At 41.9% G+C, this 271,304-nt stretch overlaps 7 protein-coding genes, 2 long non-coding RNA genes and 9 other non-coding genes across 37 annotated transcripts; all 18 read right to left on the minus strand.

The window, feature by feature from the left end:
* Positions 1–2,796: 2,796 nt before the first annotated feature.
* Positions 2,797–19,066, minus strand: LOC139578457 (RING finger protein 11-like). Its single transcript, XM_071406063.1, has 3 exons — positions 18,533–19,066; positions 5,578–5,741; positions 2,797–5,146 (listed from the first exon to the last, which is right to left on the minus strand). The coding sequence occupies exons 1-3, from the start codon at positions 18,653–18,655 to the stop codon at positions 4,975–4,977; spliced, it is 459 nt and encodes a 152-aa protein (XP_071262164.1). The 5' UTR covers positions 18,656–19,066; the 3' UTR covers positions 2,797–4,974.
* A 491-nt stretch (positions 19,067–19,557) lies between these two features.
* Positions 19,558–47,176, minus strand: LOC139578459 (tetratricopeptide repeat protein 39A-like). Of its 4 annotated transcripts, XM_071406067.1 has the most exons (20): positions 46,726–47,169; positions 43,898–43,948; positions 43,599–43,652; positions 36,585–36,689; positions 27,755–27,886; positions 26,647–26,690; positions 26,080–26,147; positions 25,894–25,958; positions 25,108–25,207; positions 24,847–24,912; positions 24,634–24,742; positions 23,787–23,854; positions 23,570–23,629; positions 23,311–23,472; positions 22,966–23,057; positions 22,699–22,819; positions 22,465–22,576; positions 22,173–22,287; positions 21,889–22,005; positions 19,558–21,731 (listed from the first exon to the last, which is right to left on the minus strand). In XM_071406067.1, the coding sequence occupies exons 1-20, from the start codon at positions 46,776–46,778 to the stop codon at positions 21,614–21,616; spliced, it is 1,812 nt and encodes a 603-aa protein (XP_071262168.1). In that variant the 5' UTR covers positions 46,779–47,169; the 3' UTR covers positions 19,558–21,613. The 4 variants fall into 4 exon arrangements, with proteins under 4 accessions (XP_071262168.1, XP_071262169.1, XP_071262171.1 ...); XM_071406068.1 differs by lacking the exon at positions 23,570–23,629 and having other exon boundaries at positions 46,726–47,176; XM_071406070.1 differs by lacking the exons at positions 43,599–43,652; positions 43,898–43,948; positions 46,726–47,169 and adding exons at positions 41,463–41,605; positions 41,793–42,160.
* A 729-nt stretch (positions 47,177–47,905) lies between these two features.
* On the minus strand, positions 47,906–83,819 carry LOC139578458 (epidermal growth factor receptor substrate 15-like). 3 transcript variants are annotated; one of them, XM_071406066.1, is made up of 25 exons: positions 83,708–83,819; positions 81,178–81,219; positions 80,569–80,658; positions 80,409–80,456; positions 79,983–80,078; positions 73,225–73,287; positions 72,853–72,978; positions 72,527–72,586; positions 71,827–72,039; positions 71,584–71,729; positions 71,145–71,307; positions 70,307–70,389; positions 67,583–67,655; positions 65,328–65,489; positions 64,945–65,133; positions 62,166–62,489; positions 61,922–62,044; positions 60,606–60,744; positions 55,922–55,966; positions 55,428–55,795; positions 55,107–55,176; positions 54,920–54,990; positions 54,546–54,693; positions 53,654–53,841; positions 47,906–50,662 (listed from the first exon to the last, which is right to left on the minus strand). In XM_071406066.1, exons 1-25 carry the CDS (start codon positions 83,732–83,734, stop codon positions 50,516–50,518), a joined length of 3,204 nt encoding a protein of 1,067 aa, XP_071262167.1. In that variant the 5' UTR covers positions 83,735–83,819; the 3' UTR covers positions 47,906–50,515. The 3 variants fall into 3 exon arrangements, with proteins under 3 accessions (XP_071262167.1, XP_071262166.1, XP_071262165.1); XM_071406065.1 differs by having other exon boundaries at positions 47,906–50,659; positions 64,936–65,133; XM_071406064.1 differs by having other exon boundaries at positions 64,936–65,133.
* A 279-nt stretch (positions 83,820–84,098) lies between these two features.
* calr (calreticulin) lies at positions 84,099–88,628 on the minus strand. The gene is made up of 9 exons (XM_071406072.1): positions 88,345–88,628; positions 87,905–88,006; positions 87,545–87,748; positions 87,255–87,349; positions 86,809–87,018; positions 86,592–86,705; positions 86,263–86,406; positions 86,017–86,109; positions 84,099–85,878 (listed from the first exon to the last, which is right to left on the minus strand). Exons 1-9 carry the CDS (start codon positions 88,436–88,438, stop codon positions 85,693–85,695), a joined length of 1,242 nt encoding a protein of 413 aa, XP_071262173.1. The 5' UTR covers positions 88,439–88,628; the 3' UTR covers positions 84,099–85,692.
* Positions 88,629–89,693: 1,065 nt separating this feature from the next.
* Positions 89,694–131,702, minus strand: LOC139578461 (torsin-1A-like). Of its 10 annotated transcripts, none has more exons than XM_071406078.1 (16): positions 131,590–131,700; positions 130,875–130,918; positions 130,645–130,667; positions 130,413–130,455; positions 130,192–130,281; positions 129,945–130,015; positions 99,688–99,773; positions 99,450–99,499; positions 99,254–99,308; positions 99,048–99,091; positions 96,096–98,867; positions 95,034–95,156; positions 94,665–94,930; positions 94,199–94,374; positions 93,938–94,062; positions 89,694–93,736 (listed from the first exon to the last, which is right to left on the minus strand). In XM_071406078.1, exons 11-16 carry the CDS (start codon positions 96,205–96,207, stop codon positions 93,489–93,491), a joined length of 1,050 nt encoding a protein of 349 aa, XP_071262179.1. In that variant the 5' UTR covers positions 96,208–98,867; positions 99,048–99,091; positions 99,254–99,308; positions 99,450–99,499; positions 99,688–99,773; positions 129,945–130,015; positions 130,192–130,281; positions 130,413–130,455; positions 130,645–130,667; positions 130,875–130,918; positions 131,590–131,700; the 3' UTR covers positions 89,694–93,488. The 10 variants fall into 10 exon arrangements, with proteins under 10 accessions (XP_071262179.1, XP_071262178.1, XP_071262184.1 ...); XM_071406077.1 differs by lacking the exon at positions 129,945–130,015 and adding an exon at positions 99,962–100,032 and having other exon boundaries at positions 131,590–131,699; XM_071406083.1 differs by lacking the exons at positions 99,688–99,773; positions 129,945–130,015 and adding an exon at positions 99,962–100,032 and having other exon boundaries at positions 131,590–131,702.
* On the minus strand, positions 98,942–99,013 carry LOC139579910 (small nucleolar RNA SNORD47). The gene has a single exon (XR_011675917.1). It is a non-coding gene; the product is annotated as a small nucleolar RNA SNORD47 (small nucleolar RNA).
* On the minus strand, positions 99,153–99,215 carry LOC139579927 (small nucleolar RNA SNORD78). The gene has a single exon (XR_011675933.1). It is a non-coding gene; the product is annotated as a small nucleolar RNA SNORD78 (small nucleolar RNA).
* On the minus strand, positions 100,093–100,176 carry LOC139579915 (small nucleolar RNA snR60/Z15/Z230/Z193/J17). Its single transcript, XR_011675922.1, has one exon. It is a non-coding gene; the product is annotated as a small nucleolar RNA snR60/Z15/Z230/Z193/J17 (small nucleolar RNA).
* LOC139579914 (small nucleolar RNA SNORD74) lies at positions 100,666–100,745 on the minus strand. The gene has a single exon (XR_011675921.1). It is a non-coding gene; the product is annotated as a small nucleolar RNA SNORD74 (small nucleolar RNA).
* On the minus strand, positions 129,202–129,273 carry LOC139579912 (small nucleolar RNA SNORD47). The gene has a single exon (XR_011675919.1). It is a non-coding gene; the product is annotated as a small nucleolar RNA SNORD47 (small nucleolar RNA).
* LOC139579928 (small nucleolar RNA SNORD78) lies at positions 129,413–129,475 on the minus strand. The gene has a single exon (XR_011675934.1). It is a non-coding gene; the product is annotated as a small nucleolar RNA SNORD78 (small nucleolar RNA).
* Positions 130,076–130,159, minus strand: LOC139579916 (small nucleolar RNA snR60/Z15/Z230/Z193/J17). The gene has a single exon (XR_011675923.1). It is a non-coding gene; the product is annotated as a small nucleolar RNA snR60/Z15/Z230/Z193/J17 (small nucleolar RNA).
* On the minus strand, positions 130,526–130,606 carry LOC139579894 (small nucleolar RNA SNORD79). The gene has a single exon (XR_011675902.1). It is a non-coding gene; the product is annotated as a small nucleolar RNA SNORD79 (small nucleolar RNA).
* On the minus strand, positions 131,023–131,099 carry LOC139579913 (small nucleolar RNA SNORD74). The gene has a single exon (XR_011675920.1). It is a non-coding gene; the product is annotated as a small nucleolar RNA SNORD74 (small nucleolar RNA).
* Positions 131,703–135,556: 3,854 nt separating the features above from the next.
* LOC139578462 (oxysterol-binding protein-related protein 9-like) lies at positions 135,557–169,995 on the minus strand. 4 transcript variants are annotated; one of them, XM_071406084.1, is made up of 24 exons: positions 169,847–169,995; positions 162,916–162,966; positions 160,993–161,071; positions 154,428–154,504; positions 148,480–148,575; positions 148,293–148,337; positions 147,479–147,508; positions 147,329–147,379; positions 146,616–146,654; positions 145,000–145,090; positions 144,350–144,454; positions 143,479–143,638; positions 143,132–143,244; positions 142,777–142,892; positions 142,619–142,704; positions 142,288–142,465; positions 141,740–141,824; positions 141,529–141,639; positions 141,269–141,332; positions 140,658–140,798; positions 140,446–140,524; positions 140,131–140,222; positions 139,776–139,911; positions 135,557–137,553 (listed from the first exon to the last, which is right to left on the minus strand). In XM_071406084.1, exons 1-24 carry the CDS (start codon positions 169,955–169,957, stop codon positions 137,479–137,481), a joined length of 2,211 nt encoding a protein of 736 aa, XP_071262185.1. In that variant the 5' UTR covers positions 169,958–169,995; the 3' UTR covers positions 135,557–137,478. The 4 variants fall into 4 exon arrangements, with proteins under 4 accessions (XP_071262185.1, XP_071262186.1, XP_071262188.1 ...); XM_071406085.1 differs by lacking the exon at positions 146,616–146,654; XM_071406087.1 differs by lacking the exons at positions 154,428–154,504; positions 160,993–161,071; positions 162,916–162,966; positions 169,847–169,995 and adding exons at positions 151,135–151,232; positions 151,786–152,008.
* A 3,807-nt stretch (positions 169,996–173,802) lies between these two features.
* LOC139578463 (tyrosine-protein kinase ABL2-like) lies at positions 173,803–212,130 on the minus strand. 3 transcript variants are annotated; one of them, XM_071406088.1, is made up of 10 exons: positions 211,122–212,130; positions 181,269–181,433; positions 179,743–180,038; positions 179,243–179,515; positions 178,859–178,943; positions 178,372–178,734; positions 178,107–178,259; positions 177,895–177,984; positions 177,268–177,450; positions 173,803–175,723 (listed from the first exon to the last, which is right to left on the minus strand). In XM_071406088.1, exons 1-10 carry the CDS (start codon positions 211,321–211,323, stop codon positions 173,955–173,957), a joined length of 3,579 nt encoding a protein of 1,192 aa, XP_071262189.1. In that variant the 5' UTR covers positions 211,324–212,130; the 3' UTR covers positions 173,803–173,954. The 3 variants fall into 3 exon arrangements, with proteins under 3 accessions (XP_071262189.1, XP_071262191.1, XP_071262190.1); XM_071406090.1 differs by lacking the exon at positions 211,122–212,130 and adding an exon at positions 182,933–183,090; XM_071406089.1 differs by lacking the exon at positions 211,122–212,130 and adding an exon at positions 181,804–182,006.
* Positions 212,131–230,660: 18,530 nt separating this feature from the next.
* Positions 230,661–231,470, minus strand: LOC139577828 (uncharacterized). Its single transcript, XR_011675422.1, has 3 exons — positions 230,998–231,470; positions 230,853–230,915; positions 230,661–230,735 (listed from the first exon to the last, which is right to left on the minus strand). It is a non-coding gene; the product is annotated as an uncharacterized lncRNA (long non-coding RNA).
* Positions 231,471–232,620: 1,150 nt separating this feature from the next.
* On the minus strand, positions 232,621–233,248 carry LOC139577829 (uncharacterized). The gene is made up of 3 exons (XR_011675423.1): positions 233,157–233,248; positions 233,004–233,062; positions 232,621–232,863 (listed from the first exon to the last, which is right to left on the minus strand). It is a non-coding gene; the product is annotated as an uncharacterized lncRNA (long non-coding RNA).
* Positions 233,249–271,304: the final 38,056 nt, after the last annotated feature.

Here is a 271,304-nt window from a genome sequence, read left to right on the forward strand (position 1 = left end):
CTAGATTAAGCACGTGGCGCAATGAGTAGGACTCTGTCTATTCACATGCAAAGGTGATTGCTGTTGATAAAAATGCTTTATCTGCCTTGCAAATGAAGGCAGATAAAACGTTATATATTTTATGGAAAAGAGATGTACGTTTTTGGACGGTGCACCATGGTGCCTTGATGACATCATGACCGAGCAGCGCAGATTACTGTTCAATTTGAGAAGGGAGCTCCTCCCTCACCACTTTCGCCCGTTCTTGTCACGGGCCATAGACCGGTGCTCCGCAGCTTAGGTTAATATAACTCCCTTATTGTCTGGGATGAGGGGAAAACAGTGATAACAAGTTACTACTTCCTCTGTGAAATATATAATGTACCCCTTTTCAAAATACTACCAGTGATTAAGAAGATAGTGGAAATGGGCATATTTTTCCCCCAACTATGAGAAAATATAAAGTTTTAAGAGGTTTAAATTTAAAAGGCAACTGCACTTCCTGATTTGGCCTCGTTTGAGATTTGGTTCATTAAGAAATGCTAGCGACCATGAGTGAACTCAAACGCGAGTTGGTTTCGGGTTCGGTTTGATATGGTATCTCGTGTGTGTTCGCAGGTGGGAAGAGTTAGCCAAATCATTTAGCTTCAGCCAGCTGGTGTGTGACCCTGGCAAAGTTGGTTTGACTTTGGATAGCCTATCTCGGTGGACAGTTATGGACCGTCGATCAATAACACAATGTAAATGGGACAATATTTTCATGTTGCACATCTTTTAGTTGTCTCAAACTCTTTCAATATTTATATACATTTCTAAAATGTATAGCTGATTTTAAAATGCCCACACCAGTAGAAATCCACTTTTTAAAGCCAGAGCTTACCCATTATGTTGCACAACAATTTAAGCCATTAAAGTAATTGTTTTAGTCAAAGTTCAATATATTTGGGCTTGAAGTGACAAATCCAAACTGCCCACTATGTGCAAATCTGTGAATGCAGTGTCTTTCCCTCTGATATGACATACAAATGATTTCAGCACTGGGTTCTATTTGAAAATTACAACCCACCAGTATGGCATTGTTTATTAATCAGAAACAACTGCAAAGTTATTTCTCTTCGCAACTGAGATGAGCCAAAGAGCCTGAGACATGGAGCAAATTAAAATAGGGGGTGCAAACTTATATTTTGCACCTCCCCTTTTTTGACCAGAAAATGATCATAATCCATTGGATAATTTGTCAATTTTCCCTTATTTTTTTTAGACTGTATTAAAAAAAAAATATATATGACCATTTTATAAATGGTATAAAAGCATTTTGAAAACCCGCTGCCCCAGTCTCCCCAAGATGAATGGCTTCACTACTATAATTACATGTCATTTGAGGCGTGCATGATCATAGTTATTGTAGTCTATCATTTCACTTCCACTGTGAGAACCATGAGCACGGGCTGACTTGGCTTTGCTGTACTGCAGCTGAAGCCTTCCAGCAATCTTGCTACCAAAGGTTGCACCGTGTCCATTACAATGTAAAAAAAACGCATATCATATTCCAATAGTTATCCATATTACCAGAGCTTCATCTTACTCTTTCTAAATATTTCTATCCCAAATTCAAGGCCACAATTTATGGAAAATGCCCAAACAGAGATAACAATTGATGGCAAAGTCAAAGATAGGCCAGTGGTTTCCATCTGTGACTTTGGTTCCCCTAAATCAATGCTTATGACAAATTCAGCTCCAGAACCAGCCATACAGCCAAGCTGGCTTTTGAATACCATGTAGTAAAAACAAAAACAGCAACATATAACATTAGCTAGCTAGATAAGGTTTGCAAGATAGCTAGCTAGCTACATAAGGTTAGCATGCTAGCTACTTACACTGTCAGTGCCTCATTTGTTGACGTTTATCAACTCTGTGGAAATTCCCAGACCCAATTTGTGAATAGGTATCAATAGCTTTCGTCATTCTTCGTAGGTGGAACCTAAATATGCATTTCCTTTCTAGGACAGGAAACTATGTCAAAATAGTGGCGGCAACTTCCTTTTGCATGTAGCTGTGCTCAGAAATTATGATTACTTTGGTGGCCAGCTGTGGACAGGCTTAAAAATAAATCCAACCCATGGAAAAAGGTTACAGTACCCTTCAATCCATGACATACCATTTTTTCCTATCATCTCACAAATCTCAGTTTTTGGACGAGACCGACTTTATGACCAAAATTATCTTATTTACACTTTGTAGTCAATTTTGACACTAGAATAAATGTTTCTGACTCATATCACATAGGCCATTTTCAAAACAAGAAGTTGCTTTTTAGGGGTAGTCTTTAACAAAGTACATCTTAAATACTTTCTTATTAAATCATAATGATCACTTCATGTGAGCTACCTGCCCCCATTTTGGAAAAACGTACACTATTTTTTCCCAATATACATTCAATTAAATTTTTGCCAGTCAAAATACAGCAACATAATTATGACCAAAACCATACCCATTATTTGAACTTTTTGCTATAGCTAACTGTGCTGATTGAACAGTTGTTAACAGGTTATGATAATACACAAGGGATATTTTCTATTTTTAATTATGAAAACATTATTTATAAGTAGGATTTTTTTTAAATGCACGTGCTCAGACAGATGACTACCTACAAAAATCTAAGGTGGTTAGATTGGTTAGCACCCTCACATCCAAACCCCTTGCACAACAATGTAATGGCTCATATGCTGAACTAAGAAATAAACTCTAGGGCAGTGTGGCCACCAACCTTTTCTGAGTCAAGATCACCGAGTCAAAATGCAAGCCAAGATCTACCGCTCAGATTTTTTATATTTTTTATTACATGACTTAAAAAACCTAAGCAACATTAACCAATTAAAAACAGTTCTGTAGCAATGAGGTTTGTGCAGTAGGCTATAGGCCTAATATATTACCACTGCATATTGGCTATGCTTAAATTGCCCTGCCAATGTTGTTCTTCTCAGACCATTTAGAAATAATATTTTTTCAAACATGTTGGTATATGATCGCACTGGTAATAGATCATTTGTTGTATTACTTGTGAGGCACAGCTTATTTTTCTTTATTGAATTTTTTACTGGACTGATGGACTGCATCTGATGGTCAGTCTGAGGGAAAAAGAGGGCGCAGTGGTGATGCTGCCTCTCACCCAACTAACCATCTCCCCGCTTAGAAAAGGGGACAGTCTTCCAGCTGATGGCAAAACTCAAGTCGCACTGCATTATTTCTGCCTCATGCTCCAATTAATGTTGTTACTCCAATGACCAGAGAAAGTGAAATATTCCTTGATATTAAAAAAGACAAGCCGCTAATAATAACAACGCAAGCTTATTGGATCCCTTTGCTACTCATTCATTGCAGCTGCAGTGCTGGGTGTAGCTTGAGTGGAAGTAGGGAGAATGTGCATTTTATGGCTTCTAAAAGTGTTGATCATCGTGTTGACAGTGCTGAATAACACCTTAAACATGAACTTACTCATAAAAACTGCAGCTCTTTGCTGTATTCGTTGAGTCTCTCTCTAGGTCATGGTTTTAAACGTATTGAAATCTTACAGTATTGACTTTGCTGTGCATTCGATGCGTCTTTTTACAGTCTATGGCTCGAGGAAACTGTGCAGACACGGTTATCTGAGCCATTTGATTGGCCAGCGTTAGGCTTATAGGTGCACTGTTGATTTGCTCTATGGGCCTGCCGGGTAGGCAGAGTTCTACCTTCAGACACATGAAATGGTTCAAAAGGGGAACAATTTGCCTTCCTGGGTTGCTGAATCAAGTGCACCTACCACCAACAGCGCAAAACAAATAAAAAAATAATGAACGCAAAACTTTATCGTTATTTTTTTTTACAGAAATGCTTGGTGATTGACTAGGAATGCTTGGAGATCGACCAGTCGATGGCGATAGACAGGTTGGTGACCACTGCTCTAGGGCATGTGACTAAATTCATGTAAATTAATTCAATGACTCTAGTGTGTATGCATTATGATAAATCATATGGCGTACTTGGTAATAAGATTAAGACACTTGTGCTGAATTGGGTGCAGTAAACGTTGAATATTTCTGATGTGCAATTTAAGAACTGTGCTAAGCAAGAGCAGTTAAGGAGCATTATGATCGATAACACCTTTTGACCAAACCCTAACAGGCCTAATCCTTTGTAATAATCGAGTGCAGACCCCAAACCTCTTCATCCAAAAGGAACACTTTTTAACTGATCCATCATTAGTCTAAGAAACTCACCAATTAAGGATAAAATGTCAACTTCAGGAAAACAGACCTTACCATTGGGCTGAAACAATTACAATGGTTTGAAAAAAACATTTCATGTTGTAGATACTAAATAATGGGGGAAATCTGAAATCATTTTCAAACATTTGTAAGCATATGCCGAACTCTTCCACTGAGACTAGAATAGAAGTGCAAGTTCCTCTGACTTGTGGTCATGTGCATTAATTGTTTGCTTATCTGTGTTAGTAAATGTAATCCACTGAGCCCTTAAGACGACTTCTGGAACAGATGTTGAGTTGGAAACAATGAGGAGAGAAAATATTTGCAGATATCAGTATTTCTAGAGAGAGCTTTGAGCTGTTGCTTTCCTTCCCCTCCCTTCTAGGGAATTTACTACAACAGTGTGGTAGTGAGAGAGAGGGGAATTCTGGGTGTGGATGGATGGGTGACACGAGACGGTCTTATCCCTATCACCAGTATCCAACGTCCTTCCCCAGTCGGGGCTTTCCTGTCCAGCAGACCTGGCCAGCTCAGAGCAAAGGACCCCTCTCTGGATTAGCCATGGCCTCCACAGCACCCTTCATCACCACCACACAGCCCTCACTTGCCCCCAGAAACCCTGGTTCTCCAGGCTGTTGGAGGTGCTGTCTGCTGGTTGTGGGGGTGCTGTAGATGGAAGCATGGGTGGAGTAAGGGAGTAAGTCAGAACAGCGAGCAGGGGTGGTGGTGAGGGGAGTGGTGTTGTGTCTCAGTTGGTCTCGTAGGAGGAGAGCAGCGCAGCATCCACTGGCTCCATGCAGGAGGGGCAGGTGAAGGAACGCATCAGCCAGTCATCTATACAGTCCATGTGGTAGATGTGCATGCATGGCAGGAACCGGATGGGATCCCCATACACAAAGTCCGTCATGCAAATCACACACCTGCACAGATGGGGAGACAGAATGTGTATCATGTGGGATTGAGAAATAAATTGTATCTTATGGAGTATTTGTATTTATTTAGTACAAATGGACATTCTGCACCAGTAAGTGATATGAATGTGCATACATAGATTGCACAGATGCCAATTGTCATTCAGCACGAGGCACATTCATCCAACATGATAACACTTTTGTCTTTGGGTGGGTGTTAAGAGGCGCGGTTTGGCGGGTCATTTTTCAGGGGACGCATGACTCGACCTTCGCCTCTCCCGAGCCCGTTGGGGAGTTGCAGCGATGAGACAAGATCGTAATTGGATCGCAACTGGATATCACGAAATTGTGGAGAAAAGGGGGGGGGGCAAAAAATATAAAGTGTCTTAATTCTTGGAGATGTGTTGTTGTGTTTGAGTGCTGGTGCCGGTGGTACTCACTCTCTAATTTTCTTTTCGGAGCCGTCCCTGCCAGCATCGTACACTCCCTTGGGGAGGTGGTGGATGAGGCCAATGCGCTGGGCAATGCGGACCTGCTCTTCCTCAGTCAGCTGGCTGGCCATGCGGGCCTGACTGGGCGTGGGGTGGTACACTGGCAGCTCCTGCTGCATGGCCACAAAGACACACAGAAACATGCACTTAGAAACAGAGACAACTCAGACTTCATACATAACTTGTGGAATAGACGGTGTTTTCCAACCACAACATCCAAGTAATATGTAGGAGGCATTAGAGCTTACGTGGTGAACGACAAAACAGTTGTGTGTAAATTCCTAGACGTAGGCCTGAGAATAGACCTGGGTAATTACTGAAAACCCAGACATTAAAAAAACAAAAAACAAAAAAAACAATCAATGGGTTTACTGGAACAGCAGCAGCTTGTTTATTGGAAATATAAATTACAATGCCATTACACTGTTTTGCATTCAAACAACCAAGTTAAAAGTGATATGAATGAAGTCAGAGTATCACTGTAATATAACTAGAACAAGTATATCAGAGGAGGTTTGAAACGACAGATCCAGTAGGTGGCAATCTTTCCCAAGTCAGAGCAATTTCACAAAAAGGGAACATGGGTGTTTTCAGTTCAAATTGCTGTAATTGAGAAAATGCAATAAACAAAGCATTCTATTGAAATCAGTTACCATTGACAGGAGTGATTGGCAGCAGGTAAGCTATTAGAGCATGCAGACTGAATGTCGTAAGCCCATGTGAGGGTTACAATCACTAAAAGCAGAGTATAGCACACTTGCATACATTCCCGCAGTCAAAGATAGTCCCATATCCAACACTGATACAATTTAGATGACAAAATGCAGTCAAATAGCTGGCTGTGTCAGACCAACAAAGCCTGCATGATTCATATAGAAGAGAAAATTCAGAATGCATTTTCATTCTCATTTCTCACCTCTGTTCTGTTCTACCTTTGTGTTGGCGGATGGTTGAGAAACAAAAAGTTTTTTTTACATGGAGTCTAAATTATGTTAGAGGCAACGCTCAACACCACAATCATAATGAGGAGACCTCAAGAGAAAGCCGATGGATAGAAATGTCCAGACATTTTTCACTGGTTGAGCATTATGTGCTGGATATTAAAAAGTTGTCATGTCATGCTCCACTGAGCTACGAGTGTTTACATTTAAATGATCTATTTGATATTGCAGAATATTTTGTAAAAGGGATACTGGATCATTTTGTCAATCAAGCCCTTTTTATGCTTACCAGCAAGCATGCTAGTGTTGCTGTAGACTTCCAGTCATTGTGCTAACGCTAGTTAGCAACAGCTCCAGAAACATCCTTCAACCTTCTTTCAAAACAACATGCAGAGACATAATCATGGTACTCATAATGGTACTCATAAGTTCATCGGGATCTGGGTAAGTAGAAAAAAAGGGCTTAAGGTTCATTACCCTATTTAGATAATCAAATCCTGACAGAAACTTGGTGAACTTTTCCCAAAATCAACCATAACTTCACCAGTTCTCATCCTACATACCATCTAATATTACAAACACAGTGCTTACACTGGTTATGAAATCGCCTTTTCCGCTTAGCCATTAGAAATACGGACTGATCTTTTTATTTGGACACACTGTGTTACAGCAGAACTTTTCATAGAGGCATGGCGAGCATGTCAAAGACCTCAATTTCATGCATTTGCAGATTAACATAGCAAGTATTTTAAACACTTAAATTAAGTAAATTAATCTCTGCAGTCAGACCTAAATGTTCTTCAAAGTGACAATATCTCCTCTGATAATCAGCATAGTTTAGGCCTAATAAGCAAAAAAACAATCCTATTCCCAAAAGTATTGGGAGAGATTATATTCATTTCCAAATACCATTCCATTTAGTTTGTTCCGCTAATTGAACATAAGTGGGGCATTTAAGAATGACGTAATAGGAATCAAGGTTTCTATGGTGTCCATTTGTCAGGAGTTCACGAAAACCCGTCAAAGGTATAGGCCTAGCAAATGTATCATCTGGGAATCTTCTCAATGTGAGTGGCTATAATGTACATGATATGTGGTATGTCTCTGTGGTGTGTCTGCATGAAGAGAGAGAGTACATGGTCTGTAGAATCCTGTGCTTCCCAATCGGTCCTCTCCGGGGTTATTTCTGTCAGTCTGGCTGTGACACGGGAGTTCAGACCAGTTCACGGTCTCAGTCCCAGTCCAGTCAGATGTTTAGCTCACACAACTGCCTGCCACACCTATTTACAGGAAGCTACAAGCAGGTTACAGACTAACTCAAAACCAACACTGAGCCACAAATGATACAAGTGAGGCAATGAAGTAGTGAGGACATGCATAGTACTGTATGTAACCAAAAGATGGGAGGGAGTCTCGACTCTTTGTGGGCTTATAGCAAAACCTGGATGACGAAAATAAATAAGCACCTTACTTTGGCAAAAAATGAGTGCAGGGTGAAAGCTGTACTTAAAACAACAAAACAGGTTCAGCCCTCAGAATGCAACCCTCTTGGAATCTGCTTAAGCCCTTTCATCAGGTGGCCTCAGTGCCGAGACCGCTGAAAATACATGTCAGAACACGCCTGCCATCTCCACTCTGCCTCAGTCACACCGAGATGACATCACAGCAGACCAATGGGCTTCAGGCACAAGTGCTGTCTCATGGAAACCTTCCTCACAGTAGTCATCCGAGCTCACCTCAAATTGGATCACAGTCAGTAAAGAGTCTTTGGGTGTAAAATAAGTGATTTTTCTTTGTACACACATTTACTAAATGTCAGAAACATAACATCAAGTATGCAAATGTGAATGGTTCAACTAAAACTTTGTTTTAATAAACGTAAAGGCAAAAAATGTATGTCTTACATTATTTGCACTGGGCACTGAAGCAAAAGTGAAACATGAGTGATTAAGGTTCCTGTGGGATTTCAGTCACAGTCCCTCATTACCTTATACAGTCAGCATTTAACAAACAAAATGACCAGGACATCAGAATTTTCACAGCCCCAAATTCTCTAGTCCCTCTCTACTTGTGTGTGACAAAAACAGGCAGACCGAATAAAAAAAACAAAAAAAGTGTCAGAATATCTTTTTCAGAAGACTAGGGAAAGGCAGTGGAAGTTGTGTGATTTGCTGGGGGTGTTGCGGTGGACCCAGGGGAAACAGTGCAGCGGTCAGCTGTCTCTTTGTCCTGGGGCATCCCTGTTATCCAGTTTCACTCGAAAAGTCACTAGAATGGACACCCTTCAATTACCTAATCAGAAAGCTTGCCAGTGTTATCCGATTTAGTGCCTCAAAACTAAAATGAGACCGAGTGATCATGGCACTTGGCGATATTAAAAACCAGGGCAGTAATCAAATTGTTACGGCGTCTCAAGATGGACAAACAGTAAAACAAATATCAAATTTTTCAATTGAAGGTCTTTTAAGAGGGTAAGTGAGAAGTTCGCCATGCCTCATATGGGCCAGATTTCTGTATTTCTTTCAAGTTACATCTTGAAAACTTGATTACTGACATGCAAAACATTTAGGGACTATATCAACAATGGACTAATGAAACAAATACCAAAATATAATTTTTGGGTGGCGTTTTCCTTTAAGGGTAATGGGTGAGCTGAAGATAAGTGTTAGCATGAGGAAAAGGGGAACAGCAGATAGACAGACAGGGCGCTCATAGAGGGAGAAAGAAAGAAAGAGCTGAGCCACAGAGCAGCTCTATGTGCACTGCCAAGCCCCGGGCAGCCAGGCACTCAGCAGACAATACCGGCTGCCAGCCTTCCCCCACCAACTCACTGGAGATAAAGCGATAGAGAAAGCGAGATAGGAGAAAAACAAAACCAAGCCCTACCATCCTCTCCAACCCCTCAGCTCAGACAAACCGGCATACAGATGCGTTCTCTCAGCCTGCAGTCTGAATTCCAGGCCTGTGCCCATAACATCCACACAGACCAGTAACCACGGGGACCCTGCCACTCCCACAGTGGCTTCCTCCAGGGAACAAACAATGGCAGGCTCTACTGGCTACACCGTTGAGCCTTGTCTGAGAGGCTGGCACTGAAGCACAGCCCGGGAGATGCACAGCAACAGTGACACACACACACGCTTCAGGCTCCACAGATAAAATGTTGGAGCGCAGCCATCCAAGCCTCTTTTGATAAAGAGAAAGCCTGATTACACAGATTGTTCTTCAGACGGTTTTCAAACAGCAATGCCATCAGTGATGAAAATATGCTGCTTTCACAACAAACAAATCTTCAGGAGGTTCCTGAGGAAGAATTTAAAAACACTAAATGTACTCTACACCCCCGTAGCGTATAGGGACACAACGGGACAAAAACATCACTGGATGTTGTGTTACATTTTCTCATAGGAAAACCTGTAACTGTCAGATTAGTCATGTCAAATTACTGGATCACTAGCACTTACAGAAGCTGGGGGTATGAAGGTGGAAATGGTGGGTTCTCGGTAAACAAGCAAGTGTAGATTTAACAGCCAATCAAAGCCTGTCATTACTAAATGTGTAATGTGATAGGCATTTTAACAAAATACTTGTTTTTATTTTTTATAAAACATAAAAAAGGTAATCCATCATCTTCCTCAAACCTTTCTGAGAGGGAGGGTATCTGATTTCATTGGTCCTCAACTCGTGGCTGTGACACTTCATTGTGGATAAATAGAGTTAGCCTGCTCCGGAGCAGGTTAGTTCTGAAGGATTCGTTGCTATAGAAATGTACCTGGCTAAAAGGTGAGCCACCTTTGTGGCACTGGTTATCCTGAGTTGACCAAAGTAACCTCGCTAACTCTTCAAACATGATTGGTAGTATAGGGCTCTGGGGATCTCTCAAACAGGAACTGTAAACACAATCCACTGGCTGGCCCCATGTTGATCGAGGCTGGCCTTGCTGACAACATCCTGTTTGTGGGCAACTCCACGTTTATGGAATTTTGCTGAGACTCCGATTTTTCACTTTAAAATGTATGCCAAACAAAAAATATTGATTTCAAAGCTTACCCAACCACACAACTCTATGACTACTTTGAAAAATGTACACAGTAAAAAAAAAACATCACAGTTAAATATATTGTTTATGCCACAATGACTCTCATATTTTTGAGGGAACATATCCCACATTGTGTTCATACTTGGAGAACGATAAGAACATTTTGCCTATACAGTATCATTTGAGGGTTGTTTCTCTTGAAGCATGAATCATATCATTTAGTATTTCCACTGGTAGAAAACTATTCCCAGTTACCAGAGCCTGGGATAAACATTTTATCATAAAAATACACAATTGGATACTTTATTGCAAATCAGCAATGTTACAGACAGAACACCCTGTGTAAGACAGTGCGGTACAACACGAAAACGAGTACAGTAACTCTAATATTGTACATCTATGAACACTTGAAAGCATATAGGAAGATTCCTTTTCATCTCCTATCCTCAACCATTTCCATGGAAGCACAGCCAGGTCAGGTGAGGCTAGACAACTGGTTCATTGTGGGAGTGGGAGACCAAGGATCTGCCGGCGAGCCATCTAACAAAATAAATAAAATTTAATTTGTCACATGCGCCGAATACAACAGGTGTAGGTAGACCTTACCGTGAAATGCTTAGTTACAAGCCCTTAACCAACAATGCAGTTCAAGAAATAGAGTTAAGAAAATATTTACTAAATAAACTCAAGTAAAAAAATTCTAATAACGAAGCTACAGGGGGTACCGGTACCGAGTCAATGTGCATCGGTACAGGCCAGTCGAGGTAATTTGTACATGTAGGTAGGGGTAAAGTGACTGCATATACAACAAACAGCAGCAGTGTAAAAACAAAGGGGGGGGGGGGGTCAATGTAAATAGTCCGGGTGGCCATTTGATTAATTGTTCAGCAGTCTTATGGCTTGTGGGTTAAGGAGCCTTTTGGTCCTAGACTTAGCGCTCCGGTACAGCGTGCCGTGCAGTAGCAGAGAAAACAGTCTATGACTATGACAATTTTTTGGGCCTTCCTCTGACACCGCCTAGTATATAGGTCCTGGACATCGCGCATCAGCTGTTATTGACAAATAGACACCCCCCTCGTCTTATATTATACGTGTCGTCGTTCAGCCACGACGAAACATAAAATATTACAGTTTTTAAATGTCCCGTTGGTAGGATAGTCTTAATCGTAGATCGTGCAATCATTGGAAAATAAACTTGACGTAGTACGGATGGTAGTGGAGGTTTACTCACTCGCCTACCAATTCTCACAAGGCACCCCGACCTCCGCCCCCTTTTTCTCTGTCTTTTCCTCAAGCAAATGACGGGAATATGGGCCTGGTCTCGAGAAAGCAGTATATCCTGCGCGTCGGACTCGTTAAAGAAAAATCTTTGTCCAGTTCCAGTTCGAGGCGAGTAGTCGCTGTTCTGATGTCCAGAAGCTCTTTTCGGTCAAAAGAGATGGTAGCAGCAACATTATGGACAAAATAAGTTACAAACAATGCCCCAAAAAATTATAATAATAAATACAATTTTAGCACAGTTGGTTAGGAGCCCGTAAAACAGCAGCCATCCCCTCCGGCGCCACAACAGAGCAGCGCCACACAAAAACACATCTGGGGAATTCTCTGGTAAGGGATTATGACCTTGGGTATGCATTTTAAATCATGAATTGTACATTTTCCTTTCACCCTTGTTACATTTGTGTGAAGGTGAGCACCTTAGACATTGTGAAGTCTGCATCTATCCCGCTCAAAGCTTTGTTTTCGCTATTTTCATTCCTTTCTATTCCCTCTCCCCTAACTCTCACACCTTTCTCTCCCTCCTGCAGCAGGTCTGACAGCTCATTAGACGGCCCCTCCAGAGCAAACTTCCTCTTCACAGTCCGAACTGAGCTCGCCGGCTCAAAGCAAACGCTGACAAGACTTCCAATCACCAGAGAAGTGTCTGTGATACATGTTCTCTCCTCCTTTTGCCTCTACTGCTTTTTCCTCCGTTCCCTCCAGGCCTCATGACACCTTTGAGGGGAGATTTAGTGTTAGTTCTCAGTCCAGGGCAGCACACGTTGCTGGTGAGTCTTAGATCATTCTCTTGCCTCCAGCCTTGGCATACAAAGGCAGAGACAGGCAGGCCGCCTTATAATGTCTGCAAGATGTTCGAGCCAATGAGGTCTGACCATAAAACACTGACAACAGGATAATGGCCTTTGTGCTAGACTGAATATGATTAATAAAACAGGGCCTCTGCTCTGTCATTGGGTGAGGGAAAAAGCCCCACGGATTAGTCATGCCAGGGAGCCTGATGACTGTAGCTACAGTGATGGGACCTGCTTTTCACTCTGGCCCAATCCTATCACCCTCTCCACTGGCCGAGTCAGACAGCGATGAGTCAGCACACTCGCCAGCTGCTTTCCAAATTACCACTCACTTTGCACAACCCTCCCTCCCTCCCACAACAGACCGCAGAGTAACATAGCACATAGCAGGGGAGCCTTCCTCCTCAGCGCACGATGAAGTAGAGGGTGATTACAGAACCACAATTCCTCAATAAACATTTAATTTGAGCTAGTATTCAAGGTGGATGTGTCAGTCTTGTTTATAACAGTATTATTTACCACGAAGAAAATACAACTGTTTTTGGTGTTAACAGCCTCACTGCTGGGCATTTGGTATGGTATGGTATTTATTCCCTAAATAAATAATTTCTGCATGAAATTTGAGGGAAAAAAGTTGTAAAGGCTCATGATGATGATTATAGATATTTGCATTTGTAACTTAGAGAAATTGTGCAGTAGTTTAATGAAAATAGCCAAGAGACGTGCAGCTCCAAGGCTGTCCTAACATACCAAGCATGGACAGGTCTCTGTTGAAGAGAAGAAAACACGATCGAAAATGCTTAAAATCAAATCTCATTGATCACATACACATGGTCAGCAGATGGTATTGCGAGTGAAACGAAATGCTTGTGCTTCTAGTTCCGACAGTGCAGCAATATCTAACAAGTAATATCTAACAATTCCAGAACAAATACACACAAATCTAAGTAAAGGAATAAGAATATAAATATATGGATGAGCAATGACAGAGCGGCATAGGCTAAGATGCAATAGATAGTATAGAATACAGTATATACATATGAGATGAGTAATGCAAGATATGTAAATATTATTAAAGTGGCCAATGATTTCAAGTCTGTATGTAGGCAGCAGCCTCTTTGTGCTAGTGATGTCTGTAACAGTCTGATGGCCTTTAGATAGAAGCTGTTTTTCATTCTCTCGGTCCCAGATTTGATGCACCTGCACTGACCTCGCCTTCTAGATGATAGTGGGGTGAACAGGCAGTGGCTTGGGTGGTTGTTGTTCTTGATTATCTTTCTGGCCTTCCTGTGACATCGGGTGTTGTTGTGTAGGTGTCCTGGAGGGTAGGTAGTTCCCCAGGGTGATGCGTTTTGCAGACCGCACCACCCTCTGGAGAGCCCTGCGGTTATGGGCGGTGCAGTTGCTGTACCAGACGGTGATACAGCCCGACAGGATGCTCTCAATTGTGCATCTGTAAAAGTTTGTGAATGTTTTTGGTGACAAGCCAAATTTCCTTTGTTTTGTTGACGTTGAGTGAGAGGTTACTTTCCTGACACCACAGTCCGAGTGCCCTCACCTCCTCCCTGTAGACGGTCTCGTCGTTGTTGGTAATCAAGCCTACTACTGTTGTGTCGTCTGCAAACTTGACGATTGAGTTGGAGGCGTGCTTGGCCACACAGTCATGGGTGAACAGGGAGTACAGGAGGGGGCTGAGCACACACCCTTGTGGGGCCCCAGTGTTGAGGATCAGCGAAGTGGAGGTGTTGTTTCCTACCATCCCCACCTGGGGTTGGTCCGTCAGGAAGTCCAGGACCCAATTGGACAGGGCGGGGTTGAGATCCAGGGCCTCAAGCTTAATGATGAGCTTGGAGGGAACTATGGTGTTGAATGCTGAGCTATAGTCAATGAACAGCATTCTTATATTAGGTATTATTTTTTAATTAAATTTATTTAACCTTTATTTAACTAGGCAAGTCAGTTAAGAACAAATTCTTATTTACAACGACGGCCTAGGAACAGTGGGTTAACTGCCTTGTTCTGGGGCAGAACGACAGATTTTTACCTTGTCAGCTCAGGGACTCGATCTAGCAACTTTTCGGTTACTGGCCCAACGCTCTAACCACTAGGCTACCTGCCGTATTCCTCTTGTCCAGATGGGATATGGCAGTGCGCAGTGTGATGACGATTGCATCGTCTGTGAACCTATTGGGGCTGTAAGCAAATTGAAGTGGGTCTAGGGTAACAGGTAAGGTGGAGGTGATATGATCCTTGACTAGTCTCTCAAAGCACTTCATGATGACAGAAGTGAATGCTACGGGGCGTTAGTCATTTAGTTCAGTTACCTTTGCATTCTTGGGTACAGGAACAATGGTGGCCATCTTGAAGCATGTGGGGACAGCAGACTGGGATAGGGAGAGATTGAATATGTCCGGCGAGCACCCAAGGCAAGCATCTAGATTGGAAATGATGCATACTCTAAAGAAGGTCTCTGGCCATCCTTTGTTCAAGCCGTGGTTCAAATAGGGCTGGATGATATATAGAAAATATTCAAATGTATGTTTTTGCGCGATATTACAAAAACCTGTATAGCAAGAATCTATTTATTTTTGTATGTTTTTATGAGCATTTATGTCCGCTTGTTCTTATGTCGTCTCATCTGCTTTGCTCCTTCTGTGCTGTGTGCACCTTCCCATTTACACCAGAGATCAGTATATAATAACGAGATGCTCATGTCTACGCCCTAACAATGGGGGTTGTTGTCCCAACGGCGGGAAGGCAGGCAACAAGCTTAGGTCCAAAAAAAGGTCTAAAACAAGCTTAGGTCCACTGAAATACATTGGGGTTATTTTGGACAGATTTTGGCGAGAGTGAAACCTCTCGCTTCGCCTATTCCTCTCTGGCTATGTGCACCATCCCATTCACACACACCCCTCAAAACCCTCCCTCTGCCACTCACAACAACAAAGATGAGAGATCACTACTTCCTCTCCAACAAGCGGTTTCAACTCGCTATTTGCATTTGAGGTTTGGGCCAACAGAATCGGTCATATAAACACCGAAAGACATTGAGACATTATTTTACTGTAATAGAGATGTTCAAATGAATATTGTTAGAAAGGTTATGTTTCAACTCCTCAAATTGCACGCAGAGCAGACACTACTAAAAGGGGAGTATCAATGAACATTGAATCTCGAAAATGAATGTTCAGTTTGTCTCCGTCGTGGTATTGAGGTACCATGTACCGCTAGCAGAATTTTCGACAAAGACTGTTATACTAGCTCTCTGTTCTTTTATAAATGTACAATAAGCATAAAACACTATAAGGAATAGGCAACTCGTTCTCATTCTGAGAAATAAGGTAGGCCACTTGATTTCATCATCTGAAGAAGTGGACAGGCTAGCATGCTGTTCAAACAGTTGGAGACGGACAGAAGGGTGTGTATAACAATTCAACTGTGTTCTACCTCGTTAGCTAGCAAATAGATCCAAGTTGGCTAAACTTTAAATATAAAGATTAGCTGGCTACTCACTAGCACATAGGTCGTTGCGTGAGAGATTGTTTATGAGATCTGTGTTAATTTTCTATAATATATCTGCTATAAGAAGTTTGTCATTATTAGTGAATGTGCATTATGCATGGTTCTGGTTAAATTTGTAACAAAAAGGCATTTTCATAGAGTGATTATAGCAAAAAAACTGGTAAAACTATTTTTGATGAAATAATTAAATTATTAGTGGGTCTCATAGTGGTGGAAGGCTTATATTTAGCATAGGTATGAATTCACAAACCCTGAATTCATTCAATTATTGCTGACTGTTTGAAATGCAGTGTATTTGACCTTAATTTGTTAACCAAGCTTAATTCGAAAATATTTTTTACATTTTTTGATATTGTGAATCGCCCATAAGTTAAATAAATAATTGAGATATCGCCCAACCCTAGGTTCAAACAAGCTTCTTAATTTGGAAAAATCCAACAAGTGCCTCAGCTATATAACCAGGATATTGCACAACGCTGCCTGCCAATCTGTTACAGGAAAACAGCTCCAGACTGTTGAATTCCAGCCCCTTTTCATTAATTCCTGATCCTGGACCCAAGGGACTCAAGTAAACACAGAAATCATGAGAAAAAGAGAGTGGCTGCTGGTGGTTTCCATCAGAAAAACACAGGATCTGGGGTTTGTGTAAATCTGCATTTCTGTGCTACGTAGTGTAATTTATTTTACTTGTTTACTATTGTATTAGTATAAAGTCTAATCTGGACAGATGCCACTGGTTAAGAGGCTGTATTCCCTGGCTTGTAAGTAGTCTCATGGTTATTGTAGGTCTTTGCATTTTGGTGACATAAAGAAGTAATTTTTTATTAGGTTCTGTACTCCCTTATAACGTTGACATAGGAAGTCAACTTTTGGGCTCAGACACACCAATAGCATTTGCTGACCGAGAGTACTTAGCACCTCAATGTAATGTGCAAACAGTGTGTGCGACGATTTTACATGTATAATCAGGTGAAAAATGTCAGAAGTCAGATGTCTACAGCAGGTTGTCCATAAAACACAGCGTGCTGAAAGATTGGCAGACGAATGCTAGCTCCACATTCGGTGCGATGTGTGTGAGCCGTTAGTTCTACCTGTTGGATGGTAAGTTGTTTGGAATGTCAATTTTTAAAGAACAAAGAGATATTCTAAATGTAGGATTGTGGATTATTGAACAGGGTTGGGAGTAGGTATGCATCATCATGCAATCTGTGTATGATTTGACTTTATATCATCTTTTACCGTATGTGTGTCGTACAGTCTTGTAATAGTCTGGTAAGGCAAGCCATTGCCCGTGTCAGAGAGCTTTACTGGAAGGGTTCAGATAGGGGGGCCTCCAGTTCTCAAGTTCTGTGCATAACCTGTTTATCTTCTCATTTTAGATGGGGCATTAACCTGCTGGCACTCATTCCTTCCCAGCTAAAGTCTAACATAACAGGTCCGAATTACAGAAAAGGAATCAAGATTTGGGTATGGAAAATATTGTCACAAAAAGATGAGGGAGCACCAAGACTGTGCTGTTTTCTCATTGGCATAATAGTTCAATCTGTGTTCTCCAATGTAGGCTGTTGCTATTGCCTGTACCAGGAAGCTTACAGGTTCTGATGATCATTCTACTTTTGATTTCATCTCTCTTAAAATGTGCCAAAAGCAAAGGTGGGAGCTTCTGTAGTTTTTGTTCTAGGTCTATATCTGGTATATTGTTACTCTCCCTTGAGCAACAACAAAATATATACAAAAAAAAGCCTGCCTTTGTCTTGTCTCTCCCTCAACACTTAAACTGCATTCCAGCAGTATGAGCAGCTCCGGTCTCTTTTTGCTGTAGTGTATGAATACTATCCTGTTTTCATAAAATTCATTACTAGATAACTTTGCATTGCATGAGCACCTTTGGGTCAGTACTATGAGATCACGATGACGCTCTCTAATGGAGGACGACATGATGGTCTGATAAAAATAAAGGCTGCAGCAACAGTCAATTTATGACACTCTATCCCTGTAGAAATATAACAAGAACGATGACACTGCAATAGGACAGCTAGTTGATGGCTTTGTGCAGCATTGATAAACAATGTAAAGCTGTATATACCTGCCATATCTCCCAAAGTCAGCTGATTATGACTGTTTGTTTACATGAACATCTGAAAAACATAACTGGCTGGCAAGCTATAGCATGCTATTTGTATTTACTTCGGTAGCCAGCTGCAAGCGCCACGTTCCTTTGCATGTCGAACCTTGAAAAAATAGCTGCCCTAGCTAGCAAGCAAGCAAACCAGTACTGTAGCTAACGTTACATTATTAACTAACGTCGCTGGCTAATTCGGGTGACCTACCTGGTATGGTGGCGGTGGTTCCTGGTCTGTATCTGCCCCGTCACCATAACTAGCTCTATCCGATTGTGATTCTTGAAGCAAGGAAATGTCATCCGAGGTTGGAGATTTTAGACAATTTCCCATCTCCTCTTCAAACTCCTTATGTATTTGTCACTTTGCAACGTCTAGAGGCCACTTTCCCTAACCTTTCAGTAAAAATAAGCACCGTATGCACTATAATCTTATTGACATTAACACATTGCAAATCATCTAACAAGCCACGAGAACTGTTCTACACAAACAAAACATGCGCACACAAAGAGCCAGGCTAGCTGATTGATACCCTGGCGCGGACGACCATCTAAATATGATTAAGATTGTTTATTTTACGCCTGCTAAGTTAGGCTATTCATTAGCTAGAACTCTCACAACGCCTATGCTCAAGTTCAACAAACTTAATCATTCATGTTCTACAAACAAAATTTCCTTATTAGATTTGAAGACCCTCTGAAAGGGGCTTTCCAGCCCATAGAACATGAAACACCGCCCCTTGATGCATGGACCAATCAACTGCGATCTATATTAAGCAAGCTACTCCACCATCCCACCAATCAGATGGTTGTTAAAATAATATTGCTGTGTGTTAAAATTGTGTTGAATTACAATTTGACAAGTATGTAGCTAAGTACAGATAGTTGTTTGATGGCAGTTTTCTTCAGCATAACTGCGTCTGCAATGTAACAGTATCAAGGAACGAAAAAAACAGGCAGACAGGAACCATCCACGACATGTGCTGTATAAGCCACATTCAACTGAACTGCGTAGTAGTGGTAGTAGTAGTAGTAGTAGTAGTAGTAATAGTGGTAGTGGCTGCCTAGTATGGCAGTTTTGACTTGACACCATTACATGAAAGACAAAATTATGGACTATCACAAACAATAGTACATTTGAAATCCAGACAACAGCTTGGTGTTCGGAGTGCACTTCATCCAGTTATCCAAAAGCAAATGGGATCGTACAAGAGTAAAAAAACTAACCAGACCTAATTTCAGTTACTTATTTCATATTTTAATCTTAAATTACAAAACAAACATTTAGTATGTACAGGTCCAGGAATGTCAATCTGCTCAGTAGCCATGCCCAATATCATATTCTGACCTCATCACAGAGACAATAAGATTGAATTTACTGACATAAATAGTACAAACAAAGAAAACAATGGAACAAAACAAGAAAATGTCTGACCTAATCATTAGAACATCCCAAACTAAGATAATCTCTATATTTGAAAAAAATACATTTATACATTTCCTTCACCCTTTAGAGATCTAATTCCAACATTTAAACTCAAGACACCACTCTAATGCCTGGGTTTGGATACTTATTGTAAATAGAGATTAAATAATCATAGAACATGAAAAAAGGTAACCCTTTTTCTAATCACAAATAACATATAGTTTATTAGATAATTTATTACACAAGAACGTAACTATTTAATTTACAGTGGTGTAAAGTAACTAAGTAAAAATATTTTGAACTACTTTTTGGGGTATACGTACTTGAATATTTATATTTTTGACAGCTTTTACTCCACTATATTCCTAAAGAAAATATATACTTTATATACTTTTTACTTCATACATTTTCCCTGACACCCAAAAGTACTCGTTACATTTTGAATGCTCAGGCAGGACAGCAATATGGTCCAATTCACGCACCTATCAATATAACCCATTGTCATCCCTACTGGCGGAGTCACTGAACACAAATACTGCGTTTGTAAATTATGTCTGACTGTTGGGAGTGTGCCCCTGGCTGTCCGTAAAAAAAGAAAGAAAATTGTGTCATCTGGTTTGCTTAATACAAGTTATTTGATGTATAGCATTTACTTTTACTCAAGAATGACAATTGAGTACTTTATCCACCGTTGTACTTAGGTAAATTTTAAACCAGTTACTTTCAGGCTTTTATACTCAAGTAGTATTTTGCTGACTTTCACTTGAGTTATTTTCTATTAAGGTATTGTCACTTGTACTTTTTCCACTACTGTTAATGTACAAGAACTCCCTGTAAGCTATTATTGTCTATGTTGATGTCGGAGCTGTATATTTATATATGGAAGGTTCTTGTGGTTGTCAACACTTCACTCACTACAGATGAAACTGGCAGCCTGGCTTTCCTGTGTCAATCTGAAAGACTTGTTTGTTTGAGCTCAAGTACTGTTGGATTGTGTCCACATGTAGAGAACATGGAAGGAGCCTGCCTTTCTAAAAGACACAGTCCACTTAAAACAAGACAATTTTGTGAAAGGTGCCATTGCAGTTAATAAATAAACAGACAAAATAACCCCCTACCATCACACGTGCATTCCAGCAATGTGTTTGTATGGCTGGATGATTTAACTGTGCAGATGTCAGTGGGCACTATATCCACAAAAATTCAGTTGGACTGGTCATGCATTCCTTCCCAGAAAGTGGGTCAGTTGATCCAATGTGCCAAAACTTCCCTTGAGCTGTTCAGGGTGAAAATTGAAATATACAAATAAAACCAGTTGTAGAAGCACAGAGATAAAGGCATTAGGGCAGGAGGTTATCTGCAATAGATCACGGTCAACAAGACAGACATTGTCCAAGATTGGCCACAGTGCTTCTAGTCATTAGCTCCGAGCAGAGGGAAAAACCTATGAGAATACCTTTAACCACTCAAATATGTTGCAAAAACCCCTGTGACAGGTGTGAAAAGACATGTTAACCAGCGAATGTATATATTTATGCTGGAGGGTGAACATTCAGGCATGGGTATCTAACCATAGGTTTTTGAAATAGACTGATGAAACCCTGTACATCTCCATCCAGCAGTGTGGTATTTTCTATATATTGCGTATATTTTCTTTGTCTGAGTAAATACTATTGTCTGTATGCTTTTGACCTTTCAGTGTACATTATGCTTGTGTAGTGTTGCGGGTCTTTCTTAGAGCTCGGTGGCTGGCCAGTCATATGCTTGTTGCTGGTAGTGGGTGGTTTGGTACTCTGCCTCATCCCTGCGGCGTTGGGCTGTGCACTGTGGGATGGCTGGACATTGGCCCTGTTTTTCCCACACCAGCTACGGGCTGGAGGGCATGGTGTGAATCCCATTCTCTCCTGTGGCCTTGGCCTTGTGCAAAGCAGCCTGGATTCGGAAATGTGTCCGCGATTCCATGGAGTAGTTTTTGTAATTTTGCCTGTAAATATAGGGGAACAATGAAAAAGTCTGGCCAGATGATTTTACTTTACATACTAATAGAATTCTTGTAAAAAAGACAGGTTTCCGAATTTCAATGAACTATTGTATTGAGATGGGTTGAGATAATTATCTTGGTTAAGGACCAAGACACTCACTTCGCCGTCTCCAGTAGTTTGATGCCCTCCTCCTTCCTCCCTTGTTCCAGACACAGCAGCCCATGCTCAAGCAGTGCATTGGGAACCAAGTAGTGATCAAACTTGATCTGTGTTTCACTGACAAGAGAAAAATACAACAGAGATCAGGAATGAAACAAGAAATTAGGTAATTGCTAAACTTGTAAGGAATAGTAAAAGAGTAGGTCTCTTCCACTATCATATTGTGAAAGGATGAGTGTGCGTGACTTTGTGTGTGTGTGCGAGGGAGTGTGTGTGGCGCTCACTTGCAAAGGACCAGGGTGAAGTAGGCCTCAGCCTCCTCCTGGTGTCCCAGGTGCTTCAGACACAGACCCCTAAGCAGGCTCACCAAACACTGGTCATCTATGGAGAACTCTGTTCCTTCGGAACACAACGTACAACAATCAAGCCCCATCACCAAACTCTACTAAACAGTGTTGCTAAACATGATAATAACGAGATAAGGAGTTGTCTGAATCCAATCATTAATGCTGTTCCTAAATGAATGTGTAGAGGCAGTATCAACTCTCCAGGGTGACGTACGTTCGTGTTACTTACTTGGGCTATTGTCGAGTTTTGCCTGTGCCTCGTCCAGTGTTTTCAGCATGCCCTCCGTGAGGTCTTTGTGTTTACCGATGACTGTGTAGCCGTTCCAGATGTACATCATCTCCTGCAGAGGACAGACAAGGCCACCGGGTGTCACAGTAATCCACACATAGATAATAGTAGTATTTTATTACACTATAATTACAATGTAATAGGGAACATGCTGTCAAACCATGCAGTACTGACCAGAGGAGGTGCAGGGAGCGTTATCGGGTTCTCAGTCAGGTAACGACGGGCTTTTCGGATGGCAAACTTCTCAGTTGGCAAAGACTTTCCAGCTATTTTCTGCTTAAGCCCATGTACCTGCCTGGAGCGGATAGACAATGGATACATATAACATATTGATATATTTGGATAGAATGACTTGATTATACAAGAACCCTGGGTAGAATGAAATGAATAGAGTACAAAGCATTATGGTGACACAAGGGTTTGTATATTGCAGTGACCTACCGGAACAGCGCTACCTCGCTCTCCCGGAATGGTTGGCATTCCTCCCTGGTCAGCATGCTTAGGTAGGCACCTTTCATATAGGCATATGTTGCCTGGAGGGAAATGTGCATGTATTACTACTGAAACTACTACTACTCTTTAGGCATCATCATCAATTTGGCCCTCTAGAGACTAAGTGGAATACATTAAAAGCTGTAAAACAAGCTAATCTATATTCTGTTAAGACTTTGTCGCATGTGCCTTCGAGATAATGCAACCATTACTGTACTGAAACAGATGTTATGTACTTCATACTTGACTATATAGTACTGATATGCAAAATACAATAACTGCAGAATGTCCCACCTTGGACCATGCATTCTCTTTGCTGAGCAGATCAGCGTAGAAGTAGGCCATCTTCCAATGTCTCTTGTATGTGAAACACCACATCAGCTCCCAGTAGCACATGTGATGGAACTGCTTCCACTGTTGCTGAGCTTCACAGCACTCCTCAAAGCGCTCTATAGCCTGGTACACACAAATACACACACATGGAAAAGGGATGGTTTGTAGTCTAAACACAAAATAATTTTGGTAGTAGTCAAAGTCATTGATCTACACTCACAGCATCCAGGTTTCCTTTGATAACCTCTATTCGACCAGCGAAGAACAAGAAGATAGATCCCTTAAAACAGAGGTATAGAACACACTGTTTCACTATAAACTGTTTTGATGGGAATGAGTGTGTGTACAGGCCTATGCACCAAATAATTCACAAAACCAATACAATTGGAATAGGATTTTACTTTACTGCTATAAATTATACAAACGTCCTCACTGACCTTAGGATACTGTTTTAGATAGGGCTGAAGCAGTTTCTCAGCATCCTCCACATCCCCCTCCCCTGTGCCTGCAAGCCGTGAGGAGAAAAAGACAATGTTATTTAATGTTAGTTTAGTCTGTACGGGCACTTTCAATCTGGCCCGCGAGACAAACATTATTTATATTTTTCAAGTATTTATTTTTAGTGAATTCATTTTTTTTTTTACCCCTTTTTTCTCCCCAATTTCATGGTATACAATTGGTAGTTACAGTCTTGTCCCATCGCTGCAACTCCTGTACAAACTCGGGAGAGGCTAAGGGCGAGAGACGTGTGTCCTCCGAAACACAACCCAACCAAGCCGCACAGCTTCTTGACACAATGCTCGCTTAACCCGGAAGCCAGCTACACCAATGTGTTGGAGGAAACACCGTACACCTGGCGACCGTGTCAGCGTGCATGCGCCTGGCCCGCCACAGGAGTCGCTAGAGAGCGATGGGAGAAGCAAATCTCGGCCTGCCAAACCCTCTCCTAACCCGGACGACGCTAGGCCAATTGTGCACCGCCTCATGGGTCTCCCTGTCACGGCCAGCTGTGACACAGCCTGGGATCGAACCCGGGTCTGTAGTGATGCCTCAAATACTACTATGCAGTGCCTTAGACCGCTGCGCTACTCGGGAGGCCCCCGCGAAATTGATTTTAACAAACAATTGGTCCCCCAAAAAATGCTTCCCTCTGTTGAATTTCAAAATCCCGATGTGGCCCTCGAGCCAAAAAGTTTGCCCACTCCTGCTATAAGGCTTGTTTTGGGAGTTGAAAAGGTCAGTGCGGTAACGTCTGATGTGTGGTAACATCAACCTGTCTCTCACCCAAGATGAAGCTCATGAAGGTGTGGTAACAGAGAAGCAGCATGTTACACAGGAAGGACCTGAAAGTCTGCCCTGCAGAGCCCTCCGTCAGCTGCTGCAAGCCAAACTCCTGCAGAGACACACAACGCAGGACACTGCGAACTTAGCACAGTCCATCCAGCCCAGTTCAGTCCATTTCAGCATCTCACACCAGGTTAACAGTAGGAAACCTACCTTATTTCCAGAGAAACCCACAAACTCCAGCAACCTGAGGGTCCGTGTGGGCAGCATGGAGATCATCTGTACACAACCCAAGAACACAGGAGTGGAAGAGTGAGAAGATGAGACAGACACAATTACACATTGTACCAATCAGGGCAATGCGTTGAGTTACAATGAGTTATATAACCCTCACACCAAAAAGGTCCTTCTATACAATCTACCAGTCCAGAAAACTGGACCACAAACATTATCGACATGAAGCAGTTCCCTCACCAAGTTGAAGGCTCCTACTCCAAGCTTGACCCCGCCTTCAAACTGCCCATGATTGTCACCATGGACGTAGGTAGAGGACTGGAGGACCGTATGAAGCTCTCTGAAATACAGATGTACATTCTTTACTATAGTATTAGTTGAGGGGCCTCCCAAGTGGCACCTTCAATCCCAGGCTGTGTCACAGCAGGCTGTGACCAGGAGCCCTATAGGTGGCGCACGATTGGCTCATCGCGCTCTAGAGACTCCTTGTGGCAGGCCGTGCGCCTGACTTCAGTTGTCAGTTGAACGGTGTTTCCTCCGACACATTGGTGCGGCTGGCTTCCGGGTTAAGCAAGCAGGTGTGATAAGAAGCAGCGCGGCTTGGTGGGTAAAGTTTCGGGGGACGCATTACTCGACCTTCGCCAGACTCGACCTTCGAGCTCATTGGGGTGTTGCAGCGATGAGACAACATCGTAACTACCAATTAGATATCACGAAAAGGGGGTAAAAAAAAATAGTACAAGTTGAGACATTAGGGAAATGCACTATAAAGGCCATACACTACATCAATATTTTTTTTTGCCTTTACCTCCCTTATCTCACCTCATTTGCTCACATTGTATATAGACTTATTTTTCTACTGAATTATTTGACTGTATGTTTGTTTTACTCCATGTGTAACTCTGTGTTGTTGTATGTGTCGAACTGCTTTGCTTTATCTTGGCCAGGTCGCAATTGTAAATGAGAACTTGTTCTCAACTTGCCTACCTGGTTAAATACATTAAAAAATTTAAAAAGAGTGCTTACTTATACGTCTGGTAGCTATTCCTCACTTTGATTCCTCCCTTGATGAAACTGATCATGCTTTCATCCTACAGAAACAGGGGTTAAGAACTATTTCAATATCATAAATGCACAACAAACTTGAACATCTGTATCAGTGCTGCAAAGAGATAGTGAGTGTCAGTGGGTGATGTGGTAGCAGTAGGTTACCTGAAGGAAGGTGAGTGCTGCCCTCTGCAGGAGACATTCTGCATAGCACACTTCAGCGTGGAGTTCCTCTGAGGTGAAAATGACAGCACAATTATCTTCTGACATCCTCAAAACATTACATCAGCAGGAGGCTGCACAGTAAACCCACAGACAATAAAACACATTTTAAACTGTATTCTCAAGTACTGAACAACCATCAAGGTGTAATAGGTTGGCAGGTAGCCTAGCGGTTAAGAGTGTTGGGCCAATAACTGAAAAGTCACTAGTTTGAATCCCCGAGCTTACGAGGTGAGAAAAAAAAAAATCTGTTGATGTTCCCTTGTGCAAGGCACTTAACCCATAGTCGCTCTGGATAAGAGCGTCTGCTAAAAAGTACATGTATTAAATTAAAACATCTATCAAAAACAGAGTATATTTTACAGTAGCAGGGTTTTATTTATTTAGGAATACAAGCAATAAAAACAATTGTTCAATTCACACTAGTGATAAGATGTTTGTGGTAAAACAATATGTCTGTGTCTTAGTGTGTAGTGAAGTTAGAATGTACTGAAGTAAGTATGTTCTAACCTTCTGTGAAGTTTCTGTTGCTAAAGGTTGACTTCTTGCGGAACCTGGGAGAGATTACATACAGAACTTAATTACACTATTACACACGAATTCCAACATTACAATAGAGTGTTCGATGAGAAAGACATAGCAGAGTTGGTTCACAACTATTCAACACCAGTCTGTGGATGTGTGAGCTAAGAAACTTGGAATTGAATACATTCTTGTGCTTGGATATCAAAAAATGGTGACATGTGGTAACCACATTCATTGACAGACATTGACCGACAGTATAGCTATCTGCGTAGATCAGGTTTCAGTATTGGGAATTACATGATATGGATTAAGGGAGATACAAGCATATGAGTGGTTTACTGTAACCACTGCTGATTAGTGATCCGTGGGATAATGTTAAACCTCCTGTGAAAGTTGTATTTTCGTAGATACCTACTCTTCTTGCAAATCAGTGTGGCCCAGACACATTTTATGGCTTGTGTAGATAAAATGTAGAGCGGCTCTTAGAATAGCACAGGGTCCCGGTCATGGGGTTCCCCTGACCCCCCCCAAGGTTCTCAGGCGGTGTGGCAGGCCCAGTCTGCGAGATTGTGTGTGTGTGTGTGTGTGTGTGTCTCACCATTTGGAGAGGCGTATCCATATAGGACATTTTCACACACTCACTGTTACAGGCCGCTCTGAAATTGCACCAGCCAGCGAGATCTGATAGGACTTGGGTGAAATTTGCTCTGTGATCATGTCAGAACAGCTAACCAGCCACCACAGACCAGGATGAACATCTCCCAAAAAAGCCAGATGTTCTCCCCACTGGAATGGCCGGGTTCATCCAGAGCCAAATATATTTTGCCTGTATATGGTTGTTCTTCATAATAGGAGTTTGAGGTAAATGTGTCTTGTTTAGTCACAAACACATGTTACAAAATTCACAAAGTGGTTTCACTTGATCAGATCATGTGGTTCCTATCTTCATGATTGAATAGCTATCATAGGGGGAGCCTTACCACTGAGCCAAAACATTTGTTATTGCTTTTGTTGCCTCTAAAGGAAATAAATAGCATACAAGAACTTTGAAGATCTCGTTTTAGAATGTAGACCCATTACAAATGAGCCTTACCGCTGACATACTGCCTGAGCCTCCTTCATGGTGTTACCCGCTGCCAGGATGTGCTCCGGGTCAAAGGTCATCATGGCCTGCATCTCCAGTATGGTGGCGTATGTGAGCGCATGGTACATGCTGTCTTTGATTCTGTGAAGGAAGAAAAAAAGGAACAGAAATATTGAGCTATATTTTTAGCAGCGATTGTTGCCTTCTCAAAATGCAGTCAGATGACTCAGCAAAAAAGATTACTTTGTATGTCTTCGACACAAATGAAGAGGCGCAGCACATGTATGGATGTCCTTACTGTAAAAGTATAACTACACTGCACCACCCTCATGGAGTCTGTTTCTGACCGTTTGAGCAGACACATGCACATTTGTGGCCTGCTGGAGGTCATTTTGCAGGGCTCTGGTAGTGCTCCTCCTTGCACAAAGGCGGAGGTAGCGGTCCTGCTGCTGGGTTGTTGCCCTCCTACGGCCTCCTCCACGTCTCCTGATGTACTGGCCTGTCTCCTGGTAGCGCCTCCATGCTCTGGACACTACGCTGACAGACACAGCAAACCTTCTTGCCACAGCTCGCATTGATGTGCCATCCTGGATGAGCTGCACTACCTGAGCCACTTGTGTGGGTTGTAGACTCCGTCTCATGCTACCACTAGAGTGAAAGCACCGCCAGCATTCAAAAGTGACCAAAACATCAGCCAGGAAGCATAGGAACTGAGAAGTGGTCTGTGGTCACCACCTGCAATTCACTCCTTTATTGGGGGTGTCTTGCTAATTGCCTATAATTTCCACCTTTTGTCTATTCCATTTGCACAACAGCGTGTGAAATTTATTGTCAATCAGTGTTGCTTCCTAAGTGGACAGTTTGATTTCACAGAAGTGTGATTGACTTGGAGTTACATTTTGTTGTTTAAGTGTTCCCTTTATTTTTTTGAGCAGTGTATATAATCATTGACATTTAATATGTAAACTCAGCAACAACAAAAAAACGTCCTCTCACTGTCAACTGCGTTTATTTTCAAAAAACTTAACCTGTGTAAATATTTGTATGAACATAACAAGATTCAACAACTGAGACATAAACTGAAGCCCTTACTCCAGGCTGAGTAAGGGCTAGTTGACCAAGAAGGAGAGTGATGGAGTGCTGCATCAGATGACCTGGCCTCCACAATCACCCAACCTCAACCCAATTGAGATGGTTTGGGATGAGTTGGACTGCAGAGTGAAGGAAAAGCAGCCAACAAGTGCTCAGTGTAACAGTTTAACTTTAGTCCGTCCCCTCGCCCCGACCCGGGCGCGAACCAGGGACCCTCTGCACACATCAACAACATTCACCCACGAAGCATCGTTACCCTTCGCTCCACAAAAGCCGCGGCCCTTGCAGAGCAAGGGGAACCACTACTTCAAGGTCTCAGAGCAAGTGGCGTCACCGATTGAGAGGCCATTAGCGTGCACCACCGCTAACTAGCTAGTCATTTCACATCCGTTACATCAGCATGTGGGAACTCCTTCAAGACTGTTGGAAAAGCATTCCAGGTGAAGCTGGTTGAGAGAATGCCAAGCGTTTGCAAAGCTGTCATGAAGGCAAAGGGTGGCTACTTTGAAGAATCTCAAATATATTTTGATTTGTTACTTTTTTGGTTACATGATTCTAAACTCAGCAAAAAAATAAACGTCCTCTCACTGTCAACTGCGTTTATTTTCAGCAGACTTAACGTGTAAATATTTGTATGAACATAACAAGATTCAACAACTGAGACATAAACTGAACAAGTTCCACAGACATGTGACTAACAGAAATGGAATAATGTGTCCCTGAAAAAAGAGGGGGGGGGGTCAAAAATCAAAAGTAACAGTCAGTATCTGGTGTATCTGCTGCATTAAGTACTGCAGTGCATCTCCTCCTCATGGACTGCACCGGATTTGCCAGTTCTTGTTGTGAGAAGTTACCCCACTCTTCCACCAAGGTACCTGCAAGTTCCCGGACATTTCTGGGGGGAATGGCCCTAGCTCTCACCCTCTGATCCAACAGGTCCCAGACGTGCTCGTTTGGATTGCGATCCGGGCTCTTCGCTGGCCATGGCAGAACACTGACATTCCTGTCTTGCATGAAATCACGCACAGAACGAGCAGTATGGCTGGTGGCATTGTCATGCTGGAGGGTCATGTCAGGACGAGCCTGCAGGAAGGGTACCACATGAGGGAGGAGGATGTCTTCCCTGTAACGCACAGCGTTGAGATCGCCTGCAATGACAACAAGCTCAGTCCGATAATGCTGTGACACACCGCCCCAGACCATGACGGACCCTCCACCTCGATCCCGCTCCAGAGTACAGGCCTCGCTGTAACGCTCATTCCTTCGATGATAAACGCGAATCCGACCATCTCCTCTGGTGAGACAAAACCTCAACTCGTCAGTGAAGAGCACTTTTTGCCAGTCCTGTCTGGTCCAGCGATGGTGGGTTTGTGCCCATAGGCGACGTTGTTGACGGTGATGTCTGGTGAGGACCTGCCTAACAACAGGCCTACAAGCCCTCTGTCCAGCCTCTCTCAGCCTATTGTGAACAGTCTGAGCACTGATGGAGGGATTGTGCGTTCCTGGTGTAACTCGGGCAGTTGTTGTTGCCATCCTGTACCTGTCCCACAGGTGTGATGTTCGGATGTACGGATCCTGTGCAGGTGTTGTTACATGTGGCAATTTAGCTAGTTAGCTTGCACTTGCTAGCTAATTTGTTCTATTTAGGTAGCTTGCTGTTGCTGGGATATAAACATTGAGTTGTTATTTTACCTGAAAAGCACAAGGTCCTCTAATCCACACATAAAATGGCCAACCGAATCGTTTCTAGTCATCTCTCCTCCTTCCAGGCTTTTTCATCTTTGAACTTATATGGTGATTGGCATCTACACTTTCATGGTATTACGACGACGACCGGCAAAACAGTTAGTCTTTCAATCACCCACATGGGTATAACCAATGAGGAGATGGCACGTGGGTACCTGCTTCTATAAACCAATGAGGAGATGGGAGAGGCAGGACTTGCAGCGCGATCTGCGTCAGAAATAGGAATGACTTCTATTTTAGCCCTTGGCAACGCAGACGCTCATTGGCGCGAGCGAGCAGTGTGGGTGCAATAATTGAATAACATGGATTTCTAAATTTATTTTGCGACGCTTGCGCACGCAACGTGTCCGGTCTGGTCAGCATGTAAGGCACGTTCACGCAGATGAGCAGGGACCCTGGGCAGCTTTCCTTTGGTGTTTTTCAGAGTCAGAAGAAAGGTCTTTTTAGTGTCCTAAGTTCTCATAACTGTGATCTTTATTGCCTACCGTCTGTAAGCTGTTAGAACGACCGTTCCACAGGTGCATGTTTATTAATTGTTTATGGTTCATTGAACAAGCATGGGAAATAGTGTTTAAACCCTTTACAATGAAGATCTGTGAAGTTATTTGGATTTTTACGAATTATCTTTAAAAGACAGGGTCCTGAAAAAACGACGTTGCTGAGTTTAGTATATTTAATGTATTTTCTGACCAAAAACTCTTTAAAAAGCCCAGCTCCTTTAAGTTACAATATGTTTTCTTGGAAACAGGCCCATGTGAATTCCCTGAATGTCACACTGACACTAACATTCCACAACCAGGAGCACTGGTCTGACTTGTTCCCAGCAGGTTCCACCATACAGTGGCAGGATGGGACAATGCTGGTGAGTTTCTTCACTGTACTGTCACATGTCTGCATGCCTGGCATTTCACATTCCTTTGTTGCTCCTAGACATTTCCATGTCACAATAACAGCACTTACAGTTGACCGGGGAAGCTCTAGCAGGGCAGAAATTTGACAAACTGACATGTTGGAAAGATGGCATCCTATGACGGTGCCACCTTGAAAGTCACTGAGCTCTTCAGTAAGGCCATTCTACTGCCAATGTTTGTCTATAGAGATCGCATGGCTGTGTGCTCGATTTGATACACTTGTCAGCAATGGGTGTGGCTGAAATAGCCAAATCCACTAATTTGAAGGGGTGTCCACATACTCTTGTATATATAGTGTCTTTTTTCAAAAGGGAGACAAATCAGGAGATATTTCGTCAGGAAAAAGAGCAGCATGGTAAAAACAGGCCATGAATTGGAATGTTTTTGCCTGCCTTCCTTCTGTCTACTGTTGTTGACTGTTGTGGAGACGGAGATGGACAAGGGCCGATGGTGACTGTGGGGCCTGCACTCCTGACTCTTGAAGCTTATTCACCGTCATGGGTAAACCTAATCTAATGTTCTGCAAAAAACAACACCAACTTAAAAAGAGCCAGCCTGCAGGAGGGAGGTTCTCCGTCTCGTCATGCACGTTTCAGTGTGAATTACATAACCTGACAGCGCTCACGTTGAGTGCCAACATGAGGCAACTTTAGTTGTTTGTAAGTGTGGTCAAATTGTTCTGACACAGCTCCTACGATAAAGCATTAGAATGGGGGAGAGCACCAATGTAGTGAGCTATGTTAAGCTGGTTACTCTTGTCTTCAGAGTAGTAAGATTTATAGTGCAAGTTTCTATCCATCGTGCCTCTGTCTTTTAGCCTGAATCGTGGCCAGCCAATGAGACGGAGCCATTCTACAGTAGGTGGTGACGCTACACCCTCTGTCTGAACATGTGTTCCATTTGTACATGTTGTACAGTATATCAGCCCCTCCCCAACCTTTTACAATGTATACTAGATCAACACTTCCACACCTAGTGTAAAGCACTCATTAGGAATGAGGGGGGGACAACCAAGGACTTGACTGGGACAGGGCAATTACATAAGGCCTGCTGCTGTTCCTGCCCAGTCCGCATGTTTGAACAGCTAGCTAGTAGCTTCAGAGAGAAGCAGGCAATGCAGAATCTTACTATCTAATCTGAATATAAAGCTGTGCTTAAAAGCATGAGGCTGGCTGGCTGTTTTGATGTCATTGCAGTGTCTTCGTCCTTAAAAAAAATCAGATCGAACTGCAAGCCTTTGTCTCTTTCGCTATGAACATGCAGTAGCTTATGATGATCATTTATCGCCCTCCAGGTTCCCTTGGAGAGTTCATCAATGAGCTTGACGCCCTGATAAGTTCCTTTCCTGAGGATGGCTCACCTCTCACAGTTCTGGGTGACTTTAACCTCCCCACGTCTACCTTTGACTCATTCCTCTCTGCCTCCTTCTTTCCACTCCTCTCCTCTTTTGACCTCACCCTCTCACCTTCCCCCCCTACTCACAAGGCAGGCAATACGCTTGACCTCATCTTTACTAGATGCTGTTCTTCCACTAATCTCATTGCAACTCCCCTCCAAGTCTCCGACCACTACCTTGTATCCTTTTCCCTCTCGCTCTCATCCAACACTTCCCACACTGCCCCTACTCGGATGGTATCGCGCCGTCCCAACCTTCGCTCTCTCTCCCCCGCTACTCTCTCCTCTTCCATCCTATCATCTCTTCCCTCTGCTCAAACCTTCTCCAACCTATCTCCTGATTCTGCCTCCTCAACCCTCCTCTCCTCCCTTTCTGCATCCTTTGACTCTCTATGTCCCCTATCCTCCAGGCCGGCTCGGTCCTCCCCTCCTGCTCCGTGGCTCGACGACTCATTGCGAGCTCACAGAACAGGGCTCCGGGCAGCCGAGCGGAAATGGAGGAAAACTCGCCTCCCTGCGGACCTGGCATCCTTTCACTCCCTCCTCTCTACATTCTCCTCTTCTGTCTCTGCTGCTAAAGCCACTTTCTACCACTCTAAATTCCAAGCATCTGCCTCTAACCCTAGGAAGCTCTTTGCCACCTTCTCCTCCCTCCTGAATCCTCCTCCCCCTCCTCCCCCCTCCTCCCTCTCTGCTGATGACTTCGTCAACCATTTTGAAAAGAAGGTCGACGACATCCGATCCTCGTTTGCTAAGTCAAACGACACCGCTGGTTCTGCTCACACTGCCCTACCCTGTGCTTTGACCTCTTTCTCCCCTCTCTCTCCAGATGAAATCTCGCGTCTTGTGACGGCCGGCCGCCCAACAACCTGCCCGCTTGACCCTATCCCCTCCTCTCTTCTCCAGACCATTTCCGGAGACCTTCTCCCTTACCTCACCTCGCTCATCAACTCATCCTTGACCGCTGGCTACGTCCCTTCCGTCTTCAAGAGAGCGAGAGTTGCACCCCTTCTGAAAAAACCTACACTCGATCCCTCCGATGTCAACAACTACAGACCAGTATCCCTTCTTTCTTTTCTCTCCAAAACTCTTGAACGTGCCGTCCTTGGCCAGCTCTCCTGCTATCTCTCTCAGAATGACCTTCTTGATCCAAATCAGTCAGGTTTCAAGACTAGTCATTCAACTGAGACTGCTCTTCTCTGTGTCACGGAGGCGCTCCGCACTGCTAAAGCTAACTCTCTCTCCTCTGCTCTCATCCTTCTAGACCTATCGGCTGCCTTTGATACTGTGAACCATCAGATCCTCCTCTCCACCCTCTCCGAGCTGGGCATCTCCGGCGCGGCCCACGCTTGGATTGCGTCCTACCTGACAGGTCGCTCCTACCAGGTGGCGTGGCGAGAATCTGTCTCCGCACCACGTGCTCTCACCACTGGTGTACCCCAGGGCTCTGTTCTAGGCCCTCTCCTATTCTCGCTATACACCAAGTCACTTGGCTCTGTCATATCCTCACATGGTCTCTCCTATCATTGCTATGCAGACGACACACAATTAATCTTCTCCTTTCCCCCCTCTGATAACCAGGTGGTGAATCGCATCTCTGCATGTCTGGCAGACATATCAGTGTGGATGACGGATCACCACCTCAAGCTGAACCTCGGCAAGACGGAGCTGCTCTTCCTCCCGGGGAAGGACTGCCCGTTCCATGATCTCGCCATCACGGTTGACAACTCCATTGTGTCCTCCTCCCAGAGTGCTAAGAACCTTGGCGTGATCCTGGACAACACCCTGTCGTTCTCAACTACCATCAAGGCGGTGACCCGTTCCTGTAGGTTCATGCTCTACAACATTCGCAGAGTACGACCCTGCCTCACGCAGGAAGCGGCGCAGGTCCTAATCCAGGCACTTGTCATCTCCCGTCTGGATTACTGCAACTCGCTGTTGGCTGGGCTCCCTGCCTGTGCCATTAAACCCCTACAACTCATCCAGAACGCCGCAGCCCGTCTGGTGTTCAACTTTCCCAAGTTCTCTCACGTCACCCCGCTCCTCCGCTCTCTCCACTGGCTTCCAGTTGAAGCTCGCATCCGCTACAAGACCATGGTGCTTGCCTACGGAGCTGAGGGGAACGGCACCTCCGTACCTTCAGGCTCTGATCAGGCCCTACACCCAAACAAGGGCACTGCGTTCATCCACCTCTGGCCTGCTCGCCTCCCTACCTCTGAGGAAGTACAGTTCCCGCTCAGCCCAGTCAAAACTGTTCGCTGCTCTGGCACCCCAATGGTGGAACAAACTCCCTCACGACGCCAGGTCAGCGGAGTCAATCACCACCTTCCGGAGACACCTGAAACCCCACCTCTTTAAGGAATACCTAGGATAGGATAAAGTAATCCTTCTAACCCCCCCCCCCCTTAAAAGAGTTAGATGCACTATTGTAAAGTGGTTGTTCCACTGGATATCATAAGGTGAATGCACCAATTTGTAAGTCGCTCTGGATAAGAGCGTCTGCTAAATGACTTAAATGTAAATGTAAATGATCTTGCGGTTTGATCAAATGTATATTTCAGCAAATATATATTGCTGTGTTTAGCATTCTGTGATATGAAAATACAAACCACAGTATAAACATACTCTGCATTATTATAGAGTATATGAGAGAAAGCCTGCCACTGTGTGTGCTGTGCTGCATAGATTCTGGACTATACCTGGCCCAGCTTACTGTGTCAGTACAGTACATCAGCCTGAACGGAGGAGAGGAGAGGAAAGGAGGGAGAACGAGAGAGAGAGAGACGCACTGCTATTTCAGCACCACCGGCTTTCTTTATGGGTTATTTTTTTTATTTGATAGATTTTCTCTTATTACTGTTCTCCCACACAATACTGTGTTAAACCTATGCTCAGCAACGCATTAGTTGATATTACACACTAGGATGTTGATGACGTGGAGGCTTTTCCCACAAAGGTTTTCTTTGAACACCGGTAGCAAACAAAGGAAGCCAGAAGGCAGTTTAAATGCCTATACCTTTGCTCTGCCTACAGAACTTGGTCTACCATCACTCCCATTGCCTAGCCCCAGGGTGACAGCTGACAGAATATGCCAAGCCTTGCGTGGTAAGAGCCAGAGGGTTGGGCAATGGCAGGTTTGCCAAGATTATTACCCTTTGGGATAAATATTTCCTTAATTTCATGCTCCTACTAGACTACCATGTACATTTCAGAACTAAAAGAGATCAACATGGAAACTGGGAGGGATTAGATAAGTATTGTATATCCACTGAGTTGTGTAACACTGAGGGGATGAGAAATGAGACACACTAGGGAGGGCTGGAGGGAAACTGTGATTTGGGAGTGGCCAAAGAAGAGAAAAGATTATATGTTGAGAATTTCATTATCATGAAAGAGAGAATCACAGAGTAATAGGAAACTTGACAATTGTGTTTTTGAACACAATGCTGAAGGGGTGTCCAATAGGAGAGATGGTGTTTATGAAACTAGCACAGAGTGTACACTTTACTGTAGAACCAGCCTAGCCCGGTCGCCAGGTTATGACATGACAACGAACAAGAAAGGAGTTGGCGAAGCACAAACTGATCAGGAAACCATGCCACTTGCCAGTGCTATTTGGTGTTTGTGAAACTAGCACACAGTATTACCACCAGCCACTTGTGTCGACCCACACGATCAGGGTCCAGGTCTCTCACCTGCAGTGAAGCCTGGACAGGGCCTCCTCAAAGTCGTTCCTCAGGAACAGGTCCAGCGCTGCCATGCAGTCCTCCAGGGCCACAGACAGGTCGGACTTCTGGGACCTGAGATACAGGAAAGGGGAAAGAGACAGATGAAGGTTAGTGAATTAAGTATGTTACTTTAACACATAATGACGGTCTTGGCCAATACCTACCATTGGTTCTCAGTGCAGAACCTACATTTTAAAATAACACATTCTATTTTTGACTTCCCCTCAAACAAGTAAATAATTTGCCTCTGAGATAAATTAGATTTCCATTGTCAAATGAAAGAAGCTTATTACTGCCAGCTTCCCAGTGGACCTAAATGTGTTCTATTCTTTTATGAATGAACCCCAGGACAAAATCTTGTTTGTTCATGTCAAGAACTAGGTGAAATGTCTATGATCTCAGTCTATAGAGTAGCATGACACAGCATTAACTACAAAGGAGTACTTCACTGTCTATCTACAGTAACAGATATCTTTAAAAAGAGCCACGTCACTTCTTTTTCTCTCCCAGGCTACTCTGCTGCAGTGCCCCTGTTCTGTTTTTAGTGGTAGGGCAAGAGGAACACAGAACACCTCCAAAACATTATGTGAGGAGCGCAGGTCATGATATTGTCCCACTCTCCCACCTGATCTGAGCATGCTTTCGCATTGTTTTCTCTGCGGTTCTATCTATCATCGACAGTTATTTTACTGCTATCAGCTTAAAGCTAAATTTTTCTCATCTGACAAGATCATTGGATTTTTTACCACAGTTTCTTCAGTGAGCAGCTTTCTCATTCATCTGCATTAAAAAATGGATTGATAAGTGGGGGTTCACCAAATATTTTAATATAGAGTAATCTTCATCCCAAACAAACAAATATTGATGTCAAGGCTCCCTACCATTAAAAACAAGAGCAGGCTGTTCAACAGGCTGAAAATCCCGATTGTCCTGTGCCACACTATTTTCATACCAAAACCACCCCAAGTTTAACAATCCCAAAGATGATAAAATGTCTTCTCAGCAAATTGGGTTCATGGACACAATGTATTAAGCCAAACAATGGAGGCTGGCCTACGCAACTGAGGAGAATCTCTACAATGAGGGTGACTAACTGACAGCCATCCTTTTGCATTCCTGAAGATCAGTGATACAGAGGACCTCTTTATGCTGGACCATGCTTGAACTCTCTCAAACTATAATGAATCCATTGGGTTCCATATTGAAAAACAGGCTTTTATTTTCTCCCCTTCACAAGCTAATGACATGGGGATGACCATACCATCCTTCCACCATATGAGCAGCCATAGGTCATTCACTTCCTGCTCACTACAACACACAGTCATGAAATTCAGCGCAACACAGACAGTCTAGGGGTCAATACTACCACACACTGAGTCTCCATAAGGCCCAGTTGATACAATCAGCAAACATCTTATAAAATTTCCTAACAATCTTTCTGATTCCTATGTAAATTAGCCTTTTGAGTGACTAAAACATCATCCACCATATTGCATCCCGATAACTACCAGGAAGACTGAAAAGACAGACTAAGTGGGCGGGGAGCTCACCATGACAGCCAGTTCTTTGAAAACACTTATGATGCAGTGTTGCAGTGAGATTATGTCAAGACAACTTGCTGAGACAAAGCAACGCAAACATAGTAATTACATACAACATCCAATCCTGTCATTGTTTCACAAATTACTGTTTGGTTATTGTAAAAGCATCAACATAGACAAAATGTTGGCTATATAATTTAGCTAGCCCAAAAGGAATTGTCAGCACTAGCTAGCTAGTCCATCTTGGAGAATTTTTGTTTAAACAGGTTGAGGTCTAGGTACATTACATATATTGACTGCCCAACATTGTTCATATATCATGACTATCAATGATGTCAAGAAGTTTGTATGAATCTCCCGTTTTGCATGTCTCTTGATGTAATGACATGACAATTGCATCCGAGTTTTGGGCAACACTTCCCCCGCATTTGTTCCATGCTGGCTGAATACCTAGCTAGCCAGTAACTAGCTAACACCAGACACAGATGAAAGCAGAAACCTATAAGTATATTTGCCTTAGATGAATATGGAAAACCTCTTTGCTGACAAACTACAGTACAATTTTGGCACCAGTAGACTTACTACCTAGCTATGTAAACCACGCCGATCTACGAAAACGAATTCTGCCGTTATTATTTAAAATAGGTAAGAGAATAAGACGTTACCATTGGTGTCTTCAAATTTGGCTTTTTGTGAAGTCACAAAAAATACAGTGATGGGTAAATGAAGCTTCCTGAAGAATTTAGAACAGACGTTTTTTAGATGACGTCGCTCACGCCTTTTAACAAGGCACACCTGTTAATTGAAATGCATTCCAGGTGACTACCTCATGAAGCTGGTTGAGAGAATGCCAACAGTGTGCAAAGCTGTCATCAAGTAAAAGGGTGGCTACTTTGAAGAATCTCAAATATATTTTGATTTATTTAACACTTTTTTGGTTACTACATGATTCCATATGTGTTATTTCATAGTTTTAATATCTTCACTATTATTCTACAATGTAGAAAATAGTACAAATAAAGAAAAACCCTTGCATGAGTAGGTGTCCAAACTTTTGACTGGTGTTCCTCTTGTTCAGATGTGTTAGGGCCGTGTGAATAGTGATGGAAATTACATTTTCCGTGGATCTGTTGGAGTAGTAGGCACATTGGAGTGGGTTCAGTGTGCCTGGCATGCTGGCCTTGATGTGGGCCATACCAGACTTTGGGGTGAGTGCAAGTCATTTGGGCATGTCACCTTGTTTTTCTTAGGTACTGGGGGTGATGGTAGTCTCCTTGAAGCAGGTGGGGACTACAGCTTTTGACAGGGACAGGTTGAAGATGTCTGAGAAGATGCCCGCCAACTGGTCAGCACACATTGAAGACATGGCCAGGGATGTTCTTTTGAGAGTTTCTCACGTCAGCCTCGGAGAGCAAACGGACCAGGTCGTCTGGAGCAGCGAGTCTTCCTGGATGACTCAGTATTGTCTGCCTCGAAGCGAGCATAGAATATGTTAAGCTCCTCTGAGAGGGAGGCTTTGGTGGGCACCACACAGCTGGATTTGCCTTTGTAGTCCGTGATAATCTGTAGTCCTTGCCACATGCGTCGTGACTCTGAGTTGTTAAACATCAATTCAAGTTTGAGTCTGTATTGTCTTTTTGCTTCCATATTGGATTTGCAGAGCTCATATCTGTCAGGGTTCATTCGGCTGATACTGAATGCTGCTGTACGGGCTATCAGCATGGTACAGATATCTCCGTTCATCCAGGGTTTTTGGTTGGGGTATGTCCAGATTGTTATTGTGGGTACATCATCATCAACACATTTCCTAATAAAGCCTGTTGAGTGACAATGTATATTCCTCAATGTTAATGGATGAGTCCTGGGTGGATGAATCTTTGCACATATTCCAAATCAATATGATCAAAACACTCCTGCAGCATTGAATCTGCCTCCTCTGTCCAGCACCTATCTATTCTCTGTGAAGGTGGCTCCCTCTTGACTTGCTTCTTGTAGGCAGGGAGTAGGAACAGAGATGTGTTCTGATTGGCCGAAGTGGGGGCGGGGGATGGCTTTGTACGAGTCAAGGATGTTTGTATATACATGGTCCAGCACGCTGTTTCCTCTCGTGAGACAGGATACATGTTGGTGATATTTTAAAGAAATGTGCTTGTTTATAATCAACAGTGACAATTAAGACTGCTTTCGGGTGAGAGGATTCTTGCTGGCAAATGTTCTTGTACAGTTCGCTGAGTGTCGCCTTGATGTTTGCTTTTGGCGGTATGTACACAGCTGTGAAAAAAATACATGAATTCACTCAGCATATAGTGAGGTAGGCATTTTAGCATCAGAAAGTCCAAGTCAGGTGAACAGGAGCTTGAGATGTTTTCAACTTCGGTACAGCAGAAATTGTTGATGAGGAAGCATTACACCTCCCCCTACTCTTACTAGAAGCTGCCGTTTGACTCATATAGAAAATGGAAAAGCTGTCTGGTTGAATAGCAGAGTCAAGTGTATTGTCCGTAAGCCAGGTCTCTGTAAAAACAAAGACACGGCATTCTCTGATGTCCCTCTGCGACTGAAGCCTTGCTCTGAGTTCAAAGTTTATATTCCAGCGATTGGACATTAGCCATCAGGACCCTAGGAAGAGGGGGCCGTGTAGCCTGTCTTTTCAGCCTAGCTTGGAGTGCCCAGTAGCTTAACATTGCACACTTATAAAGACTTAACCATAAACTCAATAGGGGCATAGATGGGTCTGAAAAATGGCATGATAATGTACACACAATGGATGCTATTGTTTCCTGAAAGGTTGTGCATAGCATACATTGTCCAGATAATTAATTAATTTAAGTTAGCAACTCCACGATGCTGATTTCTCTGGAGGGACACTTGCACAATGGAGATCATTGCTCTGAGAGGTAATCAAACATGCACACACTCACTCAGACAAATGTACATACACACAGAGTGATAAAACATTGCTTTATCTGCATTCCTCCTGAAAGCTTTCACCAGTGTTAATTTACATTGAATTAAAGTACTAGTAAGTTAAGAAATGCCAACAAAGTAATACTGCAGTAAAACAAGCTGCTTCTAAACACAATGAAATCAGACAAAAGAGAAGAGGTGGATCTTTAAAAACAAAACCTGTTCAGTTTTTCCGGATACAGCTAAGTTAGAACCCTCTGGTTTCAAACCCAGTAGAAATGACTAGTGACAGTATATTACATTCACACACAAAACCACAAACGCAGCATCTCTCCGTTTACTTCAACACACTGTCAGTACCTATCACTTCACCACGCAGCCTCAAAATATCTCTTACCCGTTTGATAGAGTTTCTGCTTCTCCTGACATTTTCATCTGGCAGACAAGAGTACTAGAGGGAGGTAGAGCGGCAGCAAACGCAGAAGAGAATTGACTATCTGCTCAGGCCTTTCCAGCGGCGCAGCGCGACACTGTCTACCTCTGGCAACAGCAGCAGCAGGCAAGCAGGCAGGAGAGGGGAGGAAGAACGCAGCCCTTAATAAGATTGGGATGACTATCACACAGAGAAACTAAACATCTTCCACCCCCCAACTCTCCGCCTCCACAAACACACACAGTCCCTTAACTCTCCTCCTCCTGTCCCACCTCCTCCCATCATCACACTCACGCTACACAGTGCAGTTTCTTCTCTGATAGGCTGATGCAGTAGCAGGGCTGGCCTAGCTGCACAGGACTCGAGTCAAATGAGAAACAACGAAAAACATAAGCCAAAAGATTCACTATGCACCACAGAAAGGTGATACCCTGAGTATAACATCCACCAAAGACAATAGGCTACTGCACTCAGATGACCGCAAAAACACCCCAGCAGAACTCATTCAGATCCCTGAATATCTTGAATGGAAGATGTCAAAACCTCTCTGCAAGATTCCGGACAGAGATGTACAATGACTTGATGCCGGTGAGAGGAAGATTCCTGCTAAGGAGGAAGCCTTTACTGCAGTGACTCAGGCTGACTACTGCAGCAGCAGCACAGACGCACTGCCCCGGGTGCCCCCTATTAGAGAGCCAGTAGAACACTGTGTAGCGAGAGAGAGATGAGTACCACTGAGATCCAGCAATTACACTACAGCCAATCGCTCTGAAAGTGAATGACCCATGGAAATAGCCAATCCCTTATCAGAATGAGCTCTCAGACAGCTGTCTAAATTTAGGTCATAGAGGAAGAGTTATCTACAACATGGTAAATCTGTGAATCTCAAGACACGTGCAAAGAGGTCAGCTCAGGCACACACACGACTTTGCCTCAGTCAAGGTTAGTTAGTTTCCTCTGGGGAACATTATTCAGCAGGCAGGGCAGCAGGGACACAGACCAGCGTATCATTGCTCCCATTATACGTCACCTCTCTGCATCTCCACCCCTCTGGCACCCATAGGGCACACACGAAACCTGTCCTTGTATTTTATTAATTGAGCGATGCTGGAGTTGACCAACAGTACACACCAGGGTCATGTGTGGGTGGATTGTCTTCTTCGATGTATGAAAACATTTATGTTACACAATGAACATCTTGCCTCTGGATGCAAAGCCTTGCCTGAAAAAAGTGGCCCACACTCTCCTCTAGTAGGTGGTTAATTTCAACAGAGCCAAGAGACATTGTGTACAGTAGATTCAAATGTACATCTACAGTGTTCTGTTATCTTGCTCTCTGATCTGCAGATCTGAATCAGTTGAAGTGTTGAAATATATGAACACTAGGACAGCATCTAGGGGTTCAATTCAGGCTCCTGCTCTTTTTGATGTAGGGAATGTACATTGCTTTCTGTTATAAATTATCATGGGAAAGCAATTCATTTCATGGACAGCTCCACCTCCCACAAAATCCATATTTAAGCAGTTATTTCCTCAAAGACATGAGATAAAAATTGTGTGTCTGCAGTTGTAAGTCTCTTTGCTTGTTTAAGACTTTGGGAATGATCAAATAACTATGTCATACAGACACCGAACAATTCAGACACACCAAATGCACTTGTTTTAAAACAAATGGAACAGATAAAGACCAGAGGTGGTGTAGTACAAGGAAATACTGGTGACAACCTAAGAAACCCAATGACACACTGTGCCAAAGGTAGAACCAATCACATCTCATCTTCCTCTCTACACCTGTACGGCAATATGGCCGTCCACTCTTTCTCTTCAGGGTGGAGAGGCATTGAAATCAAATGATGTCTCTATGGTTGAGAACATAGGCTGGGATTCCTCTTGATCCCACCCTGCCTGGACCCGAGCGGATATTATAGCCAGCATTAATGGCGTACTTCTCTGAATTATTAATATGTTGAACAGCAGGAAGGAGCGATGTCATTGCCCTCACGCTTACTGCTGATTTTCAATAACCTTTCCTCAAACTACTCAACCCTGTATATCACCCGGCCATCAGCCATCGACTCTGACATTGACTCTGAGACTTACATGTTCAATGGTTCTGTAGAGTTGAGTAAATCTTTGTCTTCTGGTAACTGTAACCTGAAACAGGGCGGCAAAATTGAGGTCATTTAGAAAAAAAGGTGAGCACAAGGGATGGAAACTATTTCAATAGGGACTATTGTGTGAGTAACATAATATTGCAACCCATAGAAATCCTGACTGAAAAATATTTTCAGTGCAGGGGTAGATTAACCAAAACGTAATATGCCCAAACAAAGTCTATGAACTGAAATCTGTTGTCAAACATGCCTAGGGTACAGAAATTGACAGAAGGGAAAACTTACTTGAAATCTGTGTGGATGGGGTCAAGTTCTGCACTGTTTATGATGGACAACCTAGAAGCAAAATCATGCTGTTATGAATGACTAAATGAATCAGATCCCATTCAATGGGATTGACATAAGGAGAAATATATATTTCACAGAAACTGTTGCCATGTACAGTAAACTAAGTGTTGGGGAGCCATTGGGGTTGGCTGAGATTTCTTCAGCCTGCATGGTGTCCCTAGGGTCACAGTATACCAGACAGAACATACAGTAAGCACTAGCGGATGCGTCTCATTTAACAATGCCGAGTTCTCCAATTGTAATCTAATTCCTCTCCTGTAGATGCTAATCTTTGCTCTCATTTACAATTATAGTTCACTATTTCCCTATGTACACTGAATAAAATTAAACACAACATGCAACAATTTTACTGAGTTAGTGTTCATATGAGGAAATCAGTCAATTGAAATAAATTCATTAGGCCCACATCTATGGATTCCACATGACTGGGAATACAGATATGCATCTGTTGGTCACAGATCACTTAAAAAAAGGTAGGTCCGTGGATTGGAAAATCTGTCAGTATCTGGTGACCACTATTTGCCTTATGCGGCGCGATAGATCTCCTTCGCATTGTGTTGATCAGGGTGTTGATTGTGGCCTGTAGAATGTTGTCCCACTCCTCTTCAATGGTTGTGCGTAGTTGCTGGATATTGGTGGGAACTAGAACATGCTGTCGTACACATCCAGAGCATCCCAAACATGCTCAATGGGTGACATGTCTGGTGAGTATGCGGGCAGTGGAAGAAGTGGGACATTTTCTGCTTCTAGGAATTGTGTACAGATCCTTGTGATATGGGGCCGTGCATTATCATGCTGAAACATGAGGTGATGGCGACGGGTGAATGGCACGACAATGGGCCTCAGGATCTCGTCATGGTATCGTGGGGCACTCTTCACAACGTTGACATCAGCAAACCAGCGTGCCAGTGGTCATCGAAGGGGACATTTGCTCACAGAAGACGATACGACGCCAAACTGCAGTCAGGTCAAGACCTTGGTGAGGACGACAAGCATGCAGATGAGCTTCCCTGAGACTCTTTCTGACTGTTTGTGCAGAAATTCTTCAGTTGTGCAAACCCACTGTTTCATTAGCTGTCTGGATGGCTGGTCTCAGACGATCCCGCAGGTGAAGAAGCCAGATATGGAGGTCCTGGGCTAGCGTGGTTACATGTGGCTTGCGGTTGTGAGGCAGGTTGGACGTACTGCCAAATTCTCAAAAATGACATTGGAAGCGGCTTATGGTAGAGAAATTAACATTCAAATATATGGCAACAGCTATGGTAAACATTCTTACAGTCCGCCTGCCAATTGCACACTCCCTCAAAACATTAGACATCTGTGGCATTGTGTTGTGTGACAAAACTGCACATTTTACAGTGGCCTTTTATTGTCCCCAGCACAAGGTGTACCTGTGTAATGATTATGCAGTTTAATCAGCTTATTGATATGCCACACCTATCAAGTGGATGGATTATCTTGGCAAAAGAGAAATACAAACAGGGATGTAAACACATTTGTGCACAAAATCAGAGAATTAAGCTTTTTAGTGCACACGGATAATTTCTGGGATCTTTTATTTCAGCTAATTAAACATGGGACCAACACTTTACAAATTGCGTTTACATTATTGTTCAGTATAGCTTTATATTCAGCACTGTATTTTTCCTTATCAAAGCACATCACCTGAGAGGGAGTGGTGTTACCATATTTTTACATAGGCCTCACTCCAGAATAAATACCAGTAGAACAACTTGTGTAATTATTTCATAACAAGCCAGTAGCATAGCCAGAAATTCAGTAACAAAACATATCACAATTTGGTCATATCCGTGGTTTATTGGGGGTGTGGCTTTCAGTTAGTTATTTTTGGCCACCAATCCCATTCGAGTGAATGTCATTTCAGTGCAAGGCTAGCTATGAATTCTATCGGATGGTGTTTGCATGTTTAGGTAATAAGACAAATAATGTCCCATTTAAAATACAAAATAAAATGAGTTGGTGGGCCCGTGCCTACACAACTTTAACAACCTAGTTAGTTAGTAGCCTATAGTTAGTAAGCAGTTTGGGCACTTAGAAAATACGAAAGGAAAGTACTAGGAAAACAGTGGTAGAAATTCAGTAACTGCCTATACATATTTGGTGTATTGTTATTATAAAATAATTCATTTAGTTAGCCTAATTTTACCCTATCTTCTTTGAACTTCCTTTATTGTACATTTATCTGCAGATGTTGGCCTAATCACTAGTGATGCCCTGTCATGTTAAAGAGCAACATGGTGGTACTGTGATTACAAATTTGCTTTCCATAGATTATACTTTAGAGAAACTATTCCTAGATTATATATTAGAGAAGCTATTCCTAGGTTTGAACGTTTTCGAGTGTACTGATTTGATAGGTAGAAACAGTCATAAATGAGGTTCCTTTTCTTTTTTGTGTGCACGTTTTACTATAAATCTATTACATTTCCACTTCATACGGTCTAAATCTTAATTCTAAAATAACACCTGGCAATAACGTTCTAATATATAACAAATACAAAAGTTCGTGTATCTTGTATCAGAATGGTTACACAACCATTCAATGTTTATTAAATCCATCTAGCTACAGATTATTTAAAACAGGGTGGCAAACTACATTTCTCACTACATAAACCAATCACTGTTGTGACCACAAATACAACTTGTTTAGGCTGCTGTATATTTTTTATAAAAGATCTCTGGGTTTCTGCGGAAGAAACGTGGGCTACTGCAACTAGCCTAGTTACGTGGATTTTGCTACTCACCCTTTGCAGTCATTTTTCTTCACGCTGCGTCTCCAACCAGTGATAAAACTCATTCCAATGGACTGAAATACTGCAAACGTGCAGAATATCCAGAAAAAGTGCAGGGCCCAATTATCCTTACATGGACATTGGGTTTTACCTGTGCGCACGTGATGACCGTTAACGGCGAGAGTTTGAGAAAGTATGATATAAAAGTACAGTAGGCTACATGTGTATTTGTGAGAACTATACCTTCCTCCTTCCTGATTTATTTGAAAAAGTTGTGGATGTTGTCATTACTATCAATCAGATCGTGTGCAACGAATGTGGCCCAAGTGTTTCTGCTAGGATGTATTGTTCACCGAGTTCCAGGGGATATTTGGCTGGTGGGGACAATTGAACGCCCACTGATGATGCTCAGTATACTGCTAGTCTACAAATGGTAATTGGCAGTCATTTGGCTTTTCATCATGATGGCATGCAGTATTTATTTTATCATTGTAGTAGCCCCATAGGGCGGCGAACAATTGGTCCAGCGTCATCCGGGTTAGGGGAGGTTTTGGCCGGGGCAGGCCATCATTGTAAAATAAGAATTTGTTCTTTAACTGACTTGCCTAGTTAAATAAAGGTGTGGGGGGGGGAATCTGTATGTAAATCACTCAATTAAATATGTTACATTTCTTACGGTATGTATTACTTTGTGGATGTCTATCATCCATTTCGTAAAAAATGTACACTACGTTACAATTCGGAAAATGGATATGTTAACATTTTGCAAAACGTATAACATATTCCAATTTGTTGTGGCTAATGTTAGCTTGGTGGCTAATGCCAACATTAGCTGCGCTATGGGTTAGGGTTAAGTTCAGGAGTTAGGTTTAGCTAAAATGGTTAAAGTTCGGGGAAAGAGTTGGCTAACATGCTAAGTAGTTGCAAAGTAGCAAGTCGTTGAAAAGTTGCAAATTTGCTCAAATGCTAGTTGTCCGTGATGAGCTTCAAACACTCAACATGTAGGTTGTTAAACATTTGCTTTATACGCCCACCCATCAACCCCGACCAACCACCCACCTTTCGTTTTTGCATAGAGTAACCATACCAAACATAACATACATATGTTTAGAGTGTCACAGATTTAGGTTGACCATCTAGTCTCTGAGACCAAGATAGATTGACACCCATCCCCCCACAAAACAAAGTCCAGTGTTGTTCGAGAGGTTTATATTTATTATTCTGTTTTCAATTAAATGTTTCACTTAGTATATTCTGACCATTACTGAGATGTTAAAAAAATGATAACTCAAATAGGCCTACAATAAGCCCGTTTTTAAAAGCCTATAGGTAGATGGCTTAGAACAACAAGTGGTTTTTTATTTGAAAATACAGAAGTCTATACAAATGACATGATGATCAATAGTATACTTTAAATACCAGCTGATATAAAAAGGAACACAGCTGTCTCTGGAAAACTGACAACTCCATTGTATTTACAAACAGAAACATTTGTTGAATGAACAACACTAGGAAGTCCTAACTGACCACGGTGCTCATTTACAGAATGGTCTCTACTGATGAACCTAAAAACCTGGATGAAAAGCAGGAAAAGGGTACATGAGTTAATAGCCCAAATTACTTGAGAGCCACGCCATTCTCTTGTCAACGGTGTACTTTCACAGTATACCCCTCTTGATTAGTGACAATTATTCTCATTTAATCTGGAAACAAAAAAACAATGGTATACTTTAAGATGCCTTACAGTTACATTTACCACCCCCCCCCCCCCCCCCACTTCAATTCTGTCTCTCCTCACCAACACAAAAAGGCTTTTTAAGTAAAACCCTCAAGTGACTGAAGTTCACAGACAGAAGAACAGCCTTTGTACAAAAAGGCAAAGGATACTTTTATCAGGCAGTTTTTAAAATGAGGTCAAATCACTGTGGTATCACCTCAGTGAAACACAAAACTTTAAAAAAACAAAAAAACAAGATGGTTCAGAATACTAACATGTGCAGCACCCATTTTCTTTATAACTGAACCCCCTGCTGATGGCTGTATTCAACTGAAGCTAGATATTATAAATGTTGAGCGTATATACAGTGGAGAATTTGCCATATTGGGTCAGGAGTTTTTCCTGAGCAGGAAAATTGGGGCCTAGTTATAAACTATAACCTATTGGTTATAACAAGGGTACATAACTCCCTGACGCAGAAGACATGGCTAAACTATTGTATCCCAAAATAGATGAGACAGGGTGTCACATGTTGTGGATTTTGGTGACAGAATCAGACAATTTACAGAAGACAGCTATTCTAGTAGGGAGAATTTGCATTTGTATTTATTAGGGATGCCCATTAGCTGTTGCCAAGGCAGCAGCTACTCTTCTTGTGTGTATTACACTCAGCCTGTATCCGGTTTCTAGTTAACAATTATAATATATTTTTCCACTTAAAATACATTTAAAAACATCTTCCTGTACAACCAACCTACTTTCCAAAATCTTGACATCTCATTTGTTCAAATGTCACTTCATGAACCACAATAATTGTTTGTGGTCAATAGTTTTGACTCTTGACTATTGGTGGGTAGTGTTGGGTGGGGTAGATTACATTTCACGCTAAGAAAAAGCGTCCTACATGCAGAGGTCTGGACATAACTGAACATAAAAGTTGTTTTACTGGTTTACTTATTTTTAGCAAATGTACAACCCTTAGTACAACTATAAACCTTTAAGAATTAATAGAGTATTAGGAGGATGACACTGAGGATAACGGATTGAGTGACCTGGGAGTTATACTGTTTTTACAAGATCATTATTACTTTCCAAACAGATAATGAGCATGTGAGTCTTGTTCACTGCCCTGGTGTTTGGCATATAAAGATACATTTAAGGGCACGTTGATGAGAGGAAGAGTTGAGAGAAAGGTGAACAACTTATAGTAAGTAGGGTGATCAGAAATATATGCACAAATTCAATCAAGTTAAGTCAAAGTAGTCGTGACAACCACCAGTGTGTATCTGAAGCGGGATCTCCTCTTTTCCCTTCCAACCCTCTACACCGTTTGACTACTCTATACATAAAATGGCTACTCTCGTAAGGACATACGTCAGGTCATCTCTAAGATGTGTTTTTACACAAGCACTAGCAAAACCTCAGCTCAGCCATGAAATCCAATTCACTGTATTTTTTACATGTCTGGTGTATAGCCAAATTAATCAAATATGGATTACAATTTGACATTGGTTTACACCCAGATTAATTAGAGGAACATGACTCTTATCTTGTTAGAGTTAATCATATTATAAAGTTCATAATTTCAAAAAGAAAAAACAAGTGGGAAGACAGGAAAAAAGGCATGTTGTGTTAGCCACTCTTGCATTCAATCTCAGGGAGAAATGGTTACCATAAGTGCTCAATACTATCTGGTGGTCTGGGTATGAGCAGGCTTCTAGACAAGAGCATTGCAAACAGGGGCATAACTTTTGCAGTTAGTTATTAACAATTAGGTCTGTATACATATACTTCACAATCTCCATGTCTATTTACTGTACCAGGAGAGATATTGAAGTCTAACAGAGAACATCACAGTTCTATACCCACCACCTGGCCAAACACCATTGAAGACACATTGGAAATGCCATAGATGAGTGAAACAAAATGAGAGGGTAGGAGAAAATTAAAGGGGTTAATGGGTGGGAGGAAGAGCCAATACTCAACATCTCTTCATTGGGTCCGAGTAGGCCATTTAGTTCTCCCACCCCTCCCTCCTTCCTTCCTTTGGTTAGTGCTGGGTAACACAGGGCGACCGGGAGTCTTTCAGGAAAACTCTGACTTGCTCAGGGCAATGGCCAGCTCCAGATCCTCTTGCTCCTGTTGTGCCTGTCTGGCCAAGTGCTCCTTCTCCTCACGCTCACTCTCCCTCTTCGCCCACTCAATCATGTCCTCCTCAGTATGGTACTGCTGCTTCACACCACATAGAAACACACACACACACACACACGTCAGAACACCTTAGAGGCAGCATATTCTACGCCCCCTCCCTGATGGTGCCACTGCACTCAACCTCCCCCATCTTCACACCCATTTAAAAAAGGGACACAGGACAGTTCACAACTTGCTGTATTAAGCTATTTCACTGCAGCAGCTGCAGCAGTATACTGATCCCCTTGACATCTTATTGTTTATGGTAAGCTGCACCATTCTCAGCATTTCAATAGAGCTTTTTGTATGTTCCAAAAGCAAACAGTTGCAATTTCCTCTTATAATGTTTAACATGAAAATACATGTATTATCTCCAGATCAGTGAAAGGGGGGCAGTTGAGTGGCTGAAATCCCTGTATGGCTGTAAAGCATGTCTGCATGTGACAGGAGTACAGCCTTCACAGGTCAATTTCACACAGCATCAGACACATCACGCACATTTTATACAGTGGGATGATAAAATATGGTATATTTAAGCAATAAGGATGGGGGGGGGGGGGGGGGGTATATGGCCAATATACAACGGCTAAAGGCTGTTCTTACCCTCGACGCAAAGTGCCTGGATACAGCCCTTAGCAGTGGTATACTGGCCACATACCACAAACCTTGAGCTGCCATTATAAACTGGTTACCAATCTAATTAGAGAAGTAAAAATAAATGTTAAGTCATAGCTGTGGTATATGGTCAGATATACCACAGGTGTCAGCCAATCAGCATTCAGGGCTCAAACAACCCAGTTTATAATAGTGTTTAGTTCACACACACGAGAAGCATGCCTGGTTCTGCAGTGTTCCATCTATACCGATGTGAACACAAATTAATACAGTATAGTGCTGCAATATACTGACGATTGGCTCGGATATTGCCAATCTGTATTTCTTAGCACTAAAGTTAATGTCAATGAAACCAAAAAGAGAGATGTGGTAAGAGAGAGATATGTGGTTGGTACTGAGAGAGAAAGCAGGTACTGATTCACATTGTTCATTATGAGGTGTGGGACTTCCACAGTTTGTGACCCATTAAGTCACTCACGAGGTACAGTCTGACAGCACAGCAGGAGTGAGTATCAATGGATTTACAACCTGGACCAAATATACTGTAGATGGCGTAAACGTCTCAGAAAAAGTATACCAACTTATGAACAAAATACTTGTGTGAATAGATCTGTGAATTGGATGGTAAAGTTCCTGTAGGATGTTCCAGCTTTGTCTAAATGCAGTTATTCACATGGGATATAAATGGTTGGTGATGGATGTAACATGATTGAGGGAAAATGGCAAAGTAACTTACTTCAAAGTATATCAAAATACTGTAAATCTAACCAACATCCAGAAATGCTTATACGAGACCAGTAAAACTAGGTTTTTGAATTCGGACCAAATCGATAGTTTATTTTTTACAGCTCAAGCCTTAATTCAATCTGGGATTTGATTACGCCAGAATATATGCATCATAATAGAATGTAAAAAAAAGTGCAAACAGTAGCAATCTGTGCTAAATCAACCTGGTGGATATGGATACACATGGAGCCCAGAGATGGAGATAGTACCCTTCATAAGATGCTTTATTGAGCTCATTTGACTGAGGAAGAGATTAAGAGTAAAGACCCAGCGAGAGCAGAAATCTTTCTTCCACAGTGCAGATTGGTGGCGGGAGTGGTGATAACAGGATGAATGGTGGGAAGCAGAAGGAGGAGTGATTCCAGTCAGAGTGAGAGGGTGATGGTGGAAGCAGTGAGGGGGCTGTAGAGGGTCACCGGGAGCCCGCAAATCAGACACAAGGACAGTGCGTGCAGGGCAGGGTGCAGGTCATGCAGAGTGGAGGCAGTCAGAGGGAGCAGGAGGAATAGGAGCTCAGTCAAGCCATTAATCGTTTGTGGGTGTGCTAAATAAATTCAATCACAAGAGCCAAAGCAAGCAGCCTAGCCTTTCCATCCACAGCCAACCAGGGGCTCCTGAGGGCTATGCGTCATGAAGAGGAAGATTTGGTGTGTGCCTGAAGTCCCATTAGTGGTGACTAAGTTCACTCAGTGAAAATGTTACCCATTTTAAATATATTATAATATGTTTATTAATATATATACCTATGGCTACACTATTAAAGGAGTAAAGTTATTTGAGGGAACATCAATTACAAGTCTGAACTTCAATTCAACTTAGAAATAAACAAAAATTTATTTAAAGATAAGCAATATGGTCCAAGGAGGTGTGGTATATTGGCCATATATGACAAAACCCTGAGGTGCCTTATTGCTATTATAAACTGGTTACCAATGTAATTAGAACACTACAATTAAATGTTTTGTCATACCCAAGGCATACGGTCTGATACACCACAGGTGTCAGCCAATCAGCATTCAGGGCTAGATCCACCCAATTTTTTATAACTATATTTATAAACTGGGTGGTTCTAGCCCTGAATGCTGATTGGCTGACAGCCATGGTATATCAGACTGTATACCACAGGTAAGACAAAAAATGTATTTTTACTGCTCTAAGTACGTTGGTAACCAGTTTATAATAGCAATAAGGCACCTTAGAGGTTTGTAGTATATGGCCAATATACAACAGCTAAGGGTTGTGTCCAGGCACTCTGTGATGTGTTGTGCATAAGAACAGCCCTTAGCCGTGGTATATTGGTCATATACCACACCCCCTCGTGCCTTAATGCTTTAATAAACTTCACATAAAGAAACATAACATTGACAATAAAAGTAATATGGGATACATAAGGAAGAAGGAATATACAAAACATTATATATCTCTTTAGAAAAACAAATGAATGCTTTTAAAATACAACTATATTTCCTTAAGGACTTATAAATGCTCCTCAGGTAGGTTGGTAGTTTGAGAGTTTAGCTATGGACGGAGGGGAGGCTGAGACTGCTATTTGGTGGATGGCTTGTGAGCGAGGAAACAGGGGTGGGCGACCTAGTCGGTGTCATGAGGAGAGGGGGCTGGGGAGGTTCTCACTTTGTCAAAGCTGGCAAATCGGTCTGGGTCCCTTGCGGGCTGGCGGGGTGAGGATGGGGCGAAGGGGTCTTGGGCAGCATCCTTGGCAGGTTGGGAGAAAGGGGGGTCTCCTGAGCCCTGGGGCAGAAATGGCCCCCTTCTGTGGAATGAGTCCGACGTCTCGGACCTGGAGATGTCGGCTCTCTTACCTGCATTCAAAAACACACCAGAGTTTCCGTTAGGAAAATGTGGCGGGGAAGATTTGAATTTACCGGACCCATATGCATAACTCATTGGGGTGTCTAACCATGGTGCTCAGAATGACAGAAATCACATTTTGATTATGGGAATGCATCTTAACAGAACATGCATCTCATGTAATGATACAGCCAATAAAACAATTTAATCATTTTCCAAAATGCAATTCGCAGGAAAACACCATTCTAAAACAGAGCACCTGATAGATAATCCATATGTGACAGATGAAAATCTAAACTTAAGAGGGGGAATTTAAAAGATACAACTAGGATAAGTTGTTAATATGACTAGGATTGTGACTTTGACTTCAGGACAACAAAAGAAAGTAATAACTAAAATATAGTAATAGTAAAATATAATTACACCTGTATATACAGGAAGAAATAAAACCATATATATTTTTTCTTATTTTTTGGCCAAAACCCACATAAACCCTGACACACCACCACCCAAGAGCACTCCGGTCAGTAGGGAATGAGAGGCCCAGGGAAGAAGTCCTAGCAAAAGTGCAACAATGACTACAAAATCCCACTAGGTACCAAATCTCCATATTTTCAATACCAATGCCATTCTGTTACAGAATGGCATTGACAAAAGCATTGACAAACAGTCTAGAAACAGCATGAAAGAAAATTTGCTTTCCAGAAGGACTGACCTGGTGGTGGTGGGGGAGGTCTGGTGGGCGTTCCTGTCTTGGGGGGCAAGGCTGGGGGAACATCAAGGCTGCTAGGCTGGCTGTCCTCCTTGAACAGGTTCTTGTTGTTGGAGGAGTTGGATGAGGCGAAGGGGTCGGCACCGTTTGACTTGGAAACAACCAGAGATCCAGAAGAGCATGACTGACAGCTCTCCCTCGTGTTCATGTTTACATCAACACTACCTCATCACATTCCCCCCCATTATTCATGCGGTTAGCGGGATCACAAAAATGTTCCTAAGGATCACTAATAGCTAGTGATCCTTAGTTCTCCTCACATCACAGCCATGATGGTACACACCAAGGACAACTAGAGAACCCAATCATGACTTTACCTTGGCCAAGGTGCTGAAGTCTGCAAATCCCACTCCAAATGATTCGATGCCAAACACAGCAGCAAATGGATCTGAAGCACACACATGGTGTAAATATTGTTCAACAACACACACAGTTTAGCCAGACAGGGTACTACCATTTGCACTACCACCCACTCCCAAGAGGGAGGCTCCATCCCAGTCTTACCTGGGTCAGAGCCAGTATTTCCAGTAGTGCCTCCAGGTGCAAAAGGGTCATTGGTTGCTGCAATGAGATCCTTTTGGGAAACACATACAATGTCAGTTATAAACTAAAACCCTACAGACAGCGCACACCTAGCTAGAATAATTAAGGACAGAAGTGCACAGTCATTCTTCATTACCATGCACAGACTGAATCTATCTGGGAGCATAATTAACACAATGTGCTGGTGCAGGAGGAGGGATTTTTTGGTGGGGTAAATTGGGTAGCTGCCTGAATGAGTATCCCTGAGGCATATGGACAGTTCAGCACTGTGGCACCACTCACAGTGGGGAGCTCAGAGCCTGGCTGGGAGCAGCTGAAGGGATCCGGGCCTGCAGTACACTGGGAGCCAAACGGGTCTGCCTCTGCCAGGGAGTCCATTTTGGATCCAAACGGATCCGCATCCACGTTGTTGACCTTGGCGCTGAAGGGGACCTTGGCGCTGAAGGGGTCCCTGGCTGCCTTGTTGTTGGCTTTGGAGCTGAACGGGTCCAGTCCTGCAGCGTCGTTAAGCGGAGCTGGAAACAGGTCAGGCTCCACTAGGCTGCCACTGAAGGGGTCAGCAGAAGGGAAGGGGGCGGACGAAGACTGCTTGAAGAAGGAGTCAGCAGAAAAGGGATCTGTACCCTTGAATGGGTCCCCTCCAAATGGATCTGTTGAAGAACAGCTACGTTACAGGTTTTCACATTCAAAATATAGGCTAATATAAAAATATCTGATTTGGTGGCTCACATGTATAGCTGCATTGTTTGAGCTCATACTGAGTTAACAACACTCACCGGAAACATCTGCCTTTCCAAACAGTTCATCTTTAAATGGATCCTCTGCACAGACAGACGGAAAGACAGACAACAGAATCAGTTGGGACTCATTTTTATTACATACATACGGAAAGTATTCAGACCCCTTGACTTATTCGACATTTCGTTAAGTTACAGCCTTATGTCTAAAATGGATTAAATAGTTCCCCCCGCTCATTAATCAACACACAATACGCCAAAGACAAAGCAATAAAGGCTTGACATGGATGGATGGATGGATAGAGATATCTCTATCTACAGTTGAAGTTGGAAGTTTACATAAACCTTAGCCAAATACATTTAAACTCAGTTTTTCACAATTCCTGACATTTAATCCTAGTAAAAAGTCCCTGTCTTAGGTCAGTTAGGATCACCACTTTATTTTAAAAATGTGAAATGTCAGAATAATAGTAGAGAATTATTTATTTCATCTTTTATTTCTTTCATCACATTCCCATTTGGTCAGAAGTTTACATACACTCAATTAGTATTTGGTAGCATTGCCTTTAAATTGTTTAATTTGGGTCAAACGATTCAGGTAGCTTTCCACAAGCATCCCACAACAAATTGGTGAATTTTGGCCCATTCCTCCTGACAGAGCTGGTGTAACTGAGTCAGGTATGTAGACCTCCTTGCTCACACACGCTTTTTCAGTTCTGCCCACACATTTTCTATGGGATTGAGGTCAGGGCTTTGTGATGGCCACTCCAATACCTTGACTTTGTTGTCCTTAGGACTCGTTTTACTGTGGATATAGATACTTTTGTACCCATTTCCTCCAGCATCTTCACAAGGTCCTTTGCTGTTGTTCTGGGATTGAGTTGCATTTTTCGTACCAAAGTACGTTCATCTCTAGGAGACAAAATGCGTCTCCTTCCTGAGCGGTATGACGGCTGCATGGTCCCATGGTGTTTATACTTGCGTACTATTGTTTGTACAGACGAACGTGGTACCTTCAGGCGTTTGGAAATTGCTCCCAAGGATGAACCAGACTTGTGGAGGTCTACAATTTTTTTTCTTAGGTCTTGGCTGATTTCTTTTGATTTTCCCATGATGTCAAGCAAAGAGGCACTGAGTTTGAAGGTAGGCCTTGAAATACATCCACAGGTACACCTCCAATTGAATCAAATTATGTCAATTAGCCTATCAGAAATTTCTAAAGCCATGACATCATTTTCTGGAATTCTGGAATTTTGTTTTCCAAGCTGTTAAAAGGCACAGTCAACTTAGTGTATGTAAACTTCTGAGCCACTGGAATTGATACAGTGAATTATAAGTGAAATAATCTGTCTGTAAGCAATTGTTGGAAAAATGACTTGTCATGCACAAGGTAGATGTCCTAATCGACTTGCCAAAACTATAGTTTGTTAACAAGAAATTTGTGGAGTGGTTGAAAAACAAGTTTTAATGACTCCAACCTAAGTGTATGTAAACTTCTGACTTCAACTGTATATATACACTGCTCAAAAAAAATAAAGGGAACCCTTAAACAACACAATGTAACTCCAAGTCAATCACACTTCTGTGAAATCAAACTGTCCACTTAGGAAGCAACACTGATTGACAATAAATTTCACATGCTGTTGTGCAAATGGAATAGACAAAAGGTGGAAATTATAGGCAATTAGCAAGACACCCCCAATAAAGGAGTGGTTCTGCAGGTGGTGACCACAGACCACTTCTCAGTTCCTATGCTTCCTGGCTGATGTTTTGGTCACTTTTGAATGCTGGCGGTGCTTTCACTCTAGTGGTAGCATGAGACGGAGTCTACAACCCACACAAGTGGCTCAGGTAGTGCAGCTCATCCAGGATGGCACATCAATGCGAGCTGTGGCAAGAAGGTTTGCTGTGTCTGTCAGCGTAGTGTCCAGAGCATGGAGGCGCTACCAGGAGACAGGCCAGTACATCAGGAGACGTGGAGGAGGCCAACAACCCAGCAGCAGGACCGCTACCTCCGCCTTTGTGCAAGGAGGAGCAGGTGGAGCACTGCCAGAGCCCTGCAAAATGACCTCCAGCAGGCCACAAATGTGCATGTGTCTGCTCAAACAGTCAGAAACAGACTCCATGAGGGTGGTATGAGGGCCCGGCGTCCACAGGTGGGGGTTGTGCTTACAGCCCAACACCGTGCAGGACATTTGGCATTTGCCAGAGAACACCAAGATTGGCAAATTCGCCACTGGCGCCCTGTGCTCTTCACAGATGAAAGCAGGTTCACACTGAGCACATGAGCACATGTGACAGACGTGACAGAGTCTGGAGACGCCGTGGAGAACGTTCTGCTGCCTGCAACATCCTCCAGCATGACCGGTTTGGCGGTGGGTCAGTCATGGTGTGGGGTGGCATTTCTTTGGGGGGCCGCACAGCCCTCAATGTGCTCGCCAGAGGTAGCCTGACTGCCATTAGGTACCGAGATGAGATCCTCAGACCTCTTGTGAGACCATATGCTGGTGCAGTTGGCCCTGGGTTCCTCCTAATGCAAGACAATGCTAGACCTCATGTGGCTGGAGTGTGTCAGCAGTTCCTGCAAGAGGAAGGCATTGATGCTATGGACTGGCCCGCCCGTTCCCCAGACCTGAATCCAATTGAGCACATCTGGGACATCATGTCTCGCTCCATCCACCAACGCCACGTTGCACCACAGACTGTCCAGGAGTTGGCGGATGCTTTAGTCCAGGTCTGGGAGGAGATCCCTCAGCAGACCATCCGCCACCTCATTAGGAGCATGCCCAGGCGTTGTAGGGAGGTCATACAGGAACGTGGAGGCCACACACACTACTGAGACTCATTTTGACTTGTTTTAAGGACATTACATTGAAGTTGGATCAGCCTGTAGTGTGGTTTTCCACTTTAATTTTGAGTGTGACTCTAAATCCAGACCTACATGGGTTGATAAATTTCATTTCCATTGATAATTTTTGTGTGATTTTGTTGTCAGCACATTCAACTATGTAAAGAAAAAAGTATTTAATAAGAATATTTCATTCATTCAGATCTAGGATGTGTTATTTTAGTGTTCCCTTTATTTTCTTGAGCAGTGTATATATACACACACACACCAGTCAAAAGTTTGGACACCTACTCATTCAAGGGTTTTTCTTTATTTTTACTTTGTAGAAGAATAATAGTGAAGACATCAAAACTACAGAATAACACCTATAGAATCATGTAACAAAAAAAGTGTAACAAAATCTAAATATATTTTATATTTGAGATTCTTCAAAGTAGCCACCCTTTGCCTTGATGAATTATTTTTTCAACGGAAATATCACATTTATAGCTCGGCACACCTGTTTTTGGGGAGTTTCTCTCATTCTTCTCTGCAGACCATCTCAAGCTCTGTCAGGTTGGATGTGGAGCGTTGCTGCACAGCTATTTTCAGGTCTCTCCAGAGATGTTCGATCGGGTTCGAGTCCAGGCTCTGGCTGGGCCACTCAAGGACATTCAGAGACTTGTCCCGAAACCACTCCTGCGTTGTCTTGGTTGTGTGCTTAGGGTCGTTGTCCTGTTGGAAGGTAAACCTTCTCCCCAGTGAGGTCCTGAGCGCTATGGAGAAAGTTATAATCAAAGTTCTCTGGTACTTTGCTCTGTTCATCTTCCCTCGATCCTGACAAGTCTCCCAGTCCCTGCCACTGAAAAACATCCCCACAGGACGATGCTGCCACCATGCTTCACCGTAGGGATAGTGCCAGGTTTCCTCCAGACGTGACGCTTGGCAAACAGGCCAAACAGTTCAATCTTGGTTTCATCAGACCAGAGATTCTTGTTTCTCATGGTCTGAGAGTACTTTAGGTGCCTTTTGGCAAACTCCAAGCGGGCTGTCATGTGTCTTCTACTGAGGGGAGGCTTCCGTCTGGCCACTCTACCATAAAGGCCTGATTGGTGGAGTGCTGCAGAGATGGTTGTCCTTCTGGAAGGTTCTCCCATCTCCACAGAGGAACTCTGTCAGAGTGACCGTCAGGTTCTTGGTCACCTCTCTGATGAAAGCCCTTCGCCGCCGATTGCGCACTTTGGCCAGGTGGCCAGCTCTAGGAAAAATCTTGGTCATTCCAAACTTCTTCCATTTAATAATGATGTTCTTGGAACCTTCAATGCTGCAGACATTTTGTGGTATCCTTCCCCAGATCTGTGCCTCAACACAATCCTGTCATGGGGCTCTACGGAGAATTCCTTCGACCGCATGGCTTGGTTTTTGCTCTGACATGCACTGTCAACTGTGGGACCTTATATAGACAGGTGTGTGCCTTCCAAATCATGTCCAATCAATTGAATTTACCACAGGTGGACTACAATCAAGTTGTAGAAACATCACGGATGATCAATGGAAACGGGATGCACCAGAGCTCAATTTCGTATCTCATAGCAAAGGGTCTGAATGCTTATGTCAATAAGGTATTTGTGGTTATTATTTTTAATAAATAGGCAAACATTTCTAAAAACCTGTCTTCGCTTTTTCATTATGGAGTATTGTGTGTAGATTGATGAGGGAAACATTTTATTTAAACAATTTTAGAATAAGGCTGTAACGTAACAAAATGTGGAAATTGTCAAGGGGTCTGGATACTTTCCAAATGCACTGAACATTCATACATACAGCAGGTTTGTCAAGTTTGAAATTGCTCCTGTTAGTACAATAAACTATCTGAGAGGTGGAGGGGTAACTCACGGTCAGTGAAGGGGTCTGACTGGAAGAAGTCCAGATCAGGGAGTGGATGGGAAGTGGTCTGTGGAGGCAGCACAGGCAGGGTAGCATGGGGAGGCTCAGTTGACTCTGGTCTCGGTTCTGGCTCTGGAGAGTCCACCTGCTAAGGAAATACAGCACAGTCCAGTGGTCAAACATGAGTCCAGCAGACCTGGGTTCAAATAATATTTAGAGTATTTCAAATTACATTTGGAATTAAGTATTTGGGGAGATATACAGTACCAGTCAAAAGTTTGGACACACCTACTCATTCAGGTTTTTTACATTTTATTTTTACTATTTTCTACATTGTAGAATAATAGCGAAGACATCAAAACTATAAAATAACACATATGGAATCATGTAGTAACCAAAAAAGTGTTTAACAAATCAAAATATATTTTGATGACAGCTTGTTGACAGCTTGGCATTCTCTCAACCAGCTTCATGAGGTAGTCACGTGGAATGCATTTCAATTAACAGGTGTGCCTTGTTAAAAGTTAATTTGTGGAATTTCTTTCCTTCTTCATGCGTTTGAGCTAATCAGTTGTGTTGTGACAAGGTAGGGGTGGTATACAGAAGATCACCTGGAATGCTTTTCCAACAGGCTCTCTGGAGAGACCTGAAAATAGCTGTGCAGCAACACTCCCCATCCAACATGACAGAGCTTGAAAGGATCAGGTGTGCCAAGCTTGTAGCGTCATACCCAAGAAGACTTGAGGCTGTAATTGCTGTCAAAGGTGCTTCAACAAAGTACTGTGTAAAGGGTCTGAATACTTATGTAAATGTGATATTTAAGTTTTTTTTTTTTTTATAAATTAGCAAACATCTCTAAAATCCTGTTTTTGCTTTCCCATTATGGGGTATTGTGTGTCGATTGACGAGGGAAAAAAACAATTCAAATCATTTTTAGAATAAGGCTGTAACCTAACAAACTTTGAAAAAGTCAAGGGGTATAAATACTTTCCAAAATCAAAGTATTTCCTCTTTAAATACAAGTAGTTGAATATTTAAATTGTTTTTGGAAATGCATTTGGAAAATATTTACAAAATAATAAAATACTCCCATGCATTTGAACTAGGTCAGTTAGTATTGGCATTATTTCAAAAACCTATCAAAGTAGGCAATTTATAGGAAAATGTTTTTAAATACTTCTCATAGAAGTAGCTGAATAGGGCCACATTATTTAAAAATACTCATGCATAGAATTATTTTAAATAAATGACCTGAACCCAGATCTAGAGTCCAGGGGGGAATCCCATGGCTAAAGATGATGCGACCATATTGGACCATATTGTACCTTGGGAGTGCTAGCTTTAAACGACGACTCCTCATCTTTTTCTACATATTTGACCTCTGCTTCAACTTCAGCAGTAGGACTGCTGTGCTCCTGAAGGGTGAAAGCAATGGGACTAATGTGCACCTGAGAAAAGAGAAGGAAAAACAGCAACTTAAGACACCATGATGGCATAAGACACACAACTAGCACTCAGACAATGAACAAATAATAAATGACCCAGATATTTCAGAGTACAATATATTGCCTTCACAAGGTTGTCCTGTGGTACTGGCCAGACAGTGGAAGATAGGCTGTTATAGAGGTCTTCGAAGGCATCAGACTTGGGCTCTGGTTCCTCTGGGGTCTTAGGCTGATCCTCCTCATCTACTTCTTCCATCGGTTCAGCAGGCTCCATCTGTGGCTGGCTGGCTGGAGGCTCCACTCTCAGCTCCTCAGGCTGGTCCTCCTGGTGCTGCTCCTCCGCTGAGCCGTTCACCAGCACTGGATCCTCCTCTAGGGAATTCTTCCAGCTGAGCTGGGCCGTGACCATCCGCTCCTCAATCTGTAGATCACTTTGCTTCTGTTGCACCTGCCCTCAGTACAAACAGAGGTACAAAGAGCACAGGGATAAGGGAGAGAGAGCGCAGAGTGATGATATAGATACACACAGCACCAGTCAAAAGTTGACACACCTACTCATTCAATGTTTTTTATTTTATTTTGACTATTGTCTACATTGTATAATAATAGTGAAGACATCAAAACTATGAAATAACACATATAGAATCATGTAGTAACCAAAAAAAGTTAAATCAAAATATATTTTACATTTGATTCTTCAAAGTAGCCACACTTTGCCTTGTCATTCTCTCAAACAGCTTCATGAGGTAGTCACCTGGAATGCTTTTCAATTAACAGGTGTGCCTTTTAAAAGTTCATTTGTGGAATTTCTTTCCTTCTTAACGCATTTGAGCCTATCAGTTGCGTTGTGACAAGGAAGGGGTGGTATATAGAAGATAGCTCTATTTGGTAAAAGACCAAGTCCATATTATGGCAAGAACAGCTCAAATAAGCAAAGAGAAACTATAGTCCACCATTACTTCAAGACATCAGCCAATGCGGGAAAATTTCAAGAACTTTGAAAGTTTCTTCAAGTGCAGTCGCAAAAACCATCAAGCGCTATGATGAAACTGGCTCTCATGAGGACCACCACAGGAAAGGAAGACCCACGCAGCCCAAATAAATGCTTCAGTTCAAGTAATAGAGACATCTCAACATCAACTGTTCAGAGGAGACTGTGGGAATCAGGCATTCATGGTCAAATTGCTGCAAAGAAACCACTACTAAAGGACACCAAAGCAATGGACATTAGACTGGTGGAAATCTGTCCTCTGGTATGATTAGACGCAGAGTAGGTGAACGGATGACCATGTGTGGTTCCCACTGTGAAGTATGGAGGTGTGATGGTGCTTTGCTGGTGACACTGTCGTGATTTATTTAGAATTCAAGGCACACTTAACCAGCATGGCTACCACAGTATTCTGCAGCGATACGCCATTCCATCTGGTTTCTGCTTAGTGGGACTATCATTTGTTTTTCAACAGGACAATGACCCAAAACACACCTCCAGGCTGTGTAAGGGTAATTTGACATAGATGGAAAGTGATGGAGTGCTGCATCAGATGACCTGGCCTCTACAACCACCCGACCATATTGGGAATTTTTCAGTACACATGTGGCAATTATTTATTTCAGAAGGAGCCAGCAAAACTACTGCACTCTATGCGCTCTAGGTCATTGGACACCATTAGACATGCACATGGTTATTCTTGTAACTGTTATGGCCAACTATGGTTACACCTCTTGGGGTTTTTCCAGAACAGGGGTTCACCTTTCAGTGGAGTCAGCAGGATGTCATGTATTGGTTAATCCTGTAGAATGCCATGGTCTGTTGCTATGGTCCTACATGCATGAAACTATTTCTGTGACTCTACAGGTTGCATGTCCTAATATGAAGGCAATATGATAACGGTGGCTAAATGCCAGAGGTGATAAGCCATTAAGAGGAGTTACTATGAGTATGACGTAAGGAGGACAAATGTATAAGTAGTTTGTACCAAGATTGGAAGGCAGTTGTATTCATGATGCAGCTCGGCTTTTATTATGAAGTAATAAAAAGTCCATTTGAACTCACATGCTCCGGTATTTGTGAAATATGATTGACCAAATATTTCCACAACAACCTCAACCCAATTGAGATGGTTTGGGATGAGTCGGATCACAGAGTGAAGGAAAAGCAACCAACAATTGCTAAGCATATGTGGGAACTCCTTCAAGACTCTTGGAAAAGCATTCCAGGTAAAGCTGGTTGAGAGAATGCCAAGAGTGTGCAAAGCTGTCATCAAGGCAAAGGGTGGCTACTTTGAAGAATCTCAAATATATTTTGATTTGTTTAAAACTTTTTGGTTTACTACATGATTTCATAGTTTTGATGTCTTCACTATTATTCTACAATGTAGAAAGTAGTAAAAATAAAGAAAAACCCTTGAATGAGGTGTTCTCAACTTTTGACTGGTACTGATAGAGATATATACACACACACACGGGTTGGAGAGAACAAAACATGATTGATGATAGATTGCTTGATAAGGATGACATGCAATTTATAAATCCTAAATATAACATTCACTCACCAATAAATCGCATGTCATCCTACCACCGTTATTTTTACTACTGTTATTTTCAAAAGTCTTTTTACTGTTGTTTTATTTCTTTACTTACACACACACACACACACACACACACACACACACACACACACACACACACACACCTTTTTTTTCGCACTATTGGTTAGAGCCTGTAAGTAAGCATTTCACTTTAAGGTCTACTACACCTGTTGTATTCGGCGCACGTGACAAATAAACTTTGATTTGATACATTCTTTCTCGTCAATCATATTTTATTTTGTTCTCTCCATTTACAATCTTTGCCACCATCGTAATAGTAATGGTGGTGAGTCATAGTAGACTCACCTGAGATACCTGAGAGAAGGAGTCCTTGACAGATTCCTGCAAGGGGGTGAACTGCTCTCGTGCTGCCTGCACCTTCTCCTCCAGCTGCTGGCTCTCCTCCTGCAGCCGCAGCAGCTCCTCTCTGGCATGCACCAGCTGCTCCTCGTACTCCTCTATCCTCTGCTCCTGCTCCGTGTGTTCCGCCTCTAGTGACAAGATCTAACACACATACCCACCAATCACAGAAAGCGAAGCAAGTGTGATAAAAGAGTACAAACAAAATGGTGGACAATCTGACTGTGACTAGATGTACATTTGACCATCCAACGCAGTTGCTATTGACTAGATCCTCTCTGAAGGTGATCCAGGTGCTGTGGGAGGTGGTGGTTGGTTGATAGGTTCTGTAGTCTCACCAGCTGGTTCTCATGGCTGCACTGCTGGCAGATGTGACGAAGCTGCTCCTCCAGAGTGGTCTTCTGCTGGTCCAGCTCCTCCAGAGTATCCTGGACCTCCTGGCGCTGAGACTGCAGCCGCTGCAGCTCGCCGCTTTCCTTCTGCACCTGATTCTGCAGGTCCTGAGGAGGGCAGGGAAAAGTCACAGCATCCAGAGAAAGATGTGAGAAAAGGAGCAGAAGCACCTAATGAGGGAGTAGCGTTTGACTGAGCAGAGTCTGAAGAAAGGACTCTCAATCCATTTTGACTGCCGGAATATAATGAAAGATTACAAAAAAAGTTAGCTCAGCCTTGAGGTGCTCCACTGCAGCAGAACAAAATCAATGTAAGCTTCCCCACAGTACCATTACACGTTGACTTAGTGTTTATGACTACATGATGATGTTTATCGAGGAAGTGTGTGTAGGAAGGTGTGGTATAAACTGTAATCAGCCACTACTCAGCACAGGCTCAGAGGGATGAACGTCTTCATCTGTTCCTTCAGAGGAGCTGCTGCACTCTAAGCTCTGTCTGTTTAAAGCAGCCAGGCAGTCACAGCCCAAAATAGAAGCCATTTATCAGACCAACTCAGCGGCGAGGCACTCCTGCCCTCATCATTCAAGTGTGAGTGCTACACGTACCAAAGATTAAAAAGCAAATAGTTTATTGATCCCCATTTGCTTTGAATACTTCATATTCAGCAATTACATTACATTTACTGCAGGGAGAATTACTCCCGATCACTGTGCAAATGTTAAATAGTTATTGATTACTACTCATTGGCCTTAATTTTTACTGTATAATCCAATCTCAGTTGCTCATATACCTATTGAAAAACAGACTAGTTTTCCCATTATTAATATATTGACGCTGGCTAATTGGCAGTGACTGGGCATTGCTGAGGGGAACCCTGGGGTAAGGAAACAGTGCTGTCGGTCTAATGACAGCCTTTCACACCATTGGTGCACAGTACCAGAGGAAGAGCAGCCTTTCACAAACACACAGCAGAAAATAACTAATGTTCAATGCAGGGTAATATTGTCATATTCCTATATAGTTCGATCACTAGGGTTCAAGTGCGGCCGAGAAGAAGCAATATAAAAGGTGTACAAGTGTTAAATGTTAATTTAGTCCTCCCAGAGAGAGTGGGTCAATAGTGAACAAGACCTGAGAGGATGGGATAATTAAACCTAACAGAGAAGATTATAAAGACAAGATTATAGTCACACACTGGCATCGGGCTTACAGCTGATACCCCTCTACTATGGTATTGGCTTATTCAAGAAGACTTGAAATTTTCCTAAAAATGCATTAAATAACATATGGACAGACCCAGATTAGAGGGTATGAAAGTACAATTTAATATACAGTGAGCTCAAAGTATAGGGACAGTGACATTTCTTGAAATGATAAAATGACTATGGAGGTTACTTCAATTTGAGAGCATTTTTCATCCATAGCGGGTGAATTATTTAGAAATTACAGCACTTTTTATACATAGTCCCCTCATATTGGGGCGAATTCCCATTTGTCATTTAGCAGATGCTCTTATCCAGAGTGATTTACAGGAGCAATTAAGGTTAAGTGCCTTGCTCAAGGGCACATTGACAGATTTTTCACTTATTAGGTATAATGAAGTAGTCAAAAGGTTCAGCATTTGGTCTGATATTCCTAGCACGCAATGATTACGTCAAGCTTGTGATTCCACAAACTTGTTGGATGCATTTGCTGTTTCAGATTATTTTGTGCACAATAGAAATGAATGGTAAATAATGTACGTACGTCCTCTAAATAAGTTATATTAATAAATCAATTCATATGCTTGATATTAAAAGAGGTAATTCTGTCGAAATGTATCACCGAAGCAAGAACTAAACAACTTGAGGCTACAGTTCAGTTTGCGCAATCGAGATCGTCAACATCAAAATATCAACATGGTGCACTACAGATGTATATGGAACAAGTGGAGGCGGCTCTGACTCAGACAGGGAGGGAATGTTTGGTTTCTCTGCTGCTCAGCCATAGCTTCATAGCCTAACAGAATCAAGAAGGCTACCGCTAACAAATTCAACAAGAGCAGCTGAACAGTAGACTGATTTGACATGAGAAAATGTATAAAACCAGTAGAAAATCTAAATGTACAGACAATACAGTCATTAAGTGGATGAAATGAAGTGAAACAATATAAGGGCAGTGAGAGCTCAGGGGAGGCATGCAGGCAACACGTTCACTGTACCTGGACTTCACTGGTCCTTTCTCTGATGCTCTTCTCCTGCTCTGAAATTTCCTGTTCCACATTGCTCTTCTCCCTGGAAGACCAGCACAGCAGACATAAGTATTTAATCACCGTGGAGACCGAGGGCACCCCCAGCCAGGCTACCACCCCACCTCTACAATCTTGCCCAGCTGACAGCTCCACTCCCTGCACCACCATCCTGATCCTACTGTAGCACACCACACCGACAGACCAACCAACGCCTGCAACAACTGCCTTGAGCGAGAGGGGGTCTGTGCGTGTGTGTGTGGTGTGTTCTGGCAGATGAGAGGCGAGAGAGAGGGGTAGTACTGTGTGTGGCTGCCTGGAGGAAGTGTCAGTGATTCAGCAAAGAGAAGGGAGGGATGAAGCTCTATACCTCCCATTGTTCATTTCCCGGTCTGTTCATCCTCCCATCCACCCCTCCCAACCCTTTCCTGGTCAGATGACAAGATAGAGGAGAGCGAGCAGAAGATGGGGATAAGTGTGAACATTTGCACAATAGGCGGGGCCTCGGTTATCAGCTCTCCCTACCAAGTCCAAATCTTTCTCCTGGATCTTTATCAAATGACAATAACAAAGCCATTCATTTAGCAAAGTAGAACATAAATATGCCAAAAGGCTGGCCAATAGAATAAATAGTAAATGTAAAAAATAATTCATTTAAACTCAATGAAAAAATGGCAAGTATCTTTTTCCATTCATATTTCCACAGTTCATATTATCAAATATAATGAATAATAATGTTATTTTGATCAACATGAAGAATGAACCTGTCCGCCTTTCGTTTCAACCAACAGCCACGCATGTAGAGAGAGAGAGTAGGACCAGAGGAGAGAGAAGCTGAAGTGAGGTAGGAGACGTGCGAGTCAGGAGTACTGACTTCACCGACTGTATAATTTAGATGCCCTGGCAGGCAAGTATCCAGAAATGATACCTGTAGACATCCCATGCTCCTAGGAGCAGCTCTCCCAATTTAACAGCCCAAAATTACAGAATTCTGGTTTCAGACAGCCAGTCTAAATCAAAAAGACCACCTCACCCCTCCTGCTCTAAGCTGAAGAATTCACTGCTTCATCCACGGCCCCTCCAAAAGGTAAGCGCATGTTTACAGAAGCACCTTGTCGTGGATACTTACAGCAATCCCCAAAAACACACCTTTGCAGCTTCCCGTACATCATCCGCAATCTGATGCCTAAAGCCTAAAAATAAAGTTCAAAACGTACACCTGCTATCCAGACACTGATGAAGACTACTACTTTCAGACTTCTTTTCTCACTCTTTACTTACCAGAAAAGTTGTCATACAACGACAAACAAATGACATTTCCCCTGTGATCTAGCTGCTGTTATGTCTGTAGTGGGACAGCTATGTTATGTGTAAGCAAGTGATAAAATATGGTCTGTACTTCCTCAATTCAAAACAGAGGAGGAAAAGCCGCCATTGTAAATAAGAATTTGTTCTAAACTGACTTGCCTACTTAAAGAAAGGGCCAGAGAGCGAGTGAGCCAGAGAGCGAGTGAGCCAGAGAGCGAGTGAGCCAGAGAGCGAGTGAGCCAGAGAGCGAGTGAGCCAGAGAGCGAGTGAGCCAGAGAGCGAGTGAGCCAGAGAGCGAGTGAGCCAGAGAGCGAGCGAGCCAAAGAGCGAGCGCGAACCAGGCGAGCGAGCGAGGCAGAGCGAACCAGGCGAGCCAGAGAGCGAACCAGGCGAGCCAGAGAGCGAACCAGGCGAGCCAGAGAGCGAACCAGGCGAGCCAGAGAGCGCGAACCAGGCGAGCCAGAGAGCGCGAACCAGGCGAGCGCGAACCAGGCGAGCCAGAGAGCGCGAACCAGGCGAACCAGGCGAGCGCGAACCAGGCGAGCCAGAGAGCGAGCGAGCGCGAACCAGGCGAGCCAGAGAGCGAGCGAGCGCGAACCAGGCGAGCCAGAGAGCGAGCGAGCGCGAACCAGGCGAGCCAGAGAGCGAGCGCGAACCAGGCGAGCCAGAGAGCGCGAACCAGGCGAGCCAGAGAGCGCGAACCAGGCGAGCCAGAGAGCGAGTGAGCGAGAGCGAACCAGCAAACCAGGCGAACGAGCGAGCCAGAGAGCGAGCGAGCGAACCTCTGGAGACCCCGCTAAAAGGCTCCCTCCCTCACTCCTCTTGTCTCCTTCCTTATTCAGCCTCCTAGTTCCAGGACAGCTGGTCAGCCTCCCAGCTCTCTCCATCTGCTCTGGCATCAAACAGCAAAACACACTTCAACGGGAACACGTGTGTGGGTGTCTTTAAACAAGATTCCACCGACACCATTACAACTGTACGGTGTATATTCCCTGAAATAGTCCAATGTGGTGAGACAAAGCGAGCCCTACCTTTCGACGAGGGGTAGTTATATGCTCCAACACGCTAACAAACTCTTCCCAAACAAAAAGCCGGAACTAACCCATCTCTCAAATACACTTGGTACATGGACGAATACAACTTAGTGCTTTACAGTGAGACCATTTGACTCTAATATGAGTCTAAATATTTTGCTGTGCGACCTCATTTTATTTAGGAGCACCAGTGGGCCTAGAAAAAAAAATGTTGGATTCCAGATTTATAACCTCAAATATTTTTCATTGTGCTTCAACATTTTTGTGTGTGCGCCTACATTTTTCAACTTAGGCGCACATATGCGTAGAGCCCTGGTCAACATAGAGCCCTGCAACTCTGATGATTGACACTCACCTTTGTAGGTCAACAATCTCATTGCTGAGCGAGTCCAGTTCCTTGATGGCAGAAAAGTCTGCTGCCAGATTTGCTGCGTTGCTCTGGTGGGGAGAAATCATTCAAAGCAAACGATTTAATTACATTCACGAGCTTCACTGACCATACTGTACGTACACTACAATGTCTAAACATTAAATCAACGGACTGGCAAACACAATGTTGAATAACGTAAATATGAGCCTCCAACTAATTTAAGGTTGCCAGTTAAATCAAACCCATTTTACTGAATATGAAAGAATCCCAAAATGACCCATACAAGATGGGAGATTTTTAAGAAATGCATTAACACTGAAGGCACATCTACATGCAAACACAAATGGATAAGGAGGGCACTAAAATGACTAATTAAACTAGGAGAAAAACAAAAGGGTAGGTAGGGAATATCAGGAGGTGGGTACATGGGTGGGTGACACTGCCAGGAGCTTAGGGGGAGACACAGTGAAGCTAACACTCAGGAGAGTCCCCAGCTAGAGGGCGATCCCACCTTGTGTAGAATGCATGACTCATGAGGAAGAAAGCAAAGAGACAGCATACACAGACAGGGTCAGAGAGACACACAGCAGCAAGCTAGAAAACAAAAACCCACACACCACAGGAGAAGGGAAGGAAATGATTAGTAAAACGTCAGGAAATATGTTTAAATTTGCATCACCATCAAGTAGCGTATTCATCGAAATACACAACTCCTAGTCCTTTTATTGAGAAATACACACGATTCAAACAAGATATTCACAGTTTGTGATTATTGGATGTCTAAGAGGGCATTAAATGGTACAGGATGATAGGAATGAGTTACCTGCTTGGTTGCTAGGCTCAGTCTGTCAGAGGGAGGGATCATTTCAGGAGAGAGGTACTGGGGTGGGTCCACACCCGTGGTCAGTTTCTGGTTAATTAGATGCAGCGCTAGTGCAAACTGTTCCCTGGTTAGCTTCCCCATGTCCCCAATGTCACAGAGCTCCCTGTGGAACACAGATTACCACATCACACAACAGAAAGATCCATTTACCCTTCCGGCAATGGGTATAATATTGACTAAAACTATGGGCCGGTTTCACAGACCCACATTAGGCCTAGTCCTGCTAAATGGAAAAAAGTTTTTTAAAAATAGTCCAAGAATTGGCTTACTCTGCATCCAGAAAGCAGCCCTGTATGACCAATGTCCTTGTTTCATTAGTACATTCAAGTGCAGAGCCAGGCACCCCATGTTATCTAAGAGATTGTTCCCTGAATCATACCAGATGTGTGCTAGTGTGGCAGAGGGCAAGCCAGTCTTTAAGAAGATATCTCTGACTTCAGGCCCAGACACCAGCCCATCCATGTCAAGATCAGTCTTTGCAAAAACCTCGTCATACTTGGATTTGTCTGGAGGAGATACAGCCCACTGAAAAGAGACAGAGGGGACAGGATGGTTATATATATATATATATGGATTAGGTCTTGCCGCCCCACTTTCATGCCGGGATGAATATTATACTCACTGTGACTGGGGTCATGGCTGGTTTGGAGGGCAGGGTTTTGGACCCTGAAAGGGAGGAGCGGCTCTCTTTGATGGAGGGGGGTGAGGGTAAAAGGGGCATCACTGGGGGTACAGAGACAGGGGGCTTTTTCCTCTTGGAGGGGGGCACTAGAGGAGCAGGTAGACACATGGGCACGGGCTCCCCCTCCAGAGCTCTGTAGACAAGGTACATGGCCTAATAAAGGAGAACAGACACACATCTATAAATCTGCCTATCATGTCATTTCAATATAAGATTGGGGAAGTCCTATATTTTCAAACAACTTATTTTTTTCGAGAAGCACACACTAAATCTTACAGCGGAGTCCACATTTCCTCCTTGCACATACTAAAGATTTGACAGCAAGCATCTGGCCATTACATAAGTGCATTAAAATGTGAGAACTTCAAATATAGCACAACCCTGATTCAAAAAGTGCTCAATTTTGAGATACAGGATCCTTGATAGAAAGCAAGGATGCCTTGAAGCCAAGCGTACATGAGTGCAAACAAATATCGATTAAATAAAAAATAAAAGCTGGAGAAGGCTATCCAGAAAATGGGCTCAAGGGCAGTGTAAAAAAATAAAAAATAAAAATAAGTTGGCAGTTAGTGACAGGCTAAATTTCTTCTACATGAATTTCCTCATCTCTTTCCACTTTAAAGATAAATCTATTCCTTACCACAGCAAACTCATCTCGGTCAAGCATACCATCTCTGTCTAGGTCACTCAGTTCCCATACCTGCAACATTTAGGGAATTCAGTCCATTCAGCAGTAAGTCAAAAAATAAAAACAATATGTATCTAGTCGGTAAAATAGAGCAGTCGTGGACTTAAAGCAGATCAATGTTATGTCACAAATTACAACGCAGTCACGCGTTTTAAAAGCAGCGGCTATGTTTAAAAACACAAGACCACCCTCCAGTGGGCAATTGGGCATACGCATTTACTCTGACAGCCATCATAACTAATTCATTATGAGCCCTGTAGATATGCTATGCTGCTTACCCTTCCCAGTACATCCACTGGAAGTTTAGAGTTCAGCAACACTGGCTTTACCTTCTCCCCAGAGAGCATGCCACTAACAGGGGAGAGGCTATCGAAGACGGCATCAAATTTCAGCTTCTCTTCCGTCTGAAAAGATAAAGACATGATATAGGTGCATGATTGAAGCAATTTCTACTTCAGATAAAATGAATCAGGTTGATTTTGCAAAGTTGAGAACTCCCCTTACATGGCTTTGAAAAATGGATTTGAATGAAGTAAACATTCAAATAAATGTGTAATCCGTTCATGCTCTTTGCTTCTGCTTTCATTATAAAGGGATCAGGTCAAAATGACCAGGCTACATTTTTTAAAGAAATAGTAAGTTCCCCTCACCTTGACCACCCATGGGTCGTCAATGGACACTCCCCCAGGTAGAAGTGGGCTGCTTGTGTCATGCTGAGGAGAAAAGTTGCATCATCAACAAAGGTTCCCTTTTCAGCTCAAAGCACAAATTCCTAATGGAGTGTGTAATATATATATATATATATATATATATACACTGCTCAAAAAAATAAAGGGAACACTTAAACAACACAATGTAACTCCAAGTCAATCACACTTCTGTGAAATCAAACTGTCCACTTAGGAAGCAACACTGATTGACAATACATTTCACATGCTGTTGTGCAAATGGAATAGACAACAGGTGGAAATTATAGGCAATTAGCAAGACACCACAGACCACTTCTCATTTCCTACGCTTCCTGGCTGATGTTTTAGTCACTTTTGAATGCTGGCGGTGCTCTCACTCTAGTGGTAGCACGAGACGGAGTCTACAACCCACACAAGTGGCTCAGGTAGTGCAGCTCATCCAGGATGGCACATCAATGCGAGCTGTGGCAAGAAGGTTTGCTGTGTCTGTCAGCGTAGTGTCCAGAGCATGGAGGCGCTACCAGGAGACAGGCCAGTAATTTATATCATAGGTACACTTCAACTGTGAGAGACGGAATCTAAAACAAAAATCCAGAAAAATCACATTGTATGATTAAGTAATTAATTTGCATTTAATTACATGACATAAGTATTTGATCACCTACCAACCAGTAAGAATTCCGGGCTCTCACAGACCTGTTAGTTTTTCTTTAAGAAACCCTCCTGTTCTCCACTCATTACCTGTATTAACCGCACCTGTTTGAACTCGTTACCTGTATACAAGACACCTGTCCACACACTCAATCAAACAGACTCCAACCTCTCCACAATGGCCAAGACCAGAGAGCTGTGTAAGGACATCAGGGATAAAATTGTAGACCTGCACAAGGCTGGGATGGGCTACAGGACAATAGGCAAGCAGCTTGGTGAGAAGGCAACAACTGTTGGTGCAATTATTAGAAAATGGAAGAAGTTGAAGATGACGGTCAATCACCCTCGGTCTGGGGCTCCATGCAAGATCTCACCTCATGGGGCATCAATGATCATGAGGAAGGTGAGGAATCAGCCCAGAACTACACGGCGGGACCTGGTCAATGACCTGATGACCTGAAGAGAGCTGGGACCACAGTCTCAAAGAAAACCATTAGTAACACACTACGCCGTCATGGATTAAAATCCTGCAGCGCACGCAAGGTCCCCCTGCTCAAGCCAGGGCATGTCCAGGCCCGTCTGAAGTTTGCCAATGACCATCTGGATGATCCAGAGGAGGAATGGGAGGTCATGTGGTCAATAGAGCTTTTTGGTCTAAACTCCACTCGCCATGTTTGGAGGAAGAAGAAGGATGAGTACAACCCCAAGAACACCATCCCAACCGTGAAGCATGGAGGTGGAAACATTCTTTGGGGATGCTTTTCTGCAAAGGGGACAGGACGACTGCACCGTATTGAGGGGAGGATGGATGGGGCCATGTATCGCGAGATCTTGGCCAACAACCTCCTTCCCTCAGTAAGAGCATTGAAGAAGGGTCGTGGCTGGGTCTTCCAGCATGACAACGACCCGAAACACACAGCCAGGGGAACTAAGGAGTGGCTCCGTAAGAAGCATCTCAAGGTCCTGGAGTGGCCTAGCCAGTCTCCAGACCTGAACCCAATAGAAAATATTGAGGGAGCTGAAAGTCCGTATTGCCCAGCGACAGCCCCGAAACCTGAAGGATCTGGAGAAGGTCTGTATGGAGGAGTGGGCCAAAATCCCTGCTGCAGTGTGTGAAAACCTGTTCAAGAACTACAGGAAACGTATGATCTCTGTAATTGCAAACAAAGGTTTCTGTACCAAATATTAAGTTCTGCTTTTCTGATGTATCAAATACTTATTCATTTGCATTTTATTGCATGACATTACTTAAAAATCATACAATGTGATTTTCTGTTTATTTTTTTAGATTCCGTCTCTCACAGTTGAAGTGTACTACCTATGATAAAAATTAGACCTCTACATGCTTTGTAAGTAGAAAAACCTGCGAAATATTTTGAGTTTAATTATGTTACTGGTCTGTAGGGTACATGGCTGTGCCATGCAAATTAAATCAATTGTACTTTATTTAGCTTATTAAAAGAGACACTACATTTACATTCCCATGACCTGATCACAGCCAACACATTTTATAGTAAGGATAATTCCCCGAGACAGTTTGTGCAGAAATTCTTAGGTTGTGCAAACACACAGCTTCATCAGCTGTCCGGGTGGCTGGTCTTAGACGATCCCACAGGTGAAGAAGTCGGATGTGGAGGTCCTGGGCTGGCATAGTTACATCTCGTCTGCGGAGGTGTTGCTGGTTGGACGTACTGCCAAATACTCTTAAACAACGTTGGAGGTGGCTTATGGTAGGGAAATGAACATTCAATTCTCTGGCAACAGCTCTGGTGGACATTCCTGCAGTTTGCATGCCAATGGCGCACTCCTTCAAAACTTGAGACATCTGTGGCATTGTGTTCTGTGACAAAACTGCACATTTTAGAGTGGTCTGTTATTGTCGCATTTTTACATTTGAGTCGTTTAGCAGACACTCTTATCCAGAGTGACTTACAGTAGTGAGTGCATACATTTTCATATGTTCCTTCCCAGCACAAGGTTCACAAGTCGTAATAATCATGCCGTTTAATCAGCTTCTTGATATGCCACACCTGTCAGGTGGATGGATTATCTTGGCAAAGGAGAAATGCTCACTAACAGGGATGTAAACTAATTTGTGCACAAATTGACAAATAAGCTTTTTGTGCATATGGAACATTTCAAGGATCTTTTATTTCAGGTCATGAAACATGGGACCAACACTTTACATGTTGCGGTTATATTTTTGTTCAGTATACAGTACCAGTCAAAAGTTTGGACACACGTACTCATTCAAGGGATTTTCTTTATTTTACTATTTTCTACATTGTAGAATAATAGTGAAGACATCAAAACTATGAAATAACACATATGGAAACATGTAGTAACCAAAAAAAGTGTTAAACAAATTAAAATATGTTATCTTTGAGATTCTTCAAAGTAGCCACCCTTTGCCTCAATGACAGCTTTGCACACTCTTGGCATTCTCTCAACCAGCTTTATCTGGAATGCTTTTCCAACAGTCTTGAAGGAGTTCCCACATATGCTGAACACTTGTTGGCAGCTTTTCCGTCACTCCAAATCATCCCAAACCATCTCAATTGGGTCGAGGTCGGGTGATTGTGGAGGCCAGGTCATCTGATGCAGCACCATCACTCTCCTTCTTGGTCAAATAACCCTTCTGTCACCAGCAAAGCACACCATCACACTTCCTCCTCCATGCTTCAAGGTGGGAACCACAAATGTGAATATCCTCCGTTCACCGACTCTGCGTCTCTCAAAGACACGGCGGTTGGAACATCTCATTTTGACTAATCAGACCAAAGGACAGATTTCCACATGTCTAATGTCCATTGCTCGTGTTTCTTGGTCCAAGCAAGTCTCTTCTTCTTATTGGTGTCCTTTAGCAGTGGATTCTTTGCAGCAATTCGACCATGAAGGCCTGATTCACGCAGTCTCCTCTGAACAGCTGATGTTGAGATGTGTCTGTTAATTGAACTCTTATTTGAGCTGCAATTTCTGAGGCTGGTAACTAATGAACTGTTCCTCTGCAGCAGAGGTTACTCTGGGTCTTCCTGTGGCGATCCTCATGCACTTGAAGAAACTTCTTGAAATTTTCCAGATTGACTTACCTTCATGTCATAAAGTGATGATGGAATGTCGTTTCTCTTCGTTTGAGCTGTTACTGCCATAATATGGACTTGGTCTTTTACCAAATAGGGCTATCTTCTGTTTACCAACCCTACCTTGTCACAACAACTGATTGGCTCAAAGAAATTCCACAAATTAACTTTTAACAATGCACACCTGTTACCACCAATAAATCCATTATAACTGAGAATTTCAATAAGCATTTTTCTACGGCTGGCCATGCTTTCCACCTGGCTACCCCTACCCCGGTCAACAGCCCTGCGCTCCCCACAGCAACTCGCCCAAACCTCCTCCACTTCTCCTTCACCCAAATCCAGAAGGCTGATGTTATGAAAGATCTGCAAAATCTGGACCCTCTCTTTCTAAAATGATCTGCCGAAATTGTTGCAACCCCTATTACTAGCCTGTTCAACCTCTCTTTCGTATCGTCTGAGATTCCCATTCCCAGCTGCCGCGGTCATCCCCCTCAGAACCACATGCACCTGGAGCACAAGCTGCAGAGGGGCTTCCTGCCTCGCCACAACAACCGTATCTACGACAATGTGGCTACCAAGATGGTCCTAAGCACCGGTTACCACGCCTCCCAACAGAATGGTGTCTGCGCACACGTGGTGAAAGAGGCAACGATTGGATAATGGTTGCAGATTAGGTCTCTGTCATCACCTCTTGAAGAGGGGGAGACACTCTAGACCCAAACTGCTACAGACCTATAGCTATTCTACCCTGCCTTTCTAAGGTCTTCGAAAGCCAAGTTAACAAACAGATTACCGACCATTTCGAATCCCACCGTATCTTCTCCGCTATGCAATCTGGTTTCAGAGCTGGTCATGGGTGCATCTCAGCCACGCTCAAGGTCCTAAACGATATCATAACCGCCATTGATAAGAGACAATACTGTGCAGCCGTATTCATCGACCTGGCTAAGGCTTTCAACTCTGTCAATCACAACATTCTTATTGGCAGACTCAACAGCCTTGATTTCTCAAATGATTGCCTCGCCTGGTTCACCAACTACTTCTCAGACAGAGTTCAGTGTGTCAAATCGGAGGGCCTCTGGCAGTCTCTATGGGGGTACCACAGGGTTCAATTCTCGGGCCGACTCTTTTCTCTGTATATGTCGCTCTTGCTGCGGGTGATTCTTTGATCCACCTCTACGCAGACGACACCATTCTGTATACCTCTGGCCCTTCTTTGGACACTGTGTTAACTAACCTCCAGATGAGCTTCAATGCCATACAACTCTCCTTCCGTGGCCTCCAACTGCTCTTAAATGCAAGTAAAAGTAAATGCATGCTCTTCAACCGATCGCTGCCTGCACCTGCCCGCCCGTCCAGCATCCCTACTCTGGGCGGTTCTGACTATGTGGACAACTACCTAGGTGTCTGGTTAGACTCTAAACTCTCCTTCCAGACTCACATTAAACATCTCCAATCCAAAATTAAAATCTAGAAACGGCTTCCTATTTCACAACAAAGCATCCTTCACTCATGCTGCCAAACATACCCTCGTAAAACTGACTATCCTACCAATCCTTGAGTTCGGCGATGTCATTTACAAAATAGCCGCCAACACTCTACTCAGCAAATTGGATGCAGTCTATCACAGTGCCATCCGTTTTGTCACCAAAGCCCCATATACTACCCACCACTGCGATCTGTACACTCTCGTTGGCTGGCCCTCGCTTCATACTCGTCGCCAAACCCACTGGCTCCAGGTCATCTATAAGTCTCTACTAGGTAAAGCCCCGCCTTATCTCAGCTCACTGGTCACCATAGCAGCACCCACCCGTAGCACGCGCTCCAGCAGGTATATCTCACTGGTCACCCCCAAAGCCAATTCTTCCTTTGGCCGCCTCTCCTTCCAGTTCTCTGCTGCCAATGACTGGAACGAACTGCAAAAATCACTAAAGCTGGAGACTCTTACCTCCCTCACTAGCTATAAGCACCAGCTGTCAGAGGAGCTCACAGATCACTGCACCTGTACATAGCTCATCTGTAAATAGCCCATCCAATCTACCTCATTCCCATACTGTATTTTTTTATCTTGCTCCTTTGCACCCCAGTAGCTCTACTTGAACATTCATCTTCTGCACATTCTACCATTCCAGTGTTTAATTGCTATATTGTAATTACTTCGCCACCATGGCCTATTTATTGCCTTACCTCATTTGCACATGCTGTATATAGATTTTTCTACTGTATTATTGATTGCATGTTTGTTTATTCAATGTGTAACTCTGTGTTGTTGTATGCGTCGAACTGCTTTGCTTTATCTTGGCCAGGTCGCAGTTGCAAATGAGAACTTGCTCTCAACTAGCCTACCTGGTTAAATAAAGGTGAAATAAAAATGAATTGAAATGAAATGCATTCCAGGTGACTACCTCATGAAGCTGGTTGAGAGAATGCCAAGAGTGTGAAAAGCTGTCATCACAGCAAAGGGTGGCCATTTGAAAATATATTTTGATTTGTTTAACACTTTTTTGGTTACTACATGATTCCAAATGTGTTATTTCATAGTTTTGATATCTTCACTATTATTCTACAATGTAGAAACTAGTAAAACTAAAGACAAACCCTTGAATGAGTAGGTGTCCAACTTTTTTACTGGTACTGTATATATACACACACACACAAACACTTAAATTGAGAGAATAAATGCATTAAAAGCATTTCTGTGAAGCTTTGTGATTAACGAGGACAAGTTTGATGTCGGACAATAATAGAATGTTAAAGATTTAATGAGTGCAAAAGTCGGTAAGATGAAAGGCAATGTTTTATACCGAGGCATTGGCAAGACTTTGAAACATAATAGCGCAATCATGACTATCTCAGTTGGTGGAAATTAAAGTACAGGCTTTGTTACCGGCAATACCTTTCAGATATAAAGAAAATGCGGTAGAAAGTTGTCAGCATGCTAAAGTTGACAGGTTTTCGTCTGGCGTCAGCGATGATTGTACTCACAAACTTTGGGAGAGAAACTGCCAAATTTAGACTCTTGAGTGCCACCTCCAGTCCATTTTGGGCACAGGCCACCAACCGGAGAGCAATGAAGAATTGCTGATGGGAGCAGAGACAAGAAGGGAAAGGGGGATACCTAGTCAGTTGGACAACTGAATGCTTTCAACTGAAATGTGTCTTCCGCATTAACCCAACCCCTCTGAATCAGAGAGGGGGGGGGGGGGGCTGCCTTAATCGACATTGTTGGCTCCCAAGGAACAGTGGGGTTTTTACCTTGTGAGCTCGGGGATTCGATCCAGCAACCTTTCGGTTACTGGCTCAACGCTCCCACCCGCCAGAAGTGTATTGTCATGAACCTTACTACAGTCAAGGAATATTTTAATACTTCTAACAAGACATTGGAAATCTACTACCTAAAAGTTGGCCTACCTGTTTGTTAAGGCACCCCTTGCATTCTGAATCTGCCAAATCCCAGATCTAAGAAAACATTTTAAATACATCAGTCACACAGAGATTCCCACAAACTAGCATACTGGTTAAGTTCCATAGCTTGGTGTCTGGCCATGAGCTGTGTCTCCTCTTATCTTACCTTGCCCAGGACAAGGTCTGCTAGGCCTGATCTCTTCAGGAACAAGGCTGCATCAGCAGCTGCCACCTGTCCACTACCAGATGGGTCAACCTACACCACCGGGCAAAACTAGTCAACACTAGAAAGAAGAACTAGCCAGTAAAAGCACCAGATCTCCAGCCAACTTTAAGATTACATTCCATTGAACAAACAGAAACGCTTGAGTATAGGCTAATATTTTGAGATCATGGGAGGCCTTAATCCATCACATTTTCCCATTGCAGTGTCTAACCATTTTACATATCCCTCTTTGAGCCTGCACTGACAGGGTTAGCAAAGAGTTATAATAAAATCATAAAGAAGCTTCCTCTTGCACAGAGTAGATCACAGAGTGGAGAAAAGCCTGGAGACATGTTCAGTGCAGCTCTGCAGTTGCTAACTAATGCGGCACAGCATTTCCAATTCTATCTGGAGCCCTAATCTGAACAGCCCTGACAGACCATCGAAAGGATAGCTTCTCTTTTACTCAGCTTATAAACCTAGGTACTAGGTTTAAGACAATCATGGAATCGACCCATAAGATTTTCTCAATAACAAATCATAAAAAGACCCCTTGAAATGACGCCTTACCTGTTGATAGTATTTTTCATAGACAGGATTTCCACTTGAGAGCTGTGGAGAGACATAAAACACTACATTCATTTTCTGATCATAAAAAAAAAAACGGACAACCTCAACCAAACTGCAAAAGCTAGAAAGCATAGGATAAGACTTATGAATAGAAAAATATTAAATAAAGCTAGGTTTAAGCCTACATCTCAGTCTGTGCAAGCAGCAGCTAGTTCAATAACCAGACCCCTGTCTAGAACACAGTACACTCACAGTAGACCAACTTGCTAAAATTTGTTTGACTTCTGGCCAAGGCTGTAGTCCATTGCAGCTGCCAAAAATCAAGGCTAATACATTACAGATGGGAATAGGCCTATTTACTTTTCAGGAAATCAATATATTTACTCTGAGCATTTTGCATCATGTTCATCTTAATAGTTATTAATCAGTGCGTATTTTCCAGTTACTCTTCCATGAAATACCAAGACAGTGTTTGAATGCCATTTAGGCTAATACATCCACAGGCTGGCAATGTGTATTTCAGTACTGTGTGTGCGTGCCTCAGGAAACCAAGTTGTTTGAAAGGTAGAAAGCTTAGTCCAACCAACAGGCTAAATGAAGTAGCCTACACTAGCACATATTTTACACAATGAATAAAACAAATAGCCTAAGCCTAGTCTACATATACAATCAGATCAGGAAGAGATAGTTATCTGCCTATGATAATATGAAAGAGACAGGCACTATAGCATATTTTCTGTTCAAGTACAAATGTCTCAAATAATGTAATAAAGGGATGGGTGGGGGGTATATTCTGCTGGTTTCTGGAAAAAGAAACATGAGCTGGACTTCCTGACATTCACTTCCTGTGGCTCCTGGTGGTGCATCCACAATAGGAGTGTTCTACCAGTAAGAGCTTTCTCTGTGAATAGGCTAAATATTGGACGTGACCTTCTCCTTTGTATTTTTACAAAATGCTAATGTAAAATTTGAAGAAAATGCTAATTTACAATAGCATATGCTGATTCAGAAATGCTTTATAAAACATATAGGAGCTAGCTCATTGAAAAGCTGTTTTAATTTCCTGTTACTTTAATAGTCAATTCATAATCTGATCATTATTCACTATTTATTTTCCCCCACCCTCCCCATTTTCTTTTGCAAACAATTGTGCCTGGAACTGTTGGCAGCCTAAACACAGTCTTTGTGTGACTAATTGCACAGCAATGTACACTCCCAATCATTCCCTTCACAAAACTGCAACAGATACTATACTGTGCTGGTGTGTCTAAAGTACTTTATTGTCCAATCCTTTATCTTCCAATGCACAGCCTTGCTGTCAAGTAACCAAACATAGCAGGCGTAAAAAAAAACTAGCTGCCAAGAAATGGCACAAACTGTAGCTAAAAGCCCCAGTCTTTTGGCTAGCTGACTAAATTCCACATGTAGTGTAGTCTTGTATATTTTGGACAGCTATAGCTTAGCCTAGGTAAAGAACATGCCACTGCAAATAGTGAGAAATTGTAAAATCTATAAGACAAAGACATTAATCATTGCATAATTAGATAGCTAACGTTCGTTAGTAACATGTATAGCTAAAGCAAGCATGATTCAGTAAAAATATGTAGCTAGCTGAGAATAACAATATCATCAGATGACAGTCCTTGACCATAGTCAGAATGTTAGCCAAACTTACTAAGTTAGTTTAGTCAATTGCAATACAGTACTGGCAAATAATTTCCACACTCAAAATGTATAAGCCATACAATCTATCCTATATGCTGAGGCATTTCGGACGGCTAGTTCCTCATCTCAGTAGCTAGCTGTGATGACAGCAAGCTAACAAAGTTAATTGAACATTTTTCACTGGCAATGCAAACTATTACAACTGGATAGTTAGTTAACACATAACGCAGACGTTATACCCTACCTAATACAATAACGTTAACTAATCCAGCGAGTAGTTAAAGTGGGTTGCAGCTAGCTACCCTACTAACGTTATGTTGCTAACAGACTAGCTAGCTTTGTTAAACTAGCTGACTGATTCATACAGCATACTACTGTGAGGGCAAACTGGTATAATTAGCTACGCTAGCTAACGTTGCTATTGCAAAGCAATTTTGACAGTCGAACAAGACACATCGGGAACAGCAAATGCACTTTGTTTTTCTTCTTATGGACAGTAACGTTACCTTTACTTCAAGATGCAGTAAAGTAATTAAGTTAATATAATCAAAAGAAAATAACTACTTTACTGTACACAAAAGTTATTCCTAACTACTTATCCAACCATTCCAAAATTGACACTACACAAGTAGCTACTGCTAGCCTAACTAGCTAACTACGCCCTTACTTAGCAGTCCCCAAGAGAGGCAAAACTTTTCCCAGGCATAACTAGCTAGCTTGGGGAGAACTTCCAAAGAATTAAAGAGACCGCGGGGCACACCCGTTTTAATATGTCCAAATCCTCCAACAGTCCTCAAATGAATTGGCACAACAAGGTTAACTACACACTAATCACCGTTTGTTTTGAGTTAAAATACATGGTTACCTGAGTCAGAGAGAGACTGTCTGCCATAGTGTTTCTATTCCCACTAACTACTTCATTCTGCGGTGCGATCACTGTATGGTTGCGATAGATTCGAGGTGGCTTTAAAACCTGGAGCTGGAGTTATTGTACTGGAATGGGTTGTTCACTCAGCTACGTCAGATGGACTGAGGCAGTGCGCCCGCTGATGTGAATGAGATGAACGGATTAATGCCGGTCAAAGAATGGCTGCCTACAACGCTGCAAAACTATCCACCGGTAAAATGAAATTCGCCAGATCTATTCTACAATATCAATTTAGCCGCCTCAAATTACGCGACACTCACAATCAATTGGGGAGCAGTATACAATAAATAATGAGGACTGTGAGCAAGCAACAATAATTGAGTCACACTCACTTCCTTTATGTTTTATTATTGGACAGTAATCTGTGTATCAGAATTTATTTCTTGCACAATCAAATGATCATCCATCCATATCCTCCCCAGTACAAAATATGTTTTACAAAAGGGTCAAGATCCAATCAGCTTGGGACAAGTCTCGAGGGTACAGCAGTGCAGAAACGTTGACATTAAAAACTAAAGGGGTAAAAACACAACATAAATTGACATTGCCCCCAAAATAAACATATCAATGGACTGGCATCACTCCCTCCTGCTTAGTGTTCTAGAATATCTGAACGGCTTTATGCATGCATTCTGATAATTTTTGTAATTTGTCATAAAATTCGATTTACGGTAGCCTGAGTGTGCTTGAGCAGTTCCATTCGTGAAAAATGAGTACAGTTACCCTAAATCAAGCACACCTTTGTGCTGAAATAGTGCTGAACGATTAGTGCTTTTTGAGGTCGGTTCAGGTTTGATTATTAAACAATAACCATGGTTTTCTATTTCGATTATTTGTGTTGAATGCTGTAACAGAATGAAACAATTAATACAAGTATAATAATGGTAGTGACTGCTCGTTACTTAATTTCACGTTACAATATTTCAGTTGTGTACATATGTTTTATTTGACGAATTTCTCTCATGTCTACATAGCTGCTGCATATGCCATCTAAACAAAATTTAAAGACATACTTTTATGACGTTCACTTAGATCATGTATTGTCAGGTAGAGACACCTCGCAAAGCAACAGCTGCTCTCTATATGCCCTCACGGTCTCGCATTCTTCTGCCTCTTCCGTAGCAGGCGTAAAAGAAACAGACCCGATAAGTAGATGCGCACTGTAGTTTAAATCATTATTTTTTTTTTTAACGAAGTAGCAGAATGTTGGGAACTACAACTCCCTACTACATCGCACAGTGCAGGCAGGATCATATTTATCTTTGAAGTTTCGCCAATGTGTCCATTATGAAAAAAAAACTAATTGAATTCAAATAATTGAATTTATGTCAGTCCCTTAGTTGTTTGAAAACCCAAAAAAAATAATCTAAATTTCTGGTAAATCACTCAGCACTATGTTGAAAATCATATGCAGAAAAAGAAAAGCATTAGACTCAATCCATATCCAATACACAAGAGAGGTGCCATCTTAATGCCACACACACCCCTTTAGGGTACAGGCACAAAAATGTGTCCGATTATTAAGACCAACAAAACACTTTGCTGTAAAGATTAGTCAGGAAATTGTAGATGGTCAATATCCTTAAGTAAGAAAACAATTTAGAGTTAGCAGTAGAGCTTTGTTTACAGAGAGGAGACATTTAACTTCTCAAAAACAATTGCTGGCATAACATCACTGCCAGAAAATGCTCATCTCATCAAATCTAAAGATAAAATCTTTCTAACATCTCCAACCTTGACAAAGCTGTCCTTACTCAGTTTGTACCCATTCCCTTGTCATATAATTTAAACAATAGCTTCCCACCAAAACATAAAATGGGCAGCTTCAATGACGAACAGAACGTCCAATAAAGTCCAATCTCCAGCCTTGCGCCAATAGCTCATAGTAGACAGGGTTCCTTTCCAGAAGTTCCTGTTTGAGTTTATAACTCATCCTTGAGTTTAGAGTCTGTTTCTGCCTCCTCTTCTTCCTCCTCATCGTAGTCTTCTTCCTCATCCTCCTCCCTCTCCTCTTTATCTTCATCTTCCTCCTTTTTATTCACCTCTTCTGCCTCACGTTTCTTTCTCTCCTCTTCTTCCATACTGTCCTTCATCTTCTTTTCAGGGTCCTGTGTAAACAGAAAAAAAAGCCCAGTTATTGACAGGATAGGAGATACTGCACATATCACCTTTAAGAAAAGCTACATTATGACAACTCAATCTAATAACAGGAAATGGTGGTAAATAACAAGACACCATCGACTAACCTTTGTTGCACCCCATGTCTCGTTCCCAACTTCTTCTGCAAGTTTTGGGTCATTGGTGATGAGGAAATTGTCAAAAATAGTGCCCGACTTCACCTGTAAAATAATGAAAAAGGTAACTAGTTAAGACTCAAAGAACGGAAAGAAATATACATTTCACATTCTCAAAAAAAAAAAGTCTCAAAAGATTAGTCAAAGTTAATCATACAGCATCACATATTAATCAAGGATCAGAGTCAGTCACTTTACCTGCCACAAATCCAATCCAATCACCCCCATGCTGGCATATTGGTAGATTTCCGGGTCAGCAGTGTATTCTGGGTTGTCAATTTCAGGGTGCACCCATTTCCCCTTGTAGGCAGGATTGTCAATCTGTTTGGGTTTCCACTCCCCCTGGGAAAAACAATGTCAGAAAGTGGTTAGTTCCCTATGGAAAATGTTTTAAAAAATTCAAACCAAGTACCTAAGCAAGTAGCTAGAAACAGCTTAGTCAAAATGGCAAGAGGACATCTCACCTAGTGTAGTACAAGCACACCTGATTCTTGTGGCCATCAGTTCACACGACCATGGAGGCTTACCTTATAGTCCGGGTTCGTGACCATGGGAGGCTCCCACTCACCATCCATCTCATCATCCCAGTCATCAGGCTTCTTGGCATCAGGGTCAGGGATGTTCTCAGCAACATCCCAGTCCTAAAAGAAAACAGTGGCTTAATGATGTCCTTTGCATCTGCATTTTCTACAGAAACCTAGATTGTGTTCTGATGCATTCTTTAGTTTATCTTCTAAAACGCACCTCCGGTTTCTTGTCTTCAGGATCATCAATGTTCTCCTTCTCATCCCAGTCGTCTGGCTTCTCAGCATCAGGGTCCTTTATCTTCTTGGAGGGAAGGAAGTCCCAGTCCTCCTCTAGGCTTCCAGACTCAACTTTCTTGTTGTCGATTTTCACCTCGTAGGTGTTATCCGGATTGACTATCAGTGTGTACAGGTGGGTATATTCATCATCCTAGGGAAAACACAAGCATAACTTAATAAAGGTGGCAGTTTTAGCCACAAAACAACTAAACGCATTCAGAAACTGCAACAAAATAATAAATATAATTCCAACACGATTAACTTCTTACTGAGAAAAAAGGTGGAACAGCAGAAGTGTTACTTCAGATAACAGATGGTGAAGCTGATAGAAGATGAATACAACTGCTAGCATTGAATAGAAAATAACTACAACAGTGCTTCTCTCACCTTGCATCTTATGTCTTTGTTGATTAAGTGATTCTTGCCTTTGTAGTTGAAGATCACATGAACTTTCTTAGTACCCGGACCACAGATGTCAGGACCTAAGACAGACAAAACAACCACAGGAACTTAGCTTCACAGAGCCAATAGCATGTGGTATAAAGTACAGGCAACTGATGACAATAATACCTAGGGGACTCTCAATATAGAATGTGACAAATGGTCCATTCCACCATTACATATATGTAGGCTAATCTCCAATGTTTCCGCTTACAAATCGCATAATGTAGACTCACCAAACATGATGTTGTATGTGGAATCTCCATGCATTTCCTCCTGGTTGAGATCAGCTGGGAACAGCTTGATGTAGCCTCCACCACAGTCAATGTTCTGTTCATGTTTCACAGTGAACTGGATTACCAGTGCCTGGTCTTTGTTGCTGACGGACTCAAAGCGGGAGGATGCAGAGTAAAAGCGAGCATCCTGGCTGGTTTGAAGACCTGAATTGTTTTAAACGTAAAAGAAATACTAAACAAAAGCGCAAGTCAACCCAAGAGCAACTCAGCTCAAATGACCTATTGAGAAACAGCTAGATGCACTAGATCTTTTTGCTGGATCCTAAAATGGATGTAAAACAGAGGCACCTTTGATCTCACCTTTGTTTCTCTCTACATCACCATAGAATTTCCCAGCAGTATGAACAAACTTCCCATAATCTGACTTGTGTTTGGATTCCACCCATCGGCTTTTCCATGCATCTGCAAAATGGTCATACAAAATCAGGAGTAAATCACCTGAGCACTGAGTGCAGTCACTTGGCAAGGGCTAAGCAGCTAAGTAGTTGTTCTGGGGAAATTATAGGTGGCAGTACGTGGAATCCATTGACGGTATTTTGGATGAGTAATCACTAAATCAGAACATGTCATCTAAATGTGAATGACATTGAGCATGTCAAGTTGATTTAGCATAAAGTGAGCAGGCTATGAAGTTGTGTCTGCGACACTCATCCAACACATAAAATGTTTTCTTATCACATTTAAAATGCCCAAAAACAATTAAAGAAAATGAATATGTTTAGTATTTATGCATAACTTACCCCCATCTTCAAATTCTTCTCGGAAATAAACGGAGGACTCGCCAAAAATTGATGCGACCAATACCGCCATCAAAAGCATCAACATGGTTGTCATTTCAGCTTGCTAAATAGACACCCTCTAAAATTGTAAATACAATTAGCTATATATAAATACAATTAATTACATATACACTGCATGTAGCAGTTACACGTTATTGTTAAAACGTTATTGTTAAAAAGCTGAACTGAGAAGCTTGAAATGCCGCTATATGCAGCTGAAGCGCTTCTCTCCGTTCAGAACAGATGTCTGGTTTTCATTGGATAGCAGGCAGCTCGAGAGAAAGCGTAACAACTTCTAACCAATCGAATTAATTGAAAAAAGCATAGGACACATCGTTTTCAGCCAATGCCAGCTGACCACGCGTTTCTTTGACTCACGCCCCACAGTCGTCGAAAGATTACGCACACATGATATTGAGGTTGCACTAATGCAGTAGAATGAGTTTACTTTTTTTTACTCCACTTACCCGGCGCACCAGATGAGATAAATCAAGTGCACCTAATGTCATTCCATACGAAGAAAAATATAAACGCAACATGCAAAGTGTTGGTCCCATGTTTCATGAGCTGAAATAAAATATTCCAGAAATGTTCCATACACAGAAAAAGCTTATTTCTCTCAAATTTGGTTTATATTCCTGTTATTGATGTCAGAAAATGGGCTCCCAATTGGCACAACGTCGAAGGCAGTGCATCTCAGTGCTAGAGGTGTCACTACAGACTCTGGTTCGATTCAGGGCTGTATCACAACTGACCGTGAATGGGTGTCCCATAGGGCAGTGCACAATTGGCCCAGCGCCTTCCAGGGTAGCAAGGGGTAGGCCGTCATTGTAAATAAGAATTTGTTAATTGACTTGCCTAGTTAAATAAAGATTAAATAAAAAGTGAGTGTTTCTCCTTTGCCAAGATGATCCATCCAACTGACAAGAATGGCATATCAAGAAGTTGATTAAACAGCACGATCATTACACAGGTGCACCTTGAGCTGGGTGCAATAAAAAGCCACTCTTAAACGTTAATAAAGCAATTCTGTGGGGAAAAACACATTCTGAGTGGGTGTGCCTATGCCCTCCCTGGTCCACCAATGGCTGCGCCCCTGCCCATTCGTGTGAAATCCATAGATTAGGGCTTAATGAATGTATTTCAATTGACTGATTTACTTATATGAACTTTTACTCAGCAAAATCATTGAAATTGTTCCATGATGTGTTAATATTTTTGTTACGTAATAGTGGTCCATATATTAGGTAACCAACTGAGCTGAAATAATCAACTGATTATGCAGGTTTTACATTGAACAGTAAATAGACTCACATTTAACAAGGATGTTTTATTTGTCTAAAATAACTTCAATTCCATTCCTCTGGGATAGCACACATCCCTTTCTTCAGCAGCCACTTCCCTGATTGCCTGGTCTGAGTGACACTAGGACACTGACCATAATACCTTTGTTATTACACACAATGACATGGACAGGGGTCATTAAACAGCAAAAAAGTATAGAGATGGGCAAAATATTATAAGCATATCATAGGCAGAATATATTCAGAATGCAGCCTCACAGTTCCTTATGAAACAACAGCTGTGCAGTGGATATGCTAATAATACATTTTTACATTGATGGAAAACAGGCAGATGTCATAACACAGCAAAGTACAAACAATCAAACATTTATAAAGACTTGCTGATATGTATACTGAACAAAAATATAAACGCAACATTTAAAGTGTTGGTCCCATGTTTCATGACCTGAAATAAAAGATCCTCGAAATGTTCCATATGCAAATGTTCCACTTATTTCTGTCAAATTTGTTTACATCCCTGTTAGTGAGCATTTCTCCTTTGCCAAGACAATCCATCCACCTGACAGGTGTGGCATATCAAGAAGCTGATTAAACCTTGTGCTGGGACATTAAAAGGCCACTCTAAAATGTGCAGTTTTGTCACACAATACAATGCCACAGATGTGTCAAGTTTTAAGGGAGCGTGCAATTGGCATGATTACTGCAGGAATGTCAACCAGAGCTGTTGCCAGAGAATTTAATGTTCATTTCTCTACCATAATAGTATTTGGTATTACGTCCAACTGGCCTTACAACCACAGATCAAGTGTAAACACGGCAGCCCAGGACCTCCACACCTGGCTTCTTCACCTGCGGGTTCATCTGAGACCAGCCACCAGGACATCTGATGAAATTGAGGATTATTTATGCCTGTAATAAAGCCCTTTTGCGGGGAAAAACAAATTATTATTGGCTAGGCCTGGCTCCCCACTGAGTGGGCCTGGCTTCCAAGTGGGTGGGCCTATGGCTGCTCCCCTGCCCAGTCATGTGAAATTCATAGATAAGGGCCTAATGAACTAATTTCAATTGACTGATTTCCTAAAATGAACTGTTACTCAGTAAAAAATTTAAAATTGTTCCATTTATATTTTTGTTCAGTATACATACTTGCTAATTTCAATCTTCACTATGGGCAATTTTTATAACACATTCCATTGGACAAAAAAACATATTAAAGCATTGTTGGAATACTAAACTTAAGTAAATGCAACATTCAATAATTCAAGATAAAAACAATTGTAGGGGATTTTTTGGGGGGAATATTCCAAACTCCAAGACCATTTAGTTCAATAAACATTTCAACAACATAAGTGCCTGCCTGTATTATTGCACACTTATACTACTTTCTTCTAACCTGAATTGTAGTTATTCAGTAGGTTCCAAATGATTTAAAAAAATGTCATACTGTTTGTAATGGAGTAGCAGTGGGATGTTTTGATTGTCCCGTCCCTTGTATATAGCGTTTCTTTCTTCGTATATATTTTCTACATTTGCACACACTGTACATAAATCTATTTTTCTTTCCCTTTGTGTTATTGACTGTACATTTGTTTATGTGTAACTCCGTGTTGTTTTTAGTCGCACTGCTATGCTTTATCTTGGCCAGGTCGCAGTTGTAAATGAGAACATGTTCTCAACTGGCCTACCTGGTTAAATAAAATTAAAATTAATAAAATAAAACCTGGAAATATTTAGTCCACCTGTAAAACAAGTAATCTATAAACAATTCCAGAATAATAATATTAAAAATGCCCATAAAAAAATTATGAATTTATATTTGATCTAGTTTACTGTAATATACAGTATTTCCTCCTTTGCATTGGAAGTGCCAGCCACTGCTTAAGCAGATAGTTGTAATATATCCTCAGTGCCAACTAAACATACAGTGCATTCAGAAAGTATTCAGAACCCTTCCCTTTTTCCACATTTTGTTACGTTACAGCCTTATTCTAAAACTTAAACAATTATTTTTCTTCCTCATCAATCTACACACAATACCCCATAATAACAAAGGGGAAACAGTTTTTAGAAATGTTTGCAAATGTATATATAGACATAAAATGTAATTTAAAAAGAAATGGATTTACATAAGTACTCAGAACCTTTGCTATGAGACTCAAAATTGAGCTCAGGTGCATCCTGTTTCCATTGTTCATCCTTGAGCTGTTTCTACAACTTGATTGGAGTCCACCGGTGGTAATTTCAATTGATTGGACATGATTTGGACAGGCACACACCTTTCTATATCAGGTCCCACAGTTGACAGTGCATGTCAAAGCAAAAACCAGGCCATGAGGTCGAAGGAATTGTCCATAGAGCTCCGAGACAGGATTGTGTATAGGCACAGATCTGGGGAAGGGTACCAAAAAAATGTCTGCAGTATTGAAGGTCCCCAAGAACACAGTGGTCTCCATCATTCTTAAATGGAAGATGTTTGGAACCACCAAGACTCTTCCTAGAACTGACCGCCCGGGCCAAACTGAGCAATCGAGGAGAAGGGCCTTGGTCAGGGAGGTGACCAAGAACCCGCTGGTCACTCTGACAGCGCTCCAGAGTTTCTCTGTGGAGATGGGAGTACATTCCAGAAGGACAACCATCTCTGCAGCACTCCAACAATCAGGCCTTTATGGTAGACTTGCCAGACAGAAGCCACTCATCAATAAAAGGCACATGACAGCCCGCTTGGAGTTTGCCCAAAGAACCTAAAGGACTCTCAGACCATGAGAAACAAGATTCTCTGGTCGGATAAAACTAAGATTGAACTCTTTGGCCTGAATGCCAAGCGTCACATCTGGAGGAAACCTGACACCGTCCCTACGGTGAAGCATGGTGGTGGCACCATCATGCTGTGGGGATGTTTTTCAGTGGCAGGGACTGGGAGACTAGTAAGGATCAAGGGGAAAGATGAACGTAGCAAAGTACAGAGAGATCCTTGATGAAAACCTGCTCCAGAGCACTAAGGACCTTAGACTGGGTCAAAGGTTCACCTTTCAACAGGACAACAACCCTAAGCACACAGCCAAGACAACGCAGGAGTGGCTTCGGGAAAAGTCTCTGAAAAAGCCAGAGCCTGGACTAGAACCCGATCGAACATCTCTGGAGACCTGAAAATAGCTGTGCAGCGACGCTCCCCATCCAACCTGACAGAGCTTGAAAGGATCTGCAGAGAAGAATGGGAGAAACTCCCCAAAAACAGGTGTGCCAACCTTGTAGCATCATACCCAAGAAGACCCGAGGCTGTAATCGCTGCCAAAGGTGCTTCAACAAAGTACTGAGTAAAGGGTCTGAATACTTACGTAAATGTCATTTCAGTTTATTTTTTTGCTAAAATAAAAACATTTTGCTTTGTCATTATGGTGTACTGTGTGTAGATTAATGTGTGGGGGGACAATTTAATCCATTTTAGAATAAGGCTGTAACAAAATGTGGAAAAACTCAAGGGGTTTTGAATACTTTCCGAACGCACTATAAATATATACATGCAAATACTAATACTACAGAGTTGACCTGAGCTTGACCTAAAAATCAGTGCATAAAAGTAGTCTAATGAGCAGGGAAAAATCAAAGTTGAAAATGAACACTAGTAAAATCTCTTATTTGGTTATCAGATATAATCTTACAAGAGACAGATGCCCTATGCTTGCTTTCTTGGCAGTGTAGGGTGAGGCGTGGGAACACCACACTGCAACAATGTTCAATATGTCACCATACTTTTTCCTTTTTGCTAAAATACTGTGTGTTTTCTGGGTTGCATTAGTCTGTTTAGGGGAGGAAGAAATTGATCCTCTGTGGTATGGATTTGCAGCCTTGGGCAGAGAACAGCCTCTCCTCCTTGGGTACATATAGCATGGCCTTTGCCACTTCGTCCAGCGTTCCCTCGTCTGGTTCCAGACCCCGCGCTGCATAGGCATCACGGGCACAGAGCTTGACATGACGGTACTCCAGAGGTAGGAAGGGCACAAAGAAGTCAATAAGATGGCCTGACATCAGCTCACTCTGTGCAAAGCCTCCTGGAAAGCAGACAAATTGGTAAATCCACAATTGAACATGTTGCAGTTGCACTTAACTGTTACGGAATTCAAAATGTTAAGCCGTTTGAAAAATTTAGTTTGTGTGTTCACAGTGTAGTGTAGCATCTTCAATCTTGCCTGTGAAAACATACAGTATATGCTGAAAATTTGTGTGAGTGATTGTAAAGCCATTGCTGGTACCTTGAGATTCCATAGCTTCAGCACGAAGCCGGTGTTCCAAGTCCTCCATCCCAATGTCCTCTCTGTTCTGCCCTGAGTGCCAAAAGTCCAAAGCCACATCGTTGATGGTTGTCCCACCAATATTACTAAAGGAAATATTACAAAACATCTTGGTGAGAGGAAAATTGCAGAGACATTTAACCATGACTTGGACAGTTAAGTTTCCTTACATGAGTTAGCGGAAGAGTCCTTGCAAGAATTGGAAGGGTATGTATGGCTAACCTGAGGAATAAGAAGACAGCTCTCCTGTAGCTGACCCCATCCACATTGTCATAATGGTCCATATAGGGCTTGATGGCATCTATAAGGCCCGGATGCAGTTTCTCAGCCTCATCAAAGATGAAAAGTGTCTGTGGGCAACGAAGCACCATGTCCCGGATAGCTTCTCTGAGCTGGCCCTGGAAAAAGAGCTCTATGGTGAGCACAAAAATATCTCCTCTCTCTCTCTCCCATTTTTGGTGTGCAATATACTAAAGATATTAAAATGCACATGTATTCCTCTACATGTTATTATAATTTGCTGAATTTCGACTAACTATATTTTTTAACTCCTACTCTGGTCTAGATCAAGTTGTCATATCAAATCAATTGCGGCATTATCCTTTTCAAATAGTGATAGTGACAACATAAAGTAGTTCTGTACATGTTCCCGGCAGAGAGAAGTCATGTCTGTGCCAGCTAGGCTCACCTTGTACATGTCCACCAGTCTGGCATGGGGGAAGTGGAATGGGGCGATGAAAAGACGCACACACTCGCTCTTCACTCCATCCCGGTACATGTTGTCAGCTACAATCCGGGCCACAAAGTTCTTGCCGGTGCCAGACCAGCCATGAAAGGAGAGGGTCAATGGCTTATTGGATTCAGGGTTACTGATGAAGCCCTGCACAGCCTTCAAAACCACTGATTGGGCAAGGTGCTGCCCATGAAGCTTTAGCTGTAGATCACTGGCCAAACCTGGGGGAAATAATGTCGAACCCAGACAAAATGAGGACCACACAAAAATGACATAGCTGGTGGAACATATATGAATGATAATATCTGCTCAATGATTTCATACCTGTAATATTATTTGTTATCCGACAATCCCCTGATTCACAGCACTGTCCCAGGCTGCAATACCATTGTGACAGCAAACGGATGTAGTCCTGAGGAAATCCTGCCCACAGGTCCCTCGTAGGTACTGAAAAGAGCACACAAATGTAATACAGTGTAAATATCTAATATAATATTATACACATAGCTGTTGCAATAAATTGAACAACACTATAATTTCTGCTCAATACAAGTTGTGCTAGGAAAAAGCTGGTTCATAAATCACTGGTTCATAATTAAATAAGCTTTTTCCTCCACATTTTCTAATCATTGTTGCTCACTGTCTCTGCATTGTAATAGAAATAGACCTATGTAAAAACGAATTTATTCCAAGCAAAAATGTGGACAGTGATAACTACAAGCTCCAGTGCAGGTGTTTCTGATCCTAACTACACCCCAGACTGTCGAGAGAACTGTCTCCCAATTTTAATATTTCTAATGAAAAGAAAAAACACCTTTCAGGAAATAAAAAATACCTCACCTTGCTGAGTCGTATCATCTTGATTAGGTTGACACTCCCCTTCCCATAGATTACAATAAATATAATTGAAATAATACGTAGATGCATTTGAAATAGTGTCAAATTGAAAGAAATCTGCATTTGCAGACACAGCCCAAAGGAAGGGCAACAGTTGGTAGACGAACATCAGTGATGTCGTATATTTGCGGTAATCAGAAAGCAGCGATCTTCGATTCTACCTATTCAAACCTCTCCACCGGCCTTCGATGCAAGCAGACAGTCCTGAAAAATGTATTCATGGTAAAACACAGGAAACGCTCTCCAGATTGCGACGTCATATCCTTACAAATTGTGAGTCACGAGGATTCACCCTGATAAAAGCCATGCACGCTCCAGTCAGTCCAAAACAATTGTACAATTCAAAGACAGTACAGCAATGCATGTTTATATTTGTTGTATAAGTACCATCAAGTGTTAATATATACTATGCATGTTCACAGCCCTCCCATACATTTGATAACTCAATTAGGGTCAGATTATTGAGGCAATAGAATAGATAAATATTACCAATGGGCAGTTGACAAGGCATTCCCCGCAACAGTTTCGTTAAGTTGAGGGATGGGGCTGTAAAAATATAAACACTCAAATTCATAGACTGAGCCATGCAAGGATAGACCATCCATGATAAAAAATTATAGTTAACCTTTGAGACAATTATTTACATGTACAAACGACTAACCCAAGAATATTGAGTTTCTGATGGGGTAGGACAGTTGAAGCTCATGGAGCATTTAAGTTATACTGAACCAAAAATATAAACAATTTCAAAGATTTTACTGAGTTAATATTAGGAAAGTAAATTGAAATAAATGCATTATGTTCTGATCTATTGATTTCACATGACTGGGAAAACACATATGCACCTGTTGGTCAGATTCATATATATAGATAGATAAGGCATCGAACTCGTCACGGTATCTGTCCAATCAAATTGCCATCGATCAAATGCAATTGCGTTCATAGTTTATGCCTGCCCATACCCCCACCGCGGGGCACTTTAAGTTATCTGCAAACCGCTGGCCCACATGTCATCTGCGGTGGTGAGACCAATTGGGTGTACTGACAAATTCTCTAGAACGACTTTGGAAGCAGTTTATGTTAGAGAAATTAACATTACATTTATCTGGCAACAGCTCAGTGGGCATTCCTGCAGTCAGCATGCCAATTGCACTCTCCCTCAACTTGAGACACGTGGTATTGTGCTATGACAAAACTACAAATTTTTCAGTGGCCTTTTGTCCCAAGAACAAGGTGCACCTTTGTAATGATCATGCCGTTAAAATCAGCTTTTTGACATGCCACACCCATCAGCTGGATGGATTCTCTGGCCAAGGAGAAATGCTCACTAAGAGTGATGTAAACAAATGTGCACCAAATGAGAAAAGCTTTGTGCATATGGAAACATTTGAGATCTTTTAATTCCGTTTGTGAAACCAACCACGTGTTTATAACGTTCTGTGCATATTCAATAATAAATGAATAAAAATATATATATTTCAACGGATGTATAAATGTGAAGCATCCTGTTGGCGTTCCCTCACTACCAAATATGGTAGTGAGAGGAAGCCCCGTGGCCGGCAGTGGGAGAAGATGGAGCTAGACGGATTTTGGCCGACATTCTGCTAATGTTCTCATCAATAAAGCATTTGATCTCCATACAGTTCTGTTTCCTAAACTATAATCCATAACAGAATGCAATAAATTTGGTAGACTTCACTTACCGAATCGTTTATAGAGATTATTTTGTTTAGGACGAGTACACTAGATAGTTCTCCTAATGTACGTCATGCATATTCAGTAAGGCACAAATGGTCTTAATCCTTTTAGCGGTAGTGTCTCAAGATATCTAGCTGGCTAGCTAATTTACAAAAAATATATAACACGTACTAGGCATAAATAGCTAGAAATCGATGTCTTTGAAAGTTTTACCGCTACTAAGTCCTGTGAATCTCCTTTTTTCACGGTGATGAATTATCATTAAATACCTTGTTTACTGTCAAATGTTCTGTGATTTTATTTAGGAGAGAAGCAATATACAAAACGAATCATTATGCAAAGCTTATTTCCCGCTTGGTTATGAAATTGTAACGTTGGAATGTCATGCGTTTGTCAGACAGCTAACTACTGCAATTATTACGAAGACAAAAGATGAGGCTATGAGCAGCAATCGGCTGTAATACTGTCCAGAAGCGAGGAACACTTTTCCCCAGTTTCCAGACGTTGAAAGGTATGTAATAAATAAGCATGGAGAAATTATTGCATGGTGGGGGATATGCCGTTGGCTGTGTAATCAGTACTGTGTTGTAACCATGACTACCCATCGAATCAATGGTCACAGATATTTCAAACATGCTAGCTACCAGTAACGAGACAAAGCTATAGCTGGGTTTAACACAACTAGCATGAAGTAGCACGGCTAGCTAACTTCAGTTTACCAGTGTGTCCAGTTATATTACATCCAAGGCTATCCCAGAGTATGTAACAATTAATAGCAGCTATCAGTTGTGACAGTGGGTCGAAGTAATTTAACGACCTGCAGAACACCAGTAACAAAATAAGTATCTTAAATTATGGTAGCTGTCTGAAACATTGTATAGGCAACTACTTATGTTTCTCTCAGATTAAAATTCCCATAAAATAAAATCTACTATAATTATATGCATCTTCAGAAAATAGAAAACTATTTTATTAAATGCCTGTTAACATACTGTAAAATATAGTCACATAAAAGCATTTGATCACTACCTGGAAGAAACCATTGGACATGCAGCCCCTCAATAGGACAATGGTACCCCCTTAGAGCAACACTTCAAAACGTTAGCTTGCCTACCTACTGCCTAAGTTATTTCTACAATTGCCAAGACACCACCCCTACAACAGCATTACTTGGAAGACGTTTGCACAAATTTGACATTCGTTTTTACCTGAAGGTTCTCTACTTTAAAGTATAACTAAGTTTAAAGTGCTTTTCCAATCTTTGTGGCGTTAAAGGTATTTATGTTAACTACATCAAATATATATTTCTCCTTCTCCAAAGTTGCAGTTTGATCTGGAATCAAACGATTCCACAATTTGAATATGATTTATCAAAATCACTAGACCATCTAGCGATCTTACTTACTACCTTGACATTGTGACCAAGTTAGGTAAACACATTAAATTCAAGACAGGGATAATTCACACATTTTATTGATAGCGGAAACCAGTAAACTCGCAGTATAAAATGTGGTCTGAAATCATGGACTCTCCCACTGCATCGCTTGATATCCGTCATCATTCCTGAGGAATGGCAAAGAGAACTAAGCAAAACGCATTCACAAACAAACTCAGTAAATTTTATAACTATATTTTATAACCTCAGATATAAATGGAACGGTATAGTATAATCAGAAAAATCATTTGGCAGAATGTCTTCATCATAGGTTGAGTAAAGGGCAACTGCACATTACATAATCTCACCTTGTTCTTAGCTACACACTGGCAGTTGTAAATTCACTGGCCACCTAGAGAGATTAAGTTATTTTAGACAAATTACAATCATGGGCAATGCAATGCACTTCCAGGTTCCTCAGTTTTGGTAATGTCCACATAAAAATTCAGGTCAGACATTTGTAAGCATCACTGAAACTCAGTTAAGTGGACTACCCAAATCTATGTATACCAACCTGACAGGGAGAGCTCTACATGAGTTCCAATCCTTCATGCCAGGACCCACTGCGCCTGCAAATAAGTGAAAGATTATCACAATGACTCAAAATGAAATGGGAGTCAATTTTAGAACTGAGTGTAACAATGTACTGAACCAGAGACAATTCAGTCATCCTTTAGTTGTAATTTCAAAATAACACACGTGTAACTCACTTCAGTCATCCTTCTTGCCACACCAGATCCTTGTTCTGCATCTAATGGGTCTGAATAGAGTACAGAATTTTAATCAAAATGCTCAAGGTATCCAAACCCAGACAACCAAAGAACCTCAATCTAATCAGAGTGTGTAACAATATTGTCCTCAAAGAGATCAGAGACCTGATTCAATGTCATCATTTCAGATTGCACTATGCTGATCCCCTTCATTTTATATGGAAACTTAGTAGCTTACCCTAGATTAACAGCCAAACTAGACTTGAGCCTCCAGGATCCCCATCCTTCTTGCCACACCAGATCCTTGTTCTGCATCTAATGGGTCTGAATAGAGTACAGAATTTTAATCAAAATGCTCAAGGTATCCAAACCCAGACAACCAAAGAACCTCAATCTAATCAGAGTGTGTAACAATATTGTCCTCAAAGAGATCAGAGACCTGATTCAATGTCATCATTTCAGATTGCACTATGCTGATCCCCTTCATTTTATATGGAAACTTAGTAGCTTACCCTAGATTAACAGCCAAACTAGATTTGAGCCTCCAGGATCCCATCAGAGCACGAGGTCAGAAACTTGAGTTCTGTAAAGACACACGGTCAGGGTTGTATAGGCAAAAAATGAGAAATATGCTTTGAAATCAAGGATACATCAGATAGGAGCGAAAGACAATGCTGAGTATTCATCATAGAGTATCAGCTGAACTATGCTGTCATCATTGTATCAAGTATCAAGCCTAAATTAAACAAAGCAACCTACCCTTTGTCAAAGTTTCAGTCACATGACAAATTTCCATTGGCTTCTGAAAATGGAAAGGTCCCATGATCTTCATGCAGTGAGTTTAACCTACTGAAATGGATACAGATGGGAGCAAACAGCAAAGCTGCTTAGTCTTCATGGTGCATCTGCTGACCTACACATTCATTGTCTCACATGATAAAGTATCATTACTCGTTGGTTGAATGCAAAGTGTAGTAGCTTACCATGACAACAGGTTCAGATATTGGCATTCCCAGAGTAGGCCATCTGCAGATTAGAAATAAATCCATTATTTTTTACTCAGGAGACAGGACTGGCATCAGTAAAAACATTTCATTATTTTTCAGATTCCCAATGTTTTTTTTTAACAGTCCTCATTTACAGTACAAGACACTGAAACTGCTATAAAATACATGAAACATACCCAATGCCACAACTAAGTGGAAGTAATTATGTATGTTCCAAGTCAGAATGGTTGGCGTTTCCTCAATGTAACTCAGATGTCCCTACCAACACTTATTTCATCATGCAAGAAAGGGAGGCCCAGCTAGCCGGGGTACAAATTGACTGCGTTGTAGTTAATGTTCGGCGTTCTATAATTAAAGTGCACTCGAGTTCACTTGTTCCTAACTTGATCCTCTAGTACCCACCTACAAATTATTATATTAACTAAGCAGGCCCTCAATGAGTTGAATCAGGTGCTTTATCCAGAGCTACAACATAGCGCGATGTTGGGGGGGGGGGGTACTCTAGGACTTGAGTACGGTAACACTGTCCTAGAAGAAAATTCTGCTAGATTGAAAGAGACAAAAACGTGTTCACCACACGTGAGACACGTGGTGGAGTTACGCCTGCTAACTAAGGCTAGCGAGCGCAACACGACCTAGCTAGGTCCTTTCGCAAGATTATGACACATTTACCAGACATAACTAATAATCTATTACGGCAAATACAAATTGATAGATGACTGGAAGCATGTGCATTAAATACATAACCTTGGACTAGAAACTACAAGACAAAAATCTTACCTTTCTTCTAGATCGGAGAGGAGAAGGAGACCGATGAAAGGGTGGAGGCTGACTTTATATGGAATGTATTCGCATTGGTTTATGGGAAAAGTCAGTATCTTCTTCTGTGATTGGCCAAACACGATTTTATTTGGAAGACCCTCGCGGCGGAACACGGAACGGTTGGCTGGGGGCGGGTCGAACCCACCCACCACACTTTTTCATTTGCGCGCAGGCTTTCCAAACAGCGTTGTTCGTAAACTCACCGCTAGAAGGATTCCAGTTTTTGTCAAATTGACCTCAGTTGTGATTTTTCGTAGCAGGTTAGGATAATGTAAGGTAAGGTAAGGGAAATTAGGTTAGGGAAAGGGCTAGGGTTAGCAAAAATACTACAAATGTCAATTTTAGACGTTCATTTGACAAAAACTGGATGACAAGTTGTCCTTTAAAGTTCATATGGATAATATTGTGAGGAAGATTACATTGAAATTGGGTTTTTATTTTCGTAATAAGGCTTGCTTCCCGTTAATGGATAGAAAGAAGCTTGTTCAGGCCACTTTTCTCTGTCATTGATTATGGTGACTTGCTGTATGCAGCCTCCTCTTTCTTACAGAGACTGGACTCTGTTTATCATGCATTTTTGCGCTCTATTACAAATGCCAAATCACTCACCCACCATTGCACCTTGTACCAGATGTTGGGTTGGACCTCACTTTATATGCGCAGAAATCAAATCAAATTGTTTTTGTACAACAGGTGTAGGTAGACCTTACAGTGAAATGTTTACTTACAAGCCCTTAACCAACAATGCAGTTCAAGAAATAGAGTTAAGAAAATATCTGCTAAATAAACTAAAGTAAAAAATATAATAAAAAGTAACACAATAAGATGACATAATAATTACTAGGCTATATACAGGGGGTACCAGTACCGAGTCAATGTGCAGGGGTACAGGTTAGTCGAGGTAATTTGTACATGTAGGTAGGGATAAAGTGACTATGCACAGATAATAAACAGCGAATAGCAGCAGTGTAAAAACAAATAGTCAGGGTGGCCATTTGATAAATTGTTCAGCAGTCTTAGCTGTTAAGGAGCCTTTTGGACCTAGACTCCTCCCTATAGGCTGTCTCATCGTTGTCGATGATCAGGCATACATACCACTGTTGTGTCGTCAGCAAATTAAATGATGGTGTTGGAGTCTACGAAGCCCTTTTGGGTAAACTCCCTCTTTACCTCTGTAGTCTGGTCTCCTTCACCAGCAGCAGTTACCATACCTGGTCTGCTAGGTGGTTGCTACTTAAAGTCCCCAGGACATTTACAGTATTAGGCAAGACTGCCTTCTCGTCCTGTGCACCAGAGCCATGGAATAGTCTGCAATCCATGCTTCATCTAGATATGTTAGTGCCACTGAATGAATTTACATTTTTGATGGGAGACTCTGTTACAGAGGAGTATAAATGCCTTTTTAGGCTGGATCACGTTGTTGTATTGTTCTCCATTTTAATTCCGTAATGTATTGATTGTCGCTGCCCTCTTGGCCAGGTCTCCCTTGAAAAAGAGAATGGGCTCAATGGGCTTCTCCTAGTTAAATAAAGGTTCAATAAAATAAAACATATGTTCCATTATATTGACCAGAGATTGGCCGCTCTAACAATGACAATAAATGCCGTAAATAAAAAGGAAGGCAATCAGCAATTTGTTTTTGCCCTATTAAATGTGGAATAAATATATTGTATTTTTTCAACAAAATTATGATGCAAAACAAATGTCTGTAACTCATGAAATAGAAAATAAACAGATATATGTTTTGTAAAGCTGATCTTGTTAAAGAAAACAAAAAGCAAGATCAGGTGGGACCATTGTAGGGCAGATAGGCGTGTGAACAACCACAATCGTCCTTGCTATTCAGAAATTCTTGGGGCGTCCCTACCCCCACTGACGTTGACGTTTAAAATGGTTAAAGTACAGGTTATTTAAGGGTTAGGGTAGGGACGTCCCAATGATTCCGGATATCACTAACAGACACAACTCCGATATAAAGTGTTTTTTCTCAACATTTCCGGGATGTCATGTGTTCTTAAATCAGTACACTCGTAACAACCTCAGCATTACAAAACGTATATTCGATTAAATAAACCTCACGATGCAAATAAGCCATTACTATGTTGACCAAATTAGACACAGTATTGACCTCCACACAAAATCTACTCGCTTGGGTGAGCTGGAAAAAACGCCACCTGTTGGAAAAGACTGATTTTGGGGCGAGTTATCGCTCTTGCTTCGCCTCTTCCTCTGTCTTGTGTAGAGCGTGGTGGAATGCGCCTCAACCAATGAAAACGTGTGATCTGTTTTAGCACAAGAGCTCGTCAGCTTGTAGTTCTAAAACACGGAAACGAGTTACCCGTGTTCCGTTCAGCTATTGGAAAAATGAATGGGTTAATAATGTTTTGGAATAAACAACGAAAATAAGGTCTGAGGTGAACACAGGCTTATTAGATCTTATACGTTTTGTTCTATGAGATAATAGCAGTCAGTTAACTTGACCTTAATGAATTATGAAGCCTTTACGTGCATTTAAAAAAATAACATGAATTATTCCAAATTCACAAAAAGTGGCGTTAACTAATGAAAATGATCTTACAGGACAAAACGTATAAGATCTCCTAAACCTGTGTTTACCGCAGACCTTATTTTCGGTGTTTATCCAACCATGGCGGAGTTAGTGCCTACAAAAAGACACGTTACTATTTCTCTCTATTCTCATTGGCTACTGGGTCGTACCAATGAGGTATGGGTTGCACAAAAAAAACTAGATTTTTTTTTGTGTAAGACCCAGTAAAAATGTGGTAAATTAAAGCAGAACCAGAGAACACTTGAGAAGTTTAGCCAACATTTATTTTCTGACAAAAAATCCAATCTCTGCTGTGTAATATTTGTGTTGTGGAGAAATTACCAGGCAGGAGACGGGAGTACAGTTAGTTTTCCGTTTAGTCCAAACTTCTCGTGCTCTACAGTTCCCGGGCACACTAGTGCGCATGTGCATTTCCTATTAGGTGTAGTAACGTAACACTGTCGTAATACATCACCGCTTAGTAACAGTATACTAACTAATATAAACAGATGTAGATCCCAGATACTACACTCCTCCCCCATAGTTTTTAACTCCCAGAGAACAAGGTAAATATGTTAGGGAACTACTAATGCAATATCTGAACAATGCATTCTTAACATTTTTCAACTACTGGGTTGAAGCAGACTTTTCAGAGCCCAGCACAAATCCAGGGGATTATTCTGCCCCGAAGATGGAGTTTGTGTCCTAATAACTAACCCAGGTAATGTCCTTTTTCTTTCCTTTTATCTAGGACATATTAAAGTGTTTGTTTGTTTTACTGTCTGTTACCTTAAACAGTTCAACTCACAGGTCAAGCTTTTGAGGTGCCCTTCGCTGTCGAATAGGATATCTCCGCTCCTCCTGGGCTTCCGGTGGTGGGCCAGGTTCGGGTGGAAGGTCAGGCTCTATCTCTCCCGTACGTCCACAGTCAGGAGAATAGTCCTGGGGGTCGTTATTGTTCTCTCGGCGTGTCTCTGCTGGGGCGTTGGACCGTAGCAGATGATCCACATGAACGTTGACCTGGCGATGACCAATTTGGACTTGGTAAGTCAAAGGTCCTTTGCGTTGCAAGATCACACCTGAGTTCCACAGGCTCTTGGGGTGTCTGAAATCACGTACCATCACCCTCTCTCCCTCTTTGAATTCTCTGACAGTCTTTGAGTGTCTGTCATGAGCTTTCTTCTGCTGTAGCTGGTGCTTTGCCACAGTGCTTGACAAGTTTGGTTTCAACAATGTCAGGCGGGTACGTGGTTGGCGTCTCAGAAACAGTTCAGCTGGTGTACATTCCGTTACTGTGTGTGGTGTGTTACGGTAAGTAAACAGGAACCGCGGAAGCCTTTGGTGGGTGGGCACAGACTGAACCTCGAGTCTAGTCCAGGCCTTCTTAAAGGTTTGCACGGCTCTCTCCGCTGCTACGTTTGATGCCGGATGGTAAGGTGGTGACAGGATGTGCCTTACTCCATTGTTCTTGAGAAACATTTCAAAATCTTTTGACGTGAAAGGAGGGCCATTGTCCGATACGAGCTCCTTGACTAGTCCAAAGGATGCGAACAGGTGTCTGAGAAGATTGATGGTCTTCTCATCTGTGGTCAGTTGAGTAGGGAACACTTCCATCCACTTGGAATGGACATCGACGACAACAAGGAAATGTTGCTTGTCAATCTCGGCGTAATCCACATGGATGCGTTCCCAAGGTGTCGCAGCCCAGGACCATGGATGAAGAGGTGCAGCAGCAGGCTTGTTGCGAACAGCTTCACAAGGTGAGCAGTGGCCTACATGCTGTTGAATGTCCTGATCCAGTCCAGGCCACCACAGATAACTGCGAGCGAGTGCTTTCATTCGAGTGATCCCTGGATGTCCCTCATGCAGGTCAGATAGCAGTCTCCTCTGGAATTTGTGAGGTACCACCACCCTTAATCCCCACAGAACACATCCTTGATCAGTGGACAACTGGTCTTTCTTGTCGATGAATGGACCAAGGTTATCGTCATTTACGAAGTTTGGCCATACTCCTAATGTTAAGTCCAAGACTTTGGAAAGCACTGGATCTTTCCTTGTTTCCTCTGCTATGTCTGAAGCAGATATGGGCAGTTCGTCAATGAGAGAGATCTGGAAGACTGCTCTATCATCTTCACTGTCGGAGTCACTATTGCATGGTAGTCTTGATAGTGCATCTGCATTTGCGTGATCACTGGATCGTCTGTACTCAATCTCGTAGTCGTAGGCTAACAATATCAGAGCGCAACGTTGCATTCGAAGTGCAGCAAGGGTTGGTATAGCTGATTTTAGTCCAAGGATGGCCAACAGAGGCTTGTGATCTGTCAGCAGTTGGAACTTCCTTCCGTACAGGTATTTGTGAAACTTCTTCACTCCGAATATTATGCTCAGGGCTTCCTTCTCAATTTGAGCATAATTTTTCTCACTTGGTGACAGAGTCCGTGATGCAAATGCAATAGGGTGTTCTTCACCTGACGATAGAACATGTGAGATGACGGCTCCTACTCCGTATGGAGATGCATCACACGCGAGTCTCAGCTTCATCTCTGTGTTGTAGTGGGCAAGCCACTTGCTCTTTAGCAGACGCTGTTTGCAAGTCTTGAATGCTTCTTCGCATTGTGGGGACCAATTCCACTTTGTATCGGCCTGCAGCAGTTGGTGAAGCGGATGCAACAATGTGGACAAGTTTGCCACAAACTTTCCGTAATAGTTCAGGAGCCCCAAAAATTACCTCAGCTCTGAGATATTTGTGGGTGCTGGTGCGTTTACAATTGCTTCCACCTTGCTGTTGGTTGGGTGCAGGCCTTGTGCATCAATCTTGTATCCGAGATACTCCACTGAGTCCTGGAGGAACTCACACTTTCTGCGTTTCATTCTCACTCCGTATTTCTCCAGTCTTGACATCACTTTGTCCAGCACTACCAGGTGCTCTCCAATGGTTGGTGCTGACACGAGGATGTCGTCCATGAAGCACACAACGTTGTCTATACTGTCCAAGATCTGATCCATTGTGTGTTGGAATATCGCTGGAGCTGTCGAGATTCCATAGGCCAAGCGATTGAATCTGAATAGCCCCTTGTGTGTATTGATGGTCAGATACTGTTCTGACTCCGGATCCAGCTTCAGTTGCTGATAAGCGAATGCCAGGTCCAGCTTACTGAAAACCTTCCCACCAGCTAGAGTGGCAAACAGATCTTCAGCGTTTGGTAGTGGATATTCCTCTGGTAGTATGCAGCGATTTACTGTGACCTTGTAGTCACCGCACATTCTGACGGTCTTGTCTTTCTTTGGGACTACAACAATCGGAGCGGCCCAGTCGCTCCTCGCTACTTTCGTGATTATGTTATTCTTCTGTAGGCGGTCCAGTTCCTTCTCTACTGCTTCCTTAAGAGCATAGGGAACTGGACGTGGTTTGTGAAAGATAGGCTTGGTTCCTTCTTGCACTCTGACTTTTGCTGTGAAGTCTTGTATTTCGCCGTAGCCATCTTTGAAAAGTTCTTTGTGCTTCTCCAGCATGTTAGTGAGTGTAGCCTGACTCACTGGTTTGTCCTTTCTCAGACTGAAGATTTCTCCCCAGTTCAACTTGATCTTTTGTAGCCAGTTTCTGCCTAGCAAGGCTGATTTTTCTCCTTTAACAATGACAAGCGGTAGCGTCCACTCCTTCCCCTCATACCGGACTGGTACCTGGATCTGCCCTAACACAGGAATAGTGTCACCAGTGTATGAAAGGCGGATGGACGCTGGCTGAAGAGGGCACTCTTTCAGTTTTTCTTTGTAGAGTCTCTCTGGAACCAGAGATACAGACGCTCCGGTGTCCAGCTGCATTTTTACCGGTTTTCCCGCTAACTCCATGTTGAGATAGATTCCATCTTTTTGTTGTTGAGCTGTGTACACTGTGGACAGTTCCAATACTGTTTCAGTAGTACCTTCCTCTTCTTGTGCTGCGTCTGACACTTTGTGCACTCTTGCTGTGCGTTTTGAGGCTTTACACACTTTCTGTAAATGTCCAACCTTTCCACAATTGTGGCACTTTACATTTTGGAATCGACATTCACTGTGCTGATGATTATCTCCCCCACATCTGTAGCAACTTGGCTTAGACCTTTGAGATGTGGGCTGCTTTGTTCTTGTGTAACCTTGAGGACGGGACTGAGAAAAGTGTGACTTTTGTGAGCCTTTTTCACCACGTGCATCACTGACCTTGTGAACACCTTTCTGACGTTCTGCATATCCCGATAGCTCAATAGTATCCCTGTGGGCAAGCTCGAGTCCAAGTGCAATATCACAGGCTTTCCGAAAGGTCAGGTCCTTCTCTGACAGAAGCCTTCTGTGATATGCTTCACCTGTGAGACCACATACAAACTTGTCTCGAAGAGCATCATCAAGAAATTGTGCAAACTCACATGTACTTGCCAGCCTTTTCAAAGCAAGGATGTAGTCAGCCACGGTTTCCCCTTGACTCTGGTGACGTTGGTAAAATCTGAAACGTTCTGCAATGAGAATTGGCTTAGGCTTGAAATGCCTTGAAAGAGTTTGTCAGTTCTGCATAGTTCAACTCAACTGCTTTTATTGGTTCAATGAGACCTTTCAGCAATCCATACTCAGTTGGACCCAAAACACTGAGAAATACATCTGCTTTCTTTTCATCCTTGATTTCATTTGCAGCCAGCCAACGCTCAAAACGCTCCAAATAGGAATCAAAATCCTCTTTTGTAGCCTCAAACTCTGGTACTCGACCAATGGTTGCCATTTTCACAGTTAATTGTTCAGTTTCCTTATTCCTTGTATTCCTTAATTTTCCTCTAATTCTTCACTTCAGAAGTTTCTAATAATGTAATAATGTACACACCGTGTTACGTTCCTTCTTCCTTTTTTTTTCTTTTTTCTTGACAATATTTCTCCACCGAGATCGCCTAATTTCAATGGGTTCAATGACAGTTTTTTTTTTTTTTTTTTACCACCAGAGGGCAGTGTCGCTATTCTGGACTCCAATAGTCTTGCTACTTGGCAGCTCCTGAACACTGTACCTGCTAGCAGTGCTTAGCCTTTTTTTACTGGCGAAAGAAAATAAAGAATAACTGACGAATTACGTAATTATTTTGAGTTTCATTACTCACGCAACATTCTTCCCTTCAAGCAATGTCCGTTAAATAAGTTTAATCACCTCGTCGCCACTGTAATATTTGTGTTGTGGAGAAATGATTAGGCAGGAAACGGGAGTACAGTTAGTTTTCCGTTTAGTCCAAACTTCTCGTGCTCTACAGTTCCCGGGCACACTAGTGCGCATGTGCATTTCCTATTAGGTGTAGTAACGTAACACTGTCGTAATACATCACCGCTTAGTAACAGTATAGTAACTAATATAAACAGATGTAGATCCCAGATACTACATGCTGCATCAAGACCAAACCACATCCACAAATTGCGATGGATACAAGCAAAGAATATCTAATAATATGCTCTATAAATAATGTGCTCTATAAAGTGGCTATGATACACCTGCATTTTTTTCCACGCCTGGGTGCATTTCAATAGTACAGTGGATTCTTCTCCTTATTTCCTCCACCTGCACTGATGTGAAAGCAAAAAGGACAGGTGAAAGCAAAAGGGATTCACTATATTTCTTACAGCGGTTCATTTTTTTCAATTAGTGAAGATGAAGGCGAGAGGAGAAGAAGCCACATTTGAGATTCACCTTTGGTATGCGCTACGTGTTGAGCTCATTGTAGACTAAGCCGTGTTCGCATTGGCAGTTTGAAATGACTCAAATTCTATTTATTTGCATTCCCGATTCGAATCTGGTCTTTTCCCTGCAGTCTGAACAGCCAAAAAGCAATCGGATATTTCAAGCCACATTTCAAACCATCTTCGTAGGTGGTTTGAAGTCAGATATAAATCTGATTCCTGTGACTTGTGTCTGGTCAAATCTGATTTATTTGCCTGCAAGTGGTTTTTGGACTATTATTTGGCATATCTTGTTGCTTGCTAGCTACTCTGTTTACAGTTTGAAAATAACATGTGGTAGCTAACTATCTTAATTGTTTACAAACAAATCAGTGAATGTGATAAAAAGCTAAACAGCTACCAAGCTAGCTAGTCGACTGTTGTGGCTAGACAAATTAAGTTGGATCTTCTTATCCATTGAGGCTTTTTTTTTTTAAGTGTTCTTACACTATGATTTTGAACATTCAAGGCAACTGGGAAATATCCATGGCAGGTATTGTTGTCACCTCAGCTTGCTACATAACTTCTGAGTGATAGGAAGCATGAGCACCACCAGCAATCAGCCTACACCACTGTGCAAACACCCATCCTTACTATGACAACTAGCGTAGCCATGTCAGCAAATGACTGCTGTCTGAACACGCACCAATCCAATTTGGTCATTTGTAACTTGCTTTTTGGACAGTCAGTAGTACAAAACTGATATGAGCATGAAGGCCTGCAGCGTGAACAAGGCTTTAGTCGCAGAACAGCTAATTTCATATCACTTATAATCTGAATAGATACTCAAATACTATAAATGAGTATAATTTACTTTCTATCATATCAGATATAATAATGCCGTTTGAGATTCATTACTATAATGTATACTTATGTACTTGTACTGCTTCAGCCACAAGCTTTTTCAACGAAGGATGTCAAACACAGCGGTAAACTCATGGAGATTTAATATTATGCATCAATAAACATGAAAATCTAATACAATCAATGGTTATGATTCAAAGTAAATAAAAAATACATTTTGTTCCGATTGCTCTTTTGAAGCGATACTGAAATGTATGGCAAGGCCTTGATTCAATATTAATTTACAAAGTCATAACATGAAAAGAAAAATGGCTTGAGTTTGTAACCTCTGTAAATTCTATTATATAAGAAGATACAGTATTTATCTACTTTAGAGATAAAAGGATGATACTCTACCTTTACATTTCGGTTAAGTGAACTTGTTGAGTTTCTCACCACAGGCAATCATTGAGTGCGTGTATTCAGCAGGAATGTGCTCTCTCTACAAATGGTTTTGGTCACAATTCCTTTCCAATAACCAAAATGTAAATTCATGTACTGTATTACCTGGCCTTGCTTACTGATAAAACGTCTTCTGAGGGGAAAAGGAATAGATCTGTCTTTAGCTGACAATATTTCACATAATGGGTTCGCTGAAGAATATCCACAGTCATATGATTCATATGCTCAAGTGAAAGATAGAGATATTCTTTTAGGTACTTATCCAAACATCTGCTTATTTAGTTTAAAATGATGTGGCACTGAATGGGGAATGAACCTTTCAATTAAAGGCAGAAACAAGACAATTATTCTTTCCTATTTAACACCACCACTGGACATAATCTAACCTGGTATTACATTTTGTACCCTAAACCAAATTTAGCACTCAATAAAACCTCTCATTAAAGCGCCTTAGCATGTTACCCAATCACCTGAAAAACAAATCAAAACACATACATTTGTTCATAAATGTCACAAGGGAAAATTATAAACATGGTGACAAGTCCTCTTCCTCGACTCCACCTTTGTCTATCTTGCAAATGCAGACTTCTTGGGTCCCTCTTCTGGTCATCTTGAGCAGATAAACATACACTAGTCCAGGGGTGTCAAACATCTGGCCCGTAGGTGAAAAAAAACTCAATATACTTTAAAATGACAAAAATAAAATCTACACTGTGTTGAAATGATAATGGACCTACATTTACAGTTTCTTGACTGTGTCCAGCTCGCTAATAAATCACCAAAATGAAAGCCAGACAGTCAGGGAGCATCAGAAATTCAACAAAAAAAATGACGGTGAGGAAATAACACATTTTCAATGCGGCCCTCTGGACCTCGTTGAAGACAGAATGCGGCCCCCGGGGCAAAATGAGTTTGACACTCCTGCACTAGATGGAGTTAGTAAATGGGGAGAGAATGTCAACGAACTTGAGAGGGCACGAATGTAGAAAGGAAAAGGAATGATTCCTGATGTATTGCCATAGAGTTCATATCCTCAAATATTTACTACTGCCAGAAAGAAAGATAAATAAAATTTAAAAAAGAGAATATATATATATATATATATTTTCATCATAAGTATCTATATATAAACAGCTGTAGCTAGTTGTTGGCAAGCCAAGTTGTCCCCCTTGTGATTCCACCATAAGGCCGTCTAACTCCTGGAAGTACACCATTCATTCCTCAGTCACCAGCTTCCCTGAGATACAGAACGCTGTTTTTCGAGGTTTGTTCGATCAAAACACCCGCCCCCTCGAGGAAAAGAACAGACCCTTGAGGGATCCTCCTGCAAGATTGTGAGGACTTGTTTGTGTAGCCGAAGGGCATTGGTACTGTTTTTGTCATGCTTTTTTTAGTCGTTCAGGGGATGGAGAGGTGGAGGATGTGGGGTTGGCAAAACAAGGGTTATTCTTTTTTACATTGTAGATGTTTCATCTTGATTTCATTACATTTTTACTTTGAAAATGCAAAGCTGTGATCATGTTCAATCATCAGTCATTCCAAGGCTTGGATAAGAAGTGGTTTGCAAAAGAGTTCTTATTAAGACTCCAAGATCTGCATCTTTGGCCTCAGTGCCTCTGTGATCCAGTTCTTTTCAGTAGAGGCTCATCGTAGACCCAGCACTCCCCATCCTCATGGAACAACTACAGGGAGGAAACATGGAGACAATCAGAGGGGACTACAATACCGCTTATAAAAATCCAAAAGTCACAGCGCCTTCAGAAAGTACACACACCCCTTGACTTCTCCACATTTTGTGGTGTTACAGCCTGAATTTAAAATTGATTTAATTGTGATTTAAAAATATATATATATATCACTGGCCTACACACAATACCGCATAATGTCAAAGTGGAATGATGTTTTTCCAAATTAATTACAAATGAATAGTTGAAATGTCTTGAGTCAATAAGTATTCAACCCCTTTGTTATGGCAACCTAAATAAGTTCAGGAGTAAAAATGTGAGTTGCATGGGCTCACAGTGTGTGCAATAACAATTTTTAAATGACATTCTCCTCTCTGTACCCCACACATACAATTATCTGTAAGGTCCCTCAGTCGAGCAGTGAATTTCAAATACAGATTCAACCATAAAGACCAGGGAGGTTTTCAATGCCACGCAAAGAAGGGCACCTACCTATTGGTAGATGGGTAAAAAAACAGACATTAAATATACCTTTGAGCATGGTGAACATATTAATTACACTTTGGATGGTGCATCAATACAACCAGGCACTACAAAGTAACAGGCGTCCTCCCTAACTTAGTTGCCGTAGAGGAAGAAAACTGCTCAGGGATTTCACCATGAGGCCAATGGTGACTTTAAAATAGTTACAGAGTTTAATGGCTGTGATAGGAGAAAACTGAGGATGGATCAACAACATGTACAGATCAGATCTACAAAAAGTCAACAGAGACTGTACTTTCTCAAAAAGCTGGGATCTTTTAATGTTGACTGTACTGTACTGACAGAGTCAGTACTGACTATCCTACCGATCCTTAAACATCTCCAAAACAAAATTAAATCTAGAAACGGCTTCCTATTTTGCAACAAAGCATCCTTCACTCATGCTGCCAAACATACCCTCGTAAAACTGACCATCCTACCGATCCTCGACTTCGGTGATGTCATTTACAAAATAGCCTCCAACACTCTACTCAGCAAAATGGATGCAGTCTATCACAGTGCCATCCGTTTTGTCACCAAAGCCCCGTATACTACCCACCACTGCGACCTTTATGCTCTCGTTGGCTGGCCCTCGCTTCATATTCATCGCCAAACCCACTAGCTCAAGGTCATCTATAAGTCTTTGCTAGGTAAAACCCCGCCTTATCTCAGCTCACTGGTCACCATAGCAACACCCACCCGTAGCACGCGCTGCAGCAGGTATATTTCACTGGTCATCCCCAAAGCCAACACCCCCTTTGGTCGCCTTTCCTTCCAGTTCTCTGCCAATGACTGGAATGAATTGCAAAAATTTCTGGTAAAAATGTCTCTTTCAACAAGGTTCACAGAAGACACTGTCCTTCGAGGCAGTACCTACCAGAATAAATTGCATGAATCCACCCCCTCAATCTGCAACAGATGCACAGCGTTGTAGAAATAGAAGTAAGCCAACTACAAAATACGTAGCGATTAAAGATGCATCGTTATTGTTTTATATTAATACAACAGGTTTAAAGTCTTGAATTGTCTATTTTTGAAGGAGAGACAGGGAAGCAGATATGGGAGTTTTAGGTGAGACAGACAGAGAGAACAAGAGAGTGAAGGAGAGCGTAGACCCAGCTCCAGCAGAGGAAGCAGCAGATGCTGAATTTAGTTCAGGTGGTCTGCAGGAGGTAGTCTGTTAGGTGACAGAGGTGGCAGGAGGCATCCTCACAAGCATACAGGAGGCGGCTCAGGTGACAGAAGAAGGCGGCCTTATGAGCATACAGGAAGCTCAGGTGTCAAAGCAAGCAGCATGTAGCACAGATGTCATGCAGGAGGAGGCCATCATCCAATTGAAGGAGGTCTATAGTATAATAATAATAATACACCCACAGTGATTAATTGTACACACATTGAAACAAATATCAAAACAGATGTTTCATTTTTTAAGAGAATACAGCTCCTGGAAAATAAGCTGTCAAAATCTGCAAGACTAAAAGCCATCAAAACCAAGTACACCGTCATCTTATAGACTAGAATAACACATATGTTGACTTCTAATAGACAACATTAGGATTGGTTATACAATTAGGGTGATTTCATCATGCATTATCCTCTTCATAATTTGTAGAACAAAACAATATCCAATGTTGGAGGCCATGGAGTCGCTACCTCCACATCTAAAAGGACTTCTTCAAACTACAGTGCAGTGTGCAGAGAAATAGGAAAGGGCGGAGGTTCTCTGTAAAGATAAAACAACTTGGAATACAGCTGTACCACCACAGTCCTTCCACTTACAGATTTCGGCAGAAAAAATGTGCCCTCCATCGCTACCTTGCCCGCACCATTGCTTTCTATTCTGTAAGAATAAATATTGCATTTTGCTCTTACAAGAGGATTCATTTGTTGGACTGCATGTTTTCAGAAATAATCTAAAAGATGGTATTAATTATTATTTTATTTTGAAGCCTGGATTCCTTGACTCATCGAGAAGATGTTACTCCTGGTCAGAAATATGAAAACAGAAAGAAATGTGTCCCTAATGTTTGATGAAATGAAATAAAACAACATCTAGATTACAATCGCGAAAGGAACGTCATTGACAGCTTAACCACCAAGGGAGATGTTGCCAATCAGGCAATGGTTGTTATGGTTAGGAGTGTCACTTCGAAATGGAAACAGGTAATTATGTGACTGAGCTATCAGACAATACATGACTACTTTTTAACGTTCCTAAAATTCCACTCTCAAGACACTTCATTTACTTACCCCTGCCTTGTTTACGTCTCCCACGCAGGCATTTGGCTATTTCCTGGCTAAATCGGCAACTCCAGCCCAAGAGACTGCTGATATTGTGGCTGAGGCAATAAAGAGACTAAAAAGCATAGGACTGACTAAGTAACAATGTCTATACACAATAGTCCAGTTTCATCACTACTATATATTTGGAATTTACAGTAATTACTTTAAATGCGACAGGTCAACAATGTTGTGTGTGACCAGTCACGCTGTAATATAAAGTCTATGAAACTCCTTGGTGCAAGTCTAAATGCTGAGGAACACACTGACAGTGCACACTGCATCACAGTTGAAGACTACAAAATCCCCATCATCTTTGATGTTCAAAACTTGGTAAAATCAGTGCGGAACAACTTCAAGCGTCATGGGATAAAGGTAGATTCAAAGATTATTAAATGGAAAATATAAAATATAATTCTTTAACAATAAAAATTGACTGTCATTCCTTTTAACTCACCAGATCAGAGATGAAATAATTTGAGACCATCTGGTGTTGTTTTACAAGATGGCACACAATCAGGAAGTCACCAAAGCTGACGAACAAACACAATCTGCCACCCTTCACAAACATGTGAGTGAAGCTGGCAACACAGGTGTTTAGCCACATAGTCTCTTCAGGTAAAGAAGTACAGCAACATAAATATCTTCAATAATTTACAAATTCATACACTTTTTACATTAAGACATTAAACTAACCTGTTATTGCTTGAAAATCCTGTCTTTTAATTTTTTTTAAACTAGGCAAGTCAGTTAAGAACCAATTCTTATTTACAATGACGGCCTACCCCAGCCAAACCCGGACGATGCTGGGCCAATTGTGCGCGCCCTATGGGACTTCCAATCATGGCCGCATGTGATACAGCCTGGATTCAAAGCAGGGACTGTAGTGACACCTATTGCACTGAGATGCAGTGACTGTTGCGCCACATAACTATACAAATATTAATAAATGTTGGCATGAAAAGAAGCTACATCATAAAACATGATGTAGTAGTACTAATGAATACTTTACTTACTCAAGGGATGCAAACTATGATGCAGCTAGGCTAACTGCCTAATGAGGTGGAATGCACAGCCCAGTTATTGAAAAAAATGAACAAGCTGTTTTGACGTTCTGAAGTCAAGGTTTGTTCGATCAAATGTAAATGCAATCAGTACAGGGTGTATTACACAGTTTAAAACCTTGCACATAGAAATCACTATCAGACCAACACATGCTTTTTCCTTCTAGATCTTGCTGGGATAGAAATCCATGGAGGGCTCTCAGACAAGAGAACAGCTTCCATGTTTCAATACAATGGATTGAAACATGGAAATTTAAGTTGATTTAAAACGAATACATTAAATATGCCATGCTTCTTCCACCTCAAATTAGACTAGGACCCACTCACTGACACGCTTTGCAGAAACCAAGATAATATTACTCCTGTAATGCAGGACTATTTGGACTCCCATTCTGACCACTAAACACACTATTTGACCAGTGGAGGCTGCTGAGGGGAGGACGGCTCATAATAATGGCTGGAACAGAATAAATGGAATGGCATCGAACACATGGAAACTATGTGTTTAATGTATTTGATACCATTTCACTTATTTCGCTCCAACCATTACCAAGAGTCAGTCCTCCCCAATTAAGGTACCAGCAACCTTAAGGTACAACCAAAATATAAACCAGTGTATTTTTAGGTCAGGAACTACTCTACCATGCCAGCAAGGCTTCAAACTAACCCTACGGAGTGTCCTAAAAATAACTAATTAAGCAGATGAAAATGCTTTAAAATGTCTGTGCACAGCCAAACTTAATCAGGACAGTTTAGAGGTAAGTTGTGAGTTATAATGTAATATCATGTTTGTTTATGTAGGGTAATCATGCATTTCTGGCATTCATCTTGCATTTAATTAGAGGTCACAAACCCAACCACGGTCCAATACATGTAGTACTAGGCTAACGCGTACAATGCAGAAAGATGACCATTTCCAAATAATCTATGGGACCCGCAGCATTAAAGATGCTGACCGCGCCGCAATGATCGGTCAGGACCCGCAGCCCTCTACATTGAATCACTCACCCATTGTGCTAGTTGTTGTTGGTGCTCAGTCTCCAATGTTCTCTGCCATGTTTTCTTGGGCCTTCCTCTTCATCTCCTGCATTCACCTTCAGATGACAACATAAAAAGGAAATGAGATTAAAGATCAGAGGGTATTTCAAACGTTTATCCTAATGTTTCAGATGTATTTTTTTCCAGAATCGGTTCTCAGTTATTAGGGGGAAAGGTGGGAACAGATTCAACCCCTCTGCCAAAGAGTTTTCTGCTGCTTCAATTGCGAACATCCTCACTTGTGCAAGTAACACAAACTGCCAGACCGATCCAGATGACGACCTACTAATCCACCGCAAAGACACCACTTCTCCTACCCCTCTTGCTTCCGGCTTTAGTCCTAATGATGCGGGCCAACTCAGAGGATCCTCCACCGATCATCGCCAGTTGCATCTTCCCACTGCTTCAGACAGTGACCCTACAGCAATTACAACGGTAAACAACTTCAATATGACACAAACGACTTTAAAAAGAGGTGTTTGTATTACTCACAAATATTATTACCCCAATACAGATCAACACTGCCGAAGGGGCTGCAGATGGTGATTGTTTGAAGGATGAGATCCTGAGCGATATAAGCGAATGGCTTGCACATGATGTGCAGAAAACGCCAATCCTCCATGACTGCAAGGCATGCGAGAGGCTGTTGGTCCACATCGGTTCTGAGCATAACTATGCTAAACGATCTGACGCAACAACCTATATCAAAAGGAAGCGCTACACTGAGGACGCTAGGGTGGTGGAGTAATCTCAACTGCTGAGGATAATGGTAACAAAAATGGAGGACATAATTGACAAAAACCTTAGTCTCTGAGGAAAAACTGGCATTGTGTCAGGAGTAAGATTGCATCCTGGAAGGCCATGTAGAGCATGCCTAACCCCCCAAAGAAAAAAATTAATACACCATGTGTAGAATGCTAGGGCAACTTAGAAAAATTTAACGTGAAGTTAACGAACCAAAAACCACAGCACAGCGTAAACTGAAAAACTGAATTGTTTCACCGGATAATTTGTTGGGCTGCCTGGACCCCCGTATCACTATCCTGGTGAAGAGAAAATCTCAAAAGAAAAGGGGCGAAATATAATTACTGTAACGGCTGGTTTCCTCCTCTTCGTCTGAAGAGGAGGTGCAGCAGGGATCGGACCAAGACGCAGAGTGGTAAGTGTCCATGTTTTAATAATATAAACTGAACACAACAACAAATACAAAATAACAAAAGTGAAACTAACCGAAACAGTCCCGTGTGGCACAAACACTGACACGGAAGACAAACACCCACAAACCAACAGTGAAAACAGGCAACCTAAATATGGCTCCCAATCAGAGACAATGCAAAACACCTGCCTCTGATTGAGAACCATATCAGGCTAAATGAACAAACCTAAACATAGAAACAAATAACATAGACTGCCCACCCCAACTCACGCCCTGACCATACTAAATAAAGACAAAACAAAGGAAAATAACAGTCAGAACGTGACAGTACCCCCCCCAAAGGTGCGGACTCCGGCCGCAAAACCTAAACCTATAGGGGAGGGTCTGGGTGGGCGTCTGTCCGCGGTGGCGGCTCTGGCGCGGGACGTGGACCCCACTTCACCATTGTTTTTGTCCGCTTCCTTAACCGCCCCCGTGGCCTCTTATGAGCGGCGATCCTCGCCGCCGACCTTGGCCTGGGGACCCTAGCCATGGGTCCCGAATGGATAGGATACTCCGGCAGCACCGGAGTGAAAGACGACTCCGGCAGCGCCGGAGTAAAAGGCAATTCCGGCATCGCCGGCTTGACAGGCGGCTCCTGGCTGGCTGACGGCTCTGGCGGCTCCTGGCTGACTGACGGCTCTGGCGGCTCCTGGCTGACTGACGGCTCTGGCGGCTCCTGGCTGACTGACGGCTCCTGGCTGACTGACGGCTCTGGCGGCTCCTGGCTGACTGACGGCTCTGGCGGCTCCTGACTGACGGCTCTGGCGGCTCGGGACAGACGGGCGGCTCTGACGGCGCTGGGCAGACGGGCGGCTCTGACGGCGCTGGGCAGACGGGCAGCTCAGACGGCGCTGGGCAGACGGGCAGCTCAGACGGCGCTGGACAGATGGGAGACTCTGGCGGCTCAGGACAGACAGGAGACTCTGGCTGCGCTGGAGAAGAGGAAGGCTCTGGCAGCGCTGGACAGGCGGGAGCAACTGTAGAGAGAAACCGGAGAGACAGCCTGGTGCGGGGGGCTGCCACCGGAGGACTGGTATGTGGAGGTGGCACCGGATATACCGGACCGTGAAGGAGTACAGGAGCTCTTGAGCACCGAGCCTGCCCAACCTTACCTGGTTGAATGTTCCCCGTAGCCCTGCCAGTGCGGCGAGGTGGAATAGCCCGCACTGGGCTATGCTGGCGAACCGGGGACACCATGCGTAAGGCTGGTGCCATGTACGCCGGCCCGAGGAGACGCACTGGAGACCATATGCGTTGAGCCGGCTTCATGGCACCCGGCTCGATGCCCAACCTAGCCCGGCCAGTGCGGCGAGGTGGAATAGCCCGCACTGGGCTAAGCACGCGTACTGGGGACACCGTGCGCTCCACCGCATAACACAGTGCCTGACCAGTACGACGCCCTCTCACTCCACGGTAAGCACGGGGAGTTGGCTCAGGTCTCCTACCTGGCTTAGCCACACTCCCCGTGTGCCATCCCCCCAATACATTTTTGGGGCTGACTCTCGGGCTTCCAACCGCGTCGCCGCGCTGCCTCCTCATACCGGCGCCTCTCTGCCTGGGGGGTCAGAAAACTTTGGGCGGCAAATAGTACCACACATGGGCCAAATTTACCCTGCATTGTCCTCACTGTCACTCAAAATAATTCCAATGTCAGCCTGGTAATGGGTCTGTTCAACACGATTGTCAAATAATTTCGGTTCTAGCTTTATTGAGATGTAACAAATGCAGTAGAGTACATTAATTAATGCAAAGGCTATTAGTCTGCTCATCGAGTAAACAAATACGTCCTGTGCTCTGATGTGCGGTCCTGAGTGATTAGCTAAACTAGCTATTGTTTGCTATTTATGGCACGTGCATAATCTGGTTTATTGCTTTGTATTTTACCAGGAAAGTCAGTTATTCTTATTTACAATGACGGCCTACTCCGGTCAAACCCTAACGACGCTGGGCCAATTGTGCGCGGCTCTATGGGACTCCCAATCACGGCCAGTTGAGATACTGCCTGGAACCGATCAAGGGTGTGTAGTGACGCCTCTAGCACCGATTCAGTTGCAGTGCCTTAAACCGCTGCGCCACTCGGGAGCACAAACTCAATAGCAGCAAGCTAATCGCCATTTTGCGGGGAAATCTGCAGTATGTAATGAGCTAGCTACTCACGCCCATGTAAAAATGTATTAAGAGTAACGTTAATGGTTAGATATGGTTACCTCAGTTATATTTTACTAAGACTGCATGCCAAAAATCATTAATTATTTTATTTTTTTTAACGTTTTTTTTAACATCAAATCTATACAGAAAGTACATGTGGGAACACAAGTATATATAGATTATATACAATGGACAATCGAGCTAGAGGGTACAATATCACATTACAATTACACAAGGACCTTCAGGGACATACATACACTTACAATTCTAACAGCTTTTTTGTTGGTAGAGTATTTAACTGTCTTAAAATACAGTTCAATTTCTTTTTGTAGGGTAAGAAAATGTGTTTTTTTGTTTGTAAATTTGTGTATATGAAATTTGGCCAAAAGAATAATGAAATGAATTACATAAAAATGTTTCAGCTTATTTCTATCGTATGTAAAGAATCCAAGCAGTACATCTCTCCACAATAGTGTAAAATCTTCATAAATGTGTTCAATTATAAATCTACTGATGTCTTGCCACAGTTTTCTTACATGAATACAATGCCAAAAAAGATGCAACACTGTTTCTGGGTGGTCATTACAAAAGAAGCAATTTGAGTTGATGTTTTCCTTAAACTTCTTCATATAGTGGTTGGCAGGATAGTATTTATGAATAATTTTAAAGGAAACTTCCTTAATTTTGTTAAGTAGGTATGTGTGTGGCAACACCCAAACTTTTTTCAAACAGATATTATCAATAAATCCATTCCAATAAGGCATGACATAAGGTATAGATACAACATCCTGCTGAAACAAGGTTCGTATCGCTCTGTTGTTGAATGGACCAAAAGAGAAACAAATCTTTCCTACTGATGAGTCAACAGAGTCAATAGAAGGTAGGCTCTGAGGGTCAGGTCTTGACACGTTCCTGAATAACAGAGCAACACCTGAGGGAATGGCATCTAAAACAATTGCAAAATCTTTAGGTGTTACAGGGACCTTGTAAAGTGATAAGAATTCCTTATAACTGAGTAAAAGACCCTCTGCATTTACCAGTTGGCTCACCAATAGGATATTATTTCGGAACCAATATTCTAAAAACAAAGAAGTATTTTTATACAATATATCCCAATTATTCCATATATAATATCTGTGTGGAGAAAAATTGTGTTTATAAATTAAGGACCATGACAAGAAAACCTGCCGATGAAAAGCAGAAAGTTTCACTGGAATTTTGTCAATATTATAATTGCGAAACAACATGAAGTTAAGGCCACCAAAAGTAGAGAAGACATAATGAGGAATAAAATTCCAGATAGAAGTGGGTCTTCTTAGGAATTGTTTTATTCAATTGATCTTAAAAGTATTATTTAAAGTAGTAAAGTCCAGAAAATTCAGTCCACCAAGTGTTCATTACAACAGTTTTCCTAATGTAATGGGTACGGTTTCTCCAAAGAAAGTTGAAAAGCATCTGGCCTATCTCCTTGCTTATTTTACTGTCAAGACATAAAGATAGAGCACCTTTATTTAACTAGGCAAGTCAGTTAAAAACACATTCTTATTTTCAATGACGGCCTAGGAAAGGTGGGTTAACTGCCTTGTCCAGGGGCAGAACGACACATTTTTACCTTGTCAGCTCATGGATTCAATCTTGCAACCTTACGGTTAACTAGTCCAACGCTCTAACCACCTGCCTCACGAGGAGCCCGCCTGTTACGCAAATGCAGTAAGAAGCCAAGGTAAGTTGCTAGCTAGCATTAAACGTATCTTATAAAAAACAATCAATCAATCAATCATAATCACTGGTTATAACTACACATGGTTGATGATATTACTAGTTTATCTAGCGTGTCCTGCGTTGCATATAATCGATGCAGTGCGCATTCGCGAAAAAGGACTGTCGTTGCTCCAACGTGTACCTAACCATAAACATCAATGCCTTTCTTAAAATCAATACACAGAAGTATATATTTTTAAACCTGCATATTTAGCTAAAAGAAATCCAGGTTAGCAGGCAATATTAACCAGGTGAAATTGTGTCACTTCTCTTGCGTTCATTGCACGCAGAGTCAGGGTATACGCAACAGTTTGGGCCGCCTGGCTCATTGCGAACTAATTTGCCAGAATTTTACGTAATTATGACATAACATTGAAGGTTGTGCAATGTAACAGGAATATTTAAACTGATGGATGCCACCCGTTAGATAAAATACGGAATGGTTCTGTATTTCACTGAAAGAATAAATGTTTTGTTTTCGAGATGATAGTTTCCGGATTCGACCATATTAATGACCTAAGGCTCGTATTTCTGTGTGTTATGTTATAATTAAGTCTATGATTTGATAGAGCAGTCTGACTGAGCGATGGTGGGCACCAGCAGGCTCGTAAGCATTATTTCAAACAGCATTTTCATGCGTTTTGCCAGCAGCTCTGCTGTTTATGAATTCAAGCCTATCAACTCCCAAGATTAGGGTGGTGTAACCGATGTGAAATGGCTAGCTAGTTAGCGGGGTGCGTGCTAACAGCGTTTCAAACGTCACTCGCTCTGAGACTTGGAGTAGTTGTTCCCCTTGCTCTGCATGGGTAACGCTGCTTCGAGGGTGGCTGTTGTCGATGTGTTCCTGGTTCAAGCCCAGGTAGGAGCGAGGAGAGGGACGGAAGCTATACTGTTACACTGGCAATACTAAAGTGCCTATAAGAACATCCAATAGTCAAAGGTATATGAAATACAAATGGTATAGAGAGAAATAGTTCTATAATTCCTATAATAACTACAACCTAAAACTTCTTACGTGGGAATATTGAAGACTCATGTTAAAAGGAACCACCAGCTTTCATATGTTCTCATGTTCTGAGCAAGGAACTTAAACGTTGGCTTTCTTACATGGCACATATTGCACTTTTACTTTCTTCTCCAACACTTTGTTTTTGCATTATTTAAACCAAATTGAACATGTTTCATTATTTATTTGAGGCTAAATTGGTTTTATTGATGTATTATATTAAGTTAAAATAAGTGTTCATTCAGTATTGTTGTAATTGTCATTATTACAAATACATTTTAAAAATCGGCCGATTAATCGCTATCGGCTATTTTTGTCCTCCAATAATCGGCATCGGCGTTGAAAAATCATAATTGGTCGACCTCTACTAGAGATACCTTCGGCCTTGGTTATTAGGACTCTACCTTTTAAAGATAAGTCCCTCTGTAGCCATTGATTTAGCTTCTTCTGGGTATTTTTAATAAGAGGGTTAAAATTTAGTAAGCCTCTAGACTTCTGATCCTTTGTAATGGTTATGCCTAAATATGTAAGTTCTTCTTTTACTGGAATACCATAATATGAAGGTGTCACACAATCTTTGACAGCTATGAGTTCACATTTATTAATGTTAAGATATAGACCAGACGCTTTGGAAAAGGATTGTATCACATTTATCGATATGGGAATTTGGTTAGCGTCTTTCAGAAAAAGTGTAGTATCAGCAGCCAGCTGGCTTATAATCATTTCTTTAGCAGCTATGGAAATCACTTGTACAGGACTATTATTTAAAGAATTTGCAAGAAGTTGGGTGATTAATAAAAACAGGTATGGGGAGATAAGACAACCTTGCCTAATTCCTCTCTTTAACTCAAATCTAGGTGAGGTGCCATGTTTCAATTTGATAAAGCTGTTACCATTTGCATAGAGTCTTAATAGCCTTACAGAAAAAATCCCCAAAGCCAAGTATCTCAAGGGAGTGGAAGAGAAACTGATGCTCTACTGTGTCAAATGCTTTATAAAAGATAATACTAGTCTGACATTGTTAGAAATATGTCTGTTCCTCATGAAGCCAGACTGTGTTTCATCAATGATTGCATCCAGGACTTCTTTAATTATTTTTGCAAGTATTAAGGCTAATATCTTATAGTCATTATTAAGAAGACAAATTGGACGCCAGTTATCAATGAGCAGCCCTTCTTTTTTAGGCTTAGGTATCAGTGTTATTAACCCCTGACTCATTGTAGGAGGGAGAACATTGTTTTTAATACTCTCTAAAGACTTCAAATAGGAAGGGAGCTACTTGTTCAGAAAATAATTTGTAAAATTCTGATGTATTTCCATCAACACCTGGTGATTTATTGTTCTTTAGATGTTTGATAGACTCTATAATCTCTTCAACTTTGATGGGTTCATCACACTGTTTAGATTCTATATCACTGATAGTGAACATTATTCAGTGAGTTAAAAAACATATCTGTGGATTCCTGACAGTACGTGGAGCTATACAATTTTCTGTAAAAATTGCTACAGTATTTAGCGATTAATTTTTGGTCATCTGTAATAACACCATCAATGTTTAATTTATGGATAGTGTTATTTTTAGAATGAAATTTCTCAAGTCTAAAGAAATAGGATGAATTCTGTTCTCCCTCAAGCCATTTTTTCCTAGATCTAATAAAGGCTCCTTCTGCTTTTAATCTATATATATTGTCCAGTTTATTTTGTAACTCAATTAGTTCCATCTTCTCCTCCCCCGAGAGGCCGGCTGGGGACCTCTGAGAAAGGGAAGTTATCTTAATGATCACCTTTTCCTCCTCAGCTCTTCTGGTCTTAGCAAGATTACTACCATATTTTCTAAGGTATTTGAAAACCTCAAATTTAAAGAGCTCCCAGTTCTTGCAATAAGATTTTTCTTCACAAGCCCTTTCCCAAAAGTGTGAGAGCAGATCTTTAACCTCAAATTTAACTATATCATTATTTAATAATGAGCTATTTAGCTTCCAGTAGGATGCTCTGCCAAGGGTAGTATCAGGGGTAAATATTTTAATAACAATGTAAATGGCCCTATGGTCTGTGAGGGGAGTAATACAGATATTTGTAGTAACACACCCACTATCAATACATTTGGATATAAGCCAAAAATCTATTCTGGATTGTCTGGAACCTGTTTTGTTACTCCAAGTGAATTATCTGTCGGCCGGAAACCTCTCTCCATATATCAGTAAGATCAAACTTTTCCATAAAAAGTATTAAACCCAAATTCTGATTGGTTGGTCTACATGGAGGCCATCAGCCGAAATTGAGTGAGACTTTTGAAGAAAGCAAAACTCTGTTCGAATTTGTTTAGCAAATAAAAATAAGGCCTTGGCTTCACATTGTTTCGTAACCCCTTAGCATTAAGAGAAACTAAAGACAAAGACAAAACAACAAAGATTATATAAAAGTATAAACTGTAGTAGGATGAGTCAAAGACATAGGAGCAGTGAGCGTAAACGATAAGGAACCGAGATCTGCACCATTTAAGTCAATTTAAAGTGAAAATAGCTTATTCCATAAACTTTGAGCTAGACGTTACCCGGCTTTGAAATACAACTCAACTGAAAATTATGTTCAAGACCAAACCATGGGTTGTTGTAGTAAGAGAGACTAAAAACACTCTTTCGTTTAATCAGGAACTATTCTGAGAAATAAAATACAAAATAATTTAAATAAAAGGGTATCTACTATTTTAAGTGCATATTGTAATAAATGATGTTTTTTATGTGACTTTAACCCATAGCTACAATGCTGACATAATGCCTTTTTACTAAAATAGATTTTGTTGTAATACTTTGCTGCACCCCACAGATGAACTTGTTCTGCCTGTGCCAGATACTAACCTCACTCCCACACACACACAGAGAGAGATGGCTGACACAAACCATTGATGAGCACTGATAAGGCAGGGGGGCGCTCTGACCTCAGGGGGGCGCTCGGACCTCAGGCGCCAGTTGCGGGTGTCTGCATCAACATCTTGTCAATACAAGAGACAACCCAGACCAGCATGGCACTCAACGAGCACGCGCATGCATACACACACACACAAACCCCTGTTTCAGGCGGGAGTTCCACGAACAAAGAACATTACCATGAACCAATGAGACATTGATATCAGCCTGAAGGGGACGATCCTCCACTACCGACGACCAGTCAGCAGCACGAGCTGCCAGAATCTACGTACGTCATTACCTGTATAAAATGTATTGGACACTATGTATGTGGACTCCTTTTTGATAGTTCGCTAGGAACTTGACAAACGGATCCGTGCAGCACGATTTGTCAGATATCATTTACCAATAATAAAACTGTCTTACTATATACCGATCCACCCTGTCCAGTGTTTTAACTTCGTCTCATTTCTCTAGTAACTGTTACATCAACTTTTGACAATATGAAAACTGATCATAAAATAATTGAATAAAAAATGTTTTACATATACACGTTCCTAAGATCTTTTGGGGGAAATAAGTATTAATAACTAAATAGAACAATAACCGTGTAAAGTCAGAGCAGACTGTTAGGATTTATGTTTATTGCACAATAACCCAATACTACATCACGTGCTTGAATATTAGCAACTGTGGGCCTGGTTGTCTGTGCTGGAAGTAACAGTTAGCCCCAGATAAGTGTGCTGGGAAGCTGTGGTTAGCCTTGAGCGAGAACAGTGTGCTTTGTATGCAGGTGCAAATAGCTCAGACAATGTTACAGAACTGTCTGACCTCAGTCTCTGGGGTGTGGGAGCGTAATCTGCACAGCAACAGCGCCGGACACCAAAGAGCGCCAAGAGGATGGGACCAGTCTGAGCGCCGGCGATAGGCTGAGCAAAGTTTAAACCACGCTCAGCCTCTACAGACGGGTTTACTTGATCTGTTTACTTACAACCTGCCAGTTCTCTGTTCCGCCCTGGGAGATGATACAGAGAACCCGTATATACGAAAATTACATTTACCATTTATCGCTTGAGTTTAATAAAAATACTTAAAAGTATATTCGGTGACTCAATCACATTTTGTCCTGATACCAGATTTGACGCAAATCCTTAATAAGACATGTATGTCCTTTAAAATAGTATCTCAGTTACTGTATACATAAAAAATAAATACAGCTTTGAATCCTCTTCGTAAATTGGTAAACAAAATAAGTCTTCTGGTCATACAAGAACTAATAAATTGAAGTACCTGAGAATTCCTGAAAAATAGTCACCAGATGATTGTTAGGTAAACATAAGGAACATGAGAATACCATGGCTGAAACCATCATCCTGTTCCTTCTGGTGAGATTTTAGGGAGGAATATGGATTTCTGAACCGTTGAAGCAAGCAGCCTTTCCCTCATTTCATGTCATCTTGATCGTTGGCCACAACTTGTTCCTTCTTTCAATGTCCTCCGGGCTGAGATGCTCAGCGAAACGTATACCATGGCTCTGAAGGCGTTCCTCCTAGCAGCTTTCCAGACAGCATCCCTGTAGAATATCAGAGTGGAGGATAGCCCTTGTGTATAGTTCCAGATCAGTCTATGGTAGACTGTTAATATTTTCCACCTCTTGCCACTCGTTTTCAATTCCTTGATTTCACCACATGCAAACTCGCATTTTTCAAGCTTTCGATAACCATGGTGTTCGCGCCAACCATTTACTCAATGGCGTCAGACCTGGAGTTGAGTAAGGAGAAGGTAGCCCCGATTTCAGAGTTCATGTTGCGTTTTTGTGAGGGTGGAGGTTTGCACGGAGTAACCGGTAAAGAGGGAAATTAGTCAACTTCAACAGCATTCGAAAGCATGAGATTATCCATAGGGCAAGCGTAGGTATCTATAAGCACGTTTCTCTTGATTATCAATAGAACGGCTAGCTTTTCTTTTGTCACGACTTTGCATTAACATGCCGAAATAAAATGCCTAATTATTAAAGTAACAAGTCATATCTTGAACAAAAATGAAACTATTTTTCTGTCTTTCAGAAGTTTGGTACGGAGCTCGGTAAAAAAAAGCGTCTGTTAGTCATCTTGGAACCTCCTGCATGCCAAAATCCTATCCATTCAAATGATATGGACTCGTCAGTTCAGCCAACGGTAGCATGGGGTGCTTCATATGCTCTCGTCAATTGCATTTCTACTTGAATATACGCCCACCGCATGTCAGCTAGCAAAATAGCCAACATTAGCCTGCCTAGCTACTGCCCAAGTTATTTCTACAATTTCCAAAACGCCCACAACAGCATTACCTGGAAGACGTTTGCAAACTTCACATTCGTTTTTACTTGAAGGTACTCTCCTTAAAAGTATGACTAAGTTTAGTGCTTTTCCAATCTTTGTAGTTTTAAAAGGTTATTTTCGTTAACTAGATCAAATATATTTCTCCTTCTCCAAAGTTGCAGTTTGATCTGGAACCAAATGATTCCACAATTTGAATATGATTTATTAAAATCACTAAGCCATCTAATAACACACGATCTTACCTACTACCATGACATTGTGACCAATAGTTAGGTAAACACATTAAATTCAAGACAGGGATAATTCACACATTTTATTGATAGCGGAAAACAGTAAACTCGCAGTATAAAATGTGGTCTGAAATTATGGACTCTCCCACTGCATCGCTTGATATCCGTCATCATTCCTGAGGAATGGCAAAGAGAACTAAGCAAAACGCATTCACAAACAAACTCAGTAAATTTTATAACTATATTTTATAACCTCAGATATAAATGGAACGGTATAGTATAATCAGAAAAATCATTTGGCAGAATGTCTTCATCATAGGTTGAGTAAAGGGCAACTGCACATTACATAATCTCACCTTGTTCTTAGCTACACACTGGCAGTTGTAAATTCACTGGCCACCTAGAGAGATTAAGTTATTTTAGACAAATTACAATCATGGGCAATGCAATGCACTTCCAGGTTCCTCAGTTTTGGTAATGTCCACATAAAAATTCAGGTCAGACATTTGTAAGCATCACTGAAACTCAGTTAAGTGGACTACCCAAATCTATGTATACCAACCTGACAGGGAGAGCTCTACATGAGTTCCAATCCTTCATGCCAGGACCCACTGCGCCTGCAAATAAGTGAAAGATTATCACAATGACTCAAAATGCAATGGGGTCAATTTTAGAACTGAGTGTAACAATGTACTGAACCAGAGACAATTCAAAGTCATCCTTTAGTTGTAATTTCAAAATAACACACGTGTAACTCACTTCAGTCATCCTTCTTGCCACACCAGATCCTTGTTCTGCATCTAATGGGTCTGAATAGAGTACAGAATTTTAATCAAAATGCTCAAGGTATCCAAACCCAGACAACCAAAGAACCTCAATCTAATCAGTGTAACAATATTGTCCTCAAAGAGATCAGAGACCTGATTCAATGTCATCATTTCAGATTGCACTATGCTGTTCCCCTTCATTTTATATAGAAACTTTGTAGCTTACCCTAGATTAACAGCCAAACTAGACTTGAGCCTCCAGGATCCCATCAGAGCACGAGGTCAGAAACTTCAGTTCTGTAAAGATATACGGTCAGGGTTGTATAGGCAAAAAATGATAAATATGCTTTGAAATCAAGGATACATCAGATAGGAGCGAAAGACAATGCTGAGTATTCATCATAGAGTATCAGCTGAACTATGCTGTCATCATTGTATCAAGTATTAAGCCTAAATTAAACAAAGCAACCTACCCTTTGTCAAAGTTTCAGTCAAATGACAAGTTTCCATTGGCTTCTGAAAATGGAAAGGTCCCATGATCTTCATGCAGTGAGTTTAACCTACTGAAATGGATACAGATGGGAGCAAACAGCAAAGCTGCTTAGTCTTCATGGTGCATCTGCTGACCTACACATTCATTGTCTCACATGATAAAGTATTACTCGTTGGTTGAATGCAAAGTGTAGTAGCTTACCATGGCAACAGGTTCAGATATTGGCATTCCCAGAATAGGCCATCTGCAGATTAGAAATAAAGCCATTATTTTTGTCTCAGGAGAGAAAGGACTGGCTTCATTGAAAGCAGCTGCACTGCATCAGTTAAAACATTTCATTCATTATTTTTCAGAGAGATTCCCAATGTTTTTTTTAACAGTCATCATTTACAGTACAAGACACTGAAACTGCTATGAAATACATGAAACATACCCAATGCCACAACTTGTCTGCAGCTGTAAAATAATAAATGTAAAGTGAGCCTTTAAAATATCTTAACAGGTAATGGAAACAACGTGCTGTGCCTCAGAATATGCAATTTGGTGGTTGCAGATTCATCATCCAGACAGATCAAGAGTAGCAAATGGGGTCATCAGTGGCACAGGGCTCAAATTCTTCGATTTAACACGTGGATGTTGGGTAACACTAATAATCATGCATACCTCATTCTGAATCTTCCAACTTGTGCTTTGCTTCTCAGCAATACCTGCGAAACACAAATAACTTAGATCTGCAAAACTGTCCTTTGATAAAATGTCAGTTGAACAACTAGGACAGTGCAGTAATAGTGACACGAAGCAATTATGTATGTTCCAAGTCAGAATGGTTGGCGTTTCCTCAATGTAACTCAGATGTCCCTACCAACACTTATTTCATCATGTAAGAAAGGGAGGCCCAGCTTGCCGGGGTACAAATTGACTGCGTTGTAGTTAATGTTCGGCGTTCTATATTAAAGTGCACTCGAGTTCACTTGTTCCTAACTCGATCCTCTAGTACCCACCTACAAATTATTATATTAACTAAGCAGGCCCTCAATGAGTTGAATCAGGTGCTTTATCCAGAGCTACAACATAGCGCGATGTTGGGGGGGGGGTACTCTAGGACTTGAGTATGGTAACACTGTCCTAGAAGAAAATTCTGCTAGATTGAAAGAGACAAAAAACGTGTTCACCACACGTGAGACACGTGGTGGAGTTACGCCTGCTAACTAAGGCTAGCGAGCGCAACACGACCTAGCTAGGTCCTTTCGCAAGATTATGACACATTTACCAGACATAACTAATAAACTATTACGGCAAATACAAATTGATAGATGACTGGAAGCATGTGCATTAAATACATAACCTTGGACTAGAAACTACAAGACAAAAATCTTACTTTTCTTCAGGATCGGAGAGGAGAAGGAGACCGATGAAAGGGTGGAGGCTGACTTTATATGGAATGTATTCGCATTGGTTTATGGGAAAAGTCAGTATCTTCTTCTGTGATTGGCCAAACACGATTTTATTTGGAAGCCCCTTGCGGCGGAACACGGAACGGTTGGCTGGGGGCGGGTCGAACCCACCCATCACACTTTTTAATTTGCGCGCAGGCTTTCCATACAGCGGTGTTCGTAAACCCACCGCTAGAAGGATTCCAGTTTTTGTCAAATTGACCTCAGTTGTGATTTTTCGTAGCAGGTTAGGATAATGTAAGGTAAGGGAAATTAGGTTAGGGAAAGGGCTAGGGTTAGCAAAAATACTACAAATGTCAATTGTAGACGTTCATTTGACAAAAACTGGATGACAAGTTGTCCTTTAAAGTTCATATGGATAATATTGTGAGGAAGATTACATTGAAATTGGGTTTTTATTTTCGTAATAAGGCTTGCTTCCCGTTAATGGATAGAAAGAAGCTTGTTCAGGCCACTTTTCTCTGTCATTGATTATGGTGACTTGCTGTATGCAGCCTCCTTTTTCTTACAGAGACTGGACTCTGTTTATCATGCATTTTTGCGCTTTATTACAAATGCCAAATCACTCACCAACCATTGCACCTTGTACCAGATGTTGGGTTGGACCTCACTTTATATGCGCAGAAATCAAATCAAATTGTTTTTGTACAACAGGTGTAGGTAGACTTTACAGTGAAATGTTTACTTACAAGCCCTTAACCAACAATGCAGTTCAAGAAATAGAGTTAAGAAAATATTTGCTAAATAAACTAAAGTAAAAAATATAATAAAAAGTAACACAATAAGATGACATAATAATTACTAGGCTATATACAGGGGGTACCAGTACCGAGTCAATGTGCAGGGGTACAGGTTAGTCGAGGTAATTTGTACATGTAGGTAGGGATAAAGTGACTATGCACAGATAATAAACAGCGAATAGCAGCAGTGTAAAAACAAATAGTCAGGGTGGCCATTTGATAAATTGTTCAGCAGTCTTAGCTGTTAAGGAGCCTTTTGGACCTAGACTCCTCCCTATAGGCTGTCTCATCGTTGTCGGTGATCAGGCATACATACCACTGTTGTGTCGTCAGCAAATTAAATGATGGTGTTGGAGTCGTGCTTGGCCACGCAGACGTGGGTGAACAGGGAGTACAGGAGGGGACTAAGTGGGTCTACTCTAGGGTTTCCGGGATGATAGTGTTGATGTGAGCCATGACCAACCGTTCAAAGCACCTCATGACTACCAACGTCATTTAGGCAGGTTATCTACGAAGCCCTTTTGGGTAAACTCCCTCTTTACCTCTGTAGTCTGGTCTCCTTCACCAGCAGCAGTTACCATACCTGGTCTGCTAGGTGGTTGCTACTTAAAGTCCCCAGGACATTTACAGTATTAGGCAAGACTGCCTTCTCGTCCTGTGCACCAGAGCCATGGAATAGTCTGCAATCCATGCTTCATCTAGATATGTTAGTGCCACTGAATGAATTTACATTTTTGATGGGAGACTCTGTTACAGAGGAGTATAAATGCTTTTTTAGGCTGGATCACGTTGTTGTATTGTATTGTTCTCTGTTTTAAATCTGTAATGTATTGATTGTCGCTGCCCTCTTGGCCAGGTCTCCCTTGAAAAAGAGAATGGGCTTCTCCTAGTTAAATAAAGGTTAAATAAAATAAAACATATGTTCCATTATATTGACCAGAGATTGGCCGCTCTAACAATGACAATAAATGCCGTAAATAAAAAGGAAGGCAATCAGCAATCCCCCCCCCCCCCCCCCCCCCCCCTATTAAATGTGGAATAAATATATTGTATTTTTTCAACAAAATTATGATGCAAAACAAATGTCTGTAACTCATGAAATAGAAAATAAACAGATATATGTTTTGTAAAGCTGATCTTGTTAAAGAAAACAAAAAGCAAGATCAGGTGGGACCATTGTAGGGCAGATAGGCGTGTGAACAACCACAATCGTCCTTGCTATTCAGAAATTCTTGGGGCGTCCCTACCCCCACTGACGTTAACGTTTAAAATGGTTAAAGTACAGGTTATTTAAGGGTTATGGTTAGGGTAGGGACGTCCCAATGATTCCGGATATCACTAACAGACACAAATCCGATATAAAGTGTTTTTTCTCAACATTTCCGGGATGTCATGTGTTCTTAAATCAGTACACTCGTAACAATCTCAGCATTACAAAACGTATATTCGATTAAATAAACCTCACGATGCAAATAAGCCATTACTATGTTGACCAAATTAGACACAGTATTGACCTCCACACAAAATCTACTCGCTTGGGTGAGCTGGAAAAAACGCCACCTGTTGGAAAAGACTGATTTTGGGGCGAGTTATCGCTCTTGCTTCGCCTTTTCCTCTGTCTTGTGTAGAGCGTGGTGGAATGCGCCTCAACCAATGAAAACGTGTGATCTGTTTTAGCACAAGAGCTCGTCAGCTTGTAGTTCTAAAACACGGAAACGAGTTACCCGTGTTCCGTTCAGCTATTGGAAAAATGAATGGGTTAATAATGTTTTGGAATAAACAACGAAAATAAGGTCTGAGGTGAACACAGGCTTATTAGATCTTATACGTTTTGTTCTATGAGATAATAGCAGTCAGTTAACTTGACCTTAATGAATTATGAAGCCTTCACGTGCATTTAAAAAAATAACATGAATTATTCCAAATTCACAAAAAGTGGCGTTAAATAATGAAAATGATCTTACAGGACAAAACGTATAAGATCTCCTAAACCTGTGTTTACCGCAGACCTTATTTTCGGTGTTTATCCAAAAACGAACCATGGCGGAGTTAGTGCCTACAAAAAGACGCTTAACTATTTATCTCTATTCTCATTGGCTACTGGGTCGTACCAATGAGGTATGGGTTACACAAAAAAACGAGAACATTTTAGTGTAAAACACAGAGGCGAGAGGAGAAGAAGCCACTTTTGGTATGCGCTACATGTAGAGCTCATTGTATACTAAGCCGTGTTCACATTGGCAGTTTGAAATGACTCAAATCCTATTTATTTGCATTCCCGATTCGAATCTGGTCTTTTCCCTGCAGTCTGAACAGCCAAAAAGCAATCGGATATTTCAAGCCACATTTCAAACCATCTTCGTAGGTGGTTTGAAGTCAGATATAAATCTGATTCCTGTGACTTGTGTCTGGTCAAATCTGATTTATTTGCCTGCAAGTGGTTTTTGGACTATTATTTGGCATATCTTGTTGCTTGCTAGCTACTCTGTTTACAGTTTGAAAATAACATGTGGTAGCTAACTATCTTAATTGTTTACAAACAAATCAGTGAATGTGATAAAAAGCTAAACAGCTACCAAGCTAGTTAGTCGACTGTTGTGGCTAGACAAATTAAGTTGGATCTTCTTATCCATTGAGGCTTTTTTTTTTTTTTTTTAAGTGTTCTTACACTATGATTTTGAACATTCAAGGCAACTGGGAAATATCCATGGCAGGTATTGTTGTCACCTCAGCTTGCTACATAACTTCTGAGTGATAGGAAGCATGAGCACCACCAGCAATCAGCCTACACCGCTGTGCAAACACCCATCCTTACTATGACAACTAGCGTAGCCATGTCAGCAAATGACTGCTGTCTGAACACGCACCAATCCAATTTGGTCATTTGTAACTTGCTTTTTGGACAGTCAGTAGTACAAAACTGATATGAGCATGAAGGCCTGCAGTGTGAACAAGGCTTTAGTCGCAGAACAGCTAATTTCATATCACTTATAATCTGAATAGATACTCAAATACTATAAATGAGTATAATTTACTTTCTATCATATCAGATATAATAATGCCGTTTGAGATTCATTACTATAATGTATACTTATGTACTTGTACTGCTTCAGCCACAAGCTTTTTCAACGAAGGATGTCAAACACAGCGGTAAACTCATGGAGATTTAATATTATGCATCAATAAACATGAAAATCTAATACAATCAATGGTTATGATTCAAAGTAAATAAAAAATACATTTTGTTCCGATTGCTCTTTTGAAGCGATACTGAAATGTATGGCAAGGCCTTGATTCAATATTAATTTACAAAGTCATAACATGAAAAGAAAAATGGCTTGAGTTTGTAACCTCTGTAAATTCTATTATATAAGAAGATACAGTATTTATCTACTTTAGAGATAAAAGGATGATACTCTACCTTTACATTTCGGTTAAGTGAACTTGTTGAGTTTCTCACCACAGGCAATCATTGAGTGCGTGTATTCAGCAGGAATGTGCTCTCTCTACAAATGGTTTTGGTCACAATTCCTTTCCAATAACCAAAATGTAAATTCATGTACTGTATTACCTGGCCTTGCTTACTGATAAAACGTCTTCTGAGGGGAAAAGGAATAGATCTGTCTTTAGCTGACAATATTTCACATAATGGGTTCGCTGAAGAATATCCACAGTCATATGATTCATATGCTCAAGTGAAAGATAGAGATATTCTTTTAGGTACTTATCCAAACATCTGCTTATTTAGTTTAAAATGATGTGGCACTGAATGGGGAATGAACCTTTCAATTAAAGGCAGAAACAAGACAATTATTCTTTCCTATTTAACACCACCACTGGACATAATCTAACCTGGTATTACATTTTGTACCCTAAACCAAATTTAGCACTCAATAAAACCTCTCATTAAAGCGCCTTAGCATGTTACCCAATCACCTGAAAAACAAATCAAAACACATACATTTGTTCATAAATGTCACAAGGGAAAATTATAAACATGGTGACAAGTCCTCTTCCTCGACTCCACCTTTGTCTATCTTGCAAATGCAGACTTCTTGGGTCCCTCTTCTGGTCATCTTGAGCAGATAAACATACACTAGTCCAGGGGTGTCAAACATCTGGCCCGTAGGTGAAAAAAAACTCAATATACTTTAAAATGACAAAAATAAAATCTACACTGTGTTGAAATGATAATGGACCTACATTTACAGTTTCTTGACTGTGTCCAGCTCGCTAATAAATCACCAAAATGAAAGCCAGACAGTCAGGGAGCATCAGAAATTCAACAAAAAAAATGACGGTGAGGAAATAACACATTTTCAATGCGGCCCTCTGGACCTCGTTGAAGACAGAATGCGGCCCCCGGGGCAAAATGAGTTTGACACTCCTGCACTAGATGGAGTTAGTAAATGGGGAGAGAATGTCAACGAACTTGAGAGGGCACGAATGTAGAAAGGAAAAGGAATGATTCCTGATGTATTGCCATAGAGTTCATATCCTCAAATATTTACTACTGCCAGAAAGAAAGATAAATAAAATTTAAAAAAGAGAATATATATATATATATATATTTTCATCATAAGTATCTATATATAAACAGCTGTAGCTAGTTGTTGGCAAGCCAAGTTGTCCCCCTTGTGATTCCACCATAAGGCCGTCTAACTCCTGGAAGTACACCATTCATTCCTCAGTCACCAGCTTCCCTGAGATACAGAACGCTGTTTTTCGAGGTTTGTTCGATCAAAACACCCGCCCCCTCGAGGAAAAGAACAGACCCTTGAGGGATCCTCCTGCAAGATTGTGAGGACTTGTTTGTGTAGCCGAAGGGCATTGGTACTGTTTTTGTCATGCTTTTTTTAGTCGTTCAGGGGATGGAGAGGTGGAGGATGTGGGGTTGGCAAAACAAGGGTTATTATTTTTTACATTGTAGATGTTTCATCTTGATTTCATTACATTTTTACTTTGAAAATGCAAAGCTGTGATCATGTTCAATCATCAGTCATTCCAAGGCTTGGATAAGAAGTGGTTTGCAAAATAGTTCTTATTAAGACTCCAAGATCTGCATCTTTGGCCTCAGTGCCTCTGTGATCCAGTTCTTTTCAGTAGAGGCTCATCGTAGACCCAGCACTCCCCATCCTCATGGAACAACTACAGGGAGGAAACATGGAGACAATCAGAGGGGACTACAATACCGCTTATAAAAATCCAAAAGTCACAGCGCCTTCAGAAAGTACACACACCCCTTGACTTCTCCACATTTTGTGGTGTTACAGCCTGAATTTAAAATGGATTTAATTGTGATTTAAAAATATATATATATATCACTGGCCTACACACAATACCGCATAATGTCAAAGTGGAATGATGTTTTTCCAAATTAATTACAAATGAATAGTTGAAATGTCTTGAGTCAATAAGTATTCAACCCCTTTGTTATGGCAACCTAAATAAGTTCAAGAGTAAAAATGTGAGTTGCATGGGCTCACAGTGTGTGCAATAACAATTTTTAAATGACATTCTCCTCTCTGTACCCCACACATACAATTATCTGTAAGGTCCCTCAGTCGAGCAGTGAATTTCAAACACAGATTCAACCATAAAGACCAGGGAGGTTTTCAATGCCACGCAAAGAAGGGCACCTACCTATTGGTAGATGGGTAAAAAAACAGACATTAAATATACCTTTGAGCATGGTGAACATATTAATTACACTTTGGATGGTGTATCAATACACCCAGGCACTACAAAGATACAGGCGTCCTCCTATCTTAGTTGCCGTAGAGGAAGAAAACCGCTCAGTAATTTCACCATGAGGCCAATGGTGACTTTAAAATAGTTACAGAGTTTAATGGCTGTGATAGGAGAAAGCTGAGGATGGATCAACAACACTCCCTTTGGCCGCCTTTCCTTCCAGTTTTCTGCTGCCAGTGACAAGAACAAATTGCAAAAATTGCTGAAGCTGGAGACTTATATTTCCCTCACCAACTTTAAACATCAGCTATCTGAGCAGCTAACCGATCGCTGCAGCTGTACATAGTCCATCTGTAAATAGCCTACCCAACCTACCTACCTCATCCCCCATATTGTTTTTATTTACTTTGCTGCTCTTTTGCACACCAGTATCACCATTTACACACCATCATCTGCTCATCTATCACTCCAGTGTTAACCTGCTAAATTGTAATTACTTTGCTACAATGGCCTATTTATTGCCTTACCTCCTCATGCCATTTGCACACACTGTATATAGACTTTCTTTTTCCCCCCATTGTGTTATTGACTGTACGCTTGTTTATTCCATGTGTAACTCTGTGTTGTTGTTTCTGTCGCACTGCTTTGCTTTATCTTGGCCAGGTCGCAGTTGTGAATGAGAACTTGTTCTCAACTAGCTTACCTGGTTAAATAAAGTTGAAAAAAATAAAAATGAAATTGTAGTTACTCCACAATACTAACCTAATTGACAGAGTGAAAAAATGAAGCCTGTACAGAATAAAAAAATATTCCAAAACATGCATCCTGTTTGCAACAACGCATTAAAATAATCCTATAAAAAAATGTGGCAAAGCATTAAACTTTTGTGTTATGTTTGGGGCAAATCCAATACAACACATTAGTACCACTCTCCATATTTTCAAGCATAGTGGCTGCATTATGTTATGGGTATGCTTGTAATCTTTAAGGACTGTGGAGCTTTTCAGGGTAAAAAAGAAATGGAACGGAGCTAAGCACACGCAGAATCCTAGAGGAAAACCTGGTTGTCTGCTTTCCACCAGACACTGGGAGATAAATTCACCTTTCAGCAGGACAATAACCTAAAACACAAGGCCAAATCTACACTGGAGTTGCTTACCAAGAGGACAGTGCATGTTCCTGAGTGATCAAGTTACAGTTTTGACTTAAATCTGCTTGAAAATCTATTGCAAGACATGAAAATGGTTGTATAGCAATGAAGCTCTTAAAAATGTACCCAGAAAGACTCACAGCTGTAATCGCTGCCAAAGGTGATTCTAACATGTATTGACTCTGGGGGTTGAATACTTAACTAAATCAAGACTTTAGAAGTTCTCTCCTACTTTGACAAGAGTATTTTGTGTAGATCGTTGACAAATTACAATTATAAACATTTTAATCCCACTTTTTAACACAACAAAATGTGGAGAAAGTCAAGCGGTGTGAATACATTCTGAAGGCACATTTGCAATTAACACAACTATTTCCCCAAGCAAGCGAGCCACCCTATGAGTCATATACTTTCCATCAAAATAAATACAATCATCATGACCGTGAACTATTAACCTTGATATGGACTGGGTGGCCGTTAATATTGCTGTCAGGCTCTGGAGATGTGTAATAAGAACAGGCACACTCACCCTAGTTTCCCACTGCATTTCATTCTCCTTCCTCTCCCTGGCCTCGCCCCTTTGCTTCTCCTCCAGCCTGTGCTTGGCTTCCGTTGCTGCATCGATGTCTCTCGACTTCAGGCTGACCGTCACATCCTTCCAAAGGCTGAGGGTCAAACACAAACAGTGACTTGAGGTTCCGGACCAAACTAAATAAATATATTGCTAAATCTGATAATTTTGTGCCTGGCTGGATTGATAGTCACATTAAACTGGATGCCATGGGGGTAGTAGCTCCTGCCAAGTCCACAGAAAGGCAAATGGACAGAACACAAAACAGCCACTTATTACTGCCCATAATAAAACGAAGAGAGAGACTTCTCACCTGCGGGACTCGTACTCCAGCTGGTCCTCCAACTTCCTCACCTTCTTCTTGATACAGCCCATTTTCTTTGTGTCAATGAACAAGGAGTTTTCCTAGATTCAAATTCAAGAGATAAAAAGTTTGGGTTGAAAGTGTATTAAATTGTAACACTTTCTATATTGCTTTTTATGTACGAGGTCAACCTTCAGTGAGAACATGTTGAGGTCAGGGATTAAAAACATGGAACAGTCATTTCCTTAAAACAATAATCCTTTCCTGAATCACCTATTAACACATTGATATCCAGCAGAGATCAAATGTTTTAACTGAACTCACCCCAGATGCCCACTTAGCGTACATCACTCCATTCCACTCTCCTTCAATGGAGCAGAATGATTTCTTGTCATTGGGAGGACTGCAAACAAACACATTTATAATATTTAACTAACATCACAACCCCCAAAAATATATACTGTTGTGAGCACAGTTAATAAAGCAAGAATAGGCTAACACTACGTGGATGATTACAAATAACAAAATCCCCTTACAAGATCTCAGCGGTGATCCTGTGCTTCTTGCCACCGTAGAAGGGCTTAGTGTGAAACACGATGCTGGCACTGTAGCCCGTTTTGGAGCAGTTGATGTTACACTCTCCACCCAACTCCACCCATGGGACAGTCAGGATCGACCTGAAGAGAGAAGGAGCACCCCACTACATGTCAGGTCAGGGAATCCAGATAGCAACTTATACCCATTTACACACACTCACTTTACATATATAGTAAATTGTGTGTGCTGTACTGGAATTCTGTTTTATTGTGAATTGAAATGGGTCTTTTATTTCCAGTACCACAAACTTGAGACACTGTGATAGTGTGTGTTATTTAAGCAATAAGGCCCGAGGGGGTGTGGTATGTGGCCATATATACCACGGCTAAAGGCTGTTCTTATGCACAACGCAACACAGAGTGCCTGGATACCACAAACCTCTGAGGTGCCTTATTGCTATTATAAACTGGTTAGCAATGTAATTAGAGCAGTAAAAATAAATGTTTTGTCATACCCAAGGTATACGGTTTGATATACCATGGCTGTCAGCCAATCAGCATTCAGGACTCGAACTACCCAGTTTATAATTACTCTTCAAGTATGACCCTACCTGCCATATCCATTGGGAAAGGTGAGTATGTAGTGCTCGTCATGTTCCAGACAGGACACACATCCTGGAGGAGAGATGGGGAAGCACACACTTCAGAATACACAAAACACACAAAAGTTTTTGTAAGTGTGTGGTATTTTTTTGTATCTTATTAGGATAAATGTTTTGGACTATGTGAGCTAAAGAAGTGTTCCCATGTATAGTAGTTGGTAAATATTTGATGTTAACAGAAAGCCTAAGTGCTTGAAGCAATGTCTTACCCTGGCCAATATTGTGCACTCCAATTGACATTCCTAAGAACTTTGACTTGGTCCAAATGTGGGCGTTGAACTGAATCTTTTTTCTGAGACACTCTGCGTAGAATGCAGAAACTACAAGGAAGAGGAAAAGCAACAGTACAGTTAACATGTATGGCTCTGGCACTCTGACAGCTGGGAAAAATATTGAATTGGGGGGGAGGGGGGAACTCACTGGGGGGGTGATGAGAGACCTGCTCTGCTACAAAAGACACACTGTTGGCTGAAGACCACGGCACCGGACCCTCTGACGATGGCTCCTGAGGAGTGGGAGGAGGGGTCGGGGGTAAACATTAATTTATTAGTAAAGGCTTGATGAAACAATTAAAAACACTTGCCTCAGTATCACAAAACATAACATTGATTATAAACTGGGTGGTTCGAGCCTTGAATGCTGATTGGCTGACAGCCGTGGTATATCAGACCGTATACCACGGGTATGACAAAACATTTATTTTTACTGCTCTAATTACGTTGGTAACCAGTTTATAATAGCAATAAGGCACCTCGGGGGTTTGTGGTATATGGCCAATATACCACGGCTAAGGGCTGTATCCAGGTACTCCGCTGCACCATGCCTAAGAACAGCCCTTAGCTGTGGTATATTGGCCATATACCACACCCACTCCTCGTGCCTTATTGCTTAATTATAGTATTACTAAAAACCAGCATATAAATCAAATGAATATAAGTTGTCAGTCTTTACTGTGGTACAACGCTCACCATTGCGGTGGGCTCCTCGCTCTCTGAAGGCAGGTCCCAGTGGCAGAAGAAGACCTCTCCCAGGATGGGGTTGTAAGGCTTCTTGGCCACTGAGCTTTTCCTCCCCGCATGGAAGGCTGACATGTACCACTTCACCACCTGCACCATGCGCTCTTTGGGCTCCAGCTGATCTGCGATACTGGGGATGAAAACATCAGCCATCACACCACTGGATGGAAAAGTTGTGGCCCCACCTGAACACATCTGTGCAGAATGACCTCAATGGAAATGATGGGGGGATTCTGAAAAGCAATGTTGTTGTTATTTTGGGGGACTGTTTGAAGTGGTGTACCTGACAAACAAATCCGGATGTGCAAAGAAGTCAGCGTACATCTCCAGCAAAGACCTCCTCTCCAAGATAAATGTGGGCAGGACCACCTGAGAAAGAAAAGAAAACAATCAGCAAGAGAGAGACGAAGAGAGACGGACGGACAGACGGAAAGCTTTTACCTTGGTGAGGTCCATGCCCAGCCGCACCTGGGACAGCAGGTGCATGATGACACTCTTGTGCTCCTCCACAGACTCCCCCTGATCCTCCGCCTCGTCATCATGGCTGTCAAATTGATCTGACCAGAGCAGACGGTAGGCAGTTTAAAACACCTACAGTAGGCCAAACACCACTGATACAGGACATCCTGATGTCCTCTTTTCTGTTCCAAAATAAAACATCCACCAAAATAGAACAGGAAAAGAATGTGTGATGATGTTGTTCCATAAAAATAGCTTCCTGTTTGGGGTAGACACGTGCGTGGATAAGTAGGGCAATGTGCGTGTGTGGATTTGTGTGCGTTCATGTGTGAATCACCTGCATCAGTGGTGCCGTTAGACATGGAGGAGTTGAGGGACTCGTTAGTGTCTGGTCGTTTCAGCACTGTTCCGTCATCGCTGTGAGGCAAGGCAGCAGGAGGCCGAGAGGAACTGACAGAGAAGAGGATGGAGGGAGAGATGAAAAGAAAGAACTGATTACCTGACAGGAAATATATAAAAGGCCCAGGATATAAACACACCTCTAGCAAAACACAATCAGGTTATATGATAATGAAGTATGTAGTGTATGTGGTGAGGTGGACAACCTCCCTCCCCGTCCTTGGTCCCTGTAAACCCCAGTAACTGGTATGGATGGATTATGATAAAGACAGTATACACACTCACTCTAGAAGGTGCTTGGGAGACGTGCTGTTCTGGTAGAACTCGTCAGCGTCGTAGAACTCGTCTTCGCTGCTGGAGTAGGAAAAGTCAGGGATCGAGTGGGAGGGGATGGTCATGTGACTGGGAGAGGCACCGCTGCTGCTGGGATCCGAGGGGCCACTCCCTGAACCAAACACAGACAAACAGACAGAGGCGTGGGGGTTGAGTTTATTTACTCTTGTGCGTAAACAATTATAACTGCATTAAACTCAACAATACAGAGGCTCCATGTCAGGTCTTTCTTGTCAGTGATCATATGGGCACCCTTTGTCTGCTCACATTGTTCCCACACTCCCATGAGGAGTTTGTTCTTTGCATAATCTCCCCTGCAGTGCAATGTGTTTTCCCATGCTTCTTCCTTAGTGCACAGCACAGGATTTATTTAGCAGCATCAGCAGGATTGGAAACAGGCAAGACCCTCCAAAATAACCCATTTTAGAAAATATGAGTAAATGAAAAAATGCCATTGAAAATGTCATAACGTCTGTGTACTCCGATGAGTTTCACAAATGTACACAAAATCAATGCAGTTATATGTGTGGTGATTGTGACCAGGGATTAAAATGTAAAAAATAAATAAAAATAGGTTGGTTAACTCTGATCGCTGGTTGCGGTGAAAAAAAGTAACATTTCCCATTCTTCTAATACATTTTACCGCAAAAGGTGGGTAAACTGTTGGGGGGGAAAAAACTGGGTTTACCCTTCACTACACCAGTGACTGTGACATGATAATCAAGTCCCTAAATGCAAGTGTTCGGCACATAACACAATGTTTGTCTGGTACCGCTGCTAGCAGTGTTGATGACCTGACCACTAAAGTGAGGTGACCTCTGACCTGTGCTGTTGGGGGTCGGAGTCTGCAGACTGCCCATCACCGTGACAACAGCCCCCACCGGTAAAGTGGAGGGCCGCTGTTCTCCTTTACACATCTGAGAGCCATCTACAGAAAGAAAGACGATGAGAGAAAAAGGAGAACGCTCTGGCTTTAGAACAACACTGCTTTATGATGCAACAGATACAATGTCATTACAGACCTGGTGGGAGAAAGCTTTTCAAATCACACAAAAACTGCAAAGCAGTCAGACTAATATAAACCTGTGACTGTGAGAATGATAATGTCACCAGACTGTGCCAACATGGGGTCAAGATTTGGAATCAGATTTTTGTGTCCAATTTCGATTGCTCTACATTGGGAAAAGTTCATGGCCAAGTAGACATGAGTCATAGAGATTCAAGCACACCAGGTGGCACTGTAGACGTGGTTTCAGGAAATAAACATTCATCAGGTACAGAAATCTGAAAGTATTCAATCCAAGCCTATTCTATGTTCATGAAATACATTTTTTGTTAAAAAATAAATAAAAAACACCCCATGTCAGCAATATCAGTATGTGGACTCAAAAGGGGTATTATTATTCTGATGGACAAAATCTTTCTGATAGGACTGTAGATGAGATTGTGTTTCTGGCTCTCTGTATACTGTACCTGTGGGGAGGGTGGTCTGTGTTGGCATGGCTAAATTGACTAAAGAAGCGTCCAGAGGCGGAAATATCCCATCCACTGGGTTGATGGTGCTCTGTACAGGGCGAGATAAAACGGTGCCAGTCTTAAAACATAAAAGATACATTTGCAACTCACATCGCTCTAGAACGCAATCTGTAGTAATACTTAATGCAACAACACGGAGCAGACTATCATGACAAAATAAAATATACACTGCTAATGACTGGAAAGATCAATTACCTTTCACTCTGCTTCCGGGAAATATTGGTTAATTAAGTTCTACCTAATCAATATCTACCTACTTATATCACAACACTTACTGTAACCTAATACTATCCAGCATAGTTGCAGCCCTGCAAAATCTGACCAAACACATTCCAGTTAACTACAGAATGTGATGGCATAACGTCCCCTATTGAAATGATCCTGTGAAGTGAAAACCACATGCTCAAGCTACATTTCTCAATGGCCGATATCTCTGTAATGTACGTACACACACTATACCAAGTGCACTGCTGCCATAGCTTTATGGGTCAGTGATACATTTGACCCTGTGTAACTCTGTCAACAGCAAACACTAGAGGAGAAGCCAGAATTCATCAAGACCTCCACAATCTCAGAACACAACAGTGTGGTGGGAGCAGCATGCTGAGGGATGACAGACAGGGTGAAGAGAGTGGTCTGACGCTCAGTGTGGGCACCGAGCAGAATGGAAGATGTCACACTACTCTGCTGAGCAGACAGAAGTACCACTTCAACGAAGGATCTTTAGAGAGTCAGGAAAGTGGAAATATGAAACTAGCCAAGAAAAATGAAGGCATGCAGTGAATTAAAGTAAGTCCTCTCTGCCCTTTAGATCTGGGGTCAGAGTGAGATTTGGGAGAGGATTTCATCTTGAAAGTAAGGCAGTCACTCCTAATAATAGCCAATTACAGAAATGTTGCCGCTCCATCGTGGTGGAACCAAATCAAACCATTGTGGCCTCGCTAGCTAGAGATGAAATCAACAGCGAAGGATGCCTCTAGTGCAGGTAGAAGGAAGTGTTTAGAGCTATAGAGTGCTTAAGCCATGGTTAGAAGAGGGTCTACACGTGTAACGCTAATGGCCAGAGAGTCTACTCTCACAAGACGAGCCTGGCGGGCTGATCCTATGGGATTCTGACTTAAAAACATCTTTGGGAAGAGAGTAAAGCCAGTAAACAACCCTTGATGGGTTGACATCTATTAGTCCTTGATGGTTCAATAGGCATGCACAGTAAGGAGAAATCGATGGCGAGTTGGGGGGAGGGTATAAGCGCACTCACACACTCGTAAACACGCACGTCATGAAAGAAGCAGAATGATGTGTCTAAAATGAGGGGTAAAGAGAAAAGTACCCAACTATTATCAGCAACAGAAAAGCTAAGGACATTCAGCTGGAAAAGGGGAGTGGAAAAGGAAAGAGCAATATACCAGATAAAGCCATTTATCAAATGGCATGCATTGTTCCAGATCTGATTTGTCTTCTTTTCTATAGTTCAGAGTGAATTAAGCGGAAAAGAAGAATAGAGGTTTGGTTGATCTAGATTTTTCTTATGGACAGAGAACGTCAAAACTTACTATCAGTCCGTTTGCGTGTTGCTGTTCGTTACTTTGATCCTTAAAATTTTGAAAAGAAAACGTTACTTAGGATGGCTCAATTGTTTGTATGTAATGATGATATGAGCTTGTTAAGAGCTTCTCTTTCAAGAAACCAGTTAAGTCATTTAGAAAGTCAGAGCATTTTTTATGCCAACATAACACAAGAAAAGCATTATGAGCTCAAGGATGATCGAGTGTGAGAGGATCACCTCTCCAAAATCTCAAAATGGAACCTAATGGAATGTAGCAAACTGCCCACAATAAACTACAACCCAGGCTGTAGTCAAGTGGAAAACTACTGGCATGACTAAAACAAGCAGTGCACCGTGATGTTCTCACAACAATGACATGACAGTAATGCAATGAGAGCCCCAACACCAGGGGTGGGCAACATACGGCTTGCCGGTTGGTTGCCCATTTGATCTGGCCCGCGGGTTTTAGATTTTTTTTCATTTGAGTTAAATAAAAAAACCAGTCCAGGCCACTCTTGAACATCTAAAACTAGATAGAAAGTATGTCGAAATTATAAACGATTTCAAATAACTGCCCTTTTCTTGGCTCACTTTTGACGAACAAATCAGTTAGAAAAAAAATATCTGCAGTTCCGCTGAATTTTGAATTCCTGATGTGGCCCTCGAGCCAAAAATATTGCCTACCCCTGCCCAACAGTCAAAGGAATTAACCCTTTTTACCTTGGCAATCTGCAGCAATACAATACAGTGCTTGATGGACTCTACCATACTCTGAAAAGAAAAACAGCACAGACAATAAAACACCGCACTCAACCTCCAACAGGAGATGATTCTGAAAATAAGGATGTATAAAAATGGGGTTTTACTTACACATGTGGTTTCCTTCAAATGTTCAATTTTCTAAAAAAGGGGAGAAACACATTTACAAATGGCTGTTTCACTTCAGACATTGTTTCAACACCTGACGGGACTTGGAAATCATGACTGAAAGTTAGGTAAATCATGGATTGAGAAAGATCGGCCAGTGAAACCAACACGGAAACCAGCTTTGTTCAAACTCTTCCACAACCATGGATTTAGACTGGACGAGCAATGATGACATTCCATCTATAGCTGTGTTCTATGTTCATCACTACATAATAGGTCATTGTCCTCACCATATTAAATAAGCTACAGAGTTTAAATGTTACAAACTGACCAAAAACAAAACTCAGGATCTCAATAAGGAAGTGAATCACAGCTAAGGCATTTACAACCTGTTTGCTCACCATTTATTAACTCATTACTCCCACATTTGTAAATGTTTGTAAGCTAGTTATTCCCACATGTATTTTATATACATTTCTTAAACATCCTCAGTTGTGTGCTTATTCTTTTACCAGGTACTGCATAAATGGCATGCCCATCTTCTTGTGAGAAATTACACTGGTCACTCAAAACATTTATAAAGTATAAATAGCACACAATTTAGATTAGGGACTGAAAAAAGATTGCACTAATGATTAGTAAATGGTTGATTAATGTGGGAGTAACGACTCATAAATGGTGAACACACAATTTATAAATGCCTTATAAATGGTTTATTACAGACCCTTAAAATAGTGTTATAAAATATTATCTGTGAGAGTCATGAATTATCAGGCATCGTTCTGTTGACAAGAGATGAAACAGAGACGTCACTCACTCTGCATGACTCTTCATTGCAATCTTTGATTTTCTCGTGGAAGAGCTGGAAGAGAGTGGAGATGCAATCAATCTGAGCTGAAGAGGATACATGCAAATCAGGAGCCGAATTAAAAAACATTTATAGATGACGCAGTTGTATTAGAGTCACGGTCGTACTTAGTCACCCAAATGTGGAGAAGCCTCACCTTTAACTGATCAATTAGAATTTGTAGGTATGCGTCAGCCTCTGCAAGTTTCTTATCAAAGTCTTGGACACTTGGAACAAATCCTGTCTCTGCCTCCTAAAATAGAAAAGAAAAAAACAGCAGAACATTCTTAGTCTAACTTCACAGCACAGTATGACAGTTTTCTGCTCCCATCTGGTAACCTATTTTGGACTAAGAATTCTACTCTGCCATTGCCTATACTCTGAAAGCTTGTAGGCGGATGAAAAAAAAAGTAGTTAAATTCCCTAGTGGGGCTTTGAAAGAGCAGGTTGTAGCAGTACAAAAACAGCAACAGTTTGGGAGAAGCTTCCAGCATTGTACTGTAAGTGGAGTGATATGAATAGTTCAACTAGCATTGTTTAAAAATACTTTGCCTGCCAGCCTACTTAGTTGAACACATTTTATGGCATCAGCATAAATGCATCAAGAAACCCATGGCAAAGGGAATTAAGTTGTAAACGTTTTAGAGAGAACACTAGACTATCTACATGACTGAGTATGTGTTTGTGTATGTGCAGGAGGAGGTTGGGGAGTCACGTTCCAAGCCCTTAGGCTCCCATCATTAGCCACAGACTGACATAGATAATTTCAAGGAATAATATTCATTAGGTGGTAGTATTTATTTGCTGAACAGATGTGACCAGATGCCCAACTGACCATGCCTGCCTGATCTGCCCTACCAAGCAAAAAGGCAGTAACTGCTCATAGTGTGGAACTGAGAAAAATGCCTTTAAAAATATATATTTAAATAGGCAAGTCAGTTAAGAACATATTCTTATTTACAATGACGGGCTACCGGGGAACAGTGGGTTAGACTTCAGGAAGTGTACAACACCTACCAGAGGTCAGAATATAGAGATTGTAGAGGAACACAAATACCTGGATGTCCTCTTGGACAATAAGCTTCAGTGGAGTAAATGTACAGACCAGATCTACAAAAAGTCAACAGAGACTGTACTTTCTCAAAAAGCTGGGATCTTTTAATGTAGACTGTACTATATTGACTCTGTTTTCTAAATCCTTCATTGAGAGTATTAACTTTTGTATTGTTTGTTGGTTTGGCAATGCCACTGTCAGCCAGAGGAATATGCTGAGAAGGATCACCACAGCAAGCAAGGTACTAGGAGTCAATCAGACAGGCCTGGATGAAATCTTTAAGGTCAGGGCCCTCCGCAAGGCTCACAAAATAATTTTAGACCCAAGCCTCCCCCTGTACCCAGACTTTGAAATACTCCCCTTTGGGTGCAGGTATAGGGCACCCCTCATCAGGAAAAACAGAATCAGACAATAATTTGTGCCAGGTGTGATATCCCTCCTAAATAGCTCGGGCTAATGTTCCTATCGACTCAGTAAGGCCAGCAGGCTAGTCTTTATTATTTTTATTTCATTTGATTATTTAAATGTTTTATTGGTATGTAACTGTTATGAAAGTTGTATTGTCAATTTTGTTTTGTATTTAAATGTAATTTTAAATGTGTACATGACACTGCAACAAGATGTCCCTTTGGGGACAATAAAGTCAGTAAGTAAGTAAGTAACTGCCTTGTTCAGGGGCAGAAGGACAGATTTTTACCTTGTCAGCTCAGTTACTGGCCCAACGCTCTAACCACTAGGCTACATGCCGCCCCTTATTTACCTTGGTTTCACAGTAACTTTATGCAGTTACTTTTAACATGACCCCCATTTTCTCCAAAACACAAAACGCAGGGTACTTGTCCACATGACTAAGCATGTATTTAATGTAGCAAAAATTACTAACTCATTTTCGACCAAATGAGCAGTTACTGTCTTTTTGCTTGGTAGGGCAGTGATGACATTAGGCCTAAATCAACAACAGTCCCTTCTATACCTGGAACACAAGGCCAAAATACAGAAATGAAATATGCAGCAACTTCCTCAAAAAGACCTAGAAACTAATTCTTAACCACAGCATTTTGACCTTTCAATATTACAATTAAAACATATCCATCACCACTTTGCTCGGTAAATAATATACCCTCTTTCAATGCTCCTCTGGTTCGAGGGTGTCCTATGGTCCGACAGAGGCCTTTGGACTATGCCTGTTTCTCTACTGAAGTGTATCGTACAGGGATGTGAATAAAAGCCATTAACACACAGCAACCCCAGCACAAGTTTAAAACTGTAAAACCTAGCTAGCTTTATAGAGACCAAAGTCTAGGCCTTTTTTTCTAAACTTCCTTAAGGATAAAAGGTGGTGTGCTTACTGTTTGCTGGCCAAAGAGGTGCCTGAACAAAAAAATCTGCAATTTTTGCTAAACTTAAGAATAGCCCTCTTTAAATTTGTGGGATAGAGGAGGGTGGCATTAGTGCTCCTTAGAGCTCGGGGGCAAACAGAAAAATAGTACTTCCCCTCTCTAAAAACCTAAAGTGGGGAAAGTCCCAGCAGTAAGGGCATTTGGATTCTCGTGGGTGTTTATTTATGTGTGTGTGGCCAAGCAGACATCCACACAGCTTCATGTTTGTTTCTAAGAAATAGACAGCTCTGGTGTCTCTCTCTTATTCTTCCTCCAACGAAATTTGAAGAGGCAGAAAAGATAAATGGCGGATAGCAAATCAACTGAAGACAAAAAAGAAAAAAAGTAGGTTCTGAATCTGAAAACGACATCAACCCACCTGCGGGGAAATGCATCCTCATGTTTACGTTCACTACAGTCATAGTGCTGGCTTGGTGTGAGGGTAAGGTTTCACACATCATGGATTGATATTCACACCTGTGAGAAGTTGTATTGTTTTAACACCTGCATCCAAAGACACATGAAATCGAACAGGAAAAAAAAAACACCCCCCAAGTGATCAAAAAACATTCCAGCCCATATTTCAGAGAACTTGTACCATACACTATTTATATCTCAAACACTTGAGTGGGTCCGTTGTATTTTAGGTTCAATAAAATACTATCAATGACAATGACCTCAATCACAGAGGGACAAAGCCTTTGGCACGAGAATCCCTCCTGCTCACTATTTCTGTTATGTCTACACAAGTTCATATTACCATGATGGAGGGGATCTTTCTGCTTGACAAGAGCATCTTATAAACCCAGAGGACGGTCATGTAGGCTAGAGACTGCAGCTTCGCCATGTTCACTAAATCTGTGGCTAAAAGAGTTTCCTCTAACCAGACAATACCTGCCCACACCCACCAGACACTGGAAACCCACCAGACACTGGAAACCCACCCATTTTGCTTTCCACACAGCATGCCCCAGTTAAGGACTGCATCATCGCACAGCAACCAACCGTTTCCCCCCAGTGTGGTACTCACAGGACGCCGAGCTGTGAGGGACATGCCTCGTCAGACTGCACAGGCCAAAGCTGACCCCAAAAGGTCCTCTCTCCTCCGTTACTCAAACACACAGCTGTTCTTGTGCTCTCCACTTTTCCTGACTGCCAGCAGAAACCACACCAAACCTGTCTGGTATGTTCTACATCAGCTGAGCAGCAGCATACACAGGAAAAGTTAATCCAGGATCCTTCTCTCTCTTACAGGAAGTACAGACGTTCTTACAAAAAAAAAGAAAGGCAGCACAAGCCTATGTGACAAGCAACAACAGCTGCCCTGATTGGATAAAGCTGCGGGCAGATGTCTGGCTGAGAGTAAGCAGAGCTCTGATTGGTTCCAGGTCAAATGATGTCACTATGACTGCATGCTTACACAGTGTCTGCAAGAAGGCAGATACACGCAGTCAGCAGCGTTTTTTGTGGGGGTTTTTTACACAGGGGGCGGGAAGGGGAGGAGAGGGTTAGAAAAGGAAATCGGAACAGAACGTAAATAAACAACTTGAGGGTAGAATGAAGGGAGGTGAGAGAAAGTATATTTATGAGCTAATCAAAAAGCACAGACTAAATTAATAGCTGGAAATTGGCAGTTCATAGAGCGACTAATACACAGCACTCTCTTTATGGCTTGCCCATCACCAGCCAACAGCCCAACTACGCTCCTGGTGCACCTAACCACACAGGGACACGCTTTAGGGCTGGGAGATATGGCCTAAAAATCCTTTCTCATTTTTTCCCAATGTTTTCTCCAAATAAGCTTTGTTGTACAATTAAAAAGGTCAAATACACTGCATTTAAAACAGTCAGCAATAATCTAATAAATTCAGGGTGGCCTATGAAATTGCCTTTTTGTTACAAATTTAACCAGAACTATGCATAATGCACATTCACTAATAATGACAAACTTCTTATAGCAGGTAATATAGAAAATTAACACAGATTTCATAAACAATCTCTCACGCACAAGCCTATGTGCTAGTGAGTAGCCAGCTAATCTTTATATTTAAAGTTCAGCCAACTTGGATCTATTTGCTAGCTAACGAGGTAGAACACAGTTGAATTGTTATACACACCCTTCTGTCCGTCTCCAACTGTTTGAACAGCATGCTAGCCTGTCCACTTTGTTCAGATGATGAAATCAAGTGGCCTACCTTATTTCTCAGAATGAGAACGAGTTGCCTATTCCTTATAGTGTTTTATGCTTATTGTACATTTATAAAACACAGACTAGACAGCTAGTGTAAGACTTTGGCTAAAATGCTGCTAGCGGTACATGGTAATGCAATACCGCACGAGACAAACTGAGCATTCATTTTCCAGAATCAATGCGTACAGTTACATGCACACAATAATATGATTACTGTGAATAGTCAGATTAAAATAGTTTGATTTCAACGGTTACATGCTTTGCAAGAAGACCGATTTCCTTAATAATCCTGTTACATGGAGACATCTGGAATCTGGTTACCTGATGGGACTGATAAATGCAGAAAATCGAAATAAACGTTATACCACAGCGACCATGTTATTTTTGTGAAACCTATTTGATTCGGAGTTCGGACATACACAGTTTATATGTGAAAAAGTATTAATATTAGAAATATTTAAGATTTTTCTGAACTCACTTCACTCGCGCAAAAGAAGGAAGCTCACGCTGCTTGTGCTAGCACATGTTTACATGTCCTAATAACTCAAAACATTGTTCAGAAAACCAGATGTTTTAATCAGCATTTGCTTACTTTGATGATGACCTTGGGCTGATTAAGATAATCAGAATAACTCTGCCTACTGCCATGATCAGTTTAACATCGAATTATTAGTGTCCATGTAAACATACTCAATGTTCCTTGATATCTGTTTAAGTAGTTTGCTCTGCGTGCAATTTGAGGAGTTGAGACAAGGTTAACTTCTCTTCTATTACATGTAAAATAATGTCTCAATGTGTTTCAGTGTCCATGACTGATTCTGTTGGACCAAACCTCATATGCTAAAATAGAGAGTTAAAACTGCTTGTCAGAGAGGAAGACGTGACCTCTCATCTTTGTTGTTGTGAGTGGCAGGTGCTTGGTGTGTGTGTGTAAATGGGAAGGTGCACAGTGGCAGTGCACACCGCACAGAAGGAGCGAAGAACACGAGATCAAAAAGAGAGCGCACTAATTCCTTCTATTCTCAGATGACTCCTTAACCCACTCTCTGATGAGGACCAGAATGCCTTAGCCTGTCAGCAGTGTCCCAGTGCTACTAGCTTGGATGAGGCTGACAGAGACATTATATTCATTCTGTATGACAACTTCCTGCATCCAAAAGACCTCCACAAATACGCTCCAAAATGTTAAACATGAACTGCTATTGCTCAATGTTCTCAACAGTTCCTCTATCATTTCCTGTGGTCTTAAGTAATCAAAAAAGCAGATTTAAGAAATACTACATTATGGTCTTTCTTTGAAGGTTAAAACACACACTTTGAATAAAAATGAAAAACTATGCACAACAGCCAAAGTTATTCCCATGTAAATATGTTGAGCAAACTCTCTCTCCTCTCGAGCTGAACTCAGGGGCATGGCACTAGTACAGCCAGTATCACAAGTGTGAAGCTAGTCTGAACAGATCAGTGAGTGAGTGACTTACCCGCAGTTGAAGGGTGTGGCGGAGAATAGTCCCCTCTAAGGCATGGATCCACTTCTCCCGTTCGTCTGCATCTCGAGCTGAGAGGGAAAGCGCACAAAACACACCAGATCAGCCATAGTACAGATGGGAATTATTACAACAGCAACAGAGTGCATAACCTAGTAGCTACAACAAGGACTAGAGCACCTCATCTGTGCTCATCTTGCCCAACTAGTTAACTATGTGCTCATTGTGCTGTGCCATGCAGTTGCTGAGGGGGTTCTTGCAACCCCTCTGGTGCGTCGCTGGGCAAGAGAGTAGGAAGGCAGGTCTCCTGACGAGACACACAGCCTGTTGCCAGGCACGGCTGCACCCTCATAGCAAATAAACAGAGCAAATAAAGCCTCTAATATTTACACTTGCGAGCCCAGAGTCCATGGAACCTCTATACTCAGTATTTTTGCAAGTAAAAAAAAAAAGTGGGCAATGTTTATATGACCCCCTTACAAACAGACCCATTTTTACCACATTCTTGCATGTATACGCCTTGCTGGTGACGAGTGGTAGTAGTGGTGTGCAGATGTGGTTGGGCGTCTATTTTAATAAATCCATTGAATATCCACCATTGAAAAAATAAATCCATTATTAATTTGTTTAGGCAGGTCCTAATAAACATAAGACTAATAAAACGTAACTTCAAAAACAATTGAAAGGCATATTTTGAGTTTACTTACGTTACGTCCAAATTAATTAAATCAATAGTTCATTATTTTGTTCATTAAAACCGACAAGACACACCTACCTCGATTACAGTGATATTTTGAAACATAGCCCAAGCCCATCCACGATTAATCTCTTGTTGACCCTCTCTCCACTTCGTTAGGGAGCAGGCATTAGATGAAGTGGACTTTCATAATAATACCGATCCTATTTGAAATACAGGTCTGGTGTTCATATTTCACAACCTCTGTAGACTTTTGGAGTTGGCTATACGCGATGGGGCAACATAATAGTCCTACACTTCATTTAGGCTACATTATTGCATGGTTAACGTTTCTGATCTGTGATAGATGAGCAAACGACGATTAGCTATGCCACCTCCACTTATTTGCCCAGCCAGAAACCAATTACCCAAATAGCCTACACAGACAGAGATTCAGTGAAACAAAATCTGATTGATTGATTGATTATCAGACAAGTCAGTGAAGTCACAGGCTTCTGGTCAGGAGTAGGCCTGGGCTACTAAGCGACTGCGAGTGAAGAGCGAAAATAATCTACTTGTTAAAACTAGTTTGGGGGCGGCAGGTAGCCTAGTGGTTAGAGCATTGGGCCAGTAAACGAAAGGTTGCTAGATCAAATCCCCGCGCTGACATCTGTCGCTCTGCCCCTGAACAAGGCTGTTAACCCACTGTTCCCTGGTAGGCCGTCATTGTAAATAAGAATTTGTTCTTAACTGACTTGCCTAGTTAAACCTAGTTTTTTAATCTTTATTTAACAAGTGGATTATTTTGCTCTTCAAAAAAACCTAGCCAGTTGGAGTCTGTGTGTGTACTTTCCTTTGTACCACAGCACGGTAAAGCAACGCACCAGTTGAAAATATTGAAAGCATGCGGTACCCCCCGCAGCCTAGCGCGGCATCCAGAAGTCATTCAACGCACCATTGCCATTGAATGACTTCCCCCAGAACGCAAAAGGTTTGATGCAGCTGGTGAACATGAGGCATAAGAGTGCGGGCCAATGCCGCCTTACATGCTGACCAGACCGCACGCGCCATCACGCGCAAGTTGATATTGTCCCCCCACACCAGACGAGATCAGGACACACAGGTTGAAATATCAAAACAAACTCTGAACCAATTGTATTCATTTGGGGACAGGTCGAAAAGCATTAAACATTTATAGCAATTTAGATAGCTAGCTTGCCGTTGCTAGCTAATTTGTTCTGGGATATAAACATTGGGTTGTTATTTTACCTGAAATGCACAAGGTCCTCTACTCCTACAATTAATCCACAGATAAAACGGTGAAACGAATTAGTTTCTCGTCATCTCTCCTCCTTCAGGCTTCTTTTTCTTCTTTGGACTTTATATGGCGGTTGGCAACCAACTTCACGGTGCATTACTACAACTGACTGTAGTGTGGACATCAGTTAATTTTTCAATCATCCACGTGGGTATATGTTCCTAAAAACCAATGAGAATATTTGAGAGGCAGAACTTGCAGAACGTTGAGTGTCACAAATAGAACTAAGTTCTATTTTAGCGCCCAGCTACGCAGTGTAGGAGCAATGATTGAACAACATGTATACACTACGGTTCAAAAGTTTGGGGTCACTTAGAAATGTCCTTGTTTTTGTCCATGACAATTACATCAAATTGATTAGAAATACAGTGTAGACATTGTTAATATTGTAAATGACCATTGTAGCTGGAAACGGCAGATTTTTAATGGAATATCTACATAGGCGTACAGAGGCCCATTATCAGCAATCATCACTCCTATGTTCCAACGGCACGTTGTGTTAGCTAATCCAAGTTTATCATTTTAAAAGACTTATTGATCATTAGAAAACCCTTTTGCAATTATGTTAGCACAGATGAAAACGGTTGTTCTGATTAAAGAAGCAATAAAACTGGCCTTCTTTCGACTAGTTGAGGCTACTAATGTTTTCATTCATTTTTCTGAGTCATCCTATGATTCTGAATGATGACTGTGGGAATTGAACAGGAGCTTGAGGGAGACGTTATGGGTCTGTGGGTTAATCCATCTAAATATGCCTATCAAGTTAAAGTTAAACAGTCCAAAATCTGAAAAGGAACATTGACACATTTTCATAAATGTTTGCTGCATTTCATAAACAAAAGAAACATTATCAACATAAAAAATTGAGAATTGTTCTTTTTCTGATCGCAATTAAGCAAAAAGCATTGCGAAAGCATGGAATTAGAAGAATATTTTTTTTAAAGGACAAAAACAACAATCATAATGGGCAATCCAGTATTTCATCACAGGAGGTGACTGGGGGCCTGGAGAAGTTTAATTGAGATGTAAAATACAGTGTACCCAGATGATTGATGGATAAGAGCTCAGGATGAAAGCCCAAAGCTTTTAAAGACATTAGAAGCAGCCAGGGCTCATGCCAGGCCCTCACCCCATTGCCTCAACACCCTCTCACCTCCATGTCTGTGCTAATTTAATTTAGGCGCACTTTGCTTAGCAAAACCTTTCTATAGATGCGTGTTTACCCCATAATAGCAATAGGGTCAATCTGCCGTGAGAATGGCGTAAAACAAACAAAAATTATTGTGTGAAATACAGTATGTTGGTGTCACATCAGTGTCCAACCATTTAAAAAAAAATAGAAAACAAAGATGCTTGCTTGATTATTAGATTGAAAGAGCACTACTTTCTACTTGGTTGCATGGCATGTAAAGAGCTAATGAAAAATCTCCCTTCTACCTAAAGCTCTTTGTGTGACAGTGAGGGTGCACTGTTTGGTCAGTTCTACAACTATCTGTGACTTGCAAGCAAACACTGTACCATCCCTGTGTGATATTTACTGTGGATGACAAACATGGCCACTCCTAGCCAGCAGAGGGGATACACAGTCTGTCATAACACCAACCATCATTACTGGGGTCAGTCTTGAGCATGATATAGGCTACAGACATTGCTGATGAAGTGATAGCAACAGAAAATTAACAACAGTAGAAGATATTGAACACTTACAGAACTTGGAGACCAATAAAACAAATTGTTCTGTACAGCACTTCTCGTGGTTCCAATTTTCTTCATTTATATAATATGAACTCTTGGTGTGACTGTTTTACATGAATAACAATGGTGGCTTGAAGCCTAGGCAAGTCATAAACTTGTGCAGTCCCCCAGAGTTCAACACAGAGCCCAAACAGGCCATGACATGGCACGCACTCACTCACAACCCAATTAGGACCTAATGCTCCCCCTCTCCCTCAGAAGGTAGGTGGCTCCTCTGGATGAAAGCAAAGTTTATTATTATTAACTCCTGGGCCATTAGTACACAAAGAGGGCATTCTCCAGAGCACGGCTTATTACTGACAGCCAGGCCCAGAGAGATAAATAGGCGGGGGGCGGTGGAGAGACCGGAGAGTCTTCAGCAAGGTGACAGCAGTCAGACAGACACACTGCTAGTGCCTAACAAGCAGATGATTCCATTTCCTCTCTGGTTACGCACTATCACATTCCTAAAACACACCAATCAAAACTGCTCTGCTGCCTTCCTCCAAAGGATGTGAATCATATATTGTTCACCTCTTCTGCCTCCCCTATTTGGCTGAATGAATGGAATGTAGATGGTATGATGCACAGCAGTTTTTGGTAAACACCATAAAGGAGTATCTTGATTGAGAGAGAGGGGTTTGGAGTAAATCTCTGTGTGTGCTAATGACGGCATGTTCTTTTTAGGGAGAAAACAAAGAGTAAATGTTATTTCCTAGCTACAGACTGTGCTGAAGCAGACTGTGCTCTGTGCGGTCACTGTGCTGAGGTAGGAGCCCCTTGCAGAACAGGTAAGATGACAAGGCATCACAGCTCCATTCCAGTCACAGACCCTTTCTAACACACATTTACCGGAGTCATCCCCCCAGGTCACATACAGGTCAGCTATCCCCCAAGATAAGCTCAATACCTGGTCATACATCACTTTGCGTGTACACAGTGCTATAATCCATATACTGGGCAGAACTACTAGACCTCTTCTCTACAACAGGCAACCTGCTCGTCATGGGCTTGGCCATTGCATTCAGCAGTTTCCCAGGCTAAGCATTTTTGTCTGTATGGGGGCTGGGTAAAGAGCTCTTTAGCACACGGGGAGGTGTGCTGTGTAAAGTGGGAGTTGAAAGGCTCTGATGCTCCGCCAGAAAAAGAGCGTGATGAATTATGGATGATCCTCGAAATAGAAATACAGAGCTTCTCTCTCTGCAGCCGTCATCTGTGGCCGCCCCATACCTCACCCATGCTCCACTCCTCCTCTTCTGACACAGCCCGCCCGCCTGCCTGCCGCAGCACCACACCAGAACAAACGTGTGTAACATCAGCTGGATCCTGAGTAACGCATCTCCAACAGCAAACATCTGGGGGAGTAGCGCATATATCCTTTGTGTCCTTTTCAAGTGGAAATGAGTATGTCCTTGTGATAGAAAATAATTCCCATAGGCTTGGGTGACAGATGGGTTGTGAAATGGCCGTGAAGTTCCCATCTTTTCCACGTAATCGTATAATAGCTTTTCAACTTGGAGGCATCATCTGGAGGAGCATCCTTGTTTCACTCCCCAGAGCTAGGAATCCAAAAGTCTTTCAAGGCTGCATTTTTTAAAGGGTGAACTCAGATGACATTTGGAGATACGCATAATAGCGCAAGTAGACCAAAAGACAAAATGAAAACTGGCTTAGTTATGACCATAGAATTAGGAATTAGAACTCAAACAACTTGACATATGAATTTCAAATTGAATCAGACATAACAATATCACAGAATTATGACGTCAGCCAACATAATCTTAATAAACAGGTGACCTGACAATGCACCTCTAAGAAACAATCTTCCATAATACTGTTTCTTTAAACCATCAAGCCTTTTAAACATATTTTCTAAAAGTTAATAAAACATATGATACGTCTTCCACGTTAAACAACCGCTATAGAAAACACAGTAAATCAAAGAAAACGGTAAGCTACAAAAACCACCAACACAAATACGTAGGAAACGGCTACTACCGCTGCTTCACCGAATCATGCCCTTCGACCTGCTAACAGAGGCCAGCATGCATACATCTCCTTACCCTTCCTTTTGTAGAACCACAGCATACAGTTTCGGAACATAGCAATGGGAGATGGCATGGAGGAGGTGGAGGTGGGCCCACCATGGATAACGTGCTGGTGGCGGTAGTGGTGGCTGTGGGGGGGGGGGGGGGGGGGGGGATGGGGTTGTGACAAGGTGGAGGAGGTTAGAGACCTGGAGAAGAGAGGTCCGCTTGGTGGACGGACGGTGCAGCTGCTGTCTGGGGGAAAGGGGTGGGGTGAGGGGTGTCTGGGAGAGGGGCCAGTCCTGTCTCTGTGAAGTGGCGGTGTTCAGGGTGGGGAGCGGCAGTGCAGATAGCTCGGCTTTTAGCTCAGCAGTAATCGTTTTATTCCCAGAGGCGGTAGAAAATGCAAGTAATCTTCCTAAAAAAAAGAGCTGCTTCTTTCCATTACAGAAGAATCTTGGTGTGGAATAAATCTTGCTTTAGCTCCTACCCATTTCACTTCTACTTTGCAAAGCTGCCAGATGCTGCTGATGAAAAAGGAAGGATCCACAGAGACGACGAGCCACTCAAATGCCTAGATGTGCGTGTCTGCTTGTGTTGACGCAACGATATAATAATCCTCCTTTTAAAAAGGCAGGAAGAGCGTATGAGAGAGAGAGAGATAGAAAACAAGCTACAAAGAGACCCTACACGCGAGCAGCCGGCCGTATGCAGCATTGACAGATATACTCCAAACGACATGGGAGTCAGCAGAGTGGGAGGTGAGGGAGAGGGGAGGAGGAGAAAAAAAAACAAGAGACTCACCTTGAAAATGGAAAGTCTTCTGGTCCACAGTGATGGTGAATGTGCTGTCGTCCTCATCATCGATTCCTATTACAGCTCCCTGGGAAACCAAAAAGGAAGAGGAGGCAGTGAGACGTCACCATCCCCCTCTCCTGCTTACTATCAAAAACCCACCGAGGCATGGGATAATGAGAGAAAGAGGAGGGGGTGTCTGGGTGGAGGGAGAGATGCAGGAACAGGTATCGAACAGACAGACATTGGGGACCAGCTGCATGGAAGGAAAGAAAATCTCTGCAGAACTGTTTGTGGCATGGCACCTAGCAAAAGTATATCTCAAACCTGCTTGCTTGTCAAAACCAACCTTGAGGGAAAAAAAGGCATTTGCTTATCTTTTCATTAAGTAAAACATTTGATATAATTAACCACAAAGATGCATTAAGACTTTCCATGTACCGAGGGTGAGGTGTAGGCGTCCATTATCAGAGAACCACTACAGTATGTGATGACTCATTAAAAGACAATGCCCTGGCTGCTCGCTTCACACAGAGAGACAAAGGCACTGGTACAAAATGAGGAACGCGCTTTCAACTAGCGATGAGTGTAATTAGGCTAGAAATAATGTAACCTAGGTGTTAATACATGTGGTGTGCGTTTAGCGCTTGTGTGTCTGACAACAAGAAGAAAATTCCATCACGTCATAAGTAAATCCACTGTACTGTCCCAACTGTCTAAAGCTTGTACTAAGGAATAAATATACTCAACTAGGCTAGTAATCAGTCAATGTATAGCACAATTCCATATTCAACAAGGCTATGCCTGCAAGTCAATAATTTTATGCTTGACACTTCTTAATAGTAGAGATTGGCTAAACTCCCAAACATTACAACACACAAAACTCTACGTAAAGTCAGATTTTGTACACGTATATGAATCTAGGAAAATGCTGCTCAGTGTAAGATATGTTCTCTTTACCTGAAATAACTAACATGTGAATGCTCATATACCTTCAAAATCAGCACAAAACAGATGAAAGTCATCAGAAAAATTGTCTTCATAATTCCATTATCGATCATCTGACCAACCAACAAGAAAAAGAGGGGTATCAATTTCACAAGCTTGAGAATCTAGCCAACTGTTGTTTTCTCAAAGCTGTGGATTGCAGCAGAGTGTGTGATGTCCATGAAAGGTATTTTTTGCATAAATGTGAAGTGTGAACATTGTCTCTTGGCAAAAATAAACAAATTCTGACATTGGGTTGTCCTTCCCAAATTATTGCCAAAACTTAAGTAAAAAAAGAAAAAAAGAAAAGACAACTACGCACATGATGATACTCACACGTTACACTCTTACCCTAAAATGGGCTATTCAAAACATATGCGTTTTTAATTGTGGGTACTGAATTCCAGATTGTATGTTTGCCCAATTCTCACCTCTACCCATAAAAGTATTAGAATAAAGAATTAAAATACTACTTCATCTAGTCTTGATACAAAAATATACCAAACAGGTTGTTTCCCCCAAGACATTCCAATATATCAAACTATTTGTTTAAAAAGTAAAACCTCTGTTTGAGCTGAAGTTCAAAGTAGATCTCTGAACGCTATGCTACTAAATTATGTATAGTTAATTCCTTGAGGATAGAAAGAACAAAGGGCAAGTCAATGGGCCAGCTAGGATCCATTTTAGGAAACAAAAAATCCTATTTTGTTAGTGTCTATTGCAGGTATAAGTAATAAATCAAATGCTGCCATCTAGTGGCAATATTTTCACAAACTTCTGGAAGGTGCTGATATTAAATAGCCTTGTATTGTATAGCCAAAGAACAACTACAACAGAACAGTATTAGGCTAGATAGGATAATATCTACTTGTTCAGCAGGTGCAAATTGTCCCTCGAAGCACATAGGCTAATAAGCATGATCAACAACCCAAACCAGTTCCTTACCCGGAGACGCACACAGCCTCTTCTAGAGCCACGCATCATCTTGTCCTTGGACTGAAAATGAACAAGAACAAAATAGGTTTCAATCACACATCACGCAAACTCCATTCACACACATTTCCACTCAAAGTTTACTCATTATCAAGTTCACCAGTGAAAAGTTCCTGGAACATCATACATGTAGATAGCAAGCGAAGATTCTCTGGTAAAAATCCCTACAAGACAGAATTGTGAGTGCTCTAGTATGGCATCTCATCTGCAAGTATGACACAGCTAGTTTGACAGACTGGTCCCAGATCTGTTTGTGCTCTTGCCAAGTCCATTGCTCATTGTCAAGCCAAATGTTTGGTATAACAATGATTGATAATGAGTTGACATGATAGCACAAAGACTGGCACTCCGGCTATAAATTACATACACTGTAACCAAAAGTGCCCCTACTACTGTTGTTCAGTGTAGGGTCACATTCAATTTGTTTAGTACCAGCAGATACAGCTAACTCCCAAAATAAAGAAAACACTTCATTATGAAGGATAAAATATATAGAAAGCAGGTGCTTCCACACAATTGTGGTTCCTGAGTTAAGAAACTAAAACATCCCATCATGCTTAGGGTCATGTACACTGAACAAAAATATAAACGCAACATGTAAAGTGTGGTCCCATGTTTCATGAGCTAAAATAAAAGATCCCAGAAATGTTCTATACACACAGAAAGATTATTTCTCTCAAATTCTGTGCACACACACTTGTTTACATCCCTGTTAGTGTGCATTTCTCCTTTGCCAAGACAATCCATCCACCTGACAGGTGTGGCATATCAAGAAGCTGTTTAAGCAGCACAATCATTACACAGGTGCACCTTGTGCTGGGGACAATAAAATGCCACTAAAATGCGCAGTTGTGTCACACAACACTGCCACAGATGTCTCAAGTTTAGGGAGCGTGCAATTGGCATGCTGACTGCAGGAATGTCCACCAGAGCCGTTGCCAGAGAATTGAACGTTCATGTCCCTACCATAAGCCGACTCCAACGTAATTTTAGAGACCTTGGCAATACGTCCAACCGGCCTCACCACCGTTATGTGGGCGAGCAGTTTGCTGATGTCAATGTTGCAAACAGAGTGCCCCATGGTGGCAGTGGGGTTATGGTATGGGCAGGCATAAACTATGGACAACAAACACAATTGCATTTCATAGAGTCTACTGTAACTCAGTAAAGTCTTTGAAATTGTTGCATGTTGCGTTTATATTTCTTTTCAGTTAATAAAAATGGCCAGTTGCCCATTATTTAGTCTAAATCAAATCAAAATCAAATTAAATTTATTTATATAGCCCTTCGTACATCAGCTGATATCTCAAAGTGCTGTACAGAAACCCAGCCTAAAACCCCAAACAGCAAGCAATGCAGGTGTAGAAACACGGTGGCTAGGGAAAACCCCCATGAAAGGCCAAAACCTAGGAAGAAACCTAGAGAGGAACCAGGCTATGAGGGGTGGCCAGTCCTCTTCTGGCTGTGCCGGGTGGAGATTTGAACGTCTTGGCCATGTTCTGTTATAATGTTCATAAATGACCAGCATGGTCAAATAATAATACTCACAGTAGTTATCGAGGTCTACCAGTCTAGAAGAGATTTCGGTGACTTCGAAAGAGGGGTCTCAAAGGAGCATATGGGGTTTATAGGGTGTGTGTGTATGCCCCTCAGTCACCAGATCTCAACCCAATTGAACACTTATGGGAGATTCTGGAGCGGCGCCTGAGACAACGTTTTCCACCACCACAAAAATCGAATCAAATTGTATAAAAAACAGGTGTAGACTAACAGTGAAACGCTTACTTATGGCCCTTCCCAACAATGCAGAAAGAAAAAAAGAGAAATAGAAAATAATAACACGAATAATAAACACAATGAATAACGATAGCTATATACATTGGGTACCAGCAGCGTATGTGATCAGTCAAAAGAGTTAGCGCAAAAAGGGTCAATGCAGGTAGTTAAATAGTTAACCAAAAGCTTCCCGGTATAACTATTTAGCAGTCTTATGGCTTGGAGGTAGAAGCTGTTCAGAGTCCTGTTGGTTCCAGTCTTGGTGTGTCGGTACCGCTTGCCGTGCGGTAGCAGAGAAAACAGTCTATTACCAAATTATGGAATTTCTCGTGGAAGAACGGTGTCGCATCCCTCCAATAGTTTCAGGCATTTGTAGAATCTATGCCAAGGCGCATTTGAAGCTGTTCTGGCGGCATGTTGTGACCCAGTCACATCAGAAGCTAGCAGATTCATTACTTACCAACAACGGCTGCAAATTCAAATAAAACTACATCATGTTTTGAAGTTCTCTTTCCTTGCTTTGTCTAACACTATCAAGAACCTAGCAAATTGTTTTTGTAGGTCAGAGTGCAGTATTTATTTTGTTTCAAAGCACAAACATTTGTTAGCCCGTTTCTCACACTGGCTTTTGCCACGGAGGGCGCAGGCTTGCCCCGGCAAGTCAGGGGGTTGCCTAGCAACACCTGCATCGTCTGTATAGCGCGAAGCTAGCATTCTCGGTGAACCCTAGACAATGTCATGCGTGAAAAGCCCAGGAGGCCAGCAATTTCTGAGATACTGCAACCAGCGCGCCTGGCACCAACGACGGTACCACGCTCAAAGTCGCTTAGGTCACTCGTTTTGCTCCTTCTACTGTTTAATCGAGCAGTAACTGAATGCCTCGATGTCTGTCTGCCTGCTTTATATAGCAAGACATGGCAATGTGACTCACTGTCTGTAGGAGCTAACCATTTTTGTGAACAGAGTAGCATACATTACAAACTGGCAATTTAGTGTGTATGACCAAAGATTCTTGACTTAGTTATAATGCCTAAAGCATGAATCATAGTCTAAAGACGTTGAGGAGCGATAGTCTGGCGTTCCATTGTGACATAGATAGGCAGGAGCCCACCATCAGCAGGTAACTCACAGCACGAACAATCACCTGCCCACAATTCCCAACCAACGCGTCTCTGTTATGGGTTCTCTATTAATTTGACAGTGGCGACATTTCTCCAGTCCCATCCCTTAGGTTTACCCATCAAAGTGGCAGGGTCAGGCTGTTGAAAATGGTTGAACAAATTGGCTTTAGGTTGTCAACGACGAAAAATAAATAACAGTGCCAACTTCGGCGGACTATGTAGCTTTATGAAGGGTGCAATCAATGATACAAGGTAGCTAAAAAAAAAAACAACAACAAGAGGGATGGCAATGTTACTAGCCGACTACCACCCAATACTCTACTCTGCACTTTAGAGACTGCTAACCATTGAACACTGGTCACTTTAATAAATGTTTACATACTGTTTTACCCACTTCCTATATAACTACTGCTGTACACACTTTTCTATTCATATATTGTCTATAAACTGTACCAGTCAAAAGTTTGGACATACTACTCATTCAAGGGTTTTTCTTATTTTTACTATTTTCTACATTGTAGAATAATAGTGAAGACATCAAAACTATGAAATAACACATATGGAATCATGTAGTAACCAAAAAAAGAAAGTGTTAAACAAATCAAAATATATTTTATCTTTGAGATTCTTCAAAGTAGCCACCCTTTGCCTCGATGACAGCTTTGCACACTCTTGGCATTCTCTCAACCAGCTTCACCTGGAATGCTTTTCCAAAAGTCTTGAAGGAGTTCCCACATTTCCTGAGCACTTGTTGGCTGCTTTTCCTTCACTCTGCGGTCCAACTCATCCCAAACCATCTCAATTGGGTTGAGGTCGGGTGATTGTGGAGGCCAGGTCATCTGATGCAGCACTCCATCACTCTCCTTCTTGGTCGAATGACCCTCACACAGCCTGGAGGTGAGTTGGGTCATTGTCCTGTTGAAAAACAAATGATAGTCCCACTAAGCCCAAACCAGATGGGACGGCGTATCGCTGCAGAATGCTGTGGAAGACATGCTGGTTAAGTGTGTCTTGAATTCTAAATAAATCACAGACAGAGTCATCAGCAAAGCACCCCCACACCTCCTCCATGCTTCACGGTGGGAACCACACATGCGGAGATAATCTGTTTACCTACTCTGCGTCTCACAAAGACACAACGGTTGGAACTAAAAATCTTTCAATTTGGACTCATCAGACCAAAGGACAGAATTCCACCGGTCTAATGTCCATTGCTCGTGTTTCTTGGTCCAAGCAAGTCTCTTCTTATTGGTGTCCTTTAGTAGTGGTTTCTTTGCAGCAATTCGACCATGAAGGCCAGATTCACGCAATCTCCTCTGAACAGTTGATGTTGAGATGTGTTGGTTACTTGAACTCTGAAGCATTTATTTGGGCTGCAATTTCTGAGGCTGGTAACACTAATGAACGTATCCTCTGGGTCTTCATTCCTGTGGCGGTCCTCATGAGAGCCAGTTTCATCATAGCGCTTGATGGTTTTTGCAACTGCACTTGAAGAAACTTTCAAAGTTCTTGAAAGTTTCCAGATTGACTGACCTTCATGTCTTAAAGTAATGATGGACTGTCATTTCTCTTTGCTTATTTGACCTGTTCTTGCCATAATATGGACTTGGTCTTTTACCAAATAGGGCTTTCTTCTGTATACCCCCCACCTTGTCACAACACAACTGATTGGCTCAAACGCATTGAGGAAAGAAATTCCACAAATGAACTTTTAACAAGGCACACCTGTTAACCTCTTGACGCTAGGGGTCAGATTTTTTTAATTAAAAAAAAATAACGTTCCCAAGGTAAACGGACTATTTCTCAGGTCCAGATCGTAGAATATGCATATAATTTACAGATTAGGATAGAAAGCACTCCAAAGTTTCCAAAACTGTCAAAATATTGTCTGTGAGTATAACAAAACTGATTCTGCAGACAAAAACCTGAGGAAATCTAACCCGGAAGTGTTTTTTAAATTAATTTTTTTTATCTGTGTTTCCTGGCCCGTCTTTCTTCCATTTAAAGGGGTATCAACCAGATTCCTTTTCCAATGGCTTCCTCAGGCTGTGACCAGGCTTTAGACATAGTTTCAGGCTTTTATTTTGAAAAATGAGCGAGATTTTTCAAAACTAGTCAGGTGTCCTCTGATTAGTTCCTGCGCACGAGAGGGGTAGCTCTTCATTTTCTTTCTCTCTTTTATTGAGTAGGTTACGGTCCGGTTGAAATATTATCGATTATGTTTGTTAAAAACAACCTGAGGATTGATTATAAAAAACATTTGACATGTTTCTACGAACATTACGGATACTTTTTGGAATTTTCGCCGAACGGAACGAGGCTTTGGTTTTCTGAATATAACGCGCAACCCAAATGGCGTTTTTTTGTTATAAAAGTAATATTTATCGAACAAAAATAACATTTGTTGTGTAACTGGGAGTCTCGTGAGTGCAAACATCCAAAGATTATCAAAGGTAAGCGATTAATTTTATTGCTTTTCTGACTTTCGTGACCATGCTAATTTGGGGCTAGCTGTTGTAGCATTGATTGATACACTCACAAAAGCTTGGATTGCTTTCGCTGCAAAGCATATTTTCTAAATCTGACACGATAGGTGGATTAACAACAAGCTAAGCTGTGTTTTGGTATATTTCACTTGTGATTGCATGATTATAAATATTTTTTGTAATATTTTGCGCCCTGCAATTCAGCGGTTGTTTAGGAAAATTATCCCGCTAAAGGAATCCGTAGCGCAGAGAAGTTAATTGAAATTCATTCCTGGTGACTACCTCATGAAGATGGTTGAGAGAATGCCAAGAGTGTGCAAAGCTGTCATCAAGGCAAAGGGTGGCTACTTTGAAGAATCTCAAATATATTTTGATTTGTTTAACACTTTTTTGGTTACTACATGATTCCATGTGTGTTATTTCATAGTTTTGATGTCTTCACTATTATTCTACAATGTAGAAAATAGTCAAAATAAAGAAAAACCCTGGAATTAGTAGGTGTGTCCAAACTTTGATACTGATACTGTATAACATATGACATTGTTTACTCCTATTTATTGATTTTGGGGGATTTGTGTATTGTTTTGTATTTTTCAGTATTACTGCACTGTTGGGAGCTAAAAACATGCATTTCACTGCATCTGCAATAACATCAGTAAAATATGTGTATGCGACCAATAAAATGTGATTTTTTGTCTGTAAACATTAACTTTTCCTCTGGTGACAGCAAACCAAAACGGTGAAGTCTACTATACATTCTTGTTACGCAGGCAGACTAAGCAGGGAAAAAATCGTTCACTTGACTAGCTAGTTAACGTTAACTCAATGAACTGACTAACGCTAGATAACCTTGTCTCCTTCCTTTGCTGACATGGTTATAATTGTTCCTGCTACGTTGCTTTAAATGTCTCGAAAAAAATCTACAGCGCTAACTGACAGCAAAACATGGACATGAAAAAGAGAGCTACCTAGATAAAATATTTTGCAAAGCAACGAGGAAAGAACCCAGCCGCATCATTCCAGGAAGTATAGAAAATGCTGGAATTTAATTTGCTAGTTTCTCCTCCAGCATGGATACGATTGGTCAATAACGGATATGTCCGCAAAGTCCCCGCCCTTTTCTGACAGCTGAGATTCCCAACTCCCGGCACTCATCACGCGTTCAAAACAACTGGGAACTCGGAAATCTCCGACTTGAGTGCGTTCTAGACAACTGGAACCTCTGGAAAAACCGAGTTCCGACTGAGAAAAATGGTTTTGAACGGTCATCTAACTCGGAATTCCAAGTCGAAAACTCGGGCATCTTTCTAGAGTTCCGACCTGAAGATCACGGACGTCATGATTTGCCCTCGTTTTTTCTCCCCCGAGTTCCCAGTTGTCTTGAAAGCACCAGCAGGGAGGCCGCTGTCCCTACTCGGTTTTGACAAGCTTTAGCAAATAATACTACCGGACCCGGGAGGTTATCGGCTTATTCATTATGAAGTACAATAAAATACGCACCGTGTAGTATGACAGTAAACCCGCATTGTAGTCCAAAACAAACCAGCGATACTGCCAACCTTTCATGACGTTAGTCCATTTGCTCAGCGGTCCCTCCATGATGGACGCCATCTTTACACTTGGCCAAGATTCTAGGGGAGGAGTCAGTATGGAGAAAAAACACGTCACGGGATGGCAAGATTTGACAGCATCCTTAACAGCTGACAGATTGTCAAACATTTGAAGTTATACTTTTGCTTTCTCATTTGTTGTTCCATAGGTGCACATGGTTATGACACTATAGGCCTATCTCTTCTTTTGGGCCATTACGCCAGGTTGCAGTGCATTTATGATTTCAAATACATTGGACATGTTCAAAATGGCATAGCTCCCATACTATTTAGTAAGTACTGTATAATGAGTATGTGCATGGCCTTGTGGGCCCCTAGCATTAAGTATATGGGGTAGCATGCTTGAAGGAACAGGATGTCATAATACAGTTGCTGGAGAATTTGATCAGTATCTGTTCGTTATCCATAAAATCTTTCCAGATTTTATTTTATAATCCAGAAGAACACATTTGCAAAATGGGGGGGCTAACAGATAAAAACTATACCAAATACAGTAGTATATTTGAAATATTTAATATTATTATAAAGTTCATACTCACATAGTTTGCAAGTATTTAGCATGTAGTACCCCGGTTCAGAACACATCCGTTGTATGCCTTTTGAGTATTTAAACATGGCCATTTAACTCAAACAGACACCCTTCCTCCACTAAAATGATCACTGATAACATAATACACTGTTTATTGAAGCAAAATTAGAAAGGTATGTAGGCTGTCATTATAAATAAGAATTTGTTCTTCACTGACTTGCCTAGTTAAATAAAAGGTTAAATTACATTTTAAAAATGTTAAGGATGGATGAAGGTTGCATTAAAACATTTCAGATGACAGTTCCAGGAGCAGATGTGATGTAATCTAATGCCTGGGTCAGGATGTCTTAAATTACGAAACGTTTGTATCACATGTCACAAAATTATGCAACCCCTAACTGCCCCTGGCTGTCATCGTGTTTCAATCAATATCATTATTTTCCTCCCATCAATTATATTCTATTTACAGTAAATGAATCACAGGTCAATTAGATTTATTTCATCTGATTAACACAAGGAAAGGATTGAGCTGGTGACTTGAGGTTGCGCTCTTGATTTATCTTTAGAATTTTCCCAAATCAAAAAGATAAATGGACCTTAGAAATGTTCAACATTTTATTATTTACATCAAATTTAACACTGCTAGGGAGAACTTCACAGTTATATACTATGTGAGCTTTAAATTAAAAACAAAAAGTTAATATTAACCTCTGCCATTTTTATCCCTGTTAAATTCACATTTTCAAAATGAAGTGTATTCCATTCTCATTGCACTCATAGAACTGAAGAGGAAGTGGCCTTTGGTATATGATGTGCACATACAATTTCTTCAGCACTGTCCAGATCAAACAGAAAAGTTGCAGGATCCAAAACATTATTTACAAAATAAATACAGCAACAACAAATAAAGGACATACAGCTTAATCATAAAGACAAAATGGGCAGAAATGATTTGAAGAGCACTTCAACCAAAATGAAATACATTTTTTGCAAAATTGCAATCATTGCAAACTAATTCTCCTAGCGTGACAAGCCTTGTTCATTACACTCTTGCTCCAACATTAAATTAGAGACAATCACAAGTCTATGGGATACTCGTCTCACTAGTGCAGTTTGGCAATAAAGCAGAACAAAGACGATCGAAGCATAAATAAGCAAGGGTGACAGGCAAAATAATGGAAGGCCAAATTGGTAATCAGTCATTAAGAATTTCACAGACAGCAAGTGGAGGATGCAGAGAGTTTAATAGTTCAGATCCTTAATACTACAGAGCAGCTTTGGGGAAGTGCACCAGAGAGACTCGTGTTTGTGTAGTTTGTTGGAAATAAAACACTTATTGTGCAACTGTCAGAGACAGAATTATGTGGGATCACAAGTATGGACCACTATCAGACCAAGAACAAGCTGTATTTGACCATCAGTCCATCTATTATAATATAGGAGACAAATTGCACATTTTATTTTCAAGTTTGAGTCTTAAATTTACTCCCAGTAATATAAATGTATGTTGTAGTTATATTTATACTTGGCTACAATCTCATGGCGAAATGTGTCATCTGATAACCAAAGCACAAGATATTTACAATTACACATCGCTGTATATCCATTTCTTGACTTAGTAGTGCACTATACATACAATATATTTCACAAAAGGCACCATGAATAATTGGAAAAACACTGCTGTATCCAGTAGCAAGAAAATAAAAACAAATACCTCATTATTTAATTTGGAACCTCACAGTGTAAAGAAACAATTAGTTTCATGACATCCTATTAGTCAAGACGACATTTGAATGAACAGAGAGACACTGAAGCTCATCTGCTGGATTAAATAGGTGGTGTACCCCAAAACAGACATGGAATGAACTGTGAAAAATATTGGGTGTCATAAACGGTACTATTAGAGTTTATACTAAGACGAAATGCAATATAGCAATCAATGTCTACTACTTCATAGGCTTTATCCAGTGTACACCAAGGGTTCCAACATCTCAAGTGGGCATTAGGGGAATTTTCAGTCGAGGGACACTCCGTTATAAACAAGCTTTTTTTGTTTTGATTGCTTGATTCATTAGCCAAATTATTCTAGAGAAAGGATTGCAGGCACGGGTGAGACTTGCTATTTGTGCACAATACAACAAACAGGATGAAATGACTTCCAACAATATGAAATGGAAATGTTTGCGTAGAGATGATCAAAAAGCATCTAAAAGGGATATTAGTCATCTTCACTCATTTATGTGGCCCCAAAGTGCTCATCGAAAACAGAATACCGATGTCGGTATTGAAATGACCAGAGAAGTTTGACAGATTAAACACCTCATCTTTTCAAAGGAATAAGATCACAAAACTCTGACAAATGTTGGAACGTACACCTTCATAATCAAAGAAGGAAAAAAAGACATTCGTTTTGCAGATGTTCAGATGGGGTTGGGGGCCTCAGTCCTGCAATAAACTTCCTACGAATGTTTCTTTTCATAGTCAAATACTTATCCAAGCAAAAGTGACCTTGAACCTTTTCCTGGATATAACGTTTTTAAAATAGGTCTGTGCTTTTAATAAAAAACAATAATTAATTTAAATTCAAGTTCATACATAAAGACATTCTAAAGTTAAAACCAAATAATGTACAAATAAATCACTCATTTTCTGGAGACATACCGCAGTTTGCGTTGAGATTAGTATTTTGTCAGGGAGTGGCTGTGTTTGCAGATTTTCAATCATTTAACAATCTATAGGCACTGAGGGAAAGGGCCACAGGAAATACTGCCCCAAACCACCTTCCCATGTGTTACCTTGCGCTTTCCTCACTTCTCATTAGCTCCGAACATTTAGATACATGTGCAAGGGAATTTGGACATAAATATTAAAATGCTTACATTTTCCATTCCGATTTTAAGTGAGCATTTTCCTGAAATACTCAAACCAAATCAAATGGCCGAAGGTAGACCTGATTAAGTGGAACACTCTTCCATTTTCCAGGTGACAATAGTTTTGAACAGTGACTTCCTGTCACAGGAACTCATAGTTGCCAGGATCATAAACCAAAGATAGTAAACTCAGCCAAGAAACAAAGTGGAGAATAATTATGGCTATGATGACTATGACACATACGCAAACTGACTTTGTTCTTTACCAACACTCTGGGACTGAATACATAGCTGATATACTCCACATTCGATTAAAAGAAAGGCCTTAAAACCAGATGGAAAAGTTTGAACTTGGGGCAAAACAGTTACTTGGTGTAAATTGAACCATATCTAGTTTGGTATCAACAATGTTTATGTACAAAGGTTAGAACAGTGTTCTCCCCTGGCATTTTTGAGAAAGAGTCAACTGTAAACAATAAGAGATCCAATTTAGTGATTTTCTGAGGTACTTCTGAGATTGTTCTCTGTCCCCAAAATGTTAATACAACCAGAAACATAAAAAAGGGAATACAAAGAAATGTTTTGACAGGGTCCGATGGCTATCTCTGAACCACATCACTGATTTCTTTGATGCAGATGTGTAAGTTGTCCAGAGCAGGGCTTGGTCCTGGGCCACTGAATGCCCCTCCAATTCCAGAGGAGGACGATGCCCGCAGCTCCTGCAGACTCAGCTCTAATTTGCCCACGGCCTCCCGGAAGGCAAACTTGTTCCGCATCTGTGGGATGCAGTCCACGTAGCCTGAGCAGTAGTCTAGCAGCTGGTGGCCAGCATCTAAGACCTGGCTGCTGGAGGAGGGCTCAGGGCTGCTGTGGAGGGCACCTCTCAGGCACTCGGCACACTCCAGCAAAGCCTCCTTACTGATCTTCTCCGGTTGAACCCTCTCAGCCTGCTGTCGAGTCCGACGCAGAGGCTTAGAGCCACCAGAGGGGGCTGTGGAAGAAGCAGTGCTTGTGGCACCGTTGGCCATCTTAGTGGGGGTTGTGTTAATGTTGTTGGCAGAGGAAAAAGAGGAGGCTGAAGTTGGTGGAGGCACTTGTGGTGGTGGCACTGATGGTCTCCCGGTTCCCACTTCCCTTGCTCGTCCCGGCCTTTTCACCCCATCACCGTTGATCTCCACAGCCCCTACGACCTGCTCCTCCCCATCCCCGCTGTAGGAGTGCCCAATGAGGCGCAGAGTTGGAGGGGGAGGGGGAGCACATTTGGGTTTGACCAGTCGTGGTCGGTCCCGGTCCGCCTGGTGTTCCGATAGCAGTTTGAAGCGGTTCCCCTGAGAGTCCATCCCCATCAGGTGCACATCGGCTGGGCTATGCTTGAGTGTAGGCGAGATCAGCACAGGAACCTTGTGGTTGTGTGGAGCCGCCGACAGGCCTGATCCCACTGTTTTGGAGGGGGACGTCCATCCCTGTCGGTCCTGTCCTCCTGCCTCCTGACCCTCCCTACACCGTAGAGCCCCCGAGTGACAATCCAAATCGGCCTCACTCCCAACCCCAGGTGCCCTCACCCCCACAGAGCACCCCCCCACCCCTCGGGGAAGCAGCTTGGCTTTAGGCCGGTCCCTGATCTGAGCTGTGCCCTCATCCATCTTACGAAGAAGGGTCTCAGAGGTGTGTGCTGCCACGTTCTCAGGCTGCGAGGTGGTGGAGGCAGTGCGCTCTAGAGGAGGTTTACTGCGGTTTCTGGGTAAAGTCAGAGCCATCCTCTCCAGGTCAGGCAGCCCTGCAGTCATGGAGGAGGTGGAGTTGGATCTGGGGAATGGTTTGGTCCCCCCACCCCCCTCTTCAGTCCCAGTGGACTTGCCAGTCCGTAGCCCTAAGGTCTTTTTGATGAGGCGAGGGGTGAAGAAACCTGCCAGGCCTGCCCAGCTGCTGCTACTACTACTGCCCACCTGCAAGGGCGGGGCTCCAGAGGTGTGGTTGGCAAAGGACTTTTGTCCAAAAGTGGCCCCACAGCAGCGTGACTGGACGTGATTCCCCTCTCCATGGGACGGTGAGAAGCCCAGGCCATCCGCCTGGGGAAGGGGAGGAGGGGCGCTGAAGCCAGCCGTGGGCTCGTACTTCTTGTGAGGCTGGGTCTCCATCTCTCGGAACGAGCTGCTCCTCTTGGGCGGCATGGGCAGGCTCTGCTGCAGCTGGGATGGAGACTTCTTCTTCATGAAGGAGCTGAAGAAGCCAGCCTTGCGGTCCCGTGTGAACATGGTCTCCTGGGAGTCCTCCAAGAGGCTGCTGGGGGATTTGTCCCTCTGTTTCCGAGGCAGAGCAGGAGAGCTGCCCGCCCGGCCATCCCCTGCCAACAGAGTGGCTGCCAGACCTGCAGAGAACAGAGGATATGGAATTAAACAGGTACCAGAGCTGTGGTCTCTTTTATCAACACTAATAACACCATTATTCAACGTCAATCTGCATTAGCGCCAACCGGTGAATCTCATAGGCTGGCTGCCATTTGCTTTGACAACAGGCATATTCTCTCTTCAGAGCCATTCCTGCTTCAATAACTTTGTGGTGCCACCTTGTACTAGGGATGTGAAGCTGCTCTATACGTGTAATAGATGCGCGCCACAGTGAGCCACGCAGCGGAGTCAGCATGACAGGAAGTCACCTCCCTTTTGTCACCACCACTCAAGCTTCCTCATCCCAGACTTATCTTAGGGATGCATTGTCGAGAAGGAAACCTGCAATTAAGCATTTCTTTGGACGGTGTATACCATGTGTATCCCATACATATGAGTAATACAACTTGAAATTATGCAGTGTTTGCTATTGTGTGTTCACTGATCAATCATACTGGTAGTGGAGAAGTATCATGGGGAGGATTAAATGGTGTGAAAAAGAAGTGCGAGTATAAGGACTGACGGGAACACAGATTGCATTAGGTTTTTCCACATGAACACAACATGCAATAAAACACTTTATTGTCACTTGATTGCACATAAAACAAGACAGACAACATTTCAAAAACCATACAAAATACTCTTGTGGGTCAGCCAATTTTAATTCAGGTATTGGTACATATGCAGTCATTCTTGGTGATTGTTAGTTGTAGGTGTTATATGTGAGTTGTGTGTGAAGGACGCAACAGGGAGAGACAAGAGGATTAGAATTCAATACCCTCCATCATTATTTTAATATAAATGAAAGATGAGTGACAAACATGAACACAGAGGAGTACAAAACAGGTATTTTTACCCAGCCTTGTCTAATCATGTCATGGAAGAAGATTTGATGGAGATGTGGTTTATAATGTCATGCAGATCCTCAATAGTGAATTGTATATGGGAGAGGATTGAGAATGCATTTAATCTAAACCCTGCATCTGGTATTTGGCCAAAGGCAATGCTTTAAAGGCCCAGTGCAGTCAAAAACATGATTTAGCTGTGTTTTATATACATTTCCACACTATCAGTTTTGAATAATACTCTGACAATAACAGCTAGTTTTCCCCTCCCCACTCAGACCACTCCCAGACAATCCTAACAAAATTGTTGCTTGAGAAATTGCTCTTGGCTAAGAAGCTATTTTTGTATCCTTTTGACAATTTTTTCACAGTAAGGTACTTAATTTTTACCCAGAAATGATTTGCATTGGACCTTTAAGTGTTGTGGTTGGATATGGCAACAGTCCCCACTGCATATTATCCATGAGGCTAGATAAGTGACATTACAGTAATTCTTTATAAATTATGAGGGAAAGCTCTATATATGACGCTAAAGGAGGTGTGTTGTGATTGTGTAATGACACTGAGATAAGATGGTGCGTTTAGGGGATGGGTAAGGTGATCCAGTGATGTTCAGTCTGCCAGGTACACAGCAGCCATTCTCCTCAGCCTGCGGGCATGGAGGCGGGCAAGGCGGGTACCTGATGGGCCGTGTGTGCTGGGCTCCTGCCTGCCATCCAAACCCCCCTCGATGTTCTCCTTGTTCTCCGCGTGTATCTTGAGAGTGCGCGACTTCGAGGGCAGCAGTGGCATGTCGTGGCTGAAGGGGTGTGGTGACGGGGCATGGCCAGAGGCGGCAGTCTTACACAGCTCCTCTGCTACCTCTGCAGAGAAAGAGAGGGAGCCACGGGAGGAAAGGAATGCTTAATTAAGTGAACCTTTACATTAGATCGTTATACACATTGATTCCCTTGCTAGAAATAGTAGTACTGCATTTACTGGAATAACTGCAGAAACCAATGCTTAGAGTTTATAGTGCTTCTCTGAAAGCCCTGCATTCTCCCTGTACTCCCCTCAGCTCAGCTCATCATGCCCTTTCCTCACTCAGATATCATCCTCCGTCTCTCCCAGAGGTACCAGGCATGCTGTACCACTATGAAAAGGCCCTACAGATATGTTAACGCACCATTAAGAGCCATTCCGCTCTAATATCCACAAATGTATGCTCTCTAGTGCCACAACTGACAGGATTGAATGGAGTCAGGCAGCAAAGCTAAATGCCTTGTTTAAGCCTTAAGGGTAGTAATGTGACTATGTCGTACAAGTACCTTCGGAGATGCTGGAATCGTGGAACATTGTCTCAAAGGCCTGGTGGGTCTCGGCAAACGAAGGTCGGTCCAACGGGCTCCATTGCCAGCCTGACATCAAACCAAAATAAAAGGTCAATATAGGTTACATAGCTATAAGTGAATGGATGATAGTGTGAGGGACTGTGTGTTGGTGGGACATTGTGTGTACTCAGTGCAGTGCTCATACTCACAAGCCCTCATCAGCTCGTGGACTTTAGGTGGACAGCCCTCTGGCTGCTCCATGCGGTAGCCCTTCTCCAGCAGGTCGTATACCTGAGACAGGTCGATCCCTGGGTACGGAGACATACCGTACGTCGCTATCTCCCACAGCAGCACACCGAAAGCTGAGGGACGAGAAACAGTCATAGGATGAGAAGAACGCTCACACTGATGTTGACTGATTTAGTACATGTAAAGGTGAAAAGGAGAGTGCTTGAAAATCTGGTTCTGACTCACCCCACACATCAGACTTGATAGAGAAGGTGTTGTAGGCCAGGCTTTCCGGGGCGGTCCACTTGATGGGGAACTTGGCTCCGGCGTGTGCTGTGTACGTGTCCCCAGTCATCAGCCTGCTCAGCCCAAAGTCAGCCACCTTCACCACGCTGTTCTCCCCCACCAGACAGTTCCTGGCCGCCAGGTCCCGGTGGATGAAGTTCTTCTTCTCCAGGTACTCCATGGCAGAGGAGATCTGCGTGGCCATGTAGAGCAGCACCACTGCGTTCACCTCCTCCCGGTCACACTCCCTCAGGTAGTCCAGCAGGTTGCCATGGGGCATGTACTCTGTCACGATGTAGAAGGGAGGCTCCAAAGTACACACACCTGGACAGAGGCAAGCCAACTGAGGTTAGACGTAATTACGCATCAAGAGCCTAGAACCCCAACAGCTGATAGAAATGCCATGTGGAGCTCCACTAAGTGGAGCTGAACTGTGAGCAGCACTGACCTAGCAGCTGCACCAGGTTGGGATGTTTCACCTCCTTCATGACTGCTGCCTCTTTCAGGAACTCCTCCACCTCCATGGTGTCCTCCTGGAAGACAAACAAGCAGAAAGGTCAATATTCACTGGATTTATTCAATATCTTAGTACCAGGAAACCAAGGTGAACAAAACAAGTTAAACTGTGATGAAACATTTCTCCAACAGTAGTCATTGACGCCATTGAGTTTCAGTTTGGTGTAATACAACATTTCACCATCAGGTGGTGACCAACTACCACTAAATACCATGCCTCCTTCATATTCCATGATTCCACAAAATAGACACACTAGATTGAGGGATCTTACAGGGGACATCCAAATCACACCACCAATCTATAGAAGACACAAACCTTCAGTGTTTTAACTGCGACGGTGAGGTTGTATTTCTTCCAGACTCCCACGTACACCTCTCCGTACTGCCCCCCACCCAGTTTGTGCTTCATGGTGATGTCGGTGCGCTCCATCTCCCACTTGTCGTGGATGGGCGACACGCCGTAGACGGTGGGCTTGTTGCACTTGGGCGCCGGGTAGTGGAGTGTGGTGACCAGGCCGTCGGCCACGGTGGAGTGGTGGTGCACCAGCTCGGCCAGGGTGCTGAAGCGGCTCTCTGCCGTGACGTACACCTTGGGACAGACAGAGGGTTAGGGTTATACATGTGTACAGACCGAGACTGCAGCACTGTGGAGAGGAACCAGAGACAGCAACAACAACAAAAAGACAGAGCAGAGACATTAGCAGGAACAGAGCAGTTTCACAACAAAAGTGAAGAAGAGATGGAAGACGAGAGGACAGAGAGAGAAGTTAGAGAGAAGTGAGACAGCCCCTCTGTAGGTCCCAGACCCCTAGCTACCTTGCCATCTGAAGCAGTGTTGATGCGGTAGTGGTAGACTCTTCCCTCGTAGCGCAGGGAGATGGACAGCTGTCCTGGGCTGCTCTCGCTCTCCCGGACCAGGAAGCTACCGTTGATGAGGCTGCTGAGCAGGTACTCTGCTGCGCTGCGCGACACAGGCCCGTGGTACCAGCTGTGCTTCTCCAGGCTGTTGACGGGTGTAATGTAGTTGCTTGGCACCCAGCCCTGGCCGTTCTTCGAGCGCACCTCGCTCCACTCCCCATTCTGGTTGTAACCGAGCACCCTAAGCTTCTCACCTGGGCAGAGAGGGACAGGGAGAGAGAGAGTCAGGTAAAAGGACATCTTTAAACATTTAGAGCCACTTCAGGACATTAGCACCGATTGAAGCTTGGCGCTTTTGACTCCTCCATAGGCTTTAAATAGCCCCCGTTGATGCATAATTTACTGCGGTGCCAAGAGGTAGGGCAGGGCATGTAGCAACTTGGTCTGCTGCGTTGTCTGCCTCTTATGAGGTCAGCAGTGGAGATGGGAGGGAGTGCCTCTTGCAGAGAGACAGAGAGACTGCAGTACTGTAGAGGAGCTGTGTGGCTGTGGAACTGAAACACGCCCTGGCTGTCCGGCAGCTCCCTGCAGCCATTCAAAGCTGCTCCCAATGAGAGGATAATGACAGTGAGATGTTATGGCACGGCCTGGAGATGGGACTGCGCCAAGCTTTCTTCCACTTACTCCCTCTCTCCTACTCGCTCGTCCTCTGTACATCATGGGCTAAGCCGAGCGTGCTGCAGACTCAATACCCTCTGGTGCCACAGAGGCCATAGCTACAGGCTCTATTGACACTGGATAGCCGCGGAGGCAGAAAAACAACATTGGTCCGGCCAAAACAGTCACACTACAGTTTCTTTTGCGACACACCGTGGGCAGCCAGAGAGCTGGCTCTGGGTGGAAATGGTGAAAGTCAGGCGGCTCGTGGCGAACATTACTGGTCTGAGGCATGGCATTGATCTGAGACCCTCGGATCACCCACTGCTGGGTTTATCCACCTGTTATTATTAAAGTTGAAAGGATTCCACATTAAAAGTGCAATGGAGTCAAACAAGGGTGTGGGAGTGCTGGCCTGCCCGCCTCTCCATTGGGCACTCAGTGACTCACAGTCTAAGCATTAGCCTCATCTTAGGCAGCAGCCTTGGGGTGACTTGAGGCAGGCATCGGCTTATTAAGATAGAGCTTTAATGCTTTTATATTAGTTAATTTAAAAAGTCCCGCTCTCACCCACATATTATTTTAAGCTTGTTACCCAGTATGATCAGCAGGGACACGGATTAAATACAACGAGAAAGTAGAACAAAGGACTTGGAATAAACAAAAATATAGTTCACTGAATGGTACAATGGTACCATACTTTGAAGAAATCTCTTCAGTAAGAACTGCCCCATATCTCTGGGAGCGAGTCATCTTTAGATAAAGGAGTGGTTTGTGATGATCTGTTTGGAAAGCCTATTGATAAAAAGCTCTTTCAGAGTACATACCTTTCGTGATGCTCAGCGTGTTGTCGCCACTGGCAACAAAGTCATAAAGTGCAACAAAGAGGTTGGGATCGCTCTCGGCAGCACCCAGCAGGTTCTCCTTGGAGCTCCAGCGTACCGCCTCCGTCAATGCTGCCGAGTCCAGGCCGAAGGGCCGGTGGAGGGCCTCTGGAGAGAGGACAGGGAGAGATGGATAAAGAGGTTGGTGAGTGGATCAGAGGTCAAGCTGCCTAAAAACTCTGGAAATCATGATTAAACATAGCCACAGATATGCCTAACAAAACACATAAATATGTACACAAATTTACATAACAAATGCAGTCTGCCTTTTAGAGACCCCAAAACCAGCATCCCTTTCCTATCGCCCACTTATGTTTTGCCACAGTCTGTTCTTCTGTTCCTTTAACAATCGGCTCAAATCATATTTGAAATAGCCATTTACCAGTGCCAACATAATATCAGTAATTGTCCAGTAAATAGGCAGGCTGAGTCTACCCAAATAGACAGACAGAAAGAGCCCGGTTGAAGGAGTAGCTACCTGAGAGTCTAGGCCCGTCCACATCCTTTGCCCCAGTATAGGGCCGGCCTGTCAGCCTAACCCACTCTTCCTCAAAACTGCTGCTGGGTTGAAGGGTCCTCAAATACATACTCTGCCTGTACACTCTGCTCACTTCACTTTCCACACACACTAATCTGAGATGTGAGGACTAGGTCCAACATGAACGTTCTACTTGGCTTTTTCCCCCTGCCTGTATATAAAGAGTGTAGGAGCTGCGGGGAGGGGCTGTCTGTCGGCGTGGTCGGAAAGATACTGCGGGCCTCCACCCACACAACATGCCTGAGCCTTACTCGCTCACAGGGCTCCTCAACAGCTGCCAACAACCTCCACAACATGTCTGGGCAGCTGCTGAATGGGGCTTACCGACTGCCAGGGAGAGAGGGATAAGAGTGAAATAAAGGCAGTGGAGGAGAGGGGAGAGGATGAAAGAGGCATTTAAAAAGAAAGTTGAAAGTGGGCATGGAGAGAGCAATCTACTTGCCGGAAGATTACTTTTTCATGTATGGAGAAAATTTAACAACTCGTTCATGGAGCCTATAAAACAAAAGAATGACTGGCTGGCTACACCCAAGTTATACATGTACAATAAGTGACTGGAACCATCAGTGAGAGTCTGTGGTGGTCAGTAGCTAATGGTTACCAGTAAATAATTTACTGAAAGGCATCATTACTTCCTATTACACTCCCTTTTAACCATGACGTTCTACACAGACATAAAAAACAATAGGGTCTGATAAGTCAGGGTACACACTGTGCAAGACTGAGTTGAATTCCAGCTTGGCCTCAACAACTATGAAGTCATGCATCTGAACCAAATAGTTGAAAAATGGCCCAGATCTCCAAATCCAACCTAATGAGTGGAATGTGTGAAATGGGGAGTAAAACAGGAAGCACACTGAACTAAAGTACACAGAGCGCCATTCTAAAACACAATAAAACTACTCAAGTATGCAGTGCTCCATTCAAAATATTCAGCAGGCAAACTCTGTCCATACACAGTACACCACATGGAAGCAGTATATTAAATCCGTCAAGACATCTCCTGAGGACTAAAGTGGCCACGATGTCAAGTGTGACCCTGCCCCATCTAGGCGTCATGTTCTCCCACCTTTGTTCCCCACCAGCATATGCTGCAGGTCGGTCGACGTCAACTGGCTCAGCCACAGCTCCCAGTACATCTTCCACTTCGTTCCCAGTACAACACAGACGTCTGACCAGTTCCCTCTCTCTAAACCTCTCCACAGAGGCAGTGAGTGAGGGAGTCACTGAGACCCCCCACACATTTGATTTATTCACCCTGAGTGAAATTAGGGTGTCTGAAGCACTACTAATAGGTTCCCGCTGGGCTGGGTTTGCTTTTCAACCCAGAGGCTTCCACTCTCAGCTTTTGATGTGGCTTTCAGAAGTCAAACTTTCCAAGGCTGGTACAAGGAAGTAAATCCATGATCATGGTTCTCCGAGGCGAAATCCCACAGAGAGGGGCTTGCTGTGTGTGTCAGACAGAGGAAAGCTGAGCTCACTGGGAAAGTGAGTTGTGGTGGTCTCTTTAGGAACAGAACTAAGCGTGGGGTAGGGGCAGTCATGAGGTCCACAGCAGATGGCCGTTCTAGTAGTCCTATGGGAGAGGTGCCCCTGTGCCACGTGCCGAGACTCATAGCCTCCAGGGAGAGGTTGAACAGACTGAGGAGGGGGGGGGGGGGGGGGGAGGTCAAGAGGGCACTGCAACTGCTACAAGGCCTCGATGGCCTCATGTCAGAACAACACTGCTGCAGCACATCACACTTCTATCATACACTACAGACTGCACAGTACAGGCCGCAATACATTTACACAGTCAGCCTCAATCCTCTTTTCTACTGAGAGCTGGAGAACATTTGAAATTCAACTCATGAAGTTTTAAAAAGTTGCAGTCAGATAATGGCCAAATGTCTATGTATTAATTCAATTTCAATCAATTTTCTATATCAACTAAGGATAAGATTAATTGATCTAAACTCTTATTCACAAATCATTGAATAAACTAATTCAACACAAGAATGATAGAAAATAAATAGCTGATCTGAAATATGAATCACCAACAACAACCACTGTTTGGCAAGTCATAAGCCTCAGGTCTCATTTTACAACTATTGACTATTCCTCAGTGAGGCTGTGGACATCTTCAGATTGATCCACACCAGTTGGCATGTCATGCATGAGGTACATCGTGTGCCTGTCAGAGTGCCAGTATGGGTGCGTGCCTTTGGTGCGTAGAACGGCTGAGGACTGGGGGCAGAGACTCTGGGAATTGGCCATGACAGCCCCAGACAGCTGAGACAGTGGTGCCCATCCAGCTCTGCTTCAGCTCAATGGGCATATTGAGAAAGACTGACTCCCCCTGGTCACCCTATCCCGCCCCAGCAGCTGTTAGTATGGTCTGTCCAGGCATGTGGCAGCTGAACCAGCTACCTCTGCACCCTCCCAATCCTTGTACAGGACCACATGTGAATCCTTTCACTGTGCCCTGTCACACTACCTAACCTAATACAAAACATGACCAGGCCTCAGTCAGTGTAATACAATTAGCCTATTACAACGAGACACGACTGACAGCACCTAAACCACATGCAATATTATGCAGCATGACCGTCCGCTGGCCTGGGAATATTTATTGCCCCATTGCAAAACAAAGCAACATCACGGCCATAAATAACTCCTGAATGATGACAGCGTTCAGATAGAGCCAGACGAAATGTAAACAATAAGTTGAGACAGTCACTGATGAGAGGTACACAACACAAAACAAATTAATGAGGCATGAACACACCGACAGGTCTTTAGCAAGAGGATAGTGGGTCAGAACAGGCTGACGGGCCTTTAGCTGAACAGCCATGGACTGCAGTGGACATTGCCACTTCAACTCAAATCTGTAGAGGGCAGTGGTACAGACAGAGATCCCCATGAAGGAGTCTAGTGAAGAGGCTGTGGCAGAGTTGGCAGCAGCCATCTGTTGTTGTTAATGAGGAGACACACAATGTCACCATTCACACATCACAAGTGTGGGGAGTCCATCTCTAGCGGTTTGTTCGATTAGGAAAAGTGGACCGTCATCCTAATTTGTTACCTCTCCAGGCAAATGAGCATTAGTCTGTTTTCACACTGACGATAGCAAAGGGATATTTTCGGGAGGTTCTCAAGAGGTATCAATTCTCGAGAAACCATACTGTTGTGTAAACTTCCTAAACTATCACGACTCGAGCGCTACCTCAGACACTCACCCATCTCGTTGAGCTCAACACTACTATAGTAAAAATGGTAATAGTAGAGCAATGTTTTTGAAACAGCTAAAATGTGTAGATATTTTCCTTATATTTGAGACTTGTTTTTATCGAGTTAGGCTGTTAACAACCTGAAATTGCAGTTACATTCTGAAATTGTGACAGAAGCTGCCGCCTGCCCTGAGCCAAACTATGGAAGCCCATTCCAGTCACAGTATTGTTTTTCATAAAAAAAGTCAATAGGCCTACTATCTAAATTTTTTTTATATGAAAGTACATTTCTAGATGTGTCAGTCAAACTATGCAAGTCAAAAATGTTGAAATAGTCATTCAAACAATCTAACCAAGTAAAACTCCTGGCATGACATAGCAATAACTTAAAACTTTTATATGGGCTACAATGGGACCAGATCGTTCCTAATCAGGTCATATGTTTTTTGTTTGTTTTTTTACTCCTGGTCCTAGGGAGGATGAAAACTAAATCCTGTCAAAAACATCATGAGCTTTTGGGTCAAATGCCAGCTCGCCACACGTTTGCAGGCGGCCCTGCTGTGCTCTTTTCTGCAACAGGGATAGATGGAAATCACCACACAATGCTACAAATGAAGAAACATAACCAATACAGTGCATTCGGAAAGTATTCCGATCCCCATTCAGATCCCACTTTTTCCACATTTTGTTACATTACAGCCTTGTTCTAAAATGGATTAAATTAAATGTTTTCCCTCATCAATCTACACACAATACCCCATAGTCAAAATGTTGATATATGGTCTTAGTTGATCACCTACAGACTCTAAGAAACAAGACCGACTGGTCTGATGAAACCAAGATTGAACTCTCTGGCCTGAATGCCAAGTGTCACGTCTGGAGGAAACCGGTCACGGTGAAGCATGGTGGCGGCAGCATCATGCAGTGATGTTTTTCAGCAGCAGGGACTGGTAGAATAGTCAGCATAAAGATAAAGATGAACAGAGCAAAGTACAGAGAGATCCTTGATGAAAATCTGCTCTAGAGCACTCAGGACCTCAGACTGGGACGAAGGTTAAACTTCCACCGGGTCAACGACCCTAAGTATACTAGAGGTCGACCGATTATGATTTTTCAACGCCGATACCGATTATTGGAGGACCAAAAAAAGGCAATACTGATTAAATCGGCCGATTTTTTTAAATGTATTTGTAATAATGACAATTACAACAATACTGAACGAACACTTTTATTTCAACTTAATATAATACAATCAAATCAATATAGCCTCAAATAAATAAACATGTTCAATTTGGTTTAAATAATGCAAAAACAAAGTGTTGGAGAAGAATGTAAAAGTGCAATATGTGCCATGTAAGAAAGCTAACGTTTAAGTTCCTTGCTCAGAACATGAGAACATATAAAAGCTGGTGGTTCCTTTTAACATGAGTCTTCAATATTCCCAGGTAAGTTTTAGGTTGTAGTTATTATAGGAATTATAGGACTATTTCTCTCTATACCATTTGTATTTCATATACCTTTGAATATTGGATGTTCTTATAGGCACTTTAGTATTGCCAGTGTAACAGTATAGCTTCCGTCCCTCTCCTCGCTCCTACCTGGGCTTGAACCAGGAACACATCGACAACAGCCACTCTCGAAGCATCGTTACCCATCGCTCCACAAAAGCCTTGCAGAGCAAGGGGAACAACTACTTCAAGGTCTCAGAGCGAGTGACGTCACCGATTGAAACGCTATCAGCGCGCACCCCACTAACTAGCTAGCCATTTCACACCGGTTACACAAGCCTAATCTCAGGAGTTGATAGGCTTGAAGTCATAAACAGCTCAATGCTTGAAGCACAGCGAAGAGCTTCTGGCAAACGCACGAAAGTGCTGTTTGAATGAATGCTTACGAGCCTGCTGCTGCCTACCACCGCTCAGTCTGACTGCTCTATCAAATCATAGACTTAATTATAACATAATAACACACAGAAATACAAGCTGTAGGTCATTAATATGGTCAAATCCGGAAACTATAATTTCGAAAACAAAGCGTTTATTCTTTCAGTGAAATACGGAACTGTTCCATATTTTATCTAACGTGTGGCATCCATAAGTCTAATTCTGTTACATTGCACAACCTTCAATGTTATGTCATAATTAGGTAAAATTCTTGCAAATTAGTTTGCAAGGAGCCAGGCGGCCCAAACTGTTGCATATACCCTGACTCTGCATGCAATGACACAATTACCCTAGTTTAATATTGCCTGCTAACCTGGATTTATTTGAACTAAATATGCAGGTTTAAAAAAAATATACTTCTGTGTATTGATTGTATTGAAAGGCATTGATGTTTATGGTTAGGTACATTTGTGCAACGATTGTGCTTTTTTCGCAAATGTGCTTTTGTTAAGTCATCCCCCGTTTGGCGAAGTTGCTCTTCACACAGTTCGCAACGAGCCAGACGGCCCAAACTGCTGCATATAGCCTGACTCTGTTGCACAGAACGCAAGAGAAGTGACACAATTTCCCTAGTTAAAATAAATTAATGTTAGCAGGCAATATTACCTAAATATGCAGGTTTAAAAATATATACTTGTGTATTGATTTTAAGAAAGGCATTGATGTTTATGGTTAGGTACACACTGGTGCAACGACAGTGCTTTTTCGGAATGCGCTTGTTAAATCACCCGTTTGGCGAAGTAGGCTATGATTCAATGATAAATTAACAGGCACCGCATCGATTATATGCAACGCAGGACAAGCTAGATAAACGAGTAATATCATCAACTACGTGTAGTTAAGTATGATTGTTTTTTTATAAGATACGTTTAATGCTAGCTAGCACCTTACCTTGGCTCCTTGCTGCACTGCATAACAGGTAGTCAAGCCTGCCACGCAGTCTCCTCGTGGAGTGCAATGTAATCGGTCATGATCGGTGTCCAAAAATGCCGATTATCGATGGTTATGAAAACTTGAAATCCACCCTAATTAAATCGACCTCTAAAGCATACAGCAAAGCCAACGCAGGAGTGGCTTCGGGACAAGTCTCTGAATGTCCATGAGTGGCCCAGCCAGAGCCCGGACTTGAACCTGATCTAACATCTCTGGAGAGACCTGGAAATAGCTGTGCAGCAATGCTCCCCATTCAACCTGAACTGAAGAGGATCTGCAGAGAATAGGAGAAACTCCTCAAATACAGGTTTGCCAAACTTGTAGCATCATACCCAAGAAGACTTGAAGCACCGTTGGCAACGATTACATCCTAAAAGTACTGAGTAAAGGGTCTGAATACTTATGTAAATTTGATATTTTTTCAAAAGTAAATTGGCCAAAAATACATTTTTTTGCTTTGTCATTATGGGGTATTGTGTGTAGATTGATGCGAATCTTGTTTTACAACATTTTAGAATAAGGCTGTGACGTAACAAAATGTGGAAAAAGTCAAGGGGCCTGAAAACTTGCTTTATATGCATTTTATTTTTGGGTGGTGGGAATGGGCTTCCATATAACAGCTCAACATCTCAACTCCCTGGTGAATTACACCCATATTTTCAGTTGCAATTTGCTTTTACCACATGCAGCCTAATGATTTGCATGATATTGATAAAAGAAGCATGTTTGTTGTAAGGTAGGTCTACTGTACTTTTATATTCATATTGGAGGGGTGATCGTTCATTTTTGAAAGGCTCACGTTACTTGAACACATGTTGTTAGCTTTAGTTAGCAGTAACTCTGTGCTTTTGTCTTGAAGCTAAAATGTAATGAGTGTGCAGCTGAGAAAATAAACCTGTTGTCTGCACATGCTTGTGAATTGTTGAGTTATTCAAGAGTGTAATATGGTTTTGTTGAAATAATTAAGAGTGTAGTAGGTCTAATATAGTTAGCAATGCTTAGCCTCCTGGATAGTGGCTAATATGACATTTATGGTACTTTTGAGTTGCGAAGCAAGAATGTCAACTGAACCCTCTTGGCTCGTGTCATTCCCGTAGCTAATGTGAAATTGGAAAGTGTATGTACATATTATGTCAATTAAAATGTTGTCCCGATAAGGCTTATTGTCACTGAGAGTTTAGAATTAACTTGACAAGTCATCAGTGTAATCTGATTTCAACACAGCAGGGGCTAATAATATTCTTCCAGACAGTTGAGTCACATTGTTTGACAGCACTGCCGAAAAAACGCATGGGGCGACATTAAAGTATAGAACAAAGCGAGAGACAATTCTAACAGGGCTTGACATTAACTTTTTTAGCCAAGTAAGGCTGATTTTTCACTTGTCTGAAAGCTCAAAAATACAAAATTGTCTTACAACATGGGCCTAAAAAGGTAACTGAAAATTGTGTTGTATGATGCAAGGAACCACTTTGCAAAATAACCTTCCTTATTATCACTGGTATTGACAATGGAAGGCTGCTGGTCTCTGATCCCATGCATTATAACTCATGCCATTGTGGCCTTGACTAAGGCACTTAACCATCCACAAAGTAAAATACTGCACTGATAGGCTACAATATAATGTGGTCTGTCAACCCTCCACCTGGAAAGTTACTGGGTGTGCAGGCTGTTTATCCAACCCTGCTCAAACACAGTCAGCTTATCAAGGTGCTATTGAGTAGCTGATTTTTTCTTCTACAATGGTGTGTGTTTGAGGGCTGGAGCAAAACCCTGCACACCCAGTAGCTCTCCTGGACTCTCCGGGAGGAGGGTTGGCTGTCCTGCAACATTACAATCACAACCAAATACTTGTCTCTTAAAATAATTCCCTCATTAAAAATGAACCATGGACCAAATGGCTAAGGTGGCAAGGTAGCCAACTAAGATGTTCATTTATTTGTAAGACAAAATATTCAGTTTTCAGGGGAGAGCTTGACAACATCGGAGTTACTTGTCAATTAGGCTATTAAAAAAAAAAAAAAAAAATCTTTGTCAGAATTACATGGCCAGAATTCTAGCCAATTTTGAGCACTGTAGAGACGGTTTTCCAACCGGAGTATGCTCCATTGGTTTCATCAACTGCGCACCCATATCAACTACGGCGTGTTGGCCATTTGCGGTTATACACGAGTGCCGGTGGAAAGTTATTTTAGGACATCGTACATGCTAATAGCTAAATGGTTAACTTGAGAGATAGCCAATTCAAAATACCACATTACCAAAAGTATGTGGACACTCGTTTAACATCTAATTTCAAAATCATGGGCATTAATATGGAGTTGGTCCCTCCTTTACGGCTATAACAGCCTCCACTCTTTTGGGATGGCTTTCCACTAGATGTTGGAACATTGCTGTGGAGACTTGCTTCCATTCAGCCACAAGGGGCCAAGCCCGAACCATGAAAAACAGCCCCAGGGCATTAATCCTCCTCCACCAAAGTTTACAGTTTGCACTACGTATTCGGGCAGTTATCTGGGTTTGGCTGATGCCAGGAGAAAGCCTCATCATACCCGGACTGCCAGATGGTGAAGCGTGATTCCAGAGAATGTGTTTCCACTGCTCCAGAGTACAATAGCGGCGAGCTTCACACCACTCCAGCCGACGCTTGGCATTGCGCATGGTGAACTTAGCGTGCGGCTGTTCGGCCATGGAAACCAAATCAAATGTATTTATATAGCTCTACTTACATCAGCTGATATCTCAAACAGCAAGCAATGCAGGTGTAGAAGCACGGTGGCTAGGAAAAACTCCCTAGAAAGGCCAAAACCTAGGAAGAAACCTAGAGAGGAACCAGGCTATGAGGGGTGGCCAGTCCTCTTCTGGCTGTGCCGGGTGGAGATTATAACAGAATATGGCCAAGATGTTCAAATATGATCAGCATGGTCAAATAATAATAATCACAGTAGTTGTCGAGGGTGCAACAAGTCAGCACCAACCCATTTCATGAAGCTCCAGACAAAAAGTTATTGTTCCGACGTTGCTTCCAGAGGCAGTTTGGAACTCGGTAGTAAGTGTTGCAACCAAGAGAGACGTTTTTTTTTTTTTTATGCACTTCAGCACTCCCGTTCTGTGAGCTTGTGTGGCCTACCACTTCGCAGCTGAGTTGTTGCTACTACACTTTTCCACTTCACAATAACAGCACTTAGAGCTACCCCAGTCAACCAGCAGGGCAGAAATTTACCAAACTGACTTGTTGGAAAGGTGGCATCCTATGATGGTGCCATGTGGAAAGTCACTGAGCTCTTCAGTAAGGCCATTCTACTGGCAATGTTTGTCTATGGAGATTGCATGGTTGTGTGCTCGATTTTATACACTTGTCAGCAATGGGTGTGGCTGAAATAGCCAAATCCACAAATTTGAAGGGGTGTCCACATACTTTTGTATATAGACTGTATATTGTGTAGTTTGGCTGGTTATTTAGTTCGTACACACACAAAGAGCATGGCTTTTCCAGCTCACTGGCAATTATCATCAACAACGCATCTCGCACCCGAGTGTGCCTTTCAACGCAGGCCTACAATAATTATACTGATGCACTCAGCAGAGATTGGGAGGACAGGGAGCAAACCATTGCACCAGGAGGACACTGATACAATTATGATTGGAGTAATCTAATTGTTTGACAGTGATTTTTGCGTGTTTTTCTTCTTCTTTACTTGTCCATTCGGACAACTTATATCGATAATCTATTTGTCCTCCAATACAACAACACTTGCCCCGGGCAAGCGTTAATGTTGAGCCCTGGCTAATGATGAAACTTTCCTTAAACACTGATCACCCAACTATTTAATTTAGCCTACACATTCAGGAAACACACACTCAAGATTGACATAATTGATTAACAACTTTCCCTAAAATCAGGCAGATAAGGATGAACAGCTGAAGTTTGATGCAGACAGCTCTGAGTAGCTATAGTGGTGGTAGTGGTTGTGCAAACCATAATGGAAGAGGACAGCACCAAAGCCCTTACGGTCTGGTCAGCACCTTAGTGGCGCTAATAGGCCTTACTGGCAGGACCCCTCAACCCCCCTGCCCATCTACATCCTGGTCCCATAAATGTCAGTGAGCAAATAATGAGACGCCAGGGTGCTGGGAAACGCCATGTATCTTTCATTTAGCCATGCTCCACTAAGCATGCACAAATTACAGACTGGGCAATGGCCTGTAAATCAGACATTTTAATAATGGGCCTCTAGCCCTCTGCCTACCCACCACAGCCCTTTAATTGGTTAATGTAGAGTAAGTGCATCCTCCCAGGCTTGCTCACAACACAGTAAGTGGTGGTCTACATAATTATCTGTAGTGGACTAGAGCAGTGTTTACCCAACTCCAGTCCTTGTGTACCCCCAAAAGTACACATTTCTGTTGTAGCCCTGGACAAGCCCACCTGATGAATGAGTTGTATCAGGTTAATTTGGCATTGGCTACAACAACAAAAAAAGTGTGCACCGTTGGGGGTACCAGATGACTGGAGTTTGGAAACACTGGACTACAGGAAGGCCTTCTGCTATGCCTCACCTTTCCTTTAAACATTTTGGATGCACTTGATAGTTGAGTGAGGCTGAAAATGATTCCATACCGAGACTGACTGATGTTCCTATTGATGTTTGAGTCTGATCCAAGGTAAACAAAATCAAAACGCAACAGACTATTATTGCCTAAATGCAGTGGTGGGCCGTCAGGGCCAGCAAGGCCTTCTCTGCTGGCCTAAACATCATCAGAATATAATTTTAAAAAATATATATTTTCCCACAAATATGTATTAAATTATTCCCCAGAGTAAGAGTTATACTCTTCATTTCATAGCTTTCCTCTTGGTTGCACTGCTTCCAGCCCCAGGTTGAGATTTGGAGGGCTGGTCTTTATGTTAGATCTTTTATCCAATCATATTCAGCCATCATGTGTTGCCAGGGGTCTAAAATCTGCCCTCAGGCCTTCAGAATCAACAGTGTGGGCGCTTGTAGCTTAAAGTGAATGGAAATGAAAATTTAGTGTCAAACAATCAGCTTTAGAGTTGGCTATTGTACGCCTGCTGGCTGGCTCCAGTGTTACACAGGAGCCAGCTAGCAGGCGTCGTGCGTGCACGTCTTTTGATTGGATTACCAATATTGAGAGGCAGGTCCTATGGGCAGGTCTATGCAGAACATCAGAATTAGGAAACTGAATTTGATAAACGAATTAATTCGCATACTACTAAGCTGTTTTTTCAACCCACAATGGCGGAAGGAGGATTAGATATCGATTTGGTCGAGGATATAATTATAACGCCATTCTCAAGACGAACTTTTCAAGAAAAGTTAGACATTATAAGGAGAGGTCGCCCGACGCTACAAAGCCTGTCACAGGGGTTCGTTCACCACTTTCAAAGTTCCAACTACGAGCGCTATCAATGGCTCACAGGCTCCGAGAAGCACTGCAAACTGTACTGCTGGGAATGCCTATTATTTGCAAGTGATCGATTTGGTGTTTGGAGCCACACTGGCTTTGCAAACTTGAGTTGTCTAACCAAGGCAGCAACGAGACACCAAAGTACGGCTGGGCACTTACAAGCAATGGTGCTTTTGAAAACTTTTGGGGACACCCGGGCAACGGAGCTGCACAATGAAAAGGTGAAGAAAAATAGGGAAATATTGAAAAGACTCATTGATTGTGTCATGTTTTTGAGTAAACACTGTTTACCCAAAAATGTCAATTTTTGTCAATTTCAAGGTGACGCAACTCCTGGTTATACTGCGTTTCTGTCTAAATGTATAGTGTCTAGAGCCATGGCATCATAATGATGGTAGTAAGAGGTGGATTAATTCGGGTGGGACTGTGTAAGACCTCACTGAAGGCCCAGGCCCCAGGCACGCCACTGCCTAAATGAAATCGTGCACAATGTTAAGTTAGTGTTGTTTATGTCCAAATCAAACAATGAAGAGTGGAAAATTAAGGAAGTCAAAACATTTGGCATGTGCCTGCTCTTGTTTTGTTCAATGCAAAAACTTGAAGAGCACCCTTATTATGTAATGTGTGACGCTCATTGGTCCACTCACTTTGTAGAAACTGAAGTATGTGTCTGGGCCTGGCAGTAGTCTACAGTTGCGTTGCGCTAGGCTGTGTGACGCAGCAGAAGGGTGTGGTATAATTGGCATCATACACCACAAGGACAAGATCCAGCAGATCCCAGGAGAGGCCCAGCTTAGACAGCCAGACAGAGAGCATAGGGTTGGAGAGGGTCTTGCCCAATCGGATGGGGTGATATTCTTAGGGCCCAATAAAATCTGTGTTGCGGTAAAACACCGATGGAATCACAAAATTCAGACGGCATTTAAAACGGAATTCAACAATATTTAAAAAATGTATTGAACTTACTAGAAAAAGCATTAACTTGCCCAAGTTATCATATGACATGAACAAAATGCATTGGCGATTTGTATTTTCCTTCAACCTTCTGAAACGGCACAGGAATGCCTCCCTGTGTGTGTGTGTGTGTGGTGCGGTGCGCGCGTATGTCTACACTTTGTGTAGCCGTTAGCGATGATGCTAATGATAACCTTCTTCTGGTGGAGATGAAAAGGCTTTCCCAAAAACATTCTCAATTGAAATGTTAACTACAAAGTAGCCCATGCCTACCTGGCAGAATAACATGATTATTTACATCAATCCAGTGGTCATTTGTTGTGCAAACTCTGCAATCACGAGTGCTACATAAACATGGTGAACCAAACAAAAGTCTCTTTCTGGTGCGCACTTGCATTAAAGGATAACTACATCCCAAAATCCCAATTTTTTCAATTTTTCCCAGACCTCAAAAAGTGGTCTGCTGATGTCAGGGCTCAACTTTAACACTTGTCTGCTTGCCTGGGGGAAATAAAAAAAAATTGCCTGAGAAGCAGCTTAGATAGTGAGAGAGAAAGCGAGAGATAATTACACAGGAATACCTTGTGTTGGGGACAAGAAAAGGCCACTCTAAAATGTGCAGTTGGCACACAACACAATGCCACAGATGTCCAAAGTTGAGGGAGCATGCAATTGGCATGCTGACTGCAGGAATGTCCACCAGAGCCGGTGCCAGAAAATGTCATGTTCATTTCTCTACCACAAACCACCTCCAACATAGTTTTAGAGAATTTGGCAGCAGGTCGGTTAAGCGTTTTGCTGATGTCAACATTGTGAACAGAGTGCCCATTGGTGGCGTTGTGGTTATGATATGGGCAGGCATAAGCTACGGGAAATGAACACAATTGCATTTTATCGATGGCAATTTGAACGCACAGAGATACCGTGGAGAGATCCTGAGGCCCATTATCATGCCATTCATCCACCGCCATCACCTCATGTTTCAGCATGATAATGCACTGCCCCATGTCGCAAGGATCTGTACACAATTCCTGAAAATGTCCATGTTCTTCCTTGGCCTGCATAGTCAGACATGTCACCCATTGAGCATGTTTGGGAAGCCCTGGATCGACGTGTATGACAGCGTGTTCCAGGTCCCGCCAATTATCTTCGCACAGCCATTGATGGTGGTCACACCAGATTCTGATACACGCCCCTACATTTCTTTTAAGGTATCTGTGAACAACAGATGCATATCTGTATTCCCAGTTATGTGGAATCCATAGATTAGGGCCTAATTTATTTATTTCAATTGACTGATTTCCTTTTATGAACTGTAACTCCGTAAAATCTTTGAAATGACTGCATGTTGCATTTATATTTTTGTTCAGTATAGACTCAAAACAGCGTAGTTTGACTGGTTATTTAACATGTATTAAATGTCATTGTCATGTCCCAAAATACATTTCCACCGGCACTCATGTATAACCACAACCATCATATTAACAGTTGATGCAGGTGCACGCAGTTGATGATACCAATGGTGCATACACTGGTTGTAAAAGTGTCTCAAACGGTCAACATTGGCTAGAACTCCTCTATTCAATACTGACAATTTAATTCTGACAAAGTTCAAAAATATTCTTAGCTTAATTGACAAGTCACTACAATGCTGTCAAGATCTCCCCTGAACATTTCAACCTTAAACATCTTAGTTACCTACCTCGCAAACCTTAGCCATATGATCCCTGGGTCATTGAATGAGGGAATTATTTTATGAAGACATAAAAAGTACTTGGTTGTAACTAATGTTGCAGGGTGGCCAACCATCCGCCAGGAGAGTCCAGGAGAGCTACTGGGTGTGCAGGCTTTTGCTCCAGCCCTGCACGAACACACCACATTGTAGAAAATCAGCTGCTCAACAGGACCTTCATATAAGGTGACTCTGGTGTGGAGCCAAAAGTGGTTTTATTAAGCATCGTTTTGGACTTAAATAGAACATCCAATTTCGTTGTTTTTCTGTGTTCTATATGTGTTTGAGAATGAAAACCTTAAAATTGTTTGAAAAACTGAAATCTGGAAAAACTAAAGAGAAAATGGAATTTGGGAAAAAACTAAATGGAATCAGGCAAAGAAATTCAGATTTTATAAAGGCCCAATATTTCGGATCTTCTTCCTATATAATCAACGTTCAACAGCATTACTGCAGGGGGAGGATCATTGTTCCTGAGAAACTATCCCAGTCAGTTTTTTCCTGGATTACAGCACCCCACAACACACAAAAAAAACAAGCTATGGGAGAGACGAGAGGAATCAAGACATTGACTAAATATATTTGATGGAGCCAAATGTTATCGAATAACCTATTTCACTCTGGTGGAGCTGTGGCACAAAAGAGATATACAGTTGAAGTCAAAAGTTTACATAAACTGAGTTTAAATGTATTTGGCTAAGGTGTTTCACAATTCCTGACATTTAATCAGAGTAAAAATTCCCCATCTTAGGTCAGTTAGGATAACCACTTTATTTTAAGAATGTGAAATGTCAGAATAATATTAGAAATAATTATTTATTTCAGCTTTTATTTCTTTCATCACATTCCCAGTGGGTCAGAAGTTCACACTCAATTAGTATTTGGTAGCATTGCCTTTAAATTGTTTAACTTGGGTCAAACGTTAGCCTTCCACAAGCTTCCCACAACAAGTTGGGTGAATTTTGGCCCATTCCTCCTGACAGAGCTGGTATAACTGAGTCAGGTTAGTAGGCCTCCTTGCTCGCACACGCTTTTTCAGTTCTGCCCACAAACTTTCTATAGGATTGAGGTCAGGGCTTTGTGATGGCCATTCCAATACCTTGTCTTTGTTGTCCTTAAGCCATTTTGCCACAACTTTGGAAGTGTGCTTGGGGTCATTGTCCATTTGGAAGACCCATTTGCAACCAAGATTTAACTTCCTGACTGATGTCTTGAGATGTTGCTTCAATATATCCACATAATTTTCCACCCTCATGATGCCATCTATTTTGTGAAGTGCACCAGTCCCTCCTGCAGCAAAGCACCCCCACAACATGATGCTGCCACCCCCGTGCTTCACCGTTGGGATGGTGTTCTTCGGCTTGCAAGCCTCCCCTTTTTTCCTCCAAACATAACGATGGTCATTATGGCCAAACAGTTCTATTTTTGTTTCATCAGACCAGAGGACCTTTCTCCAAAAAGTACGATATTTGTCCCCATGTGCAGTTGCAAACCGTAGTCTGGCTTTTTATGGCGGTTTTGGAGCAGTGGCTTCTTCCTTGCTGAGCGGCCATTCAGGTTATATGTCGATATAGGACTTGTTTTACTGTGGATATAGAAAACCGGTACAACATTTCTTCCAGCATCTTCACAAGGTCCTTTGCTGTTGTTCTGGGATTGATTTGCACTTTTCGCACCAAAGTGCGTTCATCTCTAGGAGACAGAACGCGTCTCCTTCCTGAGCGGTATGACGGCTGCGTGGTCCCATGGTGTTGATACTTGCGTAGTATTGTTTGTACAGATGAACGTGGTACCTTCAGGCTTTTGGAAATTGCTCCCAAGGATGAACCAGACTTGGAGGTCTACAATTTGTTGGGGTCTTGGCTGATTTCTTTTGATTTTCCCATGATGTCATGCAAAGAGGCACTGAGTTTGAAGGTAGCCTTGAAATACATCCACAGGTACACCTCCAATTGACTCAAATGATGTCAATTAGCCTATCAGAAGCTTCTAAAGCCATGACATCATTTTCTGGAATTTTCCAAGCTGTTTAAAGGCACAGTAAACTTAGTGTATGTAAACTTCTGACCCACTGGAATTGTGATACACCGAATACAAAGTGAAATAATCTGTCTAAACAATTGTTGGAAAGATTACTTGTGTCATGCAAAAAGTAGATGTCCTAACCGACTTGCCAAAACTATAGTTTGTTAATAAGAAATGTGTGGAGTGGTTTAAAAAACGAATTTTAATGACTCCAACCTAAGTGTATGTAAAAGGCCTATCTTTGTGCTAAAACAAGCCTCGCTGGCTGTGCATCTTGTGATGGATTGTAAATCATGGAATGCAGAGCAACTCAGCGGTCCTCAGAACTGGATAACATTTTTGCCTCATCCTCCCCTCTTATTAGGCTACTATATGCATTTTAGGTAGGTTGTACATAGCTAGAATAAAATGTTAATAGGCCTAGGCCAACTACGCATAATTTCTTCCATAAACTCAGCTGTAGTAGCCCAAGTTCTGTTCTGACTCATTTGATTTTTCCACCTTGGTATTGTTTGCTCAATTTCACTTCTTGTGGCCTAAAATATTTACTCAGACTTTCATAATTATTCCCATTTTAAAGCTGCAACTTAAGGACATTGAACACTATTAGAATAACTTTAATTTGTCTTAATGCTTTTATGATATTTCCATTAGTAAGATTAGGCCTTTGGTTGTTTGGTTCGCAATGGTGAGGGATTTTTTTTACGGCCCTCGTATGCATGCATCATTTTTGTCTTATAATGCTTTGCTCATCTGTAAGGCTTGTTCAAATTTCTCATTCGATTTTTATATCTTGCTTTATTTTTTCTATCGCTCTCTCATTATTACCTTAGGACTCCCATGTTTTGGGGTTATTCAAAATCAACTTAGCCTAGAACTCAGTTTCATTCCTTCATTGTTTGATCCTGACATAGAGTGGCAGGAGAAACCTAGCATGCATTGAACTGAGTGTCTTAATAGGTCAAGTCATATTCATATCAAATAGAGAGAAAATTATATTTTTTGGAGACTTTGACACCAGCCATATTCAGTCAACAGGCGTTGTACACACGTCACGTAGCTTTAGCTAACGAACCAGCCAGCTACCGTTCTGTAGTTAAATAATTTACAAAGTGCCAACAATGCCCACAGTGCTGGGAGCTAACCAACCAGGTTCAATGTTAGCTAGCTAACTTAGGCTCTAACTAGAAAAGCAAACAACTCTGGGAAACGAAGTGTCCGCTAGAGAGCCAGCCAGCTAACGTTAGGGTCTCAGACCATGAGAAACAAGATTATGTGGTCTGATGAAACCTGAACGCCAAGCATCACATCTGGAGGAAACCTGGCACCATCCCTACAGTGAAGCATGGTGGTGGCAGCATCATGCTGTGGGGATGTTTTTCAGCGGCAGGGACTGGGAGACTATTCAGGATCGAGGGAAGATGAACAGAGCTAAGTACAGAGAGATCCTTGATGAACACCTGCTCCAGAGTGCTCAGGATGTCAGACTGGGGCGAAGGGTCACCTTCCAACAGGACAACAACCCTAAGCACACAGCCAAGACAAAGCAAAAGTTGCTTCGGGACAAGTCTCTGAATGTCCTTGAGTGGCCCAGCCAGAGCCCGGACTTGAACCCGATCTAACATCTCTGGAAAGACCTGAAAATAGAGCAACGCTCCCCATCCAAACTGACAGAGCTTGAGAGGATCAGCAGAGAAAAAATGTATTAAACTCCCCAAATACAGGTGTGCCAAGCTTGTAGCGTCATACCCAATAATTTTTTAGGCTGTAATCACTGTAAAAGCCGCTTCAACAAAGTACTGAGTAAAGGGTCTGAACACATTCTTTTTTTTTAAGAAATCACATTTAAAATAAATAAAAACGTTTTTTGCTTTGTCATTATGTGGCATTGTATGTAGATTGATGAGGGAAAAAAATATTCTATGCATTTTAGAATAAGGCTGTAACGTAACAATGTGGAAAAAGGGGTCTGAATACTTTCCGAATGCACTGTAATAGGGTTCCTTTGTGCTTTTTGTGACATTTCTGGGTTCATAACATACATTCTGGCGGGAGTACATTTAGTCCTATGAATTATCTTCAATTGCAGTAGTTTGTCTTAGGTTGTAGGAGCAGGTATGAACATTTCTCCTCAATTTCTTCCTTTAGATCCGTTTCCCATTTTTTCCCTTACATGGTTCTGAACCATCAGGTAGAGTTTCAATCAACCCTTTATATAACTTGGCATCAACTTCTTTGGCGTAGAAGCTTCTTTCAGTATCAATCCATAATCATGGGGATCCTTCCATACTGGATGGGGAAGTTTATCTTGCTTTAGACTGTTGTGAGCATAAGTAACATAGGCTTTAGCAATTTGGGACGAAAGTGTCTATAAGATTCCACTAGGAATCCATCATTAAAAGGAGGTTTCCCATTTTGTAGATTGATGTCCTCCAACAATTCACCCGGGGTAATGTTTACATCCATATTCATTTTCTCTGGTTCACTTATAAAATGGCCTTAAAAACCTCACTAGGGTAGGGGGCAGCATTCTGGATGAAAAGCGTGCCCAAAGTAAACTGCCTGCTACTCAGGTCCAGAAGCTAGGATATGCATATGATTGGTATATTTGGATAGAAAACACTCTGAAGTTTCTAAAACTGTTAAAATAATGTCTGTGAGTATAACAGAACTGATATGGCAGGTGAAAACCTGAGAAAAATCCATCCAGGAAATGCTATTATATTGAAATATCACTTTTCCATTGAAAGCCTATCCACCATACAAAGACTCATGATGCAGTTCACAATCTCTATGGCTTCCACAACACGTGGCCAGTCTTTAGGCATTGTTTCAGGATTTTACTCTGAAAAATTAAGGAGAAACAGTACTTTCAATGAGTGGACAGTGGAAATTTCCAGACATGAGTCCAGCGTGTGACCGGGAGCGCGCCTTTCTTGTTTCTCCTTTTCTATTGACTAAGCTTTTGCTCAGTTGAAATATGATTGATTATTTATGACAAAAACAACCTGAGGATTGATTATAAAACATAGAAACATGTCAAACTACGAACTTTTATGGTACTTTTTTGATTTTCCGTCTGTCTGCTGTGACCGCGCTTTGTTCCAATGTATTACTGAACAAAACGGAGGTTTTTGAATATAAAGAGGTACTTTATCGAATAAAACAAACATTTATTGTGTAACATGGAGTCTTCGGAGTGCAACAATATGAAGATCAAAGGTAAGTGATACATTTTAACGCTATTTCTGACTTTTGTTACTCCTCCTCTTGGCTGCTAACTGTTTGTAATAATGTCTGCTGGGCGCTGTTCTCAGATAATCGCATGGTTTGCTTTCGCCGTATAGCCTTTTTGAAATCTGACACAGCGGTTGGATTAACAAGAAGTTAATCTTTAAACCGATGTATAACACTTGTATGTTTCATGAATTTTTATAATGAGCATTTCTGTTTTTGAATTTGGCGCTCTGCAATTTCACTGGATGTTGGCCAGGTGGGACGGTAGCATCCCACATCCCCTAGAGGCTAAAACCTCTTTAGGCTTGGGGGCAATATTTTTACGTCCGGATGAAAAGTGTGCCATAAGTAAACTGCCTGTTACTCAGGCACAGAAGCTAGGATATGCATATAATTTGTAGATTTGGATAGAAAACACTCTGAAGTTTCTAAAACTATTAAAATGATGTCTGAGTATAACAGAACTGATATGGCAGGCGAAACCCCGAGGATAAACCATCCAAAGAAATATATTTTTCAGCCTACCACTGTTTCCAATGGCTGTCATGTTTATTATGAGGCAAAATCCTCCCAGATGATTGCAGATCCTAGGGCTTCCACTAGATGTCAACAGTCTTTAGAAAGAGTTTCGGGCTTGTTTTTGGAAAAATTAGCTAGAATGTAGTTTTTCTAAGTGGCTCCCATTTTGGCTGTAGTGTTTTCATGCACCTGAATGAGAGCGCGTTCTTTGTTGTTTACCGGAGTAAAGACAATAACGATTCTCCATCTTAAATTGTATAGTTTATTTACGTATTAGGGTACCTGAGGTTTGATTATAAACGTTGTTTGGAGAAGTTTATTGGTAACTTTTGGGATTCATTTTGTATGCATTTTGAAGGAGGGAAACCGGTGGATTATTGAATGAAGCGCGCCAGCTAAACTGAGTTTTTGGGGATTTAAATTAGGACTTATCGAACAAAATGACCATTTGTGATGTTGCTGGGACCTTTGAGTGCCAACAGAAGAAGATCTTCAAAAGGCATTTATTATATTGCTATTTCTAACTTTCGTGGCGCACCTGCCTGGTTGAAAAATGTTTTTCATGCTTTTGTATGCGGAACGCTGTCCTCAGATAATTGCATAGTGTGCTTTCGCCGTAAAGCCTTTTTGAAATCTGACACAGCGGCTGGATTAACAAGAAGTTAAACTTTATTTTGATGTATGACACTTGGATTTTCATGAATGTTAAATATGACTATTTCTGTAATTTGTATTTCGCACTCTGCAATTTCACCGGATGTTGTCGAGGTGGGTCGCCTGCGGAACGCCTGCGCCAGAAAGGTTATTAAGAGCTTCTCAGACAACAGTTGGCCATACTTCATTATCTACACTTATTTGCAAAAACATGTCTGTGTTGAGATAAGGAGTTTATCTCCAAGTAAAAGTGTTGAATCTGAAATTTCTAGTCTTAATGAGGTTGACACAACAGCGTGGTGAGTTTTTCACCATGGCACTGTTCTGGAGAGACCAGAGAGAGCATTCTGTGTGATGTAGAGATGCAAGCCTAGAGATGATTACATCAGTTAGAAAGAAAAATGGTATACAGATATTGCATCACAGTCCAGACAAATTAGCCTGACAGGAACAAGCGGTACCTGTGGCAGAGAATATATATAATTAATTTTAATAGACTGCATGATATTACGAAAATTGTACGGCAGTGTACAGAAGCCGCTGGTCTTCCATTAGCCATTTGTTATATTTCTCCACAGTTAGTGTAGCGTTGCCTAACTAGAATGATTCCCATAACTGCAACTGTAGGAAAGAGGACAGGCAGCCTTTAACTGTGCGACTGCTGGAATGACCATGAGGATTCAGGCCTGGCTGAAGAGGATTACACCGACTTCAGTGAGTCTCATGTTCCTGTGATTGTAATCTCAGCGAGCTCTGTGTACCTTCTCATTGCTTCCATATGCAGGGCTTGGCCACCCAATCTGCCCAGCACAAGGCACAGTATCAAAAAGGCTTTTGATAGCATCTGAGTTAGCCACTCTGTGACTTGCAACATTCTCTTTGAATGGGGCAAATGATCCCAGTCCATTGAGAGAAATGGGCCCTCTCTGTGGCTGAGCTCCTTGGTCTCACCCCCGCTGCTCAACACAAGAGAGCATAGAGACAACCCTGGCAGCGCCACGAAGTGCCAGATTAATGCTGACTCTGGTGTGTGATTAAACCGGAGGGGAAGAAGATGGAAGACAGAGAGGATTATACCGGGCAAAAGCAGTGCTCAATTTCAACTCCACTAAAATGATACAAAGAGAGAGAACGAGAGAGAGAAAGATAAAGCAAACAAGTAGAGGGAATGAAAATTAAGTATTTGAGCTGAGCTTTGGGCACAGAGAGAACAGAGTCTCGGATGAGTGTGATGGTGGAAAGACTTAGAGTTGCTGAGGTAGAAGGGTCCAAGTCATATGCCTGAATCTCCAGATAAGCACTGATAGAGCAGTCAGCCATAACACAGGCCAAGTCCTGAAACCCAATCAACACCAAACAGCAGTCCAATAGACCAGTCCCTCCACATGGAAAACCAACAGTACCCTCATAACATTCATAGAGCATCAGGGAGGGAAATGAACACTTGCCAAACACCAAATGCGGGTAGATTTTGGCATTGGCGGTAAGGTTGGGCAGTATCCAGATTTTCATACCGTCCAAGCGTTTTTTTTGACGCACAAAACAATTTTAGGCAACAGTGATCTTGATTCAGGAGGGGATTGAATGTCTCTGCTGTAACCAAGAAGCTTGATCTTGACATCTAGCCACTTAGCAAACCAAATGCATTGCTGTGGCCCTGAGCTGGATATAATTTGACACATGACATTTATTTTCTGTTATACTTAGCTATAAGCAGTGGCGTTGCACCCACCCCGACCCAAAAAACTATCCAAAGGCCAAAATGTAAAAGTTGGTCAAATTGACCAGAAAGGCTACTAAAGTGCAACTTTGTCCTCATGTTTCTTGGCTAGTTACATAGTTTTGTTCACATGCTAGGTTATTTTCAATATTAGTTAAGAGTTTACTGCAACTGTCTGCTGGTAGCGCAGACAGAGATGACCATCTCTGACAGACAAGGAGTTCTGTTACTACAGTAATGGCCCACCTCTTAAAGGGGCAGCTGAACATTTGTGTTTCACCTAATGACTCAAATATTTGGGGGTAAATTGTGCTTGACTGAGCATAGAACAGTCCAAAAATCTTAGTAATTTACTGTAATTTCTTATCATTACAAGACTCAAATAACTGAATTGTGCTCCTAAATGTATTTGTGTGCTACTAAATAACTTATGTACTCCTTGTAAAAAATGTCGGCGTTAGAGTCCTGAACTAATAAAAATAAATAAGCCTTATCACTCAGCATTTTGTGGCAGGGCAGGCACTTTGTTGATTCTTGACGTTCAAGTTGTAGAACTGTTTCACTTTTGTTTCAAATTATTTATTTTAACATGGTTAAAAGACTTCGGTGACAAAAATGAAAGCATTGAGCAATATACTAAATGACTTCCTACTAGTAATACATTTTTTGTTTTAGAAATATTACAAGGCATGCTCATCATTTACTTGTGATTTCTGGTGTAATAATGCCAAAAACATATTTTGGCTGGTAAAAAATCTGAGTGGCTGGTAGATTTTTGTATCTACCTGTTACAGTTGCTAATGGACCAAAAAGTTAATTTCCCACCATGTACAGCATGTTATATCTGAACTTATACTAAGTTTCACAAGAGAGTGAAGAGACAGTAAATAACTTGCCATTCTGTAGTGTAAACAAACTCAGTAACATGATATACCGGTAGGTGTGTGAGTATCAGAGCGCACGTGGGAGGTTTCGTCAGCATCTGCAACAGCAGCAATGAGTCGACTCAAATCACTTCCTTTCCTTTGCTTAATCCTGTGTTTAATGAGAGCAGAATGAGATATACTGGGAAGGACAGGGTCTGTGCATTGTTAATGCAGTCAAAAAGAACCAGGATTAAAATGCTGCCTTTAGTCTCCAGCCTCATGCTTTCACCAGTCAAGCACATGGAGAGAGAGGAAGGATGAATAATTCATGAAGCAACCAACCCAGAATATATATACACACACACACCCCACTGCCATAATCAATATGCTTTATTGAATGCAAAAGAATACACACCCTCTTAAACATGCAAATTAACACACACCCTCTTAAACATGCAAATTAACACAACTGCCCTTCATCTATAGGACTGAAAATTATGAGACTGAGCTCCTTCTAGTGGCTGAAGGAAGCAACTCTGGGTGACATGCAAGGTAGGGCAGAGGACCCAGTCACCCAGATAAAGGGGGCAGTGGGTAGCCTAGTGGTTAGAGCGTTGGACTAGTAACCGAAAGGTTGCAAGATCGAATCCCCGAGCTGACAAGGTAAAAATATGTCATTCTGCCCCTGAACAAGGCAGTTCCTAGGCCATCATTGAAAATAAGAATTTGTTCTTAAATGACTTGCCTAGTTACATAAAAGGAAAGGGGGATACCTAGTTCGTTGTACAACTGAATGCATTAAACTGAAAGTCAACAAAATACATTACGACATTAAGTGTAAATCTCACAGCTGCCTTAAACTATTTTCAGTACGGTGTGACTTATTTTGGTTGTTGTGGCCTTTGCAGATATAGAAAAGTGGATTTGACTAATCCAATTTGATCACTAATGCAAATCAGCTTAAATGTATCAGGGGTCATGGACATGGGCAGATGTTGTTAAATACAGTGCATTCGCTAAGTATTCAGACCCCTTGGCTTTCTCCACATTTTGTTACATTACAGCCTTATTTTCAAATGGATTAGATTGTTTTGCCCCCCCCTCAATCTACACACAATACCCGGTAATGACAAAGCAAAAACAGGTTTTTGGAATTTGCAAATGTAGATTTTTTTGTTGTTGCTGAAATACAACATTTACACAACTATTCAGACCCTTTACTCAATACTTTGTTGAAGCACCTTTGGCAGCGATTACAGCATCGAGTCTTCTTGGGTATGATGCTACAAGCTTGGCACACCTGTATTTGGGGAGTTTCTCCTATTCTCTGCAGATCCTCTCAAGCTCTGTCAGATTGGATGGGGAGTGTCGCTGCACAGCTATTTTCAGGTCTCTCCAGAGATGTTCAATCGGGTTCAAGTCCGTGCTCTCGCTGGGCCACAAGGACATTCAGAGACTTGTCCCGAAGCCACTCCTGCTTTGTCTTGACTGTGTGCCTAGGGTTGCTGTCCTGTTGGAAGGTGACCCTTAGCCCCCAGTCTGAGGTCCTGAGCGCTCTGGAAAAGGTTTTCATCAAGGATCTTTGTACTTTGCTCTGTTCATCTTCCCTCGATCCTGAATAGTCTCCCAGTCCCTGCCGCTGAAAAACATCCCCACAACATGCGGCTGCCACCACCATGCTTCACCGTAGGGATGGTGCCAGGTTTCCTCCAGAAGTAACGCTTGGCATTCAGGCCAAAAAGAGTTTCATCTTGGTTTCATCAGACCACAAAATCTTGTTTCTCATGGTCTGAGAGTCCTTTAGGTGCCCTTTGGCAAACTCAAAGCGGGCTGTCATGTGCTTTTTACTGAGGAGTGGCTTCAGTCTGGCCACTCTACCATAAAGGCCTGATTGGTGGAGTGCTGCAGAGATGGTTGCCCTTCTGGAAGGTTCTCCCATCTCCACAGAGGAACTCTGGAGCTCTGTCAGAGGGACCATCAGGTTCTTGGTCACCTCCCTGACCAAGGCCCTTCTCCCTGATTGCTCAGTTTGGCTGGGCAGCCAGTTCTAGGAAGGGTCTTGGTGGTTCCAAACTTCTTCCATTTAAGAATGATGGAGGCCACTGTGTTCTTGGGGATCTTCAATGCTGCAGAAATGTTTTGGTACCATTCCCTAGATATGTGCCTCAACACAATGCTGTCTCGGAGCTCTACAGGCAATTCCTTCGACCTCATGGCTTGGTTTTTGCTCTGACAACTGTGGGACCTTACATAGACAGGTGTGTGCCTTTCCAAATCATGTCCAATCAATTGAATTTACCACAGGTGGACTCCAATCAAGTTGTAGCATGATCAAAGGAAACAGGATACACCTGAGATCAAATTCAAGTCTCATAGCAAAAGGCCTGAATACTTAAGGAAATAAAATTCTAAAAACCTGTTTTGGCTTTGTCATTATGGGGTATTGTATGTAAATTGATGAGGGGGGGGAAAAAACGACTGAATCCATTTTAGAACAAGGCTGGAAAGTAACAAAATGTGGAAAAAGTCAAGAGGTCTGAATACTTCCCAAATGCACTGTACATGTGGCCCATTTCCTAATCAAGTATATGAAACCTGCTCTCGACCTGGACCTGCTGAACGGTTTATGGGCTTGATAGCCAAATCATCACTTCTGTGAATTCTGCAAACGAGCGAGAGCCCAAAGCAAAGCCAAATAAGAGGCCATATTCCACACAAGCGCCATAAAAGTTCACTTGATCAGAAGAGCATTACGCTGAGTGAGCACTCTAAAGTCATGTGGTTAGGGGGAATGCAAGCCTTCTTGAGCTTCATATTTCCCTATCACAAAGATACCATTACCTTCAGCTTCAAATTGCAACGTAGGCTTTGGTTTTCATAACGCTGCAAAAAAACTTATTGTAAGGGCCGGAGACAATGAATAAATAATAAAGAAATACCAAAATGGCATTGTGGGCCAACAGGGACAAGCTGAGTCAACTTGCCTTGCCTGGGAAAGGGAGATGCAGAGGCCATTGATTCAGAAGAACTTGTGTCCGTCCCCACAGTGAATCACTTCCTTCAGGCAAAAATACATGTACACGTACTACACAAACCTCAAAAGGGTCACAGACTGAGGCATCCATCTCAAGTAGCCACGTTATCAAACGCAACATGATGTCATTGTACTTTCATTTGGGGAAACAATTGGCCTAGGCCTTTTACAACTGACAAACCATACAAAGGACTAACTGTTCAACACTAACAACCCCAAAACGGCTAAAGGAGGAGGGCAATTCCACAATAACAGAATGATGCAAAATGAATACAAAGTTCAACTTTACAACTATGCACAAGGAGTACTTCATGTGTTTGTAAAATTTTCTGTGGTAATTTACTAGAAGAACAGTGGAGATGCAAAGATTGCTAACAGAATGACGGCACAGAAAGACAGTTTGTCTTACATTTTAAAGTAAAAGAAAATCTGGAGTCTAAGCATCACCGTGGAATTACCCAGGAAGAACCGCCAAATCATCTTGCGGACTAAAGAAAAGGAGGAAATGGGCTTTGTTGCAAAAATAATAACTTCCTTAGAATCAGCCATGGTGACATAACTCAGCCAGATGTGAAGGGATCAAATCCTATGAATAGACAAAACCATGTTCGACAGATAGTGCTGACTTTACTCCCATGGCCCAATGGTTTCACAACACAATACTTTTACCCAACAGTGGCACTGCTAGGATAGAACTGCATCATATAGAATAGGCTTAAATTAGAATTGCTCCTGCTCGGTCAAGGAGAGAGTTGCACAGACAAATGCTTTCATACTTCCATTATATTGTGAGGGTTTACAAGGTAATAGCCTTTCAACACTTGGCTATACATCCAGTTATAAAAAGGACACTTGGACATTTGAAAGTACAGACAGTGTGCACTTTGCAGGTTTGCGTTTCCAGCTGAAGAGGTTCATTGTGGAGATGTGACAGGTCTCACTTTGCCCCTGTGCAGAGAGCTGAAAAAACAACTACTAGACGAGCCTTACACTCTCGCCATTCCCATCACATCTGATTCCATGCAAGACTGACTGACCTTCCCTTGGGTAAAGCAAAGCTCAACGGAAGCAGTAGAGACTGGATAGTTGTTGCAATTGTGGATGGATATACAGTATCTTCATCAGACACAGAATAATAACACTCAACTTCTGTAACAATGCATCCTTAAATGGTCTTACAGAACTCGATAACATATACACAACGGCAATTACTTCTACAGTGGCTCAAAGCAGGACTTCGCTGACTAAATGTAATAGTTTCACCATATGAAGATCCTTACTGATAGCCTTGACTAAATCCTTTGTGCCATTGACACATTGCAGGCCTAGATAGAGGCATAATGACTGTACGTACAGTACCAGTCAAAAGTTTGGACACCCATTCATTCAAGACTTTGACTTTTTACTATTTTCTACATTGTAGAATAATAGTGAAGAAAAAAAAAATATGTAATAACACTTGGAATCAAGTATTCACCAAAAAAGTATTAAACAAATAAAAATATATTTTATATTTGAAAATCTTCAAAGTAGCCACCCTTTGCCTTGATGACAGCTTTGCACACTCTTGGCATTCTCTCAACCAGCTTCATGAGGTAGTCACCTGGAATGCATTTCAGTTAACAGGTGTGCCTGTTACCCCTGCCCAAATAAATGCTTCAGAGTTCAAGTAACAGACACATCTCAACATTAACTGTTCAGAGGAGACTGTGTGAATCTGGCCTTCATGGTCAAATTGCTGCAAAGCGATACGCCATCCCATCTGGTTTGCGCTTAGTGGGACTATCATTTGTTTTTCAACAGGACAATGACTCAGCACACCTTCAGGCTGTGTAAGGGCCATTCAACCAAGAAGGAGAGTGATGGAGTGCTGCATCAGATGACCTGGCCTCCACAATCACCCGACCTCAACCCAATTGAGATGGTTTGGGATGAGTTAGACCGCAGAGTGAAGGAAAAGCAGCCAACAAGTGCTCAGCATATGTGGAAACTCCTTCAAGACTGTTGGAAAAGCATTCCTGGTGAAGCTGGTTTAGAGAATGCCAAGAGTGTGCAAAGCTGTCAAGGCAAATGGTGGCTACTTTGAATAATCGAAAATATATGTGGATTTTTTAAAACACTTTTTTGGTTACTACATGATTCCATGTGTCATTTCATAGTTTTGATGCCTTCACTATTATTCTACAATGTAGAAAATAGTAAAAATTATGAAAGACTCTAGAATGAGTGTGTAAACTTTTGACTGGTACTGTATATCTATCCAGTTTGACCCTCCTAGAACACCAATGTGAGTTTGCCACTGGGGCACTACTACTACATCACAAGGTTGAGCACAGTGAGTATTTTAGTACCTTAATTACAATCTATGAAAATGAGTATCCTCAAGGAATATGTTGGATTATAGTTTGTTACACAAACATAATTCAAAGTTACTTTGCACAACAATTTTCTGTTGAGTGGGCTATGTTGTAAAATACCATACTTGAAAACCACTCCAGGCTGAAATGTGGTATTGTTGTGGCTGCAATAGTGAGTTAATGGAGTGGAATTGCCACTGCATCCCGGGTGGCAGAGATCATCGTTTAACAAGCATCTCGGACTCGGAGTCCAGGTCGTCATAGACGTGAACGGTCCTTTTTGTTCCTTGCAGCTGTTCCAGTCCTGAACCGTGTTCGTGACAACTCTGTTGTCTCAGAATAACTAAACACAATCCACGTTCGTAGTAGCACTGACTAGCTACACTTACCTAGAAATCAAGATAACTAGCAAACATAAGCTAACTAACGGTACAACTAGAGCTGTCACTGATGATAGCAAGTTCTTGTATTTCCGCTACGATGTCGTAGTCGGACACCGAGTTGACTAGCAGTAAACTAGTTAGCACGTTAGCTAACTAGCAAACACCCGCTAAATAAATCAGTTTGACTAACTAGTTACCGTTATTACTTGACATACCAGTTGATAAAATAAACAATTTTATAATACTATGTGTCTTCTCCTACCTGAATGCTGGGTGAATATATTAATTGCTGGGTCCGGCACGTTAACGGCAGCAACCCTGCCTGGTGCCGTTCCGGTACTGCTGACTTCCCGGGGTCTCCTCCCTGCACTTCCCCTGTTCCCCTTGCCCGGGTGTTGTTGCGGTGGTGGCGGTTGGAGTCCTGTTGAAGCCCCCTCACCGACGCGGCCTACCTGTTGTCCCATCCCCGGTGTTCGTTGTAAAGATGTTCGGGACGAAGCTAGCCAACCCTGCACACTCCTGGTTCACATCCCCCGACTGTGGAGCGGCCTGTTCCGAATAGTCTTCCTCGACACCCTTTTCTCCACCCGACGTCCTAGCTAGCTAGCTTATCTCGCTAACGTTAGCTCGATAGCTAGTATCGGTGAAACCCACCCACCTTGTCTCAAACAATAAAGCAAAAGTCACTGAAAACTCTCTGCCAACGGTCCGTGGGATCTCGAGGCAGTAATGTTCAGTCCCCCACGTCCGAGTTTCTACGAAATATGGACCCTTCAGGGTTGTTTCGCCGTGCTCCGGCCACTGCGCGCCCCTTCTGCAGCCGCCATCTTTACCGCAGAATAGAGTTTACTATTTAGGAAGAGGATTTCACCACACTCCCCAGATCACATTGATCCATTACAAGTCCCCAACGTTACTAGGACCTCAGAGCCACGAGATGACGGACAGCCCGAGGACCAACCAATGATTATATACATCATTGATTCTCCACCCTATTGGAGAATGAGATTCCCTGGACCAACTATTACTATGGCACCCAGCATGTCATGCCTGCATGGTATCTTCTGTACACTGATGTGATTTCATGGACATTGATCACGACTGTGATTGAACTGAATACAGTTTAATTAACAAAAAACAAAAAAGAAGCATTTGACAAAATCCATTCCAATTGTCTTAACATTGTGAAATGTACAATATTCTATTTTTAAGGTTGGCCTACATCAAAAACCAAAACTGTGCTTTTCAAATAAAAAATACATTCTAATACATTCTAACCCATTCTAACCCAGGATTTTGTGACAAAGACCAACAATAGACTCTTTCTCAAAGATTCATAGCTTAGTTTTGAAGCGGGCACCACCTGACAAACAATACCTAATGCACTGTAATGGTAATAACATCAAGCATATCTCAGAACACCCATTTTCACAGAAATGTTTTAACACCATAACTCCATAAATTGATCTCAAGAAAAATAGAGGAATGTCAATCTCTGTTAAAAAATATAGATATCTGAACAAAAGTATCACTCTGGAGTAAAACAAAAAGTAATGTTCTAAATGGTCAGAAGACATCACGAAAAGCTAAAAGGTTGCAAGTGAGCTGTTGTCTCAAATGAAATAAAAAAACACTGAAATAGTAAAACAAATAGTAATTTCTAGTAAACAGCACAGAAATGTTCCCCAATTGAAATACAGCCAGGCTGAAGTAGCCTTGCAATAAAATCTCTCAATAGGATAAATATCAATGTACATTTTCCTCAGATAACACACAATTGTAAGCGGTGCAGTTTAGATAATTACTTATCTACTGAGTAAAATGGAAAATTATGGATCATTTGGGATTATCAATTGACAATGCATTGTCAGTGTGGGAATTCTGACATTTTACATTTCAGCGCCATCTGCTGGATGAGATTACAAATTTAAATCTCCAAAATCTTAAATGCCCCTTGATTTTTTCCCCCTCAAAATACGTTACAGCCTTATTCTAAAATTAAATAAAACAATTTCGTCATCAATCTGCACACAATACCCCATAATGACAAAGCAAAACCGTTTTTTAAATATATTTTTGCAAAAGTATTAAAAATAATAAACAGAAATGCCTTATTTACATAAGTATTCAGATCCTTTGCTATGAGACTCGAAATTGCGCTCAGGTGCATACTGTTTCCAATGATCATTCTTGAGATGTTTCTACAACTTGATTGGAGTCCACCTGTGGTAAATTCAATTGATTGGACATGTAATTTTTATATATTTTTGACATGATTTGGAAAGGCACACACCTGTCTATATAAGGTCCCACAGTTGACAGTGCATGTCAAAGCAAAAACCAAGCCATGAGGTCGAAGGAATTCTCCGTAGAGCTCCGAGACGGGATTGTGGTGAGGCACAGATCTGGGGAAGGGTACCAAAAAATATCTGAGCATTGAAGGTCTCCAAGAACACAACAGCTCCATCATTCATAAATGGAAGAAGTTTGGAACCACGAACACTCTTCCTAGAGCTGGCCGCCCGGCCAAACTGAGCAATCAGGGGAAAAGGGCCTTGGTCAGGGAGGTGACCAAGAACCCGATGGTCACTTTGACAGAGCTTCAGAGTTCCTCTGTGGAAATGGGAGAACCTTCCAGAAGGTTCTGCAATCTCTGCAGCATTCCACCAATCAGGCCTTTATGGTAGAGTGGCCAGATGGAAGCCACTCCTCAGCAAAAGGCACATGACAGCCCGCTTGGAGTTTGCCTAAAGGACTCTCAAAGGACAACATTTCTAAACACCTGTCATTTTGGGGTTTTGTGTGTATATTGATGGGGAAACAAATTAATTTAATCCATTTTAGAAGAAGGCTGTAACGTAACAAAATGTGGAAAAAGTCACGGGGTCTGAATACTTTCCGAATGCACTGTACACACATAGCAGTACCGTTAGCTATTTGAACAGTACCTCACAATCTAAACCTGCCAAAGCTACATATATTTTGGCACTAATCAAGTGAATACATATATACAGTATGTCACGCCCTGGCCTTAGTATTCTTTGTTTTCTTTATTATTTTAGTTAGGTCAGGGTGTGACATGGGGAATGTATGTGTTTTTTGGATTGTCTAGGGGTTTGTAGGTTAAATGGGTCAGTAACTTGTCTAGGGGTTTTGTATGTCTATGGCTGCCTAGATTGGTTCTCAATTAGAGGCAGCTGTGGTTCATTGTCTCTGATTGAGAGCCATATTTAAGGCAGCCATAGGCATTGGGTTTTGTGGGTAATTGTCTATGTAGAACGTTTGTAGCTTTTGTATTGCACTTACGTTTGTAGCTTCACGGTCGTTTGTTGTTTTGTTTCGTTTTGTTATAAGTGTTCGTTTCGTGTTTCACTCGTCTCAAATAAAAAATATGTATTTTTCACACGCTGCGCCTTGGTCCACTCATTATCCTCAAGACGATCGTGACACAGTACCAGTCAAAAGTTTGGACTGAAATGTATCGGTCATATTCAGAATTGTAACATTGGAGCATCCAGCTGCAACAGCAGTTTCCACCAATTCAAGCTCAGGTGTGGAATGAATTACTGATTTGTATAGAATCCCTTTCAATATTGCTTTTGAATAAATATGCATTCTTTATTAGCATTAAATTAATCTGATCATGTGCATTAGGCTTCACATCTGACAAAACAATCATTCATAGTAACATTCATAGTAGTCCTACCAGTAATAACATTGCAAATAAAGCTACATTTTGTTGAATAATCCCTCAACATGATTGAAAACACCCTGGACCTGGACCGGTAGACACAAAATACAGAAACTGAACATGAAACACTCACAAACATTCTCTAACTAGATTATTTGCTAAATATATTACTGCATGTTTGAAAAAAGGTAAACTTTTAGGCAAAGCTGCCATTTCACGATTTACCATATTGGTCTTGAAAGTGCATTTGAAATGAAAGAGTATAGTAATTTCCCCCAGCTAAAAGGAATGGGAACTTTGATAAAACTAGAAAGGGCGCCAGCTAGCCTAGCGGTTAAGAGCACTGCCCCAGTAACCGAAAGGTTAATTCGGTGAAAAATCTGTCGATGTGCCCTTGAGCAAGGCACTTAACCATACTTGCTCATCTAAGTCACCCTAGATAAGAGCCTCTACTCAAGTATAAAGTTAATTATATACGAGGCAAAATTGTATATTTTCCAATATGTGCAGTGATGTTTTCCTCTTGAAGGGGGCAGTAGCGCTGTACATACTACTCCTGGGAGTAGAGGAAGATGATGACCCCCTGGCCGAGGAACAGAGCAGTCCACATGATCACGTTCCAAATTGGGCCTTTTCTCTGATCATGAAGAACGAAGTTGAACATCACAGACAGAAGTTGAAAAGGGGGAGAACAGCACAGTAAAGAAAATTATGAGAGAGCGGTTAAGATGTAGTGAAAAATATGCTACAACGGAGAAAAACCTTGTTATATTGTGCCAGGTGTATTGTAATGAAGGTGCCTTACTTCCGGAAGCACACGAAGAGGCAGAAGAGGACTGGGTAGAAAAAGCCAAAGCAGATAGCCAGGATGTACTCATGCACTACTGCAGACACAGTGAAGACCAAAAACATGCCTGCAGCCAGAAATGTCTTCTTTGACATCTGTCAGGTGGTGGAGTGGGGAAAGAACCTTAAGGATCGGCGTGGAGAAAATTAGATCAATTTCGGTTTATCAAAGTTGGTCAACTGGTTTACTTGTTTAAGGTTAGAGTTACAAAACAATGGGAGGGATATTTCCTAAATATTGTAAAAACAGAGTAACATTAATGCTAAGTGCAACAATAACGCAACACTCACCCTTAGGAATTCACAATATACATAGTAATACAGCCAGTCATTAACCACCACGTTCCAGGTGTGGTAGTAATTGTCAAAGGGTGTCGAGTTCCACCAATCCTGTGAAGCAAAATCTATATAAAAAAGAACAGTAAAGAAGATGGCCAGCTAAACTATATAAAATATCCAAATTCAGATATCTGTCCGTCCATGTCTGCTGAGGTGTCATTGAGGCAGTGTAGTGAGCACTGGCACTAGTGTCCTGCAGATCTGGTCAGTGATGGAGTAAATGAGTAATATGATCGAGGAAAGGTGTCTGCCAGTGTACCTTGTAAAACATCTCGACAGTAAACCGTAGCATACCAGCAAATGCGTTGAGCCAGCAGTGCAGGAAGGCTAAGAAGAGAACCAGAACTCATAGAGAGAGGAAAACGCACAGAGATGACTTATGATTTCCTTTCTTCAATTCCTTAAACTATTGCTCTAGCAATATGGAGGTAGTTAACATAATTGTCCATACTGAATGACGCAGTACCCCAGGGGTTCCCAAACTTTTCACTCAGGCCCCCTTCCAGCATTGGGGAACAACATCCTGCACCCCCCCCCCCCCCCCCCCCTTGTGTTCATGACACAAACCCCTCTTGTTGGCAGAGAGATCATTTTGCAGGTTTAATTCTATACATTTTGCCATGTTTAATGTGCTAATTTGATATTTCAGTGACTCGAACATTACTACAAAATCTATGGGCTAAAAAAACTAGCTAAAAAACGTTAGCTGACATGGGTTAGTTGATCTGGACATTTATGACAAGTCTATAAATAGCTCTCTAAGGTATGCAATGACTGACATGACAAGAAGAAAACTGATGATGCCCTACCCAATTTCGAAAGTGCACCTTGTGTATTCTACAATTACAACTTTCATGAAATGTGGGTTGAAAGCCAGACTGGGTTCCTCAACTAAAAAATTGTGTATTCCTCTGTCCAGTGTCTGTGTTCTTTGCCCATCTTAATCTTTTATTTTTATTGGCCAGTCTGAGATATGGATTTTCTTTGCAACTCTGCCTAGAAGGACAGCATCCCGGAGTTGCCTCTTCACTGTTGACGTTAGACTGGTGTTTTGCGGGTACTATTTAATGAAGCTGCCAGTTGAGGACTTGTGAGGCATCTGTTTCTCAAACGAGACACTCTAATTCACTTGTCCTCTTGCTCAGTTGTTCACTGGGGCCTCCCACTCAACTTTCTATTCTGGTTAGAGACAGTTTGCGCTGTTCTGTGAAGGGAGTAGTACAAAGCGTTGTACGAGATCTTCAGTTTCTTGGCAATTTCCAGCATGGAATAGCCTTCATGTGTCAGAACAAGAATAGACTGACGAGTTTCAGAAGCAAGTTCTTTGTTTCTGGCCATTTTGAGCCTGTAATCAAACCGACAAATGCTGATGCTCCAGATACTCAACTAGTCTAAAGAAGGCCAGTTTTATTGCTTCTTTAATCAGAACAACAGTTTTCAGCTGTGCTAACATAATTGCAAAAGGGTTTTCTAATGATCAATTCGCCTCTTAAAATGATAAACTTGGATTAGCTAACACAACGTGGCTTTGGAACACAGGAGTGATAGTTGCTGAGAATGGGCCTCTGTACGCCTATGTAGATATTCCATGGAAAATCAGCTGTTTCCAGCTACAATAGTCATTTACAACATTAACAATGTCTACACTGTATTTCTGATCAAGTTGATGTTATTTTAATGGACAAAAAATGTAAAAAAACAAGGACATTTCTAAGTGACCCCAAACTTTTGAACGGTAGTGTATTTCAACATTTTCTTTGGGGGGGTGGGCACCCCGCCTGCCGACCCCTCGCGCACCCCACAGTTTGGAACCACTGCAGTACACAATATAATGAAGATGCAGGAAGAGTGTAATACCGATGGGACAGGCTAGCTGTGAGTTAGGATGTGTTGACTGAAGTTATCCTGGCAGGATAGAGTTGAACACACACAGGACCATGGCACACATGTCATGTTGATTTCTGACATAGTAAGAGAGCAGATCAGGATGGAGAAGGGTGGAAGGCAAAAGGGGGCAGGGGGAGCAGTGAGAGGCTCAGTACCTGAGCTTACTTCTCTCCTTATCCTGACAGACGAGGGAAGAAGACAGGAGCAGGCTCCAGTGAAATGAAAAGGATGGTTGTGAATTAAAAATAAGTCATGATTTAAATCCATATGATATTAGACACATTAAGTCAGATACTAAGGTAACCAACATTTTTATAGCTGGAGACAATGACCCTTTAACAAAAACATTTTTTAATTGATGATCTCATGCCCAGAAAGACTGTGGCGATTGTTCTGTCTATTTTTGTTCTGTAAATGTAAATGTATTTTATGTTTGCAGAGTAACAGCTGACGAGGGTAGAGGTCAGGTGACCTTTATACTAAACAAACAGCCCTCATTCTCAAATAAGGTAGCTCTCAGGATTTGAGTTTTTGCTTTGATTTGTTGTGTACAGTACAGATAGGACATGTGTTTATTTCACCCATGACTATTATGATGCGATAAGACGTGAATAAGATGAGTCATAGTTCAGCCAATTACACTGTTCAACAATACATAAAGCAAAACATGTTTTAAGTGGCTTTTTCTCTTCGGTCTGCACTTCTCGATTCACTGTGAACCTTTCATTTGGCCACTCAGTCACTTAGGTTGACTCCTACAACGTGGAAGAGAGATGCAGATGAGTATAGCCTTTACATCACTTTGGCCTTGCTCTGTTAGTTATAAGCTCTTTTTATAATGCACAAATAACCAGATATGAAAACAAACAATCAAGGCAAAGCAGTTTGCCAGGGTTTAAAATGACAAGATTACAGGTCATATAGGCTTAAGGGAGAATCCTAAATGACTTCAGGACTAAGTTGCGAAGTTAACCAGGAAATTGTGGGGTTTTAAAAATGTTTGCATTGTTTATAAAAAAAAAACAGATCATATTTACATACGTATTCAGACTCTTTACTTTGTTGAGCACCTTTAGCAGCGATTACAGCATTGAGTCTTATTGGGTATGATGCTACAAGCTTGGCACACCTGTATTTGGGGAGTTTCTCCCATTCTTCTCCACAGATCCTCTCAAGCTTTGTCAGGTTGGCTGGGGAGCGTTGCTGCATAGCTATTTTCAGGTCTCTCCAGAGATGTTCGATCGGGTTCAAGTCCGGGCTCTGGCTGGGCCACTCAAGGACATTCAGAGACTTGTCCCGAAAACACTCCTGCGTTGTCATGGCTCTGTGCTTAGGGTTGTTGTCCCGTTGGAAGGTGAACCGTCGCCCCAGTCTGAGGTCCTGAGCGCTCTGGAGCGCTTTCCCTCAATCCTGACTAGCCTCGCAGTCCCTGCCCCTGAAAAACATTCCCACAGCATGATGCTGCCACCACCATGCTTCACTGTAGGGATCTTGCCAGGTTTCCTCCAGACGTGACGCTTGGTATTCAGGCCAAACAAATTAAATCTTGGTTTCATCAGACCAGATAATCTTGTTTCTCATGGTCTGAGAGTCCTTTAGGTGCCTTTTGGCAAACTCCAAGCGGGCTGTCATGAACCTTTTACTGAGGAGTGGCTTCTGTCTGGCCACTCTACCATAAAGGCCTGATTGGTGGAATGCTGCAGAGATTGTTTTCCTTCTGGAAGGTTCTCCCATCTCCACAGAGGAACTCTGAAGCTCTGTCAGCGTGACCATCGGGTTCTTGGTCACCACCCTGACCAAGGCCCTTCTCCCAACGGTTGCTCAGTTTGGCTGGGCGGCCAGCTGTGGGAAGTCTTGGTGGTTCCAAACTTCTTCCCTTTAAGAATGATGGAAGCCACTGTGTTCTTGGGACCTTCAATGCTGCAGAAATGTTTTGGTACCCTTCCCCAGATCTGTGCCTCGCCACAATCCTGTTTTGGAGATCTACGGACAATTACTTCGACCTCATGGCTTGGTTTTTGCTCTGACATTCACTGTCAACTGTGGGACCTTTATAAAGATAGGTGTGTGCCTTTCCAAATCATGTCCAATCAATTGAATTTACCACAGGTGGACTCCTATCAAGTTGTGGAAACATCTCAAGGATGATCAATGGAAACAGGATGCACCTGAGCTCAATTTCAAGTCTCATAGCAAAGGGACTGAATACTTATGTAAATAAGGTATTTCTGTTTTTTCTGCAAAAAATTCTAAAAACCTGTTTTCACTTTGTCATTATGGGGTATTGTGTGTAGATTGATGATGATTTTTATTTAATCCATTTTAGAATAAGGCTGTAACTTAACAACATGTGGAAAAGGGGAGGAGTCTGAATACTTTCCAAATGCACTGGAGTGGATTGGAACCTAATTGAATCATTAATCATGAATAGTCAATAGGCCTATTTGTTTCCCTCTCCAGACCAGTATAATGGCATCATACGCTAAAGTGTGGTGAATTCAATTGGTCTACATGGTTAGAGCAACTTGGGAAATTACATTTTACGTTCTGTGACAAGCTGTCCATGTAAGAAACCTCAGAGTACACATGGACACAGTCCTTCATAGGCAAAATATCATCAAAGTTAGGTTAGAGCTTGGAGTATGGTGAGAACATTGACAACAGTCCTTGTACACTATTTACGTTGAATCATCTCAATTATAATTTTATTGTGCAAACATGGGCAATAACTGCTAAATTGTTGCTGCAGAAGAGAAGACAATTAGGCCTCTATTAAAACCTTTATTTTGCATGCATGTGCAGGTGCTGTAGGCTACTGAAATGTATTTGACATTGTTACAGGCCAATAGGGCTCTGGTCAAAAGTAGTGCACTATACAGGGAATATGTTGCCATTAGGGACGTAGTTTATGAGTCATTGAGGGAATATGATTGCAACCATAGTCCATCTATGTGGAGGTGATAAATTATATTTCAGGAAAATATTTTTTAAATGAATGACAATATAAACCATGAGGATCTGTGTAATTCCAGCGTTGGATTAGGTTTACTCGCTGTGATATAAATACATTCTGTGTGGGATTAACTTCCGTTTTTATGCTTTTGGCTTTAGGCTATAACAGTTATTGCTATGCAGACAAAATATTAGATTATTTCTAATAGTGCCCTGGCATAGATAGGTCTAAAGCCATAGCTATATGGTCTAAAGGCATGCTAGCAGGGGAGGATGAGAAAATATTCTACACATAATGATTAGTCCTCAATGCATGAACGTGTATAAACCTAGCAGTTAGGAACAATTCTACCCAGCATGGGTTTATCTTGCAAATCACATTCTGTAATAAATACAGTTTCCTGCCACAACAGTTTTCCATCATCCTACAAAAACCATTCATATTATAATTCATTGCACTTACAGTTGAAGTCAGAAGTTTACATACACCTTAGCCAAATACATTTAAACTCAGTTTTTCACAATTCCTGACATTTAATCCTAGTAAAAATTCCCTGTCTTAGGTCAGTTAGGATCACCACTTTATTGTAAGAATGTGAAATGTCAGAATAATAGCAGAAAGAATAATTTATTTCAGCTTTTATTATTTCGTTCATCACATTCCCAGTGGGTCAGAAGTTTACATACACTCAATTAGTATTTGGTAGCATTGCCTTTAAATTGTTTAACTTGGGTCAAACGTTTTGGATAGCCTTCCACAAGCTTCTCACAATAAGTTGGTTGAATTTTGGCCCATTCCTCCTGACAGAGCTGGTATAACTGAGTCAGGTTTGTAGGCCTCCTTGCTCGCACACGCTTTTTCAGTTCTGCCCACAAATGTTCTATAGGATTGAGGTCAGGGCTTTCTGATGGCCACTCCAATACCTAGACTTTGTTGTACTTAAGCCATTTTGTCACAACTTTGGAAGTATGCTTGGGGTCATTGTTCATTTGGAAGACCCATTTGCGACCAAAATGTAACTTCCTGACTGATGTCTTGAGATGTTGCTTCAATATACCCACATCATTTTCATTCCACATGATGCCATCTATTTTGTGAAGCACCCCCACAACATGATGCTGCCACCCCCGTGCTTCGCGGTTGGGATGGTATTTTTCGGATTGCAAGCCTCCCCCCTTTTCCTCCAAACATAACGATGGTCATTATGGCCAAACAGTTCTTTGTTTGTTTCATCAGACCAGAGGACATTTCTCCAAAAAGTACGACCTTTGTACCCATGTGCAGTTGTAAACCGTAGTCTGGCTTTTTTATGGCGGTTTTGGAGCCGTAGCTTCTTTGCTGAGTGGCCTTTCAGGTTATGTCGATATAGGACTCGTTTTACTGTGGATATAGATACTTTTGTACCCGTTTCCTCCAGTATCTTCACAAGGTCCTTTGCTGTTGTTCTGGGATTGATTTGCACTTTTCACACCAAAGCACATTCATTTCTAGGAGACAGAACACTTCTCCTTCCTGAGCGGTATGACAGCTGCGTGGTCCCATGGTGTTTATACTTGCGTACTATTGTTTGTACAGATGAACATGGTACCTTCAGGCGTTTGGAAATTGCTCCCAAGGATGAACCAGTGGAGGTCTACAATTTTTTTTCTGAGATCTTGGCTGATTTCTTTTGATTTGCACATGATGTCAAGCAAGAGGCACTGAGTTTGAAGGTAGGCCTTGAAATACATCCACAGGTACACCTCCAATTGACTCAAATGATGTCAATTAGCCTATCAGAAGCTTCTAAAGCCATGACATCAATTTCTGGAATTTTCCAAGCTGTTTAAAGGCACAGTCAACTTAGTGTATGTAAACTTCTGACCCACTGGAATTGTTATACAATTCAATACAAGTGAAATAATCTGTCTAAACAATTGTTGGAAAAATTACTTGTCATGCACAAAGTAGATGTCCTAACTGACTTGCCCAAACTATAGTTTGTTAACAAGAAATTTGTGGAGTGGTTGAAAAACGAGTTGTAATGACTACAACCTAAGTGTATGTAAACTTCCGACTTCAACTGTATTTCAGTTCATTCCATTTGTGACAACAGGGTGTACTGCTGTTAATTCCATTATAGCTGTAAACCATAAAATATGTGATTGTAAAGTAAGCTGAAGTGACATATCAATGTACAACACGTTTAGACCATCCAGCTATTGGAGGTCATCAAGTTTAGGTATTCTTTTGCAAGAATAAAAAACAAGAGATAAAATATTAGCAAAGATATTTACAAAAGCTTAACAATAAAATACAAATGAGTACATTACATTCTTAAAACATCCACATGAATCAAATATGAAGCATATAAGCACACACAGTAAATCACTGAGAAATGAATAATATATATTTTTTTAAATCGATATGCAGGAGATTAACACAACAGCTATATATTTTTCTTTATAAAATACACATATTATAACACTATATCAAACTCAGAAATACATATTTCATTATACAGTACAGCTAGTTGTTATCGCAATTATACATAAGCGCTACAGCGAACAGACAACATGAGATCTTTTTGTCCTGATGAGGAATTGCAGCCAAATGATATTGACCCATACACTGAGCAGTGCTTGCTGCTTCTCTCTGAATAAACGGAGGCTACAAAAAGCAAAGGTCCCAGTTCTCCCCTTCCCTCCACACTAACGTCCCTGAGGGGCAACAGCTCCAAGTCCCCTCTATGGATCTCTGTGCTCCCCCATACTCGTACCTCCACTTGAGTGACAGACATGGGAAAACAAGCAGAAAAGACCAGGCTGTAATTACAGTACACATCGCACTGTACTGTGGCCCTGTAGTCTTTTTATAAGTCTAGACTGACATCAACTGGCCAGGCGGTGAATTACAATGATTATGTAGAATGACTTGTCGTGTAGTTAACATAAAGCAGCAAATGTACTAGGTGTGTATTACGGTTGAATGGCGGGAACCCGGTTACCGAGATTTACCGACCAAAATCACACCCTTTTCCTGGGATAAATAACTGCAAGAAACCGGTAAGTTATAATAAATTATTTATATGAACAGCATGGCGTGAAATGGAACTGATAAATTAGGTCTAAATCTGGCTTCTCTACGGCCTCTGCATGATGAATCATCAACGCTCAGGGTGGGGAAAGACGGCCCATTTCAGTATGGAGCGCAGTTCACAATGCATGTAGACCCATTTTTCATCATGGTAACTTTTTCTTGTGACAGGTAGGCCTACATTTGCTGCAACATAGCCTATGCTACAGCAATAAAAAGACAGAATGTGCGTCTAATATACCCATCTCCATCTGGCTTTTTCGGGGTCACCTTGTTTTTTAATTGTAAAGATTTGTTTTGTTTTTTAAATTGCAGCTGCAGTGTTTTAAAAACAGCCTGTCAGAAGGTGAGTGTAGCTGGTGCATGAAGTCAGGCGCAGGAGAGCAAAATGAGTGAGCAACGTACTTTACTCAAAAATAAAGGCACAAGGTAACAAATACACTTGACCAAATACAAACTGTAACAGGGTGAAAACAGCACCCGTCGAAAAACCAGCCATCATGACCCGAAATGAACATAGAAACAATCACGCACAAAAACATGGGAAACATGGTTAAATACATTAACATGTAATTGGGGAATGAAAACCAGGTGTAGAAAAAAAAGACAAACCAATGGAAAATGAAAGGTGGATCAGCGATTGCTAGAAGACCGGTGACGTCGACCGCCGAACGAACAAGGAGAGGGACCGACTTCGGCGGAAGTCGTGACACTATCACTCGAATATTGTTGCTTTAAATCAGTGCATGTGCGAGCACTCGGAGTCTCTTTCTCCATCAACTCCATTCAAATTGCATCTAAATAGATAATCCTCTTCTAGATGAATATAGCCCTATACAGTGCATTCGGGAAGTATTCAGATCCCTTACCTTTTTCCACATTTTGTTACGTTACAGCCTTATTCTAAAATGGATTCAATAAAAACATTTCCTCATCAATCTACACACAATACCCCATAATGATAAAGCGAAAACAGGTTTAGAATTTTGTGCAAATTTATAAAAAAAGTAAAACAGAAATACCTTATTTACATAAGTATTCAGACCCTTTGCTATGAGACCCGAAATTGAGCTCAAGTGTATCCTGTTTCCAGTGATCACCCTTGAGATGTTTCTACAACATTTCTGCAGCATTGAAGGTCCAAGAACACAGTGGCCGCCATCATTCTTAAATGGAAGAAGTTTGGAACCACCAAGACTCTTCCTAGAGCTGGCCGCCTGGCAAAACTGAGCAATCGGGGGAGAACGGCCTTGGTCAGGGAGGTGACCAAGAACCCGATGATCACTCTGACAGAGCTCCAAAGTTCCTCTGTGTAGATGGGACAACCATCTCTGCAACAATCCACCAATCAGGCCTTTATGGTAGAATGGCCAGACGGAAGCCACTTATTAAAAGTACTCAGTAAAAGGCACATGACAGCCCGCTTGGAGTTTGACAAACGGCACTTTAAGGACTCAGACCATGAGAAACAAGATTCTCTGGTCTGATGAAACCAAGAGTGTCGTCTGGAGGAAACCTGGCACCATCCCTACGGTGAAGCATGGTGGTGGCCGCATCATGTTGTGGGGGTGTTTTCAGCGGCAGGGACTGGGAGACTATTCAGGATCGAGGGAAAGATGAACGGAGCAAAGTACAGAGAGATCCTTGATGAAAACCTGCTCCAGAGCACTCAGGACCTCATACTGGGGCGAAGGTTCACCTTCCAACAGGACAACGAAGCTAAACACACAGCCAAGACAATGCATGAGTTGCTTTGGGACAAGTCTCAAAGTCCTTGAGTCTCCGGCCAGAGCCTGGACTTGAACCCGATCGAACATCTCTGGAGAAAATAGCTGTGCAGCAACACTCCCCATCCAACCTGACAGCTTGAGAGGATCTGCAGAGAATGGGAGAAACTACCCAAATACAGGTGTGCCAAGCTTGTAGCGTCATACCCAAGAAGACTCGAGGCTGTAATCGCTGCCAAAGGTGCTTCAACAAAGTACTGAGTAAAGGGTCTGACTACTTATGTAAATGTGATATTTCAGTTTTTATTTATACATTTGCACATTATGGGGTATTGTGTTTAGATTGATAATGATAATTAAAAAAAATCAATTTTAGAATAAAGTAGTAACGTAACAAAATGTGGAAAAAGTCAACGGGTCTGAATACATTTTCCAAATGCACTTTAGGTCTATTTTATGTTTTATAATGCTTGCGAATGACACTTACGGTTTGGTGGGAAATACCGGGTTACCCGGAAGAAAAGTGATTTATTCTCAGGATAATTTTTTTTTTTTTTAAATATTCAACCCTAGTGTGTATGATGGTCAAATTTTTTTTTGGGGGGGGGGGTCTTACTTCAACCATTCCTCGATACTCTCATAGTTTGAGCCAATCTCCACACCGGAGTCTCCCAGAAAGTGAAGAACCCTGTTTGTTGTATTTTTCCTGATTGCTCTGCTAGTATAGTTAACAGGGCAGGCGATGGTCAGGCACTGAGCGGCAAAGTGGCTGTCTAACCGTAGAAACCGGAGCTGGACCGCATCAAGATCGGCATACTTAAACTACAGTAGAAGAGAGAAATTATTTGGATCAGTTACAGTAATGAAGTTGTAGAATTGAATCTAGAATTGGCTTCCTATTTCGCAACAAAGCATCCTTCACTCATGCTGCCAAACATACCCTCGTAAAACTGACCATCTTGCCGATCCTCGACTTCGGCAATGTCATTTACAAAATAGCCTCCAACACCCTACTCAACAAATTGGATGCAGTCTATCACAGTGCCATCCGTTTTGTCACCAAAGCCCCATATACTACCCACCACCTGTACGCTCTCGTTGGCTGGCCCTCGCTTCATACTCGTCGCCAAACCCACTGGCTCCAGGTCATCTACAAGACCCTGCTAGGTAAAGTCCCACCTTCTCTGCTCACCATAGCTGCACCCACCTGTAGCATGCGTTCCAGCAGGTATATCTCTCTGGTCACCCCCAAAACCAATTCCTCCTTTGGCCGCCTCTCCTTCCAGTTCTCTGCTGCCAATGACTGGAACGAACTACAAAAATCTCTGAAACTGGAAACACTTATCTCCCTCACTAGCTTTAAGCAACAGCTGTTAGAGCAGCTCACAGATCACTGCAGATCAATTTAGCCCAAACAACTACCCCTTCCCCTACTGTATTTATTTTACTCCTTTGCACCCCAGTATTTCTACTTTGCACTCATCTACTGCAAATCTACCATTCCAGTGTTTTAATTGCTATATTGTATTTACTTCGCCACCATGGCCTTTACCTCCCTTATCTCACCTCATTTGCTCACATTGTATATAGACTTATTTTTCTACTGTATGTTTGTTGTACTCCATGTGTAACTGTGTTGTCGAACTGCTTTGCTTCATCTTGGCCAGGTCGCAGTTGTAAATGAGAACTTGTCCTCAACTTGCCTACCTGGTTAAATAAAGGTGAAATAAAAAATAAAATTTAAAAAGTAGATGATTCTAAATGTACAGTATGTCTTAACCTTACAGCCACCATCAAGCTCGCTAAACCGGTTGATACACTTTTTCTGGTTCCTGGTTCCCATTTTCCTATTATCTATAGAAAGAAGAAAAACCATGTCTTTTGAAAATGAAAGAAAAATGTTTAAATGATGTACAGTACCAGTCAAAAGTGGACACACCTAAGCTGTGTTCGAATACTCATACTACCCACACTAACCGTACTATTTGTGAAGTGAATTGAGTATATTGTATGCTTTTTGGTCATAGTATGGATATCTTTAGTATGCCAACATTTCCCAGATGTCGTACAAAATTTGCCAAAATATTAATTATACACGCAGAGGACACTATTTCTGTACTTTATGGCCCATAATGCAATTCAGGAAAAGGGCGTGGCTTCACATCGTTTTCAGATTTGAAGAAAATAATACTTCGGCAGATAATATGCAGCCGAAGTACGAGAGCGGATACAAATTCCTTGCTTTAATAACTTCTTAAGGCTGAAATCCCGTTAACGGGATCGAATTGACAACAGCCAGTGAAAGTGCAAGGCGCCAAATTCAAACAGAAAACTCAAAATTAAAATTCCTCAAACATACAATTTTAAAGATAAACTTGTTGTTAATCCCACCAGTGTTCGATTTCAAAAAGGCTTTACAACGAAAGCATACCATGCGATTATGTTGGGTCAGCACCTAGTCACAGAAAAACACCAAAGAGAGGAGTCACAAAAAGCAGAAATAGAGATAAAATTCATCACTAACCTTTGATGATCTTCAGATGACACTCATAGGACTTCATGTTACACAATACATGTATGTTGTTCGATAAAGTTCATATTTATATCCAAAAATCTGTTTACATTGGCGTGTTACGTTCAGTAATGTTTTGCTTCAAAAACATCCGGTGATTTTGCAGAGAGCCACATCAATTTACAGAAATACTCATCATAAATGTTGATGAAAATACAAGTGTTATGCATGGAATTAAAGATATACTTCTTAATGCAACCGCTGTGTCAGATTTCAAAAAAGCTTTACAGCGAAAGCACACCATGGAATAATCTGAGTACAGTGCTTAGCCACCAAAACAAGCCATACAGATACCCGCCATGTTGTGGAGTCAACAGAAGTCAGAAATAGCATTATAAATATTCACTTACCTTTGATGATCTTCATCGGAATGCACTCCCAGGAATCCCAGTTCCACAATAAATGTTTGTTTTGTTCGATAAAGTCCATAATTTTTGTCCAAATACCTCCTTTTTGTTCACCTGTTTAGTTCACAAATCCAAATTCACAAGGCGCAGGCACTTAGTCCAGACGAAAAGTCAAAACAGTTCCATTACAGTTCGTAGAAACATGTCAAACGATGTATAGAATCAATCTCTAGGATGTTTAACATAAATTTTCAATAATATTCCAACCGGACAATTCCTTTGTCTTTAGAAATGAAAGGTAACGCAGCTCGCTCTCACGGCCGCGTGCGTGACTTAGCTCATGGCATTCTGCCAGACCCCTTAGTCAAACAGCTCTTATTCGCTCCCCCTTCACAGTAGAAGCCTGAAACAAAGTTCTAAAGACTGATGACAGCTAGTGGAAGCCTCAGGAAGTGCAATCGGACCAAATTTACACTATCTTGGATAGGCATATACTATTCTCAGGTTTTTGCCTGCCATATGAGTTCTGTTATACACAGACATCATTCAAACAGTTTTAGAAACTTCAGAGTTTTTTCTATCCAAATCTACCAATAATATGCATATCTTAGCTTCTGGGCCTGGGTAGCAGGCAGTTTACTCTGGGCACGCTTTTCATCCGAACGTGAAAATAGCGCCCCCAGCCATAAGTTCTTAATTATGACAAATGTTAAATGTAAAAAAAAGCTATTACTTTTCAAATAAGGGACCTTACACGTTATGTTGGCTGAAAATTTGTTAGCTCTGGTGTCCTTACGAACCACATAGTATATCATTACAGCAGTATGTACCGGTATGTTAGCTAGCTAACGTTACCTAACGTTAGTTGGCTACTTATACATCAAACTTGCCAGTATATTAACTATAGGCTATTTAACTAACCAATGTTTATTGACTTGATTATTCCCGTCATTCTTAGCTTAGCTACATGGTATAGTCGTTGTGCGTTCTCAGTGGACATTCGGGGGCATTCGTAAATTCGCTCTGGCTATCTACTCTGATTTCAGAGCACTCTCGTCTGAGTGTACCAGATCACAGAATAATTAATTTACGAGCACTCAACACCGGTTGAATATAGCCGGTGTCAGTAAATGTCGGCAAAAAAACGTAATTAAATTGTTGCCAGCAGCACAGTTAGTCACCAATGCTCTGGATAACATGAAAACAACCTAACCAGCTCTGCTAGGGTGAGTAAAATGGTCAGTGGTCACTCATTTGTGTCTGGAAGTAGCTAGCAAGCCAGCCAATGTTAGCTTGGGTGCTTGACTGCCGTTGTAAAGTCAGAACGCTTAAATCAACCCTACTCCTCGGCCCAAGCGTCCAGTACACTCTGAATTTACAAACGGACAGCGCTCTGAATTTACGAGCACTCCAGATTGAATTAAGAACACACCCGAAGTCGTAAAATGTCTAACTAGTAATTTGTTATGCTAACTAGCTTTTTTGGCTGCTTTTCCTTCACTCTGCAGTCCAACTCATCCCAAACCATCTCAATTGGGTTGAGGTCGGGTGCATCATCTGATGCAGCACTCCATCACTTTGGTTACTACATGATTCCATGTGTTATTTCATAGTTGATGTCTTCACTATTATTCTACAATGTAGAAACTAGTAAAAAAAAAAAAAAAAAACCTTGAATGAGTAGGTGTCCAAACTTTTGAATGGTACTGTTTGTGAGAAATTATTTTAGCCATAATAGCTAGCTAGCCTTCAATATTCTGCTCAAGAGATACGCAAAGTTGTACGATTTCAGGACAAGCTACTTACTTGTGACAGCACAGGAGGTATACAGGTCAACCCTCCTGCAGTGAAGTTACAGAACGCTTGCAGGGCATCAAATGGGCAGCCCTGGTTAGGGTCCACGTAAAAGTTTCCTGGAAAGATCACACCTTTGTAAAACTAACACATTGGACAAATTACTCTATAGCTCTAAAAAGGATGAGATGTTGGCTTCACTAGATTTGTTGCCTACATCAGCTCAGTGGCCAGTCTAACTGCTGAGCTCTACTCACCATCCTGCAGGTGTGGATGAATCAGCCCCAGCTCGTTGCAGGGCTGTCTTTGGTGCCCTGAGGCCAGCTGAAGGAGCTGCTTGAGTGATGGTCAGGGAATGAGTCAAGCGTTCTCCTGGCCATGGTCCGGTATTGCTGGGAAAACGGCCATCCAAAAACTCACTTTAGGAGGTTTTACTAATAACTTAAGACTGAGACATGGATTGCAGGTTATGCAATTGTTGAGGAAATATTTTGTGTGGACTGCAGAGTATGATTCCTCAGTCATACAGTCAAATAAACAGGTCTAGATTACAATAAATCGGGTACCAACTTCTTAAAATCTTATTATTTTTCCAAGGGATTCAGGTCGCATATTTCTTGGACGGCCAGGAGGACCTGGTTTCCCCTGTAACATAAATGGGGGCTTGCATTTACATAGATCCATTACATACTGTACACTGCATTCTAAAGGCTTCAGTTACTGTTTCTAAGTTGGATCAAAAGACACAATAAGCCTCCTTACTGGTAGTCCACGCTGACCTCTCACTCCCTTAACTCCAGGCATTCCTTGTATCCCTTTCATTCCCTGCAAAGAGCATGATAGATTGAGATGGAAACCATGGAAATATCCCCAACAATAGACATTATAATGCCAAATGGTTACTTACTCTCTTTCCAAAAAGACACTGAAAAATAAAAACAAACATTGATCAAACAAGACTTCAAAATGTCATAATTGTAGCAAACTTACTGGAAAACTGAAAAGGTTTGTGAAATATTGACAAAATACACAGGTTGACCAGGGAAGCCCTTTTTCCCAGGTGGACTGCGAGGACCAATGTCTCCCTATAAACTACCAATGCACTGGCATAAACTGATAAGAAATATTGTTCTGATACCGTTATCAAAATGTATCAGGATATGATTCCATTAACTCATATGGAAAAGAGATTCCACAAGATAACATGTATGCCTTTTGGATCTAGCCACCCTTTATTCCCTTGCAGTCCTGCATTCCCCTAAATAAAAGACAGCAATGTCATCTGCTGTCTAATTGTGAGGTGTTGTTGATTGATTTCCAACTTTATTCCAGCATACTTTAACTCCACGTGGTCCAATATGTCCCTGTAGGCCTCTGCCCCCAGCCTGACCCTGAGAGGAGAACAGATATAAAGGAGCGATGATATGGCACCATAGAAAACGAATACTGTTCTTTTACTCTAACATAGGTGTTATTGAGTATTGAGACCTATACAGCACCTTTGAGCCATGCTGGCCAAATGTCCCCTTCTCTCCTCCAAGCCCTGGAATACCCTATGCAAAATAGCAATACCAGAGAGCTTGGTTGTCAAGCATATGAAAAATGCCTGAGAATATAGACAGGGATTTACAATCAACCATGAATGTAAAGGTTTCAAATGTATTGCTTTACCCTTTGCCCCATTGGCCCTGCAGGTGCTCGTTTTCCTTTAGATCCAAGTTTACCCTTGACAAAACATTGGTGGAAGGTTCTGAATGTGAACCATGGCAAAATAAAGAGTTTTGGCCAAATAGCTCTGTAACGCTCATCCTATGAAGTAGAAGGAGACCAAGGTGCAGCGTGGTAAGTGTTCATGATATTTAATCAAACTGAAAACTGAAACAAAATAGAACAAAACGAAACAGTTCTGTCAGGTGCAGAAACAAAACAGAAAACAACTACCCACAAAACACAGGTGGGGAAAAGGCTGCCTAAGTATGATTCCCAATCAGAGACGATAGACAGCTGCCTCTGATTGGGAACCACACTCGGCCAAAAACAAAGAAATAGAAACATAGAATGCCCACCCTAATCACACCCTGGCCTAACCAAAATAGAGAATAAAAACCTCTCTATGGCCAGGGCGTGACAAGCTCTATGTGCATGCACTGAAGAGTACCTGCGTTGGGTATCTCAATTGGTCAAACACAGGTCGTACCTTTGACCCTGGTGCTCCATGACCACCACTCAATCCAGTTCGTCCAATTTGACCCTGTAACATGAATCATTAGAGTAAGGATGCATCAAATTCCAACATACTGTATACTTATATTGCCTCCAAAACACTATGCTTAGGACTGTATTTCACTCACCATCTTCCCTGGCAGACCAGGCCTCCCAGGGGTTCCTCTGTAACCAATATCACCTTGGAGACGAATCAAATTAAAGGAAGATCTTTTAGATAATATGTGCTGTTTTATGTCTGGGGGCAACCGGTTGACAAATGGATAAAGATTTTGCTTGGGCACCAGACAATGCTTACATTATCTCCTTCGTTTCCTTCAACCCCCAACAATCCATCCAAACCAGCAAGTCCCTGTGATAACAACCCAAACAAAAGATAGAATAAACAACGTCTCATCAATAGGATCATCATCACAACATGGTTTATTGCAATCTCTGTGATAGGATCATGCAGCTGTAATTGGGTGTCATAGTCAATGTGGCCTATAGGGATACTTGCTGGCTTTCCAGGTCTTCCAACTGGTCCATCCGGTCCCAATGGGCCTTCTCCCTATAAGCAAGAGGAGGAAAATGTGGCACATATTAAAAGTTCAAATTTAACCATTAACTATTTGCTTCAATACGTGGTGGGGGAAAAGGGTTTGGTAGAGTGTACAGTAAGCATTGAAAGAAAGAACTGATTAAACTCACCGGTTTGCCTCTAACTCCCCTGCTTCCTTTCTTTACTGGGCTGCCATGCAATCCCTTTACTGAAGTTAAATGAGAAAATCAAACACAACCACTTTATGTGAAGATTGTGAGATTTCAAGAGGCATTGTATACTGTAATGCCATGACCTCTCACCTTTGGCACTTCTATTCCTTTACCACCTTTCTCTCCAGGGGGACCAGCAGGCCCAGGTCTGCCTTTACCTCCTGGAGACCCAGTTAACCCCCTCTTTCCCAATGTCCCCTGTGTACAAACATCCACACATGTATTCAAACTTTAATGAAACAACAGCTACTAATACTGTGTATTTTAAATCAAAATTAAATATCCCACCATTTTTCCTCTTGTTCCAGACTCCTTTCTTCCTTCTTGGACCTTGTAATCCCTGAGAAAAACATAGAGGAAGGAAAAGGATAAATCTATGAGAAAACCTTAAAGAAAATAATAATCATAAAAAGTTGCAGAGTAAAACATACCACATCTCCTTTGAGACCACCGGTCCCAGTCTTTCCCCTCTCCCCATAATCTCCCTGGAATCAAACACAAATTGCATTAAAATTGAATCATGAAAACTCAAATCCATATAAGCTGGGTAGACAATGTGAATTACTCAACATTCTTAAGGTATCTGGATAAAAGCATCTGCTAAATGACTAACATGTAAATGTAACAGTTTGAATGGTGCATTACACCTTTGATCCACAAAGTCCACTTTTTTCCATCAACTCCTCTTTTTCCTGGTAAACCCTGCAATGACAATACACTAAGTGTCCTTTATGTATTCTCGGGTTAAATTAACTGTAAATACTGTGTTTTGAAATCAGTCCTTACTGTTGATCCTTTTGGTCCCACTAAGCCTGTAGGCCTATAGTATCAGAGAGAACACCAGTCAGACACTGAATTAGGAATCAGGCAAGAATATAATTTCAATTAAATTCATGGTTTATGTGGTGTTGAAAAGCCATCCTTTGTTTGCTGGTTTGTGAATCACCTTTAATCCTGGAACTCCTTCACTCCCTCTGTCCCCTGAGTATCCCTGTGAATCAGAGGACACCAGCATTAGCTCTTTTTCATAGATACAGTGTAAACTAACAGGAACACTGATTCTGTGCCATCATCACAATCACATTTAAGTGATAATGCCCGAGAAGCTGGTGTTTGGAGTATATATTGACATGGGTGTTGTTAGACCTGAGATGGCTTCGAAGGCATTATCACTTTTATACAATGAGTTACCAACATATTCAAATAATGATTGACATTTTTTCATTAAAAATGTTATTTTGATTAATTTATTCATACTATTTAATCCTTCCACAAGATATAGTCCCGACACGAATCTAGGGTTGCTACCCAAGGTCGTTTGTTATATTGGTTCGGTTGCCAGAGTTGTGCAGTCTTTTTGTTCTGTATCTATGGACGCAACCTAGTTCGTTTGAAATGTTCTATTGCCATACTGGCTGGCAAGGTTCTTATCTCTTGCTTGCTAGCTAGCCAACTACGGCTAACTTGCAGACAGAATAACAACAGTAGCTGCATTTGCATAAGCTGTTTTCTAGTGACATTTATTTGGATACATCCATAACAATGAGCTAATTAGGTGCGATTTCACCTGGCATAGAAACTGTGCTCTCTTGTCAGGACTCTGTTAAGAGGAAGTTGGAAAGACTGCAAACTAGCTGCACTTTGTTTATCCATAATATATTCATAAAAATTATGCCAGCTGATTCATGATTTTGACTGTCTGTCTCCTCCCGACACGTTCATTACTATGGGACAGCTGGAGATTGAATATTGAAACAATGTTGCAAATGTCGGAGAGACAAGGTTTATACAAATCTCCACTGTTGAAAACTAAATGTTAGTCTAAAGGAAATGTGAGATAATATCTAGATGCTTTTTATAGTGGAGATCAAGTTCATAACTTGCCTGGCTGGGCTGATGAGACAGTGGATTGCGCAGTCAGATTGAACAGAGTAAATCGGCATTTTAACATCATAGATTTATCCGGTGATAACTTGTGGAATGGACACCGGCTGGAATGCGCTTTTAACCAATGAGCATTCAGGATTAGACCCACCCGTTGTATAATTCTAGAATAAACTCACCACCTACTTCTTTCCCCAGTGGGCCCTTTGGTCCTTGTTGACCTTGGTTGCCTCCATCTCCCTGGATTCCTTTTTCACCTCTTTCCCCACGAGCTCCCATCTTCCCCTTTTCACCCTAACATATTAAAACCTCATATTTATCCTTTTGTCAGATGAATATCAGTTATTGTCAGCCATTATTAATAAATCCTGTGATACTCGACGGTAGTCCCTTTAGTCCTGGTGGCCCCACTGGCCCCCATAATCCAGTTGGGCCCTAAAGAACAGCAACACTTGTCCCTTATGTAATTATTTTCTTTACTCATTGAGAATCAATGGACTTACATCAGACTCTTTAGTCAAAAATGTTATCCCTGGATTTTGGAATACCAAGTATATACAGATTTAGAACTAATAGAATTACTAAATAATCAAGACAGTATAATCAATCTACCTCCTCACCATCGACACCAGCAACTCCCTTCTGTCCGATAGCTCCTCTGGACCCCTGCACAAACACAGAGGATTATAAGAAGACACTGGATACAGCTGATTCTCCATTGACATGGATAATGACATAATACACAGTAGTATAGTTCTACCTTATCCCCTTTGTCTGTCACTGGCTCAATGCCTCCGGGTGATCCGTCTTTTATTTATTTATTTATTTCACCTTTATTTAACCAGGTAGGAAAGTTGAGAACAAGTTCTCATTTACAATTGCGACCTGGCCAGATAAAGCAAAGCAGTTCGACACATACAACAACACAGAGTTACACATGGAGTAAAACAAACATACAGTCAATAATACAGTAGAAAAATAAGTCTATATACAATGTGAGCAAATGAGGTGAGATAAGGGAGGTAAAGGCAAAAAAGGACATGGTGGCGAAGTAAATACAATATAGCAAGTAAAACACTGGAATGGTAGATTTGCAGTGGAAGAATGTGCAAAGTAGAAATAGAAATAATGGGGTGCAAAGGAGCAAAATAAATAAATAAATAAATACAGTAGGGGAAGAGGTAGTTGTTTGGGCTAAATTATAGATGGGCTATATACAGGTGCAGTAATCTGTGAGCTGCTCTGACAGCTGGTGCTTAAAGCTAGTGAGGGAGATAAGTGTTTCCAGTTTCAGAGATTTTTGTAGTTCGTTCCAGTCATTGGCAGCAGAGAACTGGAAGGAGAGGCGGCCAAAGGAGGAATTGGTTTTGGGGGTGACCAGAGAGATATACCTGCTGGAGCGCGTGCTACAGGTGAGTGCTGCTATGGTGACCAGCGAGCTGAGATAAGGGGGGACTTTACCTAGCAGGGTCTTGTAGATGACCTGGAGCCAGTGGGTTTGGCGACGAGTATGAAGCGAGGGCCAGCCAACGAGAGAGTACAGGTCGCAGTGGTGGGTAGTATATGGGGCTTTGGTGATAAAACGGATGGCACTGTGATAGACTGCATCCAATTTATTGAGTAGGGTATTGGAGGCTATTTTGTAAATGACATTGCCGAAGTCGAGGATCGGTAGGATGGTCAGTTTTACGAGGGTATGTTTGGCAGCATGAGTGAAGGATGCTTTGTTGCAAAATAGGAAGCCAATTCTAGATTTAACTTTGGATTGGAGATGTTTGATGTGAGTCTGGAAGGAGAGTTTACAGTCTAACCAGACACCTAGGTATTTGTAGTTGTCCACATATTCTAAGTCAGAACTGTCCAGAGTAGTGATGCTGGACGGGCGGGCAGGTGCAGGCAGCGATCGGTTGAATAGCATGCATTTAGTTGTACTTGTATTTAAGAGCAGTTGGAGGCCACGGAAGGAGAGTTGTATGGCATTGAAGCTTGTCTGGAGGGTTGTTAACAACAGTTTAAGGACATTCACAGTGTGAAGACATCAAAATAGAAAGAACATGTAAATCGTCCCACAATTGTTGACAATACAGCAATCAATAAAATAGGAAAGGTAACTTACTGGGTAACCTATAACTCCACGGGGCCCAACTGGTCCTGGGGGCCCTTGAGGCCCACCTCACCCCATGGTCCTATATTGCCTGCTATGCCCTGTAGAAATAGGATCAGTACAGACCATTAAGAACATCTAACACAAATTCAAGTACATAACACTAAATGCTCTGTCTAGTGCTAAAACGAGATTGTTTGGTGACTTTAAACGGTGTAGTATATATTCCGGATTAATGTTATATATATTGTTACAATGACTAAAATGTGGCATTGTCTTACAGGAGCTCCTCTATATCCCTGTCAATCCCTGTAGGCCCTGAAACACAACCGGAGAAGATGTCCATGAGTCTCCCTGTAGATTCAGTCAGACACACTTTACAAAGCTCTGAGAATAGAACAAATGTTATACTTACTGTGCTTCCTTGTTTCCCCCTTAGACCCTCCTGACCTCGGTTTCCCTTAACTCCAGGATTCCCTGGAAGCCCATTAAGACCCTCTTTGCCTTTGGCACCCTATGTACAGGATGGTAAACAAACTGACAAACAAAATCCACAAAAACGCTGACAAATACAACTGCTTTGTAACATCCCCTAGTCAGACATAGCTAAGCGAAAAGCTATTAAAACAGATGACAATGATTTCAGAGACTTCAATTATTTGCAAAGTAAAGAGTGTTGAAACAGAGTATTCTGTATGGGGTAACAGGGACTTACCTTGACTAAATATAAAAACAAATACTTTATTTACATAAGTATTCAGACCCTTTGCTATGAGGGCCAGTTAAAAAATGAAAGTGACCCACCCAAATTTGAAATTAAATTGTATAGTAAGTAGTTAATTCCATGACTGGTCAGTATAGACTTCAGTGTGTGGCAATTGACCACAATGCTGGAAATGTAAAGCTTCCCCTCATTGGTTAGCAGACAAGTAGCCTCGCGTGCCAGGCTTCTAGGTTCTTCTAGCCAGGATGCAGAGCGAATGCGAGGGTACAGTCTCATCTGGCTACACAAGACTAGCAGATAATGATCAAAACCCCCAAAATGGTGTTGTGTAAAATCAGAACAACAGTTTTCTGCGCCATAGCTGAAGTAACACTGTGGTGGAAATGGTTCCTTTAGTGTGTCAGTTGGGTTCACTGGCACTCAGATGTGGACAGCTTGCCCAGTCTGCCGCCCTGTGTGGCGCCACCATTTACACCGTCTGTCTGGGACAGCCTGGCAGGACTGGCTATCACAGCAGTAGCAGTGTGGCAGGGTAAAAAGAGCAACACTTAGTGGTGGTGCATTTCAGATGATTAAAGAGCTTCAGCTCTAAAGGTGCTGTTAATACTTATATCAATCACTAGTAATGCTCATATCCATGACAGTGCTGCTGCTTCACAAACAGAAGTGCTGGAAGTAAAAGCAGCATGTAGCCTTTGGGCTCAGATCTCTAATGGAAGCTAATGAGAGTGGCCTGAGTGGAAGCAGTTACCTGTGTCATCTAACAGCATCCTGTAATCCTATTTTAGGGAAGTTGACATTCTGTGATAGTGGAGGAGGGAGAATAGAAACAGCAGGTGTGTTAGCTTCACCTCCCTCTGTTGCTTTTAGATCTCAGTTGAAGTAATTGTTGTTAATGGCGACATTCAGCATATGGGCAGGCTTAACAGATACTTATCCTGTGTTCTCACAGTTGGAACTGTCAACTGCAATGAATCTGTAATTTATTTGTGTGATCACATACAGTGCCCTCGGAAAGTATTCAGACCCGTTGACTTTTTCCACATTTTGTTACATTACAGCCTTATTTTAAAATTGATTAAATCGTTTTTTCATCAATCTACGCACAATACCCCATAATGACAAAGCATAAATAGGTTTTTAGAAATGTTTGCCAATAAAAAAATAAAAAACATTTAAGTAAGTATTCAGACCCTTTACTCAGTACTTTGTTGAAGCACCATTGGCAAAGATTACAGCATTGAGTCTTCTTGGGTATGACGCTACAAGCTTGGCACACCTGTATTTGGGAAGTTTCTCGCATTCTTCTCTGCAGATCCTCTCAAGCTCTGTCAGGTTGGATGGGAAGCGTTGCTGCACAGCTATTTTCAGATCTCTCCAGAGATGTTCGATTGGGTTCAAGTCCGGGCTCTGGCTGGGCCACTCAAAGACATACAGAGACTTGTCCCAAAGCCACTCCTGTGTTGTCTTGGCTGTGTGTTTAGGGTTGTTGTCCTGTTGGAAGGTGAACCTTCACCCCAGTCTGAGGTCCTGAGCACTCTGGAGCAGTTTTTCATCAAGGATTTCTCTGTTCCTCTCTGTTCCTCAAGGATCTCTCTTTTCCTCGATCCTGACTAGTCTCCCAGTCCCTGCCGCTGACAAAACATCCCCACAGCATGATGCTGCCACCACCATGCTTCACCGTAGGGATGGTGCCAGGTTTCCTCCAGACGTGACGCTTGGCATTCAGGCCAAAGAGTTCAATCTTGGTTTCATCAGACCAGAGAATCTTGTTTCTCAAGGTCTGAGAGTGCTTTAGGCGCCTTTCAGCAAATTCCAAGTGGGCGGTCATGTGCCTTTTACTGAGGAGTGTCTTCTGTCTGGCCATGAAGGCCTAATTGGTGGAGTGCTGCAGAGATGGTTGTCCTTCTGGAAGGTTCTCACATCTCCACAAAGGAAATCTAGAGCTCTGTCAAAGTGACCATCGGGTTCTTGGTCACCTCCCTGACCAAGTCATAGACTGTTCTCTCTGCTACCGAATGGCAAGCGGTACCGGAGCACCAAGTCTAGGACCAAAAGGCTTCTCAACAGCTTTTACCCCAAACCATGACTCCTGAACAGGTAATCCAATGGCTACCCGGACATTTTGCATTGTGTCCCCCCAACCCCTCTTTTACGCTGCTGCTACTCTCTGTTTATCATCTATACATAGTCACTTTGACTATACCTACATGTACATATTGCCTCAATTAGCCCGACTAACCAGTGCCTGTATATAGCCTCGCTACTGTTATTGCCTCGCTACTGTTATTTTCACTATCTTTTTACTGTTGTTTTTATTTCTTTACTTATCTATTGTTCACCTAATACCAATTTTTTACTGAAAAATCACACTGTTGGTTAGGGCCTGTAAGTAAGCATTTCACTGTAACGTCTACACCTGTTTTCGGTGCACGTGACAAATACACTTTGATTTGATTAGATTTTTGCTCTGACATGCACTGTCAACTGTGGGACCTTACATAGACAGGTGTGTGCCTTTCCAAATCATGTCCAATCAATTGAATTGACCACAGGTGGACTCCAATCAAGTTGTAGAAACATCAAAGATGGTCAATGGAAACAGGATGCACCTGAGCTCAATTTTGAGTCTCATAGCAAAGGGTTTGAATACTTATGTAAATAAGGTATTTCTGTTTTATATTTTTAATACATTTAGCAAAAATTTCTACAAAACAGTTTTTTCGCTTTGTCATTATGGTATATTGTGTGTAGATTGCTGAAGATGAAGGAAAAATCTATTTTAGAATAAGGCTGTAACCTAACAAAATGTGGAAAAAGTAAAGGGGTCTGAGTACTTTCCGAAGGCACTGTAAGCATATCATTCAGTTTCCACTCGTGTCCACATATGGACGAGTTTCAACCCACAAGCAAACAAGTTATGCCTTGGTGTAGATTCTGATCAAATTCAGATAAAACCTACAATTTTCCCTCCATCTCATTTTCTTCCTTGTTTTCCAGTAATTCCTGGTGGTCCCTGGAATAAAAACAATCTCTGACTGTCAGTGGACAAGCATCAGTGTGATCAATCAATAGTTTATCAGTCTATCAGCGATGATGATATTGTTACAGTAATAGTGTATGTTTACTTACTAGAGGTCCAGCATCCCCAGGGTGGCCAAGAGGCCCTTGAGGGCCTTTCAGTCTCTGAGGAGAAAGAAACAAATCTCTAACTGACATACAGTACATAGACTGTAAATAAATCAAATACTGTATGGGGTGGCAGGTAGCCTAGCGGTTAGAAGCGTTGGGCCAGTAACTGAAAAGTTGCTGGTTCGAATCCCCAAGCTGGCAAGGTGTAAAAATCTGCTGTTCTGCCTTTGAGCAAGGCAGTTAACCAACAACTGCTCCTCGGGTGCTGATGAAGTGGATGTCAATGAAGGCAGCACCCCGCACCTCTCTGATTCAGAGGGGTTGGGTTAAATACAGAAGACACATTTCGGTTGAATGCATTCAGTTGTGCAACTGACTAGGTATCCCCTTTCCCTTATGATGGAATACATTTCACTTGATATGCTGCATTGTGTTTACAATAAACTGTGATGTCAACTATTTTGGTATACAGAGGGATCATTCACTACACTGCCACCTAAAGGGCACATCCTCCAATAACATGGTCTAGAAATGACTGATATAAAGTATGAGAAGAGATCACCTACTGGCCATGTTGCAACAAGCTTTCTGTAGAATGTCTTTTTCTGTAAGGGGACAGTAAACACAACATTTTCAAGAATTATAAAGAAATCAAAGGTCTGGATATATAATCAACGGTTTTATGCTGAAATATAATCACATTTTCTGAAAGAACAACAACTAAAATATATCTGCGAGCAGCAATGAACGGGGTTCACAGGATGACAGAAAGGACACAAGATCAGTTGGATAACAAAGGAACTATCTTCCTATGTGTAATCAGTGAAAGCATTACCATGTTTATCTCTCAATACTGCAAGGATGACGGAAGTGAAGTGAAGTGAAGTCTTGTGCTGTAGGTTGGTTATCTTGAATGTAGAAAGTCAGGATTCTTAGAGTCATTACTTAATGTATTAAGTTAATATATAAATATTTATAAATATATATATACAGTGGGGAGAACAAGTATTTGATACACTGCCGATTTTGCAGGTTTTCCTACTTACAAAGCATGTAGAGGTCTGTAATTTTTATCATAGGTACACTTCAACTGTGAGAGATGGAATCTAAAACAAAAATCCAGAAAATCACATTGTATGATTTTTAAGTAATTCATTTGCATTTTATTACATGACATAAGTATTTGATCACCTACCAACCAGTAAGAATTCCGGCTCTCACAGACCTGTTAGTTTTTCTTTAAGAAGCCCTCCTGTTCTCCACTCATTACCTGTATTAACTGCACCTGTTTGAACTCGTTACCTGTATAAAAGACACCTGTCCACACACTCAATCAAACAGACTCCAACCTCTCCACAATGGCCAAGACCAGAGAGCTGTGTAAGGACATCAGGGATAAAATTGAAGACAAGGCTGGGATGGGCTACAGGACAATAGGCAAGCAGCTTGGTGAGAAGGCAACAACTGTTGGCGCAATTATTAGAAAATGGAAGAAGTTGAAGATGACGGTCAATCACCCTCGGTCTGGGGCTCCATGCAAGATCTCACCTCGTGGGGCATCAATGATCATGAGGAAGGTGAGGGATCAGCCCAGAACTACACGGCAGGACCTGGTCAATGACCTGAAGAGAGCTGGGACCACAGTCTCAAAGAAAACCATTAGTAACACACTACGCCGTCATGGATTAAAATCCTGCAGCGCACGCAAGGTCCCCCTGCTCAAGCCAGCGCATGTCCAGGCCCGTCTGAAGTTTGCCAATGACCATCTGGATGATCCAGAGGAGGAATGGGAGAAGGTCATGTGGTCTGATGAGACAAAAATAGAGCTTTTTGGTCTAAACTCCACTCGCCGTGTTTGGAGGAAGAAGAAGGATGAGTACAACCCCAAGAACACCATCCCAACCGTGAAGCATGGAGGTGGAAACATCATTCTTTGGGGATGCTTTTCTGCAAAGGGGACAGGACGACTGCACCGTATTGAGGGGAGGATGGATGGGGCCATGTATCGCGAGATCTTGGCCAACAACCTCCTTCCCTCAGTAAGAGCATTGAAAATGGGTCGTGGCTGGGTCTTCCAGCATGACAACGACCCGAAACACACAGCCAGGGCAACTAAGGAGTGGCTCCGTAAGAAGCATCTCAAGGTCCTGGAGTGGCCTAGCCAGTCTCCAGACCTGAACCCAATAGAACATCTTTGGAGGGAGCTGAAAGTCCGTATTGCCCAGCGACAGCCCCGAAATCTGAAGGATCTGGAGAAGGTCTGTATGGAGGACTGGGCCAAAATCCCTGCTGCAGTGTGTGCAAACCCGGTCAAGAACTACAGGAAACGTATGATCTCTGTAATTGCAAACAAAGGTTTCTGTACCAAATATTAAGTTCTGCTTTTCTGATGTATCAAATACTTATGTCATGCAATAAAATGCAAATAAAATATCCACTTTTCACTATGTGCAGGCAACATAATAGGGCAACAATACGGTATGTGATTATACCGATGTACTAATCATGATATTTCACATTGTTCATCTGGATAATTTAAATGTAACATTCATTTGCATGAGACAAACTCCACTTAATCGCTAGTTATTTCTCTAGTGTCCTATGGTGCCACTGGTGCCAATGACATCTATAGTGCCACCAACTGGTCTGGTGCAGCCATCTATGGTTGCAGTGACTTTCTATTGACACAGATTCTAAGGACATATACTGTACATAAGAAATATCATGGCCCCATGTCCATCGGTTCAGTTCTTATAGCCCGGGTATGATTTGGTGCCAACTAGTGGTGTAGCGTGGCTGACTTCGAATGCAGCAAAGTCGGCCACTGAGTCTATATACCAAATCTGGGGTCAGTCGGGTTCACGAGGAGAAGATTTTTAAAGTATTTTTAGCATTAGCAAATGTGCTAACATGCATCTATAGGTACAGTGCAGCCATATTTGAATGCAGAAACAATTTTTTCTCAAAACCGAGACTGATGTAATGAGTCTAAATACAATCTTCACCTTAGGGATGTCCATGATAGTGATGACAAGTTGATATGCCACTGTGGAGTGGATTTACAGTGGTTTAATTGGACACATAACATCTGATTGGGCCTACATTCCACATTTGGAATAATTTGGTTCTATGGTTCATGGGAATATTTTTTTGTATTTTTAGCATATAAACGTATGTGCTAAATTGTGAATATACGTCTACTGGTATAGTGTGGCCATCTTTGAATGCATCAACGTTATTTTATCAAACTCTTTAGGAGCTATTGTGATGAGTCCAAAGAATACATTTGAAGTGAATAGTCAATTTAAGCATTAGCATTACATAATCAAAAAGTGAATTGTGAATAGTTTCCTTATTTTTTAAGATATCAATACCAAACGTAACATGGTTCACCATGGTATGTCTTTGACGACCCTAAAATGTTTCAAGTTGATAGGTCATTGTGGAATGGATTTACTAAGGATTTAAATGGACACGTAAAATCTCCTGATTTATCAATATCTCATCCATCTCTTAACCAATCCCTTAGCTTTTTTCAAACTATGTTAATATATGTACCATGGGCCTACATACCGAATGGTGTTATTTGGTTTTTCCTCTTGACGCTAGGTGTCAGATTTTTATTTTATTTTTAAATAATGTTCCCAAGGTAAACGGACTATTTCTCAGGTCCAGATAGTAGAATATGCATATAATTTACAGATTAGGAGAGAAAACACTCCAAAGTTTCCAAAACTGTCAAAATATTGTCTGTGAGTATAACAAAACTGATTCTGCAGGCGAAAACCTGAGAAAATCTAACCCGGAAGTGATATTTTAAAAAGAAAATCTGTGTTTCCTGGCCTGTCTTTCTTCCATTTAAAGGGGTATCAACCAGATTCCTTTTCCAATGGCTTCCTCAGGCTGTGACCAGGCTTTAGACATAGTTTCAGGCTTTTATTTAGAAAAATGAGCGAGATTTTTCAAAAGTAGTCAGGTGTCCTCAGATTAGTTCCTGCGCGCGAGAGGGTAGCGCTCCATTTTCTTTTTCTCTCTTATTGAGTAGGTTACTGTCCGGTTGAAATATTATCGATTATATTAGTTAAAAACAACCTGAGGATTGATTATAAAAAAACATTTGACATGTTTCTACGACCATTACGGATACTTTTTGGAATTTTCGTCGAACGGAACACGGCTTTGGTTTTCTGAACATAACGCGCAACCCAAATGGCGTTTTTTTGTTATAAAAGTAATATTTATCGAACAAAAAGAACATTTGTTGTGTAACTGGGAGTCTCGTGAGTGCAAACATCTGAAGATTATCAAAGGTAAGCGATTAATTTGATTGCTTTTCTGACTTTCGTGACCAAGCTAACCAAGCTAATATAAGGCTAACCGTTCTAGCATTGATTGATACACTCACAAAAGCTTAGATTGCTTTCGTTGCAAAGCATATTTTCAAAATCTGACACGATAGGTGGATTAACAACAAGCTAAGCTGTGTTTTGGTATATTTCACTTGTGATTACATGATTATAAATATTTTATTTGATACGTTTGGGAATTTTTTTCTGGCTTTCAGGACCGGAACGAGGCTGTAGTTTTCTGAACATAACGCGCAACCCAAATGGCGTTTTTTTGTTATAAAAGTAATATTTATCGAACAAAAACAACATTTATTGTGTAACTGGGAGTCTCGTGAGTGCAAACATCCGAAGATTATCAAAGGTAAGCGATTAATTGTATTGCTTTTCTGACTTTCGTGACCATGCTAATTTGGGGCTAGCTGTTCTAGCATTGATTGATACACTCACAAAAGCTTGAATTGCTTTCGTTGCAAAGCATATTTTCAAAATCTGACACGATAGGTGGATTAACAAAAAGCTAAGCTGTGTTTTGGTATATTTCACTTGTGATTGCATGATTATAAATATTTTTAGTAATATTTTGCGCCCTGCAATTCAGCGGTTGTTTAGGAAAATGATCCCATAAAAGGGATCCGTAGCGCAGAGAAGTTAATGAGAATACGTTTTTCATATGTTTTCTGAAATTTTGAAAATTAAGAAAAATCTAGCCTGACGGTCCTTGAGGCAAATTTGTTCATCATGAGGAAAGACACCTACATACAGATTCATGTCTTCAGTTCAAATGGGGCGATGGATATGAGGGTTTAAGTAAGACTGTTTATAACAGCGTCCCTTATAGGCCAATCGGTGCCACTCTTTTTTACTAAATTACTCATGGCCTCTAGTTTCTGTATGCCAAATTAGAAAAACAGTTACCAATCTATGATTGAGTTATTTGACCATGTCAAATAAAAACATAATAATAAGAATACAGAGAATAACAATATGTTTCACAGCTTCCATGTGAACCTCTAACGAGCATACATTGACAGAGCCTTTGCCTTTGTCCTGTACTATGAACTGCAGTAAAACAGCACCTTGGAGGCCTCCCACTCTTCTTCTGAGGTCTTGAACACTACAAAGGCGTGAATCCCTGGTGGACCAATGGGGCCTCGATAACCTGTGCGTCCAGTCCGGCCCATCCCGCCAGCGTAACCCTGTCAGGACACAATACACTTCAGTGCTTTATGGATTTCCACAATATGGCATTATCTGCATGCACACTTGCATGTCAATAGAAATCTGCAGAGCAGAATATAGAAAGAGAACTGAGCATCCAATGCTACTGGGCAATAACATGATTTGTATCTGTCACTATAAATACATTAGATAGATATCAGAAGATTTTGTGTAAATAAGTGAATACATACTTTATCTCCTTTTGGTCCAGCGGGCCCTGTCAAACCAGGCAGACTCTGAAGTCCCTGGGAAAACAAATGAAACAATCAATTACCATTAGTGCTTGCATTCAAGACTTGAAATCTGAGGTATAAATATTTTCATTGAAAAATATTAAGGTTTAAAAGAAAACCACCTGCAGTTCTGCTTTTGTTGCTAAATTACCATGTAATTCCATTACTATTAAAGCCTTATTTGGTAAGGAAGGCATGTCCACTGCTAAATGTACTGGTGTTGAAGTGCTAAGATGATGTAATTCCACAAACCTGCCAGTAGAGGAGACACTTGTCTTGCTTTCATTTTTTGGGCAAAGGACTCCCACAGGCCACATTGAATGATCAACAGCATCCTCCCTCTTTCATTATGGGTAATTTCTCTATATATGCCACACAAATGGGCCAAACCCCATATATAAGGGCTTGTTAGTGGATGTAAATGACCCCCATTCCTCCATTACCCTACGCTTAATTCAGTAAGCTCCTCACAAACTCAATTTCACATGAAGGTCTTCAGACACTTGGCTTGCAGTAGTGGCTAAACATCCTATGAAGCCTTACTGTAGACTAGACCACTGAAAATGCATATCCCTTCATAACACCATAGTCTCATTGCTTGGAGGATGTTTTTGAACAATATGCAATTAATGGTGTTTGTCCATTCAAGGATATGTGTGCATGTTAAATGTTTCTCTGCTTATTCAAACATATTTGGGGAGGAATACAGGAAAATATGCTGAAATGTGCTACAAAAGAATGCTCAAATGTGTGCCAATACCCTTTAAAACAAGCTATAAAACAATCACAAATCTTTGCTTTAGTTAGCAAAAATGTTCAAGGCGCTCTGCTTTAGTATGCTGTACATCTCTGTGAGTATGAGAAGCATTTTTACCTGTTGCCCTCGAAGCCCTGGTCTATAGGCTGCCCCTTGCTCTCTGAGTGTGTGTCTTGGTTGGGGATTAGCTGAAATGACAGGAACGGACAGGATGTTTATCCTGGACGCATACAGCATCCTCTGAGCTTTCAGAGACAGACCCTGTGTCAGAGGTTGAGGCCACGCCCCTGCTGCCATGGCGTTGACCCTTTGACCTCTCTGCTCAGTGATGTCTCTGAAAAAGAACTCTGGCCATAGAGAGCCACATGTTGCACTCCCTCTGCATGCAGTGAGGGTACAGTGTCAAAGGGCACATGTTGTGTACTTTACCTGGCACACTGGCAGGAGGTAGAGGGGTAGGCGGCAGTTCCCGCTCTGATCCTCTGGGCTCCGGGGACATGAGCTCAGTTAGAACATTTTTTTTTTTTTTTTGAACGGCTCCAGTGGTAATGTTGCTACCTCAGGTAAAACTTTATCCCCCTTCTCCATGACTTGTCCAGCATCTGTCCAAGTCTTTGTCACATTCTTTCTGCCCTTTTGTTTCTTGTTTGAATCTTTGCTCCCTGTTGATGTGGAAGTGATATCGGTGTGATTTTGAGGTGTTGCTCCCTGAGGTTTCTCCAAGGGCACCTCTGCTCCTGTAGCCACACTGACAGCAGAGGAGCCTCTAGGACAGTCTTTCTCCATGTCATAGTACTATTCTCTGGAGGCAGAGGAGTCACAGCCTGCCTCAGTATATACTCCTCCTCTATTCTATTCAATTCTAAAGGGCCTGTTTAGGTTCAGGTGGAATCTGTAAATCATCTAACCTCACTGATGCTTTTGTCCCTGAGCCTTTTAATTCTCCATCACTGTCTGACTCCTGGGTCAGCAGGACTGGTGCAGTGGGGTTTTCTGACCATGCAGAGGGACTGAGAATTTTTATTTTATTTTATTTAACCTTTATTTAACCAGGTAGGCAAATTGAGAACACGTTCTCATTTACAATTGCGACCTGGCCAAGATAAAGCAAAGCAGTTCGACACATACAACAACACATAGTTACACATGGAGTAAAACAAACATATAGTCAATGATACAGTGAAAAAAAATAAGTCTATATACAATGTGAGCAAGTGAGGTGAGATAAGGGAGGTGAAGGCAAACAAATATATGTATAAATAAATAAAAATATAAAAAGGCCATGGTGGCGAAGTAAATACAACACAGCAAGTAAAATAAAAACTAAAAACACTGGAATGGTTGGTTTGCAGTGGAAGAAAGCGCAAAGTAGAGACAGAAATAATGGGGTGCAAAGGAGCAAAATAAATAAATAAATAAATACAGTAGGTAAAGAGGTAGTTGTTTGGGCTAAATTATAGATGGGCTATGTACAGGTGCAGTAATCTATGAGCTGCTCTGACAGCTGGTGCTTAAAGCTAGTGAGGGAGATAAGTGTTTCCAGTTTCAGAGATTTTTGTAGTTCGTTCCAGTCATTGGCAGCAGAGAACTGGAAGGAGAGGCGGCCAAAGGAAGAATTGGTTTTGGGGGTGACCAGAGAGATAAACCTGCTGGAGCGCGTGCTACAGGTAGGTGTTGCTATGGTGACCAGCGAGCTGAGATAAGGGGGGACTTTACCTAGCAGGGTCTTGTAGATGACCTGGAACCAGTGGGTTTGGCGACGAGTATGAAGCGAGGGCCAGCCAACGAGAGTGTACAGGTCGCAGTGGTGGGTAGTATATGGGGCTTTGGTGACAAAACGGATGGCACTGTGATAGACTGCATCCAATTTATTGAGTAGGGTTTTGGAGGCTATTTTGTAAATGACATCACCGAAGTCGAGGATTGGTAGGATGGTCAGTTTTACAAGGGTATGTTTGGCAGCATGAGTGAAGGATGCTTTGTTGCGGAATAGGAAGCCAATTCTAGATTTAACTTTGGATTGGAGATGTTTGATGTGAGTCTGGAAGGAGAGTTTACAGTCTAACCAGACACCTAGGTATTTGTAGTTGTCCACATATTCTAAGTCAGAGCCGTCCAGAGTAGTGATGTTGGACAGGCGGGCAGGTGCAGGCAGCGATCGGTTGAAGAGCATGCATTTAGTTTTACTTGTATTTAAGAGCAATTGGAGGCCACGGAAGGAGAGTTGTATGGCATTGAAGCTCGCCTGGAGGGTTGTTAACACAGTGTCAAAAGAAGGGCCAGAAGTATACAGAATAGTGTCGTCTGCGTAGAGGTGGATCAGAGAATCACCAGCAGCAAGAGCGACATCATTGATGTATACAGAGAAGAGAGTCGGTCCAAGAATTGAACCCTGTGGCACCCCCATGGAGACTGCCAGAGGCCCGGACAACAGACCCTCCGATTTGACACACTGAACTCGATCAGAGAAGTAGTTGGTGAACCAGGCGAGGCAATCATTAGAGAAACCAAGGCTGTCGAGTCTGCCGATGAGGATGTGGTGATTGACAGAGTCAAAAGCCTTGGCCAGGTCAATGAATACGGCTGCACAGTATTGTTTCCTATCGATGGCGGTTAAGATATCATTTATGACCTTGAGCGTGGCTGAGGTGCACCCATGACCAGCTCTGAAACCAGATTGCATAGCGGAGAAGGTATGGTGGGATTCGAAATGGTCGGTAATCTGTTTGTTGACTTGGCTTTCGAAGACCTTAGAAAGGCAGGGTAGGATAGATATAGAATGGCTGTCTCCACTGTCTGAAATGGTACTACTACACCTTTTGTCCCAGAGACATCTCTGGCTGTATTGGTTTGGTGTGTCTGATGAACAGGTCCAGAGGTTTGTGAAGATACTGTTTTGTTTGGGATGCTTCCTGGACCCTGTGGCTCCTTTATTTTCCCAGAGAAATAGGGTTCAGAGGAAGGAGCCAGTTCACTGGATCTGTCACTCTCAGATGGCCTATCAGGAGTGGAGAGTGGGGAATCTGATACTATGCCACTATCAAACCCTACATATTTTCCCATAGTACTATTTCTAGTGATCTTTGCTATTTTATCATTCTGCAGTGTGGAGGTTTCATTCAGCCCTCCTATCTTATGAAGGATCTTTAACTTGTCTGTTTCAGGTGTTATCCCTGTCTTTGTCTGTGTCCCTGGCTCTGAATGACTTCTTACTGGTGGCAATGACTGTAGCGATAGGTTAGTGCTGCTCTTGGCTGTGTCCTGCTCTGTAGTCTGATCTCTCAGCCTGGGTCCATGAGACTCCCACCCTGAGGAATCCCCTTCTCTGAATGATGCCCTGGTCTCAACTCGATCAATCACCTTCTCAGCAGCTGCAACCACTTTCTCCTGGAAAAGAAATTGAAATAAAAACCAATGTAAGATGGTAATTATCATTTTATTTTTAAAACAGGGGTGTCAAACTCATTCCATGGAGGGCCTAGTGTCTGCTGGGTTTTGTTTTTTCCTTTCAATGAAGACCTAGACAACCAGGTGAGGGGAGTTCCTTACTAATCAGCAACCTTAATTCATCAATCAAGTACAAAGGAGGAGCGAAAACCCGCAGACACTCGGCCCTCCGTGGAATGAGTTTGACACGTGTCTTAAAAAAAAGAATCTAATCAGGATTGTTATGTGCCTATAAAGAAAAGAGTGTGCTTGGAGTACACGTCAATTTGAAGGGGAATTAAAAGAAGTCCGACCTTAAATAAAAAATGTCAGCGAGATCATACAAGCTGTGGAGGAACAGATCAGGTTTTATTCTCTCATAAACCTTGCACTCTCATGCACTCTTTTCATGACCTGATGAAGCCACCGAACAGACAGACAGGGAATTGTGGTGCAGTTAAAATTCTAACCATTAGTATCACACAAAAAACGATTTCATCTTATCAGTCACATATAGCTTTATTGGGTGTTAATTTAAGTCCTACACCTGCTATAGACCTATGTGTACCATACCTGTTTGTCTGAGTGAGGGATGCAGCTGGATTTGTAGTCTTGACAGTGCTGTCTGGCTGCTGTAGGATCCCCCATTATGAAGGTCATCTGCTATATGTTGCCCTGGACAAGGATCAACCAAGCAAGAAAACATGCTATGCCTCTTTCAAATCATCAGCATTACAGCAATACTTTATATCTCAGATTTGTCTGTGTTACATTTTTTCCATATCATATGAAAGCTGCCATTCATGTTTATGCAAAACAATTGTTGAATGCCCTTTTTTCAAACTGTATGTATTCATATTGTCTATTGATCCCAATGTAGAGATCTATTGGTGTCCCTTTTGACACAAACAATGATTAGGATGGGAATGCTTGGCTATAAACAACTCAGATGGGAAATCATCTATACAGAGGGAGTGCATGAGAAGTTTGGGACAACATCTATGGCCCATGAGGCTATTGCAGATGTTTTGCTACTCAATAAAAAGTACATTTCAAAATGTATCTGCTCAATAAGGGAAATCAACTGGTATGACTAATATTACTCAAATTACTAAAATAACAGGCAAGAACAGCAATCCCAGCAGCTCCATTCCTGATCCAAGATAATTGGGAATGATAATATTTGCATCATTAAACATAATTACACTGAGCAAAATTATAAATGCAACATGCCAAAATGTTTTACTGAATTACAGTTCATATAAGGAAATCAGCCAATTTAAATAAATTCATTAGGCCCTAATCTAGGAATTTCACATGACTGGGAATACACATATGCATCTGTTGGTCACAGATACCTTAATAAAAAAATAGGGGCGTGTCAGTATCTGGTGTGACCACCATTTGCCTCATGCAGCCTGGCGCATCTCCTTCACATATAGTTAATCAGGCTGTTGATTTTTGTGGCATGTGGAATGTTGTCCCACTCCTCTTCAATGGCTGTGCGAAGTTGCTGGATATTGGCGGGAACTGGAACACGCTGGAATACGCTGTCATACACATCGATACAGAGCATCCTAAACATGCTCAATGGATGGCATGTCTGGTAAGTATGAAGGCCATGGAAGAACTGTGACATTTTCAGCTTCCAGGAATCGTGTGCAGATCCTTGTGACATGGGGCCGTGCATTATCATTCTGAAATGTTAGGTGATGGCGGCGGATAAATGGCATGACAATGGGCCTCAGGATCTCGTCACAGTCACTCTGTGCATTCAAATTGCTATCGATAAAATGCAATTGTGTTTGTTGTCCGAAGCTTATGCCTGCCCATACCATAACCCCACCTCCACCATGGGGCACTCAGTTCACAACGTTAACATCAGCTCGCCGACACAACGCCATAAACGCTGTCTGCCATCTGCCCGGTACAGTTGAAACCCTGATTCATCCTCCAGTGTGCCAGTGGCCATCAAAGGTGAGCATTTTCCCACTGAAGTCGGTTACGACGCCAAACTGCAGTCAGGTCAAGCCCCTGGTGAGGACAAGGAGCACGCAGATGAGCTTCCCTGAGACAGTTTCTGACAGTTTGTGCAGTAATTCTTTGGTTGTGCAAACCCACAGTTTCACCAGTTGTCCGGGTGGCTAGTCTCAGACGATCCCGCAGGTGAAGAAGCTGGATGTGGAGGTCCTGGGCTTGCGTGGTTACACGTGGTCTGTGGTTATGAGGCCGGTTGGACATATTGACACATTCTCTAAAACAACGTTGGAGGCGGCTTATGGAAGAGACATTAACATTAGGTTCTCTGGCAACAGCTCTGGTGGACATTCCTGCAGTCAGCATGCCAATTGCATGCTCCCTCAAAACTTGAGACATCTGTGGCATTGTGTTGTGTGACAAAACTGCACATTTTCTAGTGTCCTTTTATTGTCCCCAGCACAAGGTGCACCTGTGTAATGAACAGCTTTTTGATATGCCACACCTGTCAGGTGGATGGATTATCTTGGCAAAGGAGAAATGCTCACTAACAGGGATGTAAACAAATATGTGCACAACATTTGAGATAATTAAGCTTTTTGTGCATATGGGACATTTCTGGGATTTTTTATTTTAGCTCATGAAACATGGGACTTTACATGTAATAACCACCTAAAACATTTGATATGATCAATACATTAATTCAACCTTATTCAATTATGTGTTCTAATGAATGAAGTACTGTTATCTGTCCCTTTGATCAGAGCAGATAACAGACAACCTTTCTCCCTCATCAATCACTGTGTACTCCACAACGTGGCATGTATTCAAATGAAGCTGTGAGAACCTTTTGGTCAATGACCTAACCAGGGACAGGACAGGTCTCAGACAGTGTTGACAACCTGGCGGTCTTTGTTTGATAATGTGATTCAATGACAGTGTTATTCTATGGGTCCACCTAGGGTCATGTAGCATTGACCTCAATGACTGGGCCCAGTGATCCTGTGTAAGAGGCCGACTGTCAGACAGCTGTAAAGTGGAGCCTCGCCATCTGACTGTGGCCGCTTTCACCAGTCACATGTTTGTCTTGCTCAGACAGGCTCCATCCCACACGCTCAGAAAAAAAGGAACAACATTTTACTTTATTAATGGGATCACTGTAGTGGTACCCTGAAAGGTACGTCCATTGTACCATTAGTTATAGGTACATAGCTGTACCCTTGCAGATTGTACCATAAATCTGTCCACAGGTACAAAAACTTACCTTCAGAAAAGGTACACATTTGCCTTTTTAGAGTACCATCACAGTAACACAGCCGTTTGTTCCTTTTAGGAGGCGAATTTGAGGGGTAGCTCCAACCGGTACTCAAACCTTGGTCCAGCACCTTAACCATTACGGCAAGAGATCCATACCTCCTAACAAAGCAGCTCAGTTTTGTGTCAAGGTCGCCACAATATTATTCCCATTGAACAGTCCTGAGGACATTCAACGATATTCCCATTAGGTCACTTAAAGGTTTTTGTTATCCCTCTGACGTGCTGAGAACGTTCTAAGAATATCACCTGATGGTCCCAAGGGATCGTTCTTTGGGGGACTTTTGTATAGTTCTTAACTTACAGGGAACTAGACAAAGGTCCCCCAGAAAATCCTAACGTCCTAATGACTCATTACTGTTTGCAGGGATGTGAGATCATGTGTACCTCTGAAGGTACATTATGTGTATATTGTGCTTTTTGTACCCCAGGGAACAATACTGCACCCTAACTGTACCCTTTTTTCTGAGAGTGCAGGCCTTTCTCATGTATGTCAGCCTCTGATGAAACATAGTCAAATTAGGGACCACGTCTTTAAAAAGGTGAGTTAACAGAACTATGTCATCCCTCCCAAACCATAAACCGTCTATAATTAGACCAGGGCATTGATTTAGGTAAACAGGGTTTCCAATGGGAACGTCTGAAAACAAAACAGGTTCCATTGATGTGGAGGAGAGGCCTGTGGAGGAGATGAACCGCTCTCTTAACATAGCAGTGATTGGAACTCTAAATCATATAGCATTTAAGTAGTGGGGGGAATACATTCAAAACCCCTCCAAAACAGCTGAAGTATCAACTATCTAATACATTAGGTTGCCTAATGTATTATCACTTGAATGCCAAGGCCAAGGACAGGGTGAATCATAATATTACACTCATTCTTTATAATATTACTTGTTGCATAGGGAACTATTACATAAAGTAACGATTTATGAGCGTTGTCTTGCAAATGTGAAAATCTTCTCTGTCCAGCCGCTCGCTTTCAGCCACTGGCTGTGCACTGTGTACCCACTACATGAAGAAGCAGGGGCAGGAAAGTGGTTACTGTACCAACAGTTACATTTATAGAAAACCATGAAAGAACCAAGCAATTCTGTACTTTGGAAGTGAGAAGGCTGATAAAAATGAAATACTGTAGCTCAGTCAAAAGGGTTTTAACGCTTCGATCACACCGACAGCGTCATTGCATTTTGGTAAACCAGAATTACATTAATTTCCAATGAAACGTTACGTTTGCCATGCAGCATTGCATTGCAGAGGCAGTTGCAGTGTGTTCGGTGTGGTGCATACGTTGGATTTATCGAACGTATGCGTCAAACTGTATGCGTAGACGGCTTGACAGAAATAGTAGCAGAAGGTGAATGTTGAACTTCTGTTGCATACATATCTAGATGATGCTGCGTACTATTTTGTGTGAGGACGCTGTCGGTGTGATCAAAGCATTAGGAAGTCATTAGTATTGGCAACAATCACAATCTTAATTGGCAACAATCACAATCTTGGGCCTTCATCCTATGTTACATGTGACCAGGAACAATCCTCCTAACACAACAAAACAAATCAAAACACAACAATCTTATCCAATCATCCTTCTAAAGTTTTGCATTGTAATTCTAATAGCTCTCATCACTTACTTTAACTTGTGAGGTACTGTCATTGTAAAATCGAGCACAGAAGAATAAATCCCTTACACCAGACTGTACCCCATAGAGCTGATAGTACAGGAGATGGACTTACATAGCTGAGTAACAGCAGAGCCACGGCATGGCCACAGTTGCAGCCCCAGACGGTGAGGTCAATATCCAGAAGGTAGCTTCTTACGAGTAAACATCCGTATATTCCACATGCATAGGTCCCTTCTTTTCAGACGGGAGTGCTAGTTGTTGGCGTGTGTGGTATGTGTTAGTCCTGCTTTGTTCATGTGCAGGGAAGGACAGAGTGAGGGGAGACGTGAGGTTTTATACAGGCAGGGCATCACTGAGGAAGCAGTGTCATCCATAGAAGCCTTGTCACTGACGTGGGCCAGGATGAAGGATGGCCACTGAGATGGCTGGACTCAGCCTGCCTGTGTCCACACACCTTGGCTGGTTAAGACAAGCCATACAGCACCACCACATACAATATGATGATGGTTCTCCATTGATTTTAATATTCACTCTTAGGTTAGGTCTGCACAATTAGAGTTCTGTCTATCAGGCAGACAGATTGTGATTCATGTTTAAAAAAACGAAGATCTTAATAGCTTCAAATGTTAAGAGATGTTCATTTGATTCACATTGGAAAAAAATCCAATAACCCTTTGAATGCATCGTAAAACCGTTCAATTACCAAGAGCAATAACAGTTCAAATAAAACAAGTTAATTCATTTGTAAGATAATATATTACTGCACCAGAAGACATCACCAAGTCATTTTCTCTGATTAGTCCAATCAAGCCAAACTTATATTTGTGCCATTGAACTTCACATTGAGCCAACCTACAGTACATACTGCACAATTTAAGCACTTTCCCCCCAATCCTCTCTTCCCCAAAACAAGTGTAAATATTGGACTATACATAGTGCCTTCCTGTGTTATACTTATGCTCAAATGTTTATTCTGTTCTACTGAGACATTTACTTTATGTTTGTTTCTTATCTTTTCTTATTTCTTATTGTTGTTGCATTGTTGAGAAGGAACCTGCAAGTAAGCGTTTCATTGGACGGTGTACCTACAACTAATACAAACATGAAACTTGACCTTCCTCCCTGGTGCATCCCTCTTTTCCCCGGGGTGGGAGGAAGACTGGGGCCGATGTGAGGAATGTAGCACAGGTGTCAGAAAAGCAGTGGGCTCATGGGAAAGGATTTGTGGTAGGGCTGGATGGCCCCACCCAGCAGAATGAGACCCTGGGTGGAGACCTCCAGGGTCTACAGTCTGGCAGGCAGCAGTCAGCATACACCTCCAGTCTGAACAGAGAGACAGACAGGGCCAGCCATTGCCACTCTCCATCCCTCTGCTTGAAACCTGCCCAGAGGAAGAGGACACACAGAGAGAGATGTGGTGGATCAGTAGGCAACTGGTATAGAGCCACTCCACTGTAGAGGACATTGTGCCTATGAACCACAGTGTCTATGTGTGGAAATAGTCATTGAGCTTTTTCTTAAGGACAAAATGAATGATACGCTCTATGGATTTTCATAACCTTGTAATAGGAGACATATTTGTCACGTCAACCATTCATTTTTTTTTTAAATGTAATTTAAAAAAAAAATTTTATCCCCTTTTCTCCCCAATTTTGTGGTATCCAATCGCTAGTAATTACTATCTTGTCTCATCGCTACAACTCCCGTACGGGCTCGGGAGAGACGAAGGTCGAAAGCCACGCGTCCTCCGAAGCACAACCCAACCAAGCCGCACTGCTTCTTAACACAGCGCGCCTCCAACCCGGAAGCCAGCCGCACCAATGTGTCGGAGGAAACACCTTGCACCTGTCCCCCTTGGCTCCTGCGCCCGGCTCCTGCGCCCGGCCCGCCACAGGAGTCGCTGGAGCGCGATGAGACAAGGATATCCCTACCGGCCAAACCCTCCCTAACCCGGACGACGCTAGCCCAATTGTGCGTCGCCCCATGGACCTCCCGGTCGCGGCCGGCTGCGACAGAGCCTGGGCGCGAACCCAGAGACTCTGGTGGCGCAGAGTCTCTGAGACTCTGTAGGCCAATCAGCCCCTGCTGTAGAGACATTGTAGTGGTCTGGGGAAAGCATGTCCAAGAGGTCCAACAGATACACTTCTAGAAAAGGGAACAAAACATGGATCAATAATGTGTTAGAGGATTGTGAGACTGAAGTGTGTAATACGATAGCTTTGGCAATGCTCAACTTTGATTGAAATGAATGTTAGGAATTCAGCAGCCAGTAGTGTATATTTCATCACCTCAATCAATGGAATTGAAACAAACTTTGATGTAGAATGGCAGGACTTTGATGTAGAATGAGAATTCATCAGTGAGTTTAAAAATGAACTGGATGTGATCATCTTCTCCCACATCTGTTTGGCCAGCCAACATGAGAGCAAGGTGAGGTACCATCCGTTGATAATTGGAACAGGTTGCTGTGTCTACTTAGAGAAGAGAGAACTTGGCTGCCTCTCTGTGAGATCAAAGACTGGAGTGTCACCTGCTGCCAGTATGGAATGTCTGAGTGGAATCTCCCCAAGCATGAAAGCAACACCCATGTTTGACATGGACCAACTCTCCACCTATTTTAAAGGGTTCTATGACAACACTGTGTGGCGAAAGCCAGAGCCATTTAGATAGAGATATTGAGATGTATGTCTCTGGTGAAGTTGGCACGGTTAGAGTAACGAAGTAGGAACACATCACACAAAACAACAGATTTCTGCGAAATAAATTCATATTTGTTACAGATGATCACAATTCTGGGATTAGAAACAGTTTAAAAAAAAATCTCAATACCTTCAATATCAATTACTGTAAATACACCAAACATGCAAACATACAATATATTGCTGCCATGACCAGATCAATTTTATCCTGGGGTGCCATACTCACCTTTGGCCACGGCTGGTGTTAGGTCTCCCCTGAATCTCCCATACTCCTCTGGTCCTGTTTGGAGAAGGGACATCCCATGTGTGGACCCATCCTGGGAGGCTCCTTCTCCCCAAGCCCCGAACAGACCTAGTCCTGCCCAGAGAAGCAACAGAGTCCCAGCCATGCCAACCCCTCCAGGTGCCCTTCTGGTGTCCATCATGTCCCAGGGGAGGGCTAGTGAGGAGGATCTGAGGACACGGTCACAATGACTCACTGTATCAGCGTTGTCATGGCAGCATTCTCCTCTCACACAATGTCGAGATATCCACCACCTGAGCTCTGTGGGTACACACACAATGTCGAGATATCCACCACCTGAGCTCTGTGGGTACACACACAATGTCGAGATATCCACCACCTGAGCTCTGTGGGTACACACACAAGCCCATATCAAACCACATGTGGTTTATCTTTAGCCTACTGAGACAAAGCCAAGTAGCTATGCCAGAAGAGACACAGCTCTCCCCATCATCATAACTACAGTATATCTGCTACATCTAAAGCAGTGAGCTGTGATTTATACACTATATAAGTTTAATAAACATTAGAATCATCAAAGATGAGACCAAAACACCTGCAAAGAAATACATCTCTTGTCCGAATTTCGCCGGAGTCAAAACGTTGTGTTAATCGTGCAAATGTTTTCGGTGTCATAAATCGATTTTCAAAAGATGATTTGTCACCACAGCTTAGTTGACATTTCATTAAAGAGGATTAATATTTTTTAATGGTTCTTTACACAGATATGCAAACATATTTTTTTTCAAAGTCATAGACAGGCATCTAGATTAAATACAGTATAAACAGTGCATTAAATTAGACATGTATTTGTTTATATATACACTACATACAGTCGCTAGTGAAAGTCTACACATTCCTGCCTTAAAATTACACCTAAAAAGGGATTCCATTTGTTTTTTTCCTATCGATCTACACAAACTCCACATTTTCAAAGTGAAAGAAAAATGTAAGAGTTTCATTCCAAAACGCTATATATAAATGTTCAGACATGTTGGTAAATTAGCTTGTTTTGTTTAAAGAACTTATAAAAGAGGTTGGTGTATATTTTCACCACCTAATCAGGGCATGGGGTTGTTCAATGACAGGCATGTATTTGTTTGATATCTCTAACTTAATGTTTTCATTTCAGAGACAAATAATCATGTTTTGTTGCAAAACGCTATATATCCGCCTCACTGTCAGAGAAATAAGTAGAACTGCTAGTTACAGAGTCAAACACGTCAAATAACACTTTTTTTTATAAAGACATGTACAAATTATACATTTGTGACATCCTATAGAGTGCATTCGGAAAGTATTCAGACTCCTTCCCTTTTCCCACATTTTGTTACGTTACAGCCTTATTCTAAAATGGATTACTTAAAATAAAAAATCATCATCAATCTACACACAATACCCCATAATGACAAAGCGAAAACAGGTTTTTAGAAATGTTTGCACATTTATTAGAAAGAAAAAACTGAAATACCTTGAAGTATTCAGACCCTTTGCTATGAGACTCCAAATTTAGCTCAGGTGCATCCTGTTTCCATTGTTCATCCTTGAGATGTTTGTAAATTCGATTGATTGGACATGATTTGGAAAGGCACACACCTGTTTATATCAGGTCCCACAGTCGAAGGAATTGCCCATAGAGCTCTGAGACAGGATTGTGTCGAGGCACAGATCTGAGGAAGTGTACCAAAACATTTCTGCAGCACTGAATGTCCCCAAGAACACAGTGGCCGCCATCATTCTTAAATGGAAGAAGTTTGGAACCACCAAAACTCTTCCAAGAGCTGGCCGCCCAGTCAAATTGAGCAATCGGCGGAGAAGGTCCTTGGTCAGGGAGGTGACCAAGAACCCGATGGTCACTCTGACAGAGCTCCAGAGTTCCTCTGTGGAGATGGGAGAACCTTCCAGAAGGACAACCATCTCAGGGGCTAGTGAGGAGGATCTGAGGACACGGTCACAATGACTCACTGTATCAGCGTTGTCATGGCAGCATTCTCCTCTCACACAATGTCGAGATATCCACCACCTGAGCTCTGTGGGTACACACACAATGTCGAGATATCCACCACCTGAGCTCTGTGGGTACACACACAATGTCGAGATATCCACCACCTGAGCTCTGTGGGTACACACACAAGCCCATATCAAACCACATGTGGTTTATCTTTAGCCTACTGAGACAAAGCCAAGTAGCTATGCCAGAAGAGACACAGCTCTCCCCATCATCATAACTACAGTATATCTGCTACATCTAAAGCAGTGAGCTGTGATTTATACATTATATAAGTTTAATAAACATTAGAATCATCAAAGATGAGACCAAAACACCTGCAAAGAAATACATCTCTTGTCCTAATTTCGCCGGAGTCAAAACGTTGTGTTAATCGTGCAAATGTTTTCGGTGTCATAAATCGATTTTCAAAAGATGATTTGTCACCACAGCTTAGTTGACATTTCATTAAAGAGGATTAATATTTTTTAATGGTTCTTTACACAGATATGCAAACATATTTTTTTTCAAAGTCATAGACAGGCATCTAGATTAAATACAGTATAAACAGTGCATTAAATTAGACATGTATTTGTTTATATATACACTACATACAGTCGCTAGTGAAAGTCTACACATTCCTGCCTTAAAATTACACCTAAAAAGGGATTCCATTTGTTTTTTTCCTATCGATCTACACAAACTCCACATTTTCAAAGTGAAAGAAAAATGTAAGAGTTTCATTCCAAAACGCTATATATAAATGTTCAGACATGTTGGTAAATTAGCTTGTTTTGTTTAAAGAACTTATAAAAGAGGTTGGTGTATATTTTCACCACCTAATCAGGGCATGGGGTTGTTCAATGACAGGCATGTATTTGTTTGATATCTCTAACTTAATGTTTTCATTTCAGAGACAAATAATCATGTTTTGTTGCAAAACGCTATATATCCGCCTCACTGTCAGAGAAATAAGTAGAACTGCTAGTTACAGAGTCAAACACGTCAAATAACACTTTTTTTTATAAAGACATGTACAAATTATACATTTGTGACATCCTATAGAGTGCATTCGGAAAGTATTCAGACTCCTTCCCTTTTCCCACATTTTGTTACGTTACAGCCTTATTCTAAAATGGATTACTTAAAATAAAAAATCATCATCAATCTACACACAATACCCCATAATGACAAAGCGAAAACAGGTTTTTAGAAATGTTTGCACATTTATTAGAAAGAAAAAACTGAAATACCTTGAAGTATTCAGACCCTTTGCTATGAGACTCCAAATTTAGCTCAGGTGCATCCTGTTTCCATTGTTCATCCTTGAGATGTTTGTAAATTCGATTGATTGGACATGATTTGGAAAGGCACACACCTGTTTATATCAGGTCCCACAGTCGAAGGAATTGCCCATAGAGCTCTGAGACAGGATTGTGTCGAGGCACAGATCTGAGGAAGTGTACCAAAACATTTCTGCAGCACTGAATGTCCCCAAGAACACAGTGGCCGCCATCATTCTTAAATGGAAGAAGTTTGGAACCACCAAAACTCTTCCAAGAGCTGGCCGCCCAGTCAAATTGAGCAATCGGCGGAGAAGGTCCTTGGTCAGGGAGGTGACCAAGAACCCGATGGTCACTCTGACAGAGCTCCAGAGTTCCTCTGTGGAGATGGGAGAACCTTCCAGAAGGACAACCATCTCAGCATCACTCCACCAATCAGGCCTTTATGGTTGAGTGGCCAGGTGGAAGCCAATCCTCAGTAAAAGCACATGACAGCCCGCTTGGAGATTGAACTCTTTGGCCTGAATGCCAAGCATCACGTCTGGAGGAAACCTGGCACCACCCCTACGATGAAGCATGGTGGTGGCAGCATCATGCTGTGGGGATGTTTTTCAGCGGCAGGGACTGGGAGACTATTCAGGGTCGAGGGAAAGATCAACGGAGCAAAGTACAGAGAGATCTTTGATTAAAACCTTCTCCAGAGCGCTAAGGACCTCAGACTGGGGGTGAAGGTTCACCTTCCAACAGGACAACAACCCTAAGCACACAGCCAAGACAACACAGGAGTAGCTTCGGAACAAGTCTCTGAATGTCCTTGAGTGGCCCAGCCATAGCCCAGACTTGAATCCGATCGGACATCTCTGGAGAAAATAGCTGTGCAGCAACACTCCACATCCAACCTGACAGAGCTTGAGAGGATCTGCAGAGAAGAATGGGAGAAACTCCCCAAAAACAAGTGTGCCAATCTTGTAGCGTCATACCCAAGAAGAATCGAGGCTGTAATCGATGTCAAAGGTGCTGTAACTAAGTACTGAGTAAAGGGTCTGAGTTCTTATGTAAATGTGATATTTCCATTTTTTATTTTTAGACATTTGCAAAAGTGTCTAAAAACCTGTTTTTGCTTCGTCATTATAGGGTATTTTGTGTAGATTGATGAGTAAAAAAAACGATTTAATCAATTTTAGAATGAGGCTGTAATGTAACAAAATGTGGAAAAAGTCAAGGGGGTCTGAATGCACTGTATATATATAAAACATTTATCAATACAGTAATATGAGACCTGTATGTAACGTATTTACATTTGACATTTTAGTCATTTAGCAGATGCTCTTATCCATAGCGACTTACAGTTAGTCCATTCATCTTAAGATTGCTAGGTGACACCCCATATCACAGTCAAATACAGGATACAAACATTTAATTCCAGCTAAACAATGGATATATAGCATGTGCAGCAAACTCCATTTTAATACACATCTAAAATCCATTAACAAAAAATCTGAGAACAGGAATAGTTTACACACATGAAGTTACCCACAAGTAATAATTTCTGATGAAAAAAAACATGTGAAAAATGTGTGGATATAGCGTTTTGGAACTAAACTTTATCGAACATTTTCTAAATTACTAAGAAATACCAACTGAGGATGTATTGATTCGGTCTGTCTTCACACCCCAGAATGAATACTTGGTGGAAGCACCTTTGGCAGCCATTACAGATGTGAATCATTTTGAATAAGATTCTACCAACCTTGCACAACTCTTAGGGCAACATTATATCCATATTTGACAGAATTGCTCAAGCTCAGTAAATCTGTCTGGGAGTCATTGATGGACAGCAATCTTCAAACCTTGTCTCTGATTTTTTTTAAGCAGATTTAAGTCAGGACGGAGACGGGACCATTCAGGACACTCAACACCTCTTGGAAATCTATTCGGGTGTGTCTTTGGCATTAAAATGTGTGTAATCGCCCACAGAGAAATAAAACTCTATCCTAGAGTTAGGTTTTCAGAAAACTGAGGCAGGTTTTCGTCTAACTTTTTACCTGGGCTTTGCTCATTTCATATTTATTTTGATCCTAACAAACTCCCCAGTCCCTGCTTGTGACAAGCATACTCATATCATAATCTTGCCACCACAATACAAAGGGATCAACAACATTGCATTCACTCCACATTACTGGCCTGTATGACAAAGTGAAAAGAATGAAGCCTGTGAAGCCACTCCAAATCATCCATTTGGTTTGCAACAAGGCCGTTAAGTAATACTGAAAGACAACACGTCAAAGACATTAACTTTTGGCCTAAATTAAAAAATACAGGTTTGGAATAAATCCAATACAACACAACACAGAGTGAAACCCTATGTATTTGAAAGAATTGTGGTGGTAGCAGCATCATGTTATGGGTATGCTTGTCATCGGCAGAGACTGGGAAGTTGTCAGTATCAAAATAAATGTGAAAGGAGCAAAGCCCAGGTAAAAAGTTAAAAGAAAACCTGCCCCAGTCTTCTGAAAACCTAACCTTGGGAAAGAGTTTTATTTTTCTGTGAGACAATTACAAAAAAATGTATGCCAAAGACACGCTAGAATGGCTTTACAAAAGGTGTTGAGTGTTCCTGAGTGGTCTAGTCTCAGTCCTGACTTTTGCCTGAAAATCAGAGACAAGGTTTGAATACTGCTGTCCGTCAATGATTCCCAACCAAATTTAATGAGCTTGAGTAATTTTGACAAAAACAATGGACATATGTTGCCCTAAGAGTTGTGCAAAGTTGGTAGAATATTTTTCTGAATTATTCACAGCTGTAATAGCTGCCAAAGGTTTTTTTGTATTTATTTTATTTAACCTTTATTTAACTTGGCAAGTCAGGTGATTTCACCGAGTACATCTTCGTTCTATTACTATCTTCTACTTTGAAAATGTGAAGTAGGTTGTGTAGATCTGTAGGAAAAATATCAAATTACATTAACAGGCAGCAAAATGTGAAGACTGTGCAAGGGGTGTGTAGACTTTCACTAGGCACTGTATATACCAGAAAGCTTTTTATTTTCAATACCAGAAATTCAATAGCAACATAAAACTCATCATGTTCCACAGAGCAGTGGGCCCGTAAAGGTCAGTAGAACATTGGACCAAATACTTCCTATTCACATTTCAGAAATATGTCCACAAAACAAGTTACAACACGGCATGTGATATAATATAAGCTATCTTTTGGGGAACAATCACTGTTCAAAAGCTGTAATGTTGAAAAGTGGAAATGTTCAAATGCTGGGCTTAAAAACCACGCGTAAATATAATTCTGTTGGGGTCTGATGAGAGAGAACGCCACTGAGTGGACATGGAACCGTCAACTGCACTGAGTCACCCTACTCACAGGCAGGCACATTTTATCACTATCACCATCACCATCCTCATAACCATCATAATGTTGCTACAACACAGAGCTGTATCAGGGTAAAATCTAGTTTTATACAGCACTGTAAACCTGTTAGCAAAAACGGACTCGGTCAGTGTTGAATGACATGGCAGTTAACTTAAAAATAAATCATAGTTAGGAATCATCCATAAAAATATCCATGTTGAAATAATGTGCATCAAATGACAGATATGATTCATTACACAAAAGGAAACAACCTCAAGACACTTGATTCTATTTACAGGAAAAATGGCTTTGTAGACTTTGTAGTCTCTGTAGAAATCCGAGTTGTCTCACATAATTTTCAAATGCTCCAGCTTAAAGAGATTGTCCAGTACTTGTGTTTACTTTTTAGCCAGTAGTTCTTTTTAGCCAGTAGTTCTTACGAGCCAAAAGTGGTCCCCGAAAATTGCGTACTATGTCTCATATGTGCACCACGTCTTTGCTCTCTCTCTCTCTCTCTCTCTCTGCTGTGTGATCACTCAAATGGCGAGGGACTGAAGATCATTGATTGAACTCAAATTACTAGGGGGATGGCTCTCGTGGGGGAAAATTTAGGAAAAATGGCACAGCACAGCTTCCAGAAAAACAGTTGCTTTCAAACTAGGGATTTTGTGGCTAATTGCTCATAGATTATGCATGTATGATCTACACATTAACACATCCAGCCCAGAGTGGGAGGTTTAAAAAATACTTAGTAGTCGCCAATGTTTCCAGAGCATGTCTTTAACAGGGTCTGGTTTTCCAGACTATGGACATGACAGCAGTATCCAGCACATGAACATTACACTATGTCTGTAGTTTCCATATAGTTCCGTAGGAGAGGCCAGTCTTGCTGCTGTCCACTGAGGGTCTATAGTTCAGGGCTGGCCCTCTCTCAAGTACTCAAAGTGGTAATCATGCTTAATCCAATGAGGTGACATTGACAGACACCAGCATGGCAGTGGGTTCTCTGTCCAGAGACACACTGAAGGTCACACAAGGACATACCCACCATGAGAACTAGAGATTTGACATGGAATGACACTGGAACACCTCACTTTAGAGGGTTCAAAGCCCCAGAGCTCTGGAAACGTACAGTATCTATCAGGGAAAGGTCATGTCCTTGCTTAACGGGTCCCAAATAACATAACATTCTGAGAACCATATTTCTTAGAGCTTGGTGAGAGCGTGGTTGTCCTATGGTTATTTTGCATACCTTCCCAACCTTCCCACAAGGTTCTGGGAATGGTGCAGTATACCCAGCTAGCACATACGTTCTGAGAGCCATATACATTGAGTGTACTCAATATTAGGAAGGTGTCCTTAATGTTTTGTACAATCACTGTATTTCTTCAGCATTACATTTCCACATAGTTCTATTTAAAGTAATGTTCTCAAATTGTTCAGAGAATGTTACGAAACAACATTCTTCTGTAGGAATTTCTGTATAACACTTTCTACAGGTTTCCTCATGGTTCTATTTAAAGTAATGTTCTCAGAACGTATTCTTTGGGAATTTCACTACTTTCAGCCTAACATCTCCTGAAGGTTTCCTCATGGTTCTCTTTAAAGTAATGTTTTTATTTTTTAACCAGGTAAGTCAGTTATGAACAAATTCTTATTTACAACGACAGCGTAGGAACAGCGGGTTAACTGCCTTGTCAGCTTGGGGATTTGATCTAGCAACCATTTCGGTTACTAGCCCAACGCTCTAACCACTAGGCTACCTGCCATCCCAAATGTTCTCAGAACATTAAGAAAACTTTCCATAAAAACCACAAGAAAACATTAGCAACGCTCAAAGTAGTAATGTTACGTTCAGAGGCATGCGTCGAAATTGCTAAACAGTTTACTTAGAAGCAGTGCGCCAATGCTTGTCTCACTTTATCAGAAGCACGGGATCAATGACGTCCGAAACGTCGTTTTTTTCGAGCAACCACCTGATTGGTTTGGTATTGGTTTTGATAGAAGACAAAAACGCTACCCTGCACACGAGATACGGCGTGTGGGACTTCATCTATAATAATTTGGCAGTTCTAAATTATTTTGACCAGCAGGTGCCACTAGTGTACAACGTGTTGATCAAAGCTTCGAGTAATTCACCTATTTTTGACACAATTGGCTGGAAATGTGCAATGCTTCAGGAAGCTTAGTTTCCCCATCACTAGTTCCAAGATCATTCTGAGAATGTTATTTAAAAACATATACAGTACCAGTCAAAAGTTTGGACACACCTACTCAGTCAAGGGATTTTCTTTATTTTGACAATTTCTACATTGTAGAATAATAGTGAAGACATCAAAAATATGAAATAACACACATGGAATCATGTAGTAACCAAAAAGGTGTTAAACAAATCAAAATATATTTTATATTCTTCAAAATAGCCACCCTTTGCCTTGATGACAGCTTTGCACACTCTTGGTATTCTCTCAACCAGATTCATGAGGTAGTCACATGGAATGCATTTCAATTAACAGGTGTGCCTTGTTAAAAGTTCATTTGTGAAATTTCTTTCCTTAATGCATTTGAGGCAATCCGTTGTGTTGTGACAAGGTAGGGGTGGTATACAGAAGATACCCCTATTTGGTAAAAGACCAAGTCCATATCATGGTAAGAACAGCTCAAATAAGCAAAGAGAAATGACAGTCCATCATTACTTTAAGACATCCCTTGTGTAGTCTTAACATTCTGTATACTCCCCTTGTCCTAAGGGTAAAAAATTACCCGCCTTCACTAAACCCCTGAAATAAAGCCGCTTAATTGAATTTTAAACCCCAAATCTATTTTGCATGAAGAAACAACCTGTCATTCATCACAAACTTTGTGAATATCTGGGGTTTCCCTCTTCACAATGCAGAAAGACTGCATTTAATCAGTGGACACCACTCGTTTTTATTACAACACACCTGTCATAATTGTTTTCTTTACTAAAGTAGAGGTTTATTATTATTATTATTACTGCTAAAGGTACTGCATAGGTGTAAACATGTTTTTTTTTGCAAGAGATAGCACTTGTATAGCCTAAGAAAGTAACAGAAATGTGCAGAAAGTAGTTTTGAATGCATTTTATTGAAGGGAAACAACATAACTTTTTTGGCAACATAGTGATATATTCTTATATACTGTACAATAAAGAATTCAACTGCAAAATACTAGTCTTCTCACATTTTTGGAACCACAAGGTGTATAAACAACAACAATAAATAAGAATACAATAAGATAATAGATACAAAACAAAAATGTGAAGAACATAAATCAATCAACTCTAATTAGCACATGTAGGACAGTATGCAAGTGTGTGTGCATGGACTTTGCACATGTATTTCTCACATGTGCAGCAGATAGTATTTGTTTTACAGTCCTTCTTTGGAGGGCAGAATTGGCGTCTCCTCCTCCTGCCTGCCCCAGCTGCAGCCTCCGGTGGATCAGGACAAGATTCAGCCCACTGAACAGCTTTCACAAGTGCTGCAGAGGCTGCTGTGCGGGGGAGGCGCTCCCTTCTTTGAAAGTGTGGGGTTACAAGTGCAATTTCCCAGCTACTCCAGGAACACCCTCCTCTTGTTCCGCTTATCAGGCATCCAGGTAGGGTTGATCTTGTTCCATATCATGAAGGCATTGTATGAGGACACATCAATGATGTTATGGAAGATGATCAGGGGCCAGCAGGCAGTCATCCTCCTGCAGCTGTAAGTTCCAATCACCATGTCCAGGTTGTACATGCCTCCTTTGTTGTGGTTGTAGTCCAGGATGATGGCTGGCTTCCTGTCCTCACGGATCACTGATCTCAGCCGTTTTGTGTAGTGTGCTCAGGAGGACCACATTCTTGTTCCTCTTTGGGAGGTAAGAAACTAGAGTGGGGTTGAAGGCAAACTTTGATGAGAAGGCCTCTCTCCCCCATGTTGCGAGGAGTGCAGGGGGAGATCAGGCTTGTTCTTTCTAACTGGTTCTTTCTAACTTTCTAATCATGGTGATCTCCCTCTTCAGGAGCTGCTGGCTGAGTTCATAAGAGGTGAAGAAATTGTCACACGTGACATTGTGCCCCCTCAGTCCATTTGTCACATCAAGCACAACCCGCATCCCTTGGTTCTTCTCCGGGCCTCCACTGCTCGGCTTCCCTGTGTAGACTTGCATCTTACAGCGTAGCTGGAATGTGCGTCACAGGCCACCCATATCTTGCTGCCATACTTAGCTGGCTTGTTGGGCATATACTACCGGAAAGGACAGCAACCTTTTGACAAAAGAGATTACGATCAGTAATTAGTATCAGTGTCACAGAAAACAATCACATAAATCAATGATATTACAGCAATACATAATAAAACTAAAAGTGAAAATCACTTACATTACAGATATGGAAATAAAAATGTACCCCTGAATGGAACCAGTTGCTCATCCACTGTTACTTCAGGCCCAGGGTTGTAGAGGTACGCTCCACCCACTTCTCTCAGACCTCTCAGTTTGTCTCTCACACGTTTTGCAGATCTCACGGTTATCAAATCGTAGCATTCTTGAGAAAGCGGGAAAGACTTCCAGTGGCATCGTGGCACGGGAAATCGCCCTTCCACTCTCTGCATCCCAGAGACTACACGTAGCCTCGCCTCGGGACCTATACACACCTAAGATTAGCAGCCCTATGTAGGCACGCAGGTCAATCTCATCCATCCTTTTCCAGTTGTCTTCATATTTACGAAAACCCTCCATATTTTCATCTCCAGGATGATTTTTTCGATGGCTGGTGGGATGAACATGTAGAATGTTGAGGCGATGTCCTGGGCATGGGCAACTGCATGTCTTGTGGGCCCTGGGGTCATCCTTATGACATTTTGTGCTTCTATCCTGGCCTGGTTGTCATATGGTGACAAGGACCATGTTATTTTGCTGTTCTTTGACAAAAAATTCTCTCTTTCAGCTTGGGGGATTTCTTCTTCATCTGAAGATGATGCATCATGCTCTGGGTTGTATTCTTCCCCATCTTCTTCTTCAGATACCTCCTCCTCTTCTAAATCATTGGTCTCTTGTTCCTCAGATCTATGACCTGTTGGGCGCTGAAACGTGCACTCAAGGCTTCAGCAAAGAGAGAACTGGGGGGACTGTCATCTGCAGCACCTTTATAGCCTCCGACTGCATTAGTTAACAATGCTTTCAAGACATTTTTATTTTGTCTGAAATTGTTTTTATTTTGTCTGTGAACTTGAGTCATGTGTGGGGTCGTGGAGGGGAGATGCTGCACATGCACAAGAAAGTTTTGTCTGAGTTCAATCAGTAGCACACAATCCCAATTTCTCATTTTGTGTGTGTGTGTGTCTTTGTGTTTTTTTGTGGTGTGTAAATTATTTTATAACTGCCGGGTCAAAAATGACCCAAACACGGAATCCAAACCGGCTGCGCGCGTGCGCCATCGTGCATAAATGTATTTATTTACACCAAACGCGATCACGACACACAGGTTAAAATATCAAAACAAACTCTGAACCAATTACATTAATTTGGGGACAGGTCGAAAAGTATCAAACATGTATGGCAATTTAGCTAGCTAGCTTGCACTTGCTAGCTAATTTGTCCGATTTAGCTAGGTTGCTGTTGCTAGCTAATTTGTCCTGGGATATAAACATTGAGTTGTTATTTTACCTGAAATGCCCAAGGTCCTCTACTCTGACAATTAATCCACACATAAAACGGTCAACAGAATCGTTTCCAGTCATCTCTCTTCCTTCCAGGCTTTTTCTTCTCTTTACTTTATATTGCGATTGGCAACTTTCATAAATTAGGTGCATTACCGCCACTGACCTCGTTCGTCTTCAGTCACCCATGTGGGTATAACCAATGAGGAGATGGCACGT

Source organism: Salvelinus alpinus, chromosome 6 (genome assembly GCF_045679555.1).
Source record: "Salvelinus alpinus chromosome 6, SLU_Salpinus.1, whole genome shotgun sequence".
Taxonomy (NCBI): domain Eukaryota; kingdom Metazoa; phylum Chordata; class Actinopteri; order Salmoniformes; family Salmonidae; genus Salvelinus; species Salvelinus alpinus.

Coding starts and splice junctions, on each gene's coding strand:
- LOC139578457 (XM_071406063.1), bottom strand. CDS start 18,655: ATGGGAAATTGTCTAAAATCTCCAACCTCGGATGACATTTCCTTGCTT. Junction 5,742..18,532: donor AACCACCGCCACCATACCAG/GTAGGTCACCCG, acceptor GTGGCCATGCAG/CAGGAGCTGCCAGTGTACCA. Junction 5,147..5,577: donor TCCGAAAAGAAAATTAGAGA/GTGAGTACCACC, acceptor CCATCTGTGCAG/GTGTGTGATTTGCATGACGG.
- LOC139578459 (XM_071406067.1), bottom strand. CDS start 46,778: ATGAGTTTTATCACTGGTTGGAGACGCAGCGTGAAGAAAAATGACTGC. Junction 26,148..26,646: donor CAACAGAAACTTCACAGAAG/GTTAGAACATAC, acceptor TTTTCACCTCAG/AGGAACTCCACGCTGAAGTG. Junction 23,473..23,569: donor TCAAAGGAAACCTGGATGCT/GTGAGTGTAGAT, acceptor TGTGTGTACCAG/GCTATAGAGCGCTTTGAGGA.
- LOC139578458 (XM_071406064.1), bottom strand. CDS start 83,734: ATGGCAGACAGTCTCTCTCTGACTCAG. Junction 72,979..73,224: donor ACGACCCATGGGTGGTCAAG/GTGAGGGGAACT, acceptor TTATCTTTTCAG/ACGGAAGAGAAGCTGAAATT. Junction 50,663..53,653: donor GATTTGCCAGCTTTGACAAA/GTGAGAACCTCC, acceptor TGTGGTGTGAAG/CAGCAGTACCATACTGAGGA.
- calr (XM_071406072.1), bottom strand. CDS start 88,438: ATGACAACCATGTTGATGCTTTTGATGGCGGTATTGGTCGCATCAATT. Junction 86,110..86,262: donor TTGGATTGGATTTGTGGCAG/GTAAAGTGACTG, acceptor ATTATTTTACAG/GTGAAGTCGGGCACTATTTT. Junction 85,879..86,016: donor AGACATGGGGTGCAACAAAG/GTTAGTCGATGG, acceptor CTGTTTACACAG/GACCCTGAAAAGAAGATGAA.
- LOC139578461 (XM_071406073.1), bottom strand. CDS start 95,715: ATGTTCGTCTACCAACTGTTGCCCTTCCTTTGGGCTGTGTCTGCAAAT. Junction 94,931..95,033: donor GATAACAAATAATATTACAG/GTATGAAATCAT, acceptor TATTTCCCCCAG/GTTTGGCCAGTGATCTACAG. Junction 93,737..93,937: donor TGAAGCTATGGAATCTCAAG/GTACCAGCAATG, acceptor TCTGCTTTCCAG/GAGGCTTTGCACAGAGTGAG.
- LOC139578462 (XM_071406084.1), bottom strand. CDS start 169,957: ATGGCGTCCATCATGGAGGGACCGCTGAGCAAATGGACTAACGTCATG. Junction 162,967..169,846: donor GTTTACTGTCATACTACACG/GTGCGTATTTTA, acceptor GTTCATTTTCAG/TCCAAGGACAAGATGATGCG. Junction 141,825..142,287: donor GCGAGGAGCCCACCGCAATG/GTGAGCGTTGTA, acceptor CCCACTCCTCAG/GAGCCATCGTCAGAGGGTCC.
- LOC139578463 (XM_071406088.1), bottom strand. CDS start 211,323: ATGGGACAACAGGTAGGCCGCGTCGGTGAGGGGGCTTCAACAGGACTC. Junction 178,735..178,858: donor CAACCTGGTGCAGCTGCTAG/GTCAGTGCTGCT, acceptor GCCTCTGTCCAG/GTGTGTGTACTTTGGAGCCT. Junction 177,985..178,106: donor CCACGAGCTGATGAGGGCTT/GTGAGTATGAGC, acceptor GTTTGATGTCAG/GCTGGCAATGGAGCCCGTTG.